This window comes from Platichthys flesus, chromosome 3 (assembly GCF_949316205.1).
Source record: "Platichthys flesus chromosome 3, fPlaFle2.1, whole genome shotgun sequence".
Taxonomy (NCBI): domain Eukaryota; kingdom Metazoa; phylum Chordata; class Actinopteri; order Pleuronectiformes; family Pleuronectidae; genus Platichthys; species Platichthys flesus.
The window spans coordinates 27,151,393-27,408,122 of NC_084947.1; the positions used below are offsets into that span (position 1 = coordinate 27,151,393).

Below are 256,730 nucleotides of genomic sequence, written 5' to 3' on the forward strand. Positions count from 1 at the left end.
AGAAAAGGCAATGGCTTCAGGGTGCTTAGGAGGGAGGGGTCTGAAGGGTCTGAAAGGAGGCACACTGGAACTGTTGGACAGATGCACTGGGATCGCTGGCTGTCTCCCACTCAGGAGACCAGAAAGTCTGCTGGATATGCTGGAAGCTGTGGTTGACACCCGTGATGAGGAGTCTGGATTTGTGTCTGATTATGCCACACATATGGAGTTTCTTCCTACATTACAAGGAGACTTTCTGCTGCTTTAGGAGAAAAATCGGCAACTGACTTAAACGCAACAATGAATCAGGACATGCTCTGGAAACCTGTTGAAGAGTGAAAAACAAAAAATGTCTTGCTTTGTTAAGATATGCTCAAAGCTACATTTAGGATATTATTGGCTTAATTACCCATAACTGAAAGGATTTTGCATTTAGTTTTTTCCAAAGAGAAAATTATCTTGATCCAGAAGTATTATATTTTTGTAAGCTGATTTTTTTCAGGCGGAAAGTACACTGGTGTAGAGATGACTGGAGCGCTGCCTACTGGACTCATTCTCTTCTCCTTTATGGTAACAACCTGTTCATTCTATGCTTCATGACTGCCTTTTCTGAACAACCGACATTCATTATATATTTTCAAATGGCACAAATTCCAACTTGGTTAAAATTAAGTAACTTGACTTTTTCTTCTTTAGGTTGTATGTGAGAGTGAGCCAACACATACTGGACCAGACAGAGTGGGGGGATCACATGGTGAGAAACTGTGACTGTTGTGTCAGCCAGTAGTGTCAGTTCATTCTACTGATTGGTGCATCAGTGGGTTTTTATTCATATTTTTCTTAAATTTTGTATGTCTTGCTTTTTTGTGACTGAAAATGTAATGTTATCTGTGTTTGATTCCCCAGGACAGTCCGAACTGGTCCATCTGACGTCTCATTCGGCCTTCCAGCTGTTCAATGACTCGCTTGCCTTTACCAGAGCAGAGAGTTTTTGCAGAGGCCAGTTCAGCTCCCTCGCCAACCTGGACCAGACAGAGGACCGGGAAGGGACCTTAGAGCTGCTACAACAGACTGGGCTTACTTTAGCTATTTGGGTTAGGGACCCCAGTAAAGTAGCCTCCAAGCCTGTGGCCCTAGCCAAGCAGTGTGAGTAGATCAGTGCATGGACCTTACACAGACAGTAAATTAATCGAAAGTAAAATGTACACATTGAATCACTAACTTGTTCTGTTGCTCTAATTTTAGATGTGCAGTTCTCAGCTCTAAACTTCACAAAGGAATCCCGTGAGGGCTTTGCTCGTGTCAACATGTCCTTCCCTGCCCTTTCATCTGTCAGTGTGTGTGTTCGAGTTCAGTGGGACCCAGACTGGAATGAGGTGTCCACCATCTTCTCCTATGCTGCACCTGTCTTTACCAATGAGTTCCAGCTACGAGGCCAAGCAGACATGCAGGAACGCATCCTCCTGGCGCTAATCATCCATGGGAAGCACCTGCCGTATAAGGCATCCTTCCCCAATGACGGTGCGTGGCATCACATTTGTGTTACATGGCGCCGCAGCATTGGCCAATGGGCTATCTATGTGGACGGTATCAGGAAGGACATGGGATCAGGAACAGACACTTCTAGGGATATCCATGGAGACGGGATACTCATTCTGGGACAGGACCAAGACTCCTTTGGAGGGAATTTTACGGAGCCTTTTTTTGGAGCTATCACTGACCTGAATGTTTGGAATATGTATCTGGAAACAAGATATGCCACTGCCCTCAATGCGTGTTCACTCATGAGCCAGGAAGTGCTGTTCAGTTGGAATCCACACTACCTTACCAGCCACCCAGTGGTCAAAGAGGTGCAGGCCCTTCTGTTTTGCCCAGGTAAGATCACAATGCTTCTGTGTATACTGAGCTACAGTTCATCAATTGAATCCAATAAACCCAGTCTTTCTTTGCCTTCTTATTGAGGACAAACTTTGTGTTTCTGTAATGTTAGAGACAGACCATTCTGAGGAGGTGAATCCTCTCAGTTTGTCTCAGATATGAAGGAAGTCCAGGCTTACTCTGGTATTCTTTAGTCCTCTGATGGTCACAGTTTTTGAGCACCATTGCTTCAGGTTAGTTAACAATGTTTCAGTCAGGTGAAAAGGAACAAAGGCCTTTTTCTGACCAGAGGACGATAAATCTAGAGTTTCTAGATTTGCCAAATTTATTTGGAAGAGCAAATTGTTGGTCTGTTATCGGTCTGATCATCTGACAGCCCATGTTTCTTGCTTTATTGGACTTCACTCGCTTTAATACATTTTAATTTGAAAAAGAGCCTAACATTCTCTGTCAGTCATCTATACTGATTATAATGTCATCAGTATCTTCTTGATATGGGATTAAACGCTTCAACCACCACTAAACCTTAAACTTTGGCATTTGAAAGAGATAGTAATCTAACCCTAATCTCAAATTGTGGGGGTGATATAACTAAATTGCTTTAATAAATGCATGCCCATAATGATGCTCATATACTGTGGCTTTGAATAATGCTCATCTAAAATATCCTGGTGTCTAGCTTGAAGGTGTGTTCATTTTGAGTTTGTGTGAGTTTGTGCCAAATTCTAAATGGATGGGAAAACAATAACTAAAAAAATCTTTGCAGCATTTTTTTTTTAAAATAAATTAAAGAAGATGTACAGTTTGATTGTGCCCTCACCCATCACACTTTCAAAATGAAACTCTATTCCCTCATTGGCTACTCTGTCATCCACTTGAGTATCGTTTTGCATTTTTGTGTACCTCTTGACCATTTATTTAATATGCTTATTTCACAATTTGAGTGGTCTTAACTAGCTTTATTTGTTCCAATGTTTACCCACTTGCATCCTGACATCTGGCGTCAGATTAGTAACAGTAGGATTTTTTACTCATTAGTTTCTCGATATGCCTTTGATCTAGTGTCAGTATGAATCATTCTCAGTATGAATTTCTCCATTAAGCATCTTGCACATCTAGACAGAGTGACAGTGAACAGTCCAAGACCAGATACAGGTAAGGATGACTGAGTGAACAGAATGGAGGGCAGTGAGAGTGAAACAGAGAATCAGGACTTCTGAATGTAGGGGATTTCCCATAGCTCTGGCAGTGTAAGGGCAGCATCAGGGAGAACAGAAAGCACTGAGCTTTAAGTTTCAGTTTAATTTATTCCCCTTTTAAAAAAAAATTACATGTGGAGTTTAAAGATTATGTATGTGTAGATTATTTTCATCATTCCATTCCTTATTCATAAATAAATTCATAATTCCTCCATGCATTGCTGTCAACTGTCAAGGACCTCTTGATGTTTCTGAAAGCCATCAGTCTTATGATCCAATTGACCTCTCCATTAGTTTTAATTTGATACCAGCAAAGACCTGTAAATGTGCTCAAGCTCACTCGTGTCTTGTTGTGTGTCACTTTGTGTACGGATGTGTGATCTTATGAATGTGTGTGAAGCTGTAGACCAGCAGATGGAGCTGCAGGGCTGCAGGACGCTGCAGCGCTGGTCAGATCAGCCCCCACTGTTTGGCTTGACAGACTGCTTGGAACGACTGCCATTCATCTGCAGGAGCAGCAGAGGTGAGCTCTCACATTGTCCAAAGGAACAGGAGCTGTCTGTTTTTTATTTTTTTAAGGGTTTGTCCTCTAATTGTTAATGTTAATTAGAAAATTTGGCCTTTAATTGACATTGATTACAGCAATACACCATGGTGTAGCCTGCATGAAGTGATCCAAATATAACATATGCAAAATTAAATGAGTTCTATGTCTCCCTGACCTAAAAAAGCTCATACAAGACTTCGTCTTTTCCCATCTGGACTTTTCAATGAACTTTATACATGCCCTAGTCAAACCTCAGTAACTGGTTTGCAGCTTATTCAAAAATGCTGCTAATCATATTTTAACTAAAAACAAACTGTAGATCTCATATCATGCTATCCTTTTGTTCCTTTACTGGTTGTCAATTAAAATCAGGATGATTCTGAAGTTCTTTTTAGTACTTTCAAAGCTCAACATGGGCTGGCCCTTACTTAAATTTTGCAGCTCTTGACTTGCAATCTGAGATTGGCCAGCCTGTCCTAATTAGCTGTACCTAGGTCAAGGCTGGCTACTCAAGGTGACCATGCTTTCTCCCTCAGGGGCCCAAGGCTCTGGAAGTCCTTGACTGAAAAGACTAGGCTCAACTGGCCACCTATCCTAAAATCACTGCTCAAGGCATATTTTTTATAGGAATGCATATCTCACGTGTTATTTGTAATTCTGGTGTACTGCATTGTTTTAAAGGGCCTATATTGAGTAAAATACATTTGCTACCATCCACTGATAGCCTGTTGTTTTTGGCACAGAGCGTTACCTAAAAATGAAGCAGATGAGTAGGTCTCAGCCTTCTGCCTTTCTGAACCATCTGATGAAGATTTCCAACAAAACCCAGGTAGACAACCCAGCACTATGGCTTCCACTCAAATATTGACATAATGTCAGCTTAATAGATGCTAAATACTGTATTTTAATAATAGTAAAAACAATAAAATACACGTTTTATGAACCTACTGTCTGTCTCTGTTTCCAGCCCGTGCTGGAGCAGCAACCATCAGGGCTGAGCAGCCTGGCCCAGGCATCCGACCTCCTGGAAATCTCTGTCCAAGCTTTGGAGGACACTCAGCAGGAGGGACTGCAGCCAACAGACATAGTGTCCCTCATTCAGCTACTCTCTCTGGCTGCTGACATCCCCTCACAGCCGTCTGCTGCTGCCACCAGCCCCAGACAGGACAGCATCCAGGAGCTCAGCCAGCACTTCATCAGCGTGGCAGACAGCATCATTAATGAAGAAAACGCACTAAAGTGGCAGGCCATCAGAGAGGTAGCACTTATACCATAGGGGAAGCACTACATTACATTACATATCATTTAGCTGACGCTTTTATCCAAAGTGACTTACAATAACTGCATCAACCCTGAGGGTACAGACCCAGAACAACAAGAATCAAGAAAGTACAATTTCTTCAAAATAAAACAAAACTAAAAAGCACTATCTCACTTTTTCTGTACCACCAGTATAGCTCCTCTCTGTGCGGTATTTTAAGGGGCCGGATACATGAGGTGTTTGCAGATCTATGCAATGGGTTAGGCTAACCCTACCCTAACCCTTATTCTTATAAAATATATCTAGTGTTCAGCGTATCTTAGATGAAGAAAGGAAATCATTTTGGCCATTTCTCAAGGACACTTCATTCTCAAGGAATGTCATAATAATAACTTTTTCACATATTGTGTATTTTTCATTTCATGTTTAGTTTGAGGAGGAGTATTAGAGCCTTTAGAAAACCTTATTTAAATCTATATCAAGCAGTATTATTTGAGGTCATCAGCTGCCATATGAAAATGATGAGTCTCAACCTTCTGTCGTTTTTCATAAGTTGATGTTCCACCTGAAAATACAGCCAGCCACCCAAGACAATGCAAGCCTGTCTGAGTTATTATATAACATTCAGGAGGTCACTTTGTTTTACCAAATTCCACTGTAATACTTCTTGGTCTTGGTTGTGACTGTGTTGGGGTGGGAAAAGAATTCATGACATTTGGATTGATGGATCCAAGGATAGACAGACATTTCAGCTCATGAACACTAGAGGACAGTATCTCTTTGTAGATACAATATTATTGGAGCTCATCATCAGCATCAGAATGATTAAGTTAGCACAATATTTAGTGACAAACACTGTTACAGCCTCTGTTTGTCTTGATTAAGACATAGTGCAATCATCCAACTGTCATATTCAGAATTTAAGAAAAAAACAATAATTCAGAAAGGAAATAAATATTCAGAAAGGAAATAATTCTATAATCCACTTCATAGTTTGGACATTGTGCTCTCCCAAAACTCTATTACCATTTTTTTTAACCTTTTTTTGTCACTTCTGCCTCTGCACTATTGATGTGTGCAGAGTATGGATCCGGATAGAGTCTATGTGCTGTGAGTCTCTCAGATATCTCCCACCCCAACCCCCCACACCCCCATCCCCAGGCCCCTCGACACTCCCAAGGCCACCTCAGTCCAGACTCAATGAATGAGCAGCACTCTGAAAAACTGTAGCCGTACTCATCCACAAACCTCCCTCGCTGTGCTACCGGCTCTTTCTCCAAGGCTCAGCTCTTAAATGGGCACACTGAATTCAGTATGCGGGGTTTCAAAGCAGACAATGGCTTAATCTATGATTGCACCATGCATTATAGGCCTATCTCCCACTTCAGCCAAACTGTGCGTAGACTCTGGTAAACACTTTACAACACTAAAAGCGTGTTCTCATGTGTGGCATATGAATGGTGATATTGAAATATACCTCTTTAGCTTTGAAGACCGTTCGGATTGGGGCAGAGTGGGTGAGTGTTGCTGCTGCTGAGACATCTGTGCTCTGTGAATTTTAGGTGGTGAATGGCCCCATGGATGTGGTCAAGAGTATTGACCGGATGGTGACCAGCCTGAGCCCTCACTTGATGGCAGATACTGATCACCTGACCATTTACCGCCCCAATATCAGTAAGTGACTCTCTCTCTCTCTCTCTCTCTCTCTCTCTCTCTCTCTCTCTCTCTCTCTCTCACACACAAACACACACATATTTGCCCAGCGCACACCTGACAATAACATGCATATTTAGTGATCCAATCACAAGTGGACAGATCTAAGTGCATGCATTCACACCTGACATTAAAATGTGGACCTACATGCACCTTGTGATCGGATCTCAGATCGGATCGGATCTTCCCTGCCCTATATGAAAATATGTCCATCTTTTCCACTTGCAAAGATGCAATGCATGGCGGGAAGTAGCAAGGAAAGAAATAAAATAACACAGACAATTCCTTTATGATAGAGCAAATCTCTTCGGTTGTTTCAACAGTTTGAACGATGCCTCCGGCACCTGTATGTGTACTTATTTACATTGACACAATGGACGTCGGAGAAGAAGTTGGTCCTTTAAGTGGCCAGGACAACATTTGCATTCACGCTGCTAAAAGAACGTAGACACATGAAGCCCAGACCAACTTGGTGTGGGGTGATTGGATTGCTATCCAATCTGAGTGCTTTCACAACTGTACTTAGAGCTGTCCACTGGTGATGAGATCAGAAAGAACACATGTTAATACCAGCTGTGTACAGGCTGACGCACAATATTTACTGTTAATTAAACGCAGACTTTACACATTTATTGAATATGGACATCCTTAGATTTATAATAATTGTAAGCCTGTCAGTGTTGTTACATCCCTCTCTTTTCTTAATCATCAAGGTTGTTACCTTATCAGTGGACAACATCAGCAGGTTTTTTGAACAGAGCTTTGTAACATGTCCAGATTGATATACCGCAGACCTAATGCGTGCTAACTACGACAAAAATTTGCAACTGAATTTTTACGGGCCCAAATATCAATATTCACCATAACATTGCTCATAGTATAAAATTTCTAGTTTTTCTGAATCTTTTTGCGAAAGGACATGTCTGATTTTTTAGATATAACGCAAGTGGAAAAAGGCGGTCCTAGAAATTTGTTTTAAGTGACAATTAAAGGACAAATCAGGATCGAAGATCACTCCCAAGTTCCCGACCGTTTCATTTGAAGCAAGGGCAATGTCGTCTAGCGCAGCTATATCATTAGATAATGTATCTCTAAGGTGTATTATAACATCTGTTTAATCTGAGTTTAATAAGAGAAAATTGCAGGTCATCCAGGTTTTTATGTCCTTGAGACATGCTTGAAGTTTAGTTAATTGATTACTTTGTTCAGGTTTTATTGACAAGTATAACTGGGTGACATCCGCATAGCAGTGGAATTTTACCGAGTGTGTCCTGATAATGTTTCGAAGTGGAAGCATATATAATGAGAATAAAATAGGGCCAAGCACAGAGCCCTGTGGAACACCATGGTTAACTTTGGTCCGCACAGATGACTCATCATTAACTTGCACGAATTGGGAGTGATCAGAAAAATAATATTTAAACCAGTTTAGGGCGGTTCCTTTAAAGTTAATTAATTAGTAGTTAATTGTTTTAGTCTCTGTAATTAAATGTGATGGTCAATTGTGTCGAATGCTGCACTGAGATCTAACAGAACGAGGACAGACAGTGACTTTTGCCAAGGCTGTCTCTGTGCTGTGATTTGCTCTAAACCCCAGACTGAAAGCCTTCATATATATTATTTTCCTGGAGAAACTCACACAGCTGATTGGCTACAACTTTTTCTAAGATTTTAGACAGGAAGGGGAGATTAGATATTGGCCTGTAATTGGCTAAAACCTCTGGGTCTAGGGTGGTTTTTTTGAGAAAGGGTTTGATTACAGCTATTTTAAAAGGCTGTGGAACATAACCTGATGAAAATGACAAATTGATTATGTTAAGTAACGAACTATCTATTATGGACAAAAAGTAATTTTGTCGGAATCGGATCTAAGATACAGGTTGTTGTTGTTTGGAACCTGAGATTATTTTGGTAAACTGTGTGATCAGAGAGAAGCTGTCTAAATAATGGGTAGGATTCTCAGCCGTTTCTGAGATATCTGTTGTAATTAGTATTTTATCATTAAAAAAGGTCATAAAGATATTGCTATTTAGGGATCGAGGAATACTGGGTTCGGTGGAGGTGTGACTCTCTGTCAGCCTGGCTGCAGTGCTGAGGAGAAACCTGGGGTTGTTATTTTTTTGTGATGGAACACATCTCATAGACGCACAGCTACACATTCCCGCACTTTCTATTCTTCCGCGTTAGCACACAGGGAATGTCGAACTGTCTTTGCGAGTGATGATCATTGTGAACAAAGGTTCAGGTCATTTGTGTTCGGTTCACTGGTTCCAACCAGGGTCATGGGGGCGGGGGAGAGACTGTTTGAGCAATTTGAACATTTGATACCATCCTATAACCAATATAAAGGATTATAATGGAAGCAGTGGAATATTTTATACCCTAGACGAGTTCAATGTCTATGTGGTCAGAAACTAGGTAACTAAAATTGTGTTTGCCTGATATTTTGAGCCTCCTTTTATCGATCTTTTTAAATTATTCAAAACCAAGCACTTACTGTCAATGTGTATTTGTTTTCATTTTAATGTTCAATGTCTTCTTTGCACCCATGAGTTGGCCTAAAATACCTTGAATAAAAATGTTAAACTAACAAATTAGTAGAACTTAAATGGCACTAACTTATAGCACTCTGTAGTTTTCCTTTTTTTGAAGAATTTGTACTTTCTTGATTCTTGTTGTTATGGGCTTGTACCGTCATGGTTGAATGCACTTATTGTAAGTCGCTTTGGATTAAAGCGTCAGCTCAATGAAATGTAATGTAATGTAAAATAGCAACTCTTTATCAATGTGAAGCTACCCTCATGTCAAGAATAAACACTGGTGCAATAGTCATGGCATGTGAATATTACCCATTTTTGTCACGACCACAAGACCCAATACTATAGTGCATGACTCACTTCAGATGACTGTGCAACAACATTTCACTCATGAAAGGATATTTCCCTCTCCTGGAGAAGTACTCAGTCTGAACAATATCAAAATATATTTTTGAGGTTATTGTTTTTTTTGTTTTTCCTTATTTGAACAGTTCAATTTGCTCTCTCTTGTGGTTAAGAAAAAACAAAATGTATGTAATCAGTTAGCCTGGTGGCCTCCTTAGGGAGGAGTCAGTGGTACTAGTTACTCAAAGCTGGATACTTAGAGCTACCTGCTACTTTACTTTAAAGGCGAGCACAGTAAACTCAACCATCATTCTAAACATGGAGCTGGTGTGGCACAACACCAGTATATTGGACAAAATATTAGTGAACAGCTTTTTTTTGTTATTCACTATTGGAACTTTTGTTGTTTATGGTATGGATATTAACCATGTTTGGTGAGAGACACAGCAAAGGAGCCAAACAGGATAGAGAACTATTACTCACATTGTCATATGAATAGATCATGAGAAAACATATATATATGACAAAGCTGAAACCTTTATCTATTTTCCTAGTATAATTGTTATGAACATACTCTACAATACAAATATTCTTTGAAAACTATGCAATCAGGATCAAATTTATTTAATGATAACAACTTCTTATCTAAAGACACTTCCTAATGTTTCTATTGTCCTGCCTTTTGCAGAAGTGGAGGTGCAGCAGCAGTCACTGCAGGAAGGATTCAGAGGATCAATCTTCTGTGGGCCTGAGACAGAGAAGCACACCAACCTAGACTGTATTTCAGTCCCACTTCAGAACATACAGGATCTCCATAACAACGGTAGGGAGATGCTGAAAGACCCTATCCTCTTCCTCCATTTGCACTTACAACAGTCACTTATACAGACTAGCTATCACAGCGCTGAGTGATAGCAGAGAGAAGACCCATTTTAATAACCCAAGTCTTACCGATAAATACAGTGGACAATATACTAACAACAAAGTTGTAAAGGTGTAGCATACATTCACCTACTTTCACTCCCAAGGTCTCACATTGAAGTGCAGATGGAGGCACATTGTTGGGTTTAGCAACTATTTATCCAGAACAATAAGTGATCCTAAATTAACAACATTTCTCTTAGAACTGTTTTTTTGGCTGTCAGTGCAAGCTGAAAGAAAGCTTACACTTTCTGTTTTGTGCTGAATGTTTAGGCTTCACTAAGCTCACGTTGGTCAATACGTGGTATGGCTCTCTGCGGCCTCTTTTCAGTGCTGAGGAGAACATCACTATGGTTCCGACGGTCACGGATGGCAGCCAGAGGTAACATACAAACACAAACAGCTCCTGAAATGATTTCTTTTTAAATATAATTGTCATGGTACCATCATCACAACTGTCAAAGTATGGAATGTATTTTTATTAGATGAGAGCGGGGTAATGTTTTTAGAGTTAGTTGGTCAGTTTGGTGGTTGTGTTATTTTATGTGGTATGTATTTAGAATAAGGCAGGTGGTGAGAAGTGAATCTTAGACTCAAAAAGGTTATCGTTGGATTTAAACCTGCCTTTTTGCAAAAGTTTAAGTCACTTGAGCTAAAATATCCATGTCCAAAATACTATTTACCAAATGATTGAAGGAAAATGTCAATTTTGTAAATAGAATATGTTTTGCTGTAAGATATTATTTATGTTCAACTAGGGACTAATGGGACAATGGTTAGTACTGTTGTCTCACAGAAAAAAGGAGGTTTGCATGTTTTCCCTGTGTCTGGGTGGGTTTTCTCTGAGTACTCTGGCTTCCTCCAATGGGGTTGCGTTTATTGGGAACCTTAAATGACTGTAGGTGTAAATTCAAATGAATTAATTTAAATTTAATAAATTTTTCAAATTTAATTTTAGTTTTCCTTTGTAACATACACCAAACATATATGGTACAACGAGCAGTGAAACGCTTTATACAACTCTCCTTGACTTTTAAAGAACAATAATTTACTATTCACAGTGAAAAATATAGTTTGAGGAAGGAAGGAAGAAATATAAAATGTAAATGATATATATCTGGTGAGGATGGGTGCATAAGCAGTAGGCTGCATGGAATCAAGTGCAGAAGTACTACACTTGATGTTAGCCAAAAGAAAAGATGTGATGCATATATTTATTTTTGTCTATATATTTTGGCCCTGATGCGCAGGCAACCTGTATATATATATATATATATATATATATATATATTCTTTCATGCAGACAATCAACCTCTTATAATCTATCATTCTGGTTTGCAGCTTGCTCCTTGTTCTCATTATTAAGTCGTTAAATCTGTGTACATTACCAGGTATTTGGGCACTGTCTTGGGCTCCTCTGTCATCTCCACCACAGCGCTGGGAGATGACCAGCCGGTTAGCATGGCAGTTCACTTCCAGCTCCGGCACAGAGTACAGGTCAGCAAAAACTCTCAAATTAACTGATCATAATCATTTGGCTGTGGGGTTTGAGCAGTCATCTTCTAACCAGAAGGTTGGTGGTTCAATCCCACTATTCCCTATCTGCATACCAATTGTCCTTGGGCAAAAATACTGAACCCCAAATTGCCCCTCATATAAAAAAAGTGCTCAACCATAGATGCGTTGTATAAATGTGTCGAACTAATCTTTACTGTATGAATGGTCATCAAGACTAGAAATCCACTATATAAATACAGATTGTTTCTTCAGATAATTTTTTTAATGGGTAATATATTTCCTACAGAATCCCACTGGTACTGTGTATGATCCAGTGTGTGCATTCTGGGATTTTGATCTCAGGTAAGTACCAATCAACTTTAATACCACAGTTATCTTAGCTGTTTCATTAAAAATGTAATAAATGCAACAACACTTTTAGATGTGAAAATATTTAAATTCTTGGCATTCCTGTGTGTATATAGATATTTATATGTGTTTTTTGTGACTGCCTAGTCCGGAGGCTGGTGGGTGGTGGAATACCAAAGGCTGTGAGGTAGTGTCCAAAGAATATGGATACACTGTGTGCCATTGCAACCATACCACAAATTTTGCATTGCTGCTGCAGGTTTATGAAACCCAGGTAACATTCCTCTCCTGAATTATCATTGTGTATTTGGTGTAGGCCTTCATCTACAGTATGTGCTGCTATGTATGGCTCACAATCTGTGTGTGTCTGTGTCAGAGGAGCCCGGAGAACGAAAACGCTCTGCAGGTGTTGACGTTCATCGGCTGTGGAGTGTCTCTGTGTGGCCTCCTCTTCACCTTCATCCTCTTCATCGCTGTGGGGTGAGTCACAAATGTTAAAGAGTGCACTCTGTAAAGCGCAGAGAGTGAAAAGCATTTAATAAAACTCTGCCAGATTCACATCAGTAAATGGAAAAAGACAGAACATTGTGCTCTCTGGATATGTGAATAGCACTGCAGTAAAGCATTAAAAAAAAAAAAAATTGAAACGCCTGTGAGAGCATCACTCAGGTAATTTAAGCTGTGTGGGTTTGTATGCATTTATATGTGAATGTATGGTCTTGGTACCACTCATTCTGTGGGGACTTGAATCTGTTTACATGGTGACATTATTTGGATTAAACTAAAAACTGTTTCTTTAATGGAGAGGATGTTTCAACTCTAGGATAATGTTACGGTGAGGGTACGGGTTAAGTTAAGTTAAGGTTAACGTGCAAGCAGTGTTCATGTTTACGGTTCAAGTAAGTCTCCAGGAAATTAATGTCCATGGACAGTCAATGTAATGTGTGTGTGTGTGTTTGTGCGCGTGCGTGTGTGTGTGTGTTCAAATCTTTTCAGTGTCCCTAAATCAGACCGTACCACTGTGCATAAGAACCTGATAGTTTCTCTGGGCATCGCGGAGCTGCTGTTGATGTGCAGTGACTGGGCGTCTGCAAATGAGGTGGGAAACTGTATTATGAGGAGTAATAATAATTAAATAATGTTAAAAATAATACTAAATAAGATTTCTCTATTCTTCACAAAATACAAATATTCACACAGACAGTAAAATATCTCTGGTCACCAGACCACAGTCTAATTCAGTCACAAGACATTAAAGGGCCCATATTGTGTCAAATATATTTGATGGGCACTGACTTTTTCACTCAATCCTTTCTATGAAATATGTTATTGAAACATCCCATTTCGTACTTCCTCCCCCGTATGATGTCATTCGGGATCGCACTCGTCTCTCAGCCCCAAGGGCGACTGTGGCTGAGGGGTAGAGTGGTCGTCCTCAAACCTGAAGTTCGATCCCCAGTCTGACCCATCTGCATGCCGAAGTTTCCTTGGGCAAGATGCTGAACCCTGAATGGCCCCCCATAGAATAACAAAGTGCTGCTAGTAGATGCACTTTATGAATGTGTGTGTGAATGGGTGAATGTAAAACTGTACTAAAGCGCTTTGAGTGGTCATAAAGACTAGAAAAGCGCTATATAAATAAAAAAACATTTACCATTTACCCAGCCGGTACCAGTCTAGCCTCCAATCTCAACATCCCTGCTCCCAACTGCCACCCCTCCACACCGAATGCGACATAAAGCAGACACCACGTAGACGTTACTCCGTATTTCTCGGGACGTTACTCCTACATTGGCCGACTGTCCTGCTAAAACTTGGCTGTACTTCTATAGCTGCAAGCATAACAATGTGACTTTCAGCTGTGTTTACCATCGTCAATGCACCAGAATGAGACCCATTATAGGTCTGGTTGTGTGTTACTCAAAGTGCAGTCAGCAAATCAGAGGAGGGGCTCAAGAGGCAGGAAAAAACAGCCTGTTCTGTCTGCAGCTCCAGAGAGAGGCAGAAGAGAGGAAATGGAAATACAAATTGCAGCAGTTTTTTCGACTTTAAACCACTGATATATCATCTTAGGGGTACCAATGCCTCCATTTAAATCCCAGAAAGGTGTAAAATATGGGTACTTTCAGAAGTTGCTCACAACTACTGTTCACTAGCTGGAAGATGGCTGTATATTCAATCAAATTCAATAAAATTTTATTTGTATAGCCCATATTCACAAATTACAATTCATCTCATAGGGCTTTAACAGGGTGTGACATCCTCTGTCCTTAACCCTGCGCAAGAGTAAGGAAAAACTACTAAAAACCCTTTTAACAGGGTAAAAATATGTAGAAACCTCAGAGAGAGCCACATGTGAGGGATCCCTCTCTCAGGACGGACAGAAGTGCAATAGATGCCACGTGCAGGAGAACATCATCAATAATCAAAGTCTCTAGCAGCATTTGATGAGGGTAGACATCCCGAAGGACAACCCCAACATGACATGCCAAGCAGTTCCACTGCAAGCACAGTCCATGCTCAGCAACCATCTAGACCACGATCCACCATCCAGACCAGACGCCACTCCAGTCCTCAGTCACCGTCCACCGACGCCCACCAGGACCCATCACAAGCCACCACCGCGGTCCTGGTCCACCGCCCGTGCCCAATGCCAACGCAACACAGGGTCCGCCACCAGCACCACGATCAGCCCATATGACTCAGAATCCGCCACACTGGATCCAACACCGCGACCCCCGGTGCGCGATCCACAAACCGCAATCCATGGTGCGGCCACAGAGGCCCTGGATCTGCGGGTGATAAAGCAAAGGGATTCCGGGGAAGGGGGATAGGGATGGAGAAGAGGAAGGAGAAGCTGGAAAGAGAAGCTCCGTGTGTCATGTGTCATAAAATAGAACAAGTAACGTTCTGGCGCACTAATTAGCTCTAACTATAGGCTTTATCAAAAAGGAAGGTTTTATTGAATTGCATCTTTGATAGCAGCATTCAGAGATGATTTATGAAAGTATGCTAGTCATCTCATGTGTTGAGAACAGGCATCATGTGTTGGGTATCAAGCAAACATTATTTCTATATTAACAATTGCTCAAATGACTGAACATTAACGAGAGGGCTATATAAATAAAGTCCGTTTACCATACCGAATAAAGTGCTCAGTCAGTGTATACTGTATATTTTTTATCCTGAAGGAAGCGTGCTTCATGGTGACTGCACTCCTTCACCTCTTCTTCATGGCGTCCTTCTCCTGGATGCTTGTGGAGGGCCTGCTGCTCTGGAGCAAAGTAGTGTCAGTCAACATCAGTGAGGACCGCAGGATGAAGCTCTACTACATCATTGGCTGGGGTAAACTCTCACCTCTCTTCATGGCGTGTCACATTTCTGAATGATTTATGACCTGGTTAACTCTATGTTTTATTGTACTTCATTGTTTTTAATTTATAACTCTATTAGTCTGTCAACTCAAATATCTTTCATCTACCAACTAATGTCATGTCTGCCTGTCTGTATGTGGAATGCATAAAGCTAATGTGAATCATTTATCTTATAGGCTTCATACTTGCCATGCATATTCTTAGGCCAGGGAAGTGAAGGTTGGACATGCAATTTGATCAACATTTATAGAATTTGAATAAACAGACTTCTACGTCCCGGGATAAACTACAGCAGGGGTCGCAATTTAATCTCCCTAGGGTCAAAACTATCCTGTCACCAATAATATCTGCCCTGCTAGATCAATTTAATAATATTTTTAACCAAATCAGACTGATATGACAGGACTCACAGGTGCTGATCTCCATCATGGCAACATTCACAGAATCACTTCCTGCTTCCTGGTAATTTGGCTTCAAAGTAAATGCACAATGTTCATGTTGTTGCTGCAGTGCTTCATATCGACCTGAATTACATAGAGATTTTATTTAAAAGAGTTGTGAACATGCAGCGTATGAACACATAAGTAAAGTTAAGCAAATGTTTCCAACTTGTTCCCAATAAGCCAGGTTTTCAATGGGCACTGCATTAGTTATTTTGGTCTACAATCTGGTTAACCACAGGTGGTGACATCAAATAAAAAACTTGATGCTCTCACATAATCTAGGGGTCATTCACACAATCATCCTGCATCATAACACCATCACACCCGTTCGTAACTGTAGTGAGTTTTATTTATTAAACCAGAATCCTTATCTTAGAATGTCAAGAGAATTGTAATCTCAATAAACACCATGACTTTAATGATAACTTTCATTAGAAAACGCAAACAAATTGCCTTTATTGTTAATACAAATTTGGGAATCATGTTTTTATTCCTGTTTTTCCACTTATTTACTTACTCATCTACATTTTTTCTCTATCAATAGAGATAACATTGACAGCTGAATCCTACAGCACCTGATTGTTGTGGGGTTGTTTAATGACTGCATTGTGACTTGCTTATTTGTGGTAATTATTCCCAATATATCATAGTTATAGTACGTATTGAATGTTTAATATGAAGGTAATCAACATACTATACTTCAACCTTAACCAAGTTTGAAATAAAGAAAACTATGCCTGCAGCTGCTATTGTTCATGTTCCCAATTTCAGCCATATGTGTTGTTTTACAAACTGAGTTGAGGACAGTGTGTGAATATGGTGTCCCTCTCAGCCATCTGTGCAGATGTGATCAATGTTCCCCTTTAGACTAAATAGACCAAGTGAAGAGAACAGACTAAATATTCTGCACAATACAGGGCAGAAGTCACTGTTCATAAATATCTTTAGACATGCTCCTCTTTTTGTTGTCAAAACATGCCCACATTTCATTTTCTTTTATTGAATTGTTTTTCAGGATTGCCTGTTCTAATAGTTGGTGTAACACTGGCAGTATCAGTGGACAAATACAAGGCAGATGATCACTGCTGGCTCAATGTGAAGACTGACACCATCTGGGCCTTTGTGGGACCTGTAATATTTGTCTTGGCGGTATGTAACTGTTATGATGTGATGCTATACAAATAAAAGAAGATAGAATTGAAATTGAATTATCTTGCGCAAGAACACTGTCATATTTAGAAGTGTGGAGATGGGGATTGAACCAGCATCCTTCTAATTAATAAATAAAATAAAAGTAAAGGTGACTGTGCCTGCTTAGGGCTATATAACCCTTTAAATGGAGAGCAAGAGCAGCCTACCCTGTCCTAGGGTAACACTGGGATATAACAAGCTAGACACCCTCAATAACGTCTTCTGGTTGCTCAAAAATGCTCGAAGTCCCAATTGTCTTGACCCTGATTTGGGCTGTGGCTGAGGGGCAAGATTATCCCTCATAAAAAAATGCTGACCATATGCATTCTATTAATGGATGCATGGCAATGACCTGTACTGTAAAGCGCTTTGAGTAGCCATCAAGACTGGAAAATACATACCATTTAACATTCCATACGGAGATACCCATTGCAGGGCACCCACTTGGTGACCTGGTAGCACTGGTGCCCCGCATATGGAGATTTGAGCCTTCCTACAGCGGCCACAGGACTGTTGCCAACCCGGCCTGTTGCTATGTGTCTTCCCTGCTCTCTTTTTCCATTTCATACTAACTGTCTCTTAAAAAAAAATAGCCTGCAATATTTAACACAACCATGGAACGCAATAAAACAACAAATACAATACAAATACACAATACAACCAAGTCAAGAAATGCCTACAACAAAAGTGTTTCCAGAGGACAGAAACGAATTTATGAATACAGCTCAGACGTGCTCTTTCCAAAATGAGTCACTTCAAGATAATGAAGTGTTGTATAGTCAGCTTAAATGTAGGTTACCCATTAATTGATCACGTTGGCTATTAATCTTAGATCTTTATGTTTGCAGTGTTGTCAAACTGGAGATGGTCTTTGCTTAACTTACTTGTGTTTTATTTATTTGCATGTTTTCTTGTGTTACAATTTAATGACCTATTGAGGCTGCTATAACAGGGTCCACTATGATTTTGCATCTCACACAATAAGAAAGAAGCATACCGGCACTTGCATAGTAATTTACTTTATATTGATGCTACTCCACTGACCCAGAATTGGTTATTTAAACATTAACACAGGGAAAATAGCAGTAAAAGTTAGAGAAGAAGACAGCTTGCTGGCCAGGCATGGATGTAAACAATGATAGAGTAAATCTTCACAACTGTGTTCAATGTGTTTACCCTCTTTCTCTTTATTTTATTTTAGTTGCATAACATAATGTCTTGTGCATGTACGAAAACTATTTTATGTGATGTGATTTCCTGCGTGAATGTCCCTTGCTCTGCATGTAAGCAGGAGACCAAGTGGATCTGCAGCGGCACATCTTGTGTTTTCTGGAGGCCATGTTGATACTGTTGTCCTCTGCCTGCAGGTCAATGCAGTTGTGCTGTGTCGGGTTGTCATGGTGACAGTTTCCAGTGCTCATCGTCGTGCTAAGATGCTCAGTCCAAGCTCAGCATCAAAGTTGCAGACCTTTGACCTCACCTGGTGAGATACAATGGTTTCTCTGTCTCTCTCCCCTACTCTCTTTCGTCACGATGTACCTCTTATGCGCCCACGCTCTCTCACATACACTCTCTCATAAATACACAGTAGCTTTCTGGTCTAGGCAGCACAATAGTCATTAGAGAAAATGTGAGAGAATGGGAGTTAGGCTCAGGAGCCTGCTGTGGGAGCTGTCAGGGCTTATCAGTTTAACACCTGGTCCCAAATCTGTGTGTGTATGTGTGTGTGAGTTTGTGTGTGCGTGCCTGCATGTGTACATGTTCGATGGGATCTGTCTTTACTGAGACATTCTGCCACATAGTGACTTCAGCCACATAAAGAGTTCTTAAAATAAAAAAATATGTTTTTCGTCTTATCCAAAATCGAAACATTCTGCTCTCACTGACCACTAAAGACTGAAACTCAGCATTTTCAACCATGATACAAAAAAAATAATTCCTTTGCATACTTAATAAACAGTATCTACAACTTTGCCATGACTTGGCCTCTATGCACATTCTACATGCTGTTCTTAACCTACTGTGCCTGTGATGCGTACATATGTATATGTATATATATATATATACGCTGAGTACAAAACATTACTTCCTCATTCCCTTTGTCAGGTCTGTTTATGTTGACTGTGGTGGCAGGATGATAGAACAAACATTTCTAGTAATCCTGTTTGGCTGATGATAAAATATAGACTCAACAAAAACAACACAACACACGATATGCCAATCCTGTAGCCTTCATCAAGCTGCTGAGCAATGTTAAGCCTGCTGCAAAAATGTAGCCTGCTTGTGTCTAAGTGACTGTGGCAACTTTCCGAGCGTTTGCTTTTTTAAGAGAGATGTTTAAGGTCTCGTACCCCTGTCATTATCCACAGTAATGTAAATCAATACCAATTTGCTTTAAATGGAAAATCTGCAAAAACAAATTGAATGGCAGCCCCAGGTCCTGTGGCTGCCAAAGGTTTAAGGGCTGCTATTCACTTCCAACTTCCTTTGCCACAGATAGAAATTAGCCAAATACAATTTGAAAACTATATTGAACACTCACAGGCGCTTAAGGTCTACCAGGAGCATTGTATGAGTAAACTATAATTATCTAATTCAATTATGTTTAACATTTTTATGCAGGCTTTTTTGTCTCAGGGTGTTGGAGGGCGCTGTATTGACCAGCCACCACTATCTGTTTAAGTGTTCTTAGTAAAGCCAAAGATGCTTCGACCCTACTGTGAGCAGTTTCTGTGGAATAAATAATCCGAATGGAAACAGTTGATACAAAGGTCTGTGGAGTAGCCAGAGCATTGTGAACACTTATATAATGATGTCCTGTGTGCATACAACTGAAAGTCTATCCATTTTGGTGGGTGGCAGAATTGTCAGGGAGAGATATTTTTCTAAATCTGTAACGAGATACCACATGAGGGAAGTTAGAGTTTTTAGAAAACCCTTACCTGTACAATACATGTGCAGCATAAAATTATCTAAATCTTCCTCACCCTGTAAGGATTGTAAAGTAAATGGATTATAAGACGTCAATGTGCCATTTGTATAAGGGACATTATTCTGTCAGTACTGTGCTCTATCAGAGGTTATTACACAGGTCAGTACACTAGAATTGGTAGATGTCACTAATATATCTTATGGCTCAGGAGAGACTACCATCTCTTTTCATATTCAGGCTTCTAAAAAAGTCCTTCAACCCAACATGCAGCAGCTCTCTTCCATCCAGAATTTCTTTTCACACATTTGTCTTAGAGTGATGAAAATTCCACAATGCCATTCCCCCTCTCACTATGTCTCTTCATTCCCTCACAAACAGACTGAAAGTAGATGTCTGTGCCAGCTCAAGAGTGTTATGTGAATTCAGGAGATTAGAGGGAAAGCGACTTTCAAAAATAAAAGGGAAGAGCGTTCTCTTCCCTTTTATTTTGAGTGCTGGCTTTGTCCTTGCACAGGCACAGTGCAGTATGAAAACGCAATCTCTCTACCCAGGTGCAGCAGTGTGACAACAATAGTGGTTTGAACAAAGGCAACCTTTTCTGCCTTGCCCCATGAAATGGTTATTGGCCATATAAGGACCAGGATCATTCAAAGCAGGATTGCAAAGGAACAGGAGTATGACTGTGTTAGGCGGTAAAATCTATCACTGTGAAGAGATGTTTGATGTGAATTCAAAGAAGAAATATTCTATAAATGTCATCAAAATACCTTGAAAACTCCACATTGCTGAGTCCTTCTGTCTGCCTACACTCATGTGTAGTTCTCAGTTCTCACAACAGTGTGGAGTTATGTTTCAGTGGCCTGGTAGGGGTCACTCTTATGCATCTACATTTTAGAAATCATGTGTTGAATTCATACGCATACTACATGTGCATTTATGATTTTTGTGCGTGCATTCTTTGTATGTTTGCAGGGCTGTGACACGTCCAGTTCTCATCCTGCTGCCCGTGCTGGGTCTGACCTGGCTGTGTGGGGTGCTGGTCCATCTGTCTGTTGTAGTCGCCTATGTCTTCATCGCCCTTAATGCCTTCCAGGTAAACAAAGACATGCAACATCTGCAGAATCTTTTATTTATCTCATTTTTTCTGTTTCAAATCCAATACCGTTTACATTTTGGATAATGGTTCAAATTTAGGGGTTACCTAAAGCAGTCATGCTTGGTTTTTGACTAGATCCGTATTTGTGTTAATAACAAGGTGAAAACAATGTGACAATGGAAAATGTGTCCTCATTGTGAGTTTCAGCTCATCGTTAAAATCTGGCAGCTGTTTTCTGTAGGCTAAAACATTACTCACAACATATATAGTTGCTCTGTCACTGCTTCATTTGTAAATAAGTAGTTGCAAATATTTTTAGCATATCGTCCAAACAGGTGAAATGTTAGTGTTGTGGTCTACCTTGTTTCTGCTACCCACAAGTGACCAAGACAAAAAAAAAGTTATTACATCATTCATTATGACACAAGAAGAATTTAAGGTTCAGGGTATAGAATTTGGTGACATCTAGTAGTGAGGTTTCATTTTGCAGCTGAATACCTCTCACCTCACCCTCCCCTTCCAAACATGAAAGAGAACCTGCATGATGATCAGCAATGCACAGCATAAACCAGCTGAAGAAGACGGTTTGCACACATTGTACAAATAGAGCTTTTCAATCATACAATCTGGGGTTCAGTGCCTTGACCAAGGAAGCTTAGGCAGCTGGGGAGCAGACCCCTAACACCTGATTCGTGATCAATCCCCTCTACCTCCAGAGTTATAGCTGCCCACTTATACTGGAAGTTTACAATTTATTCAGTTGAAGTTAAAATTAATATCCTGTGATCAGACATATTAATGATTGTACACAGATGAAATCAAAACATGCATAAAGCTGTAATACAGACTTCCACAGTCTTGTCTGGTGATACAGGAAGACATAGCTGCTATAAATTGCAGAGAATAAGGTGCTTTTTTACTGAGTGTATAGTGCAGTACAGAAATCCAGAGGGGATGAAACTGAGGAATTAATGACTCTTGAGGTCAAAAGCAGAAAGATATTTTTTTATTTTAGAGATGTGTATCACCTGATAAAAACCTGACTGGTTAACCCTTTACCACAGTTCCCATCTTAATCAGTTTTTAAAGTTAAACGTGTTGAAGTATTTAGTTAAGGATCATAACAAAAAATATTGGACTGGATGTATGTCCCTGATTGACCATATGGTGTGTGTGTGTGTGTGTGTGTGTGTGTGTGTGTTGCGGATACCACTGGGAGACAAGTCATACCGTATCAACCTCCTTTATTCCTCCCCTGATAACACAGCACTCACTTCCTCTCTCTCACACCCTTCACTTACTGTACTCTATATCCACACCCTGGTTCTGTTATGCTTATACCTTCTATCCATTTTGTGCATCTCTACATATCTGTTCCTACGCCACCCACCCCTCCATGCTCTTCCGCAGTCTTTAATTAATCAAAATGAACTAGCCCCTGGGTGACCCCCAGAGAGCTGCTTGTTAATTTAGATTTACTGCCAGTGTCCAGCTGAGGGCAGATAACACTACAGTAGGAGTTCCTCATGCAGTTATGAGGGTGATGCTGGGCCAGCCAGCTTTCTTCTTATTACCCCAAAAACATTTTTTTTTAATTGGCTGCTTCAACAGACTATAAAAGCAAGTATTATGGAGAGCCTGTGGGTCACGAAAGCAGAGAACGAGCACTAGTAGGACAAAACTGGGTTGAATAATAACATCCAGCAGGTTTTTGTTTAGAGGTTTTACTTAACCCCTAGCTAAAGTGTGGTGGTCTCAGGTCTCATGTGGTTTTATCTGTCACCAAACCACTCCTGTCTTTCACATGTCAGTAGTAACCAGTAATCAGCATATGTACCAGTGTGAGACTACAAACGACCTACTGCATTAGTAATTGGGCAACAATATATTCATAATCATATTCAAATGACTGAAAAGTAGAGAATTATAATTAGTATTGATGAATAAGTTAATGAGCTTGATTATCTGAATTAAACTTTGTGGCTGGTGAGGTGCTGCACGTGCACCCTCTGCTGACCAGCAGCCACTAGGTTAACGGTCTCAACAGAGAATAATTTGGTCAGTGATTTTTGTATGGTATTGAGCATAGTGCACATAGCATTAGTTCAGGCATGTCAAAAAGTAAAGCTCATCCTCAATACTTCAGCTGACAGCAGCAGATTGCTATAGCAGCTCACATCAGGTGATGGCTCAGCTGAACTGCTTCAAGAATATGTATTCAAATTGCATATTGCATGTTCTATTAAAGCTGCTTTAGCAGCCAACTACTAACGTGTACATAGTTTTGTAATAGGCATCTTCAGTTGCTGCTTACATGCACATGATCGTAAGAACCAGCATTCCAATTAAAAGCACTTCAAATATTTGCACTCTCCACACAATAACCTATTTAGGAATGTTTTTGTTTTTTTTCAATGCTACAAGTTAGGTAGTGAATGAATGCAGAGCAAGCTTAAACCTGGTCTTCTTCAGCATCAGCAAAGCAGAGATTTTTTTGTTTTTGTAGAGAAAGACAAAACACTTGATCAACATTCACCATAGACGCACAGGGAGTTTGTCTGTAGCCCAGAAAACATGTTAAACCAAAAGTCAGTTTGAGGCTTAGTTTGATAAATGTGTCTTAAAATGTTCTTCAATAATATCTGACCATGCTTACACTTCTGATTATGAACATAATGGGCTCTGCCCTGCTCTTATCACAGACCTATGTACATTATAATTTAGATGGTTTGTATATTTTTCCCCCAGAAGAAAAATGAAAATATAAAAAAAAAAATTTTAAGGACTGCCTAAGAGGAAAAGGTGGAATGAGTGTTGTACTAAGACTAATATACCCTTAAAAGTAGGTCAGGGTGGATTGTTGGGAACAAATTTAGCACTGACTTTGACACGGGAGATAGCTGTTTTCATCTTATCCTTCTTTTAAATAATGACCATAATTTCCCTCTGTTACATAAACTCTACCAAGGCCTTATATGCCATCCGAACAGAAAACACTCAATTAATAGTTCTTTCAATGTCACATATTTTGTTTTGGAAGTCCCTGATAATGTCAGGGTTAATGCTGCTAAATTGGTTGACTTCTTATTTCAGGTTAGGTTTGTAACATATCAAACACTCTCAACGTGTTACGTTCAATGGAGATTCGGGCACAGAATGCAGGACAGACTCGAGGATGCAGTTTCAAAGTTTATTCAAACGGACAATAATGGTGGGACTCACAAAGAGGCAGGCAGAACAGCGGTGGAGTGGCGGTGAGGGATCCAGTGGCTTCAGCAGGCAAGAGAGGGGAATAGTGAAGACGGCTGGCGGAGGACATGTTAGCAGGTGGTGTTAATCAGGAGCTGGCAGGCTGGGATGGTTCTGAACACGAGGAGACAAGAAGTTAGTCATGAGCACAGGCAAGGTAAGATAGAGCTAATGTCAGACGTGGCTCCACAGTAATAGACGGAATGATCTGGCAAAGAGGTTGAAGTACTGCAGGAAGTGATTAGGTGATGAGCATCAGGTGTACCAGCTGCCAGATCTCAGGAGCAGGATGCCACTTCCTAACACAAACAGAGGGGGGACACAGAGAGGGGTTGGAGGAGAGGTGGAGATCATGACAGTGCTCATGTGACATTACATGAGCAGTATGTTAAGCTTTTTCTGTAAGTTTATTACGTCTGAAGAAGGACTCAGCATTGACTTAAATTGTATTTTGCTCTAACACTGTTTACCCCTGAGACTCCTAAAGTGTATTGTGGACTCAAACAGTTCACCCTCCCTTCAATCAACATCGTGGTGAGTAGATAATGAGTGATTTTTTCTTTCTTGGTGAACTATCCCTTTTTTGAGCTTTGCCAATGAACGAATGGATGGGAATCAGCTGAGCCATCAGTCCCATATTTATACAGACGACTACTGATGACGTGTCTGGTTCCCTCAAGGACAGGACATAACAGCTCCCTGAAGTGCAGTCTCAATTCGTAGGGGAAGTTTTCAGCCACTACCCTTGTGACTCCATTTCAAGGGGTAAATTAACCCCTCGAAAACAAGGGGCAGGGGTAAGGGTAGGGAGAAGGGGTCAAATGTGATTGGGCCTTAGAGTGCATTAGGAATACAGGGAATTGGTGAGAGTGAATCGTTACTTCGGCTATTGTTAGGTTGTGCAAAGGATCTATGATTGAATGTGTGAAGTGAACTCACCACCCCTGAGAAAAATAAATTCTGTGACGAAGACACAGCAGGTCTGTAAAAGGACGGCTGTAAATGTGTGATTAATTTTGAAGGAGTGGATTAAGCAAAGCTAGTCACATGTAGCGGCGGCGAGTACATATGTTCGCAGTGTTTTGAAATATCTATGTGTAGGCAGAGCTGGCACTAGTGGTTATGGGACCCTAAGCAAAATTGTATTGGCCCCCACTCCCTGGGTGCCTGCAATGTTATTGACCATTGTCAATGCTTGATCATTCACACACTGTAAATCTAAAATCTTTGATATTCTTGGCTATGATCCTTAAAGAATGTATCGTATATCTTGATATATATCTACTGCCTATGTGGGGGAATGAGCCTATCAAAAATTTCAGCCAGAACCATTAGGGGCACCACAAATACCGGAAAAATGTGCCACAAACCCTAGGGGTCCAAATTCGTCTGTCATGATCTGGAGGTAACTATTAACCAAATATCCAGTATATTAAGTGTTTCAAGTGGGATCATTTCCGTATACATCAAGATTCTCTTAAGCAATCCTGATTAAGTGTGGGAATTTCCTTTGAATGTGATTGTACTATATAGTTTCTTTGCACTGTATGGGGACCATCATCTTTCTGTGTAACAGCCTGCCTGATGATGTGAAGGGCAGTAGCTCCCTCACCACTTTGAAAACAAACTCACAAGATCTGCTAGCTACTCACTGACTAACCTTAATAGTCTATTGCATGGTCCTGATGACTTGCTTTTGTTTGACAAGCATGTATTTGTGTGTGCTATTGTGTGTAGCTTTGTTGCTACTCCTGTGCGTTTCTTATTGTATAATTTTGTATCCCACTTTATTGTGTTGTTTTTTGCTGTGACTTGCCAAGAGACAACAGATGCAAATTAGATTACAGCACAATCGTAAATGGTCTGTATTTATATCGCGCTTTTCTAGTCTTGATGACCTTTTGTTGACTGTGGTAAACAATATATGGTGTCATTCGTGACGAGCTGTTCACTGTCACTTTTAAATAAGATAAAACACAAGATGACAGGATGCCTTCCATTGTAGCAAACTACGAACGTTTTACTTCCAAGCACGAAGAAGTGGAGGTACTGCTGCAGTAGAACACTGGTGGTTGGGTGCAGGGATCCTATTTTTATCGTGCCCCCCACTTCCTCAATGAATCACTATGGGAGGTGTACAGACTGCAACGTTAGAGAAAACTCATTTTGTCCAAATTACATTTCTGAAACAGATTTTCTCCAGTCCAGTTTGGATTCAGTTCAGTTGAGATTTAAGTGCCACACCCTGCTGAATGTAACTGAAGTTTGTGCCAAAAGGGAGTAGATACACACGGATAGAGTGCCTGTAGAGGTATTTTACAATATCTTCTTTTCCTTTTGATATGGTCAAGAGGAAAACATTGTTGGAGTAAAGAGTAAAAAGTGCAGCACTGAATGGACTTGATGAAGATTCATAATGTCAATAAAAGCTGTACTGTATGAATGGAGTTGATTCACTTCCATTTCTCCAAATCTTTCACATGTGCTTTCTAATATGTGTCTCTCCCCTCTGCAGGGCCTGTACATCTTCTTAGTGTATGCTGTTTACAACAGTGAGGTAAGAAGGCATTCAATCCATTGTCAGTGCCACTGTCTGTCACCGCTACGGCAGAATATCAGAATGTATCTGTGTACGGTATGTGAGGCTTCTGGACAAATCAGTGGGTGTAAAACTTTCTTCTCATTTAGGTGAGGAATGCCATCAAGAGGATCAAAGAAAAGAGAAAGGCCTTATCTTTCACGGTGAGTGAGTGAGAAGCACACAGCAGTGGTCAGGTCCATCAGTACAGGGCAGAAAATAAATTCCCTCTTCACACACTTTACCCAAACTCAGACTTTGCTTTTTTTGTCTAGTTTCTAAGGATAGAAGTAGTTTGATAGACTTGTATGTATACTTTACTTCATTATAAAAACATACAGTTGTGGCACTTCTGATTCGGTTGTGATGTATTTTCAGAACTGTTCCCAGCCAACCAGCTTCCTGCCATCCCAAAGGGCCCCAATTACCTCCTGGTGCCGCAGTCAACCTGCCCCCTCCAGTCCTGAGACCAGTGAGACCTCTGGACCCCCCAGTTCCATGTCCACATCATTGGTCATCAAGAACGGTAGGTTGCATTACCTACATTGTCTTACTAAAGAACCACCTAAAGAAATCATTCAAAATAGCGTCAACTCAGGTAAGCTGTTTGTCCTTGTTTGATCTTTAAGATGGCCTAGTGGCCGGCAACTCACAGTCATACGCTACGTTAGGTAACCGATATTAGTTTAGCTATCTTATCAGTTTCATCTGCTCAGTTTCATCTGGCACAATCATAAATGTGTATCTTGGACATATTAAGAACCTCTTGAAGACTTTTCATTCCTAAGTAGCACCTTCTACGAGCACTGTGCTTATTGTGCTTACTTGGATTAGAGGTGGTTCTGCAAAAACATAGTTTGGAAATATGAACTGTATTGTCTGAGCTTCGTCAGCGTGTAGTACAGTAGAGCAGAGAGACACCTGTAACCATGGTAACTGTGCATAAAGATTGTGACAGCTGTCCCCTCACAATGCACTGAAGACATCTATGAACTAGTCACTGATAAAAACCAGACCAAAATTGATGATCGCCATTATCAATTTGGATCTTGGTGGCAGCTGATCGTGAATTATGATTATAACCATATTGGAAATACCATATTCCTACTCATATGTACAACCATCATTGGCAATACCTCTATCATTCCCATTGTCAGAATTGCTCCCATTATCTCTGTCGGATATTTTCTTCAATACTTTAAACATTGATAGAACTCTAATTTATGTAATTTCTCATTAATGTTGTAAATATTGTTATTTTCTTGATGTTCTCTTATGATGTGATCCCTCACATGTGGCCCTCTCTGAAGTCTGTATGGTTTCTCTTTCTGAGCTTTCTACAACTTAATACTCTGGTGGAAGTTTGGGTTTTTGAGTAAAATTTCCTTACTCTTGTTTAGGGTTAAGGGTAGACGATGTTCTTTGTTAAGCCCTATGAGGCAAATTGTGATTTGTGAATTTGGGCTATATATCATTTGATTTAACTTATTACAATCAATAGATGAACAGACCAAATCTGAAAACCAGTAGCAACAAAAATAACAGTCTTATCAACAGCCATATATGAGTATCAAAATCATTTACATTGATATCAGATCTGTACTTGTCAGTTCAAGATAGGTACAGCCAAATGCACAACTGTGGGAAAAGTTCAAAAGTATTTACTAGAAGATTGTTAAAGGATACAAAAATCCAGGCAGGCAAACTTTAACAAAAAAGTTTAACAGGCTGGGTCAAAACAGGATCAATATGTTTGAGAAAGAATACAATGCTGGAAAATCCAAGGCTCATGGCGCTCAGACAAACTGGCAGCAAACAATGGAAGTGGACCAGTATACAGTGGAGGAAATAATTATTTGATCCCTCGCTGATTTTGTAAGTTTGCCCATTCACAAAGACACAAACATTCTATAATTTTAATTGTAGGTTTATTACAATAGTGAGAGATGGAATATAAAAAGGAAAATCCAGGAAATCACTTTAAATAAAATATATAAACAGACTTGCATTTTATTGAGTGAAATAAGTATTTGATCCCCTGCCAATAAATGGCTTAGTTCTTGGTGGCAAAACCCTTGTTGGCAAGCACAGAGGTCAGACGTTTCTTGTAGTTAATTACCAGGTTTGTGCACGTATCAAGAGGAATCTTGGTCCACTCCTCTTTGCAAATCATCTCCAAATCCTTAAGGTTTCGAGGCTGTCGCTTCGCAACTCGAAGCTTCAGCTCCCTCCACAGATTTTCGATGGGATTAAGGTCCGGAGACTGACTTGGCCACTCCATGACCTTAATGTGTTTCCTTTTGAGCCACTCCTTTGTTGCCTTGGCCGTATGTTTTGGGTCATTGTCCTGCTGGAAGACCCATCCACGACCCATTTTCAGTGCCCATGGCGGAGGGAAGAAGGTTGTCACTCAGGATTTTACGGTACATGGCCCCGTCCATCTTTCCATCAATGCGGTGAAGTCGTCCTGTCCCCTTAGCAGAGAAACACCCCCAAAGCATAATGCTTCCACCTCCATACTTGACGGTGGGGATGGTGTTCTTGGGGTCATAGTCAGTATTTTTCCTCCTCCAAACACGGCGAGTCGAGTTGATGCCAAAGAGCTCAATTTTGGTTTCATCTGACCACAGCACTTGCTCCTAACACTTCTCTGAATCATTCAGGTGATCATTGACGAACTTCAGACGGGCCTGTACATGTGCATTCTTGAGCAGGGGGACCTTGCGGGCACTGCAGGATCTTAATCCATTGCGGCGTAGTGTGTTCCCAATGGTTTTCTTGGTGACTGTGGTCCCAGTTGCCTTGAGATCATCAGTGATACCCCACGAGGTGAGATTTTGCAAGGAGCCCCAGAACGAGGACGATTGATGGTTGTTTTGTGCGTCTTCCATTTTCGAACGATCGCACCAACAGTTGTCTCCTTCTCACCCAGCTTCTTGCCTATGGTCTTGTAGCCCAATCCAGCCTTGTGCAGGTCTACAATCTTGTCCCTGATGTCCTTAGACAACTCTTTGGTCTTGCCCATGGTGGAGAGTTTGGAGTCTGACTTATGAATGCATGTACAGGTGTCTTTTATACAGGTGATTGGTGACTGATTGACACACAGGTGTCTTTGCTGCAGGTAACATGTTTTTTTCAGTGTATCTAAGGAGTATTTAACCAGTCTGTGGGAGCCAGAATTGTTGATGGTTGGCAGGGGATCAAATACTTATTTCACTCGATAAAATGCAAGTCTGTTTATATATTTTATTCAAAGTGATTTCCTGGATTTTCCTTTTGATATTCCATCTCTCACTATTGTAATAAACCTACCATTAAAATTATAGACTGTTTGTGTCTTTGTGAATGGGCAAACTTACAAAATCAGCGAGGGATCAAATAATTATTTCCTCCACTGTATATAAAGGGCAGTTCATGGGGAAATGGAGAGCAGGTGAGTGTGGAGAAAGAGCAGGGGTCTCATTTATAAAACAGTGTGTGGGATTCATACTAAAAGTGTCCATGCGCACCTTGGCCATGTGCACGCATACCTAAGAAGCAATGTTCACTTTATGATTCACAGTCCACCTGGAAATAATTGTGTATCTGCCTTATTTTTTGCCCACACAAACTATAAATGGTCATTGCAAAGCGCATAATTTATTAGTGAGGTGGACATGAAGAGAGATTTTATTTGACGGCTGCTGTTGATGATGATAATACAGTGCGTGAGAGTCAGGACGATAGAAAGAACAGAGCCTGAAATAAAAATAATATAATTCAAAGGTGGAGGAAAATAAATAATGGCTTCACAGTGAATGTGAGGGAACTTGTTGTATCACCTGTTCGTTTTTTAATCATCCAAAACTGCAGGATTATTAAGTTCAGAGCAGCTGTGATAAAATCCTCAGTCTATAAAAATACACAGAATTATTATTATATTATTGTGTTATTACTGGGATGGTTCGGTTCGATCTGTTTAAAACTGGATTGAGTTCAACACAAAGTTCACAGATCACAGATCTATAGAATCTATATGATCATGGGATAAAAACTCTTTGGGATCGCTGAATCCTCCTCATCCTTCCATGGCTGTGCATCCATCACGCCTGAGTTTCACCACAGTATTTATATATTTAAGGAAATCGGACAGATTACTTCACACATCAGTGGATCCTAACCTCCACTCTGGGATATTATTTGGAAATAGATGTTTGAAAGTGAATAGTTTTCTCTATATATTTAGTGAGTGATCTCCAGTGTGCTCTTTGCACCTGGTGGCACAGTCACGTTCACTGCAGAGATGTTACACTCTCTCATCCTGGATGTTATAGCACAGTGTTAGAAGATATTATTAAAAACTATTAATAACTCAGCTCTGTACCTCTGCTGTTTAATGGTATCTGAACATAACTTGCTTGTAAATTGTTTTCTATCTTTTTCAATTGAAATTTTCTATGGAACAGTTATGTCACGCTAGCAGGTCGTGCTCTTGGTTTTAATGTTCATAATGAAGTGGATCAACAATCTGACTTCAGTTCACCACCTCACGTCTGCATCGTACGCATTGTTCAGATTTACCGTAGAAGTGCGCACATTCTCCCTTCAAGTGGCGTACGCATCTTGCAGGCCCCGTTTTGTGCGCTTTGGTTATTAATGAGGCCCTCAGGTGAGGTGAATCAATAAGCAGTAGGCTGGCTGCAGGGAGTGGCTGGGTCTGAAATGACAGCCAGGCTGGGAGCAGATCTGATGACAAACTATACTGAATGAATGAATCAAATAAACAAAGACACTTAAAAAATGACAGTACTGGGGACTAAAAACATGAGAAATTCCAGAATACAGGCCAGGAATATGGGACACTCTATAAAATAGAATTGGCTTTGTTTTCAGATAGGGTGTGGAAGACACGGAACAAGGCTGATTAATACATTAGGTTCGATTTTTGGTTTATTAATAGTCAAAAAATGGCTGCATTTTTCTTCCCAAGCTGATACCTCAAGGCATATGGTTAGAGGTTGAATAATACTTGCACTGGTTTCCAATAGCCTCATTTCTAAAACAGTGGATAGGATTCATACTAAAAGTATACTTGCGCACAAAGACTGAAAATGGCGTAGACCAAAATATATTCAGTTTTATAAAACCTTGCGCACTCACACCTGAAGGCAATGTTCCTACTCCACCTCCACTCCACCTTGAAATGTGCATATGTGAATGACTGCTTTACTCACCCAGTTCTATAGAAAACTGTAAACAGCCAGTGCTTACCAAGTTATTCTCTCTCTCTCTCACACACACACACACACACACACACACACACACAGACGCACGCACACACACACACACACAGGTATGCAGATAAAAATATTCTTTAGAAAGGACTTTTTCTATGATACATAGAGGGCTGCTTTACAGGATCCAACAAATATAATATCATAAAATAGAAGGAATTTCAGGGAGTGGTCAGAGTTCAAGAAATATAACAAACGATTGGAATAGATATAGGTTTATGAAAATGCCTGTCAGTGTTTTTTAAAAGCTTCAAAAGTTGTGTTCTTAGCTGTTCTATAAAGTTAGAAGCACACTGTGATGGACACCCAGACAAAAGATGTGACAGAAACATGACAAGATCGCTGCTCCTACATTTCACAGGGAGAGAGGTTGCCATCCCGGACACAGTGACTTATGGTCGGCTAGCTTTAGTTCTCTGTGTTCAGTGTGTCGCGGTATTAAATCTCATTTCGACAATTCATAGCGAGAGCATTGCTGAAGCATTCCTTCATTTCTTACACATTTTTCTTTTGATCGCCTTCACATACAAATGTTGGATGGACAAACAACATTTAATTCAACTGAATCAACAGAAAATGTATAATATACAGGTCACAGAGCGTCATTGACCATCAGTTATCATCACCAATGTCCTGTTGTGTGCACCAAAGCTGTGAAACAAACTCTCCTGCACTTTCACTGTTCTTTGTGACAGGAATAGGTGAAAACTGAGGGGGGTAGAAAGCCGACTGCTGCTAATTATTTCTTCTCTTGGTTTTTCCCATCAGTAGAAGCCTGTCCTACAAACACAAGACTGATGACTGTATGACATGAATTGATCATAAATAGAAGGATAAATACAAGAAATATGCAAACAGAAAGAACATAAAGATGCTACTGCTAATCTTGTTTGTTTTTCGTTTATCTACATGATAACTTTCGCCTTGCATAAACAAATGTTGTGTTCCTGGAAGAAAATGCTAACTTTAAATACAAATACTTTTTGTCTTTCAGAGAGTTTCAGAACTGACAGCTTTGTGAGTTTCTCTCTAAAACCAGCATCAGGAGACCAAGTAAGTAACACCTATAGTGTACAATGTGTAGTCATATATCACAGTGAATGAACAGGACTGAATGTTGGATATGTCTTTTTGATTCTAACAGGTGGTCCAGCTGACTGCATTCAAACCATCAGGTACAACGCTTACATCTCTTACTACTGGAGTTTGCATTATTTGAAACAATACCATACCAATACCATATTGGAGAGGCGGTGGTCTAGTGGCAGAAACTTGGACTATGGGCAGAGAAGGTCTCTGGTTCGTCTCTGGTTCGACTCCACGGAGAGACAACAAAAGACGAACCTGGATTGATCTGTCCAAAAATCCAAGAGTCTCCCTACCCTGTCTAGTGCCCCTGAGCAGGGCACCTTACTCCCCCTACATCTGCTCCCCGAGCGCCCTACATGGTCGCTCACTGCACTGTGTGTCCTGCACCAGATGGGTCAAAAGCAGAGGTTACATTTCCCTACCTGCATGAGTGTTTCTTTGCATGTCTGTGCATGTGTTTGGGACTTATAAATGCATCTTAATCTTAATATTATTTTTACAATATAATATATATATTGTATACACAGTTATTTTATAGTGTATATAGAATCAGAAAATATTTATTGATCCCTGCAGGGAAATTGCTTGTTACAGTTTCACAACACATAAGACAAAGGGAAATAAGTAAATAAGTAAAAACTATAAAAATGACTTCGATCAATAAGTGAAAAGAAGAATGTACAAATAAAAAAGTGCGAAAGGTAAAGAAGAAAGGAGAGGGGTCACACACAGAGGGAATGACACCACGCATGCAGGAGGATGTAAACACTTTCCAAGATGCTCTCTGAATGTGAACTATGGCTGTAGCACCTCACCTAAGTGTTCAGTGTCTGGGCAGCACAACAATTCCATTCTGAACTCTCTGAAAGCCGTCAAAGGCAGCAAGGCGATTTGGAGTAACTCCGTGTAGCCATGTCTATGTGAAAATCCTGAAGACTAAACTACTGGAAATCTGTGTCATTCCACATTCTTATTGTCCACTTACCCCACCTTGTCCACGATGATAGAAGAGAGATAGGGCTTACATCTCCTCTTCTCAGTCTCTGTTGTCCTGACCCAGCTCTCTTCCCTTGTCTCTTTGTACCGCCTCTTCAACTTCTTCCTCCGGATTTCTGCAGGGATGTCCATGGTTCTGGTCTTCATGCCAACTAGTTTTAGTGTGATCAGAAATGAAAGATATTAGATCTCTGTCATGTTTTGAAAGGAAACACATAAGTTACTATTAAGAATTTTAACAAGTAATACAAAAGAGTAAAGTTTACGAAATAAGATAACAATGAACAGCAACAAATGCAACTAACTGATAATTTTGTCACAAATAAAGAATGGACACAAACATGTTACAATAAATAATGGAACGAAAGGTGTTAATATGTCTTGTGCATTCACTGAGCAGTAGTGGTGTGGAATGCAGTAACTGAAGTTTCAACACCGAGAACAGAGCCTGTGACCTCCCATAATGGGTAGTGGAGCAGGGAGTGGAATTATTGTTTTAGTCTCCTGAAAACAATGTTGATTTATTGAAACAAAGCCTGGCCCCTGGTCATTTTGTTGCTTCTCTCTTTCTCTCTCCTTTGTCTTTCTGTGGTCTCTACCATCACTATCTAGTGCGGAACTCAACTGAGTTTCATTTGTGATATGACATAAAATTGCACCGTCAGCCAGAGACTTGTACTGCTTTTGTACTGTGTTATGTATTTTGACAGTTCCTCAATAAAAAAGTATGCAAAACATAAAAAACACTCCCTGAAATGGTATACTGAAGAGGCTTGTAATCAAACACAGGGTCAAGACTTGGTGTGACTAAGAATATGAATAAAAGGAATCAACTGTCACACAAAACCTCAACAAGTCACATGCTATGAGGATTCTGTATTACCTTTATTGATTTTTAAAATGTGAATGCTGAACCCTGTGTGTGGGAAATATGGTGGCATCTCCACACTGAGGGAGGTGTGTGAAGCTGCACTAGGCTATGATGTATTTGTTGTTAAATGTATTCATGCAGTCTTAAATGAACTCGGTCAATGCCATCACCTACACATGACAGCCTGTGTGTTTCACAGCCCAGCAACCATCTGTGGCCTGTGAACCTTGACTCATTCCATGCTAGGAATGCATTAGGTCCACCTGCCTTCTCTTTTGCTTATTTAAAAAAAAATTATATTTATATGCAAATTTAAATTCCCGATTTAAGTTGACTGATATTTCAGTTTATATTATGGTCATTATTAGTAGTGCACGTTTACTGAGATGGTGTTTAAACATGGTCTGATGGTCTATTTTTAGTCCTGTTATGTTTTTATTTTCACAGGAGAAAAAAGACCATTGTAATTGTTTCTCTCATGGAAATCATTCTTAAAGGTTTCAAAGATTTGTAGAAAGCATCTATTGATGGCTTCAGTCTAAACAATAAGAGCTTCCTAAAACCCTCATGCTCAGTGTGGGTTAGCGCACAGCCATCGATAAATGATACAATTGACTGGCCTGAGGAGAAAGAGCGAAAGCAACGTTAATTTTCTTAGATTTACCTGCACAGAGAGCGACATAAGGCCTGTGTGAAAAACTGCCCTGTGTCTTTTGTTGATTTGAATGGGCAGGCGTGCACAACAGATGGTCCCCATATTTCCATAGGGTTAAGTCACTCTCATTGGCTCTAAATTGCCTGGCGTTAGGGAGAGGGAAGTTCTTAACAGATTCATTAAATCTTTGGCCGTCTGCGAGGAACGCCTGATGACGATGTTTAGAGGGCTGCTGGGTGATCATTGTTGACCGTCGAGACAAAGGGGAAGTTCATTCCCTTAATCAGGAACAGACAGTGCTGGCTATTCATGCTATCAGCCATTAACCACTCCAACACCTGCTCTCTCTCACTCTGCCTTTCATTTCCCTCCCTTCTTGTTTTCTTCTTTGTGCACAAACGCACGGACACTCATGTAATGCAAAAACATTACACATCAGTTTAAGCCTGGAGTCGAAGCTAATGTGTTTCACTTTATTTCTCTGCAGGTTGTTGAACTGCAAATGGAGCGGACCCTGATACTCACTTACTATAAACATGCATCATCCTGAAAGAAGGGGAGAGTGGACCCACACATCCACAGGCACCACCTGATGAAGAGCCTGCCCAACACACACACTGGAGGTTGTGAGAGAGAAGCAGCGTGAAGTAGAGATACACCTCACTGCTCTGAGGTCAGATCAATATTCTGATCTGACCACTTATTTTTCTCTCACTGTTTGTAAAATAAACTCTAATCACTGAGGAAGATTTACAGTGATTCCACAAACTTAAAAATACAGATTGCCCAAATTCAAAGTCAGTTTTGAGAATACTATTTTATTCTCCACAAACATGATTTTGAACAGACTTTATATGATATGATATAGTAATTAAAACTGTAGACGGTAGTTTTTCATAATCATGTTAAAGACACGTTGCTGTTGCTGTTAGCTGTGGTAGAAGCACATCCACCTGAAAACTAAATAAAACTAAGCCACTGTATTTTCTTGACTACATGGTGAATTTTTCAGTATTATTCATTAAATGTTATTTAGAACAGTGCTTGCTCGCCTGCTCCCAAAGGCCCACAAATATGTACCTCAACAACACTGGGCCTCATTCTTCTTTATTTCTGCTTTCAAACTTGGGGCCCAACATTTTCTCCTATAGAATAGTCCTTTGTTTTTTAGTTTTTTCTTGCTGTAAAGTGTGTTGTCAGTCTTACTGTACTGTAAATAGAAGATATAATAAAGTTTTAGATTATATCCTTACAGCTCAACAGGCTTTGGGCTGTAAAACAACAACCAGATAGTGAGAGTTTGACACATCCCAGAGATGTTCAAACGACGTGAGAACCAGTCTGCTTTTTCTATATTATGAAAAGCAGCACCCATCTTGGCTTTGCTCTCTCGTCCGTACAGCAGAGATCACTGTACACTGAGAAAGTCTGTGGATATCCCAGAGGTGTGTGTAGGTGTGTGTTTCTGCTTGTCTGTCTGTTTGTTTGTGTGCGTGTGCCTGTGTGTGTGTGTGTGTGTGTTGTTTGTGTGTCCATATGTGAAAAAAAATAGCAGATGTTTGTGGTTATACATGATGATTTTTGATGATAATGTTTTGAAGTCAGACAAGGCTAAACAACAGCCGCACTGTTCAATTCAGGAATGTTGGTCCTTTTATCCCGCCTCGCTGGTCCTTATAAATGATTCTGACATGGAATGGTGTGGGGGGGGGTTCCACCTTGATTCTGGAGGTAGAGGTACTTCACAGCCGGAGAATATAAGAAGTGGGACTGACATAGTGGGACAGGACACTGTACATCTTCCATCACATAGTGGTTCATTGTAAAAAAACAGAGGAAGCACAACGAGGGATCTTCTTAGCGCTGGTGTTATGGGACCTCTGTATAAAAGGGGCCAGTGACTGAATAGAATATCCTTTTGTACACAGTATATGAGCTCTGTATCATTTGTGCACAATATGATGAATGTCATGCAATGATAGTCGACACAAGCGGAGCTTTTCTTCATTGAATTTTATTTTATTGTTATGATGCTATTGCAATAAAATATATATAAAGAAAAAAAAATGTTTAGGTCACTTTCTCTTCACTTCAGTTAAAGATGGGACAGACTGTGAACTCATAGGAAGGAAAGAAGTGATCAAAAACAAAGGCAATATCAAGGGAATCAGTTCCACCACAGTAGCATTTTGACCTTGACATAAAGCGGAGAACTTTTTGTGTTGAAATGTATCTTCATCTTGCAGTAGATATTCACTTCACAACATAAATATACTGTACAGATTGATTACACAGCGCTCTCAACTGGAAAAACCTGGTGTGTGTGTATCTTAGACATTAAGTTAAGGCAGGTGGAGTGATTGTCTACGACACCTTGAAATGTGCCACGGCGATGGATGCGCTCAGAATGAATCTAAATGTCCACAGTGAGAAAGTTTAGCTGCACAATCTTACAAACACTGGGTGAATGGTGTCTTTGTTTCTCAGGTGGTGCTGGTTCCACTGACAGTCATTATCGGTTACATTGTCATCATCGAAGACAGACAGGCTTTCAAATAGGGTTTAACACATCTGGAGACAAAATACATGATGAACACTGACTTCTACAGATACACTGTACAGTGTTCTAGGGTCAGTAAGGACAGAGATGTTGTCAACCAATTGCCAGATAGGATATTCTGTTGAAAATCTATACATTACGCAGGAATATGTCAGTGGCCAATGATGATCAACCTGACAAGAACAAAATTCTGGATGGAACACTTTACTTTTTAAAAAATAGAACATGATGTGTATTTAATACTGTCTCCTCAACTGGATCATAGTGTTCATCTTTCATCTCTATAATGATTCAAATAGCTTGGCTGCTGTGCTCAGTGATAACAGCAACATGCACGAGAAACAAAAAATTGAGACAAATGGGGATGAGATTGGCACAAGTTTGTAAAAAAAAAAAAAAAACTAGCACATTTTGATGTAAATGCTTTTCTCCTGGCAAACGCTACTTCCACATGAAGTAATAATGGTGTCACCAGGACGGATGTGTCGCTCACTACTATTAAACCAACCCCCCCTTTCTTACAGAGATGGACACAACTTCAATTAAAGACTGCATGAAGGAATATACGCAGTGTCCTACAGAGTTCAGTTTAAGGAATGAAAAACCACCAGAATGATGGGTTTAATTAACATATGAATGAGCAATCTTTCAAATAAAATATTCATTTTAAATATATCAGCAAAACACATTGTCAACATATATATTTTTTTCTTACAATAATTGCTTTTTGCAACCAAACATGATTTATGACTTTGTGGTTCTGTTTTTAGGCCTCTCAAAGCACAACTGCAAGGACAGATCTTGGGTTGATTATTGAGAAAGTCAAGAAGAAGAGAGAGATGGGATATGTTTAACGTCTTTTTATTAAATCATAATCCTGATTTCCCCTAAACTTGACAAAAGACATTTAGTAACCTGAAGTTAACCAGCATCCTTTGCTTTGTATAGACCCAGTTGTTTGGAGACCAAGCAGAACAAGATGACTGTACTTCACTGCTAACATGCAGTGAGTTGCTGCTGTCAACAGTTACTATAATCCCAACATTGAAAAGTGAAATTAGAAATAGTGCCCGACAAGTGACATTTGATCAGCTGTTTCAGGAAAGGACTGAGCTTTTCAAAATTGAAGCTTTATATTAGTGACAGGTTTCTAATGGTTTATGTCTTCAGCAGGAACCAGTGGACTTGGCTGTCAGTCAAACACAGGGCAGGGAAGATTTGATGACAACAAGGAAATATTAGCACATCAGCATTAATTACAGAAGGTATATGTTCGTAAAATGTCATCTTTTTCATTATGTGCTCCAACAACCGTCTCAGTAACAGCACCGATGATCAGTCAATGTGTCAATGAGTCAGTGTGTTGAAAAGTGACACAAACGTAACCTTTCTTTTTTGAGGGCCTGTTGTTTTCTTGAGATATGGACTAAACAAATTACATTTTGAAAAGAAACTTGAAACCAAATGTTGCCTTTTCCATCCCTGTGTCATCTTTGCTGAAGGGCAAACACTCACTGATGCTTCCTTTTGCTTTCACACGTTTTCTGTTTTAGAAAAATGCTGTCATTTTCATTTGTGTCTTTCTTACAATTAGCACACCGATGTGTCTTTTCTCCATCCCCTCCCTGCTCTGAATTCCTTTTATTTTTTCACCCACAAAGCACAGTGTATACTGAGTGCAGTTTCTCTATTTACCGTCTCCTTTATCTGCCTGTGTCCCTCTCCCTCTCTGTTTCAGAGTTTGATGAATAATTATATTTCTCTTATCATATCTGGCTTTGATATACCAATTTATTAACATCTAAATAGATTAAAGTAAAACTATACTGAGCCACAGCGTTTTTAGTTTTTTTTTTGTAAAGTTGGTGACTTGAAGAACAAATGCAGAGATAAGAGCAGTTTTAATCTAGTCTGACAAGACCACATTGTTTAAAACCCTGATGTCTGTATGCATCTAAATAATAATCTAATAATAATAATAATCTGGGAACAACGTTGCTGATCTTGGTATCATGAGGTCGCATAAGGTGCACGGTAGCTACCCAACCATCAGATGTTTTCATAAAAATAGTCCCATCTTGTTTCGAGACAGATGAACATCAGCTCAACCAGCACCCAATCTCACATTAAAAACATCCTATCAGTATCACTGAGTTTAAATGTTTGCTGGGCAGCTGTGGGACGTTGGAAATCGTGTTGGTGCCATTGGTTATATTTGGTAAAAGATAATTTAATGCAACTCTACAGGCAGATCTTATTTTTAGGTTTTTGAAAACAGGGCAGAAAATCCAGTTTACAAAGGTCATGTTAATGGAGCTTTCAAGGATATAAAAACATTAACACTCAAAATAGCCAATCTGCCTTGAATACAGATGGAACTTTATAACTCCAAACTCAAACGGACATTTTCTCCTCTCCAACTCAACTCAACTCACTAAGATGACCCAGTACGAACCTGTGTATCTCCTTAGATTTTGTTCATCTCTCTCACACTCTCCCTTACACACTCACTTAAACAAACAGCACATGAAGGTGGAGCCTTCTGCGCACATCCCTTACACTCACGCTCGTTTGGCATGCAGCATCTCAATGAGCAGGTTGTTGCAGGGCACCTCTCCACTCAGATGCATGTAGCACAGGTAGTCCTCGGCCTGCGTGCTGAGGGAGCGCAGCTCTGGCAGCCGCATCACCAGCTGGCTGAACTTCTCCTGGAACTGAGGGTAGGTGGACAGGGTGTACTCCAGCAGAGCCGCATTCACCTGTTCCTGGACACCCTCCACAAATGCCTGGTTCTCCAGCAGCTTCACATCTGCACACACACCATGATACATAAAACATCTTTAATACTTTTATTAGATTTCTTAAGGCAGCCATAAAATCCCTGATAGTCTACAACATATAGCTATATTGAATAGATGATACATTGAGGGAGATGTTAAATAAGATAATTTTCCAGGACTTAAAGGTAATTACGGGGAGGTCAATATTGTTATGAATGTATTGTGCATTTGAATGGGATTGTATGCTTCAAGATATAAAATATAAACTAGGACAAGAAGATTCATCTGGTTTTATTGTGCTTATCCAGTTACCTGCTGTAGGGATGCATATTTTAAATTGAATTTAGAGTTGGGCATATATAAAGAACAGACTTCCCATAAACTGAAAATCAAGCCTTTTAATAATGTGATTTTGTTGAAATATATAAAAAAGCTTTACAGTTTACACTAATTCCTTTCCTTTGTGAAAAGGTTTGTCCTGAACTTTGAATTAGTAATTTGATGAAATAATCTCATCTCACGGTTTACTTACTATGACATGTTGTGGAACTTTCAACAACATGTCATCAGGGAATAGAGATTTATACACATTTTGGAGCCAGCTTCATGGCGACTGATTGAACTGCTATATGCTGTTCTTCCATTACAGCCGATACAGTCATCAGGGGATTCAGTATCTTGCCATGCGGTGTAATATTGAAATCTAAAAAAGACTTGTGTGGACCTCAGTTCACTTTCTAGAAGATTCCTCTTTTGTTATATACATTTGTTTGCTTGCTTATTTGGATGACAACTAGTTAGTGCCAATATTGAGTTTGCAATTTTGGTTTCAGAGAAATTGCTTTAATTTGTTCCAGTGTGTTAGTATTAAACTTACTATATATATTAAAAGGCTATTTCAGATTAACAGAGAAAAGAAACCAATCACTTTGATAAAAAAAACTCACTTATGTTGGCTACAGGGTTGCAGTTATACAGTGTATTATAGATGGAGCTTATATATATATATATATATATATATATATATATATATATGTGTATATAAGCTGTACTTTGTGGAGTGTGGGTGGCTGTGTGTTAGTGTTCGTGATTCTGTGTACTTATGAGACAATAGCCAAGCCCTTGGTTGGACCGGCATTCAACATCAGCTGAGCCCATCCTGGAGAATCCTTTCAGACAGTAATTACATGTTTTGAATCAATGTTCTGAATCATCTTTTCAAACTGCTTAAGGGCAATTAAATTACCCCCAACAAACCTGACTCTGAAGATGAGGGAGAGCGAGAGCGAGAGCGAGAGCGAGAGCAAGACTGAGAGCGCAAGCAAAGAAGCTGCCGGCAAAGACAGCACATATTTTCTGCCTACGACAAGTGCTCTCACCATTCAAAAGCTCTTTGTTCCCCGCTTTGCCAGCGCTAAACAGCAAACACTTCTGGGAATCTGGGCAAGCCGCATCTATGCTCTCTCCATCTGCACAAGCCGCTACATGAATGTTGGTCCTACTATCGAATGATAGAGCCATCCATTACGCTTCTTTTGAATGCCATTAGTGGACAATGGAGGAGGATGTCTTTGTTAATATTGGCTTTTGTCAACCCTAGAAATTTAATTAATTAAATAATTAAGTGAATTTATTGGAGGGAGAAAGGCCAGTTTGGAAAATACTTGTAACCTTATAGATAAATAGGTACTGCAGATAGGCTGCAGCGGTGACAGATTCCCATTAAAATGTCTCTGTTGCTATTCAAATAGTGCCAAAAGACAGCATCAATATGTCAGCGCCACAAACATGATTGATTTTTGCATCAAAACTGGCTATTATTCTGCAAGTACCCAATCTACACGTTACACTTGTATAACCTCAGGACTTTCAAAACATATTTTGTTTTGATTCAAGGATGAATCAGTCTCAATAAATATTGGAAAATCTGTACATGAAATAATAATTATTTTTATCCTATTTGAATGTTTTAAGTCTGACAACAGACTTAAAACTATAAGATGACAACATGCCTCTTCATCCCATCACATTGATGGATTACAAACATGAGGGTGACTCACTGGGGTTGAACAGGAGGAGGAATTTCATGCAGGCGATCTCTCTACAGTCAACCTGCAGCACCCGCAACCTCGCCGCCAGCTCCTGACCTCTCTGCACCAAACCGGACAGAGTGACCTCAGCTTGGGACAGGATGGATGACAGCTCCACCTGCAAACACGGGCTACTGGTTATTTTCCAAGCCCCTTAGTCATTAGACTTAATTGCAAAGACTCTTTTTTTTGTGAAGCGTGTTAAAAGCTGATCCCCATTTGCAGAATTTTTGTGATGTTTTTATTCCGTCTGCATTTGAATCACAATAGAAAACAGAGTTTATCCATCAACATCAGTCAAACAACATAGAGAAAAAGATGTGTTAAAAAGATATTTTGTGCTGTAAATATGGATCAGTGGCCTTTGTATAAAATATTTTAAAATATCAGTACTGCTAAACCTGCTCCTTTTATAGATCAAACAAAGACAATAGACACTGGGACTGCAGTTCGAAGATTTGGTGAGGTGTTAGTATATGAATCAGACTATGCATTGTTTTGAGGGGAAATTGTAGGTGGGAGTTGGTACCTCCTGGCCGGTCACCAGCAGGATACTGTCTTCCTTTCCATGTTGCACTTGTCTGAAAATGTGATCCAGGACCAGGAGTTCCGACCAGCAGTTATGGAGCAGCTTCATTTGATCTCCCACCTTCGAACAGACAGATGGATGGAGAGAAGAGACAGATGAACCAAGAGAGCAGAGACAAATAAATCTTCTTCCTATGGCAGGTCTACAATCTGAGGTTAATTCTGTTCATACATTCACATCTCACAGCTTTTTTTTGCCTTCTCTTTGTTGACGTTACACTGAAAATCCTGATCGATATACTTTCAGACATGTAAATAGTTGGGATTAGTCATCTCTTAATGTCTCTCACAGATTCTACACTCACCTTGGATGGAGGAAATCAATAACCACCTTTTCAAATGTATTTTCTACCATTTTGTGTTGTTTAAAAACATATAACATGGTCTATGGAAGCCTCTGACTTTTCCTTCTTCACGTGTAAATTTTTAAAAAGTGTATGTTGCCTTGCAGACAGATCTCACTAAATTATATGACAGAAACAGAGATGAAAAAAAGAGAAGAGAAATGAAATGATGCTTGGTGGTATGTGTATGTCAGTATGTGTGTTTCTTCGGTGAATGTGTGTTGTGTATTTATGAGCATCGTCTGAGACCTGGTCACCTCTCCCTAATCTTCCATCTGCTCTGCTCTGGGGGATGGACGTGCAATACTGTCTACACAGTGAAGGACACAGCAGTCAGTAATTTTCGAGCCGCAGCTGCTAATAGGCCCAAACACACATTCGTCTGACACAGAGCTGACAGAATTACTGTCTTTGTGAATTAAACTATATATCAGTGGTTGAGGGGAGGGTCCAATCTTGTTGGCCACAAACCAACCTGAACTGCTGCAGTGGTGGGGTCCTGGCTGTACAATGATAAAGGAAGGGGTTAAGGAAGTATGAGGTCTTAGCGACCTCCTGCGCTTCCTCTTCAGGAGGAGTTGTACACTGAGTTGCAGCCAAAAAATCAGGGGAAAAGAGTTTTATTTTATGTCAGTGTTACTGCCTGCCCCAAGCACTAGGTTACACTGATATACACCACAGGTTATAAGGCTGTCATATATAATGTTTTACCTGTGAGAGCCACATTGTATCTCACGGCAATGAAGTAAAAATCTGCAGGATTATCACAGAAAAAGCATACATCATCAGCTATGTGCGAAACATCGGGTCATGCCATGTTCAGGAAATATATTTCTTAATACTTATATTAATAGATATACTTTTTAATTACATTATCAATAATTACTGAATAACTGGACCCTACACTGATACTGAACCAAGAATTGCACTTCATATAAAAAAATGCTGCCCATAGAAGCACTGTATGAATGTGTGTGTGTGTGTGAATGGCAATAGCCTGTACTGTAAAGAATAGAAAAGTGCTATATAAATACAGACCATTTACCATCTATATTGGCAGATTTTTGACTTATACGTTGCTGCTACACTGACCAGAAAAATAAGAGACCTGGCAGTTCCTACATCCTTTTACGACCATTTCAGATTTTTGAGAAAACATTTGGTCAGAAAACAACAGCAGTTTTATCAGTTTTATGGTGAAGATAACAAACAGAGCTAGTTGAATCTTATGTAGAGAGAATCACTAAAATTTCAATACCTCCTTATGCCCTGTGCTTGGCCCAATTCGACCAGCTTACTGTGCTTGGTGCTTTGCTTAAAGTGGGTAAATATGACATAGAGATGAACTGCAGATGTTCACATTATGGTTCCTTTGAAAGCTGTTACTTATCCATCATCTCCCTGGTGGTTAGTGAAAGTAATCTTGGGCAGGAGAGGCTAATGGTATTACGGCCTTTTCAAATCAGTAGTCAGGCAGTCAATGATTGGCAATACCAGCACTGGCACAAATATATATTGGCATCACACTATCAAACCGTAATGTAGAAACCCTGACTACAATACCAGGAAGAGCAATATAAATCCAACATGTCTTGATTCAGCCTGCTTTGAGAGGGATGACAGTGTCGCACACACACTCCTCAGGTCTGCCCATTCATTTTATTTTGCTGAATTAAGAGTTGAGGCAACATGTGAATGCGTTTTGCAGTTGTGTGACAGTGTTTAGACGATGCAAGTTTCTTCTGTGTTGTCAGTGGGAATAATGTTGATTGTGCTGCAGTGCAGCTGTGAAGAAGCAGTGGACACAAAGCCATGTTCAATAGGTAGCAGCAGATACTGCACAGCAGCACTATTGGCAAATGAAAAAGCTGGATTGCTACTTACTTTGGAAACATCTAGACTTAACATAAACTGAAACCTGTACTGTTAACAGCAGACACAATATGAGAATGTTACTGCAAAATGATTAAATCTAATGTTGGAAAAATTATTTTAATATCTAAAAAGATTGAATATACAATATGCCTCACTGACATTTGTATTGTGACACAGAGACACATAGGGAATATATTAATATTTGATCATATTCATATTTAGTGTCTTATGAGGTCTTGTCTTTCTGAAAATGGCTTCCTCAAATTTTAAGTATTATGTGTATAACTTTGTTGCTCAGCGTAAATCTTTATTGCATAACATTTTTTATCAGAACTCTTCAAAATCTTCCTGGACATGTAACTGTGTCACTACACTGGCTCTAGTAGCAGCATATTCATGATGGCCTGTATGTGCACGTCCTCAGCAACAATGTAGACGAGCGCGGCACAGAGCTGCAGTGGAGAGCTGACTTTACCCGTTATCGCCTAAATGGAATGTAATAATCCATCCCAGGGAAACAACTCTTTCTGCCGGAGGCTATCTTGAAAAACAAATGCTCCGCTATATTCTCACTGTCCATGCTGGCCGTCCACTGAACATTAAACTGCTCTGACTGTCAACAGACACATTAGATGAATTAAGCATGAAGCTTTGAGGAGGCATAATCTGACTTTATAGTTATTTTACTGGTGGGGGGGGGGGGGGTCATATTACTGGGTGTAAAAGTGCAGATTTAAAAACAAAATGTATTTGATAAAATGAATTATATATGCAAATCAAAAGATCTCTTAATTTTGTTTAATATGCTGATATTGCTGATATAACACAACATTTTTAGAACACTATCTTTCAATGATATATTTTATTATTATTATTATATATATTTTCTGGCCCCTACTACCTTCTCTCCACCTAATACTTCATCTTACATACCCCTATGTTTCCGCCTTTCTCCAAATTACATCAAATAATTCAAAATGCACAGGGAAATTCTCAGTCCGTCCGAAGTGAAAATACAGTTTTTAATGTTTACAGAGAGTAGAGAGACAGAGAGACACACATTCTTATTTGTAATCATTTCTTATTTTTAAATTCTAATTAAATAATATTATACAAACATGAAAAAGCAAGATGGGAAACTTTTGAAATAAACGTCTCTGCCGAGGTTCAAAGTGTTCTTCCTAAAATTATTTCATTTAGGCTAGCCACTTCTGCCAAACAATGTCACAGCAGCTGGACTGTGGTTTAACATCACAAAGAGGAAGCAAGGATGATGGTCTTGATTTAATATAGGAGAAGTTTGTTGCTACTTGAATTCAGCTGTTGAACTCTTCTCAGAAAAAACACAGGAAATTAAAGGTGATTTATTGTCCTATGCCTATGACATAATAAAAGACCTCAACAACAATGAAAGAAATGTTGTTTTTAATATTTTCTCTCCAAGCAAATATCTTAATTGTACAGGGGATATAAAAAACAGTGATGTCACTGATTATCCTAAATACCAGTACACATGCATGTGTTGAAGGGATGCACTGAGGCTATGTGTGACTAAGACTCAGATTAGACATGAATATGTGAGCAAGTCTGCAGTATGCAACACAAATGTGAAACAGGCATCCCATTGCACAGTGCTGCAGGCGTGTCTGACAGAAAATGTTAATCAATAGTACTATATAAGACTTGAAAACATATGTCCAAGTAAATTTGAATCTGTATATTTTAGGGAGGATTCAATTATAACATGTTAAGACATTTTATTGTCTACTCCACGGTGATGACATAGGAGCACCTTCTGTGCCTCTCTCCTGAATCAGTTATGGAAAGAATGGTTGTTAGTCTGAGAGGATAAAACAAATCACACCTTCAACACAATGTGGTCTTTGTTTCTGAGACGAGGATGGCATAAAATAATCAAATCCTTCCTGACGTTCTCAACCATCATATTTAGTCCTTTTCATTCAACACATTTCCATTTGCAGCTCTACTGATATGTTTTCAGAATCTGAAACATCCATCTCTCACATTTGTATATTACATGTACCTTGAACAACCAACTTGTGTTTGTATATATTGTATTTTTAATGACCTCATCATCTGTTAGCAGCCCTAAACGTGACGTATGATGTATGCATGACTATAGTGCCCTTTTTACAGGAAGACATGCTGCTCTCTACGCAAAGATGTATCTGCAGAATATTTTCAGAGAGAAACTAGACAAAGACCCAGCTCTGTTCATCCAGCTCTGCTTACTTTTACTTTGCTTAGGTGATTTCAAACACAACAGACAACTCTTGTGTTAATAGTCCTGGCAAAATATGGTTAAAATTAGTTCATGTAAATGGTTCACTTCAGTGACCAGGGGACTGTTTCCCATATGTGTTTATATTAAATTTAAATACAGTCCAATGGCCTCAACCCAACTTCTGTTGTTACAGGCAGAGTATAGATATCATATCCTCATTTATAATATAATTTTGTCCTCATTGTTGTGAACCAAGCATGACTTGCCAGAAAATGATTCTGATCCTACATTTTTACTTTGATCAGTGGGTGTATTCACCCATACAGCGAAACAGTTAAACGCAAAAACACTATTGATTTCTAATGTCTAGTGTCTGTGTGTGTGTGTGTGTGTGCGTTTATAGTTATTATAGCATGCGTGCGTGTGTGTGTGTTTGTGTGTATGTGTGTATGTGTGTGTGTAGTTTTAGTGTGGCTGATCATCTAAATGCATGACATGACCAAAATACTCCAGCGTCATGATAAGACAGATAACGCATCAAGCTACAGTTGAGTAGAAATAAAATATCAATATATAGATCAAAATAGAGGAGAAGTTTTGTTTTTATGTTTGTGTTGAACATTATTGTTTGTGCATATGCGTTAATAAAGAAAACGAGAGCAAATCACCAAGATAGAGCACGTACTGTAAAGATGCTATGTAAGTGAATAATATGTTACAGTAATTTCATGGAGCTAATGCTTCTGTCCCTGCAAAGCAAAATCAACAAAGTACGGGCCTTAACCTCCAGCGGCTCATGCTTGTGCATGTTTTACATGTTTTAGTTGAAAGCTTGTGTACTCTCACATTCCATGTTTTTTTTACCTGTGTGATTTCCAGTCATTATACAATGGGCTTCAGCAGTGCATTGTGGTTGTATGAGTCAACTTTGGATGTATTTAAGGTTTTTTATACTGAAAGATTATATAAGGCTGTAAACTTAATTGCCAGCGGATCGGAAAAAACGTCCTTTTCCCTCTGATTTCTTAGAGCAAAGCAAATGTTATGCAACCGCGTTCCTATTTTCTTAAGTAACACATTGAATTAGGAAATAGGAAAACTGCAAAAAGAAAGAGAAGAGTAACGTGACATCTCCTTGCTAACGCTTGACGCTTATCAATGGGATTTACTTTTTCGATGCATCTGCACTAGCAAACCGATTCAAAAACTGCTGTAAATGATCATCAACATATCTAAGCTGTTCCTAAATATCATCACGTGTTTTAGTTATGCTAGATTCATCAATGATCATATAAAGTGTTTTTCAAAATGTTTAAATGACAGGGCCATTTTGAGAAGGGTTCTATACTTTGAAAGTGGACTCCTGTGGCTTCTAGATTTTCTGATTGTAAAATGTAAGTTTATATTTCAGAATTACTAAAAACAGAGACATACCTTAGAGTTTTCCAACTAACCTCAGTTTTGATACAGACATTAGGAAAGTTCATAAAGGTAGGAAATAGAATGTGGCATTCATGGATGGTGAGGGTTTTTTTTTCTGATTTCTGTTTTTTTTTAATGTGAATTTTGTAAGTGAAAATCTTAGGCATTAATGGAGGAAATGGTGAAAGTACAAATTTAAAAATCAAATGAAAAATGTAATTTTGCTTACTTTTGTATATGGAACATTTCATTTATGTTTTTTGTAGTATTTATCATTCCTCTTTTTGTGAAAAACAGCATAGATGACATACAGTACTAAGTTAGAATTTAGATCAAGATTTTAGACTGTCCTGTTCAAAGGCTGGAGTTTAACATAAAATTAAATCTTGAGTGCAGCTGTAAAATGTGACCTTTGAACTGTTCAGAGTAGACATGCCGGTGTGAACATGAGGATGGGGCAAAGAGCTTGGTACTCACCCTGAGCTCCTTGAAAAAGATGCAGCTTCGAGCCCACTCCACTATGGAGAAGAGAGTCTGGTCTGCCATGCGACACATTAGACTGAAGGTGCTGGGCTTGTCCAGCCGGCCCCGGCCACTCTGCTCCTGCTGCAGATGAGTCACAATCTTATTCTGCACCACCAGTTCATCTGGATCACAGCGCAGTAGCTCCAGCACCAGTGGTGGCAGGCTGGGCGGCTGTGGCGAGGCTGAGGGGTACATGTCTGGGTAGGGGTATCCTGTCAGAGACTCAGGTGAGCTGGTGTAGTCAGGACACTCAGCTTTAATTGCCCTGCCAGGGAAGGCTGTGTACTGGTACTGGCTAGTGATCGGCATGTGGGACTGCATGGCCATGCCTAAGGATGGGGGTCCATAGAGGTTGGCCTCGTAGTCTGTCGGGGTGATTGAGCTTGGGGTGGAGGGGAGCAAATTTTTGGAAATGGTGGGCAGCGTGTGCAGGGTGCCGGTGAAGCCATAGTCAGTCTGCAGCGGAGATGCTGGTGGAAGAGCTGCGCTCTCCAGCTTGAAACCATTGGATCGTATCAAAGCTTTCTTCTGTTGCTTCAGGGCCCTGTCTCTCTTGTACATGGGGCCAAATTTATTCCTCCCCCCACGCATGCGGTCTGCTCGCACCGCTGTCATACAAGGGACAAGAGGCAAAAAACAGATTTACTATTAAAACACAAACTCTACTGAATTCTGATCCACTGCCATCCCAATAAACTGAAACCAGACTCTGTACTCATAGACCATGAGCTGCATTTCAGCAGCAACTATTCATACAGAGTAAATAACAGACATGTTGGTCATTTTTGCTTCCCTTTTTAGGGCTGAGAAGAATCCCCAGAGTCTGTGCAGCTCCACTCCTTCTTGCAGCCTAAATAGAGCTTTTGATTTAAAACAGGGGAGTCTCCGGGGTTTTATCAGTAAGTCAAGAATGTGTCCTTTTTCTGCTACGGAAGCAGGTGCTTTCCTGCATTGCTGTCTGGGAATTAATCTCATCTCATGTGCATATAAAACAAGAGAGCCACCAGCACCAAAAAAAATTATTTATCTGTGTTTTCTTCAGAAAAAATGATGAACTTATAAACATTTAAATAAGGACAGCTAGTTTGTGGAATTATTATTAGAATTATACCATATAAACTGCAATAATGAATGTGTAACAATTTAAGTCTCTACATTTTCCCCTCCCAAGTAATAACTCATTGACCCCCCAATAAATGTTGACTGCAGATCGGATCCATTTAAATTTGGGCTGTGCAGAGTGAGGTTTACCTTCTAGCCGCATCCCGACGTTGAGGCATTTCTGGAAGCGACAGAAAGGACATCTCTTCCTCTGGGTCTTGTCTATTTTACACTCCTGGTTTTCCGCACATGTGTACCTCTTGTTATTCTGCACCGTCCTCTTAAAGAAGCCCTTAAACATGCATCACACATGTAGTTTTTAATCATCCAAACTTGTGTCTTCAAAACAAAACGTCATTAATTAATCCGCTGAGGATAACGTTTTTAAGTCTATATCAGAGGCTACATATTAAAATATATGAATTCATTTACACACCAGGATATAACAGTGTTTGACATTTTAGGATAAGAGAAGTGGAAATACAAAGTTTTTTCGTGTGTTTTTCTGCATCTTTACCTTGCAGCTCTCACAAGTGAGCAGACCGTAGTGGTATCCAGACACTTTGTCTCCACACACAGGACACAGCTCTTCAAGGTCATCATCATATGTGTATTCCATAACCTTCAAAGTCACACCTTCACACCCAAACACCCAAATACAAACACACGCACACACAGACACACACACAGACAGGACAAGTTAGCGCACTGTTGAAACATCCACCTTTTCTCTCAAGGATTATTAACAGAAAATAAAAAAGCACATCCTTCTTTATTTTTTCCAGAAGTCTAGTAAGAATAAGAAAATTTGATTTAATAGTTTTTCAGATGTCTTACACTTTAAAACACGTTATATTTTTTTAAATAAAATAAACCAGAATATTTGTATTCAAATTAACCTATGTTTGTTGTTGTTATACCTGTGAAATAAATAATATTGTTCTTGTTAATCAGCATGGCCGAATTGATGTTTCTTCATATTTAAAGAAATAGTATCATACATGTATAGAGCTATAAGGCTATAATAACACAATTTATTTGAAACTATCCCAATTATTTAATGAAAATCTATTTGGTGCACATTTAAAGCTGAATAATATACGATAGCCTACTGGTTGTTTTGGAATAGTTTTGTTCTGCATTCTTTATTAAAGCTCTTTTGCCCCCAAACAAATGTTAAGACATGAATTCAAATTTATCGGGCATTCAATTTATTGAATTGATCTGTGTTGATGTAGAATATGTATAAAAAACGTTGGTTAACGAATCTCGGAAAAACTGAGACATGATTTAATAGGATACCCAATTACCTACATGAGTTTATATATCTCCTATATATACATATATATATATATCGCTTTTCACAGTTATAATGACTGTTGTGATTTAGCGCTATATGTATGTATTATTTTATAAATAACAGCTAAATGCACCGAAACGTGAATTTTAAGACCCCCGCTCTCCATGCACTTTCTTTCACTGTGAATTTATGACATAAGATACAAACAATTCATCAACGTAAAATGTGACCTCTGTGAATTTTAATGAATCCACCCCATCAACACGCACATGACTTTTATTTCTTCTGTTTGTGTTTTTTATTCGAGGTTGAAATCTTGTACCTGCCAGCGGACATGAGGAAGCTTCATCACTGAGTTCACAGAATAATTCATCACAGGCTGGGGCGCTTGGCCCGTTAGACAGAGCGGTTGAACACTGCCCGGCCGCCGTGAGGAATCGAACAGCCGGTTACTCTGCGGCCGTTGAGCAGCCACGTTGAGGCAGAAGCAGTCGCGGTGATGAACGGGGACGATGTGAGGAATCAGGGCGAGACGTGGAGGCCATGAAACCGAGAAACCGCGCCCAGTGAAACGGTCCAGAGGACACGCGGAGAGTCGGAGGACGTAAGAGAGTGGCCGCGAGACGTTTGTATGAAACAAATCAAATGAATATGAGTTACTTTGATTTTATGTTATCATTATTATTATTATTATTATCATTATTAGTATCATTATTATTATTATTATTATTATTATTATTATTATTATTATTATTATGTACGCTCGTTGTTTGACATGCCGTGATCATCAATACATTAAAACAGGGTCGTTATATCAGACTATGAAGATTATATTGTCGACAGAATTTTAACGCTAGAAATTGAACAACTTAGCAACTAATTATTACAAAGGTCTATTTTATTCTTTATTATTCTTCGTGCTTTTTTCTAAATGTCTACTTAATTTCACAATTATTGGTCTCGTTTTATCTTAGTTTTTAAATAGACATACTTGGATTTTTTTTTATTTCCATTGTCGTTTAATAAAAGGGGAATCACAAATGTATCGGTTTTGTCATATAAAGACATTGCTGTATTTGCCTGTCAGACAACTTCTCATGTATCTTAATGAGACAACAGGCTGTGTATCTGTGAAGCTGAGGAATGACTTTGTGCAGGTTTAGGTCACAGAGCATTTCAACATATACCTGCATGCTATAATGGAGACACAGACTGATGACAGAGGAGAGCCTTACCGTGAGCCTTGTCTCCCAACATCTGTACCGCAGCCAGTCAGTGGTGGTCTGATGAGTAAAAGCTGATGGAGGAGTAGCTGCAGCTTCACATTGGCTGCTGAGCAGAGCAAAATCAAAAAGGAAGCAAATCCAGATGGACACTGTCTATTTTAACACTGCTTTAAGAACCAGTGTGGCCACAACTGCAGCTCGGAGTGAAACTCATTCTGTCCGCTCGCTCTTTACTGTGCATCCCTTATCAGTAAAGTTAGGCTAGCGAGCTGCTATTGGTGGACCCTGAGTCACGTGACGGACGCTCGCTGCCTCCCCAGTGAAAATGCGTGCGGACAGAGCAGCAGAGCGGTGCTGATGAGGAGTCATACCTTCTACACACACTCAGGAACCGGCTCGATCATCTCAATTTGTTTAGCAAAAAAACTATAAAAGAGCAGCTTTCACAGCTGTAGTTACAGAGAACATTTTCACACATTTATAATTTAATTATTTATGTTCTTACATTTACTTTTGATGCAGAAAAGACTGCAGAGGGAACTTTTGAATACACACGCGACCCAACAGATTATAAAACACTCAATTTCTCAAAATCTCTATTCTGAAATAACTACTGTTGTACGGTTACATCAACAATACTAATACCACTGATAATAATAATAATAATAATAATAATAATAATAATAATAATAATAATTATAATTATAATTATAATTATAATGTTAATAATAATGTGGCACTATTGATTAGTATATTTTATAATGAGTTGTATTTATTAGTGCATTTATTAGGTTTATATCATACTAATTAGGTATTTGCCATTTCATTAGCTTTCATTTCTATATAGCTTTAGCAGAGTAATTGTACAGATTTAATGAATGTCCAGTTTATTTTTGAACCGGCTTGTTATTCATTGTTGGTTGTTTCATTCTGGATATTTCTATATTTATCTCCACATATACATGCATGCACAGTTGTTCCAACTCATGTTGGCATTAATATCAATTGACTCTGGTCGGGCATTTTGCTTGGTAAGCACTGTGAGACGTCAAACTGTCTATTGTTAGCTGATGACACAGGAAGCAGTGGGTGGCTGCTGAGGATCCGTCAGGATTCTGAGGGTCATTGTGTGGAAACGCGAAACAAAGCTGAAGGTCCTCAACTGTTGGCCATCATACAGTTTTAAAGACAGGAAACACAAACGACACTGACATTAATACAAAGCCCACATCCATTTGCAGAAATTGATTACCATCCCTTTCTGGACTGTTGGGTTCAGTCTCTGCAATACAGTGAGGGGTTCTCTTGCTACACACATCCTGATGGTCAACCTCTGTAAAACTTTTCAGACCACTGTCCTTGAGGAGACAGAGTCTGATAACTGTTCATTAAGCATTCTTAAAATACAGTATACTAATGAACCTCTTAGCGTTACTGGACACGGATCTGTTTCACAATCAAATGTCACTATTATCACATCTTTCGTGAGGAAGTCTAAATCATTTGTATGTCTTCCATCACTCAAACAGGGGTTAATCCCGGATGTTATTCTAAGAGCAGATTTTGGGGAACAAATTGCTCAAAAAACTCATGGTGCATATAGTTGGAAGAGGTCAAATTACCAGTGGGAGGATACAGACATATCAGCAGAATCTATGGTGAAATAAGCTGCTTTGTTAATTTGTTAATGTTAGGGGATGACTTGACAGTTGGTAAACAGCACCCTGACTTCCATTCAGATTGCTTGTCTGCTTGACAGTGAATCTGAAGAGTTTGGAAGAAACTGACCGTAAAATGGTCTGTATTTAGTTTTGATAGCCACTCAAAGCGCTTTGCATTAAAGTTTATTGCCATTTAACCAATTCACACCCACATTCATACAGTGCATCTATGGGCAGCACTCTTTCTATTAGTGGCAATTCAGGCTTCAGTATCTTACCCAAAGGAACTTGGGCATGCAGATGGGGAAGACTAGGAGCGAACCGCTGCCCTTGATGATGGGGAAAGTAAGTTCATAGCACTGAGGTGTTGTGTGAAGATAATTAGTCCAGTGTCAAATGTCCCGATGTTGACAGGCAAAGCAAAATGACAATAAAAGATAAAACAGAGTGATTTATGTATAATTTTAAATGTTGCACCCCATTGGTGACCTCAGGACAACAAATCACAAAGATGGAGAATTATATAATCCATAAAGGTACTACAGATGATTCTTAACCATCTATAATGAACCCCTGGAAAGATCTAAGTTCTAAATTCAAACAGTCATGCAATAATCTCTCTTCATTGAGGTTCTGATGGTCACTTTTTATTATCTCCACCAATATTTGCATCTGTTTTTAATCAATATTAGGCAAAAACTATTGTGGTTTTTATTTTTTCAACCTGATGGAGGAGTTGGACTCGAGAAGAATCAATTAACTTTAGAGCAGATTCGACCGAGGGGGAAGAGCCAGGATTTTTTTATTATTCTCTTTAACATTGACATTTTTATGAATTTCTCAAGAAATAATACAGAGACGTTTATGAAAGAATCTGCCATATGTAGAGTGCATATATCTATTTAAAGGTCCACTTTGATGGTGATCCTGTTGATAATGTGTGATGTCTTAGCTCATTAAATGTACATGCGTCAGCCTTGATATGCACATCTGAAACTGTTTCAGGTGTTGACTGAACAGCATGATCTTTGTGGAGGATATAATTCATGCTGCTGCTGAAATGTTATGCATATATATATATGTATAATGTATATATAAAGCTAGGTAAAGAAAGATACTGACTCTGCATTTGATCTATAACTTTTGTTGATGACAATATAAATCAATTTAAAATGCATTGAGCAGGAAGTCACATGTGGGGAAAATGTTGAGTGCAAATTTGAATAATAATTATGTTCATTCAAGGATCCTATTTTCCTAGTTCATATCTCTTCATGATATGTGTTGGTAGTAAATGATAGTAGTTGCAGAAAGTTTACAGCAGCTTAATGTTAAGAACAGAGGTCTTCAACAGGGGGTCCGTGACCCCTAGGGGGTCCGCGAAGGTACTGAAGGGGGGGTCACAACATTTGGTTGATTAGACAAAATTTTCACATTTTTTCCTTCAACCAATTTTTTCACCACAAATTTAAATGTCTTTAAATACACATTAACATGAATCCAATCCAACATATTGTAGCGAATGGATAGATGGAGGCAGAAGACGTTATCGTTAAGTCGCACACACTGGAGCTCCTATACCATGCATTTTAAAAATAAAAACATGAATATATGAACGTGTGTATTATTTGAATAGCTTAGTATTGAATGCACAATAACAGGGTAGCTATGTTTATACATGTCACTAGGCCTAGTTCAATATAAAACACAATTTTATGATATATATATAGTAGGGAGTCCCTCCTCCATCTCTCCATCAGTTTGAGGGTCCTTGGCCTGAAAAACGTTGAAGACCCCTGGTTAAGAATATCAAGCAGAGTGAACTAATGGCCTTTCCCTTTCTAAGCTGAAAAACTTGCACAGCACATCTGAGTCATTAGACTGTTTGCTCAGCAGAAGGTGCATACAGGGAGATAGGTTATATCTATCACCCTTGACCTCCCAGAGTCACAGCAAGGTCCTCGATTAGCCTATATCTGCTCATCCAACTATGAGGGAGCACAGACCAGAAAACAAGCTAGGTTGGCTGGGGAAGGGGCCCCCACTGAGTCGGGCCCTCTGTCACTGGGGCCAAGAAATATGGCTATCTGGTGTTTTTTCTCTGGCCCGATTTTGTTTTGCAAATGTGCTGTGGCTACAGGTCAGCGGAGCCCCAGCGTCAGACAAGCTCTGTCTCTGTCTCTCAGATATATTTGTACAATAAATAAAGGGGAAGGACTAGGGCCTGGCTTGTGTTTTGACTTCATCCTTTATATTTTGTTCACTTTGTGCCTTCCCACCCAAAACCATTTTCTGCCGGAATGGCAGGATCTTTATTGATAAAAGGAGATAGCCCTGCAATCACTCTGGGTGAAAGCTAAAGGAGCATGAGCTTCTATGTTGTACACCGAATTCAAAGATAATTTGTAAGATTTCAGATTGTGAGCTTGTTGATCCCGTGTCGATCAGCTGCCTTCTTCTCTTCTGTCACAAATGCAGCAGTGTTACATGTGTTGGTTTCCTGCTAAATAAAATAAAAAATATATTGAAACCACCTATTGAATATCACACTTACTTCTTCAAAAGGGCAATACAGCTTCCACCACAATGTCAGATAAGTGAAATTAGATTCTCTAAGGGCAGAAATATTCATGTGGTGTTAACTGTTGTATGGTGCTATACTGAATCCCTCTGTGATAAACAGCCTTGTATGATTTCAAATGGTTGATAGTGCAGATATAAAGAAAAACTCTTTAGGTCTTTTCAGCCTTGCACATTGTTTTAGGTTTTACTCGACTCATACCTGCTGACAATATGAAATGATTTACATCTGGTTGAGAGGATGATCTTAAAAATCTTAGTAACCAACCTCCAAATATTTTCATCTTTTCCAAATAACGTTTCTGACACCTCAACTTACACTGCACCCCAAGCCCTGACATAATTTGTGTATCTCTTCATACAGTATATCCAATACTATTCTGTATTTGTAAAGGTTTTTTTCATAATTGCACTAATTATTAGTAAACTAATTGCACTAATAATTCATAACAAATCCTCAGATGTCATTTCTGTCCACCCAGAGAATAAGTCTCAGTGAAGAAATACTATCTGAAGAACAGAAGGTGTATACTGCACATGTTCAGATCACATCTCCTATAGAGTTGTTTTTGAATAAACCACTATACCACTCCTCAACCTTCCATAGATTTCAGAAAAACAGAATAAGGTTTATTTTTCGTAAGGAAAAAGGAATGAATGAATTACTCTTGGCATCACAGAAACAAAGCTGTATAATGCAGCTCTATTTTCTTTACATATTATGTACATATTAAACTCATGTATTTTACTTGACTTGACACAAAAGCTAAAAAGAAAGTATAACTATGATTTGTAAACCTAGAGTAAAATATTGTTCGTCACAAGATAATGAATGTTGTGCTGATGCATTGACCTTCTCTCCGACTATTCTAAAACAAATATGACTTATTTTGAATTTCATTAGGCAATGCCCATATCCATATTTACTACCTGGTCTTCTTACTTGCCTTGTTTTATAGATTTATGTTTGTCGGCACTTTTCTGCCACCTACTGTTTACTAAGGATTGTTGCAAAACCAATGGCAGCAGGTGAACAGTGTTTCGCACAGCTCAATGAGTCTTTTTCTTGTGCACCTGCATAATACAAAAAGACAGGGAGCCAAAACATTACTCCATGGCTGGCCTTAGAGAAAACCCCTACGAATAACTTTGAACCTTTATTCCACTGTGGAAAGGGAAAAAAATATTTAAATTTATTTCTGCCAATATATGAGAGGTAATTAGAGAATGTATCTATTAAATAAAGAACAATTTATCATGCTTGATTTGACATTAAACAGGGTTTCATTAATTTGCTCTAAACATGGAAGGACAGAATTGTGAGTTCATTAGAAAAACAATGTTTGCTGACTCAAGCAAGCAAGTCTGCTTCATTAGCGGTTCTGCAATTTTTATCTTATAGCAAAAAAGCTGAATATGACATCAACCTATGTACAAAAACATGAGTTTCTGTGGCTGAGGGGGATGGCATGTCCACTAACCAGAAGGTCTCCCCAATTCACATTCCCCACTTTTCAAAGAGAAAGTTCTGCACTTTATGAATGGGTGAGTGGCAGAAATTGCACTGTAAAGTACATCAAGACTAGAAAAGTGCCTCATAAATGCATACCATTTAACATTTCATGATGCTTTTAGCTTCAGGTCAAGGTTTGAAAAATCAAGGATTGCATTAAAACAGTAAAATGTTGTTAAATGACCCGGGCTGGCATCTGAAACTATTTCAGTGAAAAAAATTAATCGATCTCATTTAAGGGTTTTATTGTATTTAAACATGGGACTTAAATTAAAACCTGTGCACTGTCAAATATTGACATAAATATGAAATTAAGTTTAAATGAATTTGTTTATGTTTTGTCATGCTCAATAACTTTGACATCAATAATCATACATATTAGTCATCTCATATCATCATGAACAATATAAATTACCACAGATATCATCATTTGCATGAACAATTCAAATATTTTAAAATCTTCAAGAGTAGTCTGTATTTTCCCAAGGATACACATTCACCACCTTCAACATTTTTTTTAATCTATGCGACACCTCTGTGGTATAGTGTACACAATTTGTTAAAGAGCAGTGTGAACAGGTGAGAGTTCCAGGGCTTTGTGCTTCACAATCATAAAAAAAAAAATTAAGTGAGATTTTGTGCTAAACAGCCGGCATTCTGTGTCCTCATGTCTGTCCTTGACCAAGCCAGGGCACAACCACAACAAACCACTTAGAAAAGGGAAATTAAATAGAACAACCACAATAGCACCGAGAGAAAGCAGACATGGCAGGGGTTTCCTTAGTGTCATCCTACAAGGTCAAAACTAAAATAACCCTAATATATCTGATCCCTATAACACGCAATGTCTTTATAAATTCTCAGGAAGTTAATTCAGTCTATCAACTGACCTTCATAAGCACTGCACTGAGGGGTGGATTGATTGAAGCTCAAACAATAAATCATGGCCATTGACTTGATTGACTCATACCCCCTGCTGGTACATCGTAATCACTCACTGACTGACACCATGTGCCTAAATTTGTTTACTTTTCGTCACCGAACAACAACTTCAGCCCATTTATCATCTGCAGAATGCATACAATTTAACAATAATGATAGTAACAAAGTACTAATATTAAACTGTCCTCCATAAAAAGAATCCAGAGCAAACAATGAGTTAAGAAATCAATATTATCAGAAAATTGCAAATTTCCCATAAGAGCCCCTCACACATAAATACAACTACCTGCAATTTGAGACAATCTAAAATGACATAAAATAAACTATGTGTAAACTTTTACACATTGACCCCATATACAAAATCTCATTTAAATCCTTTAATTTGGAGGTGGATTTTTTTCCATTAGCTACAGCTTATCAATGCTTCTAAAACCCTTATCCTGATGATGTTCTCATTTATACTTGACATCTACTGCACTTTTGTCCGTCCTGGGAGAGGGATCCCTCACATGTGGCTCTCTCAGAGGTTTCTACGTTCTTTTTACCTGTTAAAAGAGTTTTTTAGTAGTTTTTCTTTACTCTTGTTGAGGGTTAAGGACAGAGGATGACACATTGTTAAAGCCCTGTGAGACGTATTTTGATTTGTGAATATGGGCTTTACAAATAAATTTGAAGACCATCTGGTAGGTCCACCACTGATGTTGGGTCAAAGTGCCGGTTCATGTTCCTGTTCATCCCAAAGACCCCAGATTGGTATGATGCTCATAATCAGTAAATTCAATAAGCAGTAAGCTGATCAGACCTGAACACCTGAACATCAGTGATACTTTGGAGAGTGCATCAAATCCAGTATTAACTTCAACAGCATTTGTCCTTGTAACTTGTACAGTTTAGCTGCATGTTTCAAGCTGTACTGATGCTGAATTTTGCGTGTTTTATTACTGCGAGCACGTCCCCTCACACTAGGAAGACTATCTTTGCTTAATTGTTTGGAAACTTTTCTTGAAAAGCGCAACATTATGCCTCTACTTCACTCTATCTCTGCCATGATTTTGTTCAGCTATGACACGCAACAGCTATGTGTTTGTTTACTTTAACCTGACCATGACCTGGTAGGCAAAAGCGATCAGAATCACAGAAAACATTTCTATCATTAGAATTTTTCACATCAGAGTGGCTTTTTCTGAATTTTCTCATATGTAGGATCAACAGAGGGTACCCTCAATGTCCCCTATTATCACTCCCTACAGGAGGCCAGTACAAGGTGTTGGAAAGCAATGCACCAATGGTGATCATTTCAGGTTATGTTATGTGACACCTCCCTGAAAAAACTGGACATGTGCCACAACTATATGCCTCACATAAGCGGTTTTTAAACATCCACTGAACTCAAAAGTATCTCTCCAGAGGAACTGTATGTGAAAAGGCAAATGTCTGAATGAGATACTGCCAGACCTTTGGTTAAAACTCCTCAGGTTGTTCGAATGAGATCCTGATTTACCGTGAGTGACTGGGGCATGTTGATGACATATAGATAGACACATTTATGGGGAAAAAAGACAAGAAATCCTACCTGACTGCTGCACCACCCCTTTCCTGAATATTTTGTGTTGTAAACAGCATAGCAAGTCAACATGTTTGACCTTTGTGTGTGGCAAAAGCAAACTCTGCAGAAAGCTGGGCCAAATACTGCAGACATTCTCTGGAGTTCACATCTGAAAACATCAATAAGTAATCACTCAATTGGATTTGAGTAATGACTGTGAAGAATAAATCAAAAAGGATGAATTTCCTTTTTCTACAGGAGATCATATCATTTTATTATTTTAGGTCATAACAGCATTTGCCACCCTTCATAATACCTGTCTTTAGACGTGGTTGAATAGTAGCCAGGATGACCCGGGGAGATATAGACGGAGCTGGTTTGAGGCATTACTAGGTGTGTAGAGGTGCCCATGCTGCTCAGCTGAACTAAATACTGTTCACATAAACACTGAAATATACATATTTATGATGAATACATTTCTAAGGACCTACAAACACACCCATTATTAAACTTCTTGTGAAGTTAATGTTGTAAAGTAATGCGAAAGAAATGAAAAGTCATATAATTAAGTAAAATATTTTATCAACCAATTTATTAAATAGAGAGAATGGGATTGTCTATCATTTCTCCTCTTTTTTGTGCTCTAACCTCCTCTGGCTCTTTGTCTTCCTTTATTGTCTGAAGAATTTTATCCGCTCTCTTCTACCTTTCTTTCCTCTGTCATTGTTTCCTCCTCCTCCTCCTCCTCCTGATCATCCACTGCTGCACTTGATTCCGTTCTCAGGGATGGAGGCAGTTAGGACAGGCAGGGTTGAATGCCTTTGTTAGACAGTAGTCTTCCCACTCAGTACTTTTCTTGAGCCTGTACCCTTGCGACCTTAAGGCAGAGGAATTAAATCATGGCCACCACACATCTCATACTATCTTCCATTCATAGTTTATTTTTGTAATAAATTTTACTTTTCACTATTTCATGTGTCAGAGAACCTTGCACATTTATTTTAATTATATTAATTTCACATATTTGAAAATAGAAAATGTAATATACAATTTTGTCAATATTTTCCTGTTAGAAAGTCATTGTCAGGACAGTGAACTACAAACGTTGTGTGTGTGTGTGTGTGTGTGTTTGTGTTTGTGTTTGTGTACGTGTGTGTTTGTTCGTGTGTGTGTTCAAGGCATGGGGGGTGGTAAATAAATTACCACCACTTCTTTCCTGATATTGAGCAGCTCCTATTCTTGACACTGTTCCTTTCCGACTGTGGGATTTGTGTTCACCTAACAATAGGAGAACAGTGTTAGTTAAGGCCAAACTCAATTTCAACCTTGCTGACTCCTAAATATATTTCCTGTGTTTCATGACGGTTTGCATTAATTCACATAAAGAACAGTCAGTGAGTCTGGTGCTTATGAACTCTCTGTTTATTTCAGACACAAAGTTCTGTATTATGTTTATTCACAGTAACTAAACTAATCATCTGGCTGCTGCTGAACCAGGTAAAGTCTATGACTGCATAACGCATAATTTGCACAGTTCCATGCTATGAGTTTTTACTGCACCTAATTCCTAATTATTATCACCATTTGCCTGTCAGTTACTTGAACATTGTTGTGGGCACAGAGTTGGCTTGGAGAGCACCTCCAAGGGTACCAGAGGATTAATCAGCCAAGCTGAGGGCTGTTAGCTGTGTGATCCTCTGTTACAAAAGGCAGCAGCAGAGCTTCTGAGGAGGGTCACATGGTGAGAGACATGACAGAGCAAAGCTGCAAAGCTCAAGGCCGAATTATAGTCGGGTTGCACGCACGCACGCAAGACACGCAACACGCCCCTTTCGTGCCCTCTGCGGGCTTGCTTACGTGCGTCCGCCAATTCTTCTAAAGGCCGAATTATAGTCGGGTTGCACGCACGCACGCATGCACTGTAACGTGCTGCGCGTGTTGCAACGCAATTCAAAACACACAAAGAAGAGACGTCTTCTTCTTCGTTGACTGTTTATTTACATCGCCACTCCGGCTCCTCATAGCATATTTCTGGCGGACAAATAGGCCAGTCAGTGACGGGTTATACAAGTGGTCATACTTTCGGATCTCTTCTGCCAAGTGCTCATCTATTTGGTCCATATTCGTTCTTCTAAATCTTCCGTGATTTCCGCGTATTGTTGGGCATGACACCGGAAACTAGACTCCGGACGGGATGTAGTAAGCAGCCCAATCACAAGCCTTGCGGGCTGCGTGAGGCTCGCGTCGCTTTGTCGTGTAGTTCGAAAAATTGTCGGATGCACGCAAGCTGCCAGAGGGCTCGAAAGGGGCGTGTTGCGTGTCTTGCGTGCATGCGTGCGTGCGTGCAACCCGACTATAAAGGCCTAATTATAGTCCTGCGACTGCAACCGCGGAAGGCCACGCAGCTGCATCGACGGATCCGCTTTGGTTTATGCTTCCTAAACGTGTTGCGCGTGTTGCAACGCAATTCACCGCCAGAACACTAGGCGGAGTAATTTTTTTTTTTTGAAAACAAAACACACAAAGAAGAGACGTCTTCTTCTTCGTCGAATGTTTATTTACATCGCCACTCCGGCTCCTCATAGCCTATTTCTGGCGGACAAATCGGCCAGTCAGTGACGGGTTATACAAGTGGTCATACTTTCGGATTTCTTCTGCCAAGTGCTCATCTATTTGGTCCATATTCGTTCTTCTAAATCTTCCGTGATTTCCGCGTATTGTGGGGCATGAAACCGGAAACTAGACTCCGGACGGGATGTAGTCAGCCGACCAATCACAAGCCTTGCGGGCTGCGTGAGGCTCACGTCGTTTTGTCGTATAGTTAGAAAAATTGGCGGACGCACGCAAGCCGCCAGAGGGCTCGAAAGGGGCGTGTTGCGTGTCTTGCATGCATGCGTGCGTCCGTGCAACACGAGTATAATTTGGCCTTAATTTGGCCTCTACACGACAAAGCGACGCAAGCCTCACGCAGCCTGCAAGGCTTGCGATTGGTCTGCTTACTACATCCCGTCCGGAGTCTAGTTTCCGGTTTCATGCCCCACAATACGCGGAAATCACGGAAGATTTAGAAGAACAAATATGGACCAAATAGATGAGCACTTGCCAGAAGAGATCCGAAAGTATGACCACTTGTATAACCTGTCACTGACTGGCCGATCTGTCCGCCAGAAATAGGCTATGAGGAGCCGAAGTGGCGATGTAAATAAACAGTCGACGAAGAAGTCTCTTCTTTGTGTATTTGTCTTTGAAAAAAAACGTTACTCCGCCTAGTGTTCTGGCCGTGAAAAATATGAAATATTAATACTAAAAAAATATTAATATTAAATAATAACTTAAATTGGTACCACCCTTCAAAGGAAAGAAAGAAAGCCTCTGACACCCCGGATCGCACCGTGTCACCGCCGCTCCCCCCGTCGCTTTTGCCGCGTGTTAACTAGTTGATTACCTTGAGCTCCAGGCCAATTTAGTGAGTAAGTGAGTAAGTTTAAAAATGGCCACTGACGGCTCTGGGTTTCTTTGTTATGATGGGAAAAGGCTGAGTCTTCCAGGGTCCAAACAACAGCTGTCACACTGGGTGGTCAACACAATTGGGCATAACCACACATACACATGGGCAGTAACTTATTCACACACACATACAGTTGCTTTTTTTTCTAAATGAACTGAACTCATTTGTTTCTTCTCGTCCAACTTCTTTCATTGTACTGTTGACCCTGTGTTAACTTGCACATGACAAATAACACATGAACTTGAAAAACTTCCTGTCCCTGATAATCTTGTAGCACACTCTACTAGAAGTAGGGCTGCATTGAAGGGAGTTCCACTGAAAGAGATCTGTGCAGCAGCAACAGTGAGTGCTTGATGCGATTATTCTCATTTTTATGGAGTCTAAGTGGCAGCTACAGCACCACTTGGTCTGGTTGTCCTCTCAGCTGCTGGACGGGAAAGGGGTGACATGGATTCCTCTGTTCCTTGCAATTCTGACTGTAAGAGTCATCCGAGGTAAAGTCCATGGTGACATTCTGAGTGAGGTCAAAATAGGTCATAAGTCATGATTATGAGACCAAACATTGACCCCTACCATCTGTCTCGGCTCAGAACAGGGCTGAGGCGCTCCAGGTAAGAGGAAGAGGCATGGTCACCCACTAGATGTAAAGTCTCGATGATAGGAGATAAAAATTATGGCATAACTCAAGAGGAAGACTGTGGTGACGGTCATTGTTTGGTCTTAGCCATAGTTATTGTCAGAACTTACATTATACAGGACCTTTAATACACACAATGCAGCTCTATGCCCTTAATAATTCACCAGTCAACAATAACACAGGCTTAAAGCCAAACAAAGGCACAGAGAGTTTATGGATGTTCATATAAAACATAACTAACAATAAAATGGCATCAACAAACATAATTCCATTCACAAAACCACATTATTCAGTTTCTAAAAAGTGTTATATTTAAAGGAAGAGCGACATCAGGTTTTTGTGGCAACCTTGGACACTTTTCAAAGTGCAGCTGTGGAGGATGATAGGTTTCGTGAAGGATCATTGAATGACAGGCTGCAATATAAGACAGGCTTGGTGCTTAAAGAATAAAGAGAAAATCAATAAAAAATTTAAAAACTGTGCGGCTAAAACAGGAAATATATGATTTCTCTTCTTAGTCTTGTTAAAACCCTACCAACCATTGAAAATAGTTTGTATTTTTGCAGTTGCACTATTGAGACCAGAAACAAAAGAAACAACAGGCTTTCAGTAACTTGTTGTTCTTGTCTTACTTTCACGATATTGCAAAATATTAAAATGCAGTTTTGGTCAAAGAATTGGAATGTTTTGTAAATCTGAGGTAAGAATCTGAAATGACACCAAAGTTTTCTACCTATAGTCTTTTTTGCAAGGATAATATGAAACATTCTGAAGATTTGTAACATTATATAAAATGAAACAAACATGCAATAGGCACTGTTGATCATTCCCATATATATGGTATTTATAGTTGGAACAGCTTGCCACCAATTGAAAAAGAATGGATCCAAAGTGTTAACACTGTTTGTGTCATCGTCAAAATGTGATTCTACAATAGACTTGATTTATAAAAGATGGATGAAAAGTCTCAACCCAGCCAGCCAAAATATTCCTGAAACGAATGCTGGCATCTTGCGCAGGTTATGTCATTTGGAGCCAGATTATGAGCAGTATATACTCGTATCTGACCAATCATGAGTCAGCAAACTCACTGGAAAAAGTATTGTCTCCTGGCAGCCACCAAGAGGCAATCAGGACACTTTGGCTTCACGTTTGCAGAGCCATCATTTCATCCATCTTTACATAGTCTACAGTCTATGGCTCATAAGGACAAGGGGGCCATCCCAAATGCAGGGTCAATCATTTGAGCTGACGTGGTGGTATCAGAGTCCATGGTTTCATAAAAAGAAAATTCGGCATGCTAAAAAAAATGAGTATTCCATATACAAGGAAACAATGAGGAACAATTTTTGGGGGGAATTTCATGTTGTTAGTGTTTAATTTATAGTTTCTATTTTAAAAAGGGATCAGACTTTTGGGGGGGCAAATGTTAATTAAACAGTAAGAAAATGGTTGGGGACTGGCTCTCTATATAGACATTTTTCTTGCAGATTCAGTCACATATGCCGGGCAGCATATATCGACTCCAGTGTGTACAACATGGTCATCAAGTAAAATGGTAATGAAAGAATATGCAACATCGCTGATGTGTTTCAATAGTTTTCGGTAAACAATGGAGCTGGACGAAACCAATTGTTACACTCATTCTTGGTTTAGCTATACACTTAGTTGACAACAAAAAAAGCATAAAATATCACTAGACCTATCATTTAATTCTGGATCAGATATGGATTCATTGAGACTTTAACCCAGCTGGCCAACTGAGTTCAGTACAATCCATTGGCTTCACACACACTTCTTTCAGCACCTCCCTTCACTAATATATACTGTCAGAAAAAGGCAGGTTTGCAGACATCTTAAAGCTCAAACCTTGGCACAAACCATGTTAGACACTCTATCCAAAGTCAACTCAAAAGATCCTTGACCCACGTGCCCCCCTTAGAATTTGGAGAGATCTTAAATGTTTTTTCATACGTTTCATAACAACTGAAAATGGAGAATAAAAATGACTCCTTTTGATTTCTTTAAATCTCTTTTCCTCACCAGATAATTACCAGTCTTATCACTATTTGTGCTGAACATGAATTTATTGCATTACGAACATGGTGCTGAGAGATTTTATTATCGGGACACCAGATGTTCAAGTGTAGATTTATGCCAAATCACATTCATTTTCAAGGCCACTGCAGGCTGGTTGGTAATTAGTTGTCAGAAAATAGGCCTTTAGAAAACCATAGACATCAGTCTGAAGAACCACCAAAACACTGAGAGAACAGAAATTCTGAATGCATTTACTTACAAAACACAGTGGCAAAAATGTCAACTCAATTAAAATCAATTGAGTCTCTTTTCTTGTCTTTTCCAATTCATATTAAATTATCATCCATGCGGAATAAATAGTGCAGTCAGAGGGCAAGTTTTGGTCCGGTTGCCCCCATTTATTGTGCTGTCAGTGAATACATGCAGACAATTTCTTCGGATAAGTCACAAATATCAGATATATCACATTGTTAGCTAAGTTAAAACCATTTGTTGTCATATAAGAGACCCATGTTTAACTCAGGTCTTCTGAATATGTGATGTATTGACACTTTGTGATTGTAAAAGATCATATGTATTAGTTTTGGTTGGTTTAATGTTTTAAAATGTATAGTATTGAAGTTATCCTTCAAAATATTTACTCTCATCAATGCTGCTAAAAACTTTAATCTTGATGATGTTTTCCTACACCTGACATCTATTGCAATTCTGTCCATCCTGGGAGAGGGATCCCTGCCATGATTTTTAGTAGTTTTTCCTTACTCTTACTAAGGGTTAAATGATTCACTTTACTTTAGGTCAAGCTCGATAACATTTCGCACCGATCACAAAATATATTTTGAAACAGTGTTTCATTTTTATGAACAATAGATTTTCATCTATATAGTATGTAAAGCACTTTGAGCTGCATTTCTTGTATGAAAGGTGATATACAAATACAGTACAGATACGTAGCCCTTTTGGCTATTCCTGGTTACAGCCTTAAGACCCATAGGTTCACATAGCATTTAAAGGACCGATCGTATGCCCATTTTACCACAGTTGATATGGTTCCTTGGGATCTTAATGACATGTCTTTAACATATTTTGGTCAAAATACCACAAGGATCATTTAAAACAGCACCTTTTTACCCTGTCTAAAACAGCCCTCCTCAGATTGACCTGTTTTGAGTGTTGCGGGGACGTCCGAGGCAGCGGCGGATCTGATGGTGCGATGACATAGTGGCTGGGATCGGCAAACGTCGTTGCCTTGGACACCCCAGATCACACCGTGTCACCACCGCTCCCCCCGTCGCTTTTGCCCCGTGTTAACTAGTTGCTTATCTTGAGCTCCAGGCTCGCGAGCTAACGTGAGCCAATGCCTCAGACAGATCAGTAGTCGCATATAACATGCCGATCGTCGAGGCGGAGACCCCCGGGATACTAAACGCTTTCCGCAGGATCCGAGCTTCAGCCTAATGCACAGTGTCAGCAGTGTCAGCCCGGGCTCCAGTGTTAGCTCGCGAGCTTACGCTAGCCGAGGAGCCAGACCGTCTCTCCCCGGAGTCAGTGAAATGATGGTGGGGGGTGGTCCAAGGCAATGTAGCGAGACTCCCTACATGGACATGGTTGAAAAAATACGCACTTTTCTGTCATAATCCCATTGGACGCACTCTAGCGTATCGTTTTGGACATAGGGGAACCACAACAAATCGCGGGAGTTGTTTTTTTCCAGAGTTTTTGGGACGGTAGACATGCCAGATACCCAAAATATCATGTAGAAGCACTACAAAAGTGGAATTTCCATACGATGGGTCCTTTAATGTCAGATCAAGGTTATGCTTTGTAATACTTAAGCTGTTTTATAAGCTATTTCACTTTTTGTCTGTGATTTTGAATGTTGTGGTATTGTTTCATTTGTCTCTTATTGGGATTGTTTAGTTTTTTCTTGTTTTTTTCCTTTTTGTGAAGTTAAGTGGGGCCCACAAGGCCAACAGAGACAAATGACCCTTCAGGCTCAAATTCCCACCTACAGTCAATCTAGAGCAGGGGTGTCAAACTCAAATACACAGTGGGCCGAAATAAACAAATTGCCACAAGTCAAGGGCCTGAAGGATTCAACGTTTATTGAAAACTTATTGAAAGAACCGTAGTGCATATATTGAACCTGGAACTAACGAGGCCTATATAGTATCGACGATGAAACAACATTAATTATTAAATAAATTAAATACAAATTAGGGATGCACCGATATGGGAATTCTTGGCCGAAACCATTTAAAACAACAGTCTAGCCGATAGCCAATACTGATGTTTGTTTATTTTGTTTTTGTTGTTATTCATTAACCCTTTTGTGCCAGGACAATAGTTAAATAATTATTTAAAAAACACTATTTTAAAATATTTCAGCCCTTTATCAATCTTATCTTTTAATGAGCACAAATTCAATCAGATTTATGAAATAATCTTTGGTTTAACTAAACTTTATTTAATGGAGACATATAATCCCCATTTCACCACAGTTGATTGTTTTAATTAAACAGTTGGATTCACCTGGTCCGCACCAGTTCTAAGTCAGCTGCTAGGCGCCTCAGGATGAAGTGCGTCGCAGGATGATGTGCCTTGCAAGAAGATGTGCACCGATGTGCGCCCCAGGTTGATGTACGCAGATGATGTGCGCTGCAGGATGAAGTGCGCCAGAGGACGATATGAGCCACAGGACGATGTGCGCTGCAGGACGATGTGCGCCGATGTGTGCCCCAGGTTGATGTGCGCCGCAGGATGATGTGCACTGCAGGATGATGTGCGCCGGAGGATGATGTGTGCCGCAGGATGATGTGCGCCGCAGGATGATGTGCGCTGCAGGATGATGTGCGCTGCAGGATAAAGTGCGCCGCGCCCCAGGTTGATGTACTCTGATGATGTGCGCTGCACGATGATGTGAGCCAGGATGATGTGCGCTGCAGGATGATGTGCCCTGGAGGATGATGTGCGCCGCAGGATGATGTGCGCTGCAGGATGATGTGCGCTGGAGGATGGTGTGCCGGATGATGATGTGCCGCAGGATGATGTGCGCCGCAGGATGATGTGCACCGCAGGATGATGTGCGCCGCAGGATGACTTGCGCTGCAGGATGATGTGTGCCCAAGGTTGATGTGCGCAGCAGGATGATGTGTGCCGCAGGATGAGGTGCGCTGCAGGATGATGTGCGCTGCAGGACGATGTGCGCAGCAGGAAGATGTGCGCCCCAGGTTGATGTGCGCTGCAGGATGATATGCGCCCCAGGTTGATGTGCACTGCAGGATGATGTGCGCTGCAGGAGGATGTGCGCTGGAGGATGATGTGCGCTGCAGAATGATGTGCGCGGGAGGATGATGTGCCGCAGGATGATGTGCACCGCAGGATGATGTGCGGCAGGATGAGGTGCGCAGCAGGATGATGTGAGCCGCAGGATGAGTTGCGCCTCAGGATGATGTGCGCCACAGGATGATGTGCGCCACAGGACTATGTGTGCAGATGTGCGCCCAAGGTTGATGTGAGCTGCAGGAAGATGTGCGCTGCAGGATTATGTGTGCCCCAGGTTGATGTGCGCCGCAGGATGATGTGTGCCACAGGATGAGGTGCGGTGATGATGTGCGCGGCAGGATGAAGTGCGCCGCAGGATGATGTGCGCCACACGATGATGTGCGCCGCAGGATGATGTGCGCTGCAGGATGAAGTGCGCCGAGGACGATGTGAGCTGATGTGCGCCCAAGGTTGATGAGACTGAACTCAATGACTCATGAGGTGCTGTCATTTGCCAGCACCTCGGCACACAAAACGCACTAAGTAATTGTAATTGCAACGTCCTGGTCTTGTGAGTGTGTTTGTATGTGTGGCTGGGAGCGACTTGCACACGAATAATGAATAAGAACAAAAGAGAAAAGCCCCCGCACCAGCGAAACGGTTTGATGCGCCAACTACTCAGCCAATGAGAGCCTGCTCTCCAACAGAACCCCCAGCTATTGGTCTAGAACTGTCACGTGCCCCCTCCCGACCTGTTCACTGAGCCTCAGGAATTCTAACAACTTATTTTGTATTGAGAATTTGCAAAACTCTGCTGGCGGGCAAGCTCTAATAGTAAATAGATTTTATCATGCGGGCCAAAGATAATTCATTCACGGGCCGGATGTGGCCCGCGGGCCTTGACATATGTGATCTAGAGTCTCAAATAAACCTAAAGCCAGTCTGCATGTGTTTGGACTTCGGAAGGAAGTCAGAGTATGCGAAGAAAACCCATTCAGGCATGGGAAGAACATGCAAACTCCACACAGACAGAACTGAGCTGGGAGCCCTTTTGCTGTGACACAACACTTCTAATCACTGTACCATTGTGCTGCCCACATAATAATAATAATAATAATAATAATAATAATAATAATAATGATGCTCCCTATATTTGTTTTAACCAAATAGTTCAGGGAAAAGCACATAGAAGGCTGGATAGGCAAGATCACTGTTGACTTTTGATAATTGCAAAGTGGTCATTGATTTGTGGTTATGCCTGTAATTGGTCATTAAAAGTGTTTGGAAGGAGCCGTTAATAGGAAGAGAGACATTTCCAGGAGCACAGAGGAAATGACAGCAGAGGCATCAGAGAAATGTTAGGGAGCATGTTATCCCTCTCTGGAAGTGTGTCAGTTGGCAAGGGGTGAGGAATGGCGGGGTTGTTGTTTCATTATCAGTGTCTAGGTCGCACTGCGTCAGGGTCAAGGGGAACAAGATGAGAGGGAGAGGGGAGGGGGCAGGAGGGGAGGAGGCTGGGGGTATGCACAGGGAGGAGGACCACACCTGGTGTAGCCACGCTTCAGGAACGTGGTGAAGCGCACGCTCTGCTAAAACGAGCAAGGAGAAGACAAAGTGTAAGAGTTGAGGTAGAGCTGCACAGCCAGTTCCAGCCTTGACATGTGTCCTGAGTGACGTAACTACTGTGGGTCAAAACCAGACTAATGTGTGTGTACGGCAGGAAGGGTGCTCGATCCTCCATGTTACATCGGCGGTCTGGACACAGATACTCTTTATTATTTGAGTTAATACACACACGGCCAGAAAGAAACAGTCAGACTGAATCAGACTTTATACCAAAACATTTCAAGGTTAACATTCAGTTTTGGATGCATGAATCAATCAATCAATCAATCAAATTTATTTGTATAGCCCATATTCACAAATTACAATTCATCTCATAGGGCTTCAACAGGGTGTGACATCCTCTGTCCTTAACCCTCAGCAAGAGTAAGGAAAAACTACAAAAAACCCTTTTAACAGGGTAAAAAAATGTAGAAACCTCAGAGAGAGCCACATGTGAGGGATCCCTCTCCCAGGACGGACCGAAGTGCAATAGATGCCACGTGCAGGAAAACATCATCAATAATCAAAGTCTCTAGCAGCATTTGATGAGTGTAGACATCCCGAAGGACAACCCCAACATGACATGCCAACAGTCCCGCTGCAAGCACAGTCCATGCTCAGCAACCATCTAGACCACGATCCACCATCCAGACCAGACGCCACTCCAGTCCTCAGTCACCGTCCACCCCCATCACCAGGACCCATCACAAGCCACCACCGCGGTCCTGGTCCACTGCCCGTGCCCAATGCCAACGTGACACAGGGTCCGCCACCAGCACCACGATCAGCCCACATGACTCAGAATCCGCCACAGTGGATCCAACACCGCGACCCCCGGTGCGCGATCCACAAACCGCAATCCATGGTGCGGCCACAGAGGCCCTGGATCTGCGGGTGATAAAGCAAAGGGATTCCGGGGAAGGGGGATAGGGATGGAGAAGGGGAAGGAGAAGCTGGAAAGAGAAGCTCTGTGTGTCATGTGTCATAAAATAGAACAAGTAACGTTCTGGCGCACTAATTAGCTCTAACTATAAGCTTTATCAAAAAGGAAAGTTTTGAGCCTACTTTTAAACGAAAAGATGGTGACTGCCTCCCGAACTGAAAGTGGTAGATTATTCCACAGCCGAGGGGCTTGATGGCTAAAAGCTCTGGCTCCTACTCTACTTTTAGAGAATTTAGGGACGACAAGTAGGCTTGAATTCTGGGAGCGGAGTGCTCTAGTGGGTTTATAAGGTACAAACAGCTCTTTAAGGTAAAAAGGCGCTATATTATTAAGGGCCTTGAAGGTGAGGAGGAGAATTTTAAATTCTATTCTAGATTTAACTGGAAGCCAGTGTAGCGATGCTTATATTGGAGAAATGTGCTCTCTTCTTTTTGTTCTCGTCAGGACACGTTCTGCGGCATTTTGGACAAGCTGTAGAGTCTTTAACGACTTACTGCTGGAGCCTGATAATAATGAATTACAATAGTCCAGTCTCGATGTAACAAAGGCGTGGACTAGTTTTTCTGCATCTTTTTTGTAAAGGACATGTCTAATTTTCGTAATATTACGCAAGTGGAAAAAAGCGGTCCTAGAAATTTGTTTAAAGTGACTATTAAAGGATAAATCAGGATCGAAGATCACTCCCAAGTTCCTGATTGTTTCATTGGAAGCAAGGGCAATGTCGTCTAGCGTAGCTATATCATTAGATAATGCATCTCTAAGGTGTTTGGGGCCAAGTATTATAACCTCTGTTTTGTCTGAGTTTAATAAGAGAAAATTGTGGGTCATCCAGGTTTTTATGTCCTTGAGACATGTACGAAGTTTAGTTAATTGATTACTTTGTTCAGGTTTTATTGACAAATATAACTGGGTGTCATCCGCATAGCAGTGGAAATTTACCGAGTGTGTCCTGATAATGAATCAAAACCATAGCTTCAATTGAACTGGTACAGGCCTTCAAAATCCAATTCAAGACACTGCTCATCTTTTAGAACCAGCACATTGTGGTGTCTTTCATAATGCAGAACAAAATATTACAACATAACCGCTTAAATCAACTGCGTGTGTTTGGGAAATTCACCGATTTGATATCAGAGCTGTTCACTTAATGGGACACAGGTACACTTGCTTAACTGAGACAAAGTCATTAGTTTCCATAACAGGCAATAGTATTTACACTGAGTTTCTACATAAAATGACTTTGTAGTGGAATCCTCATTAAGGTAGCACATCGCTGTCCTGTATCAGAGTCATATAACATTTGACCATTATTCTTAATATATTGTTGTTTTAATGATTGTTTCTGTGCTATTTTGAAAATGTAATTCACAGTCGTATGGTGCTGGGTGTTGAAAAACCTCTTTACTTAATTGATAATCATGTGCCAAAGAGCATTAGCTTCACTAGCTCCATTGTTATAAAATTAGATCCTGAGGGCAAATATTTCATTTCGACGATTTGTTGAAGTTTTAAACCAAGGATTTCAACTGATACATGAAACCTGAAATACCTGAAAATGTCCTCATTGATATTTATCAGTTTGTTAAATAAACAGGCTGCTCATCTGCTCCTCAGTAACAATCGTATGAATCAGCTTGTAAAGGAACACGCCTGCAGATCATTAGTGCAGCTGATTTTGCCACCAAGAGTTCGGTGTATTTTGATAATTTCATTCGATTTATTGAGTATTTATCTTTGTCTGTAACCATGATGACAATGGCCTTGAGAGACAATGGGACAAAGGACTGATGTAGATATTTAGGTTGTAATTGCAGCAGCAACATGAGTAAGCATCCTCACTAGCTTGAACTGAATAAAATGCTGTGGTGGTGTGTGGCGTCGTACCTCTTGTTATGTATTAATAGCCATGTAGTAATGAATACCAGTAGATGTATAAAGCTCAGTCGTTGGCTGATGTGGTCACTTTAACTTCATGAGCCTGAGACTACACACTACAGCTCAAGTAATCCAACAACACTGGCACAGTTTGGACAGCAAAAGACAGCAGTGACTGATTACCTACCTACGCCCTGTCTGCAAGCTGATTGTCAATATACACTGAACTGAAGTGAACCTACTGCCTTCTGCTAGTAAGACCAACTCACTGTATGCTATAAGAAAGAAAGAGAGAAAGAAATAAATAAACATAATATTAAACACAGGCAGTCAATACCCAATAATGCCTGGTATACACAATGGTGATCATTGAAATTGTGGAATTGATATTATTATTGTGGTTAACTGCAAAACCTGGGCAGTTGTTTTGTTATTTGACATGCTACTGCATAAGCCCACATTCAGGACTCCCCTGGTTTTGCTCAGTCATAGGGTGTGTGGTCCCCTTCCGTCTGCTCAATATTATCACTTTGTATGAAACATCTACATGTTTTATCAAAGAGAAAGAGGATGTTGGACATTTGGTACAGATAACACAATCGCATTGGTTAGCATTTCTGAAGGGCAGCGTCCGATGCTGCATGCCAAGGTGAGACCAGAAACACCAACACATCAGGCAAATAAACACCCTTCACACTGATAATAAAATGTCTCTTCTCCAGTGAGATGTGATCTCCAAGCAGATAGTGAAGCTCAGGTCCTCCCCCCCCCCCCCCCCAGCCCCAGCTCGGCCCTTCGGCTGTGTTGTTGTGCCCAGGGGGATCCGCAGCCTTGACTAGTTCTGATCTGATTACAGCCTTTTTTTTTAAGGGGGATTAGGACGGCCTGTCAAAAGCCACTCAGTCAACCTTGAGGAGATAAAGTGATGTCTCCTGGATCTTTGGCCTGGTCTGCACTCATGATGCAATCAGCAGCCGCTGACAACCATCACTCACTGACAAGTTAATCTAGCTGTGTGTGTGTGTGTGTATGAGTGTGTGAGTCTGGTGGAAATTTCAGCAGTGCCCCCCCTCCACACCCACAAACATTATTGAATGAACCCTGCCTGCTAGAAATCACACATGACTACTTAAAATGTTCTGCTGCCTGCTAATGTTTAAAGTAATATTTCGCACTTCGCGCTAATAAGGCACAATATACATGTAGAGCTGCGGAGTTGTACAACGAATATCTTAGTGGATGGTGGGCTTGTTGAGCTTAGATCTGTGATATCTCATCCACAGTTCCAGTTTGTGGTTTACTTTAGAAAATAGAAGCATTTTTATTAAGGCATTAGAAAATGTCTATGTCAGCCACAGAGCTTTAAAATCTGTCTGAATCACACTAGGACTGGTCTGTCTATGAACAATGGTCCGAATTCATGTGTCATCACACATATAGGAATTTAAGAAAATAATTTACAAACAGAAACATCAAAGATCTGATTGTTAAAGATCAAAATATGTGATTATTTTTAAATGACAGCAGCCATACTAGTGGATTGTACATACAACCTTAACACAGCTTCTGGGCATTGACCAATCAAGATGAAAACTACTTTTGTTGCCATGACTTTCTGTAAATGAGTTGATTTAAAAGAGGTGGAAACATGCGTTTTTTGTGCTTATTTTAAAGATATTATCTCCCTGTGAAAAACACATCGGTGTGCGCTGAGCAGCAGGTCATCCAAACTCCATTCCACACGGCTATCAGCTCTATACCCTCTGCCTTGTTAGCCCTGAATAAGCTCAGTATCACTCAGTGAATAGATTAGATCCCTAACCAGCCCTTTGAAAGAACCTGCACTCATGTATAAATTTGTCTTCAAAGATGGTCAGATCTTCATGAACAAAGACAATGAATTTGAACTAATCACACACAATTCATTGTATTGTTCTTGTCCACATTGAAGACATCATTCAAACATTCACAGTGTCGGTTGGAAAGAGTATGTGAACCCCTCGGCTAATGACATGAACACAAGCCAATTGGAGGAAAAGGTTTGCACAATGTAATTATAATCCGATAGGAGGTGTGTGTTAGGAGCTTATTAGACTTTCACTAAAAATCATTCACAAATTCTGCTGAATATTTTGTTATTCAGAAAAATCACCCACTGATACGAACTGTGCCTTACAAAGTGGATCTCAGAAGACGTTGGGTTAAGAATTTGTTATTGCAAAAGAGCTTTCAAGGTTTTCAAAGAGTTTCGATATTCATCCGAACAAAGTCAGAGAAATTCTATAGATGGGGGATTTTGAATTTGTATCTATATAAGTGTTCGTCCAGCTAATCTGGACCTGTTAGGCTCCACATAACCAAGGAGAAAATGCATTACCAAGTATGTTTCAGGGAGATCTTGATCATCAAAATGAATCTAAGTTAGAACAGCTCTAAACAGTGAGAGAACATGCCTGAAGCCGAAGCAGCTCTGCAGGAACAGTGGTCCAGTATTACTCCGTCAAAGAAAAGCGAACAGTGTGTACACTTGCATAACATTCACATTTATTTGGTTTCAAGTCCTAACATATTCTAAACATGCTTTTAACACGTAATGGATCACATTCTTCACAGGTAGTTAAAGTAACAAGAGCAGACAAGAGATTTCTGAGAGAAAACCATAAAGGCATTTCAATTGTCTGATCACAGGTGTTGACATGTGTAAATCTATTTCTTCCCTGAGATATGTCAGATTTGTATTCTCCTTCACTTCCTCCAAACTCTTCTCATTATCATAATGTGCTCCTGAACAACACAGTTATCACAGTGCTACAGCACTAGGGTTCAACACGTTTTGTGTTGTTTGCCTGTACTGGCTTTTAACAGTTGTTCCTCCCTGACGACATCTGCAAAAAAATAAAATAGTGCAAAATCTGACTTTACGTTTCTTTTCTATACGTTTTTAATGGCTATTCCTACAGTTAATGTGACATTGACTATCCAGTGGCAGCACCTTTAGACTATTGCAACAGGAGTCCAACACAAGCAATGAAAACTGTCAGTTGACTAGACAGTAAAAGTTATTATTTTTGAAAAAGTCTGTTTACTAATAAAGCCAACAGTTTGATAGGTCGATTGAAAACCATTTCCCTAAGGTTATAATGGATGTTAAAAATGGTTTTCACATTGCTTAAAGTGTGGATATAATCTCTGTATCAGTCCTTAAAGTTACTGGAAAGATGAAAAACAAAAACAAAATATAACTTTGAAGGCAGAACTTTTCATACGTTTATGACGTTCACATCAGTAAGTAAGGCTGGCAGCTTCCATTTAAAAGCGTTATAAGTACAACCCCAGCGATAACACTGCACTGCACTGTCTGTTGTTGCATGCCGCTGCATCAGGGTGACATGAGCAAGTGAGAGCATGTAAACAGGAGATAAACATTTACATTCTCCGACAATTGATAATTGATCACGAGCAGCATTAACAAAGTCACAGTTGATAGCAGTCCCATTGTTAACACTCCATGTTACCTTGAAAGGCCCTGTCAATGATCAACAATCATAGGACCACAGAAAAAACCCAGACACACTGTAATATCATGATATGGTGATTATAGTGTAAACAACCAGCAGCCCTTCACAAGATAACAAGACGTACTTCAAAAAGGACAGCTAGGGAAAATAAAGCACTAGTTAACTGCAGTAAGAATGCCCTGCATCAGGTGAATGCTTAATCAGTACGCGGACATTGTCATTGACATTCTCTCATCTTTTGTATGGATAACAGGGCAGGAGTGATTATAAGAAGATGACACTAATTTAACCTGTAAAAATGTCAAAGATCAAAGAAATAAAAGCTGCTGGCAGCAGACGAGTGTGAGTTAGAAAGGAAAATGAGGCAACATGTTTAAGCATTCGAAAAATGGGAAATAAAACAGGCATCAGCACGTGTTCTAAAGCTGAGAGGTCACTGAGTGAAATAAGAGACAAAATAACAGAACATTGGTGCAATGAAACCAATAAATAAGACAAAAAAATCACCTATTTGAAAGTAACATGATGACAAATAAAGAGGTAGTTTCAGTACAGAAATTGCAAATGACATCCCTTGTCTGCACAAAAAAAAATACAAATACAAATACAGAAAATAAAAGGAACACTTTCATCAGCATATGTGTATCAAAAAATGCCAGTGAGGAAGTCAGAGCAGTGGCAGTAATGTAGCAGTAGATATTTTTATTTAAACTTTGATTAGCAATAACTGCTACATTAAAGGAAAAATCCCACTTCAGATCCTCTTCCACCGTCAGATCTCAGCAGTCTGTGATGTTCACTAAATTCCTGGAGTTACTTTGACATGAGGGGACTTTGTTCTTTGCCACCCTGAACATTTTCACAGTTAGCAGGGTTCTATGTTTCCCTGACTGTTTCTGTACAGATAAGCTAGACTGTTGATAATCAATGCAAAAATGGCAGTCCTTGGTCTTTCCATTCTCACACCAAACTTGACAGATAACACTTGTATTTCAAATCTTTGGAATTTCTGTCATTAAACACTTTAAAGCATTTTGGGGGGATTTTTCCCTTAACATTATCGATCACATCACACAGATTTCTGTTACATGAAAAAATCTATCCCTGAGAACATGTGGATTAAAGGGTCACATCATAAATTTGCATAAACACATTTTCTCACCTGGCACCGTATATAGTTCTGGTTGTATATGCTAGGTTTTAAGATATCCATGTGGTGCTTACATAACTGACGAAAGTACATTATAAATATATATTCTTTAAGTCTCTGCGCACTATACACACTGCTGCTGGTTTCATATTGACTATTTCTTTGAAAGAAAGTAGTTCCAATGAAAACCCAATTCCAGTTAGGACTAAAGAACAGATTTTTGCAGAAAGACATGTTTTTAAATATTAAATTTTCTAATAATGTGAGCACCACAAGCTAAACTCTATCCACTCCCATTTTATAGGGGGTGAAAGATATTTCAAAACTGCAGCTGATCAAATCAAAACCACTTCCAAGGCTACATATTCCTCGGGGTGAGTGAGAATTTTTTTTCTAGTATGTTTAATATAATTTAACTAAAATAACCCTTTAACCTGAGAAGTCTGTGTGATGATGATGTATAATTTACCGTAAAGACACAGATAATATTGTCTATAGACCTGATGCAGCTGCTCTGAGAACAATGGTAGTAGAAAATGTGTGTAATTCAAGTTTGAAAGCAACAATTGCTCCACAACATCACATTGTAAATAAATCAAATAATGCATAAAAAACTGTCAGCATTGTCAACATAAAATGTAGCTGACATTGCCTGAGTAATACTTTGTTTTCAGTAATTATTAATGTAAAAAAAGTCAAGAATCTGTTGAAAATTTTGAAAATGATAGAGCCTTCTCTTCACTCTGCAAAAAAAAAGAAAAACAACAAAAAACCAAAACATTCACAATAACTACATAGGTACATGAAAATGTATAAAAATCAAAAGATGAAAAGAGGCTAACTGAAACATTTGAAAGATAATCACTGCATTGGACTAGTGGTAGAGTTAATGCTGCATACAGAGTGGTAGATAGAAACTTGCAGGAGAAGCCATGACATTCTGATGATGCCACAGACATTGCTCCATCCATAATCACTGCCAAGAGAATATCCACACTGCATGTCTCACCTTAAAACTACATTCACTTTCACCGAATGGGGGGGAGTGGGGACTTGGGGGAAATAAAGTGGAGAAAAAAAACACTTTTTCTACAGAGGACCTACAATGTCCTGGAACCTACATCTACTAATACTACAAGTACACCAGCATGGTCACTGAGGAACTCCTGAATGCAATACATAACACTCACTTTACCCTGTTTAAATCCAGGTCGGCAGGGACCTGAGAGAGAGCAACACGCTTGGTGGGCAGTGGCCGAGAGTCAAGGTCTCCACACCTCACCGTCGTGTGCAAAAAAGAGTCGTTGCAAGAACTGCATTGTGTCTGCATTTCAAAATTGTTCATACGTCATGAAACGGCTAAAAACTTGAAGAAAACCAAGAAGAAACCTCAAGTAGTTTGAAGTGATCATCTCATACTTCAAAAATAAAGACTATTTTCTATGGCTTTATTTTTTAACAATGTGCATATCTGTCACAGAGGTTATATGCATGCCAGAGGTCACTGAAATTCTCAAAAACTAGCCTAGAATCTTTAAGACATGGCCCAGATCAATCCAACTGAATCCCCTTTCATCTGGGTTAAAGTGACAATCCGCAAGTTCTTTGCTGTTGATAAACTTAAAATTTACCTTATTGATTTTCGGAACAACCTTTAAACCCTGAAGACCTGAACTGAACCAGGTCACACTTACTAGTCCCCTTTAGATTGAAGTTAGGTCTAACTTAAACTACAACTGGTCTTAGGTCTGTTTTTAATTTGGGGTATTCCCAAATGGTTTGAAGCTGGAAAAGCTAACAGAGGCTAGCACTCTGCACCAGCTTAAAATGAACCATCGGCAATGACCGCCTACTGTTAATCACTTCTCATGGACTTAGGTTCAATTGACCTCTATGATTTTAATCCAGTTGTTGTTGGTTCTAATTTGGTTCTACTAGGTCAAGTATACATCAACTCACCTGTGAAGATCTCTTGCTATTTAGAACACCTAAAGTTATGTTTCATGATTTTGGTGTGTTCTGAATGAATTGAAGACCTCAGCATTACACAGACTACCACTTTAACCCACAACACAACAGTATTGCGGACCTTAGATTTAGGTATGTTGAAAAAGCACCAAGTTCCTGGTACTACAGGCAAAAGAGCCCAAATAATGAGCCGTCTCATGAGAAGCAAAGGGAGAAGCAAAGACTGGGAATAAAGTCTGCTCTATGCATATAGTATGTGTGCATAAGAATGTGCGCATGTTTAGTAGCATTTAGAATGAAATGCGGCAACATACTTATCTGTCCAGCAAAGGGTTCTCCCCTCTAGCATAGATTGATTCATTTCTTATCTTGATCCTTCATTGATAATAAACCTTTTTTCTTTGTGAAGCTATCAGCTCCCCACCATTCAATGGGTGTTTGAAAAAAGCATTGCATAACACTTTGGTCAAAAAAGGAAAACAATAAAAACTATAACAGCAAACCTACATATCCTCGTCTTCCTCTTCATTAAAGCCTTACATCCCCAGTCTATGATTGTAAAAAATACCCGTATTCTCCGTTTTTCAATGAAGATCCCACAGAACCAACCACTGTCACTTAACTCATGGAATGTTAAACTGACAAGATAACCTCTCATTAGCAGAATATCTAAGAGTCCATGCAGATAAAAAAGCTCAGTTTTTCTAACTAGCTTAGCATTTTCAGTGTAACTCAAGACTGGATTTCAATCTTTGATTTATGCAGCTCCTTTGAACATTCAGTCTCTGATTGAGTTGCCAAAGCATCCACAGGAATTTGGTTTTGGGCCTCTCTTCATTTAACAGCAAAAAAAGGGTACCTGAAAACACATAACATCATAACATCTTCCTGAGGTAGTCTCAAAACACTCATCACGTGTCTATCCGCCCCCGTCTGAATAAAATAAACTCTCTTAAAGTCTAGTTCTAACAATGGCAACACCGACACATTGAGCAAACTTGATACACACTTGTAAACTCCAAAGACCAATGCATCTACGAGCATTTGTGCATAGAAGCATGTGCACAGTGTAAATCAGCATACATTCAGCTCTGTCATGTAATAAATATATAAAGAAAAAAGTTACAAAAAACAAACTAGCTGCTTGTCACATTCACAAGGGGGGGGACCAATCCCTCGACTCTGCTTGTCGGGGGGGTCTAGTTTCCAGCGGAGGTGGTCACGCAGGGCAATGGGCCGGTCCTGTAGTTGGTCAGGCTGGATTTGCAGGAGTGCAAGACTGCTTTGAACAATAGCGGGAGCTGCTCCAGAGGGACATTCACCAGCTTTCCTGTAAACAGAAACAACTTGGTTTATATTTAGCTAAGCTTAGGCTATTTACCCCTGAAACTCCAAAAGCGTTTTTATGGACTCAAACACTTCACCCAGCCCTTCATCAACATAGTGGTGAGTAGATAATGAGTGAATTAGAATTTTTCAGTGAACTATCCCTTTAACAAAGGACCAACAAAATGCAGCAATCGGGAAAATGTGAATCTGTTTTAAAACCGCTGTAATTCACCTTTTGAAAATAATTTTATCAAGCTGCCATAGAGTTTTTCACAGGCTATATGAAGGTTGTTATAAGTGTTCCTCAGTTATATTCTTCAATCACTAGACACAAAGTCTTTTAATGTGTTAAACCTCTAATTGTTGAGCCAAATATCTGACATTTCAAGAACCAAGTATCAATGAACCGAAACCCTCTAAAGTACAAGTGGAGCGAGAAAATATATATATATATATATATATTTCGGAAGTTCCCAGCGAGTTCACAACATTGATCACAGAAAAGAATATAGAGCAATTATATTCCACACATTTGTACTAAACAGCTCTCAGGCTCTGTTCAGACCTTGTGTCTCTACAGCTCTACATACAGGTGTGAACCCAGCTGGATCACATCGGGAGATGGTCCATGATACATGTGGCCACATTCCTTAATTGTGTGAACCTGTCTTGGGTACTGTTATGTATTGTCCATAGTGTGCAGGGGTACGAAACCTTTACTATCAAAAGAGACATTTTCCCCCATCTTCTGAGTGAGTGGGCATGGTCGCTTGATGAAGATGTTTTCTTAAGGCCGGCGCATGCTTCTGCAACTGCGTCGGCGGCTTTTCAAACAGCTGTGTCGCAGGACTCTTTGTCATTCATGCTTCCCCAAGCTTCCTAAGCGCTGCGCGTCTTATAAAACAATTCGCCGCCCGAACACTAGGCGGAGTAATGTTTTTGTCGAAGACGACCATAGAGACGCCTTCTTTCTTCTTCGTCGATTGTTTATTTACATAGCCACTGCGGCTCCTCGTAGCCTTTTTCTGACGGACAAATCCGCCAGTCAGTGACGGGTTAACCAAGTGATCATACTTTCGGATCTCTTCTGCCAAATGCTCTTCTATTTGGTCCATATTGGTTGTTCTAAATCATCCGTTGTTTCTGCGGTTATTATGTGGCATGAAACTGGAAATAAGACTCCGGAAAGGATGTAGTTATCAGAACAATCACATCCCTTGCGGGCTGTGGGAGGGTCGCGTTGCTTTGCTGTCTAGTTAGAAAAATGGGGCGACGCACGTAAGCACGTAATAAGAGATACATAAGCACGTAAGGGGCCCGGAAGGGCTCTTGCGCTTGCAGGGCCTTGAAAACGCAGAAGCATGCGCCAGCCTTTACTTTGCCTGTGTTTTGTCAACTTGCATGTGTTTTCTTAAGTTGCTGTTCGTTGAGATCTCAGGGCCACCGTACTTGGGCCACATTGAAGGAGTGTCTACCCCGCTGACGTCCTCTGTGTAGGCTGAAGTATAAACTCATTTCATCTAAGCTGACTTTGTCCATTACGTCTGAGAAATTCAAGAAGCCCTTTGAGATGTAATTCATACTTCTTGGGTGATTTGGTTTGACCAAAACAAACCCAGTCTGACCCAGGCACAGGAGGTAAATTTGGTGTAACATTTTCGAAAATACAAGCAAGTCCAGTTGTCTATGTCCACTTCTACAACTCCTGACAAAACTATAGTACTGGATGAATGAGAATCTTCACAGAGGCTCAAAGGTCTTACCTGCGATGCAGCGGATCTCCGGCAGACACATCATGATTTCAGGAAAGCGTTTGGGCTGGTGCGGGTACTTGTACTCAGTGTAGTCCTGACACACATACCAGTAGCGCTTGTTCAGCTGCTCAAGCTGGGAGGTGTTGGACAGTCCTCTGATATCTGCAAGGATACAAATGGTAGGAGTCATGTAGAGAATACACTACAGGTCATAAAGTGCTTGGGTCATGTAATAAGCTTGTGTTGTTACCTTGGTTGAGGAAGTTGATGGCCTTCATACATGCATACTCTTCATTACTGATCTTCAACTGGTGGAACTTACGAAACAGATATATCAACCTCTCCATGACTTCCATCCCATCCTCACTGAAGCTGAGGAATAAAACACAGACCTGTCATTAACACTGGGAAAATACCAAAGTTAAAACTTGAGGGTCATATTAAATCTACTGCATATTATCCAAACAAAGCAGAAGATAAACTGGTTTACTGTCCACATTAAGATCCACTGTGATGACGTGGAGTAGCTCATCACAAAATGAAATTCCCCTCAACACTATTATCTTCTATGCTTCAATGAACAAGGCAAAAATGAGGGAGGGAATGTGTCATATCTACTAGAACTGTTTATCACGTCTGGCTGATCCCCCAGCTTTTTATAAGAGTTAGAAAAACCCACAGAGTTTAATTCCACTCATCAAACCTCAAACCCCTGTTTCTCTCATAGTTCTAATCTCACCCACAAACTTTAGTGCCGCCACTGTAAATCAGACATTCAGTCTTTAACGCAGGCAAATTGACCGAAGCAGCACAACAGCACAGTGTATTAGGAGAATGTGTGTCATGAGGTCAGATAGTACTGGTCTGATTTAAACAGAACCAACCCCCCACTCATCCTTTCCTATCCAGAATGGGACATGCATGTATTTCACATGCCAGACAGTGCTAGCCACAGCTCTGTCCTGACGAGTCCTCCCATTCACGCACCACTTCACTGGCCCTCATCCAACAACAATACATTCCCTGTTGGTTTCAAGGAATTATCAGAAGCTTTTAGAGATACTGTGCTCACAGAGTAGAACGTCTTGCCTTTGTTGTTGCAGAGGGGAACATTTAATTCTTGATATCCACCACTCTTCATGAAATATGTAATTGCCCTCACTCCAAAGGGTTAAATATAAAATCTTAACTGTGGAGTTGATAAGTTGTTTCTGAAAAAAATGTCATCTCATTTGTTGAAATCATCTTCAAGTCGTGATAACCATCAATATATGAAAAGAAAGCTGGGGTCTTCGCCCCTTGCAGGCCTGTAATAAACACAACTAATCATTTCATTTTGATAGCATGAAATAATTGTCTTGCGTACTTGTCTGTCACTAACCGACTTGCCTGCCTGTGTGCATCCTACCATACAGTGTATGCTCGCATTGCGGATGACTGAAGCATCATACAACTCTTAAGCAGAGATTTTAGTCAGAAGTTAGTGAGCAACTGGAAAAGTCTGCTTCTAGCATTGTTCAGGCAGTACAGTTTCATAAAGACGCAGCTTTGACGGCCGATGGGAGGGATGAGATGCATTGCTTGAATTTTGTGTTGTCTTCTTTTGGTAACTTTCCCAAGCTTAGAACACCCAGTTTGGATATCTTGTGTATGTGAATAGCTCCACAAACGGGAGCTAGGAGACAATATGAGACACTGTAGGTGAAATAGTACTGAACGAGTGAAATGTCTTCAGTCATTCTTCTACTTACATACAGATGCCTTTTTCAACTGCAGTAGGGCTGTGTGTATGTGGGTCTGTCTGGTAGATGATGCTAGTCTCTCTAACGTCATGTTTTGAGCAACATTAACTCGTGTTTTTGCTCCATAATGACATGATAAAGTTACAGTGAACATGTTAGGTAACAGATCAGAGCAATGGAAGCATTCATTTGGACTTATTGGTGATTCTATCCTCCTCTGCTTTCCCTGAGGAAAATATAAGGTCAGCTTTCCACTGACCTTGTCAATATAGAGCTTTTGCACTCAACACCTCCAGAGAAATGTGGTTGGTGGAAGCTACATGACTGAATCAAAACTGTAAAGTTGCATGTTGTAAAATCAAAACAACATATGTATAGATGCTAAAAAGGCCAGATGAGCTGAGGGGAACCGCTTGGTGATAATTCCCTGAAGGCGCTTCAACCTGAACATGGTGTCCTCCAGTAAAGTAAGACTTAAGCTATGCTTCTTGCTTGATGGTTACAAACTAAATATAGTGGGTTATATCTTGGCATACAGAGGTTAGGGTTGCTACACTGTTTTCTCTTGATGCCTGTATGATTTTAACATCACATTTATACAGAATTACTTTTAAATCAATGAAATCCAAATTACAAAATAGAAGACCCAAGTTGCAATGTACTTGGGTAATAAAACAGGGATAACGAAGGCCCCTCGTGCAAATCCCTTCTTTAACTCATTGGCACTTACCCCTGCAGCTCGTCATCAGACGGTGTATACTTGGCAGTGATGTCAGCCAGGTCTCCGAAGATCTGGGCACTGTAGATAGTCAGGCAGGAGAGCAGGATGAGCTCCTGCCAGGTGGAGCTTAGCAGGCAGGTGTAGTCCTCTATGGAAAGCTCGCAGAAGAATGGCAGCTTCTTAATCCAGGAGATCTGACGGAAGAGCAACTCATCTGCCAGGCGACACAGCAGGGCGAACAGCTCCACCTGCGTCACCTTGTACCTGGGATGGAAAAGACAACAATGCATTACGCTGGGAACTTCGTCTTGCTGTGCATAGCTTCACAAGCACGTGAAATCTGATTGACTACATATCTGATGCTAAATTTACCATGACAACGCATTAACTACATACTTATTCATTAATTTTGCCATTATCATAGTGGAAATGAAGAGTTGCTTGTTTAGCCTTTACCTGTGATGTAACAAGTTAATTAGAAAATCTCTTAACTTGAAATTCAAAAAGACAGATGATCTGTCACATGGTCATTTATGAATTGAATGCATATAATACACAAACACACACACACACACACACACACACACACACACACACACACACACACACACACACACACACACACACACACACACACACACACACACACACACACACACACACACACACACACACACACACACACACACACACACAGGTAAATCTATTTTGTTCTTTAAGTTTTACATGGAACCCAGTCTGCAGTTGAATTCGCCTTCAACAATGTCTTTTAAATTCTACTTGGGCCAAGTCACCAACACGGACAAAGTATCAGCAGCAGAAATAAAATGACAAAACATTGAATGTTTGGAGTTAAATAAATAACCAGTTTTACTTAAAATACACTCTAGCCCAGCTGCACAATGGGAAAACTGAACTGTTTTAACTCTGTGCTAACATTTGGTAGTTAATAGGATAAGACTTAAAAAGTCACTACTAAGTGTGGTCTTTCAAATCTCTAGACATGTGATAAACTAAGCTTTATATGAGCTGGGAAGAAATCGACACAATGTACACGTGTTTTACTGTCTCACCCGTCTTCTATGAGCATAGGTGTGGCCAGTGGGGCCAGATTTTCAGCTGCCACCAGCTGCAGCACCAGGGGGTGGGACTGTGGGTAGATGCTGCGGGGCTGGGGGGCCAGCAGGCCTGACTGGGCAGCATAACTGAACAGGTGAGGCAGGAGCTGGTAGTGTGTGGACATGGAGGTGTTGATGTACTGGTCCCTGAGGGCTGCCGTGTAGCCGTTCATTTCCACAGAGCGACTGTATGCACACAGAGGTCAAAGTTTACACACATAGACAGATAGGGGCACATCTGAATTATTTTTAATATAAAAGGAATAGTTGGACATTTTGAGTAATACACCATCTTACTCAGAGGCAGATGTGTTTGATACATCTCATATCTGTGTGCTCAGTAGATAGCAAAGCCTGCCCCCTCTGCATCCTGTGTTTGTGCTAGGTTTTGCATAACATGCCACACAGTCATATAAGTTGTGACCTTTATACTCGACTCTGGTGAAGTTCTGTGCTTTTTGCATTAACATTGTTTGGTAAATTTCTTAGGAAACTTGTAGACTAAACTTTGCTGTTCACTTTGTACCTGCATACCAAAGCTTTCTCTGCTCAGGCATTCTATTTTGTTGTTCATTTCTGCTCAGATTTAATTTGATAAAGCAGGTATTCCTCTGAATAGTTACCAGGCTTTGCGGCTGCAGAGATAAATCTTCTGTTTATACAAAATTCGACTAAAATAAATACCGTCATGCGAGTACCTAGACCATATTTGCCCTTGAAGAGTGCAGATAGACAATATGCTTGTCTCCTTAGCAAGAACAGCAGATAGTGCTTCAAGCGCTTTGTGTTTTCTATCATCACCAAGCCTGAGGAGCTGCATATTCAGGCATTCTTAGGTTGATGAATGCCTCAGCTGATGTCTGGATGAGACAGGAATGAGGTGTTAGACTGTCAGGGCCGGCTCATTATCTCACTGATGGGCCAAGTGCCGGTGCTGTACGGCTGAGTGGATTAGATGAACAACTCACTTGGATGAGAGTGTGGAGGCAGGTGACGGCTGGTTGCCCTCTGAAGCTCCATTGCTGGGAGAGCTGTGGTCACTGTCGCCGTTGTTGCCCCAGTTGTGCTCCGGGGCATCCTCCTTGAACTCCTGCCCTGACATGATCCGCTCTATCTCCTCCTCCGTGATCTAAAACGCAAAAATACACAATTTAGAGTTTCCCTTTTTTTTTGCTTATAGATGGTAAATGGTAAATGGTTTTGTATTTATATAGGGCTTTTCTAGTCTTGATGACCACTCAAAGCGGTTTACAGATCAGTTTTACATTCACACACACATTCATACAGTGCATCTTATCGCAGCACTTTGTTATTCTATGGGGGGCCATTCAGAGTTCAACATCTTGCCCAAAGACACTTCAGCATGCAGATGGGTCAGACTGGGGATCGAACCGCCGACGTTCAGGTTGGAGGACGACCACTCTAGCCCTCAGCCACAGCCGCCCCAAAGGACATCCTCATAAGATGTGTCTCGGTTCAGCTTATAGCAGTGACTAGCTGTCTGCTGCTTCAATATCAAATGTTCAGGAGCAAGGACACAATCACACAATGAAACAGGGAGCTAGAGAAAGACAAACAGGAGGCAAACAGGCCTGTTTGTTTACACATGTGTACACACACACAAACACACAAATACACATGCACACACACATAAAAATAATAGAATCCTAGCAGGTCTGTGCTTGGAGAAAGCACAGACAAAAGCTATTCAGAAAGGCATTAACATTTCGTAAAATGTAGTGTCTTGCATCTGCAGCAGGGGTCAATTCATTGGCATTTCTATCAATGTATTACCTATATTGAAAAAGCAATTCATTCCATATTAATGACAGAGAGGTCTTCCTTTCATTAGGGTTCAGAAATAAAGCCGTATTTTAATAGAAGCAGGGGTTTCTGTTTTTTTACTCACTGAATTGAGTTGGAATGAATTGAGCTCATCCCTCCCCTGAATAGTGACTCAGTGGTACTTAGCCTCATGTCACCTATTATCCTGACCATTTGTTTCTCTCAAATGAAGCTGGTGCTGAATAGGGAATACTCAGTGCTACATGATAATTCTGATGATATAGCAAGGTCAGGGCTCACGCTCATTACATCCTTCAAGGGTACACCCACATGGTTAGCATTACAGCACTGGTTAGAGCGGTTGTCCTCCAACAGAAGGTCGTCGGTTTGATCCCAGTCTTTCCCTCTATAGCAAGATGCTGAACGTGAATGGCCCGAAAAGATGTATTGTATGAAAGTGTGTGTGAATGGGTGATTGGCCAGCTATACTGTAACGCACTTTGAATGGTCATCAAGGCTAGAAAAGCTCTAAATAAATTCAGACCATTTACCATTTATTTAAGTGAATGGTTTGTGCGCTAAATGGTAAGCGAGCTAACTCTGTGACTGAGCCAGGTTAATATGTATAGAGTGATTGTATATTGAGGCGTACCTGAACAGGCCCGATGCTTTTGTTCCTCCCTCCTGGCATGCCATCCTCCCTGATTGCTACATGACAAAAAGAAAGATTTCATTTTCATTTGCTTCCTGAACAAGAACATGATTCATGATTAGTATCACAGCTCTACCTAGTGGCTGAAATCAATCAAACACTGCACTGCCTGACGCCCTGTACATCCATGTGGTGATTTTTTCCGTTGTGTTAGAACTAAAGCTTTTCCTCCATCTTTTAGGAGGCAAAAATTGTCCTTTCTTAACCATAAGGATTATTTGTTTAACACTGTGATTTAAGTAGATCTATTTCATGTGACAAGACAAGCTGAACCAAAGTTATACATTTGGAGAATAAGCCAAACAAAATTATATCTGACGTCCCTTAAAGAGTTTCATCCACTAGAGGGCAGTATAGGCAATTGGAACGAACAACAATACTCTTACGAGTGCTTACTGTATGAATGTATGTGTCATCAAGCACCTCACGAGACAGTTTGATTACATTTTTTAATAATATTTCATTCAAGTTAAATTAGATTTGAACAAGTCTGATCTGTCTCTGGAAAGACTTAACTGGAGCTACAACCAATTAGTAAATTAAGACAATTGATGAATTATGTTTACAAATGTTTAATCACTCAAGTAAGCTTTCAGGGGGAAAAAGCTAAAGATTTACTAGATTTAGTTTGTAAAATGTGAGGATTTACTGCGTCGGTGAAAAATGATCACAGAAACAAAAGTTAAACCATATTCTTGTAATGAAAGGTAGTAATGTTTTGGAATGTGGCCGTTAACTAATAAATAAAAGAAGACATTTTTCAACATTTAAACAGTTAAAATTAAAATTAGACATTAGATGAATTAATATTGTAAATAATCTGAGGCTGCAGACTATTTTGTTGATTTTCTCATTATGATTATTGTAACATATAGACTTGGCTCTTGTCTATAAGAAGAAACTAAAACAAAAACTATGAAAATGGCTATTTCACTTTCAAGGAGAAGCCTTGATAACAATAATAAAAACATGCGTTTACCATGAATGGAAATCATAGCTGTTAAGCGGCGACAAATAATCAAAATACTTATTTTTCTTCTCTTGTAGGTGGGAGCACTGGAAGCTTATAATGTCAACTGAAGTATTGTCCTGTGTGTGTCCAAACGTACCTTTGCGGTTCATCCCCATTTGCAGACACTTGAGCAGGCGGCAGTACTGGCAGCGGTTGCGCTGCTTGCGTGACATCTCACAGTTCTTGTCACGACTGCAACGGTACACACGTTTGTTACAGATGCTGCGCTTGAAGAAGCCCTTGCAGCCCTCACAAGAGATGATGCCATAGTGCAGGCCTGTGGCACGATCTCCACAGATAAGGCAAGTACGCTGGTCAGCTGGATCATCTGCAGACAGAAGAGAAAGAGGGAAAGGGACAGATTTAGAAATCCACTCAGCAAAACCCTTCCTGAAGGCACAAGTTTTTAATTGAGATAATGGGGGTCGGTCGAGGCTTAAGTGCTATCCAGGCGCTGGCTAATCCGAAGGATGCTTTAAATCTAACTCTCATTTTCTGAAAGTGGAGATGTAACAGCTAGCAGGATGGAGAATGGAGACGTTGTGTAGCTTATGTTTTATTCAGAAACTCTGTTGAGAGGAGGCAGAAAGGTATGATACGACTGATTTGTTTACAGCCTCTCCTTTCTCTTAACAGTAACATCGCATTGAAGAGGCCTTTCTCTCTCAGCGAAACTCACCCTATTACAAACTGATGTCTAATATCTATATCTGTCAAATATAGTTAATTTTGTCAGTTGTGACATGTGGTTTGGAGATGCTCTCTCTATTGAACACCATTATCCTTAAAATCTGCATCGTCTTGTAACTTCGAAATGGCAGCTTATCTTCCAATCAAGTGTTTAAAATCTATTAGCGCTCAGTCTAAAGTTGTATCTCTTTACATGGATCCTACACAGGTAATTTCTCAATCATTAACCCTCATTCTTTCTCCTTAAAAAGCAAACACTTTTTGCTGATCACTCAAAACCAAAAGGATGTTAGAATAGGATTAGTAATAAGTGAGGGAAGTGATTTGGCGTGGTGTGGAGCAGGATGTCCTGAACCAAGCACATATATGTTTAAATTGGTTGAAAGGCTCACTGACAGCTTTCTAACCATGGAAGAGGGAGACTTTTAGAAATTTAAGAAAAACTGGGCCGATGTCTCTTTCAAAAAGACTTGTGGATGTATGGCGGAACATACCGATAGACGTGGGGAAGGATCAAAGACAGATGTTTTTCGACTGAGGACCTTCCTTGTGAAGCTTCTAAACTAAGTGTGAAGGTGTTCTCAAACTGAAAAGACAGCAATCGGTAAAAGCTGCTGGAAATCTTCTCCTAATCCTCCGTCTACCTTCAGGCCACATGATACACATAATCAAACTCATCGAGGAGGAAGCTGACAATTAAGTCAGATTATATTCATGCATATTCTTTGCTATCATGGTCTTTTAAGCTTTATAACACACACATAAAAAAGCTCTACACACCACACCCCTCCTGCTAAGAGAGTGGACGGGTTGGACACCATGGTTACGGCGATCAGCTCTGCCTGCAGCAGGAATGTGACCTGCAGATGATCAGTGTCAGGGCTTGACTCAGTTTGGACACATCAGGACCTGAGGTTACACTTATACAACATGTTGATGCATGTGATGTAATGGGGGTTCCTGCTTCTCTATTGTGGCACAAAGACAAGGTTTGGTGAGAAAGCAGTATTGGTTTTGGTTTGATCGAATATAGTCAGCTTCTTGTGTCCCACAACCAGGCAGTTTGAGGACCTGGTAAGAACATCTGAAATGTGAGCCCTGCTACAGACTCCTGTTTGTGAGACACCACTAGAAGAGAGGGTGTTTAAGAGAAGTGTTTTCATCTTTAACTAAGTACTGTATTTTAAAAACCTATTATAAACTGTATTAAAAACTTCCCTCATAAAATTGACTAGCTCTAAGACAAAATTAATGGAATGTAAGTATCATAAGTACCTCAAACGTTCTACTTAAGTATGACACTGCAGCAGGACCATTGGCTTTGCTGATGTAAAGAATGGTTTCCTTCTATTAAAGATAGGTCGAGTCCATTATAAACACAAGACTGTGTGTGCTTTCACATGTGTAGCCACAAAGAGACATAACAGGTCTGAGGCTGCTGTCCAGCAGGTTAATGCTGTCTGCTGAGCCTTGAGATTAACCTGAACTCCTGATTAATGCAAGACTCCCGTGTAATGCAACGCACTGCACTGCAAACAGGCAGGACCTTTACCCTCCTATGGGCTTCTGAAGTTTGAAAGCCACTAATGGAGCCAGACAAGCAGGTCTCCTGCATGGCCTCCATTTGTCCTGGAATCCTTCACTTTAAGCTTTGGTCTCACTACGGTCATCTGTTCACAAAATCATGAACAACAATAGCCCCATGTGGATTGATAGATATGCTGAACCTGCATTGTCATATATGATGTGACATTTTCTGCTGTAAATAAACATGTTTGTATATTCTTTGTATATATAAGTCTATATACACAGATTTATACATGTGTACATGTTATTATTATTATTATATTTACTATTATTATTATATATACTGTTGCTGCCATAACTACTATATACTGCTATTATATTGGTATAATTACTATCATATAGAAATATATATTATGTTATATTATATGATATACTATATATACTGTACTATTTTTATATACTGTCTAATAATAACATTACCATCATATCATCAGTACTATTACCATCATCTTGCCACTGCACCTTATGTACCTATTTATCTTGTGTTTCTGTTTTTATTCTTTCTACCTACCTCAATATTTTTTATTTTATATTTTATTCTATTGTATTGTATTTTATTGTATTCAAATATACCGGCTGCTATGACTACTTAATTTCCCTTCTGGGATGAATAAAGTAAACTATCTATTATTTTATTTAAGTACTTTGTCAACATAAAATAATAAAGATTGTATAAGAACTATGTAACATTGCTTTATCAAAAATAAAATCTTCAAAATTGAGCTGGAAAACATTGACTATTTTTTTTAATTATTAATAATTTAAATAATGATTGACAATTTGGTTAAAGAAAGATAGGAGCTGACAAGAATACAATTTACTTGAGAAATTCTGTAACGATTTCATGGATATTGCAAGTCTCAGATTTCTCTGAACAAATCATAGACACTACACTTTTGTCTTGAGCTGCTGAACAGTCTTACACTCACAGTTGATACTGCCTCTCACAGTCAACAGGCCCCAGTAACATCATCTTTAATATGCAGCTTTGAGTGTGTGTGTTTATATATATATATAATTAAAAGGGGCAGCTCATCAGCGGCATGTGACTGAGCTGAGAGCTAAGCCTCCCTCCCAGAGAGAAAGGGGGGTTTCATACTAGGCAGCAGGGTTCATGCACTAAAGGTAATTAGAAGGGGTAGGGGGTCGTGCGGGGGTGCACATGGCATAAAGCCTCTCCCAGATAATGAATGGTGAATAGAGGACTTCTAAAGCCCAGAGACAGATTACCATTTGAATGATGCTGTGAGGTTTAAGTTTGCTGCGTGCAGAGGTCCGCAGGGGCAGCCATACTGTACGGAAACAATGGGGCGTGACATGGTGAGGCCATCCTGGGACTAGAATTTAACTATTCCAGTGATTAATTCTATACAGCACAGAGGTTAAGTCGCAGAAGGAGAGCGCTTCCATTCAGAAGAATATCCTCATCACGCTGTTGTCTCATTTTACACATCATCTTTTAGAGAACGCAGGGTGACCTTATTGCTTTACAGAGATAATTAGCACAGTTCTATCACTTTTGAAATATAAATGATATAGGCTTTATAATTATGCCTAGAAAACCAATGATAATTGTCATTATAGATTAATTTGTAGACTTTTTTTCAATAATTCTTTTGTGTAAAAATTGTAAATTGGAAAAGGGTTGATCATAATATTCTACAAAAACAGTCCGATAAAAACCAACAGTCCAAAAACAAAATGTGATCAGTTTAGAATAGTGTAACAACAAGATGAGCAGCGCATATGTACACTGGAAAATTTAGTAATAATAATAATGATTCCAATTAAATATCGAAAAACAACAAATTGATAATTGTTTGGGCTCTAATTCAGTAGCTAAATCAAAATGAATTACTTTCATAAAGAGCCCAATTTTAAAGCTTGAATTTGCCTTTATAACTTCATTGATCACACAATGTTTGGCCATTGTTCCAAGTAAATGTTCCAAATAGATTTGTGATTGTACATGTGACATCATCTTTGTCAGACAAATGGGGATTGTGACTATGATTTTCTTTTGGAACATACTGGATGACTTTTTTACTTTCTTATCTTATCTAACCATACATACAGAGTTACAAATAATACTGTATATATCTATTTATATCTGCAGTTTGGGTTCTACACAGCACTAGTGTCCAATGGGTAGTAATGGAGAGGGGGGCAACTTACTGTCACACAGAGCTATAAAGTTGATATATATTGTCTAAGTTGGTGAGTCATCTTTATTAATTTGCTAGTCTCCAGCATGTTGGCTCTAAATGAACTTCAGTCTGGGTGAAACACAGCACAGTTTTCTCAAGTGTGAGTTGAGGGGCAGTTCAGCAGCGATTCAGCCCAAGCAAGAATAAAGAGCTTTCTAGCTGCTTAGCTTCAGAATAAAGCAAGGCGACATGTCCATGAAGCCTGATAAGCAAGAGCCAACAAACGTTTGTACTACTAACCATCGTCCTCACAAAGCAAACGTGCACTTTCGGTTTTTAACTATGCTTTTCCTGCAGTGATCAGCTCCACCCTGCAGTATGATGTTAGATATCTGGCATGATAAAACATTTTGAAGATCAAATTGATGACCGTATGGATCCTCACCTCTTCACACAACCATTTGTCAGACCATGTGCTCATTCAGTGAAGACTTTAAAACCATATATTTCACTGCCCAGCCCATGTGAAAGGCCTGACTTCCTTCTGTGAGGAAAAAAAACAATGGCCATTAGTTGCCATCACTCAGGCTTATTTGCCAAATCTATCACCCTTTCTTTCAAGTGCATGGCCACCATATAAACAGGCGACTTCACACTTTCACACACTTGATCTCAGCGTGTCACGTCCTATGACTCCTCCTCCGTCTGCCTGTAGATAACAGTTAAATATTCATGACATTTAACTCAAGGATTTCACTCTGCGAAATTCCTGCCAGCAGCATGTTTGACCCAAACTTGGAGATATTTGTCTGTGAAATTTCTATCTCCAACCGATTACAATAAGAGTTGAAGTCATTTCATCTCTGGTGCTCAGTGAGTTGAAGAATGAAAAACAGCAACATCTCTTTTCAGAATAATGACGCAGTTTCTCAGAAGAATCTATAAATCACGGTGAACCTTCGAAGGGATTATTCTTTAATTATAAACTAGTTCTAATCTAAACAGTTCACACTGATTTCTGATTACCCATTGCTTGAATGTGTTTTGCCTAATAAATTAAGTTCATTCACATCTGCTGTATTAGATGCTACTGTAGTTAAGAAATAAATCTGTTGTTGTGTAGCCGCTGCTTTGCTTTGGAAAACAGGCATTTTCTGATGTACTATAAAAATGAATCACGATGTTCAGACGATTTTGAGGTCATCCTGTAGAAAACATCACAATAAAGCCCCTTTTCTCCAATCAAAAAAAACAATAATACGAACTAACATCTAGCTTTTGTCTGCGATGGGAATGGATACAATTAGTATTCACGACTTGGTCAAACGACACTGCAGTAGACACAGCGGTTTTTATTGGCTCAGGCTCTGATCGGCAGTGATGGGAAAGAGACACCTGGATTATTTAGCAGACTTCCAAGAGAGTACCTCTATGTTTGTGACATCGAAAATGAATAACAAGGGAAAATGAGGAATAAGACTTACTACCAATTGCTAGGTGACCTCTATTGGCTGTTATACAGGATCAAATGAGGAAGTCGGTTGGCTTCATATTAAGAGTTGACAGAGTCTGCATTGGAGTGAGGTTTGGCAGGATGGGCAATCGGGAATTGAGGAAGTCGTTGTTTATTATGTATAACAACTTTGACCCGAACCACCATTTCCTCTGCAAAATCGAACCAAGTACTTCTTATACCTAAATCATGAATACTCCACGAAGTGGCCGTATGTTTCGTATCATAACAACAAAGTTCTGGTATACCTGCTGCTAGTTTACCTCTATAGCTGTATCAGAAGGTAGGGACAAACAACCTACAATGTTGTTTATGTTGGATCTCTTATTTCATCCTGTTGGATAATTGCTCTTCTCGCCAGATAACAGGATTTGATGACAATTGTGTTGAGGGGAAAGCAGCTTGTTGATCACAGAGGCCTGTCAAACAGCTTTTCATTTTTTGCTTTCCATAACAGAGACCTTCTGTGTGCCTGAAAGAACAATCGACACCACTTTTGCCCCAACTACCAGTTGTGAATGCCACGAGGAATGTTGGTGTCACTTACTTTCAGTAGCAGTTCCATCTCATCATCCGTGGAGCATTTATGATGCGCAACTCAAACATTTATCTGGATGGAGATTGTTTTTTTTACACTAATAAAGAAATTGTAAAACAAAACTGTGTTAGTGTGGAGGCAGCCTAAGCCTGTAGAAAAGGTTACATAATGTCCTATATGGCTGCCCTATAAGGGAGCTTTATCAAGTTTGACAAAATGACCCTGAGGATATCTTCAGGGTTATCTGAGTCTGTTCTTGAAGGCTACACATTGTTAACAGAAACCCTTTGTTAAAAATTGGAGAAGTGAAGTTTAAATGATGTGGATGTTTACCAGCCAGGTACAGTCTGAAAAAATGCAACTCATCATTTTATCACTGAAACGGGATTATACAGAGTTTACAGAGCGGCTTGGTTTTGTTAATGACGTGGAAGTGGATTCTGTATCCACTGCCTGGACACCACTAAAAACTGTTTTTGTATCATTGCTAAATTTATACATTAAGGTGAGATGATTGCGTGGTTGATCTCCAGCGTCTCTTTCTGTCTCTTTAGCTTAATTAAAGGAACCCTCATCTCTACAAACACAAACACACAGACACGCACACACATACACACAAACACACAGACCCCCACCCCCAAAGGCCCATTAAAGGCAGCATTGTTTCTCAGGGGTCAGCCTGGGCTTCATTCCAAACTTTAGCGTAAACCAGTTGAGCGTTTGAAGCCCCAGTCAGTGGCAAAGACAAACAGCGCTCTTGTTTCCTTTCCACTGCTCCTGTATGTCCTAGCCCATGCTAAATATGAGCGAGCTGACTGGGTGAGTTGTGCTTTTTATAAGGAATGACTATTTCATCTCACACACTTTTCTATCCTCTACTGAGTAAAGGTGCCTGATTAAATATGGCCCAGGTTTCACTATCTCTTGACCCCCTCTTAGCAGCATCACACTGAGAACAGGGATGTATCGTGGCCAAATCTCCCTATTGTCCACGCCCTATTCGCACAAAGGCTGATGTATAGTGTAAAGCAGCCCTTTGAGTGGCTGACAGAGCAACAAGGCCTGCTGCTGAAGGGGTTTTCTCTTCAGGTTTTGTCTCGGGCTTTCCATCACAATCGTGCCCAGCTGAGACAGGGAGCGGGGGATGGAGGAATGTGCTGTACTTTTCCGCTGCTGGCCCCCACCATGTCGGATTCCTTCTCCTTCCCCCTTTTCAACTCCTCATCTCTTCTCTGAAACTTATCTCTCCTACCTGGGGGTGAAGAAGGGAAGCATTTCTCTTACTATGACTGGTATGTAGAAAGCGTTTGAAGACTCTCTGGGACTGAGATCCAGCATTCCCAGCAGCCCACAATGTGATGCTAATCTTTTAAGTAAGATGCATGCAGTTGTAGATTGGGCTCAACCACAAGACAAAGGTAACCTGTTGATGTTGTGCTCTTGATAATATAAACCCAGGCTTAGAGGCTAAAAGATTAGCATTTACTAATACCACACCAAGGATAGGATACATTTTAATGTTATGCTAATAACAGTGATGGTACTTTGTTAAATAATATGGGAAAAGACCTTGACTGTAGGAGTCGGCCTCACCGTCTGAGCTTTGTTTGCATCTGAAAAGACCATTTAAATGTTGGTTTTCATTCAGTCTAAATTTAATGTGCAAGGAGGCAGTAGAGCTTTCTTACATTTTGACTGAATCCATGGGTTTTATTTTAATATATGTGGTTGTTAGGTGATCTATCCTTACACTCACCGGTTACATTAATAGTATACATACGAGTGATACCTCAATTTTCAGTAGAGTTACCCTACATTGATTATTACACATCAAAATTGTAACTTGTTTTTCTTAAAAATATGTTGTCGTGTTGAACATCCTTTGACAGTTTGTTGTTTTCTCCAAAGGGAAAAGGATTGTTACAAAAGTTGTATCTGTGTAACTATTTTTTTAGACAATTTTTTCTTACTATTTTGAGTTGGTATGACAACTTGTACAATTCAGCTTTTTTCTATTCTATGGATTGGTGTGTTAAACCAGGTACACTACAGTGGAGGATTAAAACATGCTTAGTAAACCATGTTCACTTTGACAACATTTTTACTTTTAATAAAGTTTGCTTGTTATTGTTATTTATTTAGTTTTAGTGTAACAGGTATTTTACACAAACATTAATTAAGAGTTAAAGCTGTTTGGAAATGAGGCTTGTCAGACATCTCTGTTTAAGCCTGTGTCCTGTTTCTTTCAATGGCGTTTTCCGAACATTAAAACTTCTGCTTAAAAAGAAAGCAGGAACTGGTTTTGGCCCTTAGCTCCTCTTTAATGTCAGGCTTAAACAGCCAGCATATGCTGATATGAACCATGTGCTAAGTCTTACAGCCCATGCTTTTTGATACAGAGTCATATTAAAGTGTTGCTAATGAATGTTGAGTCTCTACTGTATTAGCAGGCACAGGAGACTTCCCACAGATCACAGAGTCAGCAGCATGAACTCCCATTGATAATTTCTCAAGCATGAAAGACTGAAACACTGTAAAATGAACAGATCGGCAATCGTTAACATCTACTATAAAAAATGATCACTAAGAAAAAACATGTGATTGTTAAACAGCAGATTATTTAAATCCTATGTGTGTGTTTGTCCTTGGGGGAAGGGTGCAAGGGCAGTTGTAATAACAATCCCTTATAAGACAAAGATAGGCAACATGATGTACTTGGTTTGGTTTGACAATGCTGGAGAAAAGGGTATCTGTTTCAGTCAAATTAGAAAAAGGAGTATGCACGGAATGAGCAGCCTCTGTTATTGGCTATTTATAGACGAGCATTACAGAGTCACAGGAGTCCCTGACCTCCCCCACTGTTACTATTGATCTTCACACAGCTTCTGCCCCTGCTTAAACATCCACATAAACAACCTCATGCTCCTTTTCTGTTGATCTCTGGTGCCTTGTCTTCTTCGTCTCCCTAATTTTGAGGACACCCTTTCTACATTACAGAAAAACAATATCAAAACAATGTGTCCTCCTGCAGATTCAATGTAACAGCTTCAGTTATATCAACAGAAGTAAAGAGTTAAACCTCCCTTAGCTGTAGCAAAACCAATATGGCTGCTGGCAGGGGGATTAACATGAGGGGGATGGGACCGAATACAGTATCATGGCTCCTCCACATGCTTTACTAAAGTCCTTGAGAAAAACAGGGAACTAAGGAACAACCAGAAATAATTTCCCTGTCTTTAACGTCCCCAAGCGCCGATGAGCAAGTTACATCAAAAATCATTTGAATCAAACACATTGAGTTAAGCAAAGTGTCATGTCAAAGAACATGCAGCAGTAATGAACAGTCCATGACACTTTGGTGATTCACTTTGCTTTGCCATGTGGAATATATCTTAAGAGTGAGAAAGGATCACATTCCAAATTCCTGCAATACATGGGGAAAGAGGGAGGGGTTGATTTGGAGGCTTGGTGGGTGGGTGGGTGCTCCCAGAGGGATGTCGTGTGAAAACTGCCAGAAGAAGGTTTTTTTACTCCAGCAATTAAGAGAATTCATCTAGCCAAAGCAACAACATAACAACAAGCTAAAAGCAAATTGGGGAGAGTATTGTCAGCTGAGGTCAAGGAAAGATCACCCACCTATGAAAAAGTGCTTAGTATGAAGACTACACCATCATTCAAAACAGGCTCTAAGTGAAAAATCCAGGAAGAGCCAAATATAAGGAGATGGAAATGTAACCATATGTAAAACTCAGTTTATCCCATCAACACTGCTGCCTGCGAGCTAACCTTACCACTTATCAAAGATTAATACATATGGAGGCACACCCTGCAATTGACTACTGCATCGTGATAAGTGATAACACGAACAACAACAAAGCACTTGAGGGCATCAGTCACAGGGACCACTGTGAAAAGCTGGAACATTGCTCATTAAGTCTGTCTTGAAAATCATTAACCAGTCTCAGTGTAAAGGACTAATCACATCAAATGTTGCACACAAGAGCAATGTAGCACCAGTTTACTAGAGGTGCATCAGCTGGGATGTTAACAACGTTACATATGGAAATAGTCTGGAACTAATTGCGTTGTTTTTCATAATGTTGAAAAATGTAATAAAAAAATCATTAATATATTATTATTATTATTTACTTATAAAAAATTATGGGCAGTGTAATTAAGTGTTTTTCTTATACTCTGCAGAATCAGCTTTGATCTGACATGTTTCGCTTAACAACATACAATCTACTAAAGAGACAATCAAACTGGTTACATATATATATATTGAATAATGTGTGTTAAGTCACCGGAAACCATTTAAAAATAGCTTTATCACACACGCCTCTCATCTCCCACTCAAACATATTAATGTTTAGTTCAACAGAATGCAGTAGTCTCCTGCTTGTCTTCCTTACCTTCCCATGTATCCATTTCATGCTTCTCCCAATCTGCCTTGGCCCCATTCAAGCATGGATTTAGCTAAAGAAAGGCTACCAGGCCTGGTCGCCTCATCACTCTTTTCTTTTTCTGCCTTTCTCTCTGTTCTCTCTCTCCCTGCAACCTATTTCCTCGACAGCCTGCCCCTCTCTGACCACAGGCACAGCCCAGCAATACCACTGGTCACTTTATTGCCTGGTCACGTGACAGAGTTCAAGCCCCGGGGTCACAGCTTGGCTTGAGGTCCAATGACAGCTAGGGGTTATCTGAGTGGAACTGATAGTCCTATTTTCGCTGCCGTTCAACAATAAAACAAACCACCACCCCCTCCCTGGCTCTCACCAAAATTAGTGTCCCCTCCCCTCAGTCATGCCTGTGGCACTTCTGAAGAGGACTAAAGAGGATCTCCAAGCATAAACACAGGTTCAAGCTGACAAAACACACAGACATTAACTAATTGAAGCACTTAGTGAAGCAGAGAAAAGGTTTAAAGCTAAAGTTTCACAGCTTGCTTGGTTACAAACTGAGCCGAGTGGAAAGTTCAAGAGGCTGAGAGCCAACAAGATGGAGACACTTTCTGTTCCTGAACATTTCCCTGAATGAAAAAAAAGGCTGCATCTCAATTTTAAGTTTGGAGTCAGGAATTCAGAGCTGTAGCAATATTTAATTCCCAACAATATATAAATCTGTGGAGGACAGCTCATGTAACATCTAGGGTATATGCCAACATCTATATTGCCCATTGTAAGTTCCGCGTTACATTTCAATTTTGTACTTAGTTTCCCTCTAATCTTTTGACCACTGCAATGTTTGATGGATGCCTCGGGTAATGCTGTTAACCAAATACAGTGGCAGGAGTGTAAACAGTGTAGTGCAAAGTATAGACTTGTTTTATTTACGTCCGAAGGCTGGCAAACAAAATTTAACCGAACATTCACTTGGGAGGCCTTGTGGCCATCCCATTCAACCAAGTTACCCTTCTTGTATTCCTGTCAGGACTGAAGTTGCATGTTGTCCCTCTTTATCTCTGTTTATTTTTTGTCCGCATCCCGACTGTAAAATATCTACTAAAAATCAAGAAGTCTAAAAATTTACAAATATTAACAATTAACAATTTTGTAAATGTAGAAACAAGTAATAAAAGATAGCATCAAACGTTCTTGTTGAATCTGTAGTTGACTCATTCTTTGATTAGATACTTCCTGGTTTAAATCTTGAGTTTGTATTTTCTACTAGGAAAATTTCTCGTGCAGCTGCTTGTGTTAATATATTAACTCGTGCAGCTGCTTGTGTTAATATATTTAACATTTAAGAATATTGGCCTCTTCCAGTGAATCATATTTATATTCCTCTGGGTAAGGTAACAAGACAACGTTTTGCACTGAAACTCAGGTAACATATTGGTGGAGGAGCACTGATACGAACCGAGCTCATAGCTTGCCCCCTTGACTTGAATGACCATCCCATTCAAATTCACCTGGTAGTCAAGCTATGTATCTAATTTTGTGGAAAATGTGCTTGTAAGTATGATTTAAGGCCTTCTCTTGGTGCCATGGTAACCAGCCTTAAACCAGTGAGAGCTAGAGGTATCTTACCATCCAGTAGGTTCTCTTCCTTCATCCCCTCCAGTGGCCTGGCAAGGGACCTTAGTGAGAAGCATCCAGTGTATCACACCCAAAACTCTGCTGGTTAACCTGATGCGCTGTGTCCACCAGCCTCCTCTCTCCCCGCACCAAACTCTATACTACAGTGGACAAGCCTGTACTGGTCATCCAGCCAGTCCCCCAGCCCACCCTCTCCATAACCCCACCCTACCAATACCTCCTGTTCACTCTCACAGCAGCACCACCCCGCCCCCGTGCCCAACCCCCCATGTGAATGCTAATGACCTGGCCACACTAAGTCACATATAAGAAGCTTTTCACATTCAAACACACCACAGATGGATAGCTCATATGATTGCATACAGGCAGAGAGAGAACTGAGACATGCCACTGAGCCTGGGAGGATCCACATCAACTGAGCCGTCCTGACCAAGCAGGTTGGTGAGCAGGCAGAAACAAGTGGAACCTGTTGGTATGGTATTACCATAAGAGTCTGATACTACATGTCACTGCATCGAATATGGTTTATATATAGGTGTTATATCTGGACAGGTCTTTCAAGCAGATTTGAACAGTCATATTTTTTATAGTCCACTTTGAGTTAAGGGTTGGAGATTTTGGCAAAGTGAACTGACCGAAAGCTACTTTACATGCAGATGTAATAAAATTACTTATTATAGTTTAACCAGCCTTTAATGTACCATTACCAGTGTCATATGTCACCCTTGACCTTAGCACCTTTCCTTCCATGAGCCGAAGATGAACAGCATAATCAGCCATGTTGCCTTTAACCTTGTAGGCAGATGGAGCACAAACAGGGTGGAGGCTTTGCTGGTTATCTGCCGTCATGTGGCAAGGGGTGCTACCTGAGAGTCGACCTGAGGTGCAGACCCTTACTATGCTACACTGATACGTCACATCTTCACCTTCTACTGTTTAACCTGTGAAAAGCACAACTACAACATACATATGAAAAAGAAACTGCCTTGCAGACATATCTGGGTGACCACTATGTCCACCTGCCGACATTATAAGACACATAATTGTGACTTAAAGGATTATGAAAAACCCATATCAGCCTCACCAGGGAGGTGATGGTTTTGCCCCCTACTGTTTGTTTGTAAAAACTACTGTGTGGATTTCCACGAAACCTAGTGGAAGGATGAGACACAGGGCAAGATTTTTTTTTTCCACTTTCTTTAAGCTGTAAAATAGTTTTTATTTATATATTTTTTTACACTTTCACAAATTTCTGTGAATGCTGATGAAAAGAAAACAGGCATATTAATGTGAATGATATGAGTGTGTGAAATGTAGTGCCGATCCATATAGTGTTGGGCCTTGGCAGGGCTATGTGCTCTATTTAATTCCACTCTTGTTTTACATATAAATGGACATTTAAACTTAAGAAGGTGGACCTCGGCACTATTTGGTAGCAACTCAAATGTCAATACCACAAATATATTCTCTGTTCAATCCCTCAGTCGTTTTATTTTCCCTTCTATTTGTTTAGAAAATAGACATAAAATGCCAAAACAGAAATTATTTAATTTAAAATATCTTAATCCGAATTAAGTAATTGTGTGGTTGCTTATGCTTTTGAGAACTTCAGCTTAAGTGGCACAGTACAGCCTCTTCTGCAATAGCTGAATAATAACAACCGTAGAAACTCCCATGTACAGATCCAAAATATGTGTTTGTTTTCCTTAAAAGAGAAAGTTGTTCTGTAATTGTGAATTATCCCATTAACCATTAATCTTTGTCACAATTCTCTAAGGCTGCATCCATACAGCGACAATTTAAAACCAGAACTAACTCTGTTCACACAAAAGTTTTGGCTACACGTGTAAGCAGTAGTATCAATGTAAATTGCTGAATATAACTGCACAACAGCTGTTAGCAAAGACAACAGGATCAGTAAAGCCTGTAACTGATTACCCATGCACGTTCTACACTGGTAGCTGAGGCTCCAATGCTGTTTTTCCCCCCCCCGAAGGGTGTCATGCGATCAGCCCCAATCAGCAAGCAGTTGTGAGTGGCCACGTCATTATTTCCAATCATCACCATTTCTGCCTGCCTAGACTAAAACATTGCTCTGTAGTTTTCAAACTAAAACCGGGCCAGGAGCATTACCAAACTTCTCTTTTTTAGTGGCTCTAAAACTCTAAGTGTAGTAGTGTGGATGTGACCTTATAAAAAGATTTGTAAGTTGTAAAAAACAAAGGGTTATTTTGCTATATACAATATGTTTTGGCACGTTTTTAAAGGATACTGGCTGAAATATTTATTACAGAATTGATGTCGGTTTACAGCCTCAGAGGTCCAGTACGGGTCAGGAATTTGATTAAAGTATTCCTCTGTAACTAACAAGAGACAGAAATGTTTCCTGTAAATGACAGAAAAACTCTTGGCCTGGACAAACACAAAAGAGGTTTAAACGTCAAACTTCACAGAGAATTTGTTATTTGCCCCTGACGAACTCCTGATGTTGTTGTCTCTCAGACAAGAGACGGTTTTAGGGTGAAAATGTGTTTTATATCAGCGGCCTGACAGACATTCCTGATGTTTGCTCTTGTCGACTTTGCCGCTCCTGAAACTCCTGGAAAGCCCATTCAAATGAAACTAAATTCTTAGCCGGAATATGAAGTTGATTCAATGTCAGCTCTAATGTGTTGTTTGGTGCCTTGATTTCTGCATTTGCCTAAACATTTAGTAACAAAGGGCATTTCTTTTGTTTGAGCTCCCCTCCCCCCTCTACACACATCTCACATCTCTAGTCACATATCTCTCCACTGTTCACACAAAGAACTTCCACAGGCCACAGGTCACACTGCTTGTGTTCTGCTGTAAACATACATACATCCTGATCCAAAGCAAGTACACAGTATTCATCTTTTTTCCTGACGGATCACAAGCTTTCCAAAGCACGTCAGACCTCCAGCATACCTCAGCAGATGAATATACAGAATATATTTAATTTAACAAACAGTGATAGGTTGAAATCTCCCAATGTTTTGTAGATTTTCACCTTTTATTAAAATACTGAGAATTATAGGAATGAAAGGTATCCAGCTCTAACATACATGGAGGCTCTTGCCTATCCTTTCCTTCCAGGTCTTTAGGGTGTCGGCAGTATATAGGCAAATCTGAAATTAACACCAACCCTGAAGGCAAGACCTGGCCTCCTAGGATTACACTTAGCAGAAAGGTTTCTCTCAATGGCAAATTCTATAGATGACCAAATAGATGTCCACAACTAGATTTTCTCTGTCAAAGCAACTCCATTCTTCTTCCTGATGAAGTGTGTGATTATCTGAGTCTTCATAACAATTACCTTTTACAAAGGACAAATAAATCATTTCATTCATTCATGCCTCGTGCAGAGGTGCAAAATTTTGAATTTCAATAAGAACCATGTGTCGTCATTTAATTGTGAATGGTGAGAGTAATGTGCTGCTGAGCACAATGGTTGCTCAATTATGTATTTGCGAGTGTAACTGCAGGCTTCCCTCAGCCAAGGTTGGTGAAATAATCTAGCCTGAAGTTGTCATACTCATAATTCTAGTCAGAATATGAGTCTGATACTGCTCCATTGGGCTGTAATTATGGGGCGTGTTTCAAACAAACCAGGAAAAAAAATGTCTCTTCGCTCAATTGGATAGACCTACAACCAATAGTTTCTCCCCAATGGAGCAATGCCAGACCGAACTTCCCGATCTCAAATGTTGTGGGCGGGGCTAAATTCGTCTGGCATCCAGGCTAGAAATGATATATAATCAAATGAAAATAAAAAATTCAAGAAAACATTTGCATTTGACAACCTGCTACCTGGACACGTTTTGTATTTATAACTCTTACGTGATAATCAATAAAATTACAAAGTTCCCCCACATCCATACATTGACTGATTGATTCAGTTGCTCAGCACCTGAGGGTAGGGCCCCCATAGCCCCATAGGGGTCCCAAGATAAACCTGCAGCGTCAAAAAATGAGATAAAACCAAAATAATTGTGTCTTATTCCTGCTATTATATTTACTTTTACCTGTTTTAAAAAAAAAATCAGAATAATTCAATTCAAAACCATAGCCATAACCTGTGACAAGAGGGCAAAAGTAAAAGTTTATTTGTTTTAGGGGGCCACAAGCCAAGAATATTGAGAGCCACTGGCGTAATTGGCATGATTTTTTTTTTTATGATCCCAATTCATATCAAAGCATGTTATCAGTTGTAGCATCAGTGAATATATCCTGACTCCACGACAGCCTCATGTTTGGTTGATGTCTTCCTGCTCTTTTCAGGGCTCTTTCGGACGAGTCACCTCTGAGGCGGCTGCTCTGTTTGTTCGAGGTGATTGTGTCTGTACGGGAGCTGACCTCAGGGTTTTGGTTTATGTCCAATCCTGAAGATTAGATTTACAATGATCCATTTTACATTCCCCAGATGCGTTTGTTTTCTGGAGCCCTGATGACTAGCGGATCAATGCAATTGTTCTCTGCCTGAACTTCCAAAGAGCAAATAAAACTGGGGTGACCTGGCCAACATCTTGGATTTAATTACCACTAAAAACAGTCACTCACAAGCCAGTCTCATGCTTTTAATTGATCCCAATTCTGGTATTCCAGTCTGATAAATACAAGACTGGGGTGATAACGTCTGCAACATTGCATCTATCTTGGAAAAGGTTTGGTATTAGATTTCAATTGATAAGACATTATATTGTAACTCCAAGTGAATTCCTGTTTGCTGAATAGGAAGGGTTGTTCTTGACAGGGCTGGATTAACCTGATACAGGACTCCAGGGCAAAACTGTGCTGTTTGGCTCCTGCTGCCAACATTACATCACCTGCTTTGTTCTGTGCATTATGTTCATGTTACTTCACCTCAATTTTCCAGAGAACGGAATAGTACCTTTTTGCTGAGTGAAAGATAAGTAGATGGAAACCTATCTCTTATATTTAAGTAAACTAGTGCAGTGCCTGATCTAAACCTGCCTGTTTAGCTGTTCTCTTGAAATTTTTAAATGCTTGGATTTATTCCTTCTTATTTGGGAGTCCTCCTCCAACAGTTCCACAATACACTGTGACTTTTTATTGTGTACATTCTACAGTGCTGAGTGAAGGTAACAAATAAAGTCAGTAAGTGGTGTGTATACAAGTTTGGATGATTTACTTAAATGTTGTGTTTTTTTTTCCAAATATTCGATGTCAGCTTTTTCAGAGGTCTTGTAAGTAACGCACACATTCTTCAACTTCTCAAACATTGTGCCTTTACTTTAAACACAAATTGTGAAACATGAAGTGATTCAGAGAATGGTGCAGCCATGATTGAGATCAGTGCCTGGGCTGTGTGTCTGTCTCAGTCTGATATGGAGTAAAATAATTATGAAATTATAAAAAAATATATCTTGTGGCAATATTGACCCAGGGTATGAACCATTACCGATCTGATGACACTTTCAACACGCGACAGACACAAAAGGAAAAAATCTCAAATAAATATCTCCTGGTGAAAAAGTGGCGTCATAAGGCACTGATGAAGAAGTCGAGAGGGTTTGTGGGAATAAGAGCTGATGACGGTGTCAGGGTGCTGTAAGCATGTTCACGTAATCTATACCTCTGTCGGCGGCACCTGGCTCCTCCACCTCTCACCTGAATAATGCAGAGGATTTGTTACTGTTGTGAATGTGTCTATGCAGAGAACCGCCCGCTATGTCGTGCATGTTTGAAAGGCAGACTATGGGTAAACTCTGTAAACAATTCTACTGATTTTAACCATAGATCATGTCAGAAAACTGCTTAAGATTCAACTGGGTCTGCGTCTGAAGGCAAACCACCCCCACTCCCCAAACTCGGCATTGCACTTTCTGCACTGTATTCCAAGAAAATACCTGTCTAGAGTGAAGTCGATCAGATGAGCGGTTTGCGAGACATCAGTTCCAAATACAGATAGAATTTGAATTTTCTACTATTAAATATGAAGCATTCACAATGAATACTGCATTTTCTGAGCTGCATGGTTTAAGTGCTATCAGGATGTTTCCCCATGCCTGCCATCTTTCTACGAAACTAAATCATCGACAGACAGATCATTTGACACAGTGCACTTGGCAAACTATAATATACATTACAAATTAGTGGTCCAGAAATCAACTAACTGGAACTTTGGTCTTCCAACTGTCATGAGTCACTGGAACATCTGTCCATACTTATCTCTCTAGGAGGGCTGGGGCCAACATTGGGGGAGAAGCTGGGTAAAACCACAACCGAAGACAAACAAACATTCAGGCTCACATTCAAACCTACGTGTAATGTAGATTGTCTAATCGTCTGCAAGTCTTTAGACCGTAGGAGCAGGTCCAAATATCCAGAGGAGACCAATATGATTTCGCTCTACAGGGAAAGGCCCTGGCTGACTGGCATGTTGCAGAACCAAGGCCAACAAGAAAGTCAAACGTCTGTTTTAAAAAAAAAGAAATCAATCAGACATTGTTTCCACAAAGCAAATATTAAGAAAATATCCCCCCACTTCCACCCTCACTCTCACATCTCACTACTCGTACCCCTCTTTTATCAACATGGAACAGGTCCCTTTCAGGGTTCACTTCAAACTGTGTGGAGCATTCCAAACAATTTGGCTCCAAACCCGAAAAGTCAGTTCCCTGCTATAACCAATTAATACCGGTGATGACATCAGTGGCCATCTTACAGGCTGCAAAGAGAGGATGAAGAAAGCAACAATAAAAAGTCAAGTGAAAAATTGTGGGACCACTGAACCCAGTATCCTTTAGAACACTAGAGCACTAGCAGGTAATCACTGTATTCCACCATCTGGGTATACTATTTACTCCCATTGCACATAAAACAACAGCATCAAGGACCCAAGAATCCTGTTCTGAACCTGATGAGGAATCTGAGATAATTACGTGCCATACAAGTATCTGTGGTGTTAATTGTATTCCAGTCACTCTGGTGTAAAGTGTTATAATTTCCATTTTTTAATCGAACTTTCCCTTAACCTGCCTCATCCATGGTTACTGACACATCTCCCAGAATTCCTTTCAGCCACGACCACAACACACATCTTGTTACTCTATTGCATTTTGAGGAGAATCATTTTTTTTTCGTGGATAGATCTGTGGCTCACCTACATAGGGTTTCTGCATAACTGCTGTACTAAATAGCTGTTAAAAGGTTATTGGTAAGTGAAGGACAAAACCCTGACTCTGACACTTCATGATGTCAAAATCTATTGCAGCAGCAGAAAATATCAAACATTAGGGTTATGATTTTATCCAGTTATTGGAGAAAATGTTGTATGTGTCCCAATCTCTGCCTACACTTATATTTGTCAGCACTACATGGGGTCTGTGAATGAATCAACTATATGGTGAATTTATCTTTTGGCTACAAAAAAAATTCAGATCATATGTCCTAAAAGCCTAAGTTGAGAACATTGATCTGTATATTTTATTATTTACAAAAATAAATTAATTGTGGAAGTGACCTGACTCAAATCAGATAATGAGGCAGTGACGAAGATGGGTCAAAATAAGGTGAGGTCAAAGGTCAAACCATGCATCTGACACAAGATTAAGGACAAGCAGAGGGACGTTCCCTGCCGAACTGTTTTTACCACAGTGTTTCAGAACTACAACTGCTACATACTGTTTGAACAAAATGCATACCAGCTCTGAAAACAGTGCTGAAGCATAATGATTCTGTCATCTCTTACAGTCCTGAGAGAATAAAACAAAATATATTACATAATATAAAAGCTGCCCTGTATTCATTACCAGTATACAAATGCACATTTATCCTCGTTTCATTTTAACAAATATATAAGATAGAAATAGGAAAATGTAAAAAGATAGAAAATTATCCAGCGGAGACCAGAGAAAAAAATTCTGATCGATCCTTATCGAGATCATCCCTCCATTTCACCCAAACCCACGACCACAGTACATTGTGAATGTCTTACTTAATAATCCACAATTAATTTGTGATAAATCAATGTGCAAAACATTGCAAATAGAAATATGCATAATGTAAGGCCAATGCTTTCATACTTAAAAGTGGCAGATGAAATCTGTGTGCTGCTAAAAAGAATTGTGCTACTAACACCTGTTTAAGTCCAGAAATTATGTTCATCTCTGAGAAAACCTTTACCTCAGTATTGAGTACAACATATTGTTATCTCAGCCTTAGGGTGGTTAAAAAGTGCAAAACCTACAGAAGAGATAACAGTTTTCACAGCTTTCACATCTTTGAACCATTAATCATTGTTTTACATATTCCTTTCTGTCAGGAGTGCAGCATCCATCACATCATCGAAGGTGGTGGTTATGATAACAGTCCTCCCCACCAGAGGGCACTATCACATAAACACAGAGCCCCTGTGAGCTTTCTGTCAGCAGACAAAGAGCCTGATAAGTCATCAGCATGAGCTGGCTTGTTCTCTCACAAATACAGGCAAACTGATCAAAGTGGAGCAGTGTGTGACCTGAAAAGAAGCAGAGCAGCCATTATAATCTATAGATGTGGGCCAGCAGCTTTATTAATGGAGGATGCTGAGGGGGCTGACTCTTAATCGTCTTATCTGCTGCCAAACAACCAACACCACCTTTGATGTTGTTGGGTTTCTATTAGCAAAAGCAGTTTGTCTTCCAGCGGTGGCCGACTATTCTGGATCAAACAGATCCTGCTCCAGCTCTAGAAAGTGTGGGTATCGTTAATAAACATTAAACATTCGCGTTTGGTACATTTCATGTGTGTTTTGTAAGTGAGAAAAGTATAGTGTTGTAAATCCGGTTATCTGCATTTAGAAATTTACCATATACTCAAAAAGAAGGTCGAGACTCTTATCACAGATCAAATACATGCAGGCAAAAGCATGCACACCACTGAAACAAGGTCTTAGAGTTCACAGTGGAGACCCCGCCCCAAACCTGACACAAAGTATCTACACGCAGCAGCTGACAGAGGTGTGTCTGTGCTGCCATGAGGGATGTCTCTCTGTCTCATTCCAATTGAAGGGGACCAGTTATTGAGTAGTGTTAGCTGTACTGCTTGAGCTAATGAGCCCAGCAATGGCAAAAAATACATTGTTTGACATTTCTTCTTGAGAAAGCTGAGTTTATTAGATACTGCTGGTAAATAACAGTGTTAATCTATTTAAGGAAAGACAACATTTAACCACTATATATATATATATATATGCACACAGATTTGATCAGTCATGACTCATGATCTCATGACTTTCAACATTCATTTTCAAATCCAACATTAAATTAGTCTCCTATTTCAAAAAAACCCCTCTACCAATTGATATTTATACTTCACCTCTCCAATGTGAACATTACTTAGCTGAGACTTGATTCATCAGGCTCCCTCAAGCTTATTACATTAGCTTGAGGCCCCATCTCGCGGAAGAATTCAAACCAAAATCAACACATGCAATTTTGGATTAATAGACATAAAAAATTTACTTCTGTTGTGAGAGAAAAGGAGGGATGACCTTGATTCATCTCCATAGCTGGACTATCTCCCTCTGATTTTAGACATATTTATATTATCCTTATGCGTTTGTTATTATGAAACAAATAATAAATATGCCTTTGTATAATTGTAATAAATACAAAGGTAGATTTAGGTATTGTATATATATATATATGTATATAAATGTCTTGTATTATTTCATTTCTTGAGTTACCTACAAATTCTGTATATGATTTATAAACGTGCACATTTCCATTTGTGTGTGTAATAAAGTCAGCAAGCAATGTAGCTACAATTGGACACAAACCCTGCTTCTAAGTGCTTTTAAAGAAGAGAGAACAAGACATAGCATCTCTGTGTCTCTCTGCCTTGTCGTTAATGACGGGTTAGGCTGGCACAAGGGCGTCTGCTACTCCTCCTTCAAAAGAGCTGCTGCTGAAGCCTGAGTGGGACTGGAGCCTGTCAAATTACAGTGGGATCCCACCTCACTTCCCACTCACTCTGTCTGTCTGCCGCCTGTCTCTGCGCTGCCACTCCTCCTTTTCCTATCTTTTGTCTCTCTGTCAGTACGTCATCATTGCAACTCATTTTACGATTCTGAGACACACAATGCAGAAATGTTCAACATTGGCCGGCCATGCCCATGCTCCCTTAAATCTTGGAAAAATTGGATCGAATTTGGTGTATGTGTGTGTGAGTGTGTGAGAGAGAGATAGAGAGATGCTTTGCGAGCATTTCTGGAATTCCATCAAAGGCACATTTTCTGTCTGGCAGCAGTGACTGAGTCTGTCCCACCAGTGTTGGTAGAATATCAAAGATGAAGAGATTGTGAATTTTAACCTCAGACTCAGAGGTCAAACCTCATCTGTATGTTTTCCCAATTTTTTTATATCAAAATATAGAGGTCCCTTCAGTATCGCCTCTTCAGCCCTTCCCCTCCCATATTCCTCATCCCTGCTTTGTCCATATCTAGCTCATCCCTGATTTCTCTCTTATCCAACACCATGCCATCTACACCCACCCCCATCCCCTATCCATCCTACTCTATCTCTTAACACCCCCCATCTTCTCTCTCTCCTCCTTTTCTGTCCAGCCCTCCTCTTCTTGCTCCAGAACTGTCAGATGGCATTAGCTCCTTTCACGCTCATGGCCTGTAGGAATAACAGCCGCGAACCTCGCCGAACAGCGCCATTCTCCTGCTCCAGTTAGCTCTTCACTCAGCACAGGCTGTTGCGCAAATACCAATGTTATTCATGTTGTGCTCCTTTACTTACACAACATGCCCCATTAAAGGGCAAAGCTAGGCAGACGCAAATCTCAGCAGAGAAGGTCATGTTGTGGAGAGAAGATGCGTATGTGTTGTATAACAGGGTCACGCTCACTCATAATTATTAGCTCGTCCCCCTGACTCAAGGATCGACCCACAGCTTGGCTAAGACCTGGCTCACATGGATCAAAAACTGATCTACTTCTTATCTGCTTATGGAGCTGCAGGCTGGAAATTGTGTTAAATATATAAGGTTCAGCTTATTTCCAATGAAGTTTCAGCCGCAGGGCAAGTTGTGGCTGGTATTAAAAGCCCACTGTGACCAATAAGCTGTAAATTGTGCAGAAGTTTTTTGTGCTAAGAAACAGGCCAGGCCAGGCCAGGCCAGGCGAGCATCCCTTGGGGTGAAAAAATGAACACCTGAAACTAACCAAACTCAGTTGGAGGAGAGCTTTCCATTTGTAGCTGTTGTTGCTGTGTCTGCATTGATTATCTGTAATCAGTTATATCTGTATAGTTCTGGGGCTTTGAAACCGGAAACTGAAAGATTAGGTTTGCTAAACATAGTTACTTTTGACTGCAGACCCTAATAAGCCAGTTCAAATAAATGTTAGAGAGCTGTGAACTGTGATATGAGAGGATTGGAAGTAAGTACACTGTAATAATTAATTAGTATTCTGTCATCCAGATGTCTGAGGGAATGTTTGCATGAGTGAGGCTAGAGGAGCATTGCAAATACATTATTGAGGGAGTGAGCTGAAACATTATCAGTCTGACAAGTAAGCGCAGATAAATTAATACAAATATGAGGACAGTGTAATTTCTCATTACTGTGTAGTCGACAAGCCCAGCATGGAAGGAAGGCTTAGAGGCTAATAATCAAAGCAGATTAGCCTGAGCTCTGATAGATACTACGCAAGCCTGCTAATCATCTGAGTGATAACCATGAAGTATCCAATCACAGTCAGAAATGAGCAGCGTGTTTCAACTTATGATTTTGCTGCAATGATCTGAGCATCAACGACCCCTCAAAGTTCCTCTCTATGCCTTCCATTTGTTTCCTCCTGTCTGTATCAGAGTAATTCTTCCACGTTAATACAGTATGTGTAAGTCGGTGCATATTAAGTGTGGCAAGGAAGGGTGGGAGGAAATACTGGAGCTTCAGAGCACCGGTGTTACTGTGATCCCCGGCCTGCCAGCCCTGTGATTTGGCCTTGAAATGACAGACCTGCCCCTCATTGGGCTACGGGTGGAGAGCTAATGACATGCTGCGTGGGCTAACATGACTATTAGCCCACTGTGAGCAGCAGGAACTGACAGGAACACAATTCTGTCATTACGCCCTGAGGAGACCTCTAATCAGAGAGGCAGAGACACCAGGAGAGGCCAGTTGCACTGGTTTAGGTTTGAGACAAAGAGGTAACGGGCTGGCTGTTTTTTGTTGGTTTCTTATGTGTCAGTAAACATTAGATATATTGCTATCTATTGCTGCATAACACTTAACTGAGTCAGTTCCTGGACTTTATATGACACATATTCCCTTGTGCTGTTGTTACACTGTCAAAGTTAATCGAAATTCAATGTGCCATTATTCTTTGATCACACTTGATGCTGACGGGTAAAAGTCGCTTTAATTGCATAATCTATAAAAAAATACTGTAAAAATGCCCTTCACAATAACAGAAAAGGTGATGTCAATAAAAAGCCAGGAGTCCAAAAACAAGGATGGTGAGTGACGCACTGTGACCAAAAATGACATCTGTTTTTAGACATGAACTCAAGACAATGTCTGGTGAGAGGGGTCTGAAATTTCTCCAGAATTTACCTTTAACATATGAACAATGAGGCAGGTCATTCTCTTCTCAGAAGCGGTGACACAAAACCAGGAAAAACAATGAAACCATACATTTTTTGACATTTTGGCTTGAAAAATCTCCTAAGGAATTAGAATTAGAATCATCGTCGTTCGGGTGGCTTGTTAATTACCTGACTATTTGATGTTGCTGTAACAAATTGACAGATCGATTTTACCATTATAAATGCTAAACCACCCATCACAAGGCAATGTCTGTTTTGTGACCGGAGTATTACTGCTCAGTGATACAGAAATTGAATTGACTTTGAAATTGTAAATATATATTTTCTGCTGACTTCACTGGTATTTGTGGAGTGCCAGTTCTTCCAATCCAACTGCTAACTCCTCCTCGCTCACAAAATGGCAGATTAGACAAAGCTGAAAGTGACCTTCTGAAGATTTGAATAGAGATATTTAATCTACCTGCTCCCCTAAAAGTGCCTGTCCTCTCAACTCTGCTTGCTCCATATCATCATGCCAGTTTATTAAACTGTAGTACACTTCATGTCCATATTGGTATGAGCTGCCAATATCTTTGAATTGTCTTCCATCCAGTGATGCCGGTAACGTGCTACTTAGTAACTGACCACTTTTTTCAGTAACGAGTAATCTAACGCGTTACTATTTCCAAACCAGTAATCAGATTAAAGTTACTTGTCCAAGTAACCTTGCGTTACTATTTCGGTATTTGTGGTTAAACCGCTGGGCACGTCCTGCGGCTGGGGGAGCAGTCGCCCCGTCACCCTCCTCACCACACCGCCGGAGACTCGGTGTGCGGCACTCCGCGACGTTTTTTTAGGGGGGGAGGTGCTCGTCCGCGATGCGGGGGCTTTCCTTCTAGTATGCCGTAGTATGTCGCGGATCACCTCAGCTACAGCGCCCGTTGGGGGGGGGGGGGGGGGGGGGGGGGGGCCTCCGGCGGTGTCTAATAAAGTTGTCATATTTATGTTGAGGCGGCGTGGGTGTTGTCGGCAGCTGCTGAATGTAACTAATAAAGTAACTTGTAATCTAACTTAGTTACTTTTAAAATCAAGTAACTTGTAATCTAATTTAGTTACTTTTAAAATCAAGTAACTTGTAAAGTAACTAAGTTACTTTTTCAAAGTAACTATGGCAACACTGCTTCCATCCTATTGTAATTACAGCTAGGACAGTGAAAAATTTGGTTGAATTAATGTTTACCCCATTTATCTTTAACTATGTTAATCATACATTCTAATCAGTACAAGCACATACCTACCTGTCTGGGTACTTGGTTGTGGCTGGAATCTAACCTGGAGTTTACTGTATATCTTTCTGCTACATTAGGTGCTGGATATTAAAGTATTTCTTTGAACATGTGTTTCCTTAGTTTTGTTTTCATTGTTTTCTTCGAGATCTGCATCGATCTAAAAAACTGTGACCCTCCTATCCATTACTGAACAAATTTCCATTTGAGGATGTCCATGTCTTTCTTTATGCCCAACAAAATAATGTGAGATATGTATTGGAAATTGGCAATATAATACAATACATTAAAATACTAACATCAAGTCTTTAACTTGAACTAACTAAGAATTTAAGATGTCATAAATAACAAAAAGTGACAGATGTCTGCATCGAGTATGATAATAAATGCCTTGGTAGGAAAATAAACCTGGCAATAAGCATGCCAGCTCCACGGGCAGGGGCTGAATCAGCTGTCTGAATCCTAATGTCACAAAGTGTCAAGAAGACCAACGGAGCTAACGCAAGAGAAGGAACATGATCTGGTGGCCTTGTCACCAGGCAGATAGTGATGCCAAAGGGATAGTGATGGAACAGAACTAAAACACCAACAACTATTCAGGGTGCCTAGAAAGGGTAAGCCTATATACTGAAAATCTAACTGAATGAAAAATAGGAAGGTACAGGTAAATATGGTGAACCCAGTGCAGTGCACAAATCACGGCCAAGGTGATTCCAAAAAAAACACTGCTCCAGAATGAATTGATCAAATTCTGATATAACTAGCTGCCTTTTATGGAAAAGGAGCATGTGCAGAAAATACATCAGTTCTTCTATATTTTATTGTGTCACTATTATGTCAAGATTTAATTAGTGACATACAATATATCTATGTATCACACAGCACTTAGTTTACAGTAGCTAAATATTAGTGATGAATACAGACTTACTCCTCTCAGTGTTGACTCCAAAAATATGGCAAAATAGATCAAATATAATGTGATCCCTTTAACTGGGTCAAACTGAGGGTCTAAATCACCACCAGATCATTTTGATAATCTGATCATTTTTATTTCACCATATCGGACTGATAATGAGATTCAGCGGTGTAGCGGGGGTGCTGATCTCCGTTATGTTAACAACATTCACAGAATCTTCCTGTTTGGAAATTTGTCTTCAAAGTAAAAAGCATATCGTTAATTTTGTTACAACAATGCTTTTTATCAAGCTGAATTACAGCTTTTATTCTGAAAACTTGTGAACGCTCTGCAAACAATGTCCAGCTCGCAAATAATAAAAAACTGACAGTATATTTATAACAGTTTGAGGAGGACTAACTAGTCACAAGGAATAATATTGAAGTAACTCCAAAGCATTAACACAGGCGAAGCAAACAGCCCATTCACAAAAGGCATGATTAAAATAACGCTAGTATAAAAAGTGTTCAAAGGCACAAAATTGTTCAGATGTTGCAGAACAATCTTCACTTGTACTGACTTTGATCCACAACGTTTACAATGACTTCAGACATGGTAACCAAAACAACTATATTTCTAGAACTGTGACCAAACTCCCTTTGACTAGACCTCTAAAGTTGCCCTTTCGCACATAGAGCACACAACTGGAGATGATTCATCTCAGACATGTTCTCACCTACTAAAGTAACTGTTGGTTTAGGCAATGGGCTGTAACTGGGTGCTCAGGGAGCATGATAGAAAAAATAATCAATACACCCACTCGCCCACAGTGAAATCTCCAGTCCATGATCTAATCTTTTCACATGGGCTCAGTCCGACTTTACATAGATTTTAATAGGGAGCTAGTTAGGTTTAGTCCGTTAATGTCCAGTAGAACTGATTTGGACATTTTTGTCACACAAACAGCTCCTGCATATAACATGTAAGATCTTCATTGAACTGGAAACATTTTTTACAACCAATTGTCTGGGTTTTATATGTCATGTTTTCAGTGTGCAAGTCTCTGAGATATCTGTCTCTAAACAAATAAAATGTTGGTGAACAGAATTACATTTCAGGCACTGAAACCTAACATCTAAAATGTATCAGCAGCATCTTTCTCCAGAAACAAAACTGCTATTATTTTGGATAATCCACAAAAGATACTGAAAACACTTTTCATATGTATTGTAAAATGGTAGTAATTGTGGTTAGAATATCTCCAAGTGAAACAAATAGTAAGTTAATAGTAATTATTGTATAACAACACAATGTTGTGCTAACCAACCCCCCAAAACAGCAGCTTTGAATTCATTCATTATGTATAAAACAGAGTCACATCAGATATAACAACAGTACATGTGTGAATTCTTAACACTGGTTAATAGATGTCTTAAAAAACTTCACATAACAGCCTCAGATGATTTATTAGATTAATCATAAAACCACACAGCCCCTGTCCTCCTACTCAGCAGCTTTGTTGGAATGCTCCTGACATCCTCACACCGAGCGCCGAGAGCGAGGCAGTCTTACGAGGCAGAAATAGTGACATCACCCGAACAACAGCTAAACAAAATAGGCCACAGCTGTTTGGTTCTTTAGGCTACAAATTAGACTCAATATGTCACACAACATCACATCACAGGGATCAGCATAGAAAACGCACCGAACCGTCTCCGTTACACTGAGCTATCTCTTTCTGTTTGCTTACTCTCTGTTCTGTTTTCAGACTAAAGATATAATGCTAATTTGCACTAGATGAGGAATGAAGGATAGAGGTTGTATTGGTTGGCAATTTATGAATTATGGAGGGATTTTAATAATAAATGGCACCCTCTTCAACCAAGATGAGAGCCTTGAAAGAGAGTGGTACTCAGGGAGGTAGTGGGACACTTTGTTGAAGCCATAGACTCTCTAAAGAAATCTGGGGCGTATGAATTATACCTTATTGGGTCCATTATCGCTTATCAAGGTATCAAATGAATGATTCTGTCTGGGGCCCTTGCGAATGTGTGCAGAGCACAACTATAGCTCTATTTCAACAAGGAAACAGAAGGATGGAGCGACGCTTCCATATGGAGATGGAAAAACGTGAGAGGAACCAGCTGTCAGCCTGGAGACATTAAGGCGTCAAATATAACACAATTCATTAAGCTTTGAATGGTATATGTCTGGTAATCATGAACCTGGATTGTGAATAGTAAGTAATGATTTTATATTTATAGTATATACGGATGATGTTTTTTGTATTGGTATTATATTGATAAACATTAGCGCATTTGACAATTAAGTGTTTCAGCAATGTCATTATATATCTGCTATTATATTGATGGCTGATAATGGCTAGTGTGGAAACATTAACTGTTTTGCCTGCATATTCAGCAAATATATAGCAATTATTTGCAATAAGCAAAGACGCATATAATTGTCATTTTTGTAAAATTATTGGGCAAGCAGAGAAGCTTACAGGAGATGGACATGATATGAGTGTTTAAAGAGCACCACAACAACCTAGTTGTTATAATTGGAAAATAGTCAGTGGATAACTGATAGCCTTGGCAAAAGTCACTAATGACCTTTTAATAGCCTCAGATCAGGGACTTGTGTCTGTCCTCGTTCTGTTAGATCTCAGTGCAGCATTCGACACAATTGACCATCAAATTTTATTACAAAGACTAAAACAGTTAATTAACATAATGGAACCGCCCTTAACTGGTTTAAATCGTATTTTTCTGATCGCTCCCAATTTGTGCAAATTAATGATGAGTCATCTGTGCGCACCAAAGTTAATCATGGTGTTCCACAGGGCTCTGTGCTCGGCCCAATTTTATTCTCATTATATATGCTTCCACTAGGAAACATTATCAGGACACACTCGGTAAATTTCCACTGCTATGCGGATGACACCCAGTTATATTTGTCAATAAAACCTGAACAAAGTAATCAATTAACTAAACTTCGAACATGTCTCAAGGACATAAAAACCTGGATGACCCGCAATTTTCTCTTATTAAACTCAGACAAAACAGAGGTTATAATACTTGGCCCCAAACACCTTAGAGATGCATTATCTAATGATATAGCTGCACTAGACGACATTGCCCTTGCTTCCAATGAAACAGTCAGGAACTTGGGAGTGATCTTCGATCCTGATTTATCCTTTAATACTCACTTAAAACAAATTTCTACGACCGCTTTTTTCCACTTGCGCAATATTTCAAAAATTAGACATGTCCTTTCACAAAAATATGCAGAAAAACTAGTCCACGCCTTTGTTACATCGAGACTGGACTATTGTAATTCATTATTATCAGGCTCCAGCAGGAAGTCGTTAAAGACTCTACAGCTTGTCCAAAATGCTGCAGCACGTGTCCTGACGAGAACAAAGAGAAGAGAGCACATTTCTCCAATATTAGCATCGCTACACTGGCTTCCAGTTAAATCTAGAATAGAATTTAAAATTCTCCTCCTCACCTTCAAGGCCCTTAATAATATAGCGCCTTTATACCTTAAAGAGCTGTTAATACCTTATAAACCCACTAGAGCACTCCGCTCCCAGAATTCAAGCCTACTTGTCGTCCCTAAATTCTCTAAAAGTAGAGTAGGAGCCAGAGCTTTTAGCCATCAAGCCCCTCGGCTGTGGAATAATCTACCACTTTCAGTTCGGGAGGCAGTCACCATCTGTTCGTTTAAAAGTAGGCTCAAAACCTTCCTTTTTGATAAAGCTTATAGTTAGAGCTAATTAGTGCGCCAGAACGTTACTTGTTCTATTTTATGACACATGACACACGGAGCTTCTCTTTCCAGCTTCTCCTTCCTCTTCTCCATCCCTATCCCCCTTCCCCGGAATCCCTTTGCTTTATCACCCGCAGATCCAGGGCCTCTGTGGCGGCACCATGGATTACGGTTTGTGGATCGCGCACCGGGGGTCGCGGTGTTGGATCCAGTGTGGCGGATTCTGAGTCATGTGGGCTGATCGTGGTGCTGGTGGCGGACCCTGTGTCGCGTTGGCATTGGGCACGGGCGGTGGACCAGGACCGCAGTGGTGGCTTGTGATGGGTCCTCCTGGTGGGCGGCGGTGGACGGTGACTGAGGACTGAAGTGGCGTCTGGTCTGGATGGTGGATCGTGGTCTAGATGGTTGCTGAGCATGGACTGTGCTTCATCAATGCTGCTAGAGACTTTGATTATTGATGATGTTCTCCTGCACGTGGCATCTATTGCACTTCTGTCCGTCCTGGGAGAGGGATCCCTCACATGTGGCTCTCTCTGAGGTTTCTACATATTTTTACCCTGTTAAAAAGGGTTTTTTGTAGTTTTTCCTTACTCTTGCTGAGGGTTAAGGACAGAGGATGTCACACCCTGTTAAAGCCCTATGAGATGAATTGTAATTTGTGAATATGGGCTATACAAATAAAATTTGATTGATTGATTGATTGATAACCATTACAGTAATGAACACAGACTAGATTTGCAGTAACGTTCTAAAGTGAAGTAAAACTACCACAAAGAAAAAAATACTCTAGCCAATTTAGGGTGAAAAACACATAACAAAAAAATCATTCAGTCAGACTTGTTTTTAAGTATTTACACGTCTGTCAAAGCAGTACATTTTTTCAAAAGCAATTGTCATTCTTATCCACCCAAAAGACCTGTACAAAACAGGTGAATCCTGTTGTGGATCTCCTGCTGTGTTCTCACATCAGCTCCTCACATCTTTACGCAGACATCCGGGGGTTAGCCAGAGAAAGTCAGCAGAAAGTAAAGGGGCTCTCACTCGAACATTGTCTTTCACATATATATACAGGACCTCCAGAGAATGTCCAGAGGATCTCTGAAGTTCAGTGCCTGTCTGACAGCAGCTTTTTCAATGAATCAATAAATCAAATTTGTGTAGCCCATATTCACAATCACAATTTGTCTCATAGGGCTTTAACACGAGTAAGAAAAAACTATTAAAAAACATTTTAACAGGGTAAAAAGAAAGTAGAAACCTGAGAGAGAGCCACATGTGAGGGATCCCTCTCCCAGGACGGACAGAAGTGCAATAGATGTCACAGGTAACAGAGAACATCAGAAAAATAAGGGTATTTGCGGCATTGATTGAACACTTTGTAAAATAATGGAAGGTAAATTAATTGTTGGATTATTGTCAGTAATGAATGAGTATTTGAGGAAACATATTGTATATCAAGCAGTCTTGCTCTAATCATAGTCCACAGTCATTATCCACTGCAGCCATCAGGATCCACCGTCAGCTGTTACCTCGATCGTGGTCCACCACCATTATCAGATGCCAACACGATACAGGATACGCCATATTGGATTGTGTGTTATCAGTTGGTAACAGTAGTGATAGAATAGTATGTAGAATCGTCTTTGTAGCTTTTTTTCTAAAATGTTCACAGTAAACTAATAGCCTAACCCACAGGCTTAAGCTAATAGATGTAAAACAGCGCTAAAGCTTCACTGCAGTAAGTATAGAACCAACAGAAGGGAAATACAATCTGGATTATAAAGAAATTACTTATTCAGCACTTTTGGCACTGAACATTGAGACATTGAGTCTTATTCCTCTTTGATGTCAAAGAGGAATAAGACAGAGTGGACCAGCTGTAGAGGCAGTATGTTTCCCAGCATGTTGAGACACCTCTGGCAGCTCTGCACTGTTTATGTTTGGTCTAAAACTTTAACAGGAGCTGAGGCCCCAGGCCATGGATGTCAGTCCTTGGGTGAGTCCCCTGGGATGCGCTCTAACCCTGCAGTTCTCCAGCTTCTAAGGAACCATGAAAGGGGGAGACTGGGAGTGCTGGGGCCACTTTAGTGACGTTCATGCTCACCCTCAAATTTACCCATTGGCCTCGTCCTGACACCAAACCCCTGTGAAGCCACTGCACTCAAAGTGAAGGTCAAATAGCTGAGGAGGACACAACAAGACGGCTTTATCAAAGTCAGCAGCATCTCCAAGTCTGCCCCGGATCTCTGAGCCCTTCTTATGTTTTATGATCTAACTCAATTTTAAAAAATAAATCTTGCTATATCAATGTGACTTCCTCTTCCATGAGAAACCAACACTTTGCATCACATGGACTAAACCTGATGATATTATTATTTCTATAAACGAGCACCAGCATCTTTTGATCCAGATATAAATTAAAAGATGCTAATTGGAAAAATATTGTGATTAAAGCCAGAACAATTAGAGGGAGTTCCCCTTTAAAGGCCAAAAGACTTTCATTTACATTAAATATAATCCATATTCCAGATATTTCAATATCTTTACCCCAGCCATCTAATGCACCTTATTATTTCAATACCATTGGTTTTTCCACAACACAGTTGTGAATGACAGTTCTGAAATTAGGGGAAATATTTTTCATTTAGCAGGAGTTAGTGAGTGTTTCATCTTATTGCTCAAAATGACGGCTTTTAATGCCGCAGCATTCATAACCCGTGCCTCTTATCATGGCTCGCTCCAACACTTGATGGAATTTGCCATCGCACAATGGTTGGAAAATACACTTCAAAGGCAAGACGCATCTAATCTCCTCCACTCTGCACATTGCAAATTTGCTGTGATAATAAGATCCTGCCTTCCCAAGCGTTCTTAAGGATCTGAACCAAGGATGAGAATTTCATTTCTCTCTCTCTCTGTCTCTCTCCCGGTAACTAGCTCTCTCCCAGTCTTGCATTGCTGAGATGGGGGTGGGGGTGTGGGGGGGTATGGTTGTACTGCAGTTTGAGAGAATCTCTGCAACAGCAACACTGCATATCTGTGGAACCCATTCCATCCTTATGTAAAATCCCTATTTTACATTTTTTTCACACACACATGCACGCACGCACGCACGCACTCACGCACATGCACACACAAACACACACTTCTGACAGCACAGCACAGTGACCTAGTTTACACATGGCCCAGAAAGATCAAGCATGGTTCAGTGCACATCGGCGAGCAGCATACCTACCCAACTATAACAGGGATGTGCCACCTCAACTACAGTTTGCAATACTGAAATCCAAAAAGGGTACCACATCTTCGCCAAAGTCAGAAGGCAAGTGGAACTGCAAATGGGAAGGGAGGCAGGAAGCCCTGCAGGTAAAGATGTCAGTGTGTTGTGTTTAGTCTGGTTTAGGGTAGTCTGAGGACACGCTTGTCGTCGTAGGCACAGCTGCAGGACATACTGCAAAATCACCACCTCCGATGCCCCCACTACCCAACTCCCAGTGCCCTACATACACCACTCCACCCCCTCCAGGTAATCTGCACACATGAAGAAGGTTATGGATGGAGATGCTATCACAGAGAGCACATTAGCACAACAAAGAGTTTTGGAGAAGGGCCCGCTAGGATAATAGCTGATCCCTTACCAAGATGCCATGTTGGATAGAGAAAAACATGCTTATGGGAAGACATAGTGTCAGGTGTTAAGGTAGGAGATGTTATCTGAGCCACGTCCACAAACAAATTTACAAATATAATAAATAGGTGTGAAATTTTGGTTTTCATCAGACAACTCCAGCACTATAACTTGTTTTCAATATAAAAGAGTCTGGCATTTGACATTGTTACTTTATCACAGAAAATAACAAAAAGCCTAACAGGTCTGCTTTAACCTGCAACATCTACATACAGGAAAACCAAAGATCAATAAATTTGACTTTATGTCTGACACAGTGAACATCGACATCCTCTTCAAAGATTTCTTACCAGAATTGCCAGCATTATCATTTAATATTATGATTTAATATTTGAGTGAAGGCACCACTGACATACACAATACAGACGCCATAAAAGCTTTTATAAATATATGAGTAGTTCTACAAGCCATTGGGGGACAATCTAAAAGGCAGCCTCTCACATCTTCAAAATACAGAACAAATAGACAGACATATAACAAGCATTCCAACAGCACATACCAATGACAAGCACAAGAAACTGTACAAAGTCAGCTTGAGTATGACTTTTAGAATGATTCATTTCATCACATATGACATTCAGGTGAGTGAACAACATGCAAGTTTGCTAGATGCCAATTGACTCTGCTTTCCTGACATCCACCGAGGCATCTGCTTTAATATAATCTAATTCCATCTGGAGGGCAAATGGGGGATGCAGCAGTGTTCTGTTAAGGCCAAAAAAAGGCCTGTGTGGCAGCTTGTTTCCAAGCGTGGAGTGCTGCGTGTTATCCAGGTCAGGGTGATCTAATCAGGTGTGAATGAAAGCACTTGGCAGAGCTCCAGGCAGAGCTACGCCATTATCACTCACAAATGTAAGTTCACATAAATGTGTCTTACTAGACCAACATAACATTTTATTTTATACCTTTAAGGCAGCACAACATACTTTTGACCCCCTTTGATAGGGTCGTACTCACACTTAAGCCGTTTTCAAACATGACTTCCAGGTAAAATCCGGAGAATTGACCACAGAGTTTACCCGTAGTTTGCCTTTCACACATGCACAAGACAGATCACATGATTTTGTTTGCAGCAACCCAATATGTCATCCGCTCTTATCACCACAAACTATCTTGACATCTTTGTCTGGTCTTCTACGTGTATGATGCCGTTTTTCACCGGGATATATCATTTTGTGCAATTTTGCATCTGTCGCGCGTTAGAAGTTTCATTACCCCCACTCACACATCAACTTCTCCTGGATTTCCACGGACGTCAGGCGGATAAAGTCAGTAGAAACTGAGTGTCTCACTTGGACATTTATCTGCACACATCCACCGCCTCTGGAGAAAATACAGAGGATTTGTGGCGTCCAGAGCATGTCTGAAAGCAGCTTAAGTCAGCGGTGAGTTGAGAAAATTAGGAAAATAATTCTGATATGCATTAAAATGTTAATACTATAGCAATTTGATTCAGCAAATGTGGCCATTTATTGTTTTTGTTGCTATTTATTTAATTGTGTTCACGCTAATGTTTCTATTTCACAAGAGTGAAACAACTACTCCTCGTACTATCTGGCCACAGCAATGAAAAAAATCCAGTGAAGGGATTTAACTCTCAGGACGTTGTTTCTTCTGAGCAATGTCACCCAAACTCCACCCAGAACCGCAGCCATTCAATAGAGAAGCCTTCTACTTTCAATGGTCTGAGCTCAGACCAATCATAGCCCCCCCTTCCCCCCCTTCTCCCAGACCGTCAGCCAATCAAAGCATCCCTTGCTCTACACATGACTGTGTGTTGCTGTCCATCAACTGCCTCATATATAGTGCATTGAAGAAAATGTGGAGCAGTTCAATAACTTGTGTCGTAGCCAAGCTCAGTGTGTGTGCGTGTGTGCATGTGTGTGGGGGAATGCATGTGCTTGTTTATCTATGTAGAAACATGGAAAGAGAGAGAGGAGGAGGGAGGAAGGGTAAGGGAGAGAAAGAGAAAGAGAGAGATTTGTAAGGCACTTGTATTTGCAAACTAATGGCTGGGTTCCCACTAGAGGCAGGGAGATCAGACTGAAAGACTGTGTGTGAATCTGGAAGTGTGTGTTGGTCTGGGAGAGATACATGGAGGGACCGGTTCAATCCATTTCAACAGCAACTTTTCAGCCCGTCTGCATGAGGTTTAACCCTGAATATGGAAGCTTTTCCTCGTTCTTTTTTTTTAACCACCGTAGTCGCCACAGATTCACACTGCCGAAGTTTTGGCCACACCGTAGGTAAGTATTTGAACTGCTCGTCCTTCCTTGAGTCTTCATTGATTAAAACTTCACTTGCCTTTAGCACTTTTCCATTTGTTCAAATTTTGTTTAACACATTTTGCAAGACTCATTCAAACAAACAAAAAATCCATTCGTTATTTTATTGAAAAAACGTATTTGTCATAAATGTTAAATTGCAAGAAAGGCTTTTTTCCGTTATAGAAGGCACACAGACAAAACAGTTTAATTTATTTCACGTTATGTGTGAGTGTTTGTGCTTGGTACAGTTTGTCTATAATGTGTGTGTGTGCGCTTGTGTGTATATGTGTGTGAAACCAGACAGAGGCTCTTCGTGTGGGAGAGTTTTAAAAAGGATGTATGTGCAAGAGAGACAGAGAGATTGTGCGTACTGAACAAAGTGTGCCAATTGTGGAAAGTGTCTGTGCTTTTTTTCTAAAGCTTGCTCTGTGGAAATGCAGACTGCGGTAGCCAGTAGCGATGTTTAACTGGGAGGAACTCAGCCAGACAGTAGACAAAAGCGAGCAGGGCCGTCCAGACAGGGCAGGTCAGCCATTAGAGGCAGCAGTGGAGGGACAGGTCAGCCAGCTGCTGCTCCGCACCACGAGGGGAGGGGGTAGCCCGCCTTTAGCGTTAGGGTGAGGGTTAGAGTTGCGGTCGGGGTTAGGGGTGACCATGCTTCACTTCGTGACCGCCTCTCAAAGTGCTCACCTTGCACCTCACCTTCTTTGAGAAGCTCTCTATGCTTTGCTCTTCCAAAATCAGGGAGTTAAGGCACAGTTGAGGAGCTAAAAATAATTTACCTTGCATCACTTGTCACAATTTTTCAGTTTGCAGATAAAGTTAAATTTAAATGGCTTCAATCAAAAATCCAAACGGCTGATATAAATAACTTTCTAGAGTTAACAAAATCTTTTAAGGAGAAAAATATGACCGAACAAGTACAGATATAGGAGGCAGTGAAAAATAGACAAAAGAGGAAGACTGGGACAGACTGTAATTTTGAGGTAGTTTTTTTCTATTCCCTTTTCTATTGGTTTTTCCCCGCCGGCTTGCGTGGGGGTCGTTGGGTTTGGAATGTATTCATTGACAGGAAATGCTGGCTGTCCCTGTATTTTTTGCCCTGCTCTGCTCTTGTCCAAAGCTCTTAATCCTCCACAAAAAGCTGAATGCGTGAGGGAGTAGCACCAACCGAGAAAAACACTGCCCCTTATCACAGATGGCTGGTGCTGCTGTAGTAGTCCCATTTCAAAAAACACATTCACAGACAGCATAAAGGCTTAACAGGAGAAACAAACAAAACAAACACACACATAAATACAGTAAGTCTGGACTGTTGCAGAGTGCTGGCGATTGCAAGAAAAGGCTCCTCTTCGAAGCTCACACGTCAGCTTGTGTCTTCACTTCCATTTCCACCAATTCAAATTTAAAAAAACTATACATATATCTCATGTCTGAGGCTCTTGGACTAAAAGCTGACTACCAGTGATTCTCTGAAATGCCTGTACATGTAGAGTCTTGTTACGTAGATACACATCTCAGCCCTCACCACCAGAAATGAATGACAACTAGAGTCATACACTACATAACCCAAGTCATCAGAGTCGTTCCATGAGACTGTCACTGTAACACAGGCCGCTCAAATATTCACCTCAGCCTACATACAGCTGCTACTGCAGTGTTTGGATTCCAAATGAGAAGGGAAAAATACACTCTGTTCTTACAAAAATGGTACAAACTTTCCCAATTGATTACAGGTAGTCAAAGTCCATTGTTGACAGAATGATAACACTTGGATTTTTGCAGCATTCAGGAAACATTGACAGTTTTGTCAAGTCCAGTATCACTTGCTCACCAGCTAATGTCTGATCAGTTGCTGAGACCCTGCTCTAAAGGTCTGGGTGGACGTTGGTCCGAGGCTTGGAGCGCTATAAGTCCCTTTGCTCCCCTTGCTCCGTCGCAGGCCTATGTGTGTACCTGGATTTGAATAGAAACCAGACAGCAATGCACCCTCCCCCTCTGTCACCACTCCTGCGTGGGACAATGAGGATTTGTTAGTGCTCAGCCGCAAGCCTGCTGACACAAAGCATATAGCCTCCCAGTCCCAAGCCCTGGAGTGTAGCAAGCTGAAGCACAGGCAGGCAGGACACCAGCAGGGGGGCTCGGGGTGGGGTTTGGAGGGAGGAGAGTGGGGGCAGTTTGTAGGGGTGGGATTAGCAGACAAGAGTTCTAGGTTGGGGGATGGGGGCCTGAAATGAACAGGAAATTACTGCCTTTGATGAGACAGAGGCAGATTCGCACAGGCTGAACTCCTCCGGGCCTCTTCCCCCTGCCGTAAAAAAACCTGTTTGAGCAGAAAATGTCAAAACACTTCAAGGCCCCCATGTGTCGCTTCCCTCGGGCTACGATGGAGTTCTTAAGTCCGTACACAGGTGCTAAGCAAACACTTGCAAAACTTTTTCCCTCCAACACTGCTACTTACTGCACCCTTAACATCCTTTCCGTTTCCTTCCCCTTCCTCCCTCCAAACTCCTGCCCCTGACCATGTCATGGGAATCTGATTAAGTACGACTTCTATCCAACCCATTTTCACACGGTGAAAAAAGCACAGCTACGTCCATGTTGCACTGCGGAGAAACCACAGACCACACCATCTAGAAAATATTATAAATATACTGGTTGATGCATCAAAGGAGGAGGAGTAGAGATGAGGAGATAAATGGAAGTGTAAAATCAGTGTTTATTTTGCTTTCCAAACAAAAAAAAGAAATAAGCATAGCAGTTTGCCCAGCCCAATATTTCCTAGGACCTTCAGCCACATTTGACTCAAAGAGACGGAGGAGGGAGCACTTTCCTGGTCCCTTATTTACATGATTGTTCGCTATACGCCTTCACAATTAAATCATGATTCAATGTTTTACAAGAGAACTGCATTCTTTCCACTTACACCCACTATGTTTGAATCTCTCTTTTTTTTTTTGATGGAGAACTCTACGGTGGCCCTGAGAGCTCAACAAACAGCAACTTGAGAAAACACTTGCAAGTGGACAAAACACAAGCAAAGTAAGAAAACATCTTCACACATTTTACAACACAGCACATTACAGAAATGCGCAGCAAATACAAAAAGTGCGAAGCAAATACAAAAACGCGCAGCACCGGGCTGCAAATAGAGGAGAAACGACAACGGAAGTGTTTCCAGAGGACAGCTAAAAGAGATGGACACTGCTGCCACAGGAGACACAAAAACGTCCAATACATCATACAAATTCGGTTCCACACAGGGGTCGGCAACCCAGGGCTCTGGAGCCGCATGTGGCTCTTCAGCCCCTCTGTGTGTGTGCGTGTGTGCGTGCGTGTTTGGGAGCGAACGGACCCCGCCCACTCGCACGGAGAGAGCCACAGTGTGCTCTGAGCAAGGAAGATGGTCTGATCTAGAGACATGCCGTCTTCTCCTGTTAAACTGAATAAACAGCGCTAACAAGCGAGCCCCTGTTTGTGAGGCAATGTATTGTCCATAGTGTGCAGGGGTAGGAAACCTTTACTATCAAAAGAGACATTTTGCCCCCTCTTCTGAGCGAGTTGGTGGAATCGCTACACACATGCACACACACAGAGGGGCTGAAGAGCCGCATTCGTCTCCAGAGCCCCGGGTTGCCGACCCCTGTGTGGAACCAAATTTGTATGATGTATTGGACATTTATGTGTCTCCTGTGGCAGCAGTGTCCATCACTTTTAGCTGTCCTCTGGAAACACTTCCGTTGTCGTTTGTCCTCTATTTGCAGCGCGTCTCTCTATTTGCAGCGCGGTGCTGCACGTTTGTGTAGTGTTGTGTTGTGAAATTGATGAAGATGTTTTCTTACTTTGTTTCTGTTTTGTCAACTTGCATGTGTTTTCTTAAGTTGCTGTTCGTTGAGCTCTCAGGGCCACCGTAGAACTCCCTCCATTCCATGTGTGTTTGCGTTCCTGAGCGTGAGTGAAGATGGTAATGCGTGCTCACTGAATATCAGGGTCGATTAGAGAGTCTCATCTGGTTAGACTACTACAGATTAGACAGGCGGAGCAGATACAGGCCGCGGGCTGTTCGTCTGGCGCTCTGACCCACATTGCTCTGATGTGCACGTCACTTCCCATTATACTGACAATTGGACGCCACATCAGCTGAGCAGGCCGTGATCTGCATACCCTCCCCGCAGGCCAGGCTCCCCATAACCTCATGCTGTCATAGGCCAACCTTGACCGTCCTGCTGCCTGGCTACAGGAAGTGTTGGATGAGTCACTGTGAGGAATCGCCATCACAACTCTCTGTCCTAACTATGTGGCTGGTAGATTTGGCAGGCCAGCAGAATGTTGACCTTGATGCTAATATACTAATAATCAAGCTTCAGGATGTCAGGTCAAATAAGTTAAAGCCTCTTAAAGAGCATCCTCTGTGCTTAATGTTTCGCCAAAAGCAGGGTGTAACTATACATTAGTATCAGCTCTCTGCCTTCAGGAGAGTGTCCAGGACAAATATTATGATTAAAAGCTTTAAAAAATGTCAGCATAATTTATAGTAAGTAAAGTAATGCCTTGACTGGATCCAGTGTGTCAAGAATTTATGTGTCCACCATGGACAGATTGTATTATATTTTTTTCCACCCGTCTGCTGTAGAACCACTCAACATGTCCCTGCCCTTTGCACAGGATTCTGATGAGCATTTGGTGAATGAGCAGAACTTTTTCAAAACGCAACTCTGAATTTCATCTCTCATCTGATATTTCAACAAGTACTTGAACCAAAAATACATTGCCCAGGCAGCCTATCATTGCTGCGCCTGCATGTATACTTTAGTTCGGCAGCTGGCTGACAGGGTCTGTTTGCAGGCTACCTGAAAGATAATTGGCAGCTATGGAGTGAAAAGCAGGCTCAGCAACAGATAAGGGCCATGTGGAAAGCTCCATAATCAGCTCGGATTAGCAAATGATAAATCATGGGTTCACACAAGTATGCTGTCACAGCTGAGCCAGAGAGAGAGGTGGGAGAGAGTGGAAGAGGAGATATATGGAAAGAGTGGGATACATAGCACGTGAGAAAGAGAGATGAGAGTGAATAGTGGAGAAGATGTGGATGTTTTTGCTGTATTTCAAAAGAAAAACACAATAATACCCTCTAGCAGGTCAGTAGGAGAGGGAGGCTGAGAGGGGGAAATGAAAAGAGAGGAGAAATGAAAAGCTCTGCCAACACTCTGGCTAATACAATCTTCTGCCTGTCAGATTACCTTCTTTAATCCAGAAAGGTTTAACGCCTCTTAGAAATCTGAAAGGAGACATGAATTCAGCAGAGATTTTCCTCTGCTAGAGAAGAGGAAGGTGGGGGTAAGAGGGGTTAAATATCTGAGCAACTCTCCAAAGCACTGGCCTCAACAACTCTGCTGCACAGTCGTCAGACAGTTATGCAGAGGATCAGCCAATCCAAAACTCCGCAATGATGACTTCTTCATTCTAGAATTGTAGCGCAGTGTTCGTCTATCACTGAAAATCGTGCATTTATGCATCTCTAAAAAATACATTATATTTGAGCACTGGTCGCCTGTCTTTTACAGATACAACAGGACATAAAGATGAGCTCAACTTTGGCTTAGGCGGAGCTGATCAGGTCAACAGAGCACAAAGCATTGTACAGCACATTAAGAACACAATGTCCCTGCTGATGCGATGGAGCGGCACGCTTCCCTACTGTGATGAGGCTGGGTGCTTTGTAATGTTTGTCATGGAAAAAAAGAAAAATGGGTAAAATCGATCTGTGGGAGAAATATTAACCATCGACAAAATATGATAATTAGATTAATGAACTTGTTAAGTCTAGATGTGGCAAGGTGTTAACAATGCAAAGGGCTAAGGGGCTCTGATTTTAACAATTTCTAGACCCAATAGAAGAGAAGCTATTCAAGATTTAGTAATTTGTACATAAATTGCACCACATATCTCTATGTCCACTGTGTGTATGCTTTTGGATTGGGAGTGGCTGAAGGTGTATTTTTCAGGGTGCACCTAAATATTTAAAGCGAAATGAGGTGCTTTGCTTCCCTTGAACTAGCTCCTTTAACTTATATTTCTGCACAGTTACCTTTGCTAAAAACATAATCAACACCATTTAGATCGACTACACCACTGTCTGGCCATAAGGTGGCACAGCCAGCGTCTGGGAAAAGGGTGATCAGTATCCAGGTCATTCCCATGGTAGCTCACCCTGCTGGCACCCACTAATAACGGAAATGTGAAGTCCGAATTGCAGTCTGTGATTTTCACTGCTTTCCTGCTCTGTGACATTCCTAAATCTCTCAGTTTGAGGCTTGGTTTGTGAGTTGGGTGCAGGGTGTAGGAGACAGAGGGTTTTAAAATGATGATGATGATGGTGATGATGATCAATTTGACAGCCCAGTCCCCTGCTCCATGCCATTTATTACTGCAGTCCAGGGTGCAGTGAGTTTAAGCATCGAGCTGGCGAGGGAAATGTTGATCCACGTGTACACCAACGTTCCCACCACAGCACCACGTTGACATGACAGATTTAAATGTGGATTATGTGCTTCAAGTGAGCATTGAGGATAGATCATTTGTCTTTTTCAAAATATTTCTGCTGTGTTTTAATGACCTAATCAAGGCCCAGAGATTCAAACCGACTGAGTTCCGGAATATTGAAATATGACAGTCAGAGCAAGGATTCTGCATTTGAGCTTTGACAATGCCAGCGTTCAAATGGGGCTGTGAGTCTGACCTAGGGATGAAGCCTTTTGAAGATAAAAAAGTGGCAGCAGGCTCCAGAGAAATGTCACGGTTAAATCTAGAAGACAGCCACAAAGGGCTCTCTCATCCCCCTTTGTTAGAGATCCTCAAAACTGCTGCGAAAAGAGCCCAGGATACATATTCATCAGTCTCAGTGCTCATGACTGAAATGAGCCGACGAAGCTTCAGGGAAGAGGGAGAAGTGTGCCTTACAGTGCAGTTCTCTTAGGCATGCTGCAGTAGTGGATATGTCAAATAGAGCCAGACTGACATGATGTGATCAACTGCATCAACGCAGGTTCAAAGGTGCACAACAGAGAGAGAAAAAAGGGCAGAAAGACAGGCACATCTATCAGCACTGAAAAGGTGCTACAAGGAGGATCTGAGGAGAAAATGAAGGGAAAAGGTAAGTCATAAGCGGGGAGGGTTGTATGTTAGAGAAAACAATATGTCACTATCAAGTGAGAGACATATCCTAATGCTGAGAGAGGAGTTGGCAGCATTGCTGGGTGCTGGCTCAACCACAGTTAAGGCTGCAAATGAAACCCCTGGAGCCTTGGCAGTTGATCCATGGCACGTGGAGGCAGGGTGTTTCTGAAAAGGCTTGGCCTTCCGTCTGAAGGAGTCCTTATGTTGGAGCAGGGCCAGCCTTTCTGCTGACATTATATGAATTATGTTACATCCCAGTCCACACTCTTTAATTATGTGGCAACAAAGACAACAGTAGCACAGCTAAATACTATATTTTACGAACCAGCGGCATGCTAAATCTCATCACAAACTTCTCAATTCGAGCAGATAATAAAATGTCCAATCTGACTTAAAGCCTATTTTATGACTGGCATAGCAATTAAGCCATATTTGTTGAATTTGATTGAGTTTGCCCAAAAAGAGGATCACGTACACCACAAGCGATTTGAGCGATTAAATTTTCCTGTGCAGTTCCATTAGCAGTACCAGCTGATTGTGTAATAATAATTGTAAAGAGACATGACGAGACGGGGAAAGTGTATGAGCGCATATGCTGGCAGTCTCCCAGCCTGAGTATTCTTGAACAAGCATCTGAGCTATGCTAGGAGTGTCAGGTTAATGTGAGTGTTGGTATGTGAGCAAAATATCTGTAGTGTCAGAGGAATGGGACAGATATAAAGCATGTTCGGGTTTTCCTAATCACATTTTGACACCCTGTGCCTGTCTTGTCACAGCCTACTGGATTCTGTGAAATGAACGATGTTTGCCTGTGACTTTAAATAGTAGGTCGTTTTATAGGATAACTGATAACGGATAAGTGTGAAGGTCTTCTTTTATTTTTTAAGATGGCAGGGTACATTTACCTTCCAATCCAGAAAATAGCAGCTCAGTTCCTGGCTCAACATTTTCAGTTCCTGGCCAAGGTTTTTATTTTAGATTTTACCAGAAGCCAAATCAAGTTGTCGAAACCCTCTTACAGAGAGAAACAGTATTTGCAACTCTGAGTTCTTGTTGCTGGTGTGCAGGCTCCATTCCCCTAGGGTTCTTGTCTGAGAATAGATTCCCACATGATCCAATTCTTCATATTTCAGGCAGCATTCCTACAACTTCTGCAGAGCTTAATCCCTGACAACGGATAAATCAGAGCACCATTGATAACTCTGTACGAGGGGATCAACGTTTTGGTCATGTCTAATCAAATCACTGACCTAAAGTTCACCTTTACACAAAATAAACCAGCTGAATGCCTTCTACAATCCAGCTATCGTATCATAACTAGCACAATAGACAGGTTTTAAGAAATTTAGTTTTTTCATTTTTCAGATTTGTGTATCTCTGTTGCAGTGGCCTTGTTTCTGGCAGAATGGAGCCCTGGCTAAAAACCAGCCAGCTATGCAGGCAATCTGACGAAGAGTACACTGTGTGCTTCTCATTGTCCAACCCCTGGAATGTGCTGACGACGCCGGGTTCACACTGGTTCAGTCACACTGTTGTACTCTTCACTCTGGCCTTGTCAGGCTGTCATGCTCATCCAGCTATTTTTACACACTACACTTTTGCATGGTTTTCCGTTATGCAAATGTTTCTTGGGACCATGCTAACAGCGGTATTATCAAGGACCCTGATGCAGAGTGTGGCCATACCTCAAACTGATGAATAAGTCAGCATGTGTCAACACACATTTCCCAAAAGTTCTACGAAGTGCAGGGAGAGCGGAAGTCAAGTTGGATGGAAATGGCAGGGGGAGGGAGAGGGAGAGGGAGAGGGAGAGATATTTGAGAATGAAAAAAGCCCCTGTGTTTCTCAGGCATTCAGCCAAGGAGGGAAGCCACTGAAGCCCGAGCCAGAGGAACTAAAAAAACTATTGCTTCCCATCCCATCTGAGTAGAAACACAGAGAGAAATTGAAAAATGTGGGACACATTTTGGCCACTGAGGCATCAAGGCAGTTTGAATTCAAGATAAAAAGTCATTTTTAGGGCAAATAATTGTTTAATTCAAGGTGGTAGGTAATCACTTTATGGGAACAACGACACTGATTTAAAAAAAAGTTGATATTGTAGAATTTTTTAATGTTGATTTGCGGTAATAATGACTGGTAAAAAACTGTGTCAATGCAGGAGAAGGACAACAGTGCCCTCTTCCAAAAGTGATCCTGCATTTTGCAGAAAGCAGGTAGTGGCTTCTTTCTAAGAGCCTACAGTGTGTAAATACCAACAAGAGAGTCTATAGATCCAGTTCTCTGATTCTATGTCTTGACACAACACGAATCCCACAAAACTGCAACTAATCTCTCTACTGATATTCAATACCTTCCCTAACAGGTTCCAGTACCTCTTCAAATCAAAACCCCAACCTTTATAACATACCAAAATTCTATCTGAAGAGAGGATGCAGAACAAAGAAAAATTGAGTGTTCTAAATCTCTTCTGAAAGACAGGGGAGAGGAAGACAGAAAAGGACAGACAGACAGACAGACAGAGAGCACATTAATAAAACATGACTGCATGATTTTCCAACCTCAAAGAAGCGAACACAGGAAGGCGTACTCCCAGAGCAGAAGCTGAGGTTCAGAGCAGGGTAAAGGGAACAGTAATCACTAACTAGCTGAACACTGCAGTGCACTAGTTTAAGCTGAGGGGCACAGCGGCACTCTCTGATCACACTTGCACCAATTCGCATCTTTCCATGAGCCAGACTGACATTGTCTTCTGTCCTTTTATTCCTGCCATTTCAGATTTTTTTCCCCCATTATTTTTGTTCCTCTTCTTGCTGCTGGCTGAAGATGAGAGGAGCGCAGCCTCGGCAGAGACAGATGAGAGTTTTTTTAGTACATCTGCATAAGGTGAGAATAATGACATTGATCATGGCATTCAGCACGTCTGCAAGGCTATTTAAGGAAAGCCGCACCGTTGCATCACCGTCTCACAATCTTTCTTCACAGCCACTTCTTCTCATCAACGTCATTTGAACCTCCATGTCGACATGGGTGGCAATATGTCTTGACATGGAAATGCTCAACACTGGCCAAGAGAAACAAAACAAAACACACACACACACACACACACACACACACACACACAAAAGACTTTGATACTTGCAGCATTCAGCTATATCTAGCTTGTTTTCTTGGTGATGATTAGCATTGCAAAGTCATTAATTGCTGTAAGGGACAGGTATGCCCTCACAGCAGGATGACCCAAAAAAACTGTTTATTTTTGAATAGCAGACATTTTAAATACATTGAAATGGAGTGTTTCTGTGATTTTATACTTGTGTGGGTCAAACAAAGTTGAACACTTAAGTTATGTACTCATGTTGCATGTGTTGATTTTCACAAACAACCAGATTCAAGTTCCTGGTGCCCACAGTGAACATTCAACGCTGTCGGTGAGTTTTAACTCTAAACAAAACCATCGACCGTTAAATGTACCCTGAGGTATCCAAAAACAGACACAACTATATGGAAACTAAACACCATGAAACATTACAGTTATGCTCATATTCATGGAGTATATATCAAACATGGGCCTTCCAGTTTGTTTTAATCTCTTGGACACATTTCATTAGGCACCAGATCAGCTGTGACGCAGGAGGCGTTCACTCTCAAGGCTGCAATAAACATTCATTGCTGTCGGTGGGTTTACATAAGAATAACTCACTGATCAATGAATGCAGACTGCGGTTCAAACACCTCAGTACGCGACCAGCCCCAGGGACCAACAACACCAACTGTTGTGAAAAGGCCTGATACAACATTTTAATTGTAATGTAAGAAATGAAGGATAACCAAAGCTTTGCATGCTTACGACTGATTAGTTAACTATTTGCATTGTTCCTATGCTACTGTACAAAAATCTTCGCATTAAAGTTCAGATTGTTGTCACATATACAGTTCCAAGTGGTACATTTCAATGAATTTGTTCACCCATAATGTAAGAAAAACATATTTCCTCACTTACCAGTGTATCTGAATACACGGCACGTTCTGAAATAATCGTATCAGCCTGCTCATATTGAAAGGAGATGAAAGTAATTTCATACATGCTAAAACATTTGGTTTCAAATATCAAACAACATCTTATTTCAGAAATGGCATCTCCCTGATAATCCAAGGAATGCTCTGGCATCAGATTTTATAAGGTTTATTTCTTCACTGTACTTCTGATGGAAAATGTACAGTGAGGTCTGTGGTATAAAGTACAAGTGGTAAAAAAAATTGATTTCTTACTTCTGTGGGCATCACCAAAGCAAAATGTTATTATAATAAAAAAACTATTTTGTATTTGGGTGGAGGCAAAAATCTCCATTTGATATTTCAAAGTGTAAATGAATCAAAGGATAAAGTGACCTGCATGACGGAATGACCCTAGTGATAAGTGAGTTAATATTACATTAATGAAATTAATATTTGTAATTTGGTTGAACCCACCGATTTTTGGGTTTTGTTCAAGGATCACCATTATCTCCACATGCCTTAAATTATTTACTACACATAACAAGTACATGTTACATCAAACTGTTCCCTGACGCATGTTACTGCTTTAATATGTGTCTGAATAGCACAATGAAAACATCTGTTTTCATTTCTAATAAAAGTTGTGCTATCAGCTGTGCTTGCCCTGCACTCAGTGCACATTGACATCTGCAACATTATTACCACACAGCAATACCATACAGTAAGTTTGACCAACGAGCAGACATGACGTTCTCTGGGATGAATTACCCAGTCAGCCATGATTCATGCCACAACACATTGATTTTTAAACTACAAGGATGTGAATGGAAACAAACTAAGTCACAGCAGCAGTAATAGATAAAGTCGGGAATTTATGAACATTTTTGAATACTGGTGCTGATATAATACCTTAGTTATTAAGTACCTTATACAATCAAAGCTTATTTTGCAAACAGAATCATTCAGTATACCAGCTGAGCCTGACATTTTCTTTTAAGATTGAAAATAGAATGGAAAAATCATGCTAATGTGAATATGGAAGTGACACATGAAGAAATTTTATTTATAGCATCCATTACATTATCTTGTGAAGTAGGGATCTAAATGTCTTTATAAATCAACAAATGTATTCAAAGTAATTATTTGCATATTTTAGACATTTCTTTGGGCTGTCACAGATTATTTCTTGACGTTTTAGATCTGTAATTCAAAAGACCAAGGTGTCTATACAGATCTGGTACAGCCACTAAAGATTGAGCCTCGCTGTTATACAAACTGGACCTCACATTATTTGACAATCTTATCTTAACCCGGCAGGTAGGGGGTTCAGCATGTCGCCTATGCAGCAGAATTCCCACCATGACCCAGATGTTACATTGCATGACTTTCCCCGATATTCTCTGATAACGTATGACCGCTTCCATGACTCAAAATGGTTTTCAGTTCATGTTTGTTAATGTTGTAAGCTTTCTGCTTCACAGCAAACTGGAAAAGTCTGTGGGCTTTGTTCCGAGAAGCTGCTTGTCAAGGACACGTTAAAGATAGACAGGCTGCTGTGGAGGTTGAACATAAGACTTTATAATTATAGGACAGTCACCTAAGTGTACTGTAACTAAAATGAGAGGTGAAACTGAGAAACACACCAAACTCAGCAGCAGTTCAAATCAACTCACACAAATATATATATTTTTCTAAAGTCAAACAATCTGTGCCCGCAATACTTGGAAAGTTAATAAGCCTCATAACCCCATTTCAGTGTGAAATTGGAGGAGATCTAGACATATGGAACTAATCTTGCAGTAATTGCCCTCTAAGGTTATGTTAACATGCTGGGAAATTTCAAACACATGGAAGTTTTCCAGCCGGAGCAGACCCCAAACCTTATATTTACAGTGGGAAAGTGTCTGAGGGGACAAGGTGTAACAGCCTGGGTCACTTCTTGTCTGTTTGGCGGTTGTGGTTCGGAGCTGGAAAGGGTAATCCTTAAACAAGAGGGTTATATAAGCGTTATATAAATAAAGACCATTTAACAGATAAATATCTTAATAAAAAGGAAACCAAGTATATTTAATATACACACACACACACTTGTGTATGTGTGTATATATATATATATATATATATATATATACACATATACACACAATTACGTTTACATTTATCTATATTTAAATTAACTGCTTTAAGTATTTTCTACGAATATATGATGACATATTAACAATTCAATAAAACAGAGTCTACATATTGCTATACAATGCTGACTTTTAAAGAGGGATTCATCTACGAATGAATAAGTGAAGGACTGAATCAAAAGTCAGCACATTGGTTCGCTGCAGCTTACAAGGACTGTATGCGGATAATGGATTCTATTTTCTTCATATATCAGGGCCACACATAAGTTTGCTTATTTATCCCTGTGGAGTTTGGCTTTGTATTCACACACTGTGAAGTTATAGGAACTGACAATGGGAACAGCATGACCCACTTCTCCCTGACCTGGAAAACTCTGCAGGCTGACCCCAAGTCTAAAGCCAACGCAAGTTGCATCCAGCGAGAAAGAAGGGACGGTGAATCAAATCTTGGCTAAACATGAATTATGAAAGGCTAAAATAACAAGAAAGCACAGCGGCCAGCAGCGGCAGTGGCAGCTCCCAGACACTCAGTGGCACTCACGCCATGTTCGGAGTGCAAAAGGCTGGAACACCCATGGGAGAGGAAAAGGAAAATCAAGTAAAAGAAAAAAAGGCAATAACTGGCCTTTCAGTCTTTATCCGCTTATCTATACATTCATTTGAGTCAAACACAGCCCTTAGGACCTTAGTGAAATCCACTTAAAATGGAGGGAGAACACTACTAAAGAACACAGACTGGGATATGAAGCGACGTGTAGTGTTTCACTGCTCTGCTGCGTAGCACATAGGAAAATTAAAACGTGGTGATCTTGAATGACTTTTGGACAGAGGCATATGAAGTTAGCCCAGTTATGTGAGGACAAAGGAAAGGCATGTGGTGGGCTCCAGCCAAGTAGTTCCATATGGGTGTTGAGTTCACTGGGTCCAGGTGGCATGTGGGAGCATACATCACATGGAGGGCTGTTATGGTTCTACTGCCCCCTTAAGGCCTGGAACATGTAGTGCTGCAGGAGGCTTCGCTGCATGGGCGGATTTACAAGGTAGGTTTCTTTACAGATAAACGACCAGTGAAATTAAATAATTTTCCAGAACATAGTGGATTGTCGATAACACAATCCATGTTAAAAACCCAGTCAGGCATCGTATACATTTTGTTCATGTGCACAAATTCTTTATTATTTAATATATTTTCATTTTCCTACTTTGTCCACTTCCCAAGAGATAATGATTAAAGTTCTTTGGATTGAAGCGAGACAAGCCCCTCAGAGGCAAAGTTTAATAGATATAGTCTTGTCCCCAGCTGGTAATGATTAACCATAGAACAGAGGTAGTGTGATAACCCCACTGATGACCCACTCCGCAGCGATTGGTCAGCTGTGTGAGACATACAGGCAAGGGACATGTGCCTTCATAGGTTATAGAAACAGATCTTAACATGAAGGATAGATTTCACAGAACTTGCTTCAATCATTCAGCATTTGGATTATATAACATACATTAATACAAAGGATGAGGCTTTGAAATGATCAATTATTTATCCAGGAGGATGTGTGACTGATTAGGAGTTACAGCTCCAGCCTTTATGAACTCCTGCATTCTACCACCACCCCAAAGAGCTACCTCTTTGCCGTGGATACCACACTCTTAATGGTTTACAACCCAGCGAACCACAAATCAATCTCCAATAAAAAAGGCCATCTGCAGGATGAAGATGGCCATGAAGATGTTGATGCATGCTGCAAGATTCCGGAGAAAGATTTGGAAGAAGGGCCAAGAAAGAGAAGCAAACTCTCCTCATTTGAGATATCTGAATAGACAGGGTTAGTGTTGAAAACAGCTGTTGCTAACTCAGCTATTTGGCCCCTGACCCGTTTTTTTCAGACACTGAATGGGGGTCTCAGATTTCCCACCCCTGTCAAAACATTTACCAGCCTGCAGAGCCCTGGCTCAGCCCCCTTGACCCCTGAATCAACCTTGCCCAATGCATGCACCGAGGCATCCTGGGAGCAAAGTAGGGCCATCAGAGAGAGAGGGAGAGAGCCAGGAAGAGAGAGAGGGAGACAGAGGGAGAGAGAGAGAGAGCGTGGCCACAGCCATAAGTCTACCTCTATCAAGTTTACAACCCAATCAGACTCAGCCTCATAAATCCGCGCCTTCTCCTGCAACATAAAACAATGCCAGCCATTCACTACTTTCGCAGGTTTAGTAGTTCCTCTCAGGCATCTTTCCACTTCCCCCCCCCCCCCCACACACACACTACTTCTTTCTCCTCTCACAGAGAGTGATGACAAAGCCTAGGAAGGAGCAGAGCTGCACACAATCAGGTCAGCAGAGTAACAGAGAGGTCAACAGTTTCTGAACTGTGTCCAACCTCTGACCCCTTCATGGTGCCACCTGGCGCTGCAATAGCAGCCAGGGGAGTCCCAAGTGAACTTCGCTTGAACCTGGACCTTAACATTGGACCATTGCATCACCCCTGGCCCTTTGCTCCCAGCTTCCTCTGTGCCAGAAGACACACATTTCTGACATCATACATTTTAACTTTGCCTTTCACCCGCAATGGAGGGACTCTTCTGATGAAGCCATTAAAATGGTGGACTTGGATCTGGGGAAAAAGGCCGCTGACCTCTCCACCAGCATGTACTGTTTATACACAGACCAAGACAGACATTGATTTTTTCTAAAGCCAGAAAAAGAAAATCATGCAATCTTTAGCTGTTTTTAAACACATCATTTAAACCTGCTGGTGAAATTTCACACTATCTCTCCCTGATGAAGCTGAGGAACAAGGGACGGCTGCACATTGACAGAGCTGCTCCCTTATTACTGAGTTTATACTCCCCTCTTGAGGATTGGAATGGAAATTGTTTTAGACAGAGACAGACAGACAGACAGACAGACAGACAGACAGACAGACAGACAGATAGAGCTTTTTTGTGAACTCACCCATGCTGTCATTCTGTTCAGACTCCATCGGATGGTCAGTGTAAAAGCCTGAAGAAAAAGGCACAAAGATTAAGCTGTTTTAGATGATTTGTACAGAGAGCTAGAGATGCAGATACTTCCGCTGGTATTAAGATTTAATTTAATAATAAAAATATGACACAGAGCAAATCCATCCTTATTAAATATAAACATGATTAATCACACAAATAGTTTATTAACTGCTTTGGTGAGGTACATTTTTAAGTAAAACCCGGACATTGTTGAAATTGATAAAAAAAACTGCTGCTTTTTCATCTCATAATATTTAAGTAAAGTAAATATTGAATATTCCGTGAGGACCTTGTTTATATTTTGGACACATAACACGACTCTGTAAAATTGAGATGGTCTTAAAGTCACAATGTCATTGGCAGATGATTTAACTATGAAATCAATCCTTAGTTGCAGCTTCAACCTTTTGGGCTGTTCACTGACATTCTATAATGAACAGAAGATTGAAGGAGAAATCATAGCATTCTCTCACCTCCATTCATTAAAAAGGGGCAGTATGGTGTTATAAGTAACAATGCAATGTTTGACAGAAGTCACTACTGAGTCACGCACTTGACTAAATCAAACAATGTTTTACTGTACAAAGTAGACACAATAAATTAGGCTGATATTGTTTATGATCATATCATATTAAAAACTACATTTCAAATATTAATTTTACATAAACTGTAGCAAAATATTTTCATAATGAACCGATTACTGCCATTTACTATTGCAGTATTTACGATTATAACAGTAACATGTAAGATCCTTGTCAATTACAGGTTCAAGAGTAATATAATTGTATACATGTATCCCCTCTGTGTTAAACATGTGGACACAAGGAGAGCATTTTAAATCTGTCAGCTGCAGCCAAATGTTAAACCTGCCACTCTGACTTCTATAGTCAATATTCAAGGCTCACAACTTGGACCAGGCATATCTATTATATCTGATAGTTATACTTTTAAATGTGAACTCAAACAGAGAGATTAGAGCACAACGTCAGGGGGAGATTGTATTATGAATGAAGTTCTGCTGAGGAAACAGCACAAAGAGTGTGTTTCCAAAATACACGGTGCACCTCCACTGTTGTTTGTGCAGGGTTTTTACCATAATAGACAAACCGATAGTAGGGGAGAGGGACACAGATTGTGTCCTGTTCTCCGGATGATGCTCTGGATGATCTAAATTACTTTTCTTTGTCACTGATCCCCTCTGGATCTTCCTTAAATTCATTCAGACTTTCAAATCTACCGGATGGTGCGTGCTAATGATCCTGTAGCTTTATATCTGGCATAGAAACATGAGTGGTTTTAAAATGATCTTTCTTTGCCAATGATACCTCATGAATCTTCTTTAAATTTGTTCAGACTTTCAAATCTAGGGCGGAAGTGTTCCTTTAAATGACGGATTCAAAAGATTGCTTATTATTTTAAACCATTTTGAGCCCATGACAGTTTCGTCTGCATCCATCTGTCCTCTAAACCAGGGGTCTTCAACGTTTTTCAGGCAGAGGGCCCCAAATTGATGGAGAGATGGGGCAGGGACCCCCTACTATATATATTGTATAAAATTGTGTTTTATATTAAACTGGGCCTAGTGCCATATATAAACATAGCTACCCTGTTATTGTGCATTCAATACTAAGCTATTCAAATATAACACGGTTTCATTTAGTCATGTTTTTAATTTAAACATGTGCAAGGTACAGGGTGGCCATGCCACTGCCATTTATAAACATACATTCTTGCATACAACACTGAGCTACAACACTGAAAAGACATGCAGAAGAGACAGTGAATCCTCAAGCAATCTGTGGATAGCACACATACTCCCACATTAGTGAGATGTCAGGCCCTGATGGGTAGCACACAACTTATCTAACCTTGGACGAATGGAGGTTGTCAGGCAGAGGGTCAAATCAGCCTCTCAATATGTTGGATGCATGTTAATGTGTATTTAAAGGCATTTCAATTTGTGGAACAAAATTGGTTAGAAAAAAAAAAATATATATAAAAAATGGAAAAAAAAAATGTCTAATCAACCAAACATTTCGCGACCCCCCTGCAGTACCTCCGCGGACCCCCTTGGGGTGGCGGACCCCCTGTAGAAGACCTCTGCTCTAGACCTCATTACAATTGCAACACACGTAGGAAAAGAAGACAGAATTAGGAGAAATGAAAGAGCAACTAACAAAAAACAATGGGCGCATCAAACAGGCTGCTGGATAGACAATCCTCCTCATCATCTCATTTTCATCCGCTTATCCGGGGTCGGGTCGCGGGGGGAGCAGCTCAAGCAGGGGGCCCCAGACTTCCCTTTCCCAGGCCACATTGACCAACTCTGACGGGGGGATCCCGAGGCGTTCCCAGGCCAGTGTTGAGATATAATCTCTCCACCTAGTCCTGGGTCTTCCCCGAGGTCTCCTCCCCACTGGACGTGCCTGAAACACCTCCCAAGGAAGGCGCCCAGTGGGCATCCTTACCAGATGCCCGAACCACCTCAGCTGACTCCTTTCTAAGTAAAGGAGCAGCGGCTCTAATCCGAGTTCCTCACGGATGGCTGAGCTTCTCACCCTATCCCTAAGGGAGACGCCAGCCACCCTTCTGAGAAAACTCATCTCGGCCGCTTGTACCCGTGATCTCGTCCTTTCGGTCATCACCCAGCCCTCATGACCATAGGTGAGGATAGGAACGAAGATCGACCGGTAGATTGAGAGCTTTGCCTTGCGGCTCAGCTCTCTTTTCGTTACAACGGTGCGGTAAAGCGAACGCAATACCGCCCCCGCTGCTCCGATTCTCCGGCCAATCTCACGCTCCATAGTACCCTCACTCGCGAACAAGACCCCAAGGTACTTGAACTCCTTCACTTGGGCTAAGGACTCATTTTCTACCCGGAGTAAACAATCCATCGGTTTCCTGCTAAGAGTCATGGCCTCAGATTTAGCGGTGCTGATCCTCATCCCAGCCGCTTCACACTCGGCCGCCAGCCGATCCAGTGAGTGCTGAAGGTCACAGGCCGATGATCCAATGAGGACCACGTCATCTGCAAAAAGCAGTGACGAGATCCTCAGACCACCGAACTGCAACCCCTCCCCACCACGACTACGCCTCGATATCCTGTCCATGTATATCACAAACAGGATTGGTGACAAGGCGCAGCCCTGGCGGAGACCAGCATCCACTGAGAACGAAACTGACTGGCTGCCGAGGACGCGAACACAGCTCTCGCTTTGGGAGTACAGGGATTGGATGGCCCTGAGGATAGACCCCCTTACCCCATACTCCCGCAGCACCTCCCACAGTTTCTCCCGGGGGACCCGGTCATACGCCTTCTCCAGATCCACAAAACACATGTAGACCGGATGGGCATACTCCCAGGCCCCCTCCAGGATCCTTGCGAGAGTGAAGAGCTGGTCCGTAGTTCCACGTCCGGGGCGAAAACCGCATTGTTCCTCTTCAATCTGAGGTTCGACGATCGGCCGAACCCTCCTTTCCAGCACCTTGGAGTAGACTTTACCAGGGAGGCTGAGAAGTGTGATGCCCCGGTAATTGGCACACACTCTCTGGTCCCCCTTTTTGAACAGGGGAACCACCACCCCGGTTTGCCACTCCTTTGGCACTGTACCCGACTCCCACGCGATGTTGAATAGGCGTGTCAACCATGACAGCCCCTCAACACCCAGAGCCTTTAGCATTTCTGGCCGGATCGCATCAATCCCTGGGGCCTTGCCACTGCGGAGATGTTTGACCACCTCAGTGACCTCCACCAGGGAAATTGACGATGAAACACCATCAACCTCGAGCTCTTCCTCCAACATAGAGGGAGTGTTATTCGGATTCAGGAGTTCCTCAAAGTGTTCCTTCCAACGTCCGACAACCTCCTCAGTTGAGGTCAACAGAGTCCCATCCTTACTGTACACAGCTTGGATGGTTCCCCGTTTCCCCCTCCTGAGGTGCCGGATAGTCTTCCAGAAACACTTTGGTGCCGACCGAAAGTCCTTCTCCATGGCCTCTCCGAACTTCTCCCACACCCGCTGCTTAGCCTCCGACACGGCAGCAGCTGCAGCCCTTCGGGCCTGTCGGTACCCTACAACCGAGTCAGGAGTCCTCCAGGATATCATATCCCGGAAGGCCTCCTTCTTCAATCGGACGGCTTCCCTGACCACCGGTGTCCACCACGGTGTCCGAGGGTTACCGCCCCTTGAGGAGCCTAAGACCCTGAGGCCACAGCTAGCCGCCGCAGCTTCAGCAATGGAGGCTTTGAACACCGCCCACTCCGGCTCAATGCCCCCAACCTCCACAGGAATGCCAGAAAAACTCTGCCGGAGGTGTGAGTTAAAGATACCTAGGACGGGGGCCTCCTCCAGGCGTTCCCAGTTCACCCGCACTACTCGTTTGGGCTTACCACGTCTATCCGGAAATTTCCCCCACTCCCTGATCCAACTCACAACCAGATGGTGGTCGGTTGACAGTTCCGCCCCTCTCTTTACCCGAGTGTCCAAAACATGCGGCCTCAGATCAGATGACACGATCACAAAATCGATCATTGATCTTCGGCCTAGGGTACTCTGGTATAAGGTACACTTATGAGCACCCTTATGTTCGAACATGGTGTTTGTTATGGATAATCCATGGCTAGCACAGAAGTCCAATAACAAACGACCACTCGGGTTCAGATCAGGGAGGCCGTTCCTCCCCACCACGCCTCTCCAGGTGTCTCCATCGTTGCCCACATGGGCGTTGAAGTCACCCAGCAGAAGTACGGAGTCCCCTACTGGAGCCCCATACAGGACTCCATTCAGGGTCTCCAAGAAGGCCGAGTACTCTGAACTGCTGTTTGGTGCATACGCACAAACAACAGTCAGAGTTTTCCCCCCTACAACCCTTAGGCGCAGGGAGGCGACCCTCTCGTCTACCGAGGTAAACTCCAACACCGCGGCGCTCAGCCGGGGATTTATGAGTATCCCCACACCCGCCCGGCGCCTCACGCCCTTGGCAACTCCGGAGAAGAATAAAGTGCAACCCTTATCCAGGAGTACGGTACCAGAGCTGAGACTGTGCGTGGAGGTAAGCCCCACCAGATCTAACTGATAGCGCTCCACCTCCCTCACAAGTTCCGGTTCCTTTCCCCACAGCGAGGTGACGTTCCACGTCCCCAGAGCCAGCTTCTGCCGCCCAGGTCTGGTCCGTCGAGACCCCTGACCTTCGCTGCCACCCATGTGGCTGCGCACCCGACCCCAACGGGTCTTCCCACAGGTTGTGGGCCCATGAGATGAAGAGAGGGGGGGTGCCACGTAGTTTGTTCGGGCTATGCCCGACCGGGCTCCGTGGCAAACCCGGCCACCAGACGCTCGCCATCGAGCCCTCCGTCTGGGCCTAGCTCCAGACGGGGGCCCCGGGCTTCCTCCGGGCTGGGTCCCACCTCCTCTTGTATCGATATTCATTGAGGGTTTTTGAACCATTCTTAGTCTGGCCCCTCACCTGAGACCACTCTGCCATGAGAGACCCTACCAGGAGCACAAGGCTCCAGACAACACAGCCCTCAGGTTCACAGGGACACGCAAACCTCTCCACCACGATAAGGTGACGGTTCCAGGAGAGGCAATCCATATTATGTTAATTAACTGTACTGTACAAACAGGATCAGTCAAACTGCACCTTAGACAAGAGTGGCAAACCACACCGAGCCTTATACATCATACCATCTAACCATTACCCCAGAGCAATCTGTTTGCTTCAGATTGATTACCCTTTTGCTGCCTGAGCTTTATTTTATACCCACTTTTTTCACGATCTCATCTCCATCAGCAGCTTGGCCATCTGTGTGGCCGCCGTCTGGAGACACAGCGTCCACTTCTCACTTACACGGTGCCCGGCGATCTCCATCACTCACATCCAGACGGGTACAGAGTGGGGGCTATCATTGCGTTAGATCCCCCTATCTGTGTCAGTGTATCACCCTGCTATCAACAGCTGCAGACCCCTGACCCGACACACGCCAGATGCCCCCCCCCCCCCCCCCTTTCACCCCACCCCCCACCTCCTCTCCCGCCCGGAGTCAACACCGGCATATGTTCTCCCTGGAGCATACACCAACACACACAAACTCTGTTCTAGCTCACACGTGCCTCACCCTCCCCTGTGCAGACACACATTTATATTGACGTACAACACACAAACACGCAGCCAGGCATTGTGTCTGTGAGCACCCACCACCTTAACGATACTGACACTCTGAGATATGTCACAGCTTTCAAATGAGATTTATTGTAAAATAATAAGGAATCATGTCTCTCATCGTCTTCCACTGCATCTCTGATGTAGAGGTCAAAAGCATTTATAGCTAGCTGACAATTATTTTCATTGCATTAATTTTCTTACTGTACATCTTCACTGAAAATGTTTTAACCCCATTTGCTTCACATTATTGTTCACCAGTTTCAAACATGGCACAGGTTTTGAACAGATCTATTCACCTAGTTAAAAAAACAACGCATATAGCCATGCAGCAGAGAGCTGTGGTTTTACTGTCTTCCTCCAATACCGTGAATACCAGAGTTACATTTGAGCAGCGGTAGCTCCAGAGCTACATCTATGTCTATATAGGATGCATGTATAACAAGTATAATATTTACCATATTCACCATCTTAGCTTAGCTAATTAGCTGAAAACAAAATAGCTGAGTGAATGTCAAGGGCTATTTATGAGTATTTGAATGATTTAATATTTTAGACCCAATGACTGTTCTAAAGGAAACAATAATGTTTAGATCATTTAAGTCTGATTTATACTATCTTCGGGTAATCATGAATGTCTGAACATTTAATGGCAATCCATCCAGCAGCTGTTGACATTTTTCAGTCTGAACCAGAGAGGGCCATGCCAGGTCACATAGCCAACCAAAATGGCATTTTAGAACAATAAGAAGCAATGCCCTTTTGAGACTTGTCCATAAATAGCACCTGAACAGTCAACAGTGGGACGAGTCACTACCAAAGACCTTGCACTAGTGAGAGTGTGGTGATTGGATTATCCTGTTGAATTTATATTTTCGATTTTTCAACACTGTAGGCACCAGAAACCATCACCTCTTTTTAACTTTTGTGGATGTAGAAACAAACCTCACACTGTGCAAATAATACCATACCTATGAATACAGTCTATGGGTTAGATACCCCCAGAGGCAAGACAGACTATTGTTATTTTTGTGTTGCCTTTTTATAGGTAAAGCCTTAAAACTTATAATATAAACTTAGTTCAACTCAGTGAGCAACATGTCTGCATCTATTTTTGTCAGATATGTGGGTTGAATGGAAAATATAAAAGAGACCGAAACCACTCTGCCCATACAACTTTATTAGCTAAAATAAAAGGCAAATATGTCATCCAATGTGATGTATGAAAAGTTTCAAGCCTCGGAAAGTCAGAGCTCCTGTTGTGCAGGGATGATAATATAAACGTATTTCATTATAAAATCCCAAAACACAACAGTATGGTTTGGGGGGAAAAGTATAATTATTCTGCCATAATCATCTTTTTAACAATACTGTACACAGAAAAGCTGTCAGGATATTGGTAAATCAGTCCTCCCACACATCATCTTCCACTTTTCTGCTCCTGCTTTCTGGTCCAGTCTTAATAGTAGCATGTCTGGGTTCAGGATTAATCCTTGCTTCAGTCTGTACTCAAGGCTGTAGTGTTCGCTGACACTGGACATGCGTCAGAGAAGAATGGGGCTCTCTAGTGTGTGGTCTCTGTTGCTAATCCTCATGACAGCTTATTGACCATTATAGCTCGAGGCTGGGGAGGCTTTTAGCAGCAGCCAATACTGCCGGAGCCTCCTCTGCTGTGGCCCATTGTGTGTTGACAAAGAAAGGCTGCATCTTTAACCTTTCACCTTTAAAACCTTCGCAACCTCCGCTGCTATCAGCTCCCCATCAAAATAACATACAGCCTCTTGTCCCCTCTTCCCCCTCCATATGGATGGAGACATGCGTGCTCAGTGTGGCATTTAACACAGGTCGCTGTTGTCAGACTGACATCAGCATCCTGAGATCGAGATGGCAGAAGAAGTGTTAGCAGGCATTTACTGTGGTAATTTAACCACTAATTAAAGCATGAACTCTTAAGCATAGCTCCGTCTCACTGGCTGTGGAAACAGGCAGCAGCAGCAGAAGACAGAGAAACACAAAGCTGGCTTGCAGTTCCTGCTACCTATATCACTGCTCAAACACTAGTCAAATGAATAGTTGCGATAAAATTCAGTTAATTAATCAGGATATTGATAAAAAAATGGCCGCTTTGTTGTCGATTGATTGACCATCACCTTTCAAGCAAATGTGACAACATAGTTGTTCAAGTTTATCAAAAGTGAGGGTGTTCTTTTTTTTCTGAAGGAAGAGTTTTGGACAGATGGTCAGACAAAACATGCTGTGAATTTGGTATCTTTCAATGTGCGATGCCATGGAGAGAGCCAAGCAAACTAACCATTGATTTATTTCATTAGCAATATATCTGGTGATACTGTTTTCGTCGAACTGTCAACAAACTGTGGAAATCGGACTAGGAGGCATCATCAAACTACTTATTTTGTCTGACAAACTGACACAATTTTTTCTATTAATATCATTATTACTAGTGCAGTGCCTGTTCTAAACGTGCCTGTTTGGGATGGGATGTTTACATGGCCGTTGTAAATGCTCCACAGCTAGAATCAGAATGATTCCTTGCCATTAACTATATACTGTCACTTTTCTTTATAGACAAATACAACAAATAATTTTCTACCAGAGCTTGGTTAAAATACACCTAAGTTCAGCTGTCGTTGCCCTCTTTACACAACTTCACTTGATAATTCAATGCATATTGCAGTACAGCAGACACAACATTTCTATCAGAAAGCACCATATGGCTGAACCGATTTGTGCACAAGGCCACGATGTAGAGGCTTAAACAGCAGATATTGAATGTACACCAAGTCACCCACCCTTTGATGCCATAAGACCTCCCCAAGAATCCCTCCCCAGCATTAAAGCGGCCCATATATCAGTCCATCACTGCCACTGCTCCTCTGTCCCAGATGGCCAGGGTTCCGCATGGCCAGTGGAGGGCAACACCAGCTTGTTATCTGAGTAAGCTGGCCCCTACCTGCTAGCCTGACCGAATATGGGCCAGCCCCACTCTTATCTCAGCACTGCAACCCACATAGGCACCGTCTTTAACGTCACACTGTGAGGACCTGGTCTAACAAAACAATACGCAAGAGAAAGAGGCCATGTGGTCACCAAAAAAAGCCGAACCGAATTAAGATGAATAATTACTAACAATAATAACTGATTAATAACTATCAATAGGCGGCAATTTGTAGAATTGCTATAAGTCTAATATTGCAAATATTCACTTGTTGCAGCTTCTGAAAAGTTAACATTTGTTGCCTTTCCTTTTCTTTCTTGAATTTTTGCTAAATCAATAATGGTTGATTGGTGGATAAGATTTAAATGAATGAGGGTTCCTAACCAAAATATTTCATACTGAGCACCATGGCTGGACAGACCTGCAGAAGCTTTGTCCTCATCAATGAAAATCTGTTGATCAAGGTATCAAAGTGCTGGATATCAACTAACTGTGACCACACATTGGCACAAACCACTCTCTTTGTCAGAGCACAGAAAATATACACACAAGAAAGGTTTGAGAGATTACACTTGAACAATACAGTTGTGGGTTGTGTAATGTCCGCTTTCTGCTCAATCAATCAATCAGTCACCCCTCCCACCAGTAAGATGGATGATAGGAAGCAGTAACCACAGATAGATCATTGTTTTCATTCTGCAGCAGGACAGAATGAATCCTGTGCTGGCTGAGAGGTCACAGCAGAGAGGGCTGCTTTACCCCTTGGGCACCCCCCCAGCCCCCCCCCCCCCCCCCCCACCCACCCCACACACACACACACACCTGCAGAAGAGTCACCCAAGCATGACAGGAGCCTCAGACAACCGTAAAGGAGCAGATGGGTTTATAACTAAGTATGGAGTGGAGACATGGAGACATTGACACTGTCACCCCGCTAAATAAGAAGAAAGTTAAATCAGAGGAGATAAGCTCAATGGCAACAATTGAATGGCGAACATTCATATTCTAAAGCTATTCGAATATGAATTTTGAGGCTTCCGGACAGTTGGATGACACCAGGCGAGCAGAATGGAGGGCTGTTGTTTTATTACTTCTGAAGAAGGGGTCACCTTGGCTGCAACACTGTCTACTCCTGAGACTCCTAAAGGGTTCTGTGGACTCAAAAACCTCAGCCACCCCTCCATCGGCATTGTCGTGATTAGATGATGAGGGAATTTACATTTTTCAGTGAATTATCCCTTTAAGGCATGGATGGCCCATAAGCTTTTACTTCTAAACTCGGACAAAACAGAAGTCATTGTAATTGGCACTAAAAACCACAGAAAAACCCTAACCCTAACAGTCACCTTGGATGGTATTAGCTTGGCCCCCAGCTCTACTGTGGAACATGATGTGGAACACGATGGCTAGAGAACTCTTCCTGGTTGAGGTTCCTCTATGATCTATGTAATGTGCCTTGAGATAATGTATATTAATGTATAAGCTAAATGTTATTTCCAGAGGGTGTGAATGGCTACGAATAACCTAGTCCAACAGGTAGACCTTAAATTAAATACTGACACCTTTGTGTACAACCACTCAGAAACAATTCTGCAAGCGCTATCTGAAACATGACAAACAGTCTAGGTCCTGATTAGCAGTCTGTCTTTAAGGCCTGGTCAGGGTCAGAGCCCCTAAACGCTGCATGGTGGATATTACATATGACAGATTGTGAAGGAACTCAAGTGTTGGCTTTCACAGGCTGCTTCACAGTCATCCCTTTGACCTCTACACCTAACCCTTGACCTCGCTATGTAACAGCGCAGCACAATGTCTACTCTGTCCTCCCCGCTGCTTCTGGCTGACAAAGCGCTGCACAGCCCCGTGGTGCTGCCTCCCAGCGCCACTCAAGTTCACAGGGCATGCTCCATGCTCATGAGATCACACTTCGACCAGCAGCAGCGTTTGACAGTCATCACCTGGAAGAATTAGCATTTAAAACTTCTGTAATGCAGGTAGCATTGGAGTACAATACTTTTTACATCATCTGAAAAAATTATCAAAGAACACAACATCCTATAGACATTCAAAAAAATGAATTTAAGATGCAAGGCTCAAAATTACACTTTACATTTTACATCTAATGTGGAGTTCCATTATGTTTTGGAGTAGTATAGCCACTATTTCCCAGCCTTTTGCAACGGAATCATACTAAAATCACAAATAACTGTTTTAGATATCTGTGCATCGCATCTGCAAGTGGATTTTTACAATTTGGGATGAGCAAAATTAATATAACAAATAAGTCAAACTGTGCAAATGAAGGTAACAAATTAAGAAGAAATCCCAAAATATTTATTTATTTTGTGTTATCAGGAGCATCAACTACAAAAAACAATGACGGGCTTACTTCACTATTGGAAAAGGATGTTTGAAATAGTTCAAATGACTGAGCACTTCGGGATAATCTGTAGCTCACATCAAGTGTTTTACCAAGCCAGTATTTATTCATGAAATATTATCAATAAAGATTTCCCCTGAATTTTAAGCAAAAATTTTCTTTTAATGATGATGATGATGAAAATCTGATTAATCAGTGATATTAAACTGATAAAGTTCAGGCAATAATCCACCCTTCCTCTTATCAATGCTTCGGTGTAACCTCTGATGTCAAACAATGGGGTGGAGGCCATTTGTCATAGCATCAGTGACTTTTTCATAGAGCAGTCATCAGTGTATGTTATGTTAACCTAATGAATGTATGTCTTCATCTGTGCTAATCCCGGCGGGCGGCTGGGTGGAGGGTCACACCGTGGTCAGAGGGGCGGAGGCTCTGTCACCGCTGCTTGACACGCTCAAAGGAGCAACTTCCCTTTCATCATACCAGGGGTCAGAGTTTTACTACCTCCCAGAGCCAGCGAGCGTACTGCACTGTGCACACTCAGACCTGTAGCAGCCATCTGATAATCATCACCTTACAAAACACACCAAAAAACAAAACAAACCAGGGGCATCTCCCAGAAGCCACCGAGCTACATTTACATTCAGCTCTATCTTACTCCCTGTTGAGAGCGGGCTCTGGGGATGGCTTCTGAGAGACACTTTGAATGGAGGCTGCAAGTTGGTAAAATACAGACACGTTAAGCTCTGCAGCCAAAACTCAACTCTTTCACTCTTGTTCTCTTTCAGGAACTATGCTGCTGTAACCTGGCAGTGCAACTCTGAGCTCAACTTCAGACGTTCAGGCAAAACCGCAACATATAGTAGTAGAGTATACTTATACTGTATATTTTTATTTTTATTTTCACAATGTATCCATTTCAGTTCACTTTAGTGGCTACAGATTCTGCTGCTGCGATTCTACCCCCCACTCACACATACATACACATAGAAGACACAGACAAAGATGTCAAGAGAGTTGTGGTGATATGAGCTGAGGTGTCAGGGTGTTGTAAACATGATCGCGTGATCTTCGCACGGAATTTATACGCAACTTTCTAACTCGGCCTGCTGTACCACCTTTTCACATTAATTCACATTTTATAGAATTAACGATTAGTGGACATCACGAAAAATACTGGAAGACATGAGATATTTGGTGCAGTCCTAGCCCTCCAGCATTAAGTCCTGCAGTTCAAAACTTGAACTCAAGTGAGCAATGCAGGAAATGTTTGCTCCTCACAGTGTGTTTGTGTATGTAATGAGAACAGTAACGGTTTAGCACATCCCTGTTAGAAGAGTCAATATACACAGCTCTGTGTGTCTTTTCTGTTGACTGTGATATGATCATTGGGGATTTAAAGACTGCTTCAGCAGCCAATTGTCTTCAACCCTTTCCTATCTTCTCGGCATGGAAATGGTAAATGGATGGATTTGTATTTATATAGTGCTTTTCTAGTCTTGATGACCACTCAAAGCGTTTTACAGTACAGTTTCACATTCACCCAATCACACACACATTCATACAGTGCATCTATCCCAGCACTTTGTTTTTCTATGGGGGGCCATTCAGGGTTCAGCATCTTGCCCAAGGACACTTCGGCATGCAGATTGTTCAGACTGGGGATCGAACCGCCGACCTTCAGGTTGGAGGACGACCACTCTACCCTTCAGCCACAGCCCCCTGTAACTTCTCTTCACAAAAATCACCTATGAGTTTCTTCTCTAATTCAAATGTCAGATGTCAAACGTAGGATGACACCCAACTGTTACGACTACTTACAGGAGAACCCATTCCACCCTCTCAAATGGAAATAGCGTTTCTAAACTGAAATGGCTCAGCTGCTCTTTTACGACCCCGCAACAACTGCATCCTTCAGCCCTGCAGTTTCACAGAGAAGTCATCCCTGCTCTACATAGCAAGTTCAGTGTTTTACAGCTGCCTGTAAACTCATCCTCCACCCAAATTCAAACTCAAATTGAAGACATTTATGACCTCTGGCTAGGGTACGTGTTGAATATCGCAGAGGCCTGACAAAAACGTGGGCCTGCAGACAACCAGTGTCATTGTACCAACTGTCCCCCATACTTACTAGAATACAGTTCCCCTAAAAATATGGTTTATGGCATTGAGCTTCTTCTTCCCCAATCCTCCCCCGCTGCTCATCAGCAGCTGTTAGCGCCTCAGGTTATGCCAGGATGGAGCTAACAAACATCTCAGAGAGCGGCCTTACTGCCATCCCAGCCTGTAGCTCATGGATCAAGTGGAGGCTGTAAATACTTTCCTGGGTTACATGGAGGTCAGCAGAGAGCGGGTCATTAATGCTTCAAGAGCAACATCCCACTGACCCTGGTCACCTTTCCCATAGCGCTCACTACCACCTCCCCCATGTGTCGCTCACAGCTCACGCAACAACAAACTCTTACTTTTTTACCCATAAGCGACATTCTGTTAGGTCAATCAAACAATTAGTCAATCAAAAGAGAGTTGGATCTCGACTTTTCTCTATAAAATATTAGTCATTTTCTAGCAAAAATGCCAAAATGTTATATACCTTTAGAATATTTATAAACGTGACATATTTTGGTTATGGGCAGCTACAAAATGTGATGATGATAGAATTCTCATATTTGACTGCTTTGTGATTGAATTAAATGATACCTTTTAACGGTACTAAATTTGACACACACAAAACGCCAAAATTTGTAAATTTAAAGCCATTTCTTGAGATCCAATTTGTCCAAGCTTTATAAATACAGTGACACTTTTATGTGACCTGACTATTTGAATACGATCATAAGAACAGGATGAAAACTGCTGTGCCGTGCTATACTATACTGTGCTGAGCCCTGTTCTGCTGTGTTGCGCATGAATGGCTATGCTGCTGTTCTGTCATTGATGTTGCATCACCATCTGACCATCTTCATTGTGACCACATACATGTGTGTTGCCTGGAAACAGGCGCATCGGGATCAAGGACATTCAGCCTCCAGACCTCTCAGACAGCAGAGAACCTCATTCCTCACATTCAGTCCTCACCTTACAATGATCCCATAATTTACATTCACCTACATTCCCTGGTCTTTGAATGCATTCTCTGGTCTCCCTAAATCCACATTAGTATATCTATGGGCTTTTACAAGGTACAACATCCATTGTCCTTCAACCTCAACAAGAGTAAGGAAAAACTACCCAAAAACCTTTTAACTGGGGAAAAAACATAGAAATCTCAGAGAGAGACCCATGTGAGGGATCCCTCTCCCAGGATGGACAGAAGTGCAGTAGATGCCTTGTTGTCTAATGAAAAGCTAAAACCGTAATAACTTAAATGTGCATGTCTTTAAATAGGGGTAAAAACGAATTAATTTTTTTCATGGAGATAAAACACATACATAAACAAATATATACAATACTTGACACTTTAAAAAAAAGTTCATAAAAATAATTAATAATAACGAATATTGGCCTGATAAACAATTAGTACAACGGCATATCTGAATTTGTTTTAAAATAAGACTATATGAAAAAATATTTTAAGCAACATCTTGAAATGCTTTGAGTTAATATTTCATCATTCGTTATTCAAAAACTCAAATAGCTGTTTTTACCAATCCTCTATGACTACTACATATGTCAATTCAAAATCTACTTTACTGTGTTATTTCGTTGAATTTATTCAGCAAGTGGTATAAAAAAATAACAGAACCATATGTCAGCATTATTTTAAGCCCTATGCAAAATTATAATATAATCCTAAATAATTACTTTGGCCTGTTCTCCTTTTCAATATAAGGTCGAACAATCAGGCTCTAGTCTTTTATTTTTGTCTGCAGGCCTTCATGCTGACGACTCACTAAAATCCCTTCATTCATCAATATTAAGCCTTTAAAATGGAGAAGAAAAAAAAACATCTGCTGTGGAGCTTGTGGTGAGATGAATCACCTTGTTTGAAATGCTAATCAACATGGGTGAGCATTTTCTTCCATCTGCTTAGATTATCTTGGAATGGCCTAAAAGGAACCTCCTTGTTTTACAACATTTAGTGATATAATTTCCTTCACTCCCCAGTTTAAAAAAAATCATTGTAACAGGCCTCGTCAGTATCTGTCTGATGTTTCGATGGAATTTAAGTTTAAGTAAATTAGTTGTATTAACATTTAGCACCTGAACTAAATAACAGATATTTTTTGGAATGCTTGATCAAATTCAGGCCCTTAAAGAAAACATAAGCACCCAAAGTATGCATCATTTTGGTTATCTTACCTCTGCTGGATTTCCTTACTTTACTTATTTACAGGCCCTAAATCCGAAAATCCGATACTTACTAAATTACTAACCAAATTCACTCAAAATAATAGATATATAGATATCAAGTCATGTTCTCCAAAATCTTTTTATTTCCCCAATTAATCATTGAAGAGCTGCAACTATAAGTTACTAGATGAGAAGGACTTTCAAATCATCAGCATCTGCTTCGACATATTGTTTTATTTTTACTTAAATAATGTTACATGTTAAATGAAGCACTAATTTGTTGTGTCGAATATAAAAAGAGATTAACTCAATCTTTAGGTAATATTCTGTGAGTAAGTTTGTATGTTTTATTTGGGGATTTTTGTTACTGGTACAGTAACAAAGCATCAAGGCCTGTGTCCACTTCTTCAGTTTAGATTATATTTATTCTTATCCATTTAAATGTATTATTATCCACAAAACACTCATGTAAGAACAGAAAGCTCTGTTTAAATCTCACTGTGTGTGTGTCTGTGAGGTGAGGAGCAGCTCGTGTCATGGCTGCTGTTGAAATAGATCTAATGATAGCAGAGGAAGCCAAGTTAAGAAATAAAAGAAAACATGACATGATGGATCACATCTGCCCGTGTCCCCCCCCCCCACCCCCACCCCAGTCTCCTTCTTCCACTAACCAACACCAGCCCCTCCTCCTCTACTGTACTCCTTCTGGCTTATCATTCAAGCGTCACACTGGGGGGTTTCGCATCCTGTCCCTGCCCCACCCATTGTCAGCCGTCCCCTTCACCCTGCCCCGAGGGACAGGACAGATCCCCCCACACACACCAGAACAGAGGCTGACAAGGCACTTTCTTTCAGGACATCTACCCCAATGTGCCAGCCTGCAAACCCCCAAGGCCCAAACATGGATCCACACAAACACACAACCCCCTTCCACCCACACAACCTGTCTTCCTTCTTCTCTCTACTTCTTCGCTCAGTGAGTTGAATTACATTAAAAAAGGATACTTCACTGAGCAGAGAGTGGGAGGAGGGAAAACCAAATTCCTGGTCAATTCAAAGATCAATGCAAATTGAGTGTGTTCTTCAAATGTGGTTATGTCATCCAGGGGCTGAAGGAGGGTTCAGCTCCTTTGTTTCTACAACAATGTGAGTTGATAAAAAGCTTTGACAGTCAACACTTCTGCACTTTTCACCAATCAGTCATGGGTTAACCAGCTGGACTTTAACATCTGTAACATCTGCCTATCCTCTAACGTGGCAACTAAACATTATTGTGACCTGATCCATGAATCTACTTACACCTGTATTTTCTTTATGAAAATGGAACCTTCGTTTTTCCCTAACCAAAAAGTTCAAAGTTAAGAGATTAATTAATTGTCAAAATAACTATTATTTCAACCAGTCAATAAAGCAACGACACATTATTTAAAAGACCTTCTTGAATCAATAATATTATTCTGTGTACTATTAAATAAAGATAATGATGAAAGTGTGACAAGAATATTACAAGAACTCTGTTCAGGACAATGTTTTAATTGCTAAAATGCTTTAAATTTTGTGAATCTTATTTTATCAGTCTTGCCCAAACTGCCCATTATAAAATTGATGATTTCTAAATTAAATCCTGATCAAGGGCTTATATATTATTACCAAACATATTCAGTGTTGGTTTATTCATTCATTTATATGTACATTTATGTTATCTGTAATTTGCTTTATACTCTTTTAGCATGAAATAGAGAAAACATGATACATTATTATAATAGTTATTTTAAGGTCAGTATGACTTCTGTTGAGTATTGAATTTTGATTTATCTATTAATTGTATGTTCTATTAAATGTCATGATTATTTTTATAAAGAATTGTGAGATTTCCCAGAAGCCTGGTGAGGATGTCTTCCAGTGGTTTGAAAATCTGTCACATTTATGAAGCTGGACCCAGTGAATGTCAACGTTTTTTACTTGATATATTACTTTAAATGATTTAGGGTATAATTATTGGTGACCGTTGATAAGTTTGCCCTAGTTGACTAATCCCCCTAAAAAATCTGAGCTATATGTTGCTATAAAAATCGGCTGTTGCTGCAGAGAAGCAGGAAGCTCTATGCATTTATACAAATAGATATTTAATAAACACTTTTAGCTACTTACTGTTATAATTATCACCTTTTTATTGATTTCACAATTGCTAAAATGCTGTTTGCAAAAACCTCACAGAGCTCTATCGAAGAGCAGATCCTTTGGACAAGACATATCCATCACATTCTTATGGGCCTTCATGTGTCTTTTGAACTGAGCTCATGAAGTTACCTTATCTACACGCATGTGACACACACACATCTACCAAGCAGAGAACACTTTGCTATTTTAATCTTGGAAATGTCAATAAATCTTCAGTCGCCCGTATAGGTGCAGTATACCGGCCTGGCCGCTGGGAGTTGGCCCACTGCGGGGCTGGGTTGGGGCCTGGACCCGGTCCATATGGACCATATGATGAAATAATAAACGTAAACAAATGACACGAGGATCGAGCTATGGGTGGTCTCCACCTCCATGTATTCTGATCTTAAGACTGTGGGATGAACAGGCCACAGATCAGGCTGAACGTCCTCCATATGAACCGTGCATCTCGTCTTACTTTACTCTCCCTTCCACTCTCCTCCCTCCGTCTCCTCCATCCTGTGCAGAGCAGGCAGCACCGGGTTTTGGGAACTGAAACACTAATGGCTTCAGGGCGTTCTCCAAGTTCAAAAGTTCACCTTTTACGATCTCCTCGAGCCTGACTGACCACCTCCAAATAAAAACATTCCGACCTCTGTTCCCAGTAAGTCCAGCACTCTCTCGCACACTGACAAACACATACACACAGTAGTGTTGGATAACTCCCACTTAAACAAAACAAGAAGACAAATCAAACGTCACAAGTTGGGTCAAAATGAGCTCTGTGATTACTGCAGGTGATTTCCCTTGAGTGACCGGCAGTAAAGTAAAGTTGAGCACATTCAGACACAGTCATTTGCTGGTGACACAGCCTGGGGCTTATTTCTACAGGTATGTAGCCTACAGTTTGGAGAAGGTGCGTTGACGGGCGTGTGAAACCTCAGGCTGCAATAATGGTCGCACTGGTAGAAGGTGAGGACAGAAATGATCCATTCACGGACAGCAGCGGTGTGTTGCACAGGACACACGGTGTGTGTGTTTGAGTGTGTCAATGTGAACATGCAGGACCATGCTCCGGGGCGTGTTCGCCTACCGTTGACGGACTTGGTGTTGTTTCTTTCCGGGTAGTCGAACCCATTCGTCCTCTTCTCTATCTCCATCCTCCTGCATGGGCTGATCCCGTGTCAGCCCGCCGTCGCCTCTCAACACCGCGGGAAACCTGCACACTGCTGCTGCTGAGGTGACAGTGGTGGTGGTGGTGGTGAATATGATGATGATGAAGATGGTGCAGTCTGAGGTGATTCGTGCTGGCGCTGCTTTGTCTCTTCTCAGCCTGGATGGCTCACCCCTGACCACCGTCCCCTGCTTCAGTCAACGGGGAGTAACTGGAGCCACACCCCCAGGGATGGTGCGTTCATGGCCTGCCAGGACGGTGGAGGATAGTGGCTTCCATTTAGAAAACTTACTCATTGCCGGACTGATGTTCAAACTTCAGAGCAAGTGAGGCAAAGTATTAAAGACACAATCTAACTCTTATAGATGGAGAGTTGAATCCATTCGCAATTAACAAATATAATAATTAATTTATGATACAAACAGACCAAAAATAATTAATAGCCTCACCTCTCCACAAAAACTGACCCTGAACTGTGAAAGACTGTTTTTAATACAATTATAATTGTTTAAAGTAGAGCTATCTATGTGTAATAGGCCTACAGTGTAGACTATAGCCCCCTCCATTAGTCAGATTCCATCAAATTTTTTTTTTTCTATAGCCTATATTCACAACACAACATTTGCCTCAAAGGGTTTAACAAGGCGCAACATCCTCTGCACATAAGTAAGAAAAAAGAACCATAATTAAATAAAGGGGAAAAACATCTCAGAGAGAGTGATGTTTGTGGGATCCCAATGAGACAAATTGTGATTTGGGAATATGGGCTATACACATACAATTTGATTAATTTAATGTAATTTATCCCTCTCCTAGGGGGACAGAAGAGCAATAGATGCAGCATATAGCAGAGCACATCAAAGAATAACAATATTGTTTTATTTATCATTTACATGTTAATGTTTAAGATGGAAAGATGAACATGAGAAGATAAAGCTCTAGTAAAGTGAATGAAAAAAAAATGTGGAGACAGAAATTATCTGCTCATGATCCGGAACTAAAACATTTCATCAGTGAACCTCGATGGAGGTGCTTTCATGGCAGCTTTTGAAACATTATCAAGATCATTGATGATGAATATTGATGATGTAGCAGTAGAATGTATGAAAGAATCATTCTGTGTGCCACTTTACAGACAAAACGTCATTGTGAAGCAAGACGATGACCTAAATACTATAAAGGACTTTATCTGTAACAGAGGAAGATATTTCACTTCCTGAAGAGTAGACTGAAGGAGAAAGCCCCTGAGACTAGAAGTGACACAGGCTGTGGCAATCATATCTTTTGGAAACAGGCTTGATACAGGAACAACCGGACATGGACAATGCTCAGATATACTACAGGAAATATGTGATGAAAAATCTCACTTTATGTTGGATAAGGTTTAGAGATAAAGACATCAGCTCTGCATAACACTATAATTTAATTAGTATATCATTCATATTGTGATATGTTGACTATAGTACAAACTGTTAAATTATCAAATGATATTCTATGTTTGTTTTGAAAATGTGCATAGAAGTAATAAAGACTAAAGTATAAAAAGGTGAGAGATTCGAGAAACTTTGCTGACGCCAATGGGCACACGCTTGATGCACTTATTAAAAAAAGTTGTTAAACCAAATATTAAATGTAAGTTCCAAAAACATTTAGAATATATAGCATTTAATACCTTGTTGAGTCTTTTACTTGTCATTTGATTATATAAAAAGGGGGCTGTTAAAACGGACTTTGTTCTATGATGTGGTGAAATGAATATAAATCATTCAATTTAAAAACGCTTCTCTCATTTTCATCGTTTAGATCTTAACTCCAAATGTCAAACAAACACAAACTGGTGTTACTGTAATGATTTCGCCTAATATAACACTTTCAGTTAATCCCACATTCCCTGAAGGTAGCACAAACACACAATTGAGATTACGTAACTTTACCCTGCAGCATTGTGGGATGTGTAGTGTCGAACCCTCAACCCAATCAGGCCCCGTCCTGAATCTGAAGATCAGCCCTTTACCCGATGCTCACACGATAATGCTAATACAATCGTTAGCCTCTGGTACGTCCACGCTAATATGAACGGGCACAGTCCGGGAACAGAACGTGTTCGCTAAGAGCAGCAGGTTTCACAGAAGAGTATTCACTGAGAAATAGTTGAACAGCGTCAGTGCTGCTCCCTGGTGGTCAAAAAGTGTATTAAGCTGAAGCCAGGTGCCGGGGGCAGAACCATACTTGATCTATAGAAATCAGGAGAACACATCCTCCAAACCTTCAAGACCCTTACTTATATGGCACCATCATACCTCAAAGAGCTGATAGTGCCTTATCAATCCACTAGAGCAGTGATTCTCAAATGGGTACTTGAAGGTACTCCAGGGGGTACTTGAGATTTTTTTTTTTATAATTAAAATTAGCATCCATTCAAAAATCCTTGAAAAATTGTTACTTAACAAATATTCAATATAATATATGTGTAAGTTTATGAACTAAATTTTATATTCAGTAGGCTTTTAAATTTAATTATCCTAAAAAAAAAAAATATCCCCCATACCGATGGTTTGACCCAACCTGGCACACGTCACCTGTCATCGCCTGTCATCACCTGCCTTGAAAACTTCAACAATGGAGTCGAATTGAAGTGCAGCAGCAATGCTGCTGAAACACGGAGGGACAAGCGCCAAAGAAGGCGAAACCAGAGCAGAGAGCCTTCCCTAAACAACACCGTGAGAGCTTGTGCCTCTTCGAAGGGGCGCTAAAACGTAAAAGTTTTCCGTTGTGAAGTTAATGATTAATAACAAGAAGTCCGCGTCTCTACCGGTACCCTTTCAAAATAAAAGCATGTAATACAAAAGCGGAAATGAAATTGTATGACCTTAAAGCGAACAAATATTTCACAATAAAATAACAGAAAGACATTTCACCAATATTAACATTAACATAGATTGGGTTATTTACACTTTTTGTTTTTTTCTGTGGGGAGAGATTAGCCAACAGTGGCATTAAGCCACCACATCTTCAGCGGTATCTCCAGACAAAACATGAAAGTCATGTTGGTAAGCCACCTGAGTTTTTTAAGAGGAAACTTTCTGAATTCAGGTCATCTCAAGACACGATGCGAAAAGCCTCCCAGAAGCAAGCGGAAACAAGCTACCTGTCAGTATTCTTTTCGATCCTTAAAGAAGATATTTTAAGATGATAAATATAAAAAAAATATGTTTTGAGCTAATCTGTTATTTAAAACTAAGTTAATGATTAATTTTTTGGGAAGAAGTGTTTAGCTATAATTAAGTTCATGAGTTCAGTTTGAGAACATATCTTTATTATGATCCCAAAAAAGGTCACTTTAAGTTGATAATTATTTTTGATGTGCACAAATCTTTATTTATATTGAGATAATAATAAAAGTCTAGTTATTTTTATATCTTTTTATTTCCAAATAGTTCAAGAGAGACCACTACAAATGTGCAATGTTATGGAAATTGATGGAGTTTTAAATTTGAATGTGTCTAGTTACAAGGATTAATAAATCACATTACATCTTTCTTTCAACCAAAAATGCTTTGCGCTGGTCAGGGGGTACTCGGCAGAATTTTTTCTTCAAAGGGGGTACGTCACTGAAAAAAGGTTGAGAACCACTGCACTAGAGTACTGTGCTCGCAGAATTCAGGCTTAGCCAACTTGTCGAGTTCAGTAAAGTTGGCAAGATATTCACAGATTCTGACTTCCTGGATCAATAAGTCATAAGCGAAACGTTGTTAAAGCACAACTGCTGCATAATTACCACCGTAGTAATGTGGACAACTTTTGGTTAGAATATACAGTATTACAGTGTGGTTATTGAATATTTTTGTTATATCTATTTTCGGTGTTGCACTATGTAGACGGTCCTGGCGCACTCGTTTCTCAGCAAGCTGTACGTAGACACCAATTTTCTGTGTCCATCACGGAGGACGACTCATAGTGACGAAAACTGGCCTGTAGCCCGTTGTCTACCTTACTACGGTGTGAATTATGCAGCGTTTTATGACGTATTGATCCGGGAAGACCGAATCTGTGGATATCTTGCCAACTTTACTGAACTTACTTGTCATCCCTAAAGTCTCTAAAAGTAGAGTAGGATCCAGAGCTTTCAGCATCAAGCTCCTCTCCTGTGGAATCATCTCCCACTCTCAGTTCAGGAGGCAGACACCATCTGTATGTTTAAGAGTACCTTCCTTTACGATAAAACTTATTAGAGCCGGTCCAGGCTTGCCTTAGACCTGGAGGTCAAGGGACCCATGACACACGGAGCTTATTTTTCCTCTTCTCCCTCTTTATCACAGTAAAGACATTAATATCTCATCAATACATGTTAATGACTCAATTGCGAATCAGAGATCGTGGTGGCAGCTGATCGTGGACTATGATTACAACAAAACTACTTACATACAATATGCCTCATATACCATTACTGACAGTTCCCTTCATTTCTATCAGACCTTTTCTAATGTATAAATACTTAAAAAATGTACACACTTTTCCGTTTTGTTACAAACTGCTTCTTCTAATCAATGTTGTAAATACAGTTATTTTGCTGATGTTCTAAGTTACACGTGGATTGTACTTCTCCCTCACATGTGGCTCTCTAAAGTTTTTTAGTATTTTTCTCCTGTTAATAGTATTTTTGGGGTTAGTTTTTCCTTACACTTGTTGAGGGTTAAGTACAAAGGATTTGGCACCTTGTTGAAGCCCTATGAGACAGATTGTGATTTGTGAATATGGTCTATAAAATTTTTATTTGATTGATGCTAAGATAAGATTTAATAAGAGAGATTTTCATGTGTCTTTATTTGTCCGATACTTTATTGTCCCCATGGGTAAATTTGCTTACGGCACTGTCCATCCTGCCATTTCACATAAAATAAAATAATATATCTTACACATTGACCTATAATACTTACATAAACATCTGCTGACAGTGACGACGTATTGCACTGTGACAAATTGCTAAAATGTATCTACACTGTTTGACCAATAAAATAGTCAGACTTCAAGGCAGTTCTGGGATGTCATGAAGTAAATTCAGTATGTTACTGCAGTATGTTATTAAGTAACTGTACTTTTCTCCAGTAAATGTAATTTTGAGGACATTTTACTTTTACTCCACTACATATATCAACAAATATATTTCTACGCAAACCAGCCTACCAGCCGCATGATGATGTGCTCTGCACGCTGATGTGCGCCGCATAATGATCCCGCAGGATGATGTGCGGTGATGATGTGCGCAGCAGGATGATGTGCGCCACACGATGATGTGCGCCACAGGATGAAGTGCGCTGCAGGATGATGTGCACCGCAGGATGATGTGTGGTGATGGTGTGCGGATGTGTGCGTAGGATGACGTGCGCCGCACAATGATGTGCAGTGATGATGTGCACCGCAGGATGATGTGCGATGCAGATGATGTGCACCGCAGGATGATGTGTGGTGATGGTGTGCGGATGTGTGCGAAGGATGACGTGCGGCGCACAATGATGTGCAGTGATGATGTGCACCGCAGGATGATGTGCGATGCCGATGATGTGCGCCGCAGGCGGATGTGCGCAGCACACAGAGGTGCGCCGCAGGATGAAGTGCGCCGCAGGATGATGTGCACGGCAGGATGATCAGCGCTGCAGGATGAGGTGTGCAGCACGATGATGTGCGCTGCGCGCTGATGTGCGCCCCAGGATGATGTGCGCCGCAGATGATGTGCACAGGATGAGGTCGCCACAGGATGAAGTGCGCTGCAGGATGATGTGCACGGCAGGATGATCAGCACTGCAGGATGAGGTGTGCAGCACGATGATGTGCGCTGCACGCTGATGTGCGCCCCAGGATGATGTGCGCCGCAGATGATGTGCGTAGCAGGATGATGTGCGCTGCACGATGAGGTGCGCCCCAGGATGATGTGCGTAGCAGAATGATGTGCACCGCACGCTGATGTGCACCGCATGATGATGTGGGTGATGATGATATGCGTTGCAGGATGATGTGTGCCGCACAATGATGTGCGCCGCATGATGATGTGTGCCACAGGATGATGTGCGCCACAGGATGAAGTGCGCCGCAGGATGATGTGCGCTGCAGGATGAAGTGTGCCGCAGGATGATGTGGGTGGCAGGATGATGTGCGCCACAGGACGATGTGCGCCACAGGATGATGTGCGGTGATGATGTGCGCCACACAATGATGTGGGTGATGATGTGCGCAGCAGGATGAAGTGCGTCACAGGATGAGGTGTGCAGCAGGATGAAGTGCGCCGCACGATGAGGTGAGCGGCAGGATGATGTGCACCACAGGATGATGTGCGCCACACAATGATGTGGGTGATGATGTGCGCAGCAGGATGACGTGCGCCACACGATGAGGTGCGCCACAGGATGAAGTGCAGGGCACGATGATGTGCGCCGCAGGACTATGTGCTGCAGGATGATGTACGCTGCAGGATGATGTGCGCAGGAGGATGATGTGCCCTGCAGGATGATGTGCGCTGCAAGATGTGCGCTGCAGGATGATGTGCGCAGCAGGATGATGTGCGCCACATGATGATGTGGGTGATGATGATATGCGCTGCAGGATGATGTGTGCTGCACGACGATGATGTGTGCCACAGGATGATGTGTGCGGCAGGATGATGTGCGGTGATGATGTGCACCGCAGGATGATGTGCGCCGCAGATGATGTGCACTGGATGAGGTGCGCTGCAGGAAGATATGCGCCGCACGTTTGATGTGCGGTGTGCTCTGCAGGATGATGTGCGCAGCAGGAAGATATGCGCCGCAGGATGATGTGCTCTGCAGGAAAATGTGCGCAGCAGGATGATGTGCGCTGCACATTGGCCGCAGGATGATGTGCACGGCAGGATGATGTGCGCTGCACGCTGATGTGCGCCGCATGATGATGTGCACTGCATAATAATGTGCGGTGATGATGATATGCCCCGCAGGATGATGTGCACGGCAGGATGATGTGCGGTGAGGATGTGCATTGCAGGATGATGTGCGGTGATGAAGTGTGCTGCAGGATGGTGTGCGCCGCAGGAGCCGCATGATGATGTGCGCCAGAGGATGATGTGAGCTGAAAGATGATGTGCGCCGCTGTTTAGAACTTAAAATAAGCTTTCTTCTACAGAAGCATATTACATTCACTTCACAAAAAAATTATCTCGGAAATTCTGAGAGAAATGTCCAAAAAGATTACAAATAAAAGTGAATGCAATACGCTTCCGTATTCTTCTGTTGATTCTTGTCCTGTATTGTTAAATGTTAGAATATCAAATTTAATCAAAAGGCTGTTATGTGGGGTGGAACTTCTAGCTCTAGGTCCAACCCTCCTCCTTTATCCGGGCTTGGGAGAGGCAAAATGATCCAAAAGAGATTTTTTTTTTTTCTTCTTAAGTTTTGGTTTAGTTTTCAAGGGCCCTGAAAGGGTTCAGTTTCACCACGTTCCACACGGGAGATGTCGACTCTGCATTGACGAAGAGACTGATTTCAATGACTCATGACTCATATTTTCCAGTGACAGTGAAGATACATTTACACTTACATCCCTCTCTGTAAGCCAGGGCAGGATCAGCGGTGGCTTTGCATGCGGTGCATCAGCGGTGGCTGCTGAGCCATGCATTTGCAGTCTGGAGGAAGCGGAGGGTGGGTCTCCTCTCTGCTCTGACTGCAGGACTCCTGCAGGCTACTGGGAGACTGACAAGTGCGTTGGGACGGCGGAGGGGCTTAGGGCAGCACCCGCTGCTCGTTGAGGACAGTAACTGCAGAAAGATACGTGCTTTCACGTCAGTCTCCAAAACACCAGAAAGTCTCCAATATCACCAGAAAAAGTCGCTAGATTTTTTTCGCTAGTAGCTTTGGACAAAAAAAGTCGCCATGAGGATTGTAAATCGCCAGATTTAGAGACAGAGTCGCTAAATTGGCAACACTGTTGTAGGGTAATAATTAGCCAGCTGATGGCGCCAAAACCCCTTCAGGTTTTCTGCAGCGGGTATTGCTGTTCTGAAACAACAATTTAGTTGACGTCAAACTGAGACTATCCAAATTGTAAATACATAGATTATATTGTATTAACATCAACATCCAATCATAAACAAATCTTGTTGTAAATATTATTGTTGTTGTTATGTAGGCAAGTTGTACTTTTCAAACCGAGACGGTGTGTATGTGTCTGTGCGTGTGTGTTACCTGTACTCATATCTTTGTGAGGACCATTTTAAGCACCGACCCAACAGAGTGAGGACATTTTGACCAGATCTCACTTTTTCCAAGGGCGGTTTGAGGGTTAAGACTTGGTTTTGGGGTTGGAATCAGGTTTGGGTTATGGTTAGGGTTAGGGTTAGACATTTAGTTTGGATGGTTAATATTAGGATAAGGGGCTTAGGGAATGTATTCTGTCAATTAGTGTCCTCGCTCAAATAGAAGTACAAACATTCGTGTGTATGTTTGTTTGTGTGTGTGTTCGTGCGTATGTGTGCATGTGCGTGTGAGTAGACCCCTCCCATCACTGTAGTCAGAACGCGCGGGTGGAGACAGGGCGCATGCACACAAACACAACGCACGCACACGCTCACACAGCATCCTATATGTAGACAGACGGACACAGACTGGTGGAGATGGAGTAAATGTAGGCGCACTTCTTCGTCATATGGACTGAATGCAGTGACTGGCGCTTTGGATTTGTGCTCTTCACGCCACAGAGAGAGACCAGAGAGAAAATGTGGAGATACACAAACTTGTTCGCCTGTCTGTTGGTTTTGTGTTCGGATTCGTCTTCACAGAGCAAGGTAGGTCAGACGAGAAGTGCATTTTTTGTCATGTCCCATTTTCTTTACCAAGAATTGCATGCACAGCTGCATAGTGCTGCGGATTAAATAAGTATTACTATGTAGTTATGTCCGTAATGGTCAATATATTGCTGCGGGATACAGTGTCCAGCTCTTCTGCCCTGTTCTGCTCAAACTCAACTCTCATGTTTTGGTGTCATGGTGCCTCTGCTTCAGACAAATGAGTGTCTAGACCAATACCCAACAGTTTCCTCAAGTCAGACCTTTAATTGTCTGTCTAAAGGTGGCAGATGGTTCAGGTTATGTATCATTTTTTATGATTGGAGGTAATCCTCCCAATGAGGGCTTATGTGTGACAAGGGTAACAATGGGTTTAGGAAATCATACCTCCGCAGTGTGCAGACCTGATGCTTTTGGAGTGTGGGAGAGATGACACTCTCAGTGGGGTTACTAATATCTGGTTGTCATTGTTTGTGCAGCTGCTGGATCCCCCAACTCTCCCTCAGCCTAATCCAGCTCTACACACACTTGCATACACAGATATGCACTGCCAGAGGATAAAACACATGTACGGCTCACATTATACAGTATATGAAGACAAGAGGCACGGTCGCCTATGTACCTTGTGTATGTGTGTGTGTGTGTGTATGTGTGTGTGTGTGTGCGTGCGTGTGTGTGTACTTTGGATACAATCAGAGAGGCCAAATCAGCAGCAGTGTGAGTCAGTGAAGAGTCAAGAGTAATATAAGCAGTATGTCAGGAGTAATAAGGGTCTTTGTAAAATGTGCCTGTGCATGGTTAGCTCTGGGTCCCTTAGTTTAAATGAAGGGAAATATACTACTACAGCTTACAGTGTTACTTTGACAATAACAACACCTGTGCATAAAGCTCGGTAAAGAAATAGTTTCCCCATTTGCTGGCAAGTAACTTGACTGGCCTGCACAGAGCCCTAACCTCACCTTTGGGAGGAACTGGAACACCAACTGCACTCCAAGTCTCACCACCCAGCATCAGTGTTGGATCGCTCCCGAATGGGAGCAAACTACAGGAGCCTGTTTATTATAGCTGGTCGAAAGAAACCAGAGAAGTGGAGGCTGTTGTAGCAGCACATTTATGTTCATGTTGCAGGAATGTCCAACAAACACAAATAGCTTATGTTCAGGTGGCCACATACTTATGGCCACAGAGTGAACATCTAGTAATAGGAGTGAAAGAACGAGTAGTGTCAGGAGTAGTGGTGATGTGGTTGAGGAAGGAGGTAATACAGTTGAAAATAACCATTTTCTCCTACATAAGAAAATAAAATGTACACCCTTAAATATGGTAATACAGCGCTGCAAGGCTATCAGTTGCCCCAACTATCAGTTAAATAAGTCAGACACTGGCATTAGATCAGTGCTAGCACTGTGTGATGAATTATCTCTGTTAGAGAATATATGAATGACAATGAATGTGTGTGGATGTGACTTGTAATGTAAAAGTGTGAGGGCGCTGAGTGGTGATTAAGACTAAAATGCTATATATACACTGTCCATTTGCAAGTACAAATACTATTAGTAGCAGTCACAGCAGTACCATCCCCAGAAGCAGTGGCATCCTTATGTCTGTAATGTTGGTTGACAAAATACAGCTTTGAAACCAGATATGGGTGAAGCAGCATCTGATTTGTATTTTTCATGTTCTGTTAAATATTGTTTTATTATGGTAAGTTATAATAAGTTACATTTTATTTTAATTTTAAGTTTTAATCATGGCCTGACATGGAAGCGTAATAAAAGATTGTCTTTCAGCTTACTCTAATAGAACAATCCAAATAATAACCTTATTATTTAATATTGCAAGGCACAAATACTAAAATAGTGTAATTGTACAAGTGTACAATTACGTTTAAATTATATAAATGTCCAGTCTTTAATTCAGGTGTACCATAAATGATTAGACCCCAAAAAACATTTCAACGACAATGAAATTCACCCAGAAGAGAAAAGCATTTTCACTTTCACTTTAATAATCAATCAGTCAATCAATCACATTTTATTTGTATATCCCATATTCACACATTCCAATTTTTTTCTCATAGGGCTTTATCATGGTGTGACCTCCTCTGCCCTTAACCCTCAACAAGAGTGAGGAAAAACTACCCAAAAAGGGTAAAATAACATAGAAACCTTAGAGAGAGCCACATGTGAGGATCCCTCTCCCAGGACGGACATAAGTGCTAGATCCCACATGTAATGGATAATAATAATAATAATAATAATTGAAATTATAAAAATGATGAAATAAAAATGTCACATTAGACTTATTTTAGGTGAACGACTTTGTTTAGACAATGTAGTCTGTTGTATTATGAGTATATGTGTGTCACTTACATAAAGTTGGCTAATTGTACATATTGCTAAAGGCTACATGACCAACATTTGCTTCAGCAGCTGTTTACTTGACTTCTGCACAAACGTAGCAAGTTCCAAACTTCCTTCCTTCACTCACCATTTCTCGCTCCAGGTTTTTCTCACACAACACTTACACTTTTGTTTTGCTTTTAATTTGATAATTTCTTTCCTATTGACATTAGGATGCTAATTACTTTCTGACAGCAAGTCACTGTAATGTCTAGTCTGTCCTGAATAAATAGCTTTGCTCAGAGGACATATTATAACCTGTCATATAACGTTTGTCATGCAAACTCAATGACTCCCTAAGCTCTTGGTGAGACTGGTAAGTTAACAGCTGTTGATGCTAAATGTTGACATATCATAATTTCTTCTGGACTACAGCGGACACCCAGTCATAGTCTGTAGTTGTCTGGTGCCACTAGCATTAATGAGAGACAAAGCCCGCTTAGAGAAGAGCATGGAGGGCAGAGGGTGGCGTGGGAAACACTGCACCTGCTTCATGTTTTGGTAGTAAACAAACCCAAGAACAATCTGCACAAAATCAGCAGGGGGTGAGACAGAAGGAGCCAGCCGAGTGGGATGCCCAGTGTGCCTCAGTGAAACAGCATTCTGGAGTATGGCACTCTGATGTTGGCACAGACAGGGCTTGGCCAAACATGCATGCTCTTACATGTGCTGTATGGTGTGCCTCAGGTCATTCCGATAATGTGAAAGATATGGCATTTTATCATGCCATATTATACTAGTTAGGCTTGCTTTAATAGGGCATGTCACATGGGGCTTGATGAAGTGTCCACCTTATCAGACTGTGGAGAGACACATCACCCTGTTTGTGGTTAAAACAAAGCTGCAAGCTGAAGAGGAGTAGGAGTGACACTGGGGCAACGACCGGTGCAATATAGATGTTTATTCTATAGACGCTTCACTGTTCTTGATCCTTGAACTAATTAACACATCAGCCATTAAATCAACCTATAAGTCTGCATGGACACGAAAACCAGTGTGTTTGTTTCATATTGACTCGCGTTGTGGGGACCTACATATGTTAACTCGGTCATATGGTTGTATATTGTCTTCCTTATAGGGACACAAATCCTATAATGTCCCTATAGTGTGAATTATTACAGTTTAAAGTGAAGAATGATGATTTAGGGTTAGGTTTATATTAAGATTAAGATTAGGGTTAGGGTTAGGGCAGCGGTCGGCAACCTGCGGCTCCGGAGCCGCATGCGGCTCTTCAGCACCTCTGCAGTGGCTCCCTGTACAGTGCATGTTGCGCATATTTTTCGCGAACGGTGAACTTAACGAATCAGTTATTTCATATGATGAACGTGAGTGAACGTCACGTTCATTTATTAGATAATCATCGTATCAGGCCATCATGAAATACCAGGAGCGGGCGAATGTGTGTGTGTGTGTGTATGTGTGTGTACACGCTCCCAGATAGCCGACACACACACAGAGCCTGGTCTCCGCCCCCCGTCCTGAGCACCGCTCACTCGCTCAGAGAGACACAGAGCAGCCTCTCAGTGACTGACCGGCTGCTTCTCAACAGTGGAAACAGTGAAAACAACGAGTTTCTCTGGTCTCAGCTGATCAGAGATCAGCGCCTAAGCTTCTTGATCAGAACAGAAGCTGCAGGTGGTTTTTACCGCTCTGCAGTTTCTGTGTCGGCCTCCAGTCTGACCTGCTCTCACGTTTTGTTTTAATATTTTAGCAACTAAAATATGCGTCACATCCTATTACGTCCCGGCGCTCTTCCCTGCAGGTCGCTAATCTATAGTCATGACCCCCGGCCTCGGTAAACTAATCATGGATAAATCCCAGCAGAGAAAAGTCTGGGAGGGAAATATAGTTTAATTCTGCGTGGACAGATTACTTTGCTTTCACTGCCACCAATGCTGTCTTACATGTATGTTTGTACGGTGGCCCTGAGAGCTCAACGAACAGCAACTTAAGAAAACACATGCAAGTTGACAAAACACATGCAAGTTGACAAAACACAAGCAAAGTAAGAAAACATCTTCATCAATTTCACAACACAACACAACACATTACAGAAACTCGCTGCAAATAGACACACGCGCTGCAAATAGACACACTCGCTGCAAATAGACGAACGCGCAGGAAATAGACGAACGCGCAGCAAATAGAGGCGACAACACAACGGAAGTGTTTCCAGAGGACAGGTAAAAGGGATAGACACAGGAGACACTAAAACGTCCAATACACCATACAATTTTGGTTCCGCACAGGGTTTGGCAACCCGCGGCTCTGGAGACGAACGCGGCTCCTTAGTCCCTCTGCAGTGGTTGTACTGTACAGTGTTGTGCATATGTTTCGCGATCGCTGAACTTAACGAATCACGTTTCATATTTTTAACGTGAACGTAAAGATGAACGTGATTGAACGTCACGTCACTTTTTTTCAATCATCATCGTATCAGGCCCTCATGAAATACCAGGAGCGGGTGTTTGTGTGTTGTGTGTGTGTGTGTGTGTAGCGGGCTGACCGGTCTCGGGTCTCGGGGCACCGACCCCGCCCACTCGCTCAGAAGAGGGGGCAAAATGTCTCTTCTGATAGTAAAGGTTTCAAACCCCTGCTCACTATGGACAATACACTTCTCACAAACAGGGGCTTGCTTGTTAGCGCTTCTTATTCAGTTTAACAGGAGAAGACGGCATGTCTCTAGATCGGACCATCTTCAGAGCTCACTGTGGCTCTCTCCGAGCGAGTGGGCGGGGTCGGAGCCCCGGTGCGCTGGCCACACACGCGCACACACACACACACACACCCACGCCCGCTCCTGGTATTTCATGAGGGCCTGATACGATGATGATTTAAAAAATGAACGTGACGTTTAATCACATTCATCGTTACGTTCACGTTAATAATATGAAAACTGATTCGTTAAGTTCAGCGATCGCGAAACATATGCACAACACTGTACAGTACAGCCACTGTAGAGGGGCTGAAGAGCCGCGTTCGGCTCCAGAGCCGCGGGATGACAACCCCTGTGCGGAACCGAAATTGTATAGTGTATTGGACGTTTTAGTGTCTCCTATGTCCATCCCTTTTAGCTGTCCTCTGGAAACACTTCCGTTGTGTTGTCGCCTCTATTTGCTGCGCGTTCGTCTATTTGCTGCGCGTTCGTCTATTTGCTGCGCGTTCGTCTATTTGCAGCGCGTGTGTCTATTTGCAGCGCGTGTGACTATTTGCTGCACGTTTCTGTAATGTGTTGTGTTGTGTTGTGAAATTGATGGAGATGTTTTCTTACTTTGCTTGTGTTTTGTCAACTTGCATGTGTTTTGTCAACTTGCATGTGTTTTCTTAAGTTGCTGTTCGTTGAGCTCTCAGGGCCACCGTATGTTTGATATGTGACGAGGAATTAGCAAACAATAAGAAACGTAATGTTGTAAGATATTTCCAGAGCAAGCACACAGCATCTGCTGAAAAGTACCAAGCTGGAGATGAGCAAAAAAAGCTGAGTTCTGTGTTTAATTTATTCCAAAGTAGGCCCACACATGAGTTTGGTGATTTTGTAACAGGTAAAAATAGCAGTTAAATGTCAACAGTTTTTTTTAATGTCGTTCTATTATTTAATAAATGCAACAAACTATAGTTTTTATATATATTGTATAACTATATATATATATATATATAACTTTATAACCTGTGTTATCAAATATGTTGTGCGGCTCCAGACAGATTTAATTTGGGGGAAGAGGGGGCGAAATGGCTCTTTCGATAGTAAAGGTTGCCTACCCCTGGGTTAGGGTTAGGGTTAGGAATAGGCAAGTCAAACTAAGGTTAAGGTTAGAGTTGGTCTCAAGGAAATGAATGTAAGTCAATGCAATTAGCTCCAGTCACGGAGACACAATGGTGTGTCTATTCACATAAACTATAAAGCAGAGAAAAAAAGAACTGGATCTCAGTATGTTTGTGTTTGTGAAAGCATCATCTGTCCTTTGTTAATCCTTGAGATTAAATTTAGCTTGTCTCTGCCGACTCTACATGTACGGAGTCCTTCTATGGCCTTTCTAAAAATTCTCAGGAAATCTCTCTCGGGCATTTTCTCCCTGTGGGCTTTGAAGCCTCTACAGTTCAGTATCATTGTATCCTGTCTTATATTCCGCCTACAGATGTTGGCATGAGTAAATGCATGACAAGCATAAAATAGTTATTTTAGAAATCAACTTCACATCCTCAAAAACCTTTGCGTATACAGTGCATTTATGTATTTACAAATGAAGTAGAAGTACGTAGATGTACACATTACTGTCAGGGATGATAGGACAAAAAATTACAGAGATTTATTGTATTTTTCAGATGTCACCATCAGATGTGTGTCTGCAGTCTTATCCTGTTGGGGGTCCTAGCCCCGGTATCTATAACAATTACATATTGGAAAGTTCTGTAAAGCATGATTTAAGTCCAGTTGGTGATTGAGCTAAAAGTATTGTGTCTCCTATATGTAGCAAACCATGGCCCTGATGACCACTCAAAGTACTTGACAGAACAGTTTGTCATTCAACCATTCACACACACATTCATAGCTTAATTTATTAGCAGCACTTTTTTTCAGCATCTTGCCCAAGGACACCTCGGCAGGCAGATGGGGAAGACTGGGATCAACCGCTCTATCCCTCAGCCACAGAAACCCCAATATGGTGTTATTTTAATATTGAATGATAATCTAAATTATCTGGCTGCGATTTTGATCAGAGGTTTGACCTAGTTGTCAACTACTGCTGTTGTTTATGAGGTTAACGTTTAATAATTTGTCCAATAAATTCTTCTAAAATGTAGTGCAGTATCGGTGATAAGATCTGCAGCTTTTTACAATAATAATAACATTAATAACACAAGCATCTGCTGTAACAAATCAGAGGCGGTGGTCTAGTGGCAGAAACTTGGACTATGGGCAGAGAAGGTCTCTGGTTCGTCTCCGGTTCGACTTCACGGAGAGCCAACAAAAGACGAACCTGGATTGATCTGTCCAAAAATCAAAGGGTCTCCCTACCCTGTCTAGTGCCCCTGAGCAAGGCACCTTACTCCCCCAACATCTGCTCCCCGAGCGCCGTACATGGTCGTTCACTGCTCTGTGTGTCCTGCACACAGATGGGTTAAATGCAGAGGTTAAATTTACCTACCATTGCATGAGTGTGTTGTGCATGTCTGTGCATGTGTTTGGTATAAATAAACATATCTTAATCTTAATCTTAATTAATCTGAGACTAAAGATATTTGGCAACATCTATCATTCCAGCGGTGGTTGAGGTTTCCAGACATTCACTGGTAGTTAGGGCAGTAAGTGTCTCTTTGTGCTTATGATTAAATTATTATGTCAGTCTCTCAGGGATGTGGAGTTTTCTGGGTTTGTTGCTGTCTAAAACTCTGTCTGACGTGGTTGCAAATGAAAACTGCAACCAATCTGTTACTTGGTTGTATAGAGCTTTCCCACCATTTCTAAACAATACATACATAATGGTTTCTCCAGTCCCTAAACCAAGTCTTAAAGCCTTGTTAAAACCCATTGAACTTGACACTACCCGTAATGTAATGTCCAACTTTTTTTTCCTGACAAAAAAAGAAGGATATTTAGACATATGCACACACACACACACACACACATGCACCTAGTTTGTCACTGAAATAGGAAAGCATGCCTCTAACAGTTAGAGGCATGCTTTCCGATTTATATAACAAGAAAAGTTTTAATCTTGATGCTTTCAGCAATTATAGATAATAATGTAGCAGCCTCGATCCTTGTGATTCGCTTGTCTTTTGATGCATTTTAACTATTCTGCAGGTTTGTTTTGTAGTAGAAAAGTGTTTAGTCAATCAGTGACTTTCCACAACAATGTTGTCACAAAAAACTGACTCCAGGGAATTGGCTAACATGGGTCTCTGCAGTAAATTTGTTTGATAAGTGTGAGACGTACGTGTCACACACGTCTGCAATATCCCAACCAAAAACAAGGAGGGAGTCGGTTCATTCTGATTGTTTGGAGAAAACTATGATAGGGGAAACTATATGGATTGGTCAAATTTACTGAAATATTGCAGTGATTTCACAAAATCTTAAGGGTGGACATCATTCATGGGGATTAGTGGAGATTGGGTTAATTGCTGCATTTTAGAGGGACTGATTTGACTGTGGAGCCATATTGACAGCTTGATCTTGTACCTGTTTCTGTGGATTTTTCTACACTCCAAACAGAGTGATCATGTTGTGCAGCAAATCAAATGCTGAAATGTGGAAAAATCTTCAAAGGCTTGATAAAGTTTTCTTGAGTTCTTCAACGTCACTCTGACTCGATAGGAACCTTCATGCCAGTATCTCATTAACAATCCTTTTCTAATTTCTTTGTTATCATGTTCTTAAAAAGACAAGTTTAGAGAGGAATGTAGATGTGTACCCCGAAAATCAGCAAGGGTTCGCTACACTTTGTGTTCAGCTAATTAGCATCTCTGTGCTAATTCCAGTGTTTTTGTTTCAAATCTGAGCCCCCGACCTCATGGCTCATCTCCAGCCTGAAGGGTTTTGAGGAATTCCTCCTTTGTACCTAGTTAATCTTCATAGTGACACAGTTAGACTGTTTATCATAGGCTTGGCTAATTAGATAAAAAAAATCAGGTGGGCTCTGGACTGGAATTTGGACCCTGGGTCTGGTATTGAGTGTGCTTGACAAGAGATGATGTGGATTTTAAAGGGATAGTAAGTCTTTTAAAATCGCTAATATCACAAGCTTAAATTGGCTTAAGGCTGATTAGAACTGGTACTCATGGTGCCTTCATGTGCGTTTGTGGGGAAAAAAAGTTCAAAATTCAACGAGTGGTGGTTAAATTAGCTACAGGTCAACATGGATCAAAGTACGAATGTTTGTGTCTGAAGAAGGTTGCAAACATGCATCTGGACATTTTAGCTTTTCCAAAGGATACCTGCACTGGCTGCTTCTTGTGCCATACTGTTACCAGCTAGCAAATCAAAAAGAACGGAGGAGATCCCTGTTTATACCTTGTTGGAGAGATAGCAGCGCAACACCAATTCCTGTGAAATTCATCTCAGGTTTTTAAGAATTCCGAGCACAACTATGAGTTAACCTCATCACTGTCAGTGCATGTTAGATGCCCAATGCTGCAGTGGTTGATCTAATAGAGCTCTCTGCAGTGTGCAGGCGCTTTTCCTTGTATTGTGCAGACATGAGTTCATGTTTGAGCCGTTCCTTTTTGACCTGAAACTTGACTGCACTTGAAAGGTCAGAGCCAAAGACTCAAAGCTCAAAGCATGCGTTAAATACTCTGTTCTCTTAATTATTAGCACTCTTAATTGTGTTGCCTGTTCTCATGCTGGTGGGTCAGCTCTTGGCCTGAGATGCTTGACAGTTAGTCAGGCATACTGGCACATAGGATTTGACAGGGGGCAAATGCAGCTGCTCTGATTGGAAGAATGGCTTAGATCTTTCATGATACATCGCTGCCAAATCCTTCTCCTGCTGGAAAGCTTTGGTCCTTTTTGGCCGAACACGAAGTAATGGAGTAAATCCTCATGGAATTTCACTGACTTCTACATCCTAAAGCAACTTAAGCTGATGTTGCTATGCAGCAGATATTATTCGGCAGGGCTTGAACAATGCAGCCCAGCAGGGCAATAGCCATGGCTTCTGCATAAGAAGTATAATCTGCTAATCCACTGTGTTTTCATGTGGCTGTAGCATTTGTCAGCCTGCTGCCTTTTCGTTTGACTTGAGTCAGGATTGGTCCGGCTCTGCACACAGGAGTCCTGCCCTGTATCAGACCCCCTCCCATACATGTCTGCAGTAATAGAGGGGAAAGCATACACCCCTCCACGTCTTCCCTCATCACTCAGCCTACATTCCTTCACTAATGAGCCCGCACCAACTTCACCACTCCTTCCTTACCTTCATTAAGCCTAATTCAGCCCTGCTGGAAGACATTCAAAATTTTGCTAAAACTGTAATGAGGGAAGCCCCTAAAAGAATATAACGTTAACTTACATCCTAATCAATCAGTAGATCATTTCCACTTTCATCAATAATTTTCTGTTCAGCAGTAGTCCTGCAATTTTGTGTTTCATAAATTTGAGGGACTCACGAGAGACATATTTTAAAAGGAATGGTCAAGCTGTTTAGGTGGAGATGAATTTACTTTAAGTCCATAGTATGAGTCAAGCTCAAAATCTTTCCTACCTGCTTGACATATAGTATTGAAGTTATCCTTCAAAATGTTTACCCTCATCAATGCTGTTAAAAACTTTAATCTTGATGATGTTTTCCTACACCTGACATCTATTGCACTTCTGTCCGTGCTGGGAGAGGGATCCCTCACATTTTGCTCTCTCTGAGGTTTCTACGTATTTTTACCCTGTTAAAAGGGTTTTTAGTATTTTTTCCTTACTCTTGCTGAGGGTTAAGGACAGAGGATGTCACACAATGTTTAAGCCCTATGTGACGAATTGTGATTTGTGAATATGGGCTATACAAATAAAATTTGGTTGATTGATTGATTGACCTAACACCCTTGATATTTGGGTAAATGCCCGCATTATTCAGCAGGGCCTTTCAAGCTCTATACGGTCCAAGTTTGTAACGCAAACTCTGTTATAAATTGGCTCCAATAACCATGATTCTAAATAATTGAGCATTATGCATAAGATTAGTTAGAGTCTCATTTTACTCACAGGCAAGACAATGCATATCAGTGATTTTTCCACTTAGTTCTTACACAGAACGAGTGCCGGAAGGTTTTTCAACATCATTATGCAAGGCCAATCTTTTTCTTTACATTTGTCTCCATATACGTTCTATTGTTTATAAAATTAGAGTCCTACATCTGAGCATCAGTCACATCCGGACTGGACCACAGCTCATTAATGAAGAATGTCTGTGAAGTAATACCATATCTGCATCTGTGCTGTGGTTTATAGTCCCTAAATCTCACCAGGGAGAAATGACAGCCCTAACCTCCTCCAACATATGATCATACGGCCATGAGTCTAAATGATGATAGATGAGCTCCCATCAGTCACATGTACCTGCGGACTATCTGTCAGAATTAGATAGTGATAAAATGGTACAAAATCATTTGTATTATAATTTCGACATTTGTGTATTGAAAAATATACTGTATATCATAATAATAATATGATAAAGGGAACTAGTCAAACAACTAGTCAGTATGAAGATTGGAGCCAGTTAGAATGACCACAAGCCAACGTTAACGTTACTGTGCAAGCTTTAATTTGTTTTAGGAAATTTTACCTTTTAAGTGTGCATGTGCTGTGTTTGTGTTTCAAGTTTATAATCTCAAAACTTAAAAGATATAACTCCACCTCTATCCACGGTCCCTCCTACCTTCCTTATTGCCTCTAAACGTTTTTGAACTAGCGTCACTAAGTGTTCAGATATGTACAAATCTTTATACATCTATCTACATTTTCTCTTCCCGGCACGCCGCCCTGTGCAAATGTGTGTATTGTATTTTGTTGTATTTTGCACAGATTTTTTTGCAATCATTTCCCCCTCTAAAATGTACTTTGCTTTCAGTCTGAACACACCTTTATCCCAGATCAGCTAATGAACAACAAGGCATAAGGGCCCATTCAAACAACACAAGTTTTGCAAGAGCAATTTACAATTCTGCCAACAAGGCTTCAATGGCCCCTGTCAAATGAGAAAAGATAGATTAGGAAACACTGTTCAGTTCTCAGCAGACCTCTGCCAACTCACCATCACCATAAGGTGGACCACGACCGAGGTCGGCGGCTGATGATGGATCCTAATAAGTGGCAGTGGACAATGACTGTGGACTATAGACGGCGGATCTTGATCTTGCTGGCTGCTGACCATAGACTATGATTGCAGCAGGACTGCTTGACATATAGTATTGAAGTTATCTTTCAAAATGTTTACCCTCATCAATGCTTCTAAAAACTTTAATCTTAATGATGTCTTCCTACACCTGATATCTATTGCACTTCTGTCCATCCTGGGAGAGGGATCCCTCACATGTGGCTCTCTCTGAGGTTTCTACGTATTTTTACCTTGTGATTTGTGAATATGGGCTATACAAATAAAATTTGATTGATTGATTGATAAGCCTCATCAAATGTCATAAATCTGTGAGGTGGAATTCTTCTGTGAAATCTCCACTGTATGCCAGCGTGCACATTTCTCACTTAGGAACTGTGTGGAATGTGTGTTCAGGCTGCCATGCTCTGCTTCCTGTTTATTAAATAAGCCATGAAACTGGCCTGCCAAAGATCTCTCATCCTACATGGCAGCCAAAGGCCAGCTGGTGATGCAGGAGTCTTAGAGTTATGTTTGTCTCAGAGGCTTTCCTCTGAGTCACGCAAGTTAACATTCAAAGCAGGGGAAACATGTGGTTAGAGTTATTTTCCTTCCCTTGCTTTTGTTTCCCTACAACAGAACGGGATTTATTATTCATTAGTCCATCAGGGCTTTGATAATGGAATAGATGAGTGGAAGAACTCGCACTGAGGAAAGGAAGAGCACAGCTCAGCATACATTATATCTTTATCTTTATTTAGCCTCACCCCACAGGTTCACATCCAGGTCTGATGTTCTAAAACCGTGTTCAACCCCATGGCTGTTTATTTTGCAGTATTACCACAAGGAGCCATTGTCACATCATGCATCTAAGGCCTGGTTCAAACCTGGTATAACGTGTTGGGTGATTTGATCACATGTGGTTAACTCAAAGAAAGTAAGTTCACTTTCCCGGATGACCGCTTGTAATCAGATCTCATTTCCCTGGTCTATATGCACATGGACACCTCTCTGGTTTTTTCAAGAAAAATGCTTTGATTTTGAACTACAGGAGGTAACAATGAAATCCATGTCTCCTGGAAATTAAATGAAGCAGACGAAATTGAAACAATCCAGACTAGATTGTTCCAGTCAAACTAAATCCCCCAAGAGATTTGGTGCAAGATATACCTTAATATACTGGAAAGAACAATTTAATTGTGGATAAAAAGCCAGTTTACATGATTTGAGAAGGCAGAAGTAATACCTCTTGGGCAAAGTGTTAGTTGAGTCTGTGGCCCAGGACACAATTGATAGTTTGGCCATATGTGGTCACCTTCAAATGTGATCTGACCAATCAGACCTCCTTCAGACCTTACATTAACATCCTTCTTTCCAAATGAGGCCTCAGTCGTTTAGCTGTTCGAACACAAATTTGTCTGGGGCCACCCATCTCTCATAGTGTATTAATAACAGAAATGATGTGTGTTTAATCATAAGTGGTCATTGCTGAAGAGTAAACATAAAGGGAACAGAACAGAGACATAAAAATAAAAGAAACGATGCAAAACTTTTTGCTAGATTCTAAAATGCTATAATTCATGCTCCTTCCTCCAGATCTTTGGGGAGACTGAGCCTGTCCGGATGACATCAGAAGGCTCAGACTGCCGATGTAAATGCATCATGCGCCCTCTCAGCAAGGACGCCTGCGTGCGGCTGCGAAGTGGCAGTGTACGTGTGGAGGACTTCTACACTGTGGAGACGGTCAGCTCCGGATCTGACTGCAAGTGCTCGTGCACTGCCCCACCTTCCTCCCTCAACCCCTGTGAGAATGAGTGGAAGATGGAGAAGCTGAAGAAACAGGCCCCTGAGTTACTAAAGGTGAGCAAACGAGTCTTAAAGCCACTAAAGCCCTTTTCTGACATGACCTATAGAGTAAGTCAGGAGGATTGGTGCCTTTCACACATGCACAATGCAGCGGAGGATTCTCTGCTTAGACGCGTTCGCATTGAAATCTCCGTAGCTTTAGGCAAACGTCAGTAACATGCCACTCGTTCGTGGTGAATCCTGCAGGGGATCTCCTGCTGTGTTCTTACATCTGCTCCTCTGGACTTACTGCAGACTTTGCACTAGGGGACCAGTTGGAGAAAGACCGCTGGAGGCTCTCACTTGGACATGTGCATTCACAGATACAGCCTCTGTGGAGAAAGTCCGGAGTATCTCCAGAGTTCAATGCGTGGCTGAATGTACCTTGCTTTGCTTTTAATGCATTTTGATGACAATGAGTCACCAAAGAAATATATCCTCAGCCCCATTCATTAAGGACAAATGTGATCTGTGCAAAAACTTCACGAATAGTTAGAATTGCCACTTTCTCACCTCTATAACTACACTGCAGAAAGACAATCATCAACATACATACCTCTCTATGGTTATGAGCAGGATGTATTATAAGGTTTATTCCAGTTTAGGATCCTGATTCAACTCTCTCTGACCTTGTCTGAGCTATATGTCATCAGAATCTTTTGTGAACTCGTCAGCTCACTTCTGCACATTCCTTCAGCACATTATCATTTTTAACAGACTGCAGAACTACAATATGTACCATGTGAAGTAAAAGGCGGTTCCAGATGTTTGATTTGACTGCACCTTAACATATGGATCAGCCCAATACATCCCCTGAGAAAATAATTTCATGAAAAAGGAGAGGTTGATTATAATTCTAATGAACCCCAGACTAAGAGCACACCGCTGCATATTAAGTGTGGATGTCAATAGTGGTAATCAGAGCAAATTATTTGAGGTCACTTCAACTATTGCTGATGTTAAAGAGAGATAAATTAATCTGTCAGCATTGTGTTCAGGGGATGGTAAATGATGCTAGTTCTCTTTCATGGCGTGAATGACCAGCTTCAATCTATGGTGGACCTCCTCGAGGGAACCCTTTACAGCATGGATCTAATGAAAGTTCACGCCTACATCAACAAGGTGGTGTCACAGATGAACACCCTGGAAGAGGTGAGCAAAAAAAAAGGACTTACCTCCTCTTATGATTATATTAAAAGGTTTTGTAACTTTAAAGTAACGGCTCATGTTTCTAATTTTAATTAAGTCCCAACATTTAATGGATGATAATCATTGTGATAGTTATGATTCTGTCTTGCAGACAATCAAGACAAACCTTACACGGGACAATGATTTTGTCCGGGACAGCATGGTGAGCCTAACCAACCAGTTCAAGAGATATGAGAACTACTCCAACATTATGATGAGCATCAAGAAGGAGATCTCCAGTCTCAGCCTGCAGCTGCTTCAGAAAGACTCAGCCGAGAGCAAAGTACAGGTTAGGAAAAAAACTCTCAAAAACTAACACACATTTTCCTTAGCTATTAACTGGGACATATTTGAAATATCAGAAGAACGCAATGAAACGTTCAACTTGGTTTACAGAACAATAGTTAGCACACTGACTGCTGCAGAGCGCTGACTGCCTGTTTATTCACATTTTTATTAATATTGAACATATCACAGATTGAAATCACAATACCCCTTCCTCAGCTTAGCTATTAACACATGCCAAGTCTGAAGTCGATAAATGTAACTTTTCAAGATATATGCGTTCCACATTCAGACAGACATTTGTGGAATAACTAGGGAGATAATATGCTCCTCTATTACATAAAATGTAAAGCAATACCACTAGGGATATCGTATCCATTTTTTTTTATGTTGCACATATCTAAAAGTTAAGTAGTGAAACTTAATACATTGTTTCTTAAGGACAGTCAACATATAAAACACACAAGGCAATTTTACCCAGCTTCTTAACAAGGTATAATCTGAATATGCATTTTACAGAACATTAATGATGAGAAAACCAAGGTTTCCGTAAAAGTACCGAACAAAAAGAACCCTGCAGCCAAACCCCCTCCGAAACCACCCAAAGAAAAGGTCATAAAGCCCAAGAAAGAGGTCATCAAACCTGGGAAGCCAGTCAAGCCTGACCCTACAGTCAAAGCAAAGGTGGTTGGACACCAGCCTGGGGTGGTGAGGGGCATCACATACTACAAGGCTGCCAAGACCGGTGATGAGCATGGAGAAGGTGAGTTTTCAGCTCGCCCAGGACACTGCATTCTGGTGCGTTGTGTTCATATAAGGCCATCCTCCGTGAGCTAAAGAAAACACTGTGCTCGCACTTTAGCTGAGATTGCACTCCCATCTGTGTGCGATCATCTGTGTGTGATCCCCTGTGGGTGTTAAAAAATGATCCAAATTGGTTTCTTTGTTGGATCAGGATCAGCCGTCAGCCACAGCTTTGCGTGTCTTACCAACACAGTGAAGATGGTTATTATCTGGGTTTCGTTTCCAATAGAGGACAGTGTAAAGTTTTCCTGAGAATGTTGTTTTACACAAATGTGCGATAAGGCTGTAATTGTATTGCTAACTTCACACGTAAGTGAAAGGCAATAAAACAGCGAATCTATAGCTTTGTGGCACACAAGATCCCCTCAATACATGTTTTACTCCAGTGTTGTTTTAGCAAAGCTGGTCTAGTCTGCGTAGGATATCTGGTGCACATTCAGCGAGCAGGAAATCCAAATCTTTTATTGACAAAATACACGGAGCTGATGGAATTCTGTCTCAATGGAGGGCTGCCATGTCCATGACATGCCTCAGCTTCACTCCTCACAACAATGTGTGGGGACCCTCACAGATGCAGAGAAAACATTTCCCAATTCCTTCCAATCCTCTTTAAGTCTAGTTGAATGAATAGGTATGTGGCATTTGCACAGGGCACACGCACATAACACTGTCAGACCGTGTGTTCTACCATGTATGTGAACCTCAGCGAGTTAAGCCACCCTTGTCAAATCACTGATACCAGTCACTTGCATTTCCATAATCTCTGGCAAAGAACCGGATGCAGAACTTATTTATTATTAATTTATTCACCCTAAAAGGTTTATTCACCTTCATACTATTTTTTCTGCAATGCCTCTCAAGTTAATTTGCGGTGATGCACATTTCACCAGGAGCTGCCCAAGGTAACCACATTTCTCAGCTGTTGGTCTCTGTACAGTTGAGGGGGTATTAAATGACACACTCACTGTACCTGCTTACGAACTTGATTCAGAAACTGTGGTTAAGACAATTGACATTTCAACACCGTTACAGTAACCGTAAGATTGAAAGATTGAAATCAAGGCATTTGTAACTGTTTGTTACTGGAATCTGGGATACAGCATTATAACAGATTAATTTGGAAACATGTAACTTTGAAAATGATAAAAGCAAGTATATCTCCATCACCATTCAAAATATATGAAAGAGGTCTTTGAGCTGTAGTAATACAAGATGGGTTCCATCTGCTTCACTAAACACAGATGGATGTCACGTCTGTAAACCATAAGCTAATGTCCTCTTTCATGGGCTCTCCACTGAAAGTCATTACTTACACTCAACCTCAGATAAATGATTGCATCAGATTTGCTGCTTTTGTGTGGATGAGGGTTACATTTAATGCCAGGTGCCACTTGTAAATTCGTCATCAGCTTAAAAGACCTCATGTATTTCAAAAACCTTCTACTTTTAACTGAAATAACCTTATCTGAATATTGTTTCCACTTCAGCTTCAATCTGGTCCATGTGTTTAGAGTGTGCTTGTGAGGAAGGTCCGCTGCATATATAGAGATGCTGTGATCTCTTCACATATGTCTGGCAGCACAGGACGTCAGAGTATGAGGACCAGAAGGAGAGCAGCCGCTCTCTCCGCTAAGACTGTCTTTGATTCGGCCTGCTTTCTTTTTTATAAAAGAACAAAAGTGAATATTGAAGCCTGAAACTGGAAAACAAGGGACCAGATTTATGTTCTAAAATATGAATGTCAATATATTCAGATCATTATCAGATGCTATATATTAACAGATGTGATGTCTTGTCCAACCACATCTAAAAGACAAAGTTGATAACATGTTTCAAATGTGATGACAAAAACATTCATGATGGCAAAAAAGTAATTAAAGGTTGGATGCAACGAATACTCTCTTCTCAAAAGCATTGAAGATGTTACACTGGATTGTAGGCATGAAAAATGATGCAATTCATAGTGCAAATATGAATGATTCTGTTCATTAGCAGCTCAAAGTCCAAAGATATGCAGAGTAAGATTAGGTTAATGGAACGCTCTAAATTGGCCGTGAATGTGAGAGTGAATCCCTTGTATCTGTAATGTGCTTCTCACCCACTGACAACTCACGCTGTGACCTTCTGTATAGATAATGGATGGATAATCATCTGAAGAGGAGGTAGTTTGGAACACTGAGAATTTCTGTTTTACAATAAGTCTCATTGTGTTGGTATTCTTTGTGTGCTCTGTTGCTAAAGTGGCAACTTTTATGTTAACACATGGAAGTGGATTTTATGTCTCTAGTCGCTATTACTGTTTGTACTCTGCAGTAATGAAAGGTTTGAAAAACTGTTAGAAAATACTACCAATGTCCCTACAAACTTACTCCTTTATGTTTTGTTTATGTGCCCATCACTAACAATAACAAGAAGCAGCCTGTTCTCAGGTATTAACAGCTAACAGTATTAGTCTCCTCTATCATCACTCGGCATCATTGTTTACCCATCAGCTACATTTTCAGTGAAAACTAGCTCTGTAGACTCTTTGATTCCTTTGTCTTTTTCCTCTTGGCCTGACTCTACACTCCCCTCCACCCTCCCAGATCACTCTGCTAAAATGTACACCATCCACCACATCACAGAAAGCCAGTCTGAGGACGGAGGAGCTGAAATGGTCCTGGAAAACATGGAGGCCACGGTGGCTGAACCAATCACTACCACTGCAGTTCCAACCACCACAACCACCACCACCACAGCAACTAGAACCACAACTACTACCACCGCTACACCCACCACTATCACCACACAGGGCGCACCAGCATCTGAAAGACAAGCTCCAACCATCGTGCTGCTGCTGGACAACTCCAACAACAACAGTCGGCCCACTCTCCACAGAGCAGGTAGCTGCTTAAGGCCGGCGCATGCTTCTGCGGTTTCACGGGCCCGTAAGCGCAAGAGCCCTTCCGGGCCCCTTACGTGCTTGTGATGGCTGTGAAGGCTGTGATTGTTCTGCTAACTACATCCTTTCCGGAGTCGCATTTCTGGTTTCATGCCACATAATACCGGCAGAAACAACGGAAGATTTAGAAGAACAAATATGGACCAAATAGAAGAGCGTTTGGCAGAGTGCTTAGTGTTCTGGCGGGGAATTGCTTTGAAACACGAAGCATGAATGACAACGAGTCCTTCGACACAGCTGCGTGAAAAGCCGCAGACACAGTTGCAGAATCGTGCGCCAGCCTTAACACTCACACACATAGTATTCTGTTTCAGGCTGTGACTGCAGTGACAGTTTAACTGACGAAACGTACACAGGTTCACTCTGCTAAGAAATGTATGAGTGTGAAGTCAATTTAAATTCTTCCCTGAACGTACTAGTTTAATAGTCTATAAATGGTCTGTATTTATATAGCATTTTTTTGTCTTGATGACCAATTTAAAGAACTTTACAGTCCATTTTATGTATTCATACACAATTTCATACGGTGCAATTATGATCAACACTTCTAAGAGGGGCAAGTTAGTTAAATGTTCTGCTTTTATTTTGTCCAGGGAAGCTCCTCAGCTGTGAAGGGACGCTAGCATCCATCGAGCAGCCAGAGAAGCAGCACAGTTATGGGCGCAACGAGGGAGCCTGGATGAAGGATCCCCTGGCCAAAGACAACAAGATCTACGTCACTAACTATTATTACGGAAACAATCTGGTGGAGTTCCGCAATCTTGACAACTTCAAACAAGGTGTGCTTCATTTGGGTCTTTTCATAACATTCTGTTTACCAGTGGCTGCATAGGGAAAAGAGACCCACTATAGGTGGTTTAGATTTTTTGCTCATATTTGCATATCATCTGTTAAATCTGTATGTATAATATGAATATTTAATTACATTATAATGTATGAATTTGTGCAATTGTTCAACATGTGTTCAAATTCCTTGGTGACTGTTTGTGGAGGTCACTTAATACATTATTGGGTCGATGTTAATGTGTGTTACTGAAAAGAAGTAGACAACTGTCTTTCTTAAATGTTGTCTTGACTATCAGTTATGTATAACCAGCATCAAGGTTTATGGGGCAAATCACAATCAGACCAGTCACAACACCCCATCCCCATCCTGGAGCTGCAGAATGTCATTTAGTGAATAGACTGCCTGGCTCCTTCGGGACTGAGTGAGTGTCGATTGGTGATAAGGGGGGAAAGGGCTGGGGGTGGGGTGGTGGTCTCATTGGGCCATCCCTATCAAAAATAACAAATATAAGCTGCTTTTAAACATGTACTTAATTTGTTGTTATGTCTGAAAACTGCTATACTGTTACTGAACTTAAGATAATGTCACTCCTTACATCTGATCTTATGGAGGACCATACATGACATAAGTAAAAATAAATAAATAAATAAATGTATAAATAAATACAGAAATAAATAAATAAATGAATAAATAAAAATGGAAATAAATAAATAAATACAGAAATAAATAAATAAATATGTTAATACCAAAAGAAATGTCAAAAGAAATGTCTTAAATATATTTTAACATTTATTTTTTCCCTGATACATTTCCTTTGCATTTGCAGTGTCCTTATGCTAATGAGAAAGGCGGGCCTAACCGCAGTCTCATGCAGGATTGGTCACAGGAGTGTAATGATCCAGCCCTACTACTTCTGCCTTTCAATGCTGGTGTCCAGTAGCTGTTTGCAGCGTTGAGCCAGTTCACACTTAAAATGAACTAGTTCAAGTTCAGAGGGTTAGTTAAGGTTATTTTTTATTGGGATGATTTAGCTGTCAGTAGTCCTGACTGTGAGCGTCACGTCTCGTGTTGTACTGAGCACAATGAGCGAGCCGAGAGGAGGAGGAGGAAACAGAAACTCCAGCTCGGTACAAACCACCTGCAGCTTCTGCTGTGATCATGAAGCCGCTGATCTCTGAGCAGATGTGACCAGAGAAGCTCTGTGTTTTCACTGTTTCCACTGTTCCACAGAGTCACTAACTGGCTGTTTCACGGTGAAGAGATCAAGTCTCAGTCACTGCCCGTGTCTCTGAGCGATTGTGTGGCGGAGCGCAGGGGCTGTGTGTGTGTAGCTCAGTTGACCAATCCTGCTCGAGACTGAGGTTAGGCCCGCCTTTCTCATTAGCATAAGGACACTGAAATCGAAAAATAAAAGTTGGAATAAATGTGGAAATAAATAAATAAATATGGAAATAAATGCAGAATTAAATAAATCAATGTCTTAAACTTATTTCCACATTTATTTATTTATTTCCACTTTTATTGCAACTTTTATTTATTTCCACATTTATTTATTTCCACATTTCAGTGTCCTTATGCTAATGAGAAAGGCGGGCCTAACCTCAGTCTCGAGCAGGATTGGTCAACTGAGCTACACACACACACACACACACACAGCCCCTGCGCTCCGTCACACACTCGCTCAGAGACACGGGCAGTGACTGAGACCTGAGCTCTTCACCATGAAACAGCCAGTTAGTGACTCTGTGGAACAGTGAAAACACAGAGTTTCTCTGGTCACATCTGCTCAGAGATCAGCGGCTTCATGTTCAGAGCAGAGGCGGCAGGTGGTTTGTACCGAGCTGGAGTTTCTGTTTCCTCCTCCTCTCGGCTCGCTCATTGTGCTCAGTACAACACGAGACGTGTCGCTCACAGTCAGGACTACTGACAGCTAAATCATCCCAATAAAAAATAACCTTAACTAACCCTCTGAACTTGAACTAGTTCATTTTAGGTGTGAACTGGCTCAACGCTGCAAACAGCTACTGGACACCAGCATTGAAAGGCAGAAGTAGTAGGGCTGGATCATTACACTCCTGTGACCAATCCTGCATGAGACTGCGGTTAGGCCCGCCTTTCTCATTAGCATAAGGACACTGCAAATGCAAAGGAAATGTATCAGGGAAAAATAAATGTTAAAATATATTTAAGACATTTCTTTTGACATTTCTTTTGGTATTAACATATTTATTTATTTATTTCTGTATTTATTTATTTATTTATTTATTTCCATTTTTATTTATTCATTTATTTATTTATTTATGTATTTATTTATACATTTATTTATGTATTTATTTTTACTTATGTCATGTATGGTCCTCCATATGATCTCAGAACAATGTTCTGACCCATAAAAGGATCTGATGTTGCATTCATTTGGTATTTTACTCTAAATGTGACAGCAGTAGGATGTTGTCTAGCTTCATCAGCTGCTACTCAATGTTTCTGCTATTTCTGTGAGGGTAGAGCAGCATTTTTTGGACTTTTGCTCTTTAAGGATAAACCTAGGATCTCTTACGGGTGACTGATCATAGCTACCAGGTAATTTCAAACTGTCTGTTTTTAGTAGGTGTTAGGAAGCGGCAGTAGCAGATCAACAGGAAAATACACTGATCTACCATCTGGTCTGAATAAGTTGTTTTAATAATCACCCTGGTCGACATATGTGCCAACGAGTAGTTAGGGTTTACTGTGGAGCAATGGTAAACAAAATCCAAGCATTCTTTTTGTTTGTTTTTGTAGTTTTCATATTAATATTTTCTATAAACAAGGTAGGTTTCTCTGTGCAGTAAGTTTGAGAGGTTCGAGAAGTGTGTATGTATTGAGGCAGGTGAATCCAGGGAGAAATACATTTAGGCTGTCGCTTCTGTCAGGCGTGTTGGTTTATCCTAAATATGAGAAGATGAGCCGAACTCGGTTTGTTCAATCAAGTATTTATTTAGGAAGCAATGAAAGATATCAATCAGCAAAGCAATGGGCATCCAACAAGTCACATCAGAACCCGAGACCCATCAGAATGCATCAAACAGCCGGCGACTGTCTATTTTATAACAGTAGATCTTGGTTCTTCCTCCTCGAAAGTGCGCAGGTGTAGGCCATCCTCTTGGTATTGGAATAAGGAAGTGATAAGGACCCACTCCCAAGGCCTTGACACAGCTGATGGCATGTGGGCCAATGGTGTTGACAATTGGAGAAAAGATTATTGTGTTCTTGCTATATCAAAACAATGTTCTGTTTGTACAGACATTCAAAACAAACAAAACAACGAAACAAAACAACGAAACAAAACTGTGATGCAGACACATTCTAATTTTCAAGATTAAACACTTGGAAGGAAAAGGTTATTATTAATCATTTGTGTGAAGGCCTTATCTAGTTCAAACTGCTTCTATCTTTATTCATTTAGAGTTCAGTTAGAAACAGACTATAGGTAAAATATTAAAATCCTGACACTTCCCTTATCTACATTATGAGCTGGCTCTGAATATTTGAATACCTTAATATTCTTTGAATACTATTACAAATATCTTGGTTGTGTAACCATCGTCATAGTGGGTTATTACAGTGTTTACAGACTTACACTAATCTTTCTTCCTTTTTCAACATTTAGCTCAAACACAATTCTTCGTCCCAATATTTGGTTCTAGCTGCAGGATCATTCTGTTTTAACTGATGGCTGTGTTTTCTCTAACAACAGCATTGACAATGATTAATGCTGATTATCCCACATGCTCAGTGCACTGATGAGATCTGTGGAATGCAGGCCTTGGTTGTTTCATGGCTTCAATGGGTGGGAAAATCAACTCCTTTCACATCCAAATCAACGGAGGAATTGGATTACGCTCTCTAAGAGAGTTAAGACGATATATCCCATTGTAAGACTTGGCTTGTTGATCTAGATGTGTTTGGACAATGGGCTTTCTTACATATGAGGCATCCTGTGGTGCAGTTAGCCCACAGCTGTGTGCGGATGACTAAGTATCTTGGTGAGTGGCGGTGATGCCTGCTGTTCCCTGACGTGTTCTCTCTTCTCAACTGGGCACAGTGGAGGGGGATTAGGAGTGTGGGCTGGCCTAAGAGATGGGAGTGGTGGGAGTGGGGGTGAGAAGGGTAGGGAGGGAGGTTTGGCTACACGTTGTTTTTGTCCCATTCTGGGCTTTTCATTTATTATTATTATCTAAATCAGACTTCCTGATGTTAGAAGGTTAAGATAGCAGATGGGATGGGATTAGAAAATGACACCTACAATACTCCACGTGTTTGTTTAGTAATGAACTCCTAAACATACTGTGTCGGTGTCACATGAAGCCAATGTGTACACAGTCTGGCATTGTAAAAACATAGTCATTGGTTCTTTGAAGGCCAAACTGTTAGCACAACATACACACAGCTGAATGTATTCAACATAGATAAGCACAACAGAGGGTTCTTAAACATAAAGACCGGATCACTATATTGTCCTGCCAATTGCATAGCTGGCTGTTGGCAGATTAAACTGTAATTATTTTATCCCTATCAAATCCTATAAATCGCCCATGCAATAATTACAATGTCCTCCCTATACAAACTAGAATGGCATGAGTGCCTACCTCCGCAAAAAGCCCTATGTCACTCTGATTTATCAGCAATTCAAAAGTGGCTGACGCGTTAGGTGGCGGTTGTTTCATGTGACTTTTAAGAGGCCTGCAGGATAAACAATGGAGAAGATATAGAAAGTAAGCAACCAAGCGCCAAAGTAGCTACTGAAATATAAATTACTCTCTAGAAATGGTGAAGAATATGGGTATTGTAGGATTATTTTTAATTAATTTACAGAAGTAACATCTGATATCAGCATAACCTTCTTTTTTTGGACTTCTCCTAGCAACTGCTACTACTGGGCCTACCACGGCAGATGTCACCAAGAATGACAATTGCTTATTGACACATCCCGTGCTACAGGCCTAACAAGTAGAACATAATTTGCCTTTTCCCTAATAGAAATCAGCTAACATGAACACATTGGGCGGAATAACTGAAGGGGAAGAAAATTGTCATTATCATGCTTATTACACGCATCAAGTCCATGTCAAATCTTCAGTGATAATGTTTGTGGTTTAAGGTTCTGCTATATAGTTACAGAAGAACTACATTTTGATTTAGGTGTTTTATCAGCAAAATCAGGTTATACTGCTGACCGTGTGATTTCCCATATGTTGCTGAAGCAGTAAAAGCTTGGATTGTGTTTATGGCTCAGTGTTGTCTTGGCAGTTAGCTATCGATGAGACGAGCAGCCTCTTGTGATACTAAACATGTTGGTAATATTGTTGATACTGGTTTGAGTCATCTATTTGTACTCTAGAATGTGTTCCTTGGCAAATACAACTCTAGTTCCAGTATAAACCCAGAAGTGATATTTAATAGATAAGGCTAACATACTGTTCTTATCTATCCTAGGCCGGTGGAGCAACCTTTTCAAACTGCCTTATAACTGGATAGGAACAGGCCATGTCGTTTATAACGGAGCCTTCTACTACAACAGAGCCTTCACCAAGAACATCATCAAGTATGATCTGAGGATGCGCTATGTGGCAGCCTGGACGCTGCTGCATGACGTGGTTTATGAGGACACCACCCCCTGGAAGTGGAGGGGCCACTCAGACATTGACTTTGCAGTGGATGAAAGTGGTCTGTGGGTGATCTACCCTTCCATGGACTATGACTACAACCAGCAAGAGGTGATTATCATCAGTAAACTAGATCCTGGAGACCTGTCCTTGAAAAAGGAAACAACATGGAGGACGGGTCTCAAGAGAAACTCTTATGGGAACTGCTTCATAATTTGTGGAGTCTTGTATGCTGTCAATGTGTACAACCAGAAAGAGGGTAAGGTGAACTATGCTTATGATACCCACACCAAGAGTGAAGCCATCCCTCACCTGTCCTTTACCAATGAGTACTCCTTCACCACCCAGATTGACTACAACCCCAAAGAGAAGGTTTTGTATGCCTGGGACAATGGCAATCAGGTGACATATCAGGTTAACTTTGTCGACCAGTGAGCCCATCTAGTTTGTGCGACAGATAAGCTCACAGTAGGCCTGCCAGTATGGCACCTATATAGAAAAATGATGTTCAGTATTGACAGCCAGGAAGCAGGTATATCGGACTAAACAGGACAAAGGATGATTCTTCTCCAGCCTTACACTACAAATGCATGCTATTCAAACAACTGACCTCGCAAAGTACCAAACATACATGCCTTAAATATGTATTGGAATGTGTTTGTACAATATGCAAATAGATGGGGCGCAAACAGTGGAAATAATCGAATGGGTTGAGTTAAAGCTCCTCATGTAGAGTCTATAATAATAGATATTTCTTAATATCTTCATTTATGAAATGTCAGCAGGCTGGCTAAACAGATAAATAGTTTTTAAATTGTGATTTTAAGGGACATTTTAGAATTATCACTTGATGTAGCAATATATGTAGGTAATTTCTGGGACCTGAGAATTTTAGGGCTGATTGGCATTAGCCAAGGATGTTTGAGATAGGGTTACATAAGGAGTAACTCCCAAATATAAGTGTTATTATCCTTGAATTTGATAGCTTCAGATAAAATATATGTCAATATATTACATGCAGTGCATTGCTACTTACAGGTTGAAAGTGGTTTTGGTCGCTGTATCTATTCCTCCTGTAAATACTGTAACTCATACTAGCTTCAGCAGAACTTTTTATTCCTGCTCTGCAGGACAGTTCTCCGACGAGGGTCAATCATTACTTATTTTCCCTTTTAGCTAATACAATTTATTGAGATCATGATTGTTGCTGTACAAACATAGACATTTCCTGACAGGCTAGCAGTTAGCCATTTGTTTGATCAACGCAGGAATTCATCAACTAACCTTGCAAGTAGTCACTTATCCTCTTGCACTGCTAATGTCACGAGAATGCATTGATGAACTCACTGGACCTGTTGGAATACAGTTTCCCGTTCTTTGTCAACAAGAAGCCCCAGAGCTGTTGAATGAGTCAGTGATGGTGTAGTATGAATTTATCAGCAGATGCTGCTTAGCTAATATAAGCAAGGTTTTTGGGCTCCATCTTCACACTGGACTGTATTGTTTCAGCCAGGAGTTGTCTTGAAGCTTACAAAGTAAAAGCAGCATAAGAACATTTGCCAATGTATTAGATAATGCAAAAAGGCTAGATTTATTAACCATCATTAGGCCCTCTAAAGTTAGATCCTCTTTTACCTTTTAATGGGTTTCAACTTTACATAGAACGTTTTGACGTTTATTGGCTCAGTCCTGGCATTTAACTCAACCATGGAGATTATTTCTGCCTCCAGAGAACTTCTTCTTCCAAGAAATGTTTGTTAAACGTTACGTTTATGTATTGTTTCACTTGCCCGACTACTCCATCCCTTCACCTAGCACTTTGACAATGAATCTTTATTATTCCGGCCTCATGATGCTTTCTGTTTCCTTACATTAGTGTTTTGAGATAAGTGTTGACTATAAACTCCAAAAACCACACAATTTTCTCAGAGATGAGAACATTTTTAATTCATGTAACTATAAAAGTCTTATGCTCTTAGGATTTTTATATTTACATGAATTTATTTGACAATTGATATCATAGCCTATAACTTGTTGTCAAGGTTCCAAGCATCTTATAAAATCTTAATGTATAAAAGTATACACTGTCTTTCATTGTTAATAAATTGTGCATAACCACTACATTTAATGTCATTACTGTGTATTTTAATATTTTCAGTTCAGTGCATATTTAGAACTGTGATCAGTCATGCTCATATATAAGGTGTAATGTAACATTATTTCTTCAAGCTTCAAAAAGAGAAGCATGAAGATTTTTACTTTTGACATTGACAGGCAGAACTTTGTGGGGCACATAGTGGGAATTCAGCATTAGTGTCACAAAGCTTAATAGTGCTCTTTAGTCTCGTATACCACCATATTGTTTTGCTAGTTGTTGAATTATCCAGACTGTTTGGTTTGTTCATATAGGGCATGCTGATTGCAATGAAATATTTTGTTCAGCTGCAAAGACTTTATACGTAAATGAAATGTAACACAACACTTGAAACCAGCTGTGTGTATGTCTGTGGTATGAAATAAAATGTCCATAATAAATGTCTCATGAGATTTATGAATCAGTCTTTTGTAAATGCCATGGGATAGCAGGACTTGCCTTGCCCATCTCCTGTTGAAGGGATGATGACCAGAGAGTCAGCTCTTCAGATTTCTGGATGTCTGTTCTCATGAGTTAAGTTTAGTTCTTGGGTAGAGGTCGATATCTGCAATGCTTGATCTCAGTCCAAAAATACAATGAACGAACCGGCTCTGGGTCATAGTACTACGGGCACGGCTGCCTGATTTCTTGGCTGGGGATATGAAATCTTCAGCTTCAAGTCATTCAATTCTACAGAGACACTGAAATTAATCAAGCGCTGAACTGTGGGTGTGGTAGAACCATGCACTTGTGTTTCATTTAAACAAATCCAATCCCCATAGCTATTTAAAGAAGATCTCTCTGCACTGTGGCCTTTTTACACAAGGATAATGAAGTTCACTATTGAGTATGAGACAAGACTAACTTTGATGAGTGCAGCACTAATGGTGTGTCCAATCATGAACTCTGTCACGACATGTTGACATGTTGGTCTGACGGAACAATGAAGTCAACACTAGCCGAGGTGATGAACACTGACAATTCGCATGACCTATGCTGCTTCAGTCCCAGTGCCTCATGGCAAACACAAAGGCTCTCCTGTTGCTAATTCTGTACTCAACTTGATCCTGTTCACATCAGCAGGGCCTCCTGTTTATCACATCACATACTCATCATATGCCATTGTTTCCTCCCAATGCCTAGGATGTGAATCCTTTGTCCCCATTTCCCATGCTACTGTGAACTCAGAAACTGCACTATTGAGACATATCATTCATGTTCAATAATTTGTTGGGTTAATGTAGGTAAGCGCTCTCCACCTATATCCCCATGCAGGCCTCTGCTGTACTGAGGTTGTTTTCTCAAGCTTTTACATTTCATTTAGCTGACGCTTTTATCCAAAGTGACTTACAATAAGAGCATTCAACCATGAGGGTAAAAATCAAGAACAACAACAATCAAGAAAGTACTATTTCTATGGGGGCCTTCCACTGCAGGATCTGCCCACATTGAGATACACACCAAGCTTTGCAATACTCCATCAGCGCCTCTGTGTATTTGGTTGATTAGAAACATAAAGCAAAAAACCACATATCCAGCTGAAAATATACCTAAGAATATATCCCGAGGTGCGGACTTGAGTCATATCACTTGAACTCAGGTCGAACTAATGAATTGGAGGACTTCAGACTGAGACTGACTTTAACACCAGTGACTTGGCACCGGTCTTTTAATCTTTTGGCTTGGAGTGACTCTCTAATTTCCCTAAACCCAAAATTTTAATTAAGGTGTAAAAGAAAGTGTTCAGCTGAACTACTCCTTACTATAAATACTTTGAATGAATCGTGAAGCAGCTAGTAACACTGTCTGGCGGAAAATATCTATATGGCATCACGTTCAGAAAATACAAAATTAACATGATAATATTGGCCATTAGCTAAACTGAACTCACACTTAAAATTATGGTTTTGACTATAAAACTGTTTAAATTTGAATCCTAATGCTTCTTACGCTTCTGTGGCAGAACGTAACTTCTTCTATTTTATGACACATGACACACGGAGCTTCTCTTTCCAGCTTCTCCTTCCTCTTCTCCATCCCTATCCCCCTTCCCCGGAATCCCTTTGCTTTATCACCCGCAGATCCAGGGCCTCTGTGGCCGCACCATGGATTGCAGTTTGTGGATCGCGCACCGGGGGTCGCGGTGTTGGATCCAGTGTGGCGGATCCTGTGTCATGTGGGCTGATCGTGGTGCTGGTGGCGGACCCTGTGTCGCGTTGGCATTGGGTACGGGCGGTGGATCAGGACCGTGCTGGTGGCTCGTGGTGGGTCCTGGTGGGCGGCGGTGGACGGTGACTGAGGACTGGAGTGGCGTCTGGTCTGGATGGTGGATTGTGGCCTGCTGGTTGCTGACCATGGACTGTGATTGCAGCGGGACTGCTTGGCATGTCATGTTGGGGTTGTCCTTCGGGATGTCAAATGCTGCTAAAAACTTTAATCTGGATGATGTTTTCCTACACGTGGATATCTATTGCACTTCTGTCCATCCTGGGAGAGGGATCCCTCACATGTGGCTCTCTCTGAGGTTTCTATGTATTTTTACCCTGTTAAAAGGGTTTTTAGTAGTTTTTCCTTACTCTTGCTGAGGGGTTAAGGACAGAGGATGTCACACCCTGTTAAAGATGAATTGTAATTTTGAATATGGGCCATACAAATAAAATTTGATTGATTGATTGATTGATACACAGCTGTTCAATTTCTCATTGAATCTTTTGACAGTTAAAAACACTTTCATTCACTACTTGCAACTGTGCCTGTTTCCAATAAAAACATACAATTGGTGTGATTTTGGCCATTGTCCTTTCCTTCTGACACTAAGCAAAGATAGAACACCTTCATGATTATGAACTCTGAACTATTATTCTCTGGGCTTTGCCTCCTGATTAAGGTGGGTTTGGGTTTTTGTGATCAATTCTTTGTTTGTATTTGACCTTTACCTGTGTTTCGTGCTGTCAGGGTTTTAGTGGAAACAGGACAACCCAAGATGCAGAGACAAACATTTTTAACTAAAAGTTTCCTTTAATAAGGCAAAAATCAACAACCAAAAATCACAGGAATAGTAGAAGCAGGGCTGACATTAATCCTCAAAGAGAAACTCACTGGTAAACTAGAAAAAGATTCAAAGGAGTAAACTGAAAGTGCAGGGTCTAGGTGGGTGACGTGAGGCTCATGAAGACAACCATGAACAATAAAGAACTGACCAAGACAGAACTCAGGACTTTACTTAAATACAAACTGAACTAATGAAAAACTAGAGACAGGTGGCACAGGACACACAGGGGAAACAAATCAAGGCAAATTGAGTAAATTGAACAAAAACCAAAACATAAGGGAGATCCGACTTTCAAAATAAAACAGGGAACAGAGTGGAACACAAATCAAAACACAGAATGAAACAGAAAGGGACCAAGGAAGCACAGCAATGATAATAAAAACCCAAACTCTCCTTAATCAGGAGGCAAAGTCCAGAGAATTATAGTTCAGATTTTATAATCATGACAACCAGAAATACTTGCATTTTGACTTAAAGACTTGAGAGACTTTACTCTTATATAACAGGAGACTAAGTCTTGCCCAGTATAAGGCATGACCAACAGAATAGCAGAAACAAGAAAAGAGTCTCGGAAAAAAATCGGGCATTATCATCCACCCTGAACCCTACCGATTCCGTGTGCGGGCCTACAAACAAGCCCTATCCTAGTTCAAGACACTTAACCACCCTCATCACCAACCCCCCCAAATCTCCCCAGGGTCCTGCTCTCTACCACCAACCGGCTGCTTAGCCCCCCTTGATGACATACATCCAACAGCTGGCCCTGACCTCTACTCCAGGTTCTTGGTGAACTTCATTAGCTCACCAAAACAGCTTGAGACACCCCCATTCTTAAAAAGTCAGGTCTAGACACAGATGACTTCATCCAGGCAAATCTTCAACCCCCCCCTTCCTAAGTAAAATCCTGGAAAAAGCTGTTGCCTCTCAAGTTCCCCAGTGTATGTCCATCTATGGTCTATACAAACCCCTCCAATCCGGCTCACCATCCCCAACACCAGATTATGGACTTTTCGGGCACAACATGATGGAAAGCATAATGAATCTTAGTTTTAGGTGTTTTCACACTATAAAGACATCACAATGAAGATTATATTCCATTTATACCAATTTATCCTCCTAAATACTAAACACTGGACTTTTAACATAGTGCTTATTTGAACCCAAACCAAGATTTGGTATGTTGCCACTTGTACATTCCATGTTTTATTACTGCAATCTGACAATTTAAGTCCACTATGCTGTTCACCAGGCATTATTTTAGAAGGTGCTCCCCCGGGGTCTGTCAGGTTGGAGAAGTCATAAGGCAGAACTCTGTCCCCCACACACAATCAGGCTAATAAACAAAAATTCTCTGATGAGTCTAATTGCAGAAATCTGTGGGTTTTATATTAGGAGCCATCCTCAATGGCATATTGCAAACAGATTAGAACTAACAGTGAAGCATGTGTTAACAGAAATGGGACTCATGACAGTTTTAGTCATTCTGTTGAACAGAGCTTCAGCGTGACTTTCATTTTGGACACTTTGGGCTGTAATAGTCACTTACGACAGAGTCGGCAGAACAGGATTTTAATACAGAACAAGGACAGTAAACAAGCAACACGAGAGCTGCATGGAAACTTTAGCGTGGTCAACCTTTCCTCAGTCTCCAAAGTTATATAAAATCTAATTTGTAAAATAAGGCCTGGGGGTTTAATACTCAATAACAATCCAATTATGAAGTGCTTCTCTCTGAGCTAGTCTATGGGAGCTGGCACTCACTCAATACTGTCTTGTGTTCTTTTCAGAGGGGGCTTTCCTGAGGTTTAGGCTAGTGACAGAGGAGCACACCAGAGAAGGCCATTGTATGAGATACAAAGGAGGCCTTTGGAGATTACAGAGGAGGAGTGACTGTCAGGACCTCACATCAACATTTTGTAGCAGAGGCCCAGACAAAGATGCCCCAAAACACCTACAGATTTTGGCACGTGATTGAGGAAAAACTGCAAGGCAAATTTCTTAATAAAGTTGATTTGGTTATATATATGTGATAAATCTATCAGCAAACAGAAAGTTTTTCTAAGGCCTAACAGGCCTTAGAAAGAAAAAGTTACAGTGGATACTAAAACTAAAAATGTAAACTCGGTCATGCGAGACTGAAGAAAAACTGACCACAACAAAACAAAGGAGGAACAAAACGTAGAAACCTCAGAGAGAACCATAACCCTCTCGCAGGACAGACAGAAGTGCAATAGATGCGATGAGTAGCAGAGCACATCAACAAAATAACAATATTTACATCCTTGGTGAAATAACACAGTGTCGAACATAAACGGAGAGGTGCCTCAATGTGTAAACTAATTGTACATACTGTAGGAAAATGTCCGAAAGAGGTGAAGGGAGCAGTAATGGTCGTAATAATAGAGGTATTGTCAGTAATGGTAGAATATGTCAGGAGGTTAGAGTGTAGATCTAGGCAATCTTGTAATACTACTCCTCAATCAGCTGCCACTACAATAACCATTTATGATCATGATCAACTATCACGGTCAAGTTCCACAATCCACCAACAAGATCATTTTCTACCATCATACCATCCCAATCATAATCCACCATCACAATCCATGTTGTGGCCGCAGTAGCGATCCTGGATTCCGAACAAGAAAGCACAAATGCTTTGGAATTGAAGTGAAGGTGAAGCTCATACAGTGTAGGGCACCTGTGGACAAAAGACTGCAGACTGACTTGTATAGATGTTGGTGTTCAAACACAATAAACATGCATACTAATGGTTAGTGATTCGTTTAAATGGTTTATTGACATTTGCAGAATTTTCCCACCCATCTTGCACATTTGCTCTGTGGGTCTACTTTGCTCTCATTGTTGACTTTAATCTAATTTAATACTCGCTGTCACTACAGGTCTCTGTCAATATAAATGGTGCCTTCATGGTTCACAGTTACTGTGCCTGACACACACAAACACACAAACACACACACAGTCAATAAATGGATAATATCCACTAGTATTATCACATTATCTGACTTCTCCACGGAACTCTCTGTCCATACTGAATCAGCAGTGATGACTCTTGTACAGCCCAGAGACAGAAACATGGAGATTGTGAGAGAGAAATCCCCTTGAAAATATGTCTATTTATGAGGAACAAAATTGTGTTGATATCTATTCGTGTTTGTTTTGGCTCAGCATGAGAGGGTAGAGATAACCACAATGTGTCAGGATTGGAAACTTGGTGGTGTTGCCCTAAGGGCAGGGGTGTCCTGGTCCTGGGTTCAAGCCATCAGCAATGGCAGCATGGTTGATATATGTAGACATGTGGACCTACAGCACAGGAGTGACTGCAGCCTCCTTCAGCCCTGCCATCTCTCACACTGTCCCGACCAACACCAGACGCCAGCTCCAATGAGGCCAAACATAAACACCATTTTGCAGCTAGTGTGTGTGTGAGAGAGAGAGAGAGAGAGAGAGGTGGGGGGGCTCATTAGAAACAAGATTAATTTGTTGTTAATGTCAGAAAATTCTCCACAGTTGGGGTATAGAAGAAACAATTAAAATGTGATTGTTGTGGAAACTCCGACTTCAGTTAACATCAAGAGCGACACCACAAAACAAAGAGGCACAGATCACTTGATTTGTCAGGTTCACAGGTCAGACTTAAAGGTCCACCAGTTGACCTTCTGATAAGTGAATGACCCACTACCTCCAGTGCCTTAAAACCCAATCACACCCATTTTAATATGTCAATGTCAATTTTATTTATATAGCACATTTTAAAAACAACTTGGTTGACTAAAGTGCTGTTAATGGTAAATGGCTTTGTATTTATATAGCGCTTTTCTAGTCTTGATGACCACTCAAAGCTCTTTACGGTACAGTTTTACATTCACCCATTCACACACACATTCATACAGTGCATCTATTCGCAGCACTTTGATATTCTATGGGGGGGGGGCATTCAGGGTTTAGCATCTTGCCCAAGGACACTTCGGCACGCAGATGGGTCAGACTGGGGATCGAACTGCTGACCTTCAGGTTGGAGGACGACCACTCTGCCCCTCAGCCACAACCTGTACAGGATGAGTGGCACGGCCAAAGGACAACATTACAACATAATACATTAAATTCAAGTAATACATTAAACAGACATTACAGTTCAAGTAATACAAATAAAATATTAATGTATTAATGAAAAATAAAAATAAAAATAAATAAGAATAATAATAAAAATAATAGAACAAAATCAAATATAAGAATACGATATGAAAAATTAAATCAGCTGCACTGAAACACACTCAATGGAAAGCCTGAGAGACCAGGTATATTTTTGATAATGATTTAAAGTGTAAAATACGGAATTTACATTTTGCACTGTTGGATCTTTGGAATGTTCTAAGTAGAGCTTCAAAATGCAAAAAGAAGAAATGGTAACAAGAGACCAAAAGTTGTGAGCAAGCAATTTATTGAAAACAACAATTTAACTCAAATAGGCTGTTCATCAGCTGATCAAAAGTTTACGACTACAGCCTTTAAAAGCCTAAATCTGTGCAAAAATTTGGATTCCATGTCATTTCCTGTCAAGTAATCACACTGTGAAGATCTCTTGATGGCAAAGGCAAAAGAGCTCACCATCCTTGAACGTGGTAGGATTGTTGAACTGCATAAACAAGGCCTCTCACAACGTGCCATCGCTCCTGCATTTCTTAAAGATCCTCAGGGTTATGGAACAAAAAAATCAAGTGGTAGACCCAAAAAAATCTCACCGGCGCTGAGCCGGAGGATCCGAATGGCTGTTGTTAGGATTTCAAATTCTAGCTGGTGTTTGGGTCTGACTGAAACTATTTGCAACTAAAGGGGGGGGGGGAAGCATGATCAGTTTGAACCATATATAAGGCCTTTATTCAAATTACAAATAAGCCTTGCTGCATATTGTTAATAATGAATCTTATAATTGTTCTGAATTCTAACTTTTGGTATTAAACTATTATTCCCATAGAGTCATTCACAAATATGTTTCAAGCAGCTGTCTGATAAAGTTCTGGAGGTCGGACACAGTGACTTTGTTGACATTGTTTTGTCTCGTTGTTTTGGTTTCGAGGATCCAAATGTTTACATCAACAGGACATTGTTTGAATATAGCAGGAACATCATATTCCTTTCTCCAATGGCCTACATGGCACCAGAGGTGTCAAGGCCTTTCATGAAGAGAACATTTTGCTTAGCAACTATCAGAGTAGTAGAAGCGTCACAGAGAGCGGCTTCTTGTCACTTCCTGGATTTCTGTGCCAAGAGGCGTGGACATGCCTGTGCACCAATAAGGGAGAACCAAATTGATTTGCGGTGACTCCCCTTCAATCTTTCATAACCAATCATATTAAATCTACTGTTATAACTATATCAAACCCCTTTTGTTCGGGGCCATTATTAACTTCCTATTGCTAACTTAATTAGCCTAGGCTGTGATAATTGTCCATAGCTATGTTGTTCAACTTTCATTGCATCTCAATAAATATTTAAATTGGACCAGTCCGGCTCTTCTCATATTTAGGATAAACCAACACGCCTGACAATTTGGTGACCCCGACGTGATCCTAAGAGAAGTTTTGACGGACGTGATCCTGAGAAGGAATCTTTTGACCAGAAAGACCGCAGACCTCGAGGTCTAGGCTGCTCCGATCGATCCTCCGCATTCTCACAAGAGCTCTAAATCAGAAACCTGTTAAAGCAAATTCTGTATTAGTTAGATAGTCATTGTTATAGGTGTGAGAGTGCGGTGGAGAGATCGGAGTTAAGCTATAAATAAGTTCTGTGTTTTTTTTGAGATGCAATGAAATGAGATAAAGAAATGAAATGAGATAAAGAAATGAAATGAGATAAAGACATGAAATGAAATGAGATAAATAAATGAAATGAGATAAAGACATGAAATGAGATAAAGACATGAAATGAGATAAAGACATGAAATGAGATAAAGACATGAAATGATATGGGATAAAGAAATGAAATGAGATAGAGACATGAAATGAAAGGAGATAAAGAAATGAGATGAAGGGGAAATGAGATAGAGAAACCAAGAGAAGGATTTGAGGTTTTTTCAGCTTGGCGCAAAAGATTTCCAAATTTGACGATTCAAACAATTGTTTGCAAATACAACAAACTGCAACCTGAATTAGTCAGGGGGTTTTGGAGGAAGCGCCTGCACCGGCGAGTGAGGGACCAAACTGCCAAATACCCTATTGTTGAATCGGGTCCTAATAGATAGAAGATTCAGGAACCACGATTGCAGTGGGATCTGGAGACGGAGTGGTGTTCTGACGGGGACAGTTGCTTAACGGGCCAGAAACCCTGTTGAATCGATCCTGAAGCAATGATAATAAGGGTCTGCGAAAATATTGTGTACTGGGAAGTCAGCGCTGTTATGACGAGACCAGACGCTTCACTGCAACCAGTCACAAAGCTTTGGAGCGGCCCTTGAATTCGGAATATAACGGCTGTGAAAATATTGTATTCTGACCGTGGCATCAGTTTCGACGGATCTGAAGCTTAACAACCCAGAGTGCAACTTTGAATCAAGTGCCTAAGATTAGTTAACGGGACTCAGGTAATAATATGATATCTCTGCATCTAGCACCTGTGCTGACGAGGCAGGAGCTTGACTAGTAGACTTTACCGTTATTCTGAGTCTAGCATAAAAATGGGGTAAGACGCCAAGCTGCTATTAATATTATTGTGGGCTCACCTGAATTGTACAAGTTTTGTAAAATCTATGGTGATTCAGCACAGTGGCTGATCACCGTAGGAAGCTGTCTGCTGTTTTGTTTTTGTCTCCGTGGAGCTGCTGTTGCTGCAGTCGCCACGGTAACGCTTCCATATGTACATACATATATGCAATGTCCGTTTTGGCTTATGTGGTTTATTATTCATAACACAAAGACCTGAGAGGATTTATTCTGGCTTAGTTTTGTAAAAGTTATTGTGTTGTGTCTTTCACCTTTAGAAATCAGAGCTTATTTGAGATTTTCAGACAGTGACTGAAGACGTAAAAGCAGGGGAACACTGTAAATAAAAACCTGTTTAAATCGTTGCAATTATTATTAGCTCTGTGTAAAACGCATTGATTATAGAATTAGTTTTCAATTATGTTTTTGTGACCTAGACACGCATTTGTTGCTTGAATCAGGCCCAAATTATAAAGCACAGAGACATTAATATTCTGTTTGCACCAAAGGTGAACAGAAAAGTTTGTTTTTGTTTTGTTCCCTTCTCTCAGGAGAGGTGTCGTAGTTAAATAAATGGGTAGGAGGTCGATGGGGGGCTATTACTAAGATTCCTATTTTTTGCTTCGTGTAAATGAACTATTTTTAATTGAAGAGTTTATTCTCAGGGCATTTATTTATTATCAATCACTGGCTTAAAGAGCTTATTCAGAGGGGAAGTTAATATACCTGATATCAGATTTAACTTTGTGCTGTTGTTAATAAACAAAATAGCAACTAGAAATTCAAACTAAATTTGGAGTGTCTAATGTTTACCTACTCCTCTGCCTCCCTTAACAGTAGTGGTACATGTAATAAGTGTAGTGTGTTGATAGCGATGGAGGCTCGGCTTAGCGACTTAGAAGCTCGGCTCAGCAGCTTAGAAACTCCGTTAGCTGTAGTTAGCCGGCTCCCGCTAGCCGCGGAGCCACCTAGCTTAGCACGTAGCTTAGCCTTAACGAGCAGTCCCCAGACTAGTCCCGTGCAGCCGGGAGCCCAGGGCAGATGGGTGACGTTCCAGAGGGGGCATAGTGCTAGACTTAGAAAGCCCACGATTAAAGAGCCACCAGCTCACGTTTCAAATAGATTCTCTCCACTCAGCGAGGCACCCGCTGATAAACAAACTCTGATTATTGGCGACTCGGTTCTGAGAAACGTCAGGTTAGCGACACCAGCGACCATAGTTAATTGTATCCCAGGGGCCAGAGCCGGCGACATCGAATCTAAACTTAAGTTAATGGCTAAATCTAAAAAAGGTAAATACAATAAAATCGTAATTCACGTCGGCAGCAACGACTCCCGGCTTCGTATGTCGGAGGTCACTAAATTGAATGTTGAGTCGGTGTGTGCTTTTGCTAAAACGATGTCGGACACAGTAGTTTTCTCTGGCCCGCTCCCTAATACAACAGGTGATGACATGTTTAGCCGCATGTTGTCTTTTAACCGCTGGCTGTCGAGGTGGTGTCCTGTAAACGGCGTGGGCTTTATAGATAATTGGCTAACTTTTTTGAGAAAACCTGGTCTTGTTAGGAGAGACGGCGTTCATCCCACTTGGGATGGAGCAGCTCTCTTATCTAGGAATATTACTAAGTCTATAACATGACAACCCATAGTTGGGACCAGGAAGCAGAGCTGCAGTGCTAAACACTTCTCTGCGCTCCCTCTGGATCAGTCACAAAACCCCATAGAGATTGTGTCTGTTCACCGTCCGATTAAATTATTGAAATTAAACAATAATAGAGCGAGAACTCCACACAAAAATTTAATACAAATTAAAACAACCTCTGAAACAATACAGGAAACCCAGACTTTTAAATGTGGTCTTTTAAACATTAGATCACTGGAAAAAAAGGCTCTTTTAGTTAATGAAATAGTCTCTGATTACAACATAGATTTATTGTCCCTCACTGAGACGTGGCTGCATCCTGATGATTATGTCAGTCTAAATGAATCTACTCCCCCCAGTCATATCAATTCACAGGTTCCTAGAGAAATTGGGCGAGGAGGTGGAGTTGCTGCTATTTTTAACTCCAGTCTATCAATTAATCCTAAACCTAAACTCAGCTACAAGTCATTTGAATGTCTGGTTCTTAGTCTTCCACGCCAATCCAGGAACCACCAACAGCCAATCATATTTGCCGTAGTTTACCGTGCTCCCAGGGCTTATACTGAATTTTTAAAGGAATTCCCTGAGTTTTTATCAAACTTAGTCCTAAAGACCGATAAAATTATTATTGTTGGTGACTTTAATATTCATGTTGATAATAATAAAGATTGCCTTAGCGTAGCATTTATTTCAATACTAGACTCTATTGGTTTCAGTCAGTGTGTGCACAAACCTACTCATTGTGGTAACCACACACTTGACCTTGTATTATCGTACGGTGTCGCAATTGAAAATTTAACAGTACTTCCGCGCAATCCAGTTCTATCAGACCATAATTTAATAACCTTTGATTTTTCAATAACTGAATATATGCCACTAATAAAAAATTCATTTTCTAGATGTCTACCTGATAGTGCTGTAGCTAAATTTAAGGAAATAATCCCAATTACATTTAAACCCGTATTAGCAGTAGATATAAACAACAAATTCTTTAAAACCCTGAGCTCCATTGAGATCGACCACCTCGTCGATAGCTCTGCAGACTCATTACGATTAACATTAGACTCAATAGCGCCTCTAAAAAAGAAAAATGTCAAACATAGTAAATTAGCTCCGTGGTATAATTCCCAGACAAATGAGTTAAAACAATTATCAAGAAAACTAGAAAGGAAGTGGCGCTCCAGCAACAATGTTGAAAACCTCATAGACTGGAAGAATAGTGTTAAAGAATATAAAAAGGCTCTCCACAAAGTAAGAGCCGCCTACTATTCAAAACTAATAGAAGAGAATAAAAATAACCCCAGGTTTCTCTTCTGCACTGTAGCCAGGCTGACAGAGAGTCACACCTCCACCGAACCCAGTATTCCTCCATCCCTAAATAGCAATATCTTTATGACCTTTTTTAATGATAAAATTCAAACTATTAGAAATAAAATCAACCATCTCCTGCCCTCAATTGGCACTAATACCCTCCCAACAACAGAGATCTCAGAAACGGCTGAGAATCCTACCCATTACTTAGACAGCTTCTCTCTGATCACCCGTGATCAGTTTACCAAATTAATCTCAGGTTCTAAACCAACAACCTGTATCTTAGATCCCATTCCTACCAACTTACTTAAAGACATTCTGCCCCTAATTGATAGTTCGTTACTTAACATTATCAATCTGTCATTATCATCAGGTTATGTACCACAGTCTTTTAAAATAGCTGTCATCAAACCCCTACTCAAAAAACCCACCCTAGACCCAGAGGTTTTAGCCAATTACAGACCAATATCTAACCTCTCCTTCATTTCTAAAATCTTAGAAAAAGTGGTAGCCAATCAGCTGTGTGAGTTTCTCCAGGAAAATAATATATATGAAGACTTTCAATCGGGGTTTAGAGCCAATCACAGTACAGAGACAGCCTTGGCAAAAGTCACTAATGACCTTTTAATAGCCTCAGATCAGGGACTTGTGTCTGTCCTCGTTCTGTTAGATCTCAGTGCAGCATTCGACACAATTGACCATCAAATTTTATTACAAAGACTAAAACAGTTAATTAACATTAATGGAACCGCCCTTAACTGGTTTAAATCGTATTTTTCTGATCGCTTCCAATTTGTGCAAATTAATGATGAGTCATATGTGCGCACCAAAGTTAATCATGGTGTTCCACAGGGCTCTGTGCTCGGCCCAATTTTATTCTCATTATATATGCTTCCACTAGGAAACATTATCAGGACACACTCGGTAAATTTCCACTGCTATGCGGATGACACCCAGTTATATTTGTCAATAAAACCTGAACAAAGTAATCAATTAACTAAACTTCGAACATGTCTCAAGGACATAAAAACCTGGATGACCCGCAATTTTCTCTTATTAAACTCAGACAAAACAGAGGTTATAATACTTGGCCCCAAACACCTTAGAGATGCATTATCTAATGATATAGCTGCGCTAGACGACATTGCCCTTGCTTCCAATGAAACAGTCAGGAACTTGGGAGTGATCTTCGATCCTGATTTATCCTTTAATAGTCACTTAAAACAAATTTCTAGGACCGCTTTTTTCCACTTGCGTAATATTTCAAAAATTAGGCATGTCCTTTCACAAAAAGATGCAGAAAAACTAGTCCACGCCTTTGTTACATCGAGACTGGACTATTGTAATTCATTATTATCAGGCTCCAGCAGGAAGTCGTTAAAGACTCTACAGCTTGTCCAAAATGCTGCAGCACGTGTCCTGACGAGAACAAAGAGAAGAGAGCACATTTCTCCAATATTAGCATCGCTACACTGGCTTCCAGTTAAATCTAGAATAGAATTTAAAATTCTCCTCCTCACCTTCAAGGCCCTTAATAATATAGCGCCTTTATACCTTAAAGAGCTGTTAATACCTTATAAACCCACTAGAGCACTCCGCTCCCAGAATTCAAGCCTACTTGTCGTCCCTAAATTCTCTAAAAGTAGAGTAGGCGCCAGAGCTTTTAGCCATCAAGCCCCTCGGCTGTGGAATAATCTACCACTTTCAGTTCGGGAGGCAGTCACCATCTGTTCGTTTAAAAGTAGGCTCAAAACCTTCCTTTTTGATAAAGCTTATAGTTAGAGCTAATTAGTGCTCCAGAACGTTACTTGTTCTATTTTATGACACATGACACATGGAGCTTCTCTTTCCAGCTTCTCCTTCCTCTTCTCCATCCCTATCCCCCTTCCCCGGAATCCCTTTGCTTTATCACCCTCAGATCCAGGGCCTCTGTGGCCGCACCATGGATTACGGTTTGTGGATCGCGCACGGGGGTCGCGGTGTTGGATCCAGTGTGGCGGATTCTGAGTCATGTGGGCTGATCGTGGTGCTGGTGGCGGACCCTGTGTCGCGTTGGCATTGGGCACGGGCGGTGGACCAGGACCGCAGTGGTGGCTTGTGATGGGTCCTCCTGGTGGGCGGCGGTGGACGGTGACTGAGGACTGAAGTGGCGTCTGGTCTGGATGGTGGATCGTGGTCTAGATGGTTGCTGAGCATGGACTGTGCTTCATCAATGCTGCTAGAGACTTTGATTATTGATGATGTTCTCCTGCACGTGGCATCTATTGCACTTCTGTCCGTCCTGGGAGAGGGATCCCTCACATGTGGCTCTCTCTGAGGTTTCTACATATTTTTACCCTGTTAAAAGGGTTTTTTGTAGTTTTTCCTTACTCTTGCTGAGGGTTAAGGACAGAGGATGTCACACCCTGTTAAAGCCCTATGAGATGAATTGTAATTTGTGAATATGGGCTATACAAATAAAATTTGATTGATTGATTGAACTGGCATTGACCACATAAGGAGGCTTGGTTGTTTGTTTCTATGTTGGGTTGATTGTTTTTTACTATTGCTTCATTCAGAAGTAATAAATTCCAAACTTAATTGTTAAAATTATACTTTTTAGGCACAAATTTGTGGTTTCAGATTTTTCAAATATATCCAATCCATTAGAGGAAAGGAGAAAAGGTTTAGGCCTCCAAATTTCTACATAAAATCAGATCATTTAATATCTTATTTTTTAGCCGACAGCAGGGATAACAGTAGACACCAGTTTAATACTTCACAATTTATTAATTTGATTCGTAATATAACTTCAAGGATGAGTGATTAACCAACCTTACAAAATCACATTAATGTGTCCTTTAAAAGTCCATCTCTGAGTACAGTTAAATTTAATGTTTTTTGATTTTTCTTTCTTTGTTTTTTGATATTTATTAGCCATTTACACCCTTGAAAAGTGTCATCCTCAACTGTGGTTTTTACCACAATGAAACGATAATTGTTTTTGTTTTTTAGTATGGAGAACTTGATTCTCTGATGCAATGAGCCCTGTGAAGCTAGGCAGAGCTGGTCTGCTTTGTTCTGCTCGAGTTTGATGAGAAGGGAAAATTTATCTGTTCCTTATTAATATAAATCGATACTCCACCCTTTTTATTTTGTATCTTTATTTCGCAACAATTTATGTTGAAACAATCATCAATTATGTCTGTGAGCATAAACTAACAACTGTTTCATATCAACTGAAAGCAAAGGATAATTGTTTCAAAAGAGGGATTAATGTTTGAGTCTTGTTGAAATGCTCTGTTGTGCAATAGTAGGAGTAGAATTGACGTTGGCTAATTATTAATAATCATGAAATATGATTATTAAAATAACAATTATTTCTTAAAAATAATCAAAAATGATAAAGCTATTAATTAAGAATAGTAACACATTTAATTAGAAATGATACGGTTATCCATTAATAATAGTTAAAATAATTAATGAAAACAATAAAATTATCAATTAAGAATAATACAAATCTGTAATCATTGCTTATTGTCGCGGGGCACCACCCTGGTTACAGGGACCAACAATTCAATCTATAAAAATATCAGTCTCAATGATATAAGTTATATTAATAATCTCAATATTTAGTATTAATGATTATATAATAAACAATGAAGGGTTTTAAGTTCGAGCACAGGCAATCATAATCCAGCTGCAATCACATACATATGCACAAATAATCACAGACTACAGATACTTTAATTACAAAAGCATTTATTAAAAAGGGGAAATAAAGTTATGTTATTCAATGATTCATCATTTTAACAAGCTCCGATATTTCAAAGATAAACACAGCAGCAGCACTTATCACAATTCAGAAAATACATGTAAAACCGGCGGTCTACCTATGTATGTCTGTCTCGGTATGTGTGTGTGTCTGTGTCAAAGTGTCTCTCTGTGTGTGTGTGTGTCTATGTGTGTGCATGTGAAATACAGTTAGTGTTATTTAATGATTCATCATTTTAACAAACTCCCATATTTCAAAGATAACAACAGCAGCCGCTTATCACAATTTAGAAAACACATTTATTCATCTATGTGTATCTGTGTGTGTGTACCTGTCTGTGTCTATCAATGTGTCTCTGTGTCTGTGTGGGTGTGTGTGAGAGAGCAAGAGAGAGAGAAAAAGAAGGGGGCGTGGCGATGACGCAGTCACGTCACAACCAAGATGGCGGCCAATCATGATTCGTGGAATCAAGGCCTAAAAACTCTCAAAATGGCGGGTTGACTACAAAACAAGATGGCGGAGCCGTTCTGAATTTAGAGCCAGAATGGGAGGAGAGGGAGAGAGGAGGCGTGGCAATAATAGACTCAAAATGGTGGTTTAACTTGCGTTCTTCAAAATGGAGTCTATGTTAATGACACCATGTGGCCGGAGCTCACACTGGTGGTCGTCACATGAATTACACAAAGGGATTTTCAGACAAAGGGAATTCTTTGTCTCTACTTTGGCGTTCGGCCGCATGGCTTCCAGATGTGTCCAGCCTCTCTGAATATAGATTTAACTATGTTACCTGAACTGTATTCTAAATACAGATCGGATGTGTGTATAAACAGGTTTAGGAGAAAAGAGAGAGAGAGAGGGAGAGATAGAGAGAGATCAGGAAACATCGTCAGAGACAACTACTAGCAAAGCAGGCAGTCCAGTTACGTGAGATTTATCTTTTAACAGATGTAAATCTCCGCACAATATCTCTGACGGTAACACGCAAAAAGGAAGCGCCGGCTCTGTACCGCGCGCTTATCAAAAACACAGTAAACAAAGGAACAGGATGTGACGTCTCGGCCCGCCGTGTAGCACGGCTAAAAATAGATCAGCGATCTACCAACAAACATACAATCAAACAAATGACACGCTAAGTATTTAAACTAGTCTCTGCCCAGACAATAAAGCCTCTTACTGTGACCTCCGCGGTGTTGCTTGCGCGTGGGGCGCGGATTTTCCGGAAGTCCAGTGAATCTGTCGTTAAACCTCAGGATGCGTGCGAACGGGCGGATTCCTGGAAAACAAGTCAGTGTCCTGGCCTCTTAAGCGGTGCTCCGGTGGGTCTCGTGGTTGCAACGGAGGTCAGCGCTGGGCCGAATAGAGCGAATTCTCTTGCTCTTGGAACGGAATTCGGCTTCGTCTCTTCTGCAGGGATGAGCAGCGGTAACGCCGCTGTGGATTTGGAAAGAAAGTCTCTGAGCTCGGCCAGCGAGCAAGTTCCTGTACACGGCCTTTTCAAGTTAAAACAAAAATAGTCTCTATCAAAGTAAGATCAAACTTAAGATTAAAGAAAATGAAAGAAATGAAAGAAAATAACTCTGGTTGCCCCCTTTAGCAACTAAATCATCTGGAAAGACCCGGAGGGGTCTGTTGACGTCTTCAGAGCAGGGAAAATGGCAGCGATTATTGATGTCTCAGTGGTTTTATTCTACCTGAGAGGTTCTTGCTTCCTCCGGAAGTGGTCACAGGGTTGAGTTGGCTCTTCAGGACAACCACCAGGGGGAGATTCTCAGGCCTGCTGGAGAATGTTTTCCCTCCAAAAGTTTTAATCCTTGTCCTCACCATTGGCTCCAGCCTGTCTGAGGAAGTTGTGAATTAAGACTGTAAACTGGCCAAACTGGTTTCAGCTTGGCCTAGCAGGGCCCAAGTATTTACAACCCACTGGGGAGTCTACCCCAACAGCTCTAATACTGCCTCTTTATTTTTATTTTTGAGAGCTGAAGTCATTCATGTGCTTGCGATGAACCAAATCAGTCATGAGGCTGATAAAGGGTATTTAACCTGAACTTTCAACTTAATTCTGTGCTGCCTGAAATTATCAAAATACTAAAATTTAGACCTTTTGAATTAATACTTTTGCCATTTTGGCATCTATACACCAACTGGTTGCTGATAAAGGGTATTACACCTGGGGAAAACTAAAGATATTAAAGCTCAGATTACAACTGGTTTGACATCATTGGATTTGCTTGTTTAATTGTATTTATTTAATATTTTATTAAGTTTGTTTGTTTTATTTTTGTCTTTGTTATTGTTTTTAATGTTAATTTTAATTTAATTTAATTTAATTTAATTTAATTTAATTTTAGTTTTAATTTGGATTTGGATTTAGATTTTGAATTAGAATTTTGAGTCTGATTCTGATTTTAAATCTTTACAGACAGAGATACACACCCCTGACATACCACCACGACCAACACCGACCAACCAAAATACACACACATTCATCGACATGTCACAGCGCTACCAAAACATTGAGTGGCTGAAGTAGAGGATCTGGTTTATTCTGAGTCTGCCCCTTCTGCTTGGAATACTGATAAGTGTGCTGTTCTGGAGGTATTAGTATTAACAGGCTAAAGAAAAATAAATAATAACCTGTCAAAAACAGTGTGTTTTATCCCGAAAGATGGCCGCCGCCCCTGTCCAGACCCCCACCAACCTGCTGCAGCTTCTCTGTCAGCTGGAAGACGCAGCCTACTAGGACGAACGTTAAATCCAGAATCTAGGAGAGATAAGTACACAGTAAAATTACAAGAGTAAAATTTACTCAAATTGAAGAAATTTTTACTCTATTTTGGATAACATTTGGTCCCTCTCTAAAAAGAGTTAAGTTAACTCTTTCGATAGAGTTGTTTAATCGGAGTAATTTCTCTTCAATTTAGAGTGAAAATTCTACTCTTTAATAGTATAATTCACTCTATATAGAGACAATTTCAATTGACTCTCACTCTATTTTTACTCCTACTAGAGGAACTACAAATCTGCTCCACAGAAATTTACTCCCTTAAAAAGAGTTAACATTCCTCAATTTTGAGTAATTGTTTCTCCGTAAGGAGTCCATTTTAGAAATTGCACAATTCAATATTAAGCTCGTACAATCGTTAAAAATGACAAAAGATCAATTATTCCACATGTCCTTTTATTTGGCACCAAATATTTGCTCTCAATCGAAAATTCTCATTCCATTTGTGCACATGCACACTGTTGACATTAGAGCTGCAACGATTAATCGACAAATCGGTTATTAAAATAATCGCCAACTATTTTGATAATCGATTAATCGTTTCGAGTAATTTTTTAATAACAAATGTCCAAATTCTCTGATTTCAGCTTCTCAAATATGAATATTTTCTGGTCTCTTTAATCCTATTATGACAGTCAACTGAAATATCTGTGTCTTTTGGACATAACAATACATTTGAGGACGTCAACATGGGCTTTGGAAAATGTATCAACATTTTCTGACATTTTACGGACCAAAACACTAATCGATTAGTAATCGATGAATCGAGAAAATAATCGACAGATTAATCGATTATCAAGATAATCGTTAGTTGCAGCCCTAGTTGACATCATTCTAAACAAAAAGCATTACATGAAAAAATAAGGGATTATAAACAAATCTGAATCAAGACCACATGACATTAGAATATCAAAAGACTTGTGGTGCAAAAGGTCTTTAAATTCCAAAACAATGGGTGCTTCTGCGGTGTGCATAACCTTGAAAGCATGGACATGTTCCTCTAAATAAAGAGTTTTCATAGCAGTCGTTACAAAAAGAACACACTCATCTCTTACAACAATATTCTGGATTACATGAAACACAGGCATCTCATTCTCCACTCTTATGCAAACAGCCAGCCCAGGCCGATACAAATTCCCAAAACTCTTTATCCATTTTACATTGTAGATCTTTGTCCAAACGGGAACATTGAGCTTAACAGCGATCTCTGTGTAGGATTCTAGTCTATTCAAGGGGACCATTTTGCCAGGGCCTAATTTCAATTCATTTGGATTAAATGTTTGCCACAAATATGCCACATGACATTGGTGTTTTTTGGCCAATGTTTTTGTAATGTTTTTAAAACTTTTTATTTGTCTTTTGAAGTAATTGTGTTTTCCTTCGTAGCGCATGCACCAGCTATGTATCAAAGGGCCAAGTTTCTGCATCGACGTTGGGTAGTGGATTAAGAAATGATGTTTGGGCAGTAATTTCTTGTGGGGATATAAATACTTGAATAGACTGTGGTGTTCAGAAATCAGATGCTTCAAATATATAGTTATGCCACTCGATATGGCTGGAGACAAAACTATGCTGACTATTTGAAGCAGTAAAATGAATAGATACCAGTTTTGGTCACTTGAACAAACAAGATCCCCGAATATGATCGGGAGGTGGCGCAGCAAACACCAGCTTTGTGTCGCATTAAGGCTTAAGTCATTAGAACCCTCAACTAAATTAACACCTGGAGGTTTGTTGCACTGTTCCAAGCGACCATAATTGAAACTCTGAATTCGTCTGTGTATTTCTGCCGGTGTTGTGTAATTGTTACCCAAGTGTTGCAGAAGGAGCTTCATCTCAAATTGGGCAACCCCTTCAAATATGTCGTGCATGATATCAACAGAAAAATTTGTCGCAGTATGAAAATATTGCAAGGAATTTAAAAGGCACGACTTTTTCACGCCCATAACATAAGGAAGATGAGGGTTACTCTTGATAACTTCACAATGTTCTGCGTGAAGTTCTTTGGTTCGAAGTGAGATCTTACTGCTATCTTCACTGAACTCCGTTTGAAAATCTTCCTTCTCCAGTAGGCAAAAACGACAACAATAACGAGCACTGAACGATTCTACAAAACCAAATAAAGAATGGATACCAAGGTTGTCTCCTGTAACTTGAATGATGGTTCCGTAAACAGCATGATCAAAATGGGGAATCTGAACTCCTTCAGTTTCAAGACGAGATATATCCTTGACCAGTGGCTCAAGGATCTTATCAAATCCATAAGTTTTGATGTCTTGTGCGTGAAATAACGAAACCAAATGGATGCCAAGTAAATTTGAGTTATATTTTGGAGAAATATTTCTCAACGTAAAATAGATGGCTCCTAACTTGTGTATTCCACGCTTGGACCCAAGGGGGTTTGAACACTCAAACTCATCAAAAAAGAGCTGGATCTGAAACGCATGCTTTTGCTTCAAGAAAAGGGGATGACTTTTAAAGAATTCTCCATCCTGTATATCGTAGAGAAACGTTTCTTTCTTTTCCCAATCTCTACTTAAAAAGTCATTGATATTAGGATGCTTACAAATGAACCGCAACGTCTCAAGAATGGGAATATATGTAAACTTATCTCGGACAACAACTTGAGAAAATGACCCAGTTGTCGTATTACGTCTGGTAGCAAACCTTGTCCCAAGGACATATTCGACTGGATCAATTTTCCCCCATTGCTCAGAAAAGTACTGCATTCTCTTGCTTTCAGAGTTAAATGCCAAGAATGGATTTTCAATTTTTTGGAATGACTGATCAATTTGAGATTCCACAACACTTTTCATTGGTTCCTGTAAAGATAAACCGTTTTTCACTGACACTAGAGTTTCCTTTTGTATGTCATCAATAACCTCACCAACAGAGTTGACAACATTATTAATGGTGGTCTCTGCTACCCCAGCAACTTTCAGTTCTGCAACAATTGTCGCACAACTTTTCACTATATTTTTTTGAAGGAGTTCAGATTCACAAGCTACATTTTCATGAGGTAAAAGGTCTACATCTCCAACGGAAACGGCACTGGCTGAAGATGAACTTTCATTAACACTTGAACTGTCACGCAAAGAACACCTAGTGAGATGCTTTCGTAATCCAGAAAAACTATTATATACATGTGCACAACCCCTTTGAGCACATTTTAACCTGAGAGTTTTTCCGGGACAAAGACCATGAAACAACTTAAAGTGCTTAATCAAGGCATTGACATTGGCATGACATCTTGCACAAATGAAGCAGATCATAGGAGTTTACTTCAGCATCCTGGCCCTCAACTCTGCAACTCTAGGATTTACCTTGGTGTTTTCCACATCTATGTCATAGACAGTGGTTTGCAGAAAGGTGTACACATTGGTCAATTCCTGACAGTATCTTGTGCCAAAGACGAAATGTGCTTTGAAAAGTTCATCAACACAAGCCAGTGCAGTTGAGGTCTTACAGGGTAGAGCATGTTTGTCGATCACGATGTAGTAATACTCGATCATGCTCTTCTTGGCACCAACAGCAAGTAGGTATGGCTGGAGACTCCCAGGGATGTTGTCTAGGTGTCCTTGGATGCTGGTCCCAATCTGTGGTTGAATAAGGAGGCATGGTCATTTATTAGGTTTTGGATTCTTACAAAGTTACAATAAGAGTAAAAAGAAGAGGGCACACTAAGCACTTATTAGCGCATACGCTTTAAAACACTCTGAAGACAACGTCGAAACACTTAAATGCAAATAAGGTCAGTGTTATGCAACGTGTGTGGCCACCTTTTGTTAGTTATTTAAGCGTTACCCAATGGCCCAGCACTATTAGCATAATACAAGAGGAAGTATTTTCCAGCCCTTTGTGTTCCACACAAAGCTCACCTTGATGAATTTTACAAGACTATCGCATGCTTGTCTGGCTGAGATTTTCCCTGGTCTTTTTCGGCCTTGGCTTGAAGGTGGCAGAAGGTGAACCAGCAACAGCATTGATGACATGTCACTGTCCCAGCCTGGGGAAAATATAACAAAAACAGAACAGTTAAGCATTTCATATTGATTCAGATTTAAAGACAGAGCTGCAGACGGATTATCCATAACCAATAAAGCCTGCAAAAGGATCGATGACATGAGTTTTGAGTAGGAAACTATAAAAACAACTTTGTGCAGTTCAATTACTGTATTCCCAATGATTTCACATGTGAATGACAGGAGCCACTTCCGTTTCTCAAGGCAACAGGTTGATATGTACATATAACTCCAGTAACTTTGTGAGTGGCAAAATGTGCCTTAATGCACAATAAAATGGTTATCCCCATTCCATCTAGAATAGTCGAAGGAGAAAACATTACCATCATCTACTTCAGTGGCTTCAGCATTTTGGATGAGGTCTTGTACATCTCCAGTCAGTGTAAGTCCACGACACTGAGTAACAACCTTTGCTTGAAAGTTGGTGGTCCACTTCTCCAACATCTTTGCAGAGGTTGCGTCACCAAAAAGACTCCTGAAATCTTGATCAATCTACAAGACATGGCAAAGACATTTAGTGTAAGTCCCACAGTAGATGATCAAAGTAGCTACAGAGATCATTTCTGAAGTCTGATCAGGTTCGGCAGATAGCAAAACATGTAAAAGTAAAGAAAGATAAATTTACATTCTGTCTGACAAAACAAACAATAACAAATTACACAAAACGTTACTTTGTAGTTCTTGTTTTTTTAAAAACAGTATTACTCACCAAACCTGGAATGTCCAAGAAACGAGGAAAAACAGATAGGATGTCGGCTGAGTTCTCAGGATCGTGCAGCAACTTCTGACGATAGGCCAGGGTTAGCCTCATTTTCTCCTTCACTACAACTTCATCTGTAGAATGCTTCATCAGGGCAATTGCTTCTTGACACTGCTGTTCGTCCCACTGGATGTCTTCTTTCAATGGGTCCCTGTGTGAAGTTGGCCCACCTAAAGGTTTGGGACAACATGCCAGTTTAATACTCAAAAGAAAACCTAGACCAAATAAACGAGTGGTCAAGTTCCAAATTAATCACTGACCTGTTTGAAGTTGTCGTGGCCGTTTCATTCGCCCCTCGGACACCTCTTTCTGCAGAGTTTTGATTCTCCAAGCCAAATACCCACTTCCATCTTCAGCATTATAAAAATGTTCCTTTGAAAATAAGGGGAAACACATGTAAATACAAATATACATTTTCACCCATAAATACATGACTGATTTGAAACCATTTCACCAGAAAAGCAGGAGTAACTTACATAGCCAAGCTTGCTCCGGGGGTCAGCCAAGTAAGGAAAAAGGCAGATGATTCCTTTGGCGTATTCCTCCTTCAATCTCCTAGGGGGGCTTGTGCTATACACACAAATCAAATTACCATCCTGTCCAAAATACAACTAAGATTCATTTAATATCAGTCTTGTGAGTTTCTGAAAAAAAACTTACCCATGCTCATTTGTCAGATGTGCAACTAGTATCTTCACTAGGTCACGTCTTCTGACATCTGACAATGTTTTTGTGCGAGCATACTCATGTGTGATCTTATCACCTCCAGGGCTACTCTTGAGGATGTCCTCAATCATCTTGGGAGAGGTAATGACAATTGACAGTACACAGAGAACACACAGAGTACACAGATTAACAAGAGCATATATATGGTTGCAACAAAGTTACAAAAAAGACATAAACAATCTATTGATCTTACTCGACCCAGACGGCGATCCTCTTCATGTTTTTTTTCTGAGGGATTTCTGATCACGATTGCTGTGTCATCAGATCCTGATGAAGGCTCACCATCGCCAAGTGTACCAGAACTGAAGGAAGCCTCACCATCCCCAATCGTGCTAGAACTGAAGGAATCTACAAAATAATGTTTCATGGGACACAAAATGTTTACAGCATGAGCTGCACAACTCAGACAAGGTTAAATGTGCACGGTATGTAATTGCGGAGATGTTTAAAAGACTTATATATAGAAGTTAAAAAGTAAAGTTATTTTACCATCAGCACTTGCTGTTGGGATCCCAATTTCTAAGACCCCAATATCCTGTTGTTTTAGAATGTATTCGAATGCCTCATCATCGATTTCGGTCCTGGTTTCATCATAGACTTTAATATCCAGGGTGGGTAGATCAAACTTCTTGGCAACTTTAAAAGACATTTAAGTCATATTAACACTGACCATACTATAGCCTACATAAGTAGTGGCAACACACAAAAACATGCATTGGTAACAATATTTTATAATAAAGGCTGCATATGCAATGTTTTCTCTTACCACTTTCCAAAAAGACTTCGAATTTAAAAGGTGATGTTAGGAAGAAGTACTTCTTTCTGTCCTTATATTTCACCCTAACAGTTGCCTCCATCCTAAAGGAACAGGAAAAAATAGTGGTTACTTAGTTGTTTGATTACTTGTCTTGAACTAATTAATATGAAAAACATATCAACAGTAAAAGAGATTGGAGAAACTGTTGTCAGAAGAACGCAGGGGTGTGCACGTTTACAAAAATGTCTAACCGTGTCATGTACACGGTTAATCGTGACGTCATTGTCTTCGTGCGCCCGCCACGCGCGCGCACACACACACATACGCGTTCTATCGCCTGTAAACACACAGTTGATATGAACCACGATTGTTTGTATATACTATCTATGGTTTACACATCTCTTATAATAGGGCCATGGCACACACACACATATACACACACACGTTCGCCCGTCATGTGTTTGCCTTCATTATAGCTCTTCAATAATTCCCTGATTAATTAAGCCCATCGCACATTTCTACATGTCCACGTTTATGCAGGTTGAACAGGTGTTTTAAAGTTCGGGCTACTTACGAGCGTAGTTCATATCAACCGGGTAACTTTAATCTTTAGGTTATCTTTCTTTCATCACTCTTCCGTGAATCGAGCCCCAGCACGGCGCCTCCCTGTGTCAACAGTCAACCAATGTTCCGTCCGTGTGGCGCACAACCTCTGTTTACTCTTTCCAGAGTTAAGGCCATGTGGTGCTAAATCATGCTAATCATGCTAACGAACCATTGATACACTACTATGGTAAACAAAATTCTCCGCAGTTGACAAATGTGTGCATTAACCAACAAAAGACAGTGTACTTATCAATTTTCCTAAGAACAAAAACGTAAATTGGTCAAATGACTGGCAAGCTAATGTGATACCTTAGCAGCATCTACTGTAGCAGCTGCATATAGCAATGCCTAGCGTAATTTATATAATATGTTTTAATCGCGCGGCTTCGTTGAGCTTGAATTTGGGATACTACAGATTTTAACTCATCCTCCCTCTGATTTAATTACCCGTGAACTTCCACTTTTAAAAAAGTTGCGACGCAACACAGCACGTCTTGCGACTGCCATGGTAATTAAGCCACACATTTGAAAATAACACAAACCAAACATTACATGCATCCTGTACGATGAGAACAAACAAAACTTATGCGGTAAAAAAGACAGTTGATGTATTACTTACTTTGTTATTTTCCTAGCAGACTTTTCTCCAGACCGGTTGCAGGTGAAATGACCATCGGTGTAAGGTGTAATGGTGGACAAAACGAAACTTAACTGCGTTGCCCTCTGGGAGGAGTCAAAATTATGACTCCGTTATTCTGATCTAACTCTGCGTGTCTCTCAACTCTTTTTTCGTTCTTTCACCTCATATCAGAGCAAAAAATACTATTTTTGAGTAAAATAATTTGAACTCCGGAATTTTTACTCTTGTAATTTTACTGTGTATCGACCTTCAGTCACGTGCTGATATTGCCCTTGAACAGTTGCACCAGTGCAGAGCTTCTTTCGCAGCGAACGAGGAGAGTAGAGACCAACTGAGACAGGATGTGATGAACGGCAAACGCCAGCCCAACCAAACTCAGGACGCAGCAGAAAACCACAGGAAAGAGAGTATGGAGCTGCAACGCAACCTCAGTGAGGTCAGCAAAGAGCGGGACACTCTCAGCCAATCAAACATCCAACTGAGAGAAAGTCTGCGAAGTGCAGACACCGAAAGAATCAGTATAAAGCGACAGTGTGAGGAGGAGGTGGCTGAGCTAAGCAACAACCTCAGAGAAGTGGAAAAATCACGACTGGAAGTTTGGAGAGAACTCCAAGAGCTGCAGACTCGTCGGTTGGGGGAGGAGCCCCTTAATCAGATGGCTGCCGTGTCAGAATTACATTTGGAAATAGCAGAGGCAGTAGCGCAGGCTATGAAAATCGAAAGAGACAATCAACCCATGGCTCCATACGTTCAACCCCCTCCATTCAGACCAAGAGGGGGGTACGGCCGTGGTCAGTATGGAGATCAAGCCATAGGTTACAACGATAATCGATGCCATCGGTGCGGCCAATCTGACCATTGGACCCGAGATTGCCCTAATATGGGACAAAGACGATCATCACCTAACCCAAACCCTAACCCCTACAGAGGGCAAGGCCCCCATCGCGGAGGACCTCCAGGACGAGGCCGGGGAAGAGGCATGCCCCCCACACCCACACCAGATGCCATCTGCCGCCGGGGAACACGGCAACGGCTATGACCAATGAAGTTGCCCATTGTCCACAGAAGGTCACGTTATACCCCCCAATTAGACCCCATAGTGACCTTTTAAAACTAATGGAGAGTCCATCCCCTTATCATGTATAAATACAGCCCAATACCCACTTTTAAACAAAACCCTCCCCGCCATGGAATTAGGAAAAAACAGTCACCTGGATTATAGGTGACATTAAAGCCACATTTTTATATGTCACCCCCTACAAAGTCAACTTGGACCACAGCATCACTGCAGTTCTGAACTTTAAGGAAATTACTTTTTTCACCAGCCCCGACAAATCAAAAGCTCTCATGTGCTCAAACACCCTGACATCACCTGAAGGATCCAAACCCATCAACATGGCCAATGGAATGATATCGGACACGCCCCACATAACTCTGAGGCCCTCTCCCAAGAAGAGATCAAACTCAGAGAAGATCTCCAATCCAAAAATAGCCCAGATATTTCTCAAACAGGCCCCTGGACCCACACACATCAGTAGGAAACAGACTCAGAAGAACATAGCAATACTCTGGTGGCATCAACACATGACAGCTCTGGTAGAGAACTTAGTACACAAATACAATACATGCAATTCACACAACACTTAAAAGACCATACAAATGCCTATGGGCCGTTTCCCTGTTTCTGATGCGCCATTCAAAGCGCTGACCACCAAGTACAGGGCAATTTAGAATAGATGTTTGATTCACCCTCAATGTTACTATTGTAAGACTCTTGTAAGCCTGAAAATAAATATGTTTCACCACTTAAAGAGGAATAAATCTGAATCCAATTCAAGGACCATAGGTCTAAAACACTTTAACTCATAGTGTGTTTCATCTTAAATGAAAAGCACAAACCATAATACAAGCCCTTTGTTTACACTTTATTGAATGCCATATCTATAATCATATTTAAATTTTGTTGCAACACTTTAAACTCTTAATTTCAGTGAAGAAGGTTTTTATTTTTTGGTTTCACCAATTATCTTAACATCCAATGCTCTTAATTTGAAAGGTGTTGTTAAGCTCTACTTATGTTTTTATTATTTTATCATGAAAGAAAAGTGTGTCAGAATAACTTTTATTTAATCTGTTTCAGCTGTCGACTCTGAAACGGTTTGTTGAATCTCATTTCTAACACATTTTTCCTTTGTATGTGATTCCTGTGTTAACACCGGGCAATTTGAAGTCAAAGCTTCTGAATTATCATGTATAGAAGCAGTCAGATGATTTTTGGAGAATGTTTTGAACACAAATACTCAAACGCTGTCATATCTGCTGCTTATTGAAATTTAGCTTGATGATCATTTAATATTTCATGAAATGCCAAATATTTTTGTCACTCTTCTGCCACTTTTTGATCCTTTATTTTTTAATGTCCACTTATTAGGCTACTACTCCTCAAAATCTTAAAGAAATTGTTGACCTCAAAAGAAGGGTCTACCTGTATGTCTTGTTTTGATTACTTGTTTATTTTCCTTTGCAAATATAAGTTTATATAATCAACTTTAAACTCAGTTACGCACTGCAGCATATGAATCACTTTTCTGTTTGTTTCCTTTCAATCTATGGGATCTGGGCTCCATGTCTCCACAACCCACTCCCATCCGGTGACAGCTGCACCTCTTGCAACCTGACAAACGGAAAGTATTAATTCCACAAAAGGATCTCCACAAGGCTAAAATCCAAGATCATTGACTCTTAAACTGATGTCCGAACAGCACTGGATGGGATGGTGGTTAGGGGTACATGGAAATCCCAAGTAAGTGGTTCACGGTGTGAAAAGAGGGATTGTTAGGATTTCAAATTCTAGCTGGTATTTGGGTCTGACTGAAACTATTTGCAACTAAAGGGGGGGGGGGGGAGCATGATCAGTTTGAACCAGATATAAGGCCTTTATTTAAATGATTTATAAATAACCCTTGCTGCATATTGTTAATAATGAATCTTATAATTGTTCTGAATTCTAACTTTTGGTATTAAACTATTATTCCCATAGAGTCATTCACAAATATGTTTCAAGCAGCTGTCTGATAAAGTTCTGGAGGTCGGACAGAGTGACTTTGTTGACATTGTTTTGTCTAGTTGTTTTGGTTTCGAGGATCCTAATGTTTACATCAACAGGACATTGTTTGAATATAGCAGGAACATCATATTCCTTTCTCCAATGGCCTACATGGCACCAGAGGTGTCAAGGCCTTTCATGAAGAGAACATTTTGCTTAGCAACTATCAGAGTAGTAGTAGCGTCACGGAGAGCGGCTTCTTGTCACTTCCTGGATTTCTGTGCCAAGAGGCGTGGACATGCCTGTGCACCAACAAGGGAGAACCAAATTGATTTGCAGTGACTCCCCTTCAATCTTTCATAACCAATCATATTAAATCTACTGTTATAACTATATCAAACCCCTTTTGTTCGGGGCCATTATTAACTACCTATTGCTAACTTAATTAGCCTAGGCTGTGATAATTTTCCATAGCTATGTTTTTCAACTTTCATTGCATCTCAATAAATATTTAAATTGGACCAGTCCGGCTCTTCTCTTTAGGATAAACCAACACGCCTGACATTACCAGCTTCGTGAGTAGGAGGGGAAGGACTGAGTGAGAGAGCAAAAGAAGAGAGTAAAAGTAAAAGATCAGATGACTTGTCTGTCTGGATGTTAAAGTCACCCAGAAGGATAAGTGCAGGGCCATTTTCTGGGAAGTTTGACAGGAGGATATCTAATTCCTCCAAAAAATTTCCCAAAGAACCTGGTGGACGGTAGAGGACAACAATAGTTAATTGTACCGGTTGAGTAAAAGTCACAGCGTGAAATTCAAAAGATGTTGGGGTAAAAATTGGAAGCGAGTTGTGAAATGAGTAAACCTGTACCGCCACCCACCCTTACCAGTGGGTCTAGGTGTGTGGGTGAAGGAAAAGGCAGTGGAGAGGGCAGCTGGGGTGGATGTGTTGTCCGGTATAATCCAGGTCTCAGTGAGAGCAAGGAAGTCAAGTGATTGCTGTGTAGCAAAGCCAGAGATGAAGTCTGCCTTGCGGGTAGCTGACTGGCAGTTCCATAGGCCCCCTGTGACAAGGTGTTGGGTATGTGTGGAGCGGGTTGGATAGATAAGACAGGAAAGGTTACGGTGTTGGTGTGAACGAGTGCAAGGCCTATAGTAACTACGATGAGAAATGTGCACAGAAATTATACACATATTAAAAATAAAAATGCAGCTTTATACTCAGCCTCCATCGAAAGACTCCTTTGTCTTTATCCTCCGAGTCTTCATACGATGTGTCTTCACAGACGCTGAAGCTGACGCTCCAAACAATTCCTGGTTTTAAACCAGAGTTGACGATGGCTGGCTTCAGCTGTGCTGACCACTCCCCCTGCTCATGAGCCAATCAGGCACCACGTGGTGTTAATGGCCCAGCAGCAGATACTCAACAGAGTTAAATAACAAGAGAGACTTGTCCCTTTAATCAGTGACTTTGCTAAGTGTCCTATTTGGCCAGAAACTGTTTCTGGACAAAAGCTATTTACCTCAGCAGGTAGAAAGTAAAATAGAATTATGTTTTTTAACAGAATTGGAATAAAAAGAAAGCAATTTAACCTTTAGCTGGTTCCTATTTTAACTCTCTATCACCTGAGTGAAACTACAAGCAGTAGACAGAATTAAAAAACAAAGAAGAACCCGTCTCATACAATTCCAGGTGAGACCAAACAGTTGAAACTATCAATCTAGTTAACCTAAGACCGCAGATACAATAGAAATTTAATAGAGAAGCTTAATAAAGAATATACTTATCCTGAATCTAAGAAGTCCAGTAGTATGAAGGCCCCAGAAGTCAAAATATTAAATCATAACCCTTCAAAGGAGGGAAAAGAGAGCCAATTTATTGATTAAGATCAGTCTCATTAAGATCTAGTTCACTTAGAAATCTCAATATTCACCATTTAAGATATTATAATGAACAGTGAAGGTTATGGAGTTGGCAAAACTCCATAAAGTTGGCAAAGTTCACTTATGCAACATTAATGAGAGAATATTTGTGAAAGAAGAACATTTATTACGAACATAATAAAGTATAAAAATTACTAAACAATCAAATTAACTAACAAGGATGTGTATGTATGTAAATTAGGGGCTCTCAAAATGGTGGTTGACCAAAAGAGTAATGCCTTAAGATAGTAATGCCCCCCCTTCTTCTGGTGGCGGGGGAAGGTTTAACCAGGTGGAGTGGTAAGCTTGTCTGTGTGTATGTTAATCAGATAATGAGAGTCAGAGAAGTTGGGGCTGTTGTGCCACATCTGTCTTCACGCCTCCTGGCAGTGATCCTGTTGCTAAAATACTTTTGTTTCATTACTACAGCTGTCTCAACCTTTACCATTGTACTACTGTTGTAACGAGCTGTCACCATATTATTGCCAGCAGTGATAACGGCAGCGGCTTAGGATGTTAAAGTAGCAGTGATAGGAGCCACAGCAGAAGCTGTATTTGTGTTTCTGAGCAGCAGCGGCATTTGTATTAGTACTGCCAGGAGTATAGTTACACCTTTTGTTAGCAATGCTTGTTATATGACCAGTTAAACAATTTCATGAATTTGCATTTTGCACTGTTGAATCTTAGGAAGGTTCTAAGTAGAGTTTCAAAATGCAAAAAGAAGAAATGAGAACAAGAGCCCAAAAGTTGTGAGCAGGCAATTTATTGAAAACAACAATTTAACTGAAGTAGGCTGTTCATCAGCTGATCAAAAGTTTAAGACCACAGCAAAAAAAAAACAAGAAAACCTCCTAAAACAGAAATTTAAGTGTCAAAAACTGACTCAGTAATGAGTAGCTCCACCATTATTGTTGATCACTTCAAAAATTTGTTTTGGCATGCTTGATGCAAGTGTTTCCAAAAGGCTGGTGCGACTGTTGCGCCAAGTGGTGAAGATGGCTTCACGAAGGGCATCCACTGTCTGGAACTGAAGTCCATTTTTGTAAACTTCCCTTGCCATCCATCCCCAAATGTTCTCAATTGGATTTGTATTGGGATTTTTAATACATAACACGACAAACAATTATCTTCTGGTTCATACAATTCAACCTAGCTGCGGCTAGGGGCCAGAGCACCCTCGTCACTTAGTCAGACTTGGGTCAATGGCCCAGAACAATGGAACTACATTTAATTAATACTAAATAAGCCCCTCCTTTCACAGAGGTAGAATCGTTATCCAATCAGCTCTCTGCGTGTTGTCTTCAGGCTTAGATTTGGTCACCTTCAATCTGAATGAGGACCCCTTCGAAGTCTCACTACACATTTACATCAGGCCTCTGCTGAGTGTGGAAACCTGTTTTCTCTCAGTGAAACCCCCGTTGTCTCAGACCCCCTCGTCTGCACCGTTTTAACACCTATGGTCACTCTGTTGCAGACAGTAAGATAGCCCCTGCTGTGAAAACCCTTTTGTTTCAGCAGCTGGCTCAGGAGTCTCCAGGGAATACACATCAGCACAGAGTGTCACCAGTCTAAACTGCAGAAAACATCTTAGGATATTACATTCTATATATATATACACTTGTCATTCTTTCATTAAACATAACTAAATATAAAATCTGCCATCACAGATTAAGATCAGGGGAACACGCAGGATGGTCCAAAAGAGTTATGTTATTCTCCTGGAAAAAAGTCTTGGTCAGACGGGCATTGTGAATTGGAGAGTTGTCCTGCTGAAAAACCCAGTCGTTACCACACAGACGAGGGCCCTCAGTCATGAGGGATGCCCGCTGCAACATCTCCACATAGCCAGATGCTGTTTGACTCCCCTGCACAACCTGGAGCTCCATTGTTCCATTGAAGGAAAAAGCACCCCAGATCATGATGGCGCCCCCTCCACTGTGCCGTGTAGAAAACATCTCAGGTGGCATCTCCTTGTCATGCCAGTAACGTTGGAAGCCATCAGGACCATCAAGGTAAAAAATGTTCTCATCAGAGAATAAAACTTTCTTCCACCTTTGAATGTCCCATGTTTGGTGCTCCCTTGCGCAGTCTAAACGGGCAATTTTGTGGCGCTGAAGGAGACATGGGCTTTGAAGACGTTTCTTGTTTTTGAAGCCCTTCCTTCGCAGATGCCGTCAAATTGTTATTGGGCTGCAGTCAGCACCAGTAATGGCCTTAATTTGGGACGAGGATCGTCCTTTGTCTTGACGGACAGTGTCAGGCGTGTTGGTTTATTCTTAATATGAGAAGAGCTGGACTGGTCCAATTTAAATATTTATTGAGATGCAATGAAAGTTGAATGGAGGCATTTGATTGTCTCTTTCGATGTTCCTAGCTTGCACTACTGCGCCTGCTATTTCCAAATGTAATCCTAATACGGCAGCCATCTGATTAAGGGGCTCCTCCCCTGACCGACGAGTCTGCAGCTCTTGGAGTTCTCTCCGAACTTCCAGTCGTGATTTTTCCACTTCTCTGAGGTTGTTGCTTAGCTCAGCCACCTCCTCCTCACACTGTCGCTTCATACTGATTCTTTCGGTGTCTGCACTTCGCAGACTTTCTCTCAGTTGGGTGTTTGATTGGCTGAGAGTGTCCCTCTCTTTGCTGACCTCACTGAGGTTGCGTTGCAGCTCCATACTCTCTTTCCTGTGGTTTTCTGCTGCGTCCTGAGTTTGGTCGGGCTGGCGTTTGCCGTTCATCACATCCCGTCTCAGTTGGTCTCTACTCTCCTCGTTCTCTGCGAAAGAAGCTCTGCACTGGTGCAACTGTTCGAGAGCAATATCAGCACTTGACTGAAGGTCGATACTTATCTCTCGTAGACTCTGGATTTGATGTTGGTCCTCGCAGGCTGCGTCTTCCAGCTGAGAGAGAAGCTGCAGCAGGGTGGTGGGGGTCTGGACAGGGGCGGCGGCTATCTTTCGGGATAAAACACACTGTTTTTCGACAGGTTATTATTTATTTTTCTTCAGCCTGTCAATGATGCTTCCTCCAGAACAGCACACTTATCAGTATTCCAAGCAGAAGGGACAGACTCAGAATAAACCAGATCCTCTACTTCAGCCACTCAATGTTTTGGTAGCGCTGTGACATGTCGATGAATGTGTGTGTATTTTGGTTGGTCGGTGTTGGTCATGGTAGTATGTCAGGGGTGTGTATCTCTGTCTGTAAAAAGTTAAAATCAGAATCAGACTCAAAATTCTAATTCAAAATCTAAATCTAAATCCAAATTAAAACTAAAACTAAAAATTAAATGAAATTAAAATTAACATTAAAAACAATAACAAAGACCAAAATAAAACAAAACTTAATAAAATATTAAATAAAACCTAATTTATTATACAATTAAACAAGCAAATCCAATGATGTCAAACCAGTTGTAACCTGAGCTTTAATATCTTTAGTTTTCCCCAGGTGTAATACCCTTTATCAGCAACCAGTTGGTGTATAGATGCCAAAATGGCAAAAGTATTAATTCAAAAGGTCTAAATTTTAGTATTTTGATAATTTCAGGCAGCACAGAATTAAGTTGAAAGTTCAGGTTAAATACCCTTTATCAGCCTCATGACTGATTTGGTTCATCGCAAGCACATGAATGACTTCAGCTCTCAAAAATAAAAATAAAGAGGCAGTATTAGAGCTGTTGGGGTAGACTCCCCAGTGGGTTGTAAATACTTGGGCCCTGCTAGGCCAAGCTGAAACCAGTTTGGCCAGTTTACAGTCTTAATTCACAACTTCCTCAGACAGGCTGGAGCCAATGGTGAGGACAAGGATTAAAACTTTTGGAGGGAAAACATTCTCCAGCAGGCCTGAGAATCTCCCCCTGGTGGTTGTCCTGAAGAGCCAACTGAACCCTGTGACCACTTCCGGAGGAAGCAAGAACCTCTCAGGTAGAATAAAACCACTGAGACATCAATAATCGCTGCCATTTTCCCTGCTCTGAAGACGTCAACAGACCCCTCCGGGTCTTTCCAGATGATTTAGTTGCTAAAGGGGGCAACCAGAGTTATTTTCTTTCATTTCTTTCATTTTCTTTTATCTTAAGTTTGATCTTACTTTGATAGAGACTATTTTTGTTTTAACTTGAAAAGGCCGTGTACAGGAACTTGCTCGCTGGCCGAGCTCAGAGACTTTCTTTCCAAATCCACAGCGGCGTTACCGCTGCTCATCCCTGCAGAAGAGACGAAGCCGAATTCCGTTCCAAGAGCAAGAGAATTCGCTCTATTCGGCCCAGCGCTGACCTCCGTTGCAACCACGAGACCCACCGGAGCACCGCTTAAGAGGCCAGGACACTGACTTGTTTTCCAGGAATCCGCCCGTTCGCACGCATCCTGAGGTTTAACGACAGATTCACTGGACTTCCGGAAAATCCGCGCCCCACGCGCAAGCAACACCGCGGAGGTCACAGTAAGAGGCTTTATTGTCTGGGCAGAGACTAGTTTAAATACTTAGCGTGTCATTTGTTTGATTGTATGTTTGTTGGTAGATCGCTGATCTATTTTTAGCCGTGCTACACGGCGGGCCGAGACGTCACATCCGGTTCCTTTGTTTACTGTGTTTTTGATAAGCGGCGGTACAGAGCCGGCGCTTCCTTTTTGCGTGTTACCGTCAGAGATATTGTGCGGAGATTTACATCTGTTAAAAGATAAATCTCACGTAACTGGACTGCCTGCTTTGCTAGTAGTTGTCTCTGACAATGTTTCCTGATCTCTCTCTATCTCTCCCTCTCTCTCTCTTTTCTCCTAAACCTGTTTATACACACATCCGATCTGTATTTAGAATACAGTTCAGGTAACATAGTTAAATCTATATTCAGAGAGGCTGGACACATCTGGAAGCCATGCGGCCGAACGCCAAAGTAGAGACAAAGAATTCCCTTTGTCTGAAAATCCCTTTGTGTAATTCATGTGACGACCACCAGTGTGAGCTCCGGCCACATGGTGTCATTAACATAGACTCCATTTTGAAGAACGCAAGTTAAACCACCATTTTGAGTCTATTATTGCCACGCCTCCTCTCTCCCTCTCCTCCCATTCTGGCTCTAAATTCAGAACGGCTCCGCCATCTTGTTTTGTAGTCAACCCGCCATTTTGAGAGTTTTTAGGCCTTGATTCCACGAATCATGATTGGCCGCCATCTTGGTTGTGACGTGACTGCGTCATCGCCACGCCCCCTTCTTTTTCTCTCTCTCTTGCTCTCTCACACACACCCACACAGACACAGAGACACATTGATAGACACAGACAGGTACACACACACAGATACACATAGATGAATAAATGTGTTTTCTAAATTGTGATAAGCGGCTGCTGTTGTTATCTTTGAAATATGGGAGTTTGTTAAAATGATGAATCATTAAATAACACTAACTGTATTTCACATGCACACACATAGACACACACACACACAGAGAGACACTTTGACACAGACACACACACATACCGAGACAGACATACATAGGTAGACCGCCGGTTTTACATGTATTTTCTGAATTGTGATAAGTGCTGCTGCTGTGTTTATCTTTGAAATATCGGAGCTTGTTAAAATGATGAATCATTGAATAACATAACTTTATTTCCCCTTTTTAATAAATGCTTTTGTAATTAAAGTATCTGTAGTCTGTGATTATTTGTGCATATGTATGTGATTGCAGCTGGATTATGATTGCCTGTGCTCGAACTTAAAACCCTTCATTGTTTATTATATAATCATTAATACTAAATATTGAGATTATTAATATAACTTATATCATTGAGACTGATATTTTTATAGATTGAATTGTTGGTCCCTGTAACCAGGGTGGTGCCCCGCGACAATAAGCAATGATTACAGATTTGTATTATTCTTAATTGATAATTTTATTGTTTTCATTAATTATTTTAACTATTATTAATGGATAACCGTATCATTTCTAATTAAATGTGTTACTATTCTTAATTAATAGCTTTATCATTTTTGATTATTTTTAAGAAATAATTGTTATTTTAATAATCATATTTCATGATTATTAATAATTAGCCAACGTCAATTCTACTCCTACTATTGCACAACAGAGCATTTCAACAAGACTCAAACATTAATCCCTCTTTTGAAACAATTATCCTTTGCTTTCAGTTGATATGAAACAGTTGTTAGTTTATGCTCACAGACATAATTGATTGTTTCAACATAAATTGTTGCGAAATAAAGATACAAAATAAAAAGGGTGGAGTATCGATTTATATTAATAAGGAACAGATACATTTTCCCTTCTCATCAAACTCGAGCAGAACAAAGCAGACCAGCTCTGCCTAGCTTCACAGGGCTCATTGCATCAGAGAATCAAGTTCTCCATACTAAAAAACAAAAACAATTATCGTTTCATTGTGGTAAAAACCACAGTTGAGGATGACACTTTTCAAGGGTGTAAATGGCTAATAAATATCAAAAAACAAAGAAAGAAAAATCAAAAAACATTAAATTTAACTGTACTCAGAGATGGACTTTTAAAGGACACATTAATGTGATTTTGTAAGGTTGGTTAATCACTCATCCTTGAAGTTATATTACGAATCAAATTAATAAATTGTGAAGTATTAAACTGGTGTCTACTGTTATCCCTGCTGTCGGCTAAAAAATAAGATATTAAATGATCTGATTTTATGTAGAAATTTGGAGGCCTAAACCTTTTCTCCTTTCCTCTAATGGATTGGATATATTTGAAAAATCTGAAACCACAAATTTGTGCCTAAAAAGTATAATTTTAACAATTAAGTTTGGAATTTATTACTTCTGAATGAAGCAATAGTAAAAAACAATCAACCCAACATAGAAACAAACAACCAAGCCTCCTTATGTGGTCAATGCCAGTTGCAAGCTGTAAAGCGTTTGGCCTTCCCCAGATGGCTTTCAGACTCCCAAACATTCTTATCTCCCCTCCATTCCTCCTGTTGTGCACGTACAAAATCTTTCTATCCCACATCTCTTCCCCTCCTTTCTTTACCCCTCAGGTTTTACATTATATTATCCATCTCAGAGCAAGATATTACTGAATTGAAACATCTCACTCCTATAGATCTTTCTTATTCCTAAACATAGCTTTATCTTTCTTGTCATCAGTTAATCTCTCAAACGTTCAGTCAACATTCTTTTACTTTCTTTACAAGTTTACCCCTCCCGTCCATACATACAACATACATCAGATGGCAGGCGTATAGCCTCTAGTCTATTTTCCTATTTTTTCTAGGAAAAAGTCGTTTTCCTGTCAGTCAGTTTTTCGCTCAGTCAGTTTTTCTGTGTCTCAGTCAGCAGTGTGACCTTGACACTTTTTCCTCTCCTCCTCTCTCGTTTTCATAGACATACTTTTTAATTCAACCTAGATTTAGTATTTGGGATTCCAGGCAGCCTAAAAATAAATTGAAAGATTATTCCCCCTATTTTCTCCCAATTTAGTTTGAATTTCTAGTCGCTATTTTGTTTATAACAATAGCACAAAGTTAAATCTGATATCAGGTATATTAACTTCCCCTCAGAATAAGCTCTTTAAGCCAGTGATTGATAATAAATAAATGCCCTGAGAATAAACTCTTTAATTCAAGCTAGTTATTTTACACAAAGCAAAAAATAGGAATCTTAGTGATATCCCCACATCAACCTCCTAAAACTTTATATCTAACTACGACACCTCTCCTGAGAGAAGGGAACAAAACAAAAACAAACTTTTCTGTTCACCTTTGGTGCAAACAGAATATTAATCTCTCTGTGCTTTATAATTTGGGCCTGATTCAAGCAACAAATGAGTCTCTAGGTCACAAAAACATCCTTGAAAACTAAGTCTATGATCAATGCGTTTTACACAGAGCTAATAATGATTGCAACGATTTAAACAGGTTTTTATTTACAGTGTTCCCCTGCTTTTACGTCTTCAGTCACTGTCTGAAAATCTCAAATAAGCTCTGATTTCTAAAGGTGAAAGACACAACACAATAACTTTTACAAAACTAAGCCAGAATAAATCCTCTCAGGTCTTTGTGTTATGAATAATAAACCACATAAGCCAAAACGGACATTGCATATATGTATGTACATATGGATGCGTTACCGTGGCGACTGCAGCAACAGCAGCTCCACGGAGACAAAACAAAACAGCAGACAGCTTCCTACGGTGATCAGCCACTGTGTTGAATCCCCATAGATTTTACAAAACTTGTACAATTCAGGTGAGCTCACAATAATATTAATAGCAGCTTGGCGTCTTACCCCATTTTTATGCTAGACTCAGAATAACGGTAAAGTCTGCTAGTCAAGCTCCTGCCTCGTCAGCACAGGTGCTAGATGCAGAGATATCATATTATTACCTGAGTCCCGTTAACTGATCTTAGGCACTTGATTCAAAGTTGCACTCTGGGTTGTTAAGCTTCAGATCCGTCGAAACTGATGCCACGGTCAGAACTTTCAAGGGCCGCTCCAAAAGCTTTGTGACTGGTTGCAGTGAAGCGTCTGGTCTCGTCATAACAGCGCTGACTTCCCAGTACACAATATTTTCGCGGACCCTTATTATCATTGCTTCAAGATCGATTCAACAGGGTTTCTGGCCTGTTAAGCAACTGTCCCCGTCAGAACACCACTCCGTCTCCAGATCCCACTGCAATCGTGGTTCCTGAATCTTCTATCTATTAGGACCCGATTCAACAACAGGGTATTTGGCAGTTTGGTCCCTCACTCGCCGGTGCAGGCAAAAACCGCTTCCTCCAAAACCCCCTGACTAATTCAGGTTGCAGTTTGTTGTATTTGCAAACAATTGTTTGAATCGTCAAATTTGGAAATCTTTTGCGCCAAGCTGAAAAAACCTCAAATCCTTCTCTTGGTTTCTCTATCTCATTTCCCCTTCATCTCATTTCTTTATCTCATTTCATTTCATGTCTCTAAAAACAAAGAACTTATTGATATCTTACCTCCGATCTCTCCACCACACTCTCACACCTATAACAATGACTATCTAACTAAAACAGAATTTGCTTTAACAGGTTTCTGCCTACCTTGTGATTTAGAGCTCTTGTGAAAATGCGGAGGATCGATCGGAGCAGCCTAGACCTCGAGGTCTGCGGCCTTTCTGGTCAAAAGATTCCTTCTCAGGATCACGTCCGTCAAAACTTCTCTTAGGATCACGTCGGGGTCACCAAATTGTCAGGCGTGTTGGTTTATCCTAAATAAGAGAAGAGCCGGACTGGTCCAATTTAAATATTTATTGAGATGCAATGAAAGTTGAAAAACATAGCTATGGACAATTATCACAGCCTAGGCTAATTAAGTTAGCAATAGGTAGTTAATAATGGCCCCGAACAAAAGGGGTTTGATATAGTTATAACAGTAGATATAATATGATTGGTTATGAAAGATTGAAGGGGAGTCACCGCAAATCAATTTGGTCTCCCTTGTTGGTGCACAGGCATGTCCACGCCTCTTGGCACAGAAATCCAGGAAGTGACAAGAAGCCGCTCTCCGTGACGCTACTACTACTCTGATATTTGCTAAGCAAAATGTTCTCTTCATGAAAGGCCTTGACACCTCTGGTGCCATGTAGGCCATTGGAGAAAGGAATATGATGTTCCTGCTATATTCAAACAATGTCTTGTTGATGTATATATTAGGATCCTCGAAACCAAAACAACTAGACAAAACAATGTCAACAAAGTCACTCTGTCCGACCTCCAGAACTTTATCAGACAGCTGCTTGAAACATATTTGTGAATGACTCTATGGGAATAATAGTTTAATACCAAAAGTTAGAATTCAGAACAATTATAAGATTCATTATTAACAATATGCAGCAAGGGTTATTTATAAATCATTTAAATAAAGGCCTTATATCTGGTTCAAACTGATCATGCTTCCCCCCCCCCCCCCCCCCCCTTTAGTTGCAAATAGTTTCAGTCAGACCCAAATACCAGCTAGAATTTGAAATCCTAACAGTAACCACCTGGACTATATTTTCACCAGAAACTGCTCAACATCTACCCTCACTCTAACCTCACTTCATGTCTCTGACCACTTCTTTATCTCTTACACTCTCCCATTATCTCAAACTGACAACCTTAACACATCAACAGAGTCTGTACCTGTCCGTCGCAACATTCGTTCCCTCTCTCCTTCCTCTCTAGCCTCCTCTGTATTATCAGCCCTCCCTTCCACTGACTCTTTCTCACTCATGCATCCTAACTCTGCCACAGACATTCTCCTTTCTACTCTGTCCTCCTCTCTTGACTCTCTCTGTCCTCTTACGTCACGACAGGTATGCTATGCAAGCATCAGAAAGGAAATGGCGGAAATCTTAACACCTGGACGACCTGCTAGCTTATCAGTCTCTTCTCTCCTCTTTTTCTGCCTCTATTTCCACAGCCAAAAGCACTTTTTGCCAAACTGCAGTTCAAGACTCATCTTCATCCCCTTCGCTCTCCTCTTTCACCCCCGTCTCCCAATCAAGTTCTGACCTTGATAACCTCCGCCCGCCCGACCACCTGCCCCCTTGACCCCATCCCTTCTCACATTCTCCAGTCTTTTGCCCCTGACCTTCTTCCTTTTCTTACCCATCTAATCAACATTTCCCTGTCAACTGGCTGAAACCCACTCTCGACCCGTCTAAAGTAAATAACTACAGACCTGTCTCTCTCCTTCCCTTTGTTTCCAAAATTCTTGAGCGTGCTATCTTTAATCAACTTTCCTTTTATCTCAACCACAATAATCTACTTGACCTTCACCAGTCGGGTTTCAAGGCAGGTCACTCAACTGAGACTGCCCTCCTTGCTGTCTCTGAGCAGCTTCACACTGCTAGAGCAGCCTCTCTCTCCTCTGTCCTTATCCTTCTAGACCTCTCTGCTGCATTTGACACAGTGAACCACCAGATCCTCATTTCCTCCCTTCAGGACCTCGGTGTCTCAGGCTCTGCTCTCTCCCTGCTCTCTTCCTACCTCAATAAACGCACTTATAGGGTAACTTGGAGAGGATCTGTGTCTGAACCTTGTCCCCTCACTACTGGGGTCCCTCAAGGTTCTGTCCTTGGTCCTCTCCTCTTCTCTTTGTACACCAACTCCCTCTGCTCTGTCATTCACTCACACGGCTTTTCCTACCATAGCTATGCCGATGACACCCAACTAATCCTGTCTTTTCCCCGATCAGAAACACAGGTAGCAGCACGAATCCCTGCCTGTCTGACCGACATCTCTCAGTGGATGTCTCAACACCACCTGAAGATTAACCTTGACAAGACTGAACTACTTTTCCTTCCAGGGAAAGACTCTCCCATCCACGACCTGACTATTAACTTTGACAACTCTGTGTTAACCCCAACTCAGACGGCTAGGAACCTGGGCGTAACACTCGATAGCCAACTCGCCCTTACTGCCAACATTACTGCAACAACACGGTCCTGTAGATTCATGCTGTAAAACATCAGGAGAATACGCCCCCTTCTCACTCAGAAGGCGGTGCAGGTTCTGGTCCAGGCTCTGGTCATCTCACGCCTAGATTACTGTAACTCCCTCCTGGCAGGTCTACCTGCTACTGCCATCCGACCTTTGCAGCTCATCCAGAATGCAGCACCTCGACTGGTTTTTAACCAACCTAAATTCACTCACACTACTCCTCTCCTCCGCTCCCTTCACTGGTTACCAGCTGCTCGCATCCGGTTCAAAACACTAGTACTTGCGTACCATGCTGTGAACGGATCCGGTCCAGTCTACATCCAGGACTCATCAAAAACACGACTGTTTGCCGTCCTGACTCCTAAATGGTGGAATGAGCTCCCCATTGACATCCGGACATCAGAAAGTTTACACATATTCTGCCGAAAACTAAAAACATACCTCTTCCGACTCTACCTTGAATAAAAATAAAATTTTAAAAAAAAATTAAAAAAATTAAAAAAAAAAACTAACAACTTTTGAATCTAACACTTTAGTAGCACTTAAATGGCACTTACTTATAGCACTTTGTAGTTTTGCTTTATTTTGAAGAAATTGTACTTTCTTGATTCTTGTCGTCCTTGGTATGTACCCTCCGGTTTGAATGCACTTATTGTAAGTCGCTTTGGATAAAAGCGTCAGCTAAATGAAATGGAATGTAATGTAATGTAATATTAATATTTTAAATATTAATGATTTATATTTAATTTTGATAACCAAAGTTATTGAGTGCCTAAAGGCACACCATTCTATGGTAACACTTTTTAAGCACTATTGCACAACATTATCTATGCCTTCAGTTTCATTTGGAGGTTATAATGTCACAGACTTGGGTTTTCAGACTTGGGTTTTCTGAAAACTGTGTGTCATTTTGCATAGGCTTGGATGAAGGCTCTTGTTGACCGTTCCATGCAATCCCAGACATACTTGACATTCAGCACAAAGCCAGTTTCTCCCTTGGCCTTGAGGAATGCTGGCTGGTTGACAGAGGTCTGAATCTAGGCTAATAAATAATGTGACCATTGTAGAAACCAGCAGATCTTTCTTTTCTATCCAGCACCAAAGACAGCTGTTGTCTGGAGGCTAAAGACTATGACACAAGCTGTATTTATTCTGCTTCACACGCTGACACAGGCTTTAATTGTCAGATATTGGCTGGAAATTACATTTTGAATTACCAATAGAGATACGATTGGTGCTCTAGACTGAGTCAGGACTGATAATCTACTTCCACATTTCCATTTGAATCAGAAACGGATGCTTTTATTGGCTCTGACATCAGAGAGGGACCAGCAGGATGGGTGTCATGTGTCTGCTTCTTGTATGGGTGACTCCCAGCAGAAACAAGACACAGAGTTCATTTTGAATTAAAGCTTGCTAACCACGAAATCATTATATATACAGTTTGTTACAAGGAAACTGATGATCACTTTCAATTTCCTTATTCTTGTTTGTCAGAATAATTGATGTCTCCAATAAGACATACTAGTTGATGCTCTTGCTCACATTGGATTTCTCTGCAGTTGAAAAGGAAAACTGATTACAATTGTCGTGTTTCTGGGCTAAGCTGTATCTTGTTCTTTATTTTATATTTAAAGGACCAATATTTTACAACTTTCTGGGATTTAATTTGAGATGATACATCAATGGTTTAAAGTCCTAAAAACTGCTGCAATGTTTTGTGTCCTCTCTTCTGCCTCTCTCTGGAGCTACAGACAGAAGACGCAGTTTTCGCCTGCCCTCTTCAGCACCTCCTCTGATTGTCTGACTGCACTTTGAGTGACACGTCACCAGGCCTATCACCATTCTCATTCTGGCACGTTCACTGTGGCTGTAAACATAACTGTTACAGCCACAGTAACATGTTCTTACAAGTAGTAAGAACGTTACTATTCGAGATCAGTGGTTACGCTTTATCTTATCTGATGCGACAGAGCATTTCAGGAAGAAAGTGTGTTGGTGTGGGCTTGGCTCATTTTACCACATACTCTAAACCAGGGGTATCCAAACTACGGCCCGCGGGCCATCTGCGGCCCGCCATCCATTTGAAATTGGATATATATATAATCCAACATTTTAGTAGCACTTAAATGGGACTAACTGATAGCACTTTGTAGTTTTGCTCTATTTTTGAAGAAATTGTACTTTCTTGATACTTGTTATTCTGGGTTTGTACCCTTGGGTACCCTTGAATGCACTGATTGTAAATCGCTTTGGATAAAGCGTCTGCTAAATGAATTGTAATGGACTATGGCCCACTGTATTGTACTTCTCCGTTTAGACACTAGGTGGCGCCCAACTATCCCTTGACCTGCAAGCTGTCCCTCAGAACGCCGCCACGCCCTAGCCCTAACCCTTGTGGCGGCGTGAGTGGCCCAGACCTTCGTATTTTTTTCTGTATGTGGCCCTCGGGATAAAAAGTTTGGACACCCCTGCTCTAAACCTAAGAACAAATCCTCAAGGCTACGCCGGTACCCACACTGCTCACATGCTCTACATGCAGCAGTAGGCGTTACTCGTATTGTAACTCCATACTTTAACTGTGTACTATAACTAACTCTGTACTGTAACTCAGTAGTATAACTCTGTACTTAAACTCAAGACTGTAACTCAGTACTAAATCTCAGGACTGTAACCTCGAAGTTACTCCTACATTTGCTGACTGTATTGCTAAAATTAAAACATGAGGACGGGGTAATTTACAGTTCATAAACATCTTGTTGTAACCGACTGTGAATATGTTGCTCGTCTTCTATGGATGTATCCAAACATAACAACGTGACTCTCAGCTGTGTTTGCCAGTGAGATTGTCAATGCGCCAGAATGAGACCGGCGATTGGCCTGGGAGCGTGTCACTCAAAGTGCAGTCAGTCAATCAGAGGAGGGGCTCATAAATAATGAATGAGGCAAGCGAAAACATGGGACATGGCAATACACATTGCAGGAGTTTTTAGGACTTTAAACCACTGATATATTTCTAAGGGTACCAATACCTCAAATTAAATCCTAGAAAAGTGTAAAATATGGGCCGTTTAAATAAACCACTGCTATTGTTTGCAGTTACTAAAGTGACAAATGTATAATATCCTAACAATATCTCTGCTATGCAGGTGAATCAATGACATTTCCATTAATCTGATGGAAATTTAAAAACCTTGGACGCTCTACATTATACATTATTTCAAGTATAAATAAAAAGTTCCCAGCTTCAGGCTGCTGGCAGTGCTAGGAAGCATCATTTTCAGAGGAGCAATTCAGTAACATCGCAGGTTAAATCAAGTGCATCCTGTATCTGCAAGAGGGGGGGGGGGTACGGCATGAAATTATGAGAAAATGCGGGATTATCATGCTAACGCTAGCATGCTAGGGATTTTGTAAATAAATGGCCATAATAACTTGAAATGATATTAAACTAATATATTGCAATTATTGTCCTAATTTTTATCCTTATTAATGGAGAAAATACTATATTTGTAGGCCTGTCTCCCAGCTTGCTGGTGATTCCCAAGACATTCTGAGAAATTCTCATAGCACTCGGTTTGATGTGGGGTCTGAAATCTCAGTTAAGGACTGTATAGCCCTAACACTTGGCCATCCACCTCCATGCCAACAAGGATCGGGAAACAATACCCCCCTGCACGCAAACGCTCAAAACATAGGGGTGGTTTAAGAGTTATCTGCACTATGAAATGAAAACATGGAAACACAATGAAAACATCCATAGACAGAACTGTGCTAACCAGCTAATGCTACCCACCCAGGCACCATGGCACCCTGAAGGTTGTGAAAATGACCCACATTTCAGAGTGCCCTACAAGAGCATGGTCCCATTCTTGACAGCAAACATGATGCATTGAGGCCAACTGTTGCTTAAATCAACTCACCCCTGTGACAGAAGCGGAAAACTGTGTGTAATCCTTTCTGGCTGGCTCACACACTGACTGTTATCCAGCAGTGCAGATCAGTTTCACCACTGGCTGCATTGAGGTTAGACGTCTTCAATGCACTTAATGCCTCAAGATCCATAGGGACTTTTCAAATATTTAACACTAAAGCTGCCTTAAACACATGTCAGTTACCAGCACTGAAACTGTACGTTTGACAAAATAAATCTCTGGCCAATTACCATATTGTGAAACATTCTTTTTTTAATAGATAACGTAAATTGATGTATCTCTTAACCAGTCCTGCATCATGTTTCAAAAAGATATACTATTTACATTTGATATCATCTGCATTCAAGATGTGGTTAATAGAATTAGTATGGAATGCATTGGACACCCTGTTCAAAGGGAGCAATATGAAAAACAAAAGGTATATCTAGATCCTTTACATGCAGCCTTATGCACTGACCTAAGAGAGGAAGCATTCTGGACAAAGGACACAGGTCATGCCGTGCCAAGCATATCAATGAGAGGAGTCCAGTTTCTCTATCCTGCCGTCCTCACATACAGGGATCATGTGGCGGATCCCAGCATGCTGATGTAAACGCCAAAGTAGATTCATTGCCAGATGTTGGCAGTGCATGCTTTATTTGTCTTGTAAAACAGAAAGGAGAGCAGGGCGAGCATGGAAGCTTGTATAATTCTAGAACATACTTCCTGAGGAGTTGTCTTAATAGAAATGGCGGAAGCAAATTGATTGAACACTTACGTGTCTGCGCAGGGCAGAAAAACTGAAACTATTGTTTGCACAATGCACAGATAATGTACAATGCATAAATAATTTGTGACTGTTTCTATATCAGGTAATACACATTACAGATAATACAGAAGAGCCTACAGTTCTTCACCATAACTGTTATCTGCTCAGGTCTGGTTTGTGTTTCACAGAAAGGGAGATTCTTTTGGAAATAAGTTGGAAGTAAATAACTCCAGTGTTGGGAAGCAAGTACATTTATTCAAGCACTCTACTTACTTAAAGCTAGAGACAATTAATTAGTGTTTTTACATTTACTATATTTATCTGATAACTCGTTACTTTGAAAATACACTAAATAAAATATATTCAACAAATTACTGTTGTATTATTATGGCTTAACAGATCGCCACCTTAACAGCTGCAAAATGAGATGTTCACACCATATTAGGATATCATCAAATATTTGTGTGAGTCAGTTACTTTAAAAAACACTTACTGTCTTCATTTCATGATAATGTCTTATCAAAATTCACTGACTGGATTTCTATTACCTGGAGATTATTCACAGCCCTCGTGGATGGAATCAAAGTTTAATGACCCCTTTGACATGTATAGCCTTGTAACACTTTCAGACCATTTTCCTGCAATACTTATATAGTCAGTTTCTTATGTGTTAGGTGTTGGCTAATACTAGGAACATCAGTAGACTGCAGCTTCTTGTAATTATTTTACCCCCTTTTTTTACCTATTTGAGGCATGAAACTGTTATTGATAAATAACTTTCCGTTTAAATTTTACTGGATGGAACAAACCATTCATTTAAAGGTAGTAAGCTTCTTACCGTTATACAGTCATAAAGGAATCCAGAATCCTTTCTGTGTTTGCGATGTTGTCTGCACTCCCCCTAGTTTGGAAAAGCTTATATGCCATATTTCTGGGTACCAATCAGTGTTTGGCAGGTTTGAATTCACGATCTGTTGACACACAGTCATGTTGAAGCAGGTGTTAGTTGAGGTAAAAACTTATATTTTCTTCATAAACCCGAACAACCAAATTGTTTTTACTTAGTAGAATTTAGGAAACCAATTGCCTTAGATAAATAACAAGTAAAGTAAAGTTCTGCTAGTGTCCTTGTCACCACACGTAGGCAGTACTTGCAGCCCGATCAGGCTGCACAAGTAGTTCAGCTCCTCCAGGATGACATCAATTCGGTCGCAAGAGGTTTGCTGTGTCACGCAGCACAATCTCAAGAGCACGGAGGAGACACCAGGAGCAATTACACAAGGAGAGCTGGACAGGGCCGTTGAAGGGCATCAACCCAGCAGCAGGACTGTTATCTGCTTCTTTGTGTGAGGAGGAACTGGTGTGCATGTTTCTGACCAAACTGACAGAAACAGATTCCATTAGGGTGGCAGGAGGACCCGACGACCTCTAGTGGGACCTGCGCTCACAGCTCAGCTCGATTGGCATCCCTCATAGAACACAGAATTGGAGTCAGTTTATCTGCACTTCAAGACATTAAAACCTCTTATGATCTGCCCTTTTAGACACTGTCAAGTGGGTTTTTTAATGTTTGGACTTGTTTTTATTATTTCCTTTTTTCACTTTGGGGCTCACCACCATATTAGTTTATTTTACTTTCTGTATTATCTAGTTTCTGAGAAAGAGAGCGAGAGATAATCTTCCCCTGATGGTTTTCGTCTGTGTCCAATTATTCCTGCCTTAGTTCATCTGGTATTCTCCACAGGTTGACCTCATGCTTCTGTTCATGCCACGGTAATGTGGAAGTAGATGGACCCAGATGCAGAGGTTTTAACAAAAGATCATTTAATATAAAAATAGTCTTTAACTAGACAAAAACAAAACGCTAACAGGTGAAAACACTGGTGAGGCAAAAACTCGAGGACGAAAATACAGAGCGGCACGGGGAACACAGAAGATCAGGAACAGACATGACAAACCTTAGATGACAACGAGTGGCAACAACGAGTAGGAACAACCAGTACGAACCGACAAGGGACAAAGGGGAACACAGAGGCTTTTATAGAGACACAGGGAAGGCAGGGGTAATTATCCCCAGGTTCAACACATGAGGACTGGGGAAAGACAATCACCGACAGGAAGTGAAGACAGAAACAACACACAAGGAACAGAGACTACAAAATAAAACAGGAAACACAAACATGAAAACAACTCAAAACTAAACAACAGAGATCTAACAGATAAACAGAAAACGCTTACAGAATTCAAAGTGACAGAACGTTTCCAGCCTTGTAGCTTAATTCTTGAGTTTTGAATTTTCTTGTACCTGTTGACCAGAGCACCACGGATCCTGTTATAAGAATAAATGTTCTTCACGATACCTACATGCCTTGGTCTTGTCTGTATTCTGAGTACTGAAATCCTTAAAATAAAACAGCTTCCTTCTCCATTCCTAAACATTACATTTATATACAACCAAACTGTATTGCAAAATGACTATGCAACATAATGACAGCATTAGAAGTCTAAGGCAATGGTTCTCTGTTGGAAAATGGGATTGGGGTGAGTTGCTGTCTCAGCTGGTCCTTTCAAGTGATTATCCTCATGAGTTCCTTCCATTTTGGTTTTCCGGACATACCAACTGGGAGACCTAGACTTTGGCATAGGAACCCCTCAGGATTTCTTAGAAGAAGCTGATATGATCCTGGAGAAAGGTACGTTTGGAACACCTGTCCTAGACTGCACCGACTGTTTTCCAACATATAATAAGCAGACTAAAAGGTTTTCTATTGAAGTCATGAGGATATGTTATCAATTTACAGTCAAAATCACACATAAATTGATATTGAGAACATCAGTAAAATGTTCACAGATATCATGCATATTTGTTTCCCACCAAAATAACAGATCTTGCACTACAATCTCTTCGCTTAGTGACTCTAGCTTTATTAGAGTGCTCCATGGTTCTGTTCACACTCACAGTCTTGGATAATGATGGAGGTTGGTGAAAGATCCGGGTCTGGTTTAGTAAAGACAACATGCTCTGTGACACACCATATTTCATGAACCTTAACCACAGCGCTGTAATGCCAAAACCACTGACAATACCCTGGATGTGAACCCTGGTCTCTGGTGTTACAATCATGCAATAGTACGCCCACGTACTATCCCCATGGATGGTTAAGGAGCTAGGGAATGTATTAGGTCAATGAGTGTGTTCACTAAGATAGAAGTAAAAGTGTGTGTGTGTGTGTGTGTGTGGAACATGAGTAGTTTGCTTTGGATTCCAGTGCAGTTTCATACACAAACATACATCTCTCTGCTGTGGTGATCACAAGCTCTTGTTTGGCTCGTGGACAAAAATCATGACCCCCACTCTCCCTGCAGACCCCACCTCACAATGAGAAATAAATCCAGACTTAAGCATTGGATTTTGATTTTAGCACTGCACTATGCAGGAGGTTATTTTCTCTGGGCTCACGCATCATGTAAAAAAGTTTAGATTCGTTGCTCCCACCTGGGAAACAGGCCTCCTTAAATCATGATTGAACTGTATGTTTACATCATGCAGGGCTATAAAAAAAATTACCTATTCATTTTAATCTTCTTGAAAAAAATGTTTTTTTGTTATTACATTTTAAATACATTTATTTAAATTTTTCTATGCCTTTCCAAAGCACTTTGAATCGCCCAGATTTATAGTCATATGAACTGTATCTGAATGTTGCTATATAAATAAACTTGCTCGCCGGACATAGGGCTGAAACCGCAACGTCACTAGGCATTATGCAAATACACCTCCTCAATGACAATTCTGATTGAATATTAGAATTAGTCATTATTAAGATTAAGATTCAGATTCAGGTTTAAGAGATAAAAAGTCTCTCCAGACAATTATTTGTGGTTTCAAGCTTTCTCAGAGTGATTTGAATCACTGTTTAAGTGACATTTGCAATATGTAGTGGAGCTTTAACATCAACCAAAGGTATGCTAAATGTTTCTCCTGTGACTGGGAGAGGTATTTCACAGTTTCATTCAAACAGTAAAAGTGTGGGCTCAAATTGTTTGGTCAATGCAACACTGTGTGGAAAAACAGAATAAATACCAGAGTAACCTATTGTTTGCCAAGCCCAATGCCGGTGCAGCAGCCAAAGCCAGCAGCTGAATCTTTATTGGTTAAGTAATTGGTGGACTTGCAATGACAGTTGAAAAAGCAAACAGTTCCCTGGGCTCTTCCTTTTTCCCAGTGTGTCTGTGTCAGCATGCTCTGACTGTTTGTGTTTTTATATTCTACATTTTGTATTCTACTGTTTTATATAACACTTGGGTGGCTTGGATAGACAGAAGTCAGTGTCTTTCTGGCTTTCAGGCTTTCTTAAAATGTTGACAACATGTGTTGCACTTCCAAAATAATGTTACCCATTTTTTTTACTTCATTACTGAGCCCAGAAGTGAAGACTTCCATGCCTACAGCAGATCACATGTCTTACATCTGCCCTGTCCTCCTTCCAGTTCATTGCTTTGGGCTTACAGCAATTTCATGGTGCTGTGATGCTGCTGCTTCATTACCCAAAACCTGCTGCAGCTGAAAGGGTAAAGTACTCTTACATTTCTCGGCTGAAGTCACAAAAACTCACAAGAGGTGTAATGAAACACCTCATCCACGCAGTGCAGATTCACGAGGGATGGGGTGGGAGTCTTGAGACCCCCACCCCACCCATCTAAGCCCCCCATCTCCACCCACAGAGAACTCTGAGCAAACCACAATGATATCATGGTTCAGCGCAGGAAAACCCCTTAAAATGTTGAGAGGAAAATAGTGTGAAGATCCTTTAGACAAGGGCAGCAGTGTGATGAAATATTTCCACATTCTTTGAATCATCAGCTCACACTGGGACTCTTTTCACTGGGGGCTCTCAGGAAGACGGAACGAATAGATCAAAAGGGCAGACGAATGATATAACTGAGGATTCACTTGGAATTCCCTGACCTCATCTGTTTCACAAATACAGCATAGGTGCTGGAAAGATGACAGCTTCAGAATGTGTCTTATCCACCAGAACTTGAAATTGTTTAAGAAAAAAGAATACAAAGTTGCCTCATTGGAAATTTTTCCAGGACTGAATATGACATGGAGTTTGAAGGGTCATTTCATCACAAGCCGATCTGTTTTGGAGAGGATTTTGATGAAAGCATCTTGTTTCAGTGGGAATTCTGGTGGCAAGTCTGGGCCAATTCTCGGGGAGAGGGGGCAGTTATGATCTCCCATTACTCCAGTGACTTCAGTTTACACTCTGGCTTACTCTCTGCAACAAACTGATTTGATTATGAGTATCTGTACGTCCACAGTAAAGATAGAAATATACCCTCTGATAATTGAGGAAATCCAAATATATGCTATTATAGTCTTAATTGAACCACTTTTTCAGGTTATTTGCTTGCTGATGAATGTGAGGGTTTTAGCAACACTAGCTTCAAGAAGACACTGTAGTCCTTGCTTCTTGAAAAACTAAAATCTGAATCAGTTATCAGAGTTATGAAATCACGCTGTGGGGCTATTACAATAAAAATGCATTTTTGGATAAGCTAACGTTACCTTCTCATTGTCATGGAACAAGGACATTGCTTCCATTTACTTCCATTCCTTTTTTACATAGTTTTTTATACAGAGCTTTGTGCTTTGAGATTATGTAGTTTCTCATATACTATCTTGAACGATGACGTAACTTGACAGTACTGTGGGGGGAGAACTCGATACCACAGCTCCCCTCCACAATCACCACTGCATTGACTCCAGGGTCCAAATGGAGTTTAGGCAGTGAAATATGGCAGTGCCCGTATCTGGGATTGACTAAACTTATGTAAAGTGATAGAAAGTGATAATATATTACGTCCATTTTGATATAGTTATTGTTTCAATAAAGGATATACATGCCGCAAATGGGAGCATAGCTCAGCCTCTCACAGAGTGAATAGTCATGTTTCCCAAAATGTCAAGCATTTCCATTGAAGTTTTAGACGTGTTAACATTCTTTATTTTGGTTGAAAGTTGAAAACATTCATGTACTTTTCATGTGTTCCATTTCTAGATTTCCTGTGGTGAGCTTTTCGCATGCTCACACTGTATTTACAACGTCAACAAGTGTTTAAAACTTCAGAGTGTGTCCATCCATAAGAGCTAAATAGCTCATTCCCAATCAGTTTGCAGAGTGTGGTCTAGTATATGTCCAGTTTATTACACACTGTTATTATCAGGGACTTTAATTAACGAATACAAATGGGACCAGAGGGGTTACTCTTCTCACTGTCCACTCTGACAGTGGACAGAGATTTTTCCTTTTCCCTCACTATGTATCCACCCATATTAACAGGCAGGGTGTAGACTTTGGATGTTACTGTTTAGGAGAGTGTGTAACCAAGGCTTAGTTTGGTCTGTGTTTTCATTTATACTTTCTTCCATTTAGAATGTTTTGACTCATCTCTCTATTTTCTTTTGTACAATAACAGTAACACAACCAGGAGCCCCAAATAAAATTAAAGTAACGAGGTTTGGATTTATTTTCTCTTAAATTTGTAAAGGCATCTTTATAAAGCATCATGAATGTCTGGTTTGACTTTCACATACTGAAATGTAACCATTTTTAATTGCACATAGCCCTCCTTTGTGATTTCCATCAAACATATAGAGTATAGGACTCCTGCATTATCTCTTCTAAAGCTAATCAACACAAGGTCTAAGTGGCCTTTGAGGCAAAATATGAGTTGTGAAGATGGGCTATACAAATAACATTTGATGAAATTAGAATTTGATGAAAATAGTAAATAAATAGACTGAAAAAACCGCAGACCCACATGAATCGTCCACGTCCTCGC

General features: G+C 40.7%; 5 protein-coding genes across 6 annotated transcripts; 2 read left to right on the forward strand and 3 right to left on the reverse strand.

Moving 5' to 3' along the window:
• The first annotated feature begins 504 nt into the window (after positions 1–504).
• adgrd2 (adhesion G protein-coupled receptor D2) lies at positions 505–38,025 on the forward strand. Its single transcript, XM_062381162.1, has 25 exons — positions 505–549; positions 676–733; positions 886–1,125; positions 1,225–1,854; positions 3,457–3,579; positions 4,347–4,432; positions 4,571–4,861; positions 6,427–6,538; positions 10,148–10,282; positions 10,654–10,762; positions 11,772–11,877; positions 12,185–12,240; positions 12,394–12,520; positions 12,623–12,726; positions 13,243–13,345; positions 15,438–15,591; positions 17,079–17,212; positions 18,622–18,737; positions 21,159–21,279; positions 27,047–27,088; positions 27,220–27,273; positions 27,488–27,635; positions 33,377–33,435; positions 33,527–33,557; positions 36,481–38,025. Exons 1-25 carry the CDS (start codon positions 505–507, stop codon positions 36,486–36,488), a joined length of 3,192 nt encoding a protein of 1,063 aa, XP_062237146.1. The 3' UTR covers positions 36,489–38,025.
• Positions 38,026–39,398: 1,373 nt separating this feature from the next.
• Positions 39,399–54,080, reverse strand: LOC133950791 (nuclear receptor subfamily 5 group A member 2-like). The gene is made up of 7 exons (XM_062384919.1): positions 54,059–54,080; positions 52,041–52,159; positions 51,674–51,815; positions 50,375–51,030; positions 43,953–44,072; positions 43,394–43,541; positions 39,399–41,362 (listed from the first exon to the last, which is right to left on the reverse strand). The coding sequence occupies exons 1-7, from the start codon at positions 54,078–54,080 to the stop codon at positions 41,115–41,117; spliced, it is 1,455 nt and encodes a 484-aa protein (XP_062240903.1). The 3' UTR covers positions 39,399–41,114.
• A 24,605-nt stretch (positions 54,081–78,685) lies between these two features.
• Positions 78,686–165,600, reverse strand: nr6a1a (nuclear receptor subfamily 6, group A, member 1a). 2 transcript variants are annotated; one of them, XM_062384923.1, is made up of 10 exons: positions 165,302–165,600; positions 146,208–146,255; positions 93,070–93,300; positions 91,901–91,956; positions 90,432–90,592; positions 89,419–89,649; positions 88,355–88,609; positions 86,133–86,254; positions 85,892–86,044; positions 78,686–84,129 (listed from the first exon to the last, which is right to left on the reverse strand). In XM_062384923.1, the coding sequence occupies exons 1-10, from the start codon at positions 165,366–165,368 to the stop codon at positions 83,999–84,001; spliced, it is 1,455 nt and encodes a 484-aa protein (XP_062240907.1). In that variant the 5' UTR covers positions 165,369–165,600; the 3' UTR covers positions 78,686–83,998. The 2 variants fall into 2 exon arrangements, with proteins under 2 accessions (XP_062240907.1, XP_062240908.1); XM_062384924.1 differs by lacking the exons at positions 146,208–146,255; positions 165,302–165,600 and adding an exon at positions 103,860–104,010.
• An 8,367-nt stretch (positions 165,601–173,967) lies between these two features.
• Positions 173,968–202,441, forward strand: LOC133950796 (olfactomedin-like protein 2A). The gene is made up of 8 exons (XM_062384926.1): positions 173,968–174,191; positions 187,996–188,259; positions 189,289–189,396; positions 189,545–189,721; positions 190,237–190,480; positions 193,107–193,403; positions 194,056–194,241; positions 199,725–202,441. Exons 1-8 carry the CDS (start codon positions 174,123–174,125, stop codon positions 200,327–200,329), a joined length of 1,950 nt encoding a protein of 649 aa, XP_062240910.1. The 5' UTR covers positions 173,968–174,122; the 3' UTR covers positions 200,330–202,441.
• A 21,723-nt stretch (positions 202,442–224,164) lies between these two features.
• On the reverse strand, positions 224,165–228,968 carry LOC133950845 (uncharacterized). Its single transcript, XM_062384988.1, has 11 exons — positions 228,776–228,968; positions 227,560–227,651; positions 227,283–227,429; positions 226,987–227,141; positions 226,728–226,864; positions 226,544–226,637; positions 226,328–226,439; positions 226,017–226,237; positions 225,631–225,799; positions 225,164–225,291; positions 224,165–224,881 (listed from the first exon to the last, which is right to left on the reverse strand). The coding sequence occupies exons 2-11, from the start codon at positions 227,648–227,650 to the stop codon at positions 224,564–224,566; spliced, it is 1,572 nt and encodes a 523-aa protein (XP_062240972.1). The 5' UTR covers position 227,651; positions 228,776–228,968; the 3' UTR covers positions 224,165–224,563.
• Between the last annotated feature and the right edge of the window lie 27,762 nt (positions 228,969–256,730).

Excerpts from the sequence above, each read along its gene's own strand:
- adgrd2 (XM_062381162.1), top strand. The coding sequence starts at position 505 with ATGACTGGAGCGCTGCCTACTGGACTCATTCTCTTCTCCTTTATG. Across the intron at positions 734-885 it reads CAGAGTGGGGGGATCACATG|GACAGTCCGAACTGGTCCAT; the intron begins GTGAGAAACTGT and ends TTGATTCCCCAG. Across the intron at positions 3,580-4,346 it reads CATCTGCAGGAGCAGCAGAG|AGCGTTACCTAAAAATGAAG; the intron begins GTGAGCTCTCAC and ends TTTTTGGCACAG.
- LOC133950791 (XM_062384919.1), bottom strand. The coding sequence starts at position 54,080 with ATGTTGGGAGACAAGGCTCACG. Across the intron at positions 51,031-51,673 it reads CGTCGGGATGCGGCTAGAAG|CGGTGCGAGCAGACCGCATG; the intron begins GTAAACCTCACT and ends CTTGTATGACAG. Across the intron at positions 43,542-43,952 it reads TGCTGGTGACCGGCCAGGAG|GTGGAGCTGTCATCCATCCT; the intron begins GTACCAACTCCC and ends CCGTGTTTGCAG.
- nr6a1a (XM_062384923.1), bottom strand. The coding sequence starts at position 165,368 with ATGGAGATAGAGAAGAGGACGAATGGGTTCGACTACCCGGAAAGAAAC. Across the intron at positions 89,650-90,431 it reads GCCTCCACACTCTCATCCAA|TCGCTCTGTGGAAATGAACG; the intron begins GTGAGTTGTTCA and ends GTGTGCATACAG. Across the intron at positions 88,610-89,418 it reads CCTATGCTCATAGAAGACGG|GTACAAGGTGACGCAGGTGG; the intron begins GTGAGACAGTAA and ends TTTCCATCCCAG.
- LOC133950796 (XM_062384926.1), top strand. The coding sequence starts at position 174,123 with ATGTGGAGATACACAAACTTGTTCGCCTGTCTGTTGGTTTTGTGTTCG. Across the intron at positions 174,192-187,995 it reads ATTCGTCTTCACAGAGCAAG|ATCTTTGGGGAGACTGAGCC; the intron begins GTAGGTCAGACG and ends TCCTTCCTCCAG. Across the intron at positions 193,404-194,055 it reads GCCCACTCTCCACAGAGCAG|GGAAGCTCCTCAGCTGTGAA; the intron begins GTAGCTGCTTAA and ends TATTTTGTCCAG.
- LOC133950845 (XM_062384988.1), bottom strand. The coding sequence starts at position 227,650 with ATGGAGGCAACTGTTAGGGTGAAATATAAGGACAGAAAGAAGTACTTC. Across the intron at positions 226,638-226,727 it reads CATCTGACAAATGAGCATGG|CACAAGCCCCCCTAGGAGAT; the intron begins GTAAGTTTTTTT and ends TTGTGTGTATAG. Across the intron at positions 226,440-226,543 it reads CCCGGAGCAAGCTTGGCTAT|GAACATTTTTATAATGCTGA; the intron begins GTAAGTTACTCC and ends TTATTTTCAAAG.